The sequence below is a fragment of the Spermophilus citellus genome (assembly GCF_964194105.1).
Source record: "Spermophilus citellus genome assembly, chromosome: 4".
In the NCBI taxonomy this organism is placed as follows: domain Eukaryota; kingdom Metazoa; phylum Chordata; class Mammalia; order Rodentia; family Sciuridae; genus Spermophilus; species Spermophilus citellus.
The window spans coordinates 158762771-158969065 of NC_138185.1; the positions used below are offsets into that span (position 1 = coordinate 158762771).

At 37.1% G+C, this 206295-nt stretch overlaps 2 protein-coding genes across 5 annotated transcripts; one reads left to right on the top strand and one right to left on the bottom strand.

Moving 5' to 3' along the window:
* Positions 1-10606: 10606 nt before the first annotated feature.
* Positions 10607-167766, bottom strand: PPP2R5E (protein phosphatase 2 regulatory subunit B'epsilon). Of its 4 annotated transcripts, none has more exons than XM_081289855.1 (15): positions 167631-167766; positions 167167-167293; positions 165213-165373; positions 87962-88158; positions 69969-70070; positions 63640-63732; positions 35926-36056; positions 35708-35767; positions 34641-34749; positions 33012-33065; positions 32848-32898; positions 31278-31397; positions 28199-28326; positions 25615-25716; positions 10607-15371 (listed from the first exon to the last, which is right to left on the bottom strand). In XM_081289855.1, exons 2-15 carry the CDS (start codon positions 167193-167195, stop codon positions 15272-15274), a joined length of 1437 nt encoding a protein of 478 aa, XP_081145981.1. In that variant the 5' UTR covers positions 167196-167293; positions 167631-167766; the 3' UTR covers positions 10607-15271. The 4 variants fall into 4 exon arrangements, with proteins under 4 accessions (XP_081145981.1, XP_081145980.1, XP_081145982.1 ...); XM_081289854.1 differs by having other exon boundaries at positions 165213-165376; XM_081289856.1 differs by lacking the exon at positions 167167-167293 and having other exon boundaries at positions 165213-165376; positions 167631-167765.
* Positions 43057-43920, top strand: LOC308648553 (uncharacterized protein C14orf119 homolog). The gene has a single exon (XM_081293310.1). It carries the CDS (start codon positions 43187-43189, stop codon positions 43613-43615), a length of 429 nt encoding a protein of 142 aa, XP_081149436.1. The 5' UTR covers positions 43057-43186; the 3' UTR covers positions 43616-43920.
* Positions 167767-206295: the final 38529 nt, after the last annotated feature.

The window sequence follows — 206295 nt, forward strand, 5'->3', positions numbered from 1 at the left end:
TGGGATCTCAAGGCTTCTCTTCAGGATGCAACCCCAGGAGTGGACATAAGCCATGGTACCCACTGACAACACTGCTTTTTAGAAGCTATAGTGTTGCCAGGAGGGTTTGCCAGCCTGAAGCTTCTTTATCATGTGTCAGGATGTTTGTGCCCTGGCTACCACTCCAGGGGACAGGCATCACAGGAACTGCTCATCCTGCTTTAAGGTCAGACTGCTGGAGGTCCCAGGGCCTGCTGGGTAGTCCACATCTCCAGATGGGTTGGAATTATGAAGCACAAGCCCATCTCTAAATGTTCCATCCCTAATCCCCCCTAAGCCACTCTCACCCAATTGTGTCTTCCTTGATGTTAATATTTCCCAATAGCCCCAGAATCTATATCCTATCCAGTGGCTTGGCTTCAAGGGAATTCAATTCATCCTACTTACTCACCAGGGATACTGAAAAAATGCATATAAATGTGCAGGGAAAATAAACCTGTCTGTGGTGATAGAATAACAAGTTTGGGACATCAGCATCATCCTTGCCCCCAAAAGATAACTATCACCAAATAGCTTTTCTTACACCTGACACCCTGTTGGGAGAACAGTAAGTTTTCTCTCAATGCTTTGAGAATCAAGGTGAACCAAATGTTAACTTCCTTTACCCCAGCTTCGTGAGCAGCCTGCACAGGCCTATCAATAGAGAGTGCCCCCAAAAGTGATAATGGCTATGAGATTGGGCAGAGGCTACAAAAGTTTTGAGTAGTATAGTAGAAAATAAACCTAGATTGGCTCAGAAAGAGTGCTAACAGAAAGAGTGCTATGAGGAGGCTGCTTGTGAAGGCTTAGAGGGAAGTGAGAAGGAAATAAAGAACAAGTTCTTGCAAGAGAGAGGGAAATGCTTGCTGTGCAGTGGCAGAAACTTAGCAAAGTTGTATCCTGTGGTTTTACAGAAAGCAAAACATTAAGGAATGACCTTCATCACTTAGTGAAAGCAATTTCCAAGCAAAGTGAAGAAAGTACTCCCTAGTATCTCCTTGTTGCTTGTAGTATATGAGGAGACATAAATTAAGGGAAACCAGGTGAACAACCAAAAAAATAAGACTGAATTACTTTGAAAGTTATTAAACTTTCCAGATGGCAAAAGATGCTAATATTATTAATTTTAGTTTCTTATTACCATTCTCAGGAAAATACAGCATGGAGAAAAATCCAAGAGTGAGACTACAGAGCCTGTCATTAAAATCTCAAGATAGGGGGCTGGGGTTGTGGCTCAGCGGCAAAGCGCTCACCTAGCACATGCGAGGCCTTGAGTTCGATCCTCAGCACCACATAGAAATAAATAAAATAAAGGTATTGTGCCCAACTACAACTAAAAAATAAAAATATTAAAAAAAATTCAAGACAGATTAGAGGATCAGAGTCGTTTTCAGGCACACAAAGAAGCCTTTCAAGACATTAAATGTGTGCCTCACAGATCCTCTTAATCGTGTCAGAGGGACAGTAGGAAACTTCGAACCCTTGTCCCTCAGCCACCTCAGCAAGAGCACAAGGTAGAAAGGGTTATCTCAAAAAGGAGGCATGGCTTTTTTTGAGTGATGGGAGCCCCCATGAAATACACAGAAACCTACAATGTTTTGAAGAAAGTCATGTCAGCAAAAACAATGCCATCTTGGACTGAAAGGGAACAGAGATATTACAAACTAAAAGAGGCAAGTGGAGCCCCCAGCTCCTCCTTCAGGAAGCAAGTTGATAAGTCTACCAAGCTGTATGTGTGTGCTACCTGGTATATAAAAAAAGGGTGAATGGTCCAGAGGGTGGAACCACCATTTCAAGAGGACAAAGCCAAGAGCCAAAGAGAATTATTCCCAGAACTCCTTTGTACCTCCCATCTCCTACGGTTCTTATCCTATGACTAGTACAAAATTGCATGCTGGGGAACAGGGTGATAACTTATTTCTCTAGTTTCGAAAACTCAGAGAGTCAGGGATACTTCACCCAGAGTGAGATTCCTGATTTATACAAATGAGATTCTAGACTTTGAACAGAGGCTGTAATGGAATGAGACACTTGGCCCTGGGAGGAATATGGGAAAAACATGCAGAAGAAATTGAATCATTAAGAGTCAGAGAGCAGAGTATGGGGGACAGATTCCAAGATGGCCCACAATGATCCCCACTTCTTGTATTCAGACTCTTGTGTAATTCCCTCCCTTTGATTTCAGTCTGGACTTATGGCTGAAAGCGATGATCTGTCACTTCTGGGATTACATCACATAACATGGCAATGACCATCTTGCTAGTGAACTCCTAGCTTCCTTCATTTAGCAGGCAGCCATGCTGGGAAGGTCCACCAGCAAGAAACTAAGAAAAGCCTTTGGCCAACAACCAGCCAGAGGCTGAGAATAGCACTCAGCTAATGGCCAGCCAGAAACCGAGGTCCTCTATCTTATAATTGCAAGGAACTAAATTCTGCCAATAATTACGAGAACTTAGAAGCAGAACCTTCCTGTTAGTCCTTGTAGACAAAAACCTTGGTTTCCTTGAGAGCAACCTCATGTTAGGTCCCAAGAAGCAGATCCAGCTAAGCCATTCGTAGACTCCTAATCCACAGAAAGTGTAAGAAAATAAATGTGTTTTAAGTTGCCAAGTTTGTGGTAAATGATTATGCAGCAATAGTTAACTAATCAAGAATTTAATAACCTGGTGGTGGGCTTTCCAGGAGTCTGAAAGTAGCATATCCGACCTCTTCAAGGACCCATGGGGGCTTCCAAAGGAGAAAGATGTGGGCTCACCTTGAAAATACCTCAGCCTAGTATATGTTTATTATGCATACCATTTATTCTTGCATACTAAGTAAGGACATGCTTACTAAGCACCAACCATGTGCAAGGTTACAGCCCTGAGTAAGTCAGTCAGTCTTGGCCTTCTAGAGTTGATGTTCTAGAAAAGGGAGGTAGTCAAGAGGCAAGTGAGCAAATAAGCAAATAAATAAAAGGTAATTCAAGCTGTGATAAGCTATTCAGGCAATGAATAAGATGGTGAGATGGGATTGATCTGGGAGAAGAGATTCTGTTTTAGATAGGTCAGAGTCATGCACTGAAGAAGCCAGCTAAGCAAAAGAAAGAAAAAAGTGAAAAGCTAACCACACAAAATGGCTAGAGCAGAGGAAACAATAAGTACAAGGGCCTAGAGGCATGGTCAAGAAACAGGATTGGGCCAGCAGGACCTGGACAAGTGAATAAGGAAACACCTTGGACAGCACCAGGTAACTTGTCACCAGGTAACTTGGCACCAGGAAGACTGGTAGAGAATATGTGGTAAATGATTATGCAGCAATAGTTAACTAATCAAGAATTTAATAACTTGTGTATCAGGTAGTCATGGAAAGGCCTTAGGAAAGGGAGTCAGATAATCTGGCATTTAGAACAATTCACTGCCTTTTCTTCAGGCTTTCTTTCACTTGTCTGAATCAGTAATGAATGATGGGATGGAAATAAACCGAGTTTCCTGGAAAAACCATAGTAAGGTCTTTATACTTATTCCTTACTTTAATAATTGGGCCTGAAGAACTTCTCTAGCGTTCCCAGGTGTGGCTTGGTGCAACCTCACAATTGGCCAGGATGTCAAGCGCTGTGGGCATAACCACAGGGGGTCACACCCAAGGAAATCCCTAATAGTCCTAGTAGTAGAGAAGATTCCAGGGAGAATCAGCCACAGTTGGCCATCAGGCACACCCTGGAACATGGCAGCCTTCTGTCACTAGATGGTGACAGTGCAGAATATAGTCTCTCCTAACCTGTATTCTAGACACTCTGGTTTCCTGTTTTTATCTTTATAAAGAAATCAGTAAAAATTCAGCAAGCTGTTCATGTATGACACATGCACTTTTTTTTTGGCTAGGATATCTACATTTAAATCAACAGTAAGAATGAAAGAATGCACGCTTTCTTAATGAAAATAAAGCCTCCCAAATTGTATGTGCTTTTAAAATGATTCTCCCCAGCACAGCCCTCCCCTTCCCCACTGACTGTAATTTACCTAAACTGTTCATGGATCTTCAGAGGTTTCTCTTTGATAATTCCTCATCCAATTGCCATTAAGAGGGATGCGTACTGAGACCCCACAAGGATGCCTAGTGACCTTTGGCTTTTAGGTTTACAGTATGCAGAAGCAATGAAGCTCCTCTACCGCCCTTGGTGGCCCCCTCTCAGGCACTTCGCAAGGCCCCTTCCCAGACATAGACATTCCTCCTGGAGCCAGCACTGGGTTTTCTCAAGAAACAGTGCTGGAGTTCTTACAAAAAAAACTGGCCTTCCTTGCGATTCCACAAGCTCAATTTGCTCCATCATCATCCCTTGACACCTCAGAACCCTCTCTGGTTATGTGAAGGCACTATTGTCTGAGACACTCAAGGTGCTAAAGTGCAATGGGGACGGTGATAATATCCCTTTTGTGTCAGTGAACTTGCTTGTCAGCTCCTAACTTATTAACTTCATTTGATGTTCACTTTTCTTCATTCAGGCAAGCTAGGAGGTTATTTGTGCCAGGTTTCTTTTAACCTACAATATAATCAACACAATGGCACAGATCAATTTTTGACCCCCTGCATTCTCAAAAGCTGAAAAAACAACAACAAAACTAGTTATAAATTGAGGTAGGGCCAAACCCATTATTTCTTGATACTTGACCTGGATCTGCCTTGTCCTTATAGATGTAATCATGCTAGCCTCGGAGAAAGCCCTTTACATCAACAGGCATGTCTCAACCTGCTGTTGAGGTCATATAAGGACTGCTACACTGAGCTTTGGAAAAAAGAATGCATATCATTTATTTAACCTATTTTTTAGGTATTGAGATTTTAGTAAAAGATAATATGCCTCCTTAGTGTGATCCTGTCTTCTCTCCCCTTTTGACTACTTTTAACTAATTTTAACTTAAGCTGTCAGCAATTACTCCCACATTTCCAATTTGCTTATATTGCTATTTCTTGGTTTAGCAACTCTATAGACATTATCTATTAATTTAGCTCACTTGTACCTCCTACCTCTCCTTTCTCATCTTAATACAGTTATTGCACCAATTTTAATTAAATCAGTAATCAGTTTGTGGTAATGTGACTGTGTAAATATTCTCCTGTCAGTCCAGTAATATACTGTGATTACATTTTCTCCCTTTAAAGCTGTTCATTCCCAGGAGTCTCTAATTAGCTCTCCTTTTCTCTTACCCTATCTGCCATCTACATGTCATTAATCCTTTCCATATGTTACATCACTTTTTCTACCAAGTCCCTCTCACCATTTTTTCTTGACTTCCAGAGTCTGTTCTTCCCCTGCTCCAGTCTGTGCTAGTGCTCTCCAGGCCTGCTTGACAACAATTCAGTTTACCTTTGTTCCACTGTTTCCTGGATCCTGTTTCTTCTGCTTTCTTGTTTTACTCTTTTTGTTTTGCTGGAATAAATCCTCAAGCAGTTTTGAACCGAAGTAAAATGCATAAGAATGATATGGGCCAAAATATATTGTTACATTGTGTGCATGTACAAATACGTAACAACAAATCCCTTCATTTCCAAAAATATGGAAAAAATGCATGAGAAGTAAATTTTCTGAATACTCTTATGTCTAAAATCTCTTACAATTGATTTGTCATTCTGATTCTTAATTTCTTAAATATGATGATTTTACCTCCCAGTTAAAGTTTTTAGAATGTCTTCTTATTCCTCATGTTTTGAACATTTCACAAGCTCCTACCTTAAGGAGAATCTTTTCATTCATTCTGATGAACACTCAGAGGTGGCTATACCTTGATCTGGGTATCTATCAAAGGTATCTATCAAAGAGCAGGAAAAAAACAAAAACTTGGGTTTCACACAGTGGCCCACATTGTTTATAGTAGCTTTACTCATAATACCAAAAGTTGGAAACAATGCAGATGCCCCTTAATTGGCAAGTAGACAATGACTGTTCATCAATAAAGGAATAAACTGCTGACTTATTAAAGAACTGGTTAATCCTGAGGTTTGGGCAGGGAAAATACAGAATGAGCCTAAAGCATTTTGTGGTGCCAAAAGAAAGAAAGTGCTTAAAAGAGGAGGTGGAGGGAGCACATCAAAACATCAAAGGAGTCAACCTAAAAACTCCCAATGGCCAAGGTTGGAACTTGAAAAAACAAAATGGTGACAGTACTAGATTATAACCCAAAAGACAAAATATTCATAAGTCCATATAGATATAAATAAATGCGAATAAATAAGGAAGAAGCAACTAGTCTTCTTTATAGGAAAACTACAATTAATAAATTTATTAGAAATGAGAGAAATAGAAAAATCACCATTTAGAACACTATACTAAAGGTTAGTGGACAACAGCTTAAACAGATATTTGCATGGTCATAAAGTATTTCACCCTAATTATTTAGTAATCATAAAAGGAAACAGTAATTTTACAGTGAAAAAAGTCCTGTCTTTAGAACTTTAGCAAATGACTAAGGTTAAAATCCCCAGTAATTTACAGGGATATCATGTATTTACTCCCTGATACCATGCACTGAGAAGCACATCACATCTGAAACATCCTTCCAAATAATGCATAACTTCAATCTAATCACGAGAAAACATTAGAAAAGCCCAATTTGAGAAACTTCCTAAGAAACAACTGAAAGTTGAACTAAAGAAAAGTTCAAAAGTGACAGGTGGGAAAGATGAGACTGAGGAACCATGACAGAGTGAAAAGACTGAGGGAGACATAAGAACTAAATATAGTCTCAACTGGAATCTGGAAGAGAAGAGGCACATCAATGGAAAGACTGGTGAAACAAGAATAAGTTCTGTATGTTAGTTAATAGCACTGTATTTAAGATAGCTGTACCAAGGAATAATGTCCTATTGGCTGTAGATGTTAACATAAGGGGAAGTTGGGGGAATGGTACCTATGAACTCACCAGGAGAGCAGTCAGAAGCATAGTCTGGAGGAAAATCTATTCCAGAAGGAAGTCAACTCTTAGAAGAAAGGGTGATACTGGTTTTCTATTTTTATGGGCTCCAGGCTGAGGGTCAACCTTATGTGAAGCAGAATATCAACAGAAAACCAGTCCATCTGATCTGAAGAAGCAAACAATAGAGTTCAGTACAACCACAGCCACTGGAAAGTAAGGGAGGGGGTCCTCCCAAGAAAGACAGAATCCAGAGGAAGAATCCAGGATTTTTGTATAACAGCCCAAATCTAAGGCTAACTCCTGATCTCTGCATGCATGGAACAAACTCTGAAGAAGGATCAAGAACTGAGGTGGGAGCTGCAGTCCGAGAGGAGTTTGCATTTTGAATGCTTGTAAGTTAACTGTTTGCTAAAGCAAAATAATCAATATTCTTCAAAGGAATATACAAAATCCAGAGCTTCCATGGTATAATATTCAAGATCACCAAGATAAAATCCAAAATTGCTCAACACATAAAGAACTAGGAAAATGTGACAAATTCCCAAGAAAAAGACTATTAAAAACAGACATACCCTGAGATGACAATGTCAGAATTTGAAAATAAGAATTTTTATGAGTTACTACTTAGTGATGTTTAGAAAAACATACAGCAAATGAAGAGATACACAGTCTCAACTGAGAAACAGAAACTGAAGATGACCAGATGGGTAATTAAGAATCCACAAAAATACCAGTAGAAAGAACTTTAAAGATAGGTCAATTAAAGTTATTCAACTGGAAGAACAATGGATTGGAAAAAGTTTTTTTTTTTTTATTTTTAAATGAACAGCATACCAAGATGACAATGATAATAATAATAAACATTAAAAAATACCAGAGCAGGAACTGGTTTGTAGCTCAGTGGTATAGTGCTCACCTAGCATGTGTGAGGCACTGGGTTTGATCCTCAGTACTACATATTAATAAATAAAATAAAGGTATTTGGTACACCTACAACTAAAAAAAAATTTTTAAAAATCAGTGCACAGGGGTCTGGGGTTGTGGCTCAGCAGTAGAGCGCTTGCCTAGCACATGTGAGGCCCTGGGTTCGATCCTCAGCACCACATAAAAATAAATAAATAAAATAAATTTATTGACAACTACAACTAAAAAATAAATATTAAAAAAAAATAGTGCCCAGATGTGGAGAAGTTACAGGCCAGAATGTAAAACAGGGCAGTTGCTATAGAAAAAGCATGGCAATTCCTCAAAAGGTTAAACAGCAATTTCACGCCTACAAAAAACACCCAGAATTAAAAAGAAGTATTCATAAACAATGAATGTTCATGGCAGCACTATTCACAGTAGTTGTAAGGTAGAAATGATCTAAATGTCCATCAGCTGGTGGGATGAATAAACAAATATGGGATTATCCACACAATGGAATATGATTCAGCCATACGAAATAATGAAGTATCAATTCATGCTACAACATGAATGAACTTCAAAACATTACACTAAGAAGCTAGACACAAAAAGGTCACATATTGTATGATTCCATTTATATGAATTAAAAGACAGAAAGCAGATTAATGGTTACCCAGGACTGAGGGAAGAACAGGGAATGACTTTATGGTACCGAGTTTCCTTTGGGGGCTGATAGAAGTATTTTGGCACTAGATAGAAATGATGACTGCAACCATATGACATTTTTAAGTGTTATTAAAGTAATAATTAAGTATTATTGAAGTAATAAAGTATTAAATAATTTAGCAAGGTTTGACAATGTCAGTTAATATACAAAATCATCTGTATTGTTACATAACAGCAGCAAACAATTGAAAAATAAAATTAAAAACCAATTTCATTGATATCTTCAAAAAAGATATATAAGACGTCTACACTGAAGGTAGCAATATTGCTGAGAATACTGCTGAGAAAAAAATAAAGATTCAATAAATGAAGATATACCATGCTCATTATGTCATATGTTGTCACAGTACACCCTAGGTAATTTATGAAGAGAAGAAATTTATTTCTCACAGTTCTGGAGGCTGGAAAATCCAATTTCAAGGTGCTTGCATCTGGCCTTCATGCTGCATCATCCCATGACAGAAAACAAGAGGGTGAAAGAGGGAACAAGAGAGAAAGAGAAGGGGACTGAACTTGCCCTTTTATAATGAATTCACTCCTGTGATAACAGCATTAATCCATTTGTGAGTGTGAAGTCCTCATGTCTGAGTGCCTCCCATTGGGCCCCACCCTCCAAATTTGTTTGGGATTGTTTCCAACACATTCTTTTGGGGGGACACATTCAAACAAATGCAGATCTTAAGACTCAGTATTATCAAAATGTCAATTCTTCCCAAAATTGTAGATTTGATGTAATCCCAATTCCAATGGCATTTATTTTCTTTATAGAAGTTGGTACCCTGCTTCTAAATGGTAGAAATACAAAGGACCTAAAACATTGAGAGTAATCTTGAAAGACAAAATAGAAGGGGCATAGATAACATGATTTAAGAGCAAGCTATGGTAATCATGACAGTGTGATTCTGGAATAAGAATCAACAAATCAACCACCGGAGCACAGAAAACCCAGATTTAGATTCATACTTTCGTAGGAGCTTTTATACCATAATCAGGGAAAAAATAAAATTTTAATTCCCCTTAGCTAACCCAAACTTTAGTTTGCTTTTATAAAAAAGTGCCTAAAGTGAAATAATCTATTAGAAACCTCTAATATACATACTTATGTAAAAATCTGGGAATTAGGAATTGAACAGTGAATTTACTTTGCCTCCATTTTGGTAATTATTTACAGGCAGGAGAAGACATTATGCAATGGATCTGTTGAAGTTGTCTCTTAAAACTCTGAATTCTAAAATATTTTGGTACAAGTTTCTTCTTTTGAATTGCCAAGAAGTTGATCTTCAGATCCTACAAAAGGTTATGCTTTGAAATACAAAACTGCTTGAAACTTTTAAGAGCGTTTCCCTCCTCTTCCCAGACTGAATATGGAACATTAACTGTTTTAATACCACATGGTTCCAAACTTGATATGATTTAAATAAGAGAATATATCACACCTAAATCAAATGCTTTACATATAAACTATTCTATGATAAAGATGCCTGCAAAATATTTCACACCCTCTCAAGGATTCACAGTGAGTCTGTGTCCCCACCACTTGACTCAGGCTGTGACTGATGGAATATGATGGAGGTGAAGATTTGTCTGGGACAAGGCCTCAAAGCATGGCAACTTGTAAGTTTAACACCCAGCTGCCATACTGAGGAAGCCCAATAAGGAAGTACTGTAAGGGGGACCTGAGACCACTGGTAAACTCCTAGCCAAGTCAGCACCAACTTACCAGCCATCTGAGTGAGCCATGTTGGTACTGAAAATAAATTCTTCTGCCCCATTTGAGACACCCAGATGATACTGAGGATCAGAGACAAGACCTGCTTGACTAGTCATTGCCAAACTATAGATTAGTGAACAGAATAAGTAATTGTCATTGTTTGAAGCCACTCTTTTGGAGTGTTTAATACACAGCAAAAGACTGGACCATTCCCCATTGTTACATACCCCTTGTCATGAACTGATTTTCTCAAAATGAAAGCCTGAATGCACCAAACCCAGTGACTAAAAGTTCACCAATCCATCTCATCTGTATGACTTCAGAAACAAACAGAAACAGCCAGGCACCTGGAAACTCTTCACTGCTGCTTTATTGTGATGCACCCACAGTACAGAACCTCTCACACAGCTGTGAAAGGGGAAATTACATTGCTTTTTGGGAGCACCTTCGTTTTTGTTTCTATTACCATTATGAAGGAAGTAAATCATTTCCAAAGAACATTTTAAATTCCAAGTGTTTAAAGACAGCTTGCATTTCATCATGTTTGGAAAAAAAAGTAGCATGTTTTAGCCAGAGCTGGAAAATTTTTTTGTAGCCTTGTTTTCACTTTGATGTGGATCAGAAGTCTTAACTGTCTGGTTGAACCAGTCTATAATTTTCATATGTAACTTTTCATATCAAAAATGTTTCATTTTTACATCTACCTACAAACAGATGCTGGTTTTTTTTTTTTTTAAAAAAATACACACTCACAACTAAGTTTTAAACCAATCAAGAACAACAGCATTACTAACAGAGAAAATGAACTTTTGCTGCCCTCTCCTGCTAAAACAATGAAGTACTAAAATACCAAAGATTTATGAAGCTGAAGCAAAATCCTCAAACTAAAAGTAATGGACATATCATTCTCATTATACTTCATTCAAAAATCAGACCACAACCAGAAGATGTATTGTTAATATTTATATTTGAAAGTTCCCCATTGATACATGAGGTTTGGATTACAACTTATTTACAATAAGTGATTTCAAAAAATAAAAATAAAAGTAAAGAAAGGGAAGGGGAGAAGGGCTAAGAGAGATGAAAGAAATAGAAGGAGATACAGGGGAGGGAGGAGAGCAAGGAGGAAGGAGAAAGGTGGAAGGGGGAGAGAAAGAGGGAGAGAAGAAAAGGAAACCTATATTCATAGACATCATAATATGGGATGTTCATTTCCAAGAGAGATACTACTGCTGCTATCGTGCACAAGAAGCAGCACAAATTAACATTCCACTAGATCAAAGTTTACTCAACTTTCTCTCAAGATGCACAATCCTTCTTTTAGATTTTCAAAATTAAATATAGAGGAATATAAAATGCATTGCCAATATACCTTTTACAAAAATCCTTTGTGGCTCATTCCTTAACTCCACTCAGAGAAGCAGCTGAGCCAGAATACAAAAATAAAAATATTCATGTGCAAATAAAACATCACTGATCATGTCTGGTGCCACCTTTTTGCTACAGGTGACTGTCACTTTGTGATAACATTGGTAACAGCATCAAAGAGAGAATCTCTTCATTTCCTGGGCAAGGTCAGTGCATCCAATTAATGGGGGGAAAACAGGAACATTAACAACAAAACAAAACCCTGGAACACTTAAAAATGCCAATAACATCCTAACATCCATACATCCCTTTCCCACCCCACCCCTACCCCCACAAAAAAATAAAAAAGCTTTTAAAGCTCTAAATATACTTTTTTTTTTCTTTCCATAGTGTGATTGAGCCTAAGGCTATACATTTAGGTATAGCAGGTGCAACTACAAGCAATTCCTGGCTCTGCACCCTGGAATGCCCCACGCATAGGAAGAGGTACAAAATCAATGAAATCCTTCCATTTAGGCAAAGAAGCCCAAGATGAAGGAGCTTAACCCTGCTTGTGAGTATCCAGCGGCATCAAGGGTATTATTTATTTTTAAAATTTTTTTCTTTTATTAAAAAACAGATGTTAGGGAGAGCAAAATATAACAAACTTGAAAAGGACAAAAACTAAACACTGAAGGCGAACAACTGGGGACACTTGTACAATAAGAAAAAGGAATGCATGCTTGATTCAAAGGAGATGGGTCACTTCACTCACATAATTGTTCTGGGCCCACAGCCTAAGGCCTCAGCATCATTCTAAACCACAGGGTTGTGTGTATATTTTTTCTTCCAAGGACACTCTTACTCCTACCCCTGAAACCAATATGGTAGGGATAAGGTTGGAGTGATCATCACTCACTAACGACAAATATTTGCTATTTAAAAAATATATTTATATATAGTTCTGAAAACTATGAAGCAAACAAAATATAACACAAAGATGCATTTGTCACAATTAACTCAAGTTGCAGCAACAGCAGAATTGCGGGAAGGGACAGAGAGAGGGCTGCTGCAAATGCAGCAAGTACGTCCTTATATATGTCACATAGTGCAACAGTCAGATTACCTAAATTATTCCGTGTCACCGCACACAACGTGACAAATGTCACATTGTCACTTTCAGTTTAAAAAAAAAAAAAAGACAGTGTTTCTTCTCAGAAGTTGCCCTATTAATTTTCACCAGGTAGCTCTAATTGCTTCTTTATATATGTCTAAAACTTGGCTTTATTCTTCTCATTTTGGAATGATCAACATACAAAACTGACACCAAGGATAGCTGGGTCATATTCACCTCAACTCTGAGGGCAGGGTAAGGTGCAAAAAGGAAAACTAGGCTTTCTCATTTCATTCTGATGGGCAGAGATTCTTCATAAACCTGTGATTTTAATGCCTTCCATCTAAAAGATGAATTAATGGCAAATAAAAGTTTACACGTAAAAAATAACTGTAATGCAGAGTCAAAACTGGGAAGGGCTAAAACCAAAAGGGCTAAGATTTGTTATAAATTTATTTTTATAATTAGTATTTGAACTTGCACCTTTGTTCCAACACTGTTGAAGCAAGTTGTTTCATTTTGGGCAGCCTCTGCCAACATTATACTGAATCCCCATCAATGTTCCTTTTTGTTTGTTTAAAAAAATTTTTAAAAACTATCCATTCCATTAAACCATGTTGTGTTAGTGATGCATATGACTTTTTTTTTTTTTACTGCTGTTTGTTTTTAGGAATAACAATGCCAAATTTTGTTTTTGATTCACTTTTTTTTTTACAATTACCTAGATGATAATATTCATAATCAGCTGACTTTTATGTACACACAATGACCTAATAATCTGGAAACATTTCATAGGGGAGAAAGGTCAGCGGCTATTTTTTTCCCTTTTTCTTAGAAACAATAAAACTGTATATTCTACTTTATATTTCAATGGAAGGAAGAAAATATACAAGCCCATATTTATACTGTATTTCTACTGAGAGCAACAATAGTTCATATGTTCATGTTTGCTACTATCACAACTTAACATATGAACAGAGGATGAGCTCTGTATCATGAACACTGCTGGAAATGATGATTTACGATTATCAACTCACTGCTGCCATGTCCATAAAAAGCAAAAGCATCCTAGAAACGAATCATAAAACATATCTTTTCATACATAATAATGCAACCACATTAGGTAAGTACATGATGTACACAAGTTTTATCAGCAATTTACCTACCCAAGTTGTAAGATTCTTCTTTTAATACAAAGCAGAGAGCCAATAAGATCTATCTATAATACAGCCCTAGATTTTGTTTTTTGTTTTTTTCTCAAACAATTTGGTCACAATGCACCTTTGATATAAAAGCATTTTTAAACTTTATTATTAATACTCAGGACATTAGGAATTTCCAGCTTTTTTTTCAGTAGCATTTGTAGAACCACTTTTGGTAACAAATACAGTAGTTAGGAATATGCATCCAATTCAGAATGCATAATGTTTATCCTGAATCCTTTCCGGCTAAAAACAGGGCTGGCGCTGTGATGAGATACAGAACGAGAATCTACAAAAAACACTGTAATATGTTTGTTTTTTTCCCAGAGGCCACATCCTCTTTTGCTGGAATACTTTATAAATACATATTAAAAAGTAAGGCAACAACTCCAAACAGTCCAAGCTGTTTGCTCAACTCTTTTCCCAATTAGATTCGCAATCCTGGCGATCAATTTCATGGTTTTATTGTTTAGTGTTTGTCTTTATTTCATATGGTCCAAAAAGGATGTCTTTCTGACATTTCTAAAATGTCTCTGGTATATTATGTTCAATGATGTATACAACTAATACTGGTCAGGTACTGAAGCCTGTGATGTCCCAGTGCCTGTTTTCAAAGGATTCAAGACATTGATTTGGATTCACCATAAACTGATGCATGAATCCAAAATTCCCTTCCCTACTATCTTTATCACCTCTTCTCTTTTTACTCCTAATTTTAAAACTAAAGGAGTACCAGGACTACCTGGTTACTGGAAAGATGTTCACCCCAGCAGACAAAACTTTCATCCGGGACCTTTAAAATTCAGGGTCCCATTCCACATGGACATTCAACTCATGAAGATGTGCAAAAGGAAAAATGTCAAATTACAGTCAAGTTATCCAGAGGAAGATGTTATACAAACTTATAAGGAAATGACAGTCTTTTTTTTTTCTTCCTTTACTATAAATACATTTAACAGCTTAGCAGAAAGACAAGCTAAATTTAAGATTGTTCACATTTGAAAATTGTATCATACTCTCTGCTAGTGATAAATAAGAACTCCTGATAATGGAATTTTAACATAGCAATTTCATCAACAGATCTTTGAAGACTGCTTTTTTTTTTTTTTTTTTATAAGAGGGTTAGAACAATGATTATGTTTGCAAAGTTCTGAGAAGTCCATCTACTGTCCAAACTTTGGATTGAAGTCCTTATTTTTTTCCTTTACTTACAGACAGGTATATACAGTGTTGTTGTAATAATGAAACAAATGTGAAATCTACTGTAAAGTTGCACAATACAGAAAACTGTTGCTCCATCTTCTACTACATAAATGTGACTCCACAGGTTAGTAATGTTGCTGTCATATTTTTGTTAAGTTGGAATTATCCCATCACGTCTAAGACCTCTCTTTAACTCCAGATCCTCCAATTTTTTCCATAATTCTTCACGCTCTTTTTCTTTCTTTTTCTCACTGGGAAAGAAACAGAACACAATGTAAACAGCTGAGAAGGTTTAAAGAGATTGTTCAACAATAACTGCCCCTTCACATATTATCCCTAAGATATGTTGTAAATGTCTTTGAAAAGTTTGACGTTAAGCTGGTAGGCTTTACTTTTTGGTTTGTCTTTCTAATAGGGTATTTTTTTATGACATTTAAAAATATATACACACAACAGTAGTACTAATGAAAAGAACTGAAAAAGACTATTTTAGGGCTGGGGTTTTGGCTCAGAGATAGAGAGCTTGCCTAGAATGTGTGAGGCACTGAGTTCCATTCTCAGCATGACATATAAATAAATAAATAAATAAATAAATAAACAAACAAACAAACAAACAAATAAATAAATAGATGGATGGACGGATGTCCATGATCAACTAAAAAAATTTTTAAAAAGAGACTAAGATTTCAAAAAAAATTTCCCATTTTATTTAGCTTAATACAGAAAATTAACTTCAAATCACGGAGAAACAAAAATCAGGATGATTTATGTATTTCAGTTATTCTAAAACCAAGGGCACCGAGTGATTTTAACATGGGGCCTAGGGAATCTAACTTTCTCTTTGTCCACAAATAGATTCTCAAAAAGGATGCTGGTATGGTACATGCCTGTAATCCCAGTGGCTCAGGAGGCTGAAGTGGGAGGATCTAGAGTTCAAAGTTAGACTCAGCAAATGCGAGGTGCTAAAAAACTCAGTGAGACCCTGTCTCTAAATAAAATATAACATAGGATATAGGGGATGTGGCTCAGTGGTCCAGTGCCCCTGAGTTCAATCTCCATTACCCCTCCCCACAGAAATAATACCAGAAATGACACTCATACAAGGTGAAGAAAATATATTCTCTGTTCTTCATATCAATTTTTCCTAGGCCATATATATTCAAATTCTTTGGCAGTGTCTGAAAACTTGTGATTTTAGTTTTAATTATTGATCTGGATGGAACTTTGTTCATATATATATATATATGTTTTTTTTTTTAATTTACTGAGACTTCAAATTTGGTTCAATACCAATTTTACTAGTGATTTCCAGACTTCTAGACTTTCATTTTTTGGGAAACTTTACGAAAAAACAGGCAACACAAAATAGGGTCAATAAATTTTACATTGCCAAAGGCATTTTAAACTAACATATATTTAAAAATAAGGAAAGATGTTTTAAATATCAACCAAGTGGGGAGTACATAATCAAAGAACATGACTATCTTATAAATTTTATATAAATTCATATGTATTAAAAATAATTCAGCCAGGCACATTGGTTGATGCCTATAATCCCAGTGGTTTGGAAGGCTGAAGCAGGAGTATTATAAGTTTAAAGCCAGCCTCAGCAATTTAGCCAGGTAGTAAGCAGCTCAGTGAGACCCTGTCTCTAAAAAACATACAAAAAAGAGCTGGGGATGTGGCTCTGCGGTTAAGCGCCCCTGGGTTCAAACCCTGCTTGGGAAAAAAAAAAAAATCATTACACTAATCCCTAGTTTTCTCATGTTACAGCGAGCCAATAAAAAGCATGTGAATTCCATGAATTCAAATAATTTCTGAAAATGGTAGCTCTGCCATCGCAGGCATGGGAGAATTGATCTCTCTACACAATCTAATTTTGCAAAGATTTAACTTCAGCCACAGCACAATTTTTTACTAAAAGTGAAATTCATATGGGTTAAGTGAAATTTCTACATAATTCCAATGCCTCACACTTTTTATGTTATCACCAAAATTTTGGAAAGGTCATTACTTACTTCTATAGCAACAGATATTTATCTTCACCCTCTACTCCCCTCCAAAAAAATCCTCTAGAGAAACCTAAGTAATTGTATGTTCTCATTCCACTGAATCTTGCAGAAATATTAAATTACACAATAGGATAGATAAAATCTGTTTCATAATTGCCTTGTTTACTATTGATTTCAGCTATCTCAAATGCAATTTGCATAATATGAATTTCAGTGAACACGATCATTTTCAAAGAGTTATCTAGTTCTTAATTTTAACCCTGAAAAATTGCCTTAACAGGGTAATAAGGAGCAAGATGAGATAATCCTCCAATCATCCAGATTCTTCACTATAAGCAAGCTCTCTTGCAAATTATCACTTTCTGTTTCTCAATACAGTTTTTGAATAATATTAATCTAAATAAATGTTCTCAGGGGCCAATTTGAGCACATATAAATTAATCTATAGATCCTACTGAGTTTTAATGCATTTTACCTCTTTTATAAAGAAGGAAAAGGGGATGGTAAGCAAGGGCCTGGGAATGTTATTGAACTGAAAAACAGCTCAACATATGTCAGGTTCATATCACCCTAACTTGCAGTTTAAACTACATATTGACTACACTTTTCTCGTCTTACTGAAATACTTCACTCATGTTTTGATCAGCACTTTTAAGGCATTCAGTCCAATTTGTCTTGTGGGCTTTTTTCCCAGATGAAATTTATGCTGAGTTATAATAGAGTCTTCATACTGACAACTTGAGCTTCAAAAATTGTAAATACAAACATATTTACTGTTACTCTTATTCTTCCCCACTTTCTCCCACCTATCACTATAGGTGGGAATTTCAAAATCTGACCACATTGTCATGTTGGAGATATTGTCAAATTCTCTTCCAACTTCAATTTTACATAGAACCAATGTTGGCATATATATCTAATGATGTTAAATACTTATTCTACCCACCATTTTTAGATTTCTAATAATTAAAAATATGTTCTGAACTGAAACCATTAACTTCTTGGCCATCCACAGTGAAATCTTTCATTCAGTTCTTCTTTGACACTACCAAATAAATCTCTTCATTCTCTTTTCCTATTCCCAAATCTATGGAGGGATAAATGTGTTCATTTGTTTTGTATAATGGCTTATAGCTCATTTGACCAAGATATTGCTCTTCCTTTAACATAATCTTTCTGCTCCATGCTCGTGTACCCATCCATCTTGCAGCCTGAAGGAGGCTCTTGTGGTGGGGGCTCCTGTCTATGTGGTAGAGGGCTGCTGGAACCAGGTTTGGAGTTTCTCAGTGCAACAATTTTATAAATAAAAGCACCATGTGAGTGAAAATCTCTCCCACTTCCATGCTAGAGGATGCCAAGGAAAGAGAACTGCTATAGGCCTTCTCTGTGAGCCCAAGAAGAGTGGATGGTCATCCAGAAGCTTAAGTTCAGCGCGCAGAATGCAGAGGCTTTGCTTGTGGGTCACCAGATAGAGCTGTGTACACAGCACAAGGTCACCCCAGCACCCTCCACCTCACCAAACACCCTACATGGGAAACAGACGGAATCCATTTTGGAAAATGTTACTCGCCATCTATCGCTAGGCGTGGCAACCAGCGCGGTTCTGCAGCTGACCAGAGAGATTTTGGAACTATCAAGAGCAATATAAATATACAGGGGGAAAACATTAACACAACAGTCACACAGAGCTGGAAAGAAACATGAACAGTATTAAAAGAAAAGGAAAGAAAGGACCACAAACGATACAGGACAATTCAACATATAGAAGAGATAACATCTGCAGCAGAAGGAATGTTAAGATAAAGATTTCAGGATTGACCAGGAATTACATAAACAAATCCAAGAAGCAAAAGATCAACTCTACAGGGAGATAGAGGTTATTTAAAAAAAAACAAAAAACAAAAAAACACAACAACAACAAACAAAAATCCTGGAAATGAAGGAAATAATTAACCAAATTAAAAATTCAAATGAGAGTATCACCAGCAGAGTAGAACACTTAGAAGATAGAACATCAGACAACAAAGACAAAGTGTATCATCTCAAAAGGAATGTAGATAGCACAGTGAGACTGATAAGAAACCACCAGCAGAACATCCAAGAAATATGGGATAGCATGAAGAGACCAAATTTAAGAGTTACTGGGATACAGGAAGGTACAGAGGTCCAAACCAAAGGAATGAGAATCTGTTAATGAAATAATATTAGAAAACTTTCGAGACATGAAGAATGAAACATAAATCCAAATCCTAGAAGCCCAGAGGACGCCGAATGTGCAAAAATCACAAGAGACCCACATCAAGACACATTATAATGAAGATGCCCCACATACGGAAAAAGGAGAGAATTTTAAAAGCCACAAGAAAAAGGAAGCAGATTACATTTAGGGGTAAACCAATTAGGTTAATGGCTGATCTTTCAACACAGACTCTGAAAGCTAGAAGATCATGGAACAACATATTTCAAACGCTAAAAGATAATGGGTTCCAACCAAGAATCTTGTATCCAGCAAAATTAAGCTTTAGGTTTGAAGATGAAATAAAAACCTTCCATGATAAACAAAAGTTAAAAGAATTTGCAGCTAGAAACCCGGTGCTTCAAAACATCCTTGGCAAAACATTACATGAAGAGAAAATGAAAAATAACAATGAAAACCAACAGTGGGAAGTAGTACAGTAAAGGAAAAACTAATCAAAGAGTAAAAACAAATCAAGTTAAATAACAAAAATAAACAAATATGGCTGGAAATACAAACCATATCTCAATAGTAACCCTAAATGTTAATGACTTAAACTCACCAATCAAAAGACATAGGCTAGCAGACTGGATTTAAAAAAAAGATCCAACAATATGCTGCCTACAGGAGACTCATCTGATAGGAAAAGCAAGTAGGGGTGTCTATACTCATATCAAATAAAATAGACTTCAAGCCAAAGTTAATCAAAAGGGATAAAGAAGGACACTACATACTGCTCAAAGGAACCATACACCAACAAGACATAACAATCATTAATGTATATGCCCCAAACAATGGTGAAGCTATGTTCATCAAACAAACTCTTCTCAAGTTCAAGAGTCAAAAAGACCACAACACAATAATCATGGGTGATTTTAACACACCTCTCTCACCACTGGACAGATCTTCCAAACAAAAGTTGAATAAAGCAACTATAGAACTCAATAACATAATTAATAACTTAGACTTAATCGAATATATCAACCAATATCAAGCAGATACACTTTTTTCTCAGCAGCACATGGATCATTCTCAAAAACAGACCATATATTAAGTCACAGGGCAACTCTTAGCAAATACAAAGGAGTAGAGATACTACCATGCATTTTATCCAATCATAATGGAATGAAATTGGAAATCAACGATAAAATAAGGAAGAAAAATTCCTACATCACACAGAGAATGAACAATATGCTACTGAATGAACAATGGGTTACAGAAGACATCAAGGAGAAAATTTAAAAATTCTTAGAGGTAAATGAAAACTCAGACACAACATAGCGAAATCTCTGGGACTCTGAAAGCAGTACTAAGAGGGAAAATTCATTGCATGGAGTTCATTCCTTAAAAGAAGAAAAAGCCAACAAATAAATGACCTCACACTACATCTCAAAGCCCTAGAAAAAGAAGAACAAATCAGCAAATGCAGTAGAAGGCAAGAAATAATTAAAATCAGAGCTGAAATCAATGAAATTGAAACAAAAGAAACAATTGAAAAAACTGACAAAGCTAAAAGTTGGTTCTTTGAAAAAATAAATAAGATTGACAGACCCTTAGCCATGCTAACGAAGAGAAGAGAACCAAAATTACTAGCATACGTGACAAAAAAGGCAATATCACAATAGACACTACAGAAATACAGAAGATAATTAGAAATTATTTTGAAACCTTATACTCTAATAAAATAGAAGATAGTGAAGGCATTGATAAATTCCTAAGTCATATGATCTGCCCAGATTGAGTCAGGAAGATATACACAACTTAAACAGACCAATATCAAGTGAGGAAATAGAAGAAGCCATCAAAAGATTACCAACCAAGAAAAGCCCAGGACCAGACGGATATAAAGCCGAGTTTTACAAAACCTTTAAAGAAGAACTAATTCCAATACTCTACAATCTATTTCAGGAAATAAAAAAAGAGGGAGTACTTCCAAATTCATTCTACGGGGCCAATATCACCTTGATTCCAAAACCAGACAAAGACACCTCAAAGAAAGAAAACTTCAGACCAATATCTCTAATGAATATAGATGCAAAAATCCTCAATAAAATTCTGGCAAATCGGATACAAAAACATATCAAAAAGATTGTGCCCTATGATCAAGTGGATTCATCCCAGCCATTAACATTATAAATGCTATCTACGCTAAGCCTCAGGCCAGCATCATTCTAAACGGAGAAAAACTGAAGGCATTCCCTCTAAAATCTGGAACAAGACAGGGATGCCCTCTCTCACCACTTCTATTCAACATAGTTCTTGAAATACTGGCCACAGCAATTAGACAGAAGAAAGAAATTAAAGGAATATCTATAGGAAAAGAAGAACTTTAAACTAGCACTATTTGCTGATGATATGATTCTATACCTAGAAGACCCAAAAAACTCTACTAAGAAACTTTACTCGAACTAGTAAATGAAATCAGCGAAGTGGCAGGATATAAAATCAACACCACAAATCAAAAGCATTTCTGTGTATCAGTAACAAATCCTCTGAAGAGGAAAACTATCCCATTCACAATATCCTCAAAAAGAATAAAATACTTGGGAATCAACTAACAAAAGAGGTGAAAGATCTTTATAATGAAAACTATAGAACCCTAAAGAGAGAAATAGAAGAAGACCTTAGAAGATGGAAAGATCTACCTTGCTCATGGATAGGCAGAATTAATATTATTAAAATGACCATACTACCAAAAGCACTATACAGGTGCTTGCATTGGCAATTCCGATCAAAATCCCAATGGCATTCCTCATAGAAAGAGAAAAAGCAATCATGAAATTCATCTGGAAAAATAAGAGACCCAGAATAGCTAAAGCAATTCTAAGCTAGAAGAGTGAAACAGGTGATATCGTTATACCAGATCTTAAACTATATTACAGAGCAAGAGTAACAAAAACAGCATGGTACTGGCACCAAAACAGGCTGGTGGACCAATCGTACAGGATAGAGGACACAGAGACTAACCCACAAAAACTACAACTACCTTATATTAGACAAAGGTGCCAAAAGCATGCACTGGAGAAAGGATAGCATCTTCAACAAATGGTGTTGGGAAAACTGGAAATCCATATGCAACAAAATGAAATTGAATCCCTCTCTCTCACCACGCACAAAAGTTAAATCAAAATGGATCAAGGATCTAGGAATTAAACCAGAGACTGTGCGTCTAACAGAAGAAAAAGTAGGCCCTAATCTCCATCACGTGGGGCTAGGCCCCAATTTCCTTAATAAGACACTGATAGCACAAGAATTAAAAACAAGAATCAACAAATGCGATGAATTCAAAGTAAAAAATTTTTTATCAGCAACAGAAATAATATGTGAGGTGAATAGGGAGCTTACATCCTGGGAACAAATTTTTACCCCTCACACAACAGATAGCACTCTCATCTCTAGGGTATACAAAAGAACTTCAAAGGTTAGACACCAAAAAATCAAATAACCCAATCAACAAATGGGCCAAGGACCTGAACAGACACTTCTCAGAAGAGGATATACAATCAATCAACAAATATACGAAAAAATGCCCATCATCTCAAGCAATCAGAGAAATGCAAATTAAAACTACTCTAAGATACCACCACACTCCAGAAAGAGTGGCAGCCATTATGAAGACAAACAACAAGTGCTGGCGAGGATGCGGGAAAAAGGTACATTCATATTCTGCTGGTGGGACTGCAAATTGGTGCAGTATGGAAATTCTTTGGAAAACTGGGAATGGAACCACCATTTAACCCAGCTATTCCTCTTCTCAGACTATACCCAAAGGACCTAAAAACAGCATATTACAGGGACACAGCCACATCAATGTTTATAGTAGCACAATTCACAATAGCTAAACTGTGGAGCCAACCTAGATGTCCTTCAGTGGATGAATGGGTTTAAAAAATGTGGCATTTATACACAATAAAATATTACTCAGCAATAAAAAAGAATAAGATCATGGCATTTGCAGGGAAATGGATGGCATTAGAAAAGATTATGCCAAGTGAAGTTAGCCAATCCCAAAAAACCAAATGCCGAATGTCTTCTCTGATATAAGGGAGGTGACTCAAAATGGGGTTGGGAGGGAGAGCAAAGGAGGAAGATTACCTCTAGATAGGGAATAGGGATGGGAAGGAAATGGAGGGAGAGGGGAATAGCATGGATGGTGAAAGGAGACCCTCATTATTATATAAAATACATGTATGAAGATGTGAATTTGATGTCAACATACCTTATATATAATCAGAGATATGATAAATTATGGTATAATGTTGTATTAAGAATTGTAATGCAAAAATAAATAAATTTTTTAAAATGCAAAATAATAATAATAATCTTTCTCAGACAGGTGCAGTGGCACATGCCTATAATCCCAGGAGCTCCGGAGAGAATCGAAAGTTCAAAGCCAGCCTCAGCAAATTATCAAGGCCCTAAGCAACTCAGTAAGACCCTATCTCTAAAGGGGACTGGGGGTGTTGCTCAGTGGTTAAGCACCCCTGCGTTCTTAAGTACCAAAAATATAAGTAAATAATCTTTCTCTCATTAAAAAAGTCTACTCACTATAAAAAAAATTCACTTTGTTATGCCAGATTATCAAAATTTAGTTATTCTTGCTCCCCTTGGTTAATTCTTATCTTTTAAAGAGATTTGACTATTTAGTTTAGATCATAAGTGGTAATGAAAGTTTCATTATTCACTCAATATGAGCCAATTAATTTTAATATTTTAGAAATAAGTTCTTCATACCTGTTTTTTTCATTTGGCATGCTGGAATTGAATAGATTGTGTTGCACATGCTAGACAAGTGTTCTACTACTGAGCTACACCCTCAACCCTTCCAATATTATTGATAGGATTATATAGATTTAATCCTTATTCGAGTAGGATGATAATAATGAGCTTTCTATTGTTCTAAAAGTCAAATGCTATGCACTACACACTCTTTAATGTTGTATCATGGTATTAAAATGTGCCCTTAGCTATCATTTTTAAAAGATTTCAATTTATGTTTGGGGCATGGAGAGTCATTAAAAATTTAATGATTTGCAACAACTGCTAATAGAGCAATATAAAGTTATTTGCGTATATAAATATGAAACAACAAATCTCCTATTGTGTATAATTATAATGCACCAATGAAAAAGGGAAAAAGTTATTTACATTACAAGTGTGGCACAACATATCCTATAAATGATATCTATCCCAATATTGTGGTAAAAAAAATCTCAGACTCTGCTAGTTGCTAATACTTGCCACATTCTAAAATAAACTTGTTTTTCATAAGCCCCATCCCTGGTGATTTAAAAAAAAATATATCAATACAATGGTCCTTTGCCCTCTGCCACCAAATCTTTCCCCTCACTGCTCTTTTTATCAATAAAACACATGTAATACATTCAAAATCAGGCAAAGCAAAAAAGCAAGGAAATGCAGGCTTTTATCCAGGAGGTTCAGTAAGGTCCTGGGTATGAACATTCACACGCACCTCTGAAATCCATGGTTTTGTGATCTAGAAAGCTTACATTTGCTTCTTGGTGGTCAAAGTCAAATCAGAGGCCCAAACTACTAAGAGTTCTCCAGACTCCTTAATTTTCCTATTTATGTCTTTTGGAAAGTTGGACATATTGGACAACAAATAACAAAACAGGAGAATTGTGTAAAGGAAGTCAAGAAAGGCTTTACTAAGCCATAAGCATCTACTATAGAGGTGTCCACTAATTCTTCTCCCTTATGGTCTCAAACATATTAAGATTCATCTAATACAGATTATGAACCTTCACATTCTTCTCACTGCCTTTAAATTGTAATGAATTTGTTGGATTCTAGAATAGAGGTAAGATCTGCACCAAAAAACTAGATGATGGTGCTTCATCCTTCCTGCTGCTGGAGTGAAATACAATATCAGCCCAATTCTAGTCCAAGAAAGTTAGGAATGGGAGTGAATCCAGATGGCAAACTACCTGATGGTCTCCTTATGTGGGCCTGAAATACCAGTTATGTGCCAGGCTCTTAACCCTGAGGCAGAACTGAAATAAAGGAAGGGAGGAAAGCAGGCTTTATCAAAATGAAACTGTCAGAAAGCTTTATTATTCAGTGGCACACTAATAATGACACAGCTAATGAGCATGCAAAAATGAAAATCTAAATAAACAAAAGTGTGCTGGCTATAATTTGGTACAACTAGGCAACTTCAGTAAAGAACAAGGAAAGAACTCAATAGTTTAATGCACTACAGACAAAAAAGCTTTAAAAAGTTACCGCTGACGATCTGACTTGTATGTGGCTGTCAGCTCATCAAACATGGTGCTGTTCATTTCCATAAATGCCTTCAACACATTGTACACTAACGCCACAATAGCCCTGTGAAGCAGAGAAAAGGGAACATATTGGTTAGTATTACATAATGGGATGCTGAATGAAGAAAACGAAAGCACAACTTTTGTCTGAATGAGCTCAACTGCAAACTGTTTTCATCCCTTTATAGTTGGAACAACTAGAAGTGACCTATAGTTCACTTCCACATAAAGGGATTTAAATTCTTTACTGTTCAAGGCAAGATCTTTCTGAGGGGGATGGAAAAAGTAGGGGAGAAAAATCTAATTTTACCCTTCTAATTACTGGTACCCATGGCCACCTGATAACTTTGTTTCACCAAAAGGCAACTTCAGCCGGGAGCAGTGGTGCACACCTGTAATCCCAGCAGTTCGGGAAGCTGAGGCAAGAGGATCACAAGTTCAAAGCCAGCCTCAGCACAAGTTAGGCACTAAGCAACTCAGTGCTGTCTCTGAATAAAATACAAAATAGGGCTGGAAGTCAAGTGCCCCTGAGTTCAATCCCCAGTACCCAAAATAAATAAAATACAGCAACTTCACCCTAAAAATAAACACCTATGGTAGGACTAACCTTAGAGATCTGAAGCTACAAAAAATTTTAAAGTATTAATATACATAAAATCAAAATCAGAAGCTGTTCCCATGAAAACAAATCATATACACAGATATACGCAAACATCTATGTATATACGTAACATACACACACATTCATACTCAATGTTCATTTATTTTCCCAGTTGTGATTTGCATCAATAATCCATCTACTCTGCTCAGCTCCTTTGCTGATCCAATACTGACGCTGACAAGACAGATAACTGGCAAGATGGTGGTGATGGTCATTGTTAGTTATATAACATATAAAACTAAACAAACAGTCACAATTCTGACCCATCCTTTTTTAACAAAATGCCTTTATTTTTATGTGGTGCTGAGAATCGAACCCGGGTCCCGCACGTGCTAAGCGAGCACTCTACCGCTGAGCCACAATCCCAGCCCATGACCAATTCTTATTAATGGAAGAATAAGCTCTTGGACAATGTGAGAACTGTGTCATGATGGGTTTGACAGCCTCATACTAGAATCTAAATAGCTTTACCCTTCACAAAAATATACAATGTTATTTCCATCTTGCAACAAATGTGCTCTCAATACTACTAAGATGACATTGGTAAAATTAATATATTAAAAAACCATAAGTCTGATTTTTTTCAAAACATTTATAAGAAAGTAGTTGCTGAGTAGTGTCTGTCCTGTATCCATTAAAAGGAAAACTTACGGTCATTTCTGTTAAGGTTCCAGATTGACCTTCCTCTCAAGGGGAGTGATGGAGAAGCACCAAATGCTGAGCAGTAACAGACATTCCCAAACACTACTCTCCAGGTCATCAAGATATAATAAGACTCAACAGTTTACCATTCCTTTATTTCTGCAAGTACTATTTTCAAATTTGGCAAGTTTGAAAATGAAGAAATGTGATATTTTACAATAACATGCAAATTTTTTAAAAACGCACAAATACATCTATTAATTCTTTAATTCTATATTAAATTTTCCTTCTGTTCTATATAAAATAAGTAAAGCAATTCAAATAGAGAATGCTTTAATGTTCATAGGGCTGGATTAAATTTCTTGAAGATTCTAAAGTCCCCCCCCATAGAATATGTCTAATAATTGAGTTGTTTAAAAATAGACCTTGCTATAAAATGTAAATCTACTCAGATGACTTCCCTCTTTGAAACCCTTCAGTATCTCCTTATCAACTACTTAGTTAGGATTCATGTAGGCCTAATTCCTCTTTCTTTCTTTCTTTTTTTCTGGGGGTGGGGTGGGGTGGGGTACTGGAGATTGAACCCAGGGGTGCTTAACCACTGAGCCACATCCTAGCCCTCTGTATATTTTTATTTTGACACAGGATCTTGCTAAGTTTCTTAGAACCTTGCTAAGTAGCTGAGGCTGGCCTTGAACTTGTGATCCTCTGTCTCAGCCTCCTGAGTTACTGGGATTACAGGCGTATGACACCACAGCCTCCACCTAACTCCCTTTTCTAACCTCATCTTCCAGCACCCTGGCCCAAAGACACTGAGCCTTAATCCTCCCAACCTCACAGGTCTCAGAACTTGACAGGTGCTTTTACATCTTTGTGTCTTTTTATGTGATGGATGGGCCCCTGCCTGAAAGGGATTTTCCCATCCCAAATTTTTGGAAGATTTATGGACTGCTACCCATCACCCACTCTGAAATCTCTCAGTTTCAGAGTATCCCAAAAATATATACCTTCATAGACAGGTCACAAAGACTTACAAGTAAAAACAGTGCCATTTTGTTAAAATATCTATTTACCTCAGAGTCTCCCAACCAGTCCACAAATTCCTAAAAGTAGGAATTTTATCTTTTCATATATCTGTCTTTAGCAACAAGTACATCATTTGGCACACAGTGAGCATTCAAGACATTTTATTATGCAAAAGAGGAAGAAGGAAGGAGGGGGGAGAAAGAAATCAAAAACCTACGGATTCCAATGTTCTTTTGAAATCCTATAAAGACTGGAAAACATGATGGGAAGGATGACATTAGAGTTTTCTTCTATCAAACTCATGATGTATTCATTATTCCAATAATAGAGTGCCCTTTCTGCCACCTTTGGGAAAAGAAAAAGGTAACGATATAATAAGTTATAATCTTTCCAAATAAAAATATTTTAAAATCATTCAATCAAAAGTAAAAATTAAATGTTAATCACATTTTACATTTTTTGTGGATTTAAAATCTCTAAAAGTTGCGAAGTAATTCATCAATTAAGAGAAGGCAAAAAATACTGTTTTTCCTGTTATTTATATTCTCCTTTAATTTTACCCATCTCATCTGACTCCTCATTTTCCCCTACACAACTCTCACATTCCAAGTATCTTTACACTACCTTTGCATACTGCACTATTTTCCCATCACTTGACCCCATCTTAGAGATCCCCTTTCCTGGCTCACCTCTCTCGTCCCACATACTTCAGAGCAACCACATGGCCTAGCATATGGTTGGTATTCAGCAACAGATGCACAGGAAAATCCACAGGTGCCCATCCCTGTAGAGCAACCATGTTCACTAAGCACCTCCTGTAGCCAGACAATGAGCCTGCACTGCAGGTACAATGTACTATCCTCACCAACATCCAAGAAGTAGGTTTCAAGAGGTTTAGAGAGATCAGGTAATCTATCCAAAATCATACTGCTAGTAAATGCTTAAAGCTGTGGATGCTTAATGCTTAAAGATGGCTGCTTAGTTTTTGGACTCAGAGGCACTGGCTGCACCAACATTAGCTTGCTCTCTTAGATTTCTATTCTTTGCCCACCACATTACCAATTTATTCTTATTTGGTCTGTTGGGCCTGAGTTGCACATCTTAGATTTTATGAATTCATACAGATTAAGAAATTATGTCTTACAAGAGACAAAAATGGTACAAGATGACCCTATCAATAGACTGAAAAATCAGAACCTTTCCATTTGTATTATTTCACTTGGTCCAATAAAATTGCTAGGATTCACTAGGTGCTAAATGTTAAGAATACAGAGAAAGTAATCATTATTGAATGTTTACTATATGTCAGTTACTGCGCTAAGTGTTCCACTCCTTTTAAACTTTACAACCAACAGAGTTGGTACCATTATTTCTATTTTGCAGATGAGGAAACTAAGACTTGGAGAAGATAAGCCATTAGCTCAGGGGCACATGGCTAGCAAGTAACTGGATCCAAAGTCTCTGCTCTTAACTTTCTTACTTTGTTATCCCTAAGGTGTTGATAGCCTGGTAGGGGAAGGAGGCATCTATGATCCTATCCAATATAAACTGTGACAGAGGCTGTATCAGATACCATTTTTAAAACTACCAGAAGAGTGAGAATAAATAGTCTGCAGTGAATGAATTATCTATCTATATATACCAAACAAAGGTCATGTGAGGACAGAGTAAGGAGGCAATGTGCATGCCAGAAAGCAGGACTTCACCAGTAACCAACCATGCTAGCACTCTGATTTCAGCTTTCCAGCCTCCAGAACTATGAGAAAATGAATCTGTGTTTAAGCCACTTAATTTGTGCTATTTTGTAATGGCAGCCTGTGCTACCATAGACATTATCTCTCCTTTCTAAGCTTCTGAGCATCATTTAAACCTCCCCAGTGATACCCATTTAAAAGAAAACCTGGTTCCTTGACCTCTTTTACACCGAACATCCTGATGAAAAGGAAAAAACAAGGTGAATAATCCAGATGTTTGAGCATTACAGGTGCAATATGCAAATCATCTATATACTGTTCTGCAGTTTTCTATTTTTATCCAGATATGTATTATGTCACCTCAATAGTTCATGTAATGGTCTCTACTTGTTTTCTTCCTCTTTCTTTGTAGCACAAACATTAGATTCTTATAAGAATGCTGCTTTGACAAAATGATGCATCTCTATGTCAAAAATTAAAACAACAGGGCTGGAGTTGTGGCTCAGTGGTAGAGCACTTGCCTAGCATGTGTGAGGCACTGGGTTTGATTCCTAGTACCACATAAAAATAAGTAAATAAAATAAAAGCATTGTGTTCATCTACAGCTAAAAAAAAAAAAAAAAAAAAATTAAAACAGCAAGAGCCAACCTCTCTGCCTCTGCTGGATAATGACAACTAAAGGGAAAGTTCCCATCAACTGACTCCATTTGAAATGTGCTTTTGTGCTGCAAACTACAATCTGAACAATCTCTTCAAAGTGACAAGCAGTCAATCCTCTAGGTTTGTGAGATGGATCTTCAGTGAGACAGCCAGAGGATTAAAAAAAAAAAAAAAAAAAAAAAAAACATGTTTTCAACCCTGATTCCCATTTCTTTTCTCCTATGTGGGTTCCATAGCACTGCAGCAAGGGCTCCACCATTGAAAGCAGGTGTCAAGGTCGGCCTCCCCCATGTTCTCCCTGAGTGGCCACAAGGAGGCAGAGCAGGCCATGTGAAGGTCATGGGCTTCAGCAAGAAGCTACAGTTAAGATCAAAATTTAACTCCATGCCCTATTAATTTGGAACTTCGTGCAAAGCATTCTCTGAACCTCATCCAAAAAATGGAAAAGAGCCTCAGAGGATAATAATGTACATAAAGCATCTAGCACAGTATAGAAAGAATGTTAGGGTCATTTTTTTTTCTCCTAAGTATTATTTAGTCTTCTAATAGATTCAAGAACCCAACCAGCCCACTTCGTACTCAGTAACTTCCCTGAGATAAGTTATAGTAATTTCCCTGAGATAAGTTATTTCTATCTGTAAATCTTTTCAAACAAACAAACAAACAAAAAACAGAATGCCTTCCTTGCAGGGTATTTAGGAATTCAAGAAGGCACCATTACAGTAGCCATTAGGCAACAGGTGCTCAAGACAGGGTGGCTGTTAAGAACCGTTATGTGAGAAAATTCAAATAAAAAGCAGCAAATAAAACAACAAACAAAAACTAATAATTTTTTTTAAAAGCAGCTGTCATTCATTACATCTCCTTCAAGACAAGTGAAATCAAACCAAAACAATTCATGTTCTACAGGACACTCTTGCTCATGTCCTCTTTACTACCAACCTGAAAATGGGGACTAGATACACACTTGGCAATTTGTTTAAACAAAGGTTCTTGAATTTTAACAAATTGTGAAGGTTCAATCACATCCAAAATTTCTTCCAGCTCCCCAAGGAACATGACCTATAAGTAGAAGCAAAACATAAATGAGAGGCACTTAATTTAAAAATCAACATGATTGTTGATGATTAATGATAGTTCACCCCACTTTAAGAAAAACATACACATAAAACCAAACAAACATGCATTATCCCATTTTACAAAGAATTCATACCATAGGATATACGTCAAAAGTTCCCTACAACACTGAAAACAGAATCCAACCTAGTTTGAAAAAAGCAGTCTACTCCTACACATGCCAGGGAGCACTCACATACTGCACCTGGCCTCTGGGAAACAGGACTCTCCCAGCAGGCTTTCCTCTCTACTGCTAGCAACCTAGCTATCTCCACCTCTCCTACCCCACCTTTTTTCAAACAATGGGAGGGGGGCCTATGGTATGAACACGTAGAAATACACAGTGGTACAGGCAGTCATCTGCCAAGTGAATGTGGTCTCTGCTACTGCAGTAAGTACTCCTATAGGATACACCAATTAACAGAATAGAAAAAAGTCATATGAACAACACAAATGAGCAAACTCACCCACATGAAGGTATCACATAAACTTGTCAACAAACACTGACCCCATTCTATGTACTTGCACACATACACATAAGCTCTTTAGAGAGCACAGTGAATCTCATGGCTTCAGCACTATGTGCCTAGAGACCAGCAATATTAGGTTATAAGATGGAACAGGAATAATAGTTGACTTGGTCAATTATATTAAATATAATGAAAAAAATGATAGAAATAAAAGTTTACCTAAAATTCTCACAAAATATAAACCTAACAGCTGAACTTGGTTTCTAGACCAGGTTCCACGTAGTTTTAACCTTTCAGCAGAGTGACGAAAGATCTGGGGCAGATTCAGTTAGGCTCACCTCTAAGCTGCATGCTTGAGGATTCACTTCCCAAAACCTCACACTGTGTGTGTTCCTGCTTAGGTCTCAGCAAAGATGCAAATGACTGTAGGTCAGAACCTTCTAGAGCTACTTGTGAATGAAACTAAAGGCTATTATATAATTTAAGATTATACATATTAAGATCCCATCCATACTGTGTTTTAAGAAGCATGTGAGAAGTTTGCTATAGCATCTATAGTGACAGCAAAATCTACATACTACGAAGGGAATGACTAGGAAGGGAACAACAGAATTGACAACTGAACATATAAAATGGGACCTCATCTGGGGTTACCTGAGACCAAGCAACACAGTGGATAAAAGTCTCATGATCAGGAGTTAGGGAGGTGGTTTCTGATCAACTTACCTGTTCTTAGTGTGCTTGAGTGGGCTACTTCCTTCCCCTTTAAGCCTCAATTTCATTATTAATGAAAGGAGATGGACAGTCCTGCCTCATAGAGCTACAAATGAGCTTTGGATGATGTATATTTACATATTTAGCTCAATGCCTGGCACTTGGCAAAGCACTTAGTAAGCTATTGTTACTTCTTGACACTAAGCACTTACCTCTTTTTGACTGCATGTTTTAGGCCAAAATTTCATTAATCCCCTAATAACCTAATAAGAAAGGAGAAAAAAACATGTGGCATTTAATTTTTCCTACTACTTTCAGGAAAAGTTATTTTTCTTAAAGTTAAGTTCTGAATTGAGAGGAAAAAAACATTACTTACTGGTTCTGTGAGTGAAGGATCTTTCTCCAGAAACTGGACTATACAATATGCCAACTGAAGAAACAAAATATGAAAGACAAAATTGTGAACTCTTATACTAATGGCTCAAAATATAAAGTATTAAAACTTCCTAAAATGTCTCCAGACTCTGGTCTTAACTGCACTATGAACTCATTTTAACTATCATAAAAATAAAATATATCAAGCAAAATATAAAGCTCTTTTTCAAAAAATGACAAGGTCTGGCTACGCTGTGTTGCCCAGGTTGGTCTTGAATTTCTGGGTTCAAGTGATCCTCCTTCCTCAGCCTTCTGAGTAGGGACTATAGGAGTGCAACATAATACCCAGCTAAAAGCTACTTTTTCTAGCCAAAGACAAACACTAAAACGGTTCCAAGAGAATTTTTTTTTAAGAGTATTGAGACATGAAGCATCTGCAGCTAATGAAAAGCAGAAGTGAAACATTATATTCAGTATATTCTGAAAATATCATATTTACATACTATTAGGGCTTATCTCATGGGCTTTCTTTCTCTTTTTGCTAACATCAATAGTACTAGGTTTTAGTGTGCTTTTCAGAAGAATCCTACAGAGGGGGTAGGCACTTTCTCAAGACCCAGCTGGTTGCCTGCAATGGCAAGCACAAACTAACAATTTCACAAAGAGATAAAAGACTGTACCTGTCACAGTTAAGAACCTAGAGAAATACAGAGTCCCAATCTGATACTAATATATCTAAGAAAAAATTCTTTTAAATGATCACAAAATGTGATAGCCCATTACAAAAAATAAATGGCAATATGTGTGAAGGGCTTGTTAAAATTCTTAAACAAGAAATCCACCCTCACAAACACCAACATTTTGATAGTATTCTAAATTAGAAATATAATGGATTGATTTTTCCTCAAAACACAGATTTTCACATTTAAAGAGAAACATTATGTATAAAATTGCTACATTTTAATGCAAACTAATAGCATTTCCACTGGAAGGAGAAGGGAATCAGAGGTTTGAAATACTAAAATTAAAAATACCCCTAGATCATCTGCCTTCTAGTGACATGCTTACCATGCAAGGTAGTGTTCACACAGAAACTAGAATGGGGACAAGACGGGATATGCTTTCTAAGGTAATGAAGGTTTAAAAAAAAAAGTAAAAATTTTGGAAACTTGTTTACTTGTGAGAATGTTCATTTCTGTGTGCAAAGTGAAAAAGAAATGGTGAATGAAGTAGAAGAGGGGACAAAAGGGCAACTAATGAACCAATGCAAAGTAAGGTAGAACAAAATATTCAAGAACATTAAAAAAATTATTACACAATGTCCAAAGATCTGAATCTGAAGAGCCCACATACATTCTATTGTAGGCAATATGTTCAATATCTGTGTGAACTTGGAAAAATCATAAAAAAAAAAACAAGACTGAACACCAGCTGCCCCATCTTATAAATATTCCCACAGTTCTTCTGTAAACAGAAAAAATAATTTATACATTCTAATTATCATCAGGGAGTATTTTTAAACTTTAATGAGACTTGGTTTTTTTTAAATAAAGGAAATATCAATATCAAAACCACTGAGTTTGCAAACTTTTTATCTTGCTTCAAAAGTAATTGCACTTTAAAATTCTACCTGGGCGTGGAAGAGTGATAAGCTCCTGACAGTGTGTAAAGGGATCAACACTTTCACCAGAAACTGTTTGTGTTCTGCCTTAAGAGGTAAAGCAAAGCCATTGATAATACTAGGAAAAAGAAAAGAGACACAAATTAGCAATGTTACCACAACACGTAAGACCAAAAGAAACTGTTCTGTGAGCCTGGTTAAGTATTAATCAGTTGTTTGACCAGAACCATAACCAAAACCAACCAGTGGCATTCAAGACTTTTTAGTTACTTCAAAGAGTTCATTTAAGTAGGAAGGAAGTTTAAGAAAAGTGAATTTGCTTATGATCACCCAACAAAGGCTCCAGTGCTCTTAAAACTAGTCCAATGGTTTCCAAAAGATTTTTATAAAAAGCCCTAACTTTTTCCTTCCTCCTCCTTTATCTTCTCCATATGATGCCTGCTTTGCTAACTTCCTCCTTTAATATATCTCTTTCCTTTTCCAGATATTATTCCTTCTCATTCCTGAAATCTCTGGCCAACCTTGGGAGGTCAATGGGAGAAAATTGGGTGAGTTTCACTTTCTTTTTCTCCTCAAATCAAGAGAAAAAACTAAGTTATCCCATTGTCTGGCAACATTAGGCTGTGTCTTTTCAATTTGTTCCACTATGCCAGGCAGCAGCTGTTCCAGAACTACACCTGGGTACATTGTTCCACTGAAAATGGCCAATTTTCCCAATCTATTATAAACTTGCTTTCAACAGATATGGCAAAGGAGGGGTAGCCTAGAAACTATGCTTATAAAATAGAATGTTTTGGTGTGACTGGCCTGACTACAATTATATATTATCTCTATTGTAATAAATGAACTTTTGGCTTTTTCAATCATTCCAGAGGAATGAGCAACGCATAATTATGGAACAAGAGGAAGAGGAAATAGTGTCTTGTAGAGTCAGTTGGGAAACATGCTAGGCACAAATGAGAGAGAACCAGAGTATATACAGTAAGAGACCTAGGCCAGCATTTCTCTGTGCCACCTGAACCCAATCTTCAGAATAATATTCACCTGAGATAAGTAATTACATAGAAAGCGCTTACCTTCCTAATATTTCCAGAAGTTCAGCTACACCATTGAAATGTTCTGTTTCATAAACAAACCTTAAAACAGAAGAGAGAGGAGAGGGCAGGAAAGGAAGGAGGAAGGGAAGGAAGTGAGTTGGAATAGTCAGTACACTATGTTCAAATATTGGAGGCTTATTTAGTATTTCTATAAAAACATCAACTTTGCATATCCCGATCCCCCACACTCCACTTACCTTAGAAAAATATTGTTAATCTGTTTTCGGATAAATGCTCTAAGACCAAGAAACTTGCCATAAATTCTATGTAGAACTGTTTTTAAGTAGTCTCGTTCCCGAGGGTCTTCACTGTCAAATAGCTCCAAAAGCTGTGGGAAATGAAAGACAGTACAGCTGTCAAAAGCTGCTTCGGGAAAGAATTTAGGCATATGATCATTCATTATTTAAAATCCCTCCCTTCATTTCTTCCTTCCTCAACAAAAGTATTTACTATCCATTATGCGCCAAGCACTGTGTTAATCCAGGAATATAGTGATAAATAAGTCAGACAAAGGGCTTCTATTGCAGTGAACAGAAACACAATAATAACATTAATAATAATAGCCAACACACATAGCATTTACTATAATTATCAGGCACTTTTCTAAGCAATCCACACATCTGAATTCTCCCAATGAAGTAGTTTTTATATGTCAGTTTTACAGACAAGAAAACTGAGGTATAGAAAGGTTAAGTAACTTCCCCATGGTATCAGAGATAATAAGTAGTAGAGTTAGGATCAGAACCCAGTCAAGGCCTGAAGTCCATAACCTCAAAACAGTGTTTACGCTACCTACTAATCTTATGTTCCAAATATACAGTTAGGATAAACTTTCAGCTCTACCAGAACATGAGGTAAAATATCGAAAGTCCCCAGTGAGGGCTGGGGATATAGCTCAGTTGGTAGAATGCTTGCTTTGTAGGCACAAGGCCTTGGGTTCTAATATTTCATTGTGTATATATACCACAATTTCTTTATCCATTCATCTGTTGAAGGGCCCAGTTATTCTTTTAGGAAGAATGCCATTTGGTAAACTGTCTAAAATGCTCTTCAGTTTTTCATATTAAATTTGAGACTGAACTAGATAGTTCAATCCCACAAAGAAAGGGGAAAAAAAGGCCCCAGTGATACTTGTAATATTCTTTTCAATTTCAAAACTTAGTGTAAAGCTTCCAGTAACTGACAGAGTGTGATACTGTCAAGACAGACAGGCAGATCACAGAATAGAACTGAGGATCCCAAAATAATCCCTCAAATTTACAGTCAAACATTTTTCAATGAGGATGCCAAGATAACTCAATGCAGAAAGAATAGTCTTTTCAACCAGTGGTGCTGATAACAATTGGATTTCCACACACAAAAGAATAAACCTAGATCCCTACCCCACACCACATAGTCAACTCAAAATGGATAATTAAACCTAAGATGTGAGTTCAATGCAAAAACGGAAAAAGGACAGTTTTTGAATAGACAAATCACAAAGAATGTATACAAATGGCTAAAAGACACATGAAACAGTTATATATTTCACTAATCACTACAGAAATGCAAAAGAAGAAGATACTACTTATTTGACAGCTCTAATTAAAAAGGGGGGGTGATAAAGAGTCTTGGCAAACAAAGAAACAATATGTAAGGGATCCAATTTGTTCATAAGAACGTAAAATGGGGAAGATGGCCGCTGCGTAAGGGGGTTGCTGAAGTGCTGAGCCTGGTGCTCAGAACAGCGGCTTTAATCGAGACTTCGCCCAGCTTGTTAGAGCTCCTTTCACCATTAATCTGTAGTGGACCACCCGGCCAAGCAGCAGAAAAAACAAAGAGATTGAAAAAGAGACACTTGGCTCCCGGACACTTTCCTGCTCAGAGCCGCGGGCGCTTTGCGCCCATCTGCTTCCTCTTTCACTTCGCTCCCGGCAGAATAGCTGAATGGGTAATCAGCAGTAGATTGTAAGTACCTGAGGCAAAGAAAGCTCAGTACACCCAGCCCTTTTTTTTTTTTTTTTTTTTTTTTGAATATTGTCTATACAGGGAGAGTTAGTGGATTGGAACTGTTGGCAGGGCTGTAGTTTCGGGGCCGAAAATCCACTCCGCGGGAGCCGCCATTTGCTTTCTGCATGCTGTCTTGATGGCCCTCTCTACACGGTCCAGCTGCCGCATCTAGAGACTGGAACTGGGCTGCGTGCCGAGCCCTGTCCTCCGAAGGCTGGACCACGGCCTCAAGTGCCTCGGTCGCCTGTTCCCTGCTGCACCTTGGGGCAGAGCCTGCTCTGGGGTCGTTCGGCATCCCCCTGCGAGGGGACCCGTGCTCCGGAGGACGGGGCTAGAGAGGCGCGGCGGCAGCCGCTTGGGCCCTCCGCGGCGGCGCTGCTAAGGTCGCGGACAAGCGCGGCGCCCAAGAGCGCGGACCAGAGGTGGAGGCGAAGGCAGCAGGGTTTCAGTTCTAGAAAACTGGACTGGAAACAGAAGCAGCAGTGTGTATAACCCCAAGATCTTGCTTATGCCAGGAAACTGTAAGGGTAACATGAATATCATTGAGGAGGTCTAACATGGCGGCAGGCGCGGAGAGATCAAGTCTCTGACCTCTTCAACTGCGCGAGCATAGGGAGCTGTAAATTATCTAAAGCCTATTTGCTCAGGATCACTAGGCAATGCTGAGCTGACGTGGAGCTAGGGCGTACACTTTGGGCCCCTCAGAAAACACACACTGAGCACGAATCTGCTGCATTTAAGCCCCGGATCGCCTGCTTCTCGTGACTCAGCACTAACGATCCTGCTGAAATAACTAGTCGGCCCACCTAATCTCACAGAGGTAAAAGCCAACTGAGCACCATAGCCAAACCCAGGGAATCAGGAGTGACGTGGGACTAGCGACGCAGAACCCCTAGCTATCGCTCCCACCAGGGCTGACAACAGAGGTCCCTTGCACCAGCTACCAGGGGAGTTGCTACCTGAGGGCAAACAAATTCGCTGGGGGTCCTCAGCCCCAAGCCCTACAAACTTAGGGTCCGAGGGAGGCAAACAGAAAGGGTGTGCCCAGGCATCCGTGAAAACAGGGCTCCCAGGAGCAGCAGACCCGGCGTGTAGCCAGTAATGTGGTAAGCGTCACAGGTGAGTGGGGCCTGGATTGAGGAACCACAAGAGAAGGACCTAGGCACTCAGGACTGGAGACTCGCACAGTCTGGGAAGAAGAGCTGAGGCACAGTGATTGGTTCCCACCTATCACGAGGAGAAGCCTGGCCCAGTGGGCATAGCTCCACCTACTGGAAGAGAAGTTAATCGAGCTCTATGACTGCATTTATTATTATTATTATTTTTAATGATTATTATTAGTATTTTTTTTATTCTCACTTTTTGTAGTTGATGTTGTTGTTGTTCTTTAACTTTCTTATTAATGGTTTCAATTTTTTTTAATTCTTTTTATTCTATTATTATTATTATTTTTTAAACTTCAATTTCCATTTTTTTATTATCATTATAATTTTTTTTGTTTGTTTTAAATTTTTATTTTTTCATTTTTTCTTTCTTTTCACTTTTTTTTCTTTTGTCTTTTCATTTCTTTTCAATTTTCTTATTCCCCCTCTCTTGAATTCCACCTGGCTACACTCACTCTCTTTAGTCACTTCTTCCCTTCCCTTCTAATACCTCTCCTCCCAAGCATCAAATAAATTTATAAGAGTAAACAGTAACTCAGCAGTCAAACAGAACAAGAAGTATCATGAGCATAAAAAAGCAAGGAAGAAAAGGAGTACAAACAATGAAAGACAGCCTAAATATTCAGGAGGACGTGGAGTCATCAGAAAAATGGCCATATAAAGAACTCAAGGAACACCTTAGACAGATGGAAAGGAACCTTAAAGATCACATTGAAAATGAATTACATAAACAGATAAAAGAAGAAGTTAAGCATCTTTATCAGGAGATAGAGATTATAAAAAAAATCAAACAATAATTCTAGAAATGAAGGAAACGATAAACCAAATTAAAAACTCAATCGAGAGTATCACTAACAGAGTGGAGCAAGTAGAAGCCAGAACGTCAGATAATGAAGACAAAATATATCATCTTGAAAAGAGTCTAGCCAACTCAGATAGACAGGTAAAAAATCACGAGAAAAACATCCAAGAGATTTGGGATAATTTAAAAAAACCAAACTTACGAGTCATCAGGATAGAGGAAGGCACAGAGATTCATGCCAAGGGAATGAGTAACTTGCTGAAGGAAATAATTACAGAAAACTTTCCAGAAATAAAAAAGGAAACAGATATACAAATTGTAGATGCATACAGGACACCGAGCACACAAAATCACAGTAGACCAACACCAAGACACATTGTTATGAAGCTATCCAATACACAGAACAAAGAGAAAATATTAAAAGCTACAAGAGAAAAGAGGCAGATTACATTTAGGGGTAAACCAATAAGGTTGACAACGGATTTTTCATCACAGACGCTGAAAGCGAGAAGATCCTGGAACAACGTATTTCAAACACTGAAAGACAATGGATGCCAACCAAGAATTCTGTATCCAGCAAAATTAAGCTTCAGATACGACAACGAAATAAAAATCTTTCATGATAAAAAAAAGCTACAAGAATTTGTAGCCAGAAAACCAGCATTGCAAAGCGTCTTGAGCAAAACTCTACACGAGGAAGAAATGGAAAACGATAACCAAAACCATCAGCGGGAAGTGCCTCGGTAAAGACAGAGGACGGGGGGAAAGCTAATCATGGAGAAACAAACTAAATTAGGGGAAAAAAAGAGATAAATAATCAAACATGGCAGGAAGTACAAACCATATATCAATAGTAACTCTAAACGTTAATGGCTTAAACTCTCCAATAAAGCGACATAGGCTGGTAACATGGATTAAAAAAACAAATCCAACAATATGCTGCCTCCAGGAGACACATCTGATTGGAAAAGACATACACAGGCTCAAGGTAAAAGGTTGGGAAAAAATATACCACGCACACGGTCCTCGTTAGCAAGCAGGGGTGGCCATTCTCATATCGAATAAAATCGACTTCAAGACTAAGTTAATCAAAAGGGATAAGGAAGGACATTATATACTGTTAAAAAGAACCATTCACCAACAAGACATAACAATTATCAATATTTATGCACCAAATAATGGCACTGCGACGTTCATAAAACAAACTCTCCTCAAGTTCAAGAATCAAATAGACCACAACACAATAATCATGGGTGACTTCAACACACCGCTCTCACCATTGGACAGATCCTCCAAACAAAAGTTGAATAAAGAAACTATTGACCTCAATATCACAATCAATAACCTAGACTTAACTGACATATATAGAATATATCAACCATCTTCAAGTGGATATACTTTTTTCTCAGCAGCACATGGAACCTTCTCAAAAATAGATCATATATTATGCCATAGGGCAACCGTCAGTAAATATAAAGGGGTTGAGATAATACCATGCACTTTATCAGATCATAATGGAATGAAACTGGAAATCAATGATAAAAGAAGGAAGGAAAAATCCTACATCACATGGACAATGAACAATACGTTACTGAATGATCAATGGGTTACAGAAGACATAAAGGAGGAAATCAAAAAATTCTTAGAGATAAATGAAAATATAGACACAACATATCGGAATCTATGGGACACAATGAAAGCAGTTTTAAGAGGGAAATTCATCGCCTGGAGGTCATTCCTCAAAAAAAGGAAAAACCAACAAATAAATGAGCTTACACTTCATCTCAAAGCCCTAGAAAAGGAAGAGCAAAACAATAGCAAATGTAGCAGAAGGCAAGAATTAATTAAAATCAGAGCAGAAATCAATGAAATTGAAACAAAAGAAACTATTGAAAAAATTAACAAAACAAAAAGTTGGTTCTTTGAAAAAATAAATAAGATCGACAGACCCCTAGCCATACTAACGAAGAGAAGAAGAGAGAGAACTCAAATTACTAACATACGGGATGAAAAAGGCAATATCACAACAGACACTTCAGAAATACAGAAAAAAATTAGAAATTATTTTGAAAACCTATATTCCAATAAAATAGAAGATAGTGAAGACATCGATAAATTCCTTAAGTCACATGATTTGCCCAGACTGAGTCAGGAGGAAACTCACAACTTAAACAGACCAATATCAATAGACGAAATAGAAGAAGCAATCAAAAGACTTCCAACCAAGAAAAGCCCAGGACCGGATGGGTATACAGCGGAGTTCTACAAAACCTTTAAAGAAGAATTAATACCAATACTTTTCAAGTTATTTCAGGAAATAGAAAAAGAGAGAGCTCTTCCAAATTCAGTCTATGAGGCCAACATCACCCTGATTCCGAAACCAGACAAAGACACCTCAAAGAAAGAAAACTACAGACCAATATCTCTAATGAACCTAGATGCAAAAATCCTCAATAAAATTCTGGCGAATCGGATACAAAGGCACATCAAAAAAATTGTGCACCATGATCAAGTAGGATTCATCCCTGGGATGCAAGGATGGTTCAATATATGGAAATCAATAAATGTTATTCACCACATCAATAGACTTAAAGATAAGAACCATATGATCATCTTGATAGACGCAGAAAAAGCATTTGACAAAGTACAGCATCCCTTTATGTTCAAAACATTAGAAAAACTAGGGATAACAGGAACTTACCTCGACATTGTAAAAGCTATCTATGCTAAGCCTCAGGCTAGCATCATTCTAAATGGAGAAAAATTGAAGGCATTCCCTCTAAAATCTGGAACAAGACAGGGAAGCCCCCTATCACCACTTCTATTCAATATAGTTCTCGAAACACTGGCCAGAGCAATTAGACAGACGAAAGAAATTAAAGGCATAAAAATAGGAAAAGAAGAACTTAAATTATCACTATTTGCGGATGACATGATTCTATACCTAGAAGACCCAAAAGGGTCTACAAAAAAACTACTAGAACTAATAAATGAATTCAGCAAAGTGACAGGATATAAAATCAACACACATAAATCAAAGGCATTTCTGTATATCAGCGACAAAACTTCTGAAATGGAAATGAGGAAAAACACTCCATTCACAATATCCTCAAAAAAAATAAAATACTTGGGAATCAACCTAACAAAAGAGGTGAAAGACCTATACAGATATCAGCACCAATCGGTTCTTTGCCTCCGCCCTGCAGCTTCTCCTCCCTCACCCTGCTTTGAGGCTCGGTTATATTCGCCTTGCCGAGGCTTTAAATCGAATCTATTCGGAAGCCCTCGACTTTGGCATGGCCGTAATCGGAGATATTCGGCCATCTCCGGTCTTGGAGCTGAAGCACTGGGGCTCTTGGGTGTTTGGGGCTGGTTCGAGACCGGAAGTGCGTGGGCTGCCGGTCTGGCCCTGTTTAGGGCTTTCAGGAAATATGGAAGCAGCGGCGGTAGTTGGAGTCAAAGAACTCGTGTGACAGTCTCCGTGTTCTCTGAGACTCCAGGAGGATGCCACTGGAATCATCTTCCTCTTCAATGCCACTATCCTTCCCTTCTCCATTACCCTCAGTACCAGACAATATTACCAACTCTTCCCCTCCCCCCATGTCTTACATCACTTCCCAGGAGATGAAGTGTATTCTTCACTGGTTTGCCAGTTGGTCAGTTCCCCAGCATGAACGTTTTCTACAGGACCTGGTAGCAAAGGCAGTGCCAGGAAAATTACAGCCACTGCTGGATGGTCTGGAGCAACTTAGTGTATCTGGTGTAAACCGACCACCTTGTATCTTTGAATGTCAGCTACGTCTTTGGGATCAGTGGTTTCAAGGTTGGGCTGAGCAGGAACGCAATGAATTTGTCAGACAACTGGAGGTCAGTGACCCAGACTTCGTGGCAAAGTTTTACCAAGCAGTTGCTGCTACGGCTGGTAAGGATTGATAGACATTCAGATCAAAGAAAATAACCACAGCCGGTGGAGTCAAGACCATCTCTTCACAGTGACTCAATTCAAATGTGTCACTTAAAGATTTGGAGACAGTATCTCAATGAGCTGACTGAACTTACATATGAGTATAGGCATGGTTACTTCAACGTTACCAGCATTTCCTCTGGATTCCTAGTGAAATTGTTATCCATTTAAGCAGATCCAAATCAGTCTCCTAGTTTGCTTCCTTCCAAGAGATGTCAAAACCTCATAAATGTAAATGACTTTTGCAACTGTAACTGAAAGGAACCTTCATGTTACAACTATTGCTGGCTCATGAAGGATATAAAGTAGAATCCTTCCAAAAAAAAAAGACCTATACAATGAAAACTACAGAACCCTAAAGAAAGAAATAGAAGAGGATCGTAGAAGATGGAAAAATATACCTTGTTCATGGATAGGCAGAACTAACATCATCAAAATGGCGATATTACCAAAAGTTCTCTATAGGTTCAATGCAATGCCAATCAAAATCCCAATGGCATTTCTTGTAGAAATAGATAAAGCAATCATGAAATTCATATGGAAAAATAAAAGACCAAGAATAGCAAAAACAATTCTAAGCAGGAAGTGTGAATCAGGTGGTATAGCGATACCAGATTTCAAACTATATTACAGAGCAATAGTAATAAAAACAGCATGGTACTGGTACCAGAACAGGCGGGTGGACCAATGGTACAGAATAGAGGACACAGAGACTAATCCACAAAGCTACAACTATCTTATATTTGATAATGGAGCTAAAAACATGCAATGGAGAAAGGATAGCATCTTCAACAAATGGTGTTGGGAAAACTGGAAATCCATATGCAACAAAATGAAACTGAATCCCCTACTCTCGCCATGCACAAAAGTCAACTCAAAGTGTACAAAGGAGCTAGATATCAAATCAGAGACTCTCCGTCTGATAGAAGAAAAAGTTGGCTCCGATCTACAGATTGTGGAGACGGGCTCAAAATTCCTTAACAGGACACCCATAGCACAAGAGTTAATAACAAGAATCAACAAATGGGACTTTCTTAAACTGAAAAGTTTTTTCTCAGCAAGAGAAACAATAAGAGAGGTAAATAGGGAGCCCACATCATGGGAACAAATTTTTACTCCTCACACTTCAGATAGAGCCCTAATATCCAGAGTATACAAAGAACTCAAAAAATTAGACAATAAGAAAACAAACAACCCAATCAACAAATGGGCCAAGGACATGAACAAACACTTCACAGAGGAGGACATACAATCAATCAACAAGTACATGAAAAAATGCTCACCATCTCTAGCAGTCAAGGAAATGCAAATCAAAACCACCCTAAGATACCACCTCACCCCAGTAAGATTGGCAGCCATGACGAAGTCAAACAACAACGAGTGCTGGCGAGGATGTGGGGAAAAGGGTACACTTGTACACTGCTGGTGGGACTACAAACGGGTGCGGCCAATTTGGAAAGCAGTATGGAGATTCCTGGGAAAGCTGGGAATGGAACCACCATTTGACCCAGCTATTGCCCTTCTGGGACTATTTCCTGAAAACCTTAAAAGAGCACACTACAGGGATACTGCCACATCGATGTTCATAGCAGCACAATTCACAATTGCTAGACTGTGGAATCAACCCAGATGCCCTTCAATAGATGAATGGATAAAAAAAAATGTGGCATTTATACACCATGGAGTATTACGCAGCACTAAAAAAATGACAAAATCACGGAATTTGCAGGGAAATGGATGGCACTAGAGCAGATTATGCTTAGTGAAGCTAGCCAATCCCTAAAAAACAAATACCAAATGTCTTCTTTGATATAATGAGAGCAACTAAGAACAGAACAGGGAGGAAGAGCAGGAAGAAAAGATTAACATTAAACAGAGACATGAGGCGGGAGGGAAAGGGAGAAAAAAAGGGAAATCACATGGAAATGGAGGGAGACCCTCATTGTTATACAAAATTACATATAAGAGGCTGTGAGGGGAATGGGAAAATAAACAAGGAGAAAAATGAATTACAGTAGATGGGGTAGATAGAGAAGATGGGAGGGGAGGGGAGGGGAGGGGGGATAGTATAGGATAGGAAAGGTAGCAGAATACAACAGTTACTAGTATGGCATTATGTAAAAATGTGGATGTGTAACTGATATGATTTTGCAATCTGTGTTTGGGGTAAAAATGGGAGTTCACAACTCACTTGAAGCTCATGTATGAAATATGATATGTCAAGAGCTTTGTAATGTTTTGAGCAACCAATAAAAAAATGAAAAAAAAAGAATGTAAAATGGTAATAGGCATTTTGGAAAACAGTGTGACAGTTCTTCAAAATTTCTAGTTGCTATATGATGAAACAACATCACTCCTAGGTGTACAATCAAAAGAATTGAAATCAGATATATTCATACAAAAACTTTGTTCATAGTGCAATATTTGAAACAGTCAAAAGATGAAACAACCCAAATGTCCATCAACTGATAAAGAGACAGATAATATGGGATAGAATGGAATACTATTCAGTCATAAAAGGAAAAGAAGCAGTGTGTATCATATTATTATTATAACATGGATGAACCTTCCAAACATCATGCTTAGGAAAAGGAGCCAACACAAAAGCCATATCATGTATGATTCCATTTATATGAAATACCCAGAATAGGCAAATCCTAGACAAAGAAGTACAATGGGAAGTGACTACTAATGGGTACAGGTTTGTTTGGGGGACATCTACAATTATATGGTGGTAATAGCTGCACAACTCTGTAAATATACTAAAAACCAATGAACTGTAAACTGTAAAATGGTGACTTTATGCCATGTAAACTATAACTCAATAAGCTGTTTCTTTTTAAAATGACAGTGGGCAAGTCCCTCTGGCTAAAGAACAAAATTAGAAATTGATCTGAGTTTTTAAATACATTCATTACCAGTGCTTTAAAAGAAAAGTAATATCTTTTATAGCAAAACATTTCAAGAACATATAGGCAGCACACAAATGAAAGCAGACTAACATCTGTATCAAAAACTATCAAGACATGCATAAGCACAATTCAAGTGGTTAAAATATGAGGCTGAGATTGACAGCAAAAGCATAACTAAGTGGGTGGTAATAAAATGAATGTGCTTCAGTATGATGCTTTTCTTCAAATGAAAAAACTGTGAAAATGATCCTTCAAATATGTCAGGAAGCACAAACTGAAGGGTAGTCTTCCCCAAAATGGGAAGTAAAATGGGACATCATTTTTGGTTCTACAGTGCCATCCGTTTGTTTAAAATAAAATGAGTATTTCAGGTAAATATGTATTGGCAGCCAATGGCCAAGGAGCCAGGGATACAATAATGGTTTAGATAGATACAATCTGCTTTTGCAGAGCCTAGTCTAATGAGGGACACAGGTGAATAAATGGCACAAATAGTTCGGTAAGCTGTATAATTGCATAAGAAACCTAACTACTCTATTTGGAAGAAGTGCAGTGACAGGGAAGGCTTCTAGAGGAAATGATATCCAGGCTGACCCAAGAGTGGAGTAGGGCAAGAGTGTTTGTATTTATCAATTCTTCATCACTATAATAAAATACTCAACACAGGATACTAAGAGGAAAAGGTTTATTTAGCTCACAGTTTTAGAGGCTAAAAGGCCAAACAGCATAGCACAAGACTCTATGACCAGGGCCACCCCTTGATGGCATCACCTCATGGTATAGATATCAATTATGTGGGAGCAAGTATATGATTAAATCTCTAACAAGAGAAGAGGGAGAGACTGGTGTCCCATAATCCCTTCCAAAAGCACACCTCAAATGACTTACAGACATTCTACTAGGCTACACCCAGGGAACCAAGCCTTGAAGGGCACACAAAACTATAGCAATGTTTATGAAAGATTCAATAGTACACACCCTCACCAGCAACCTATCTGAATAGAAGATGCTGTTAATAACACCTGTCATCTTTCTGACCCCTTAGTAGTGTTCTTTCCACATGCCAGGGATGGTTCTTGTTGCTGGGCACACACAAAGTGTTGAACGAACTTGGAGCTCACTATGAGAGGCAATGAGCAAGTTAAAACATTTCATGTACAAAAGAGAGGCCTAGAATCCCACAGCCTCCCCACCCAACCCTTACTCCAAAAAAAAAAAAAAAAAACACCAGAAGACCCAGATGGACTCAGTATATCTTTATGAACTTGCTCAAATTGATAAAAGGTATCTGACCCACCCCGTTTCATTCCTTATTAATAGAAATGATTAACTTTTCAAGTTCTATTTTTTCATTTGGTTTCTGTTTTTAAGTGTTGCAAAAGGGCTTAATGACTAATTTGCAGCCAACATAAGAGAAGGTTTGAGGGGGTGTAATCTTAGTAAAACTTGAATCAACTATGCTTATGAAGTTAATCTTTAATTTTATAATAAACATATCATTAAATAACAATTATTTAACTAAAGTTTTCATTAAGTTCTTGTAACGGTTAGGACTTTAACCTCATCACTGAATTAGTCCATTATGGATTCAGAGCTGAATGGACAAATGAGAGAGGACGGAAACAGGAGGAGGTGGAACCTAGGTTCAAGGGAGCTAGTTCTAGGGGTGTGTCCTAGTGGTCCCTGGTTGCTGGCTTGTGCTCTCACTCAAGCTCTTAAGCATTCTCATGCTCTCTCACCTTCCCAGCAGACATGAAGGAAGCAGCTCTGCTCTGCTACATGCTCCCCATCATAATGTTGTGCCACAAAATAGGTCCACAGTGACAAAAAGCTAAGACAGTTCTCAAAGTATCACCAGGTCTCAAATTAGTTATTTACAAGGCATAAATATTAATTGTATCCTGTTCTATGAGAAAGGAAGATGAACTACAATATTAAACTACTTTTCTCGTGCTCTATAGAACATAATTTTGATGATTTTATGATGTATAAGACAAAAGAGAAAGTATAATAAGCATAGATACAAAAGTGGATTTCTGTAATAAAACACAAATGTAACAGAAAAACCAATAAGAAATATTAACTTGACATTTATAAATGCCTAGGTGAACTGTGCCGTCCACAATATAACAGGTAATTTGTTGTTAAAAGAAAAACAAGAGTTCCAAGGTGATTAAAGAGCAAAGACAGAGCTGTCAACATACTGACTTCAAAATTAAAAAGAAAAAAAGCACCTTTCCTGAAGCTAACAAGGATGAATTGCATAGTGTTTTAGCCAAAGAATCCTTATTTGAATGTCATAATAAACCTATAGTGAAATGAGGAGGACCATGCCTTCCAGTTAGACATGGGGAACTGAAACTTTCCTCATAAAACCTCCCTGAAATGACACTGAAAGAAAAACAATGGAATAAACCCAAAGAGCAGAGAAGACCAGAGGACAGCAGACATGCTTGCAGATTTTTCACAGACTGGAAGTCGATGACAAGAGGTAACCATCTTAGGATTTCTGTCACACCATTCTGCTAAGTGTTTTTCCATTTTGTAGAAAGGGAGGAAAGCTAACAATGAGCATGCCAATTTACACCAGAGATTCTTAAAGGCTTAAGAATTGAAGGCATGCAGACATATTTGACAATCAGTATATGAGAAATATAAAAACAGGAGGACTGGTTGAAAGTCTGTAGAAGGAGACACGAGCCCCCTGGATCCCTGTCCCATGCAACATTATAAAGACCTCCATTTAAGTCTAGAAAGAATAAATGACCAAGTATCTACTCTTGGAGCTTCACACACTGCTAATGAAGCATTTACTGAAAATAACAAGATTAAATAAAACCCTGCATACTTAAGAGTAAGATCTTTTCCATCCTTCCCTAATTAGGCTCTCAATTTTGGATAAGGCAAGAAATCAAAAGATCTCTTTTGGGGGAAACTAATAGCCTGAAGAGGAAAGACCTTCAGATAAACCAACATCTGAAGGGTTCTCAGTAAAAAAGGTAAGATCCTTGCCAAATTATCCCATTGAAAGTCACCAGCTGCTAAGTGTCACACAAATATATACACCTGTGGGCACATGCATGCTTGTGTGTACACACACACACACACACACACACACACACAGGTTCCAATTAACTTTTTGATGAAATAATATGTAATGATGACTACAAGATCAAGAATCACCAGAATTATAACAAAAAAGACCAGAAAACAAAACAAATTTAGGGAACTCAAGAGGAAACAGGCACCATGCAAGGAGTAGAAAAAAAACTGCAAAAAGGAACCTCTAACAGTCTCAGAGACAAAACAAATACATTGGATCCCTGAAACAAAAAACAGTGCTATTACAGATAAACATTCAGAAAATTGAAAAGAGCTTTTAGAAATTGAAAATATAATGTGAATAAAAATTTCAGAAGGACTAGAACATTAAAATTAGCAAATCTACCCCCTCAGAAGTAAAACCAAAAAAATAGCATACAAAAGGAAAAAAGGATAAAAAAAATCAAAGGGTTGATCCAGAAATTCTGATACATTAGTAAAAAGTTATCCAGAGAATCACAGGGACAGAAAACAGAAAAGAAAATTATCTGAGGAAGACATCAATTCAACGCAATTTTCCAAGGGGAAAAAAAAAGACGTATAGATATAGCTCATGGGATGCTATACACAATGAATAAATTCCCACACTAAGGAATGTCACTTTGAAGTCTGTGGACTTGGGAACAAAGAGAAGATCTCAAAAGGTTACAGAGAAAACTGATCATTGTAAAGGATAAGGCATTCTGCTGGCCCATACCTTCTTGATTCAAAAATGGAAGCTAAAAGTCAATGGAACAATTCTGTAGTAGATGAATAGAATGATATAAATTTATACCTACCCAAAATGTTAATCAAGTATGTGGGCAGAATAAAGTTGTTTTCATACAAGCACTCCGTGAAAATTAACATCTCATTCATGCTTTCTTAGGAATTATCTAGAAAGAGAAAAAGTTAAGAAAGAAAAGGCATGGCCCAGAAGAGTGGCAAAGGAAGTCTCAGGATGACCACAATGGATACAGCCTAGGGGGATGCCACCAGTACAAGTAGAGCAGGATGAACAGAGCTTCCAGGAGGAGGCCTCCAAGGGAGAAGAAGGATGGGGGGAGAGTTGATACATTAGCTGATGTATATGCCACACTGAGAAGAGCTATCTGGCCATCTCAGAGAACTAGGGGATAAATTAGTGACCAACACATAGGAAAGCAAGCAAATATATGGCTGATAGGTGGTAACATGGGCAGTGGGAACTTGAGGTTATGGGATGTTCCATGGACTGGACTCACATGCTGAGCCCACATCCTTTCTTTTGAAAGGCAATTTGCCTAAGGCTGCTCTAGCCCTCTCTGACTTGAGAATACTAGTCTAAGAACTTCTCCCTGATAAGCAGGGTACAGTCTGCCCTTGAAGGGAGACTTTTATGCCCTTTACACAGACCAGAATCCAAATGCAGGGAAACAGGATAACTAGAAGCAAAGCTCCCCAACCATAAAATCTCTAAGACTAAGTTTCAATTAGAATTGGATATTTAACATGTTATTATAATAGTAAAATCTCCCTACACAGGGTAAACCATGCACAGTGGATACTTGAAAGTCTGATGTGATCCTGCTGTCAGAAGTCAAGAGATGTCCTGGGTGAGATTCTTTGGAAACTTCTCTGAAACCCCCAATAAAACAGGAGGGCAGGAAGGGAGTGCTGTCCCTGTTCTCTCTGAGGGGACCCACCTTCTCTCTTTCTCCCTTGAGAATATTCTCTCTTTTTTCTTTTCCTATCCTTTCTAATAAATTCATGCCTGCTACCCTGAGTTATTTATCTGAAATCCTTCTGGTGTGATCACAAAGAACCAGTGACTAAGGACCTTTGCAGCTCTACGGTCTTTTCAGCTCTGAATATGGTCTTGCTCTGCAATAAGGCAACTATTAGTTCCAGGGTTTTGTTTTGTTTTGTTTTGTGGGAAGGGGAGGAGGGCGGAGGGGAGGGGAGGAGAGGGGAGGGGAGAGATGTGCTTTGAGTATGAACAACATGTATACAATCATGCTAAAGTAAACACAATACTTTGATTTAGTTGAAATTTGTGATGTAACTGTAAAAAAAGACTTAAGACTCTTCATTTTTGCCTACAAATGCCCAATAGATGGATAAAAGCAGGGGCTGGGGTTGTGGCTCAGCGTAGAGTGCTTGCCTAGTACGCATAAGGCACTGGGTTTGATCCTCAGCACCACAAAAATAAAATAAAGGTTATGTGTCCACCTACAAACAAATATATTAAAAAAATAAAAAAGCAGGACTAAAGACTTGGCATCTTAGGCAGGGGTTGTGGCTCAGTGGCGGAGCACCTGCCTTGCAAATGTGAGGCTCTGGGTTTGATCCTCAGTACCACATAAAATAAATAAATAAAGCTACTGTATTCCTAAAATATTTTTTAAAAATAGACTTGACGATTTTGCCTCCATTTTTGCATCTGTCTCCTTCAGTCTGCATTTCCTTGGATTCTAGGAATAATATCTGATTCTATAAAGATCTTATTAAGTGGAAGCTACCCTCCAGGCAGCCTCGGAGAAGAGGCCCCCACCTGGCCAATCCTGAGATGATGGACAGATCAAACCTGATCAAGATCACCTGCTTTGGCAGCTGTGAAAAGCCTCTAGGTTGTAAACCGTCTTAACCCTTGCCCACATACCCCTTTCCTAAAGCCTCAGGGTCATTGTCAGTCCCTTAAAGACAAGGGTCCCTTGTCTTCCCAGCATACCTACACTGATTAATACTACCTTTTCTGTTTGGTTTTTGGAACAAGTGGCCAGACCTGATTTATTGGATCCCCAGAGTCAGGTCTCCACCCAGGACTGTGGAAGCACAACTACACTGGATGTGGAGGGGGAAAATACAGAGAAAAATATATAATAATTTCTAATATTATATATTTCTTATATTGCTGTTTCTTGATTTTTCATTTTAGATTTTATCTGTCAACTACAGATAAAATCTAAAATGAAAAATCAAGAAACAGCAATAAGCATAGTATTTAGAAATATGGAGTTAATAAATCAAATAAATCTATAGACTAGAATCCAGAAGATTTAATGTCTGACAGACTTTCCAGGGAATGGGAAGGATGAGGCAGAGGATTGTTACTTTTCTTTATAAACTATACATTTGAATTTCAAAGTAGATATTACTCTTTTAATAAAAAATATTTTAAAAAGTCACTGAGAGCAAAAGATTTCAAGTAAAACATTAGGCTGCCTTCTACTACAATAGAGCAGTAATTGCCCTGCTTCATATAATGTAAGATTTTAAAGAACATCAGAAATCTTTAATAATCATTAAAATTGGTATTCTAAATGTTTTCATCCAAACCGACAAAGAACACTAAAATTAGACCTCCACATTTCTGGCTTTGTCAGCAATATTAACTTATTCTAACACCTAAAAACTAAGAACAGCCCAGAACCAAGAAACAAGAGTCAATGGTAGCCCAACTCCAATGAATCAAGAGTCAAGGAAACCCCTATAAAAAATGAAGGGCAACCAATGAGAAAGTATAGTGAGGACAAGGATCAAAAGGTTCTACCAATTTTGATGTCAAGACCCCTATGGAAATGAAGTATAAAATTTTCAAAGATGAAAGACATACAAATATGAACAACTCTACCAAGTCACTCTGTTCTCCTAATTTCAGGAATTCTTTCAGAACAGTAGGTAAGTCTATCCTCCCTCTCTTTCTTAAGTATTCAAGCTGATTTAAGAATGCCTTGTGATTTAAAATTTTAGGACAATTTGAACAGCATTTGAAAAAGAGCTGTTGTACTAAATGATGCACTAGTGAGATGCAGACAGAGATCAGCTACAAAGTTCATGGGGCCCAGGGTAAAATGAACATACAGTATTAATAATTTCAAAACAACCACAGCAGAGCATTAAACCAAGCACAAGTCCCTTCCACTCAGAGTACTGACACAACTGCATATATTGTGTGACCATGAAGCTATATCTGGATGCAGGAGCCAGAGCAGCAACTCCCTTTTTTAAGGTTTTGAAGTCAAATATTGGACAGGACAGGATCAGACAATTTACTGTTAACCGCTTACTGGCTATCTGATAAAATTTCAGGCATAAATAAATTTCACTAAAGTTTGATTTGCTATATGATCTGAGAGAGTAATGTAAACATTTTGACATATTCGAGGAACTTGTTTGGAAAAATAACTTTTATTGGAGCTAAAACTCAAGGCTTTGTAGAATTTATTTCCGTTCAGAACTTTAATTTTTTTAATATTTATTTCATTTTTTTTATTGTTATGTGGTGCTGAGGATCGAATTCAGGGCCTCGCACATCCTAAGCCAGCGCTCTACCACTGAGCCACAACCCCAGCCCAAGAACTTTAAATTTTTTAACAGCTTGATTTGTGTCATGTCCAATTTGTCTTGAATTTTTACAAAAACAATAACAAAAGGTCATCTTTAAGGACAGGTTGGATTATTTGCATAATGTGCATGATAATTACAGCACCTTTCAGCTAAATATAACTGTAAATGTGAAATACAAATTACTAAACAGCAATCGCCAGCAGTACATATGTTTATGGGGATACTTGAATTGTATGTCTCTTAGCAACCACTGTTTTTCAGATTTGCAGAGTGGTTGAAAGCAATCTTTAGAAATATGCTGCTAAAACTCTGACCATAATAATTCACCCAATGAAATAATTCAAGGTTTGGCAATTTATTTGTTTCTAAAGAAAAAGTAGGGAGAAACTTAAACCCTTCTAACACAGATGAAAATAATCTCTATTGAGAACAGACAAAATTGATCCATAACCTAGAGTAGTCTACAACTTGAACTTCTAGCTCAGAAGGCAGTTCACCAAGTTATGTAAGTCTAAAATCAACATTATCATAGACACAAGGGCACTATTCAAAGAATTGATTATCTGAAAAGTGTCTGACAGCCTTCTTATGTAAAGCCTTAGATGAGTGCATAAAAAATGGTAAAGGTTATGTAAATCTAGATTTAATAAAAATCACAAAGAAATTCCAGTAGGCGACATAAAAAAAAAATGAAACCCTTCAAATAAGGACATTCAAAACCCTTGTATGGAAAAAAAAAAAAAACAGCTGTTTTGTCTGGCTCATACACAATCTAGATTTCCAGCTTCTCCTGAAAAACCTGAAGATCCAGAAACACTTGGCTGGTTAGTGGGAATGGCGGCCAGCAGTAGAGCCCACTCTCTCCAATTACTAGTTTCTAGCATTCCCTTTGATCATACCAAGACTACTTCATTATATATCACTTGTCTGTCCTCTGGCTTTCACATATTATAATTCACATGCTCCTGGCATCAATTAACATTCATTTCCAATATCAATTGGAAGAAACTGGCAACATTGAATAGTAAAAATCCAGGGATATGAGAGACCATACATAACACATGAAAGGTCCTGACAGCCCAAGAAGAACCATATAAATAGAGTGCCAGAGGGTACCAATGATTTTTAGGATAAGAGTCAGATATCAAATAATTCATAACACACATGGTAAGACATGATAGAAAACATTGTTTGGCTTCAGACTGAAGCTATTTAAGAAAATACAGCTAAAGCAGATTCTCAAAACAAGAACAGATCTTAATAAAAATACTAGTAACAGAACAGCACAACATTTACTGACCACTTACCTGTATCAGTAACTATTTTAAGTGTTAATATGATATTCACTCTACATCTCTACAACTTTATGATCTAATAACCATATTAAGAATATTTTGCATCTACTTTCCAGATAAGGAAACTGAGACACAAAGAAGTTATATAACTTGCCCAAGGTCACACAATGAAAAATGTCAGATTCTGAGTTCAAGCCAACCTCTACACTTAACCGCCAATCTATACTGCTTCCTGATGGGAAAGAATAATTCAAAGTATTGAAAAGACTCTTGAGACAATACAGGAAGCTTTCTTGTGAGCTTCAGATTTTAAAAGAACATATTCAAATGCCAAAAGTAAGGAATAAAATGAATATTGAACATAAAAGAATGGTTCACACGGTCCTACCAAAAAAAAAAAAAAAAAGGCTTATAAAAGCTAATGCACAAATTCATGCTCAGGTTTATGAAAACTGAAAAACAATAAAAGAAGAATGTACTTGAAATTGAAATATGTTTACAATTCTTATTGATTATAATATATATGTTCATTATTTTTTAGTTACAAGTATATATGTGTGTATGTATATGAAATAGAAAGTGACAATCACACATAATTATGCCCTTCCAGACAACTAACAATCTTGTTTATCTCCTTCCAAAATCATAATGCATACTGCTATGATCTGCATGAATCCCCCAAAATTCACCTTGTGAAAACTCAATTCCCAATGCAAAATTATTAGGTGAATTCTTTTGGGAAGTGTTTAGGTCATAAGGGTTCCACCCTCCGGAATGGACTGATGCCTCTCTAAAGTGACTGCACAAACAGGTTAACTCTCTAGTCTTTCTGTCTTCTGCCATCTAAGGACACAGTAAGACCCTCACCAGATGCTAACACCCTGACCTTGGACTTCCTAGTTTCTAAAACTATGAGAAATAAATTTCTGTTCTTCATAAATCATCCAACTCAGGTACAGCAGTCCCCCGTTAAGCAGCTTTTCATTTCAGTTACCCATAGACAATCCTGATCTAAAAATATTAAATGGAATTCCAAAAACAATTAGGTTTTTTTTTTTGCCTTTTTTTGGTTTTGTTTTTAATTTGTTTTATTGGTTGTTCACAACATTACAAAGCTCTTGACATATCATATTTCATACATCAGATTGAAGTGGGTTATGAACCCCCAATTTTACCCCAAATGCAGATTGCAGAATCACGTCAGTTACACATCCACAATTTTACATAATGCCCTATTAGTAATTGTTGTATTCTGCTACCTTTCCTATCCCCCACTATCCCCTCTCCCCTCCCCTCCTATCTTCTCTCTCTACCCCATCTACTGTAATTCATTTCTCTCCTTGTTTATTTTCCCATTCCCCTCACAACCTCTTATATGTCATTTTGTATAGCAATGAGGGTCTCCCTTCATTTCCATGCAATTTCCCTTTTCTCTCCCTTTCCCTCCCATCTCATGTCTCTGTTTAATGTAATCTTTTCTTCTTGCTCTTCCTCCCTGCTCTGTTCATAGTTGCTCTCATTATATCAAAGAAGACCTTTGGTATTTGTTTTTTAGGGTTTGGCTAGCTTCACTAAGCATAATCTGCTCTAGTGCCATCCATTTCCCTGCAAATTCTATGATTTTGTCATTTTTTTATTGCTGCATAGTACTCCATTGTGTATAGATGCCACATTTTTTTTTATCCATTCATCTATTGAAGGGCATCTGGGTTGGTTCCACAGTCTAGCTATTGTGAATTGTGCTGCTATGAACATCGATGTGGCAGTATCCCTGTAGCATGCTCTTTTAAGCAATAGTGTCAAAAACAGCATGGTACTGGTACCAAAACAGGCGGGTGGACCAATGGTATAGAATAGAGGACACAGAGACTAATCCACAAAGTTACAACTATCTTATATTTGATTAAGGGGCTAAAAGCATGCAATGGAGGAAGGATAGCATCTTCAACAAATGGTGTTGGGAAAACTGGAAATCCATATGCAACAAAATGAAACTGAATCCCTTTCTCTCGCCATGCACAAAAGTTAACTCAAAATGGATCTAGGAGCTTGATATCAAATCAGAGACTCTGCGTCTGATAGAAGAAAAAGTTGGCTCCGATCTACAGATTGTGGGGTCGGGCTCCAAATTCCTTAATAGGACACCCATAGCACAAGAGTTAATAACAAGAATCAACAAATGGGACTTACTCAAACTAAAAAGTTTTTTCTCAGCAAGAGAAACAATAAGAGAGGTAAATAGGGAGCATATATCCTGGGAACAAATTTTTACTCCTCACACTTCAGATAGAGCCCTAATATCCACAGTATACAAAGAACTCAAAAAATTAGACAATAAGATAACAAATAACCCAATCAACAAATGGGCCAAGGACCTGAACAGACACTTCTCAGAGGAGGATATACAATCAATCAACAAGTACATGAAAAAATGCTCACCATCTCTAGCAGTCAGAGAAATGCAAATCAAAACCACCCTAAGATACCATCTCACTCCAGTAAGATTGGCAGCCACTATGAAGTCAAACAACAACAAGTGCTGGTGAGGATGTGGAGAAAAGGGTACACTTGTACATTGCTGGTGGGACTGCAAATTGGTGCGGCCAATTTGGAAAGCAGTTTGGAGATTCCTGGGAAAGATGGGAATGGAACCACCATTTGACCCTGCTATTGCCCTTCTCGGACTATTCCCAAAAACAATTAGTTTTAAATTGCATGCCATTCCGAACAGCATATGAAAAACCTCAACGTCCCACTTCATCCTGCCTGAATGTGAATCATCTTTTGTCCAACATATCCACACTGTAGAGGATATCCACTCATTCATCACTTAGTAGCCGTCTGGGTTATCAGATTAACTGTCTTTGCAATGCATTGTTTGTGTATAAAGTTCAGTACTATCTGCAGTTTCAGGCATCCATTGGGGACTCTTGGAACACATCTTTCATGGATAGGGGGGAACCAACATGTTCCGTTGTTGTAGTACAAACAGACTAAGACAAAAATTACAAACATTCCTTTTCCCTAAAATAACAGATGAAGGCTCAAAACCATCATGTTCTATAGCATGCATGCTTCACTTAAAAAACAAGCCTGTGAATTCTAGATAGGGAAGAGGGGTGGGAGGGAAAGGGAGGGGGCAGGGGATTAGCAAGATGGCGGAATGTGATGGACATCATTATCCAAAGTACATGTAGGAAGACTTGAATTGGGTGTCAACATACTTTATATACAAACAGAGATACAAAAATTGTGGTATATATGTGTATTAAGAATTGTAATGCAAAAAAAAAGAAGAAGAAGAACAGTGCTACCTTAGATTAGGTAGAGAGAAGTGGAAGGAGAGGATGTGGGGATAAGAAACATAGTAGAGGGGCTGGGGATGTGGCTCAAGCGGTAGTGCGCTCGCCTGGCATGCGTGCGGCCCGGGTTCGATCCTCAGCACCACATACCAACAAAGACGTTGTGTCTGCCAAAAACTAAAAAATAAATATTTAAAAAAAAAAAAAAAAGAAACATAGTAGAATGAAACAGACATTATTACTATATATATATATATATATATATATATATATATATATATATATATGACTGTATGACCAATGATTCTACAATATGTATACTCAGAAAAATGAGAAATTATATCCCATCTATGTATGATATGTCAAAGTATATAAGTGCATTTTACTGTCATGTGTAACTAACTAAAACAAATAAAATATTAAAAAGAAAAAACAAGACTGTGTAACTCTATCACATTCTTTTTATTGATGAATATTTCACTGTGTGAATGTCCAGTTTTTTCAATTAACTCCTGCTGAGGAATTATTGTTTCCAATTTCATAATAATTATTAAAAACAATACATTCAGTATATTTATGTTTATTTTTGTACATACAACTGAATACTTCTCATGGACTTGCTGGGTCAAAATTTAATTGTGACAGAATACTACCAGGTTTCCTCTTCAGAACTTATAGCAATTTGCGGCCTATATAACATCTATTATTTATTAGTACATCTTCTTATGGGTTTTAGAGCATACTCAAAAGAGTCTTCTTCCACCCAAGCTTCTATTATGCTCCATTTTTCTGTTCAAAAACCACAGTTTTAATTAAGTGACTTCATAGTATGTTTTATTTATTTATTTTTTGTAGTGCTGAGAAATGAATTATTTTATTGTCTAATAGGTAAAGTAACCTATCATCAATCAATCATCTTTCTCAAAAATTTATTTCATGAACTCTAAAAATTTCAAATAAAAAAGCTACTGGAATTTTAATTAGGACTGCACTAAATATATAATTAACTTGGAGATTATATGGACAACTTTATGATGGCAAGTTTTCCCATCTAGAAATATGTTACATTTGTGCATTTATTCAAGCATGCTTTGCAAAAGTTTAGTGTAAGTTTTGTATGGATTTTTTTAATTTTGTTTCAAGGTTGGGGATGTAGCTTAGTGGTGAAGCACATGCTTAGCATACCCAAGGACACAGGTTCAATCCTTGGCACCAAAAAAGAAAAAAAGGTTTCAAAAAGTGAAGATTTTTAAATTAATATTGGCAAGAAAAATAAGATATTCTGTCAATGTGGATAGATAATATGACAAGTATGAAAATAACTAATATTTAATGAGTAACTACTATGCCCATACAGGATACCAAAAAGCATTTTTACAAGTCATCTCATTTTATTTTATTTGTGACTTATAACAGAGGTGACTCTTACTGCCATTTTATAAAAGGATACATTTGGTCTCAAGAATAGTCAGCAACAATCTGCCCAAGATTTTTACTCTATTTAAGACTAAAGGTAGGGATCCCATTTTTGTAGCCACACTGCCAAGTGAACTAAGAAGACTTAATAGTTGTCAACTTTGAAGTGCCTCCTATATTATTATTATTTTTTTCCTGCCACCCCCACGTCACAAATGAGGAAACTCAGGTTTGGTAATCAAGTGTACATACTTGAAAGTCTTGCTGCAAGTAGATATTAAAAGGGCGGGGGGGGTTAAACATAGCCTCTTTTAAAAAAAAATTTAGTTGTATATGGACATAATACTTTTATTTATTTTTATGTGGGGCTGAGGATTGAACCCCGTGCCTCACACATACTAGGCAAGCACTCTACCACTGAGCCAAATCCCCAGCTCCTAAATGCAGTTTCTTCTGTCCCCACAGTTCACAGTCTTACCTCCTAAAGTATACTTATAGTACATACGGAATTCAAGATCAAACCCAGAGCTTCCTAATTTTCCACTACATCATGACAAAATAGCTAAATTGTTATTTTAACTTTTGTATTCAATGACAGGTTGGGTAAGAGTCAGGAAAAAAACAAACAATATATCAAGATGCTACATAAAATAAGTTTAAATCTCATGGCTGGATTATATTATATTAGTAAAGAAGTTTTAAATTTAAATCACCAAACTCCTTTAGAGATTGTTGAGGATCTACAGAATATAAGAAATCTGCCCAAGAAAAGAAAAAGGTAAATGTCATCTGGATTTGCCTCCCCCCAAAATAATATAAAATAAAATAAATAAATACTATGAGTGTTTCTATGTCAGGAGTGAACCAGGTACAAAACACACTAGGACCAAGTGGCATGGGAGAAACAAGCAAGGAAAAAGTGAGGGCATAAAAAGAGACCTGAACTGGGAACACGGAAGTGGGCAGGAGTAGCCAATATATAGGCAATAATATAGAGGAAGGAAGGGATGTGGGCAAGATGGGGGTAAAAGAATGAAATGTCAGCAATAACCTCTCAAGCTCCAAGATCCCTGCAGGACCCAAGTCAGGACCAAACCATATAGGAAGGGAGCTCAGAACCATATAGGGAATTGAGGCTTCACTTTTAGAAGGGTTTGGATTCCAGGTTTAGTTGTCAGCAGACTAAAGGGTAAAGAAAGGAAGTGGAAGGAAAATAAAGAAGGCAAAGGTTGGAAAAAATGAGGAAGGCACTGAAACTGTAAAGTATATAAATGGTATTTGTACTTCATTCCTTCTCTCTGGCAAAACTCTGGGATAGACAGACAATTCCATGGTTTGCAAGTACTTAGTGCATGAATAAATAGCAGTAGCTCTAGGAGTTCACATCATAGCAGATGAATGGCCTTCCTTTTTAAGATAAAGTCATAAATGAGGGGGAACACTATAAACAACAATTCCTGGCTTTTACCATAGCATCTAACAAAATGCTCTCCTTATGATCAAAACTAAGTACCACAGGAAAGATGATAACATACTGAAGTAAATTTCTAACTACTTTAAGAATTCAAAGATTACTGATTAGTGAATCTATGTTAAAGTAAGGGCATTTCTAAAGACAAGTCCAAAGCTTCTATAAGCCTTGGGTAGTTTAACAATTTTAATCTATGACTTAGATGAGGCCAAAGGTTAGCATATTTAAAGAAGATGTTGTAAAGATACAAAGAAGACTAAATAAAGTGGGTGACAAAATAAAGATACAGAAAGACCTCCAAAGACTAGAAAGAAATCATATACCATGGAAATATGTCTTGTCCTATACTTAGATTTAAAAAAACAAAAAAGTTGAATAACAAGAAAATAGTTTTACAGCAAAGGTCAATTATAAGTCAGTTAGGACCACAAGTTTAACATAAGTTGGCAAAGTCATGCAAAGCAAAGCAAGAAATGCTAATGGAAAGTCTCATAAACAAAAAGCCAGCCTCGGCAATTTATCAAGGCCCTGTCTCTAAATAAAATATTTTTAAAAGGGATGGGGATGTGGCTCAATGGTTGGTTAAGTGCCACTGGGTTCAATCCCTGGTTTAAAAAAAAAGAAAAAGAAAGAAAAAAAGGGAGGGAGGGAGGAAACTGAGTCCAGACAAGCAGACAAGGGAATGGGAAACCTAGATCTAAGCTGTCCTGGCATGACCAGGTTCCATTCATTGTGTTCAAAGGTACATGTCATGCATGAAGACAAATGGACATCCAGATGTTGTAGACTTCAAAATCTGACAAATGAAAAAAGGTTGAAAGAACTAAGCACTTAGTCACATACTGGCAATCAATGATAGAGAACACATATTGACAATCAATGGGCCAGATCCAAAGCCTTCCATGTTAAGTTGTGAGCCACGACTCATTAATGCTGTGCCAAAATACTCAAATGTCCAATGATCTGCCTAGAATGAGTAAACAGATGCTAATGAGTTATCCTGACCACTCTTCTCCTACAAGACACCAAAGCTCCTTTTTAGTTCTGAGCTGAGATCTGAACTTAGGGTTTAACTCTACGGAGCCACATACCCAGGGCATACAGAGGCCTTCATGGCTCTCGGCTCTCTGGCATTCTGATAGAATGAACCCTGTGACTGACTCTGCTATGTTCTGAGTGTCAAAAGCAGTCAAAATATCAGCTATGGCTCACCTGTCTATCCTTAATTCTAAATTTATTAATTTAATTAGAAAAGAAAATGAAGTCATCATGAGGTATCAGCCTTTATCTTGCCTCATACGGCAATGGAGATCAATATTCTGCCAAACTGGGCTGGAATTGTAGCTCAGTGGTACAGCACTTGCCTCATGGGCGTGAGGCACTGGGTTCAATCCTCAGCACCATATAAAATTTAAAAAAATTTTTTTTAAATTTTATATATATATTTATTCTGCCAAATTGATGTTTTTAATCTGAAGTTAGTTTATTGGCTCCCTAGGAGATATTTACTCTTTCCAGTGTCCATTTCTATTGATGAATATCAACAAGAGGAGCAAGAAGGTTCTAAAAATTCATTGCCACAAAAATACTCCATGTCCCAGATAAGAAGGAAGATAAAGTCTATGATTATAAAACAAAAAATGAGAAGTCAGGGAAACTACATTCGCTGAGAATTCCCAAAAGGATAGGTTAATCCTGGTGGGAAATTTTAAAGTGTCAAGCTAAGCAATTTCCTGGCAGTAAAAACTCTCCAATAACTCTCATTTTGATTATTTATTAAAAGTTACTTATGCTCTGCAGTCTGAGTTTTCCTACTCAGTTTTAACAGAGCTATGCAACAATTATTCAAGAATCCTTACAGAAATCAAAGTTTTTAAAGCTACCTAAAATTCACACACACCAAGATTATATATTTGAAATTCCTTTATAATTAAACTTTAAAAAGAAAACTACAGGCATCAGCATTTCAGGCTGTTTAAATGTAATTTATTTCTACCACAAATAACTGAGGTGCCTATTACTTTAAATAGACAGTAACAGAAATTTATGTGTACATGTGTGTGTATGTGTGTTTATGAGGTGATATAATACTAGTGTGAGTTATTTTTTAACAAACATCCAAGAAAAAATGAGACAAAGTATTAATAACTGAATAACAAATATACACAGTTATAAGAATTTGCTTACCTGTAATACAAATTTCTGATCTATGTATTTTTTGGCAATGCTGGGTTGAAATTCTTGGCTTTCCAAAAATCGTATGAAAAATTCATATACAAGCTGCAACAAACATATTAATTTCAAGTTATAATTCACTAAGAATAATATAATTCAATAGGAATAACATTAAAAACTGTAATGCTAGCCTTTTATGCCAGAACTGATAACTGACAGCACCTTAAACATTACGGGGTTGGGGGGGGGTGGATATTAATGAGCCAAGCTAGGTTTTTTTGTTTGGTTTGGTTTGTGGCTCACAGCTCCTTCTGTTTTTTGTTTTAAACCTTTCAAAGTTAAAAATTAGGAAACAAAGCCAAAAAAAAAAAAGGAAATAAAAATTCTCCATTAATCTTACCATTCAGAGACTGTTATTTTAATTTTAAACCTCCTTCTACAACACATCAATATACTATAAATATATCTTTACATAGTATGGTAAACTACTTTTGCCATTTAAACAATGCACTATGAACAATTTATATCAGTAACATCTAAACCATCATTCTTAGTAGATTTAAGTAGATCATTATAATTTATAATAAATAATTCTATTATTCATAATTAATTTAACCTATCTCCTATGCTTAGACATTTAAGTAGTCTCTGAATTCTCTATCAAATCATGCCACAATGTATATCATAGAACATATATCAGGGTGTGCTTCTTCAATTATTTCACAAGTAAAAATATTTCTAAAAGTGGAAATTCTAGGTCAAAAGATATGCAAACATTCAGAATTTTTGATACTTATGGCTAAATTTCCTTCAAAGAATGTAAGGCAATTTACATTCCTCCAATTAATATGGTGGTGTAACCAATATTCTCATTTAAATAAAGAATAAGAATATTCTCAGCTGCAAAGAAGAAACCTCCAATAACTGTTTTGATAATCAGAGAAGAATTATAGTTTCTTTGAGTAACAAATCTATGTTAAAAGTTCTATTAGATGCTGGTATACTATACAACAATATATCAAAACCAGAGCTTTAAAGAGACAGATACTGAACTAAAAAAGCCTTACTCTATTCCTTACTATGTAATCCGAAACAAGTTACTTTCTCTGAAACTTTTCTTCAGTTTCATAATGAAGGTGATAAGCCCTAAGGTTAAACGTGATATTACACACAAAGCTTTCTGCAGAGTGAAAAACACACACAGATTTACCCTCATATTGCCTAAAGCATTTGCAAATATATCAGTCTTACTCTTTACCATTAGTAATAAGTAACAAGGACCCCTGAAAGCTTTTATTTGAGATATATGTATAAATTGTGTATAATTAGTCTTTATATTTAAATATAATTAGAAAAAGACAATTTTAATATTAATTTTTAAAACAATAAAATGCATTACGTGTTAATATAAGTATGTTTTTATGAACAATACTATTTTCCAAAAAAGTTATTAAGAAGTATTATTTTATATTTTAGCAAATCTCTTTAATGGCTAGCTTAATAAAAGACACATTCTCACCTGCTTCTGTGTTCAATCTGTTGTGATGTATTTTTTTGGTAAAAGAATGTTTTTTAAAAACCCTGTCAATCCTTAAACAGTCTAGAAGCTGAAAAACGGAGAATCTTTGAATCTTTTCATAAAACTGGATATTTCCCCCCATACTACACCAAAACTCAACAAATTTTCATTTCTTAAAAATTAGCTGCAACATGGAATCTGAAATGCTATCAATGAACTTTTCATACTTTGTTACACTAAAATCCAATCCTCTGTCTTGCATTTTGAATGGCCCTTTATCCATGTATGGCTTCCTAACATTCATTTGCCAACTGGAAAGTATCAGTTCACAGAGTTAGGCAGACCTTTCAAAGGCTTTCACATTTCATTAAATTTTATTCTTTAAAAAAAAAGAAAGAAAGAAATCATATTATATCCCCCTTGCTTCAGTCTTTAAACTTTGGGAAGTGGTAATACTCAAAGTGACATATAAGACAGATACAAATTTTCTGAAATTCTATTTCTAAATTTTACTTTGACTGCTCTAATTCTATCAGTGAAAATAAATGTTGCCAACTAGTTTCCTTGTTTTAGAGAATATATCCATCAAATACACCCGTCTTAATAACCATAGTTGTTGTTGTCGTTGTTGTTAGCTGCTCCTTCAAATAAAAATGATGTTTCATGAAAAAAACAGTAGTTCAGCCTGAAGCTCAAAAAATTATCCAAGTGTCTTTCCATAAGATAGCCCACCAACTTCATGTGATTTATGTAGATTTCAATTTCATCATACAAAAAGTTTTTAAGGGGCTGGGGTTGTGGCTCAGCATCTTCTAGTATGTTCAAGGCCCTGGGTTCGATCCTCAGTACCACATAAAAATAAAATAAAGGTATTGTGTCCAACTACAACTAAATAAACAAAGGGTTTATCCTCAAGAGCTAAAATTTAATAAAATTACCAATTTTTACTACTTCTTCAAGGACTTTCTCAAATGAAATTGGCTTTTTTTTAAAAACAAGAAATATGTGGCAGTAAGGAAAACAATAACTACTTGATCAGGCAACCACAATCTTAACCATCATTACTTTTACAACAAATACTACAAACAATGAATAGTCAACTCAGTGAAAAGGTCAAGTATTGACCTTGAAGTCTGCTGGAAATCAAGTCTCAGGCCCCACTAAGAATCCGCAGATTATCATTGATTTAAATGCTTTCTACAGCAGCCTTGTGCCTTCAGACTTGGCTTTACAAACAGAATGTCTCTTCACTCTCACAAAGTAAAAAAAAATTCTCATCTTTCAGGCCTGACCTAGCCAGCAAAGGTTTCCAGAGGGAATGGCAGAGTGTGTTCTCCCCTCATGTCCCTTGAAAGCAGTTTGTAGTTTAAAATAGTTTCATGGAAACACTTCAGACACATTTATTAATAAGCATAAATAAATGTGTTGTGCACTTAAGAAAGAGATTAAACCTTGGAATCAGAAATCTCCCTTGAGGGGCTGGGGTTGTAGCTCAGTGATAGAGCCCTGGGCTCGATCTCCAGCACCACATAAAACTAAATAAATAAAATAAATGTATTGTGTCCATATACAACTAAAAAATTAAAAAACAAAAACAAAAAACTCCCTTGAGTTTCTAAAGGGAAAGACTATGGGAAATAAATTACTTTTCAAGGTCACATAAGAGGAATCTCCAAGCAATCTAAACAAGAATTCAGCATCCATGTTTTTCAAGTCTCAAGTATAAAGCACTACAATTTCTTAATTACAAACAGAAGTCCTGCAAAATTGTACTCTGCTGGAAAAACAGACCTAATTTCAGAAAACACATAAACAATAATCAAGGTAACTGAGTTTAAAAGACACCAATACAGATAGGAGATCAAGTAACATCTTGACATATACGAAGTAAAAAATTGTGAATTTAATATTATGTATATTTTAAAATATCTCCAAAGATCAATGATTTTTTTTTATTATCAGTAATTTTGTATGGACCACAAATTTAAAACAAAGAAGAGGTATGCAGGAATAGACACTGGGCAATGAGCCTGGCCAACCACCCAATAATTAGATCTCAATGTAATTTTGTTGTTAGCTACTACCATTATTAGATATTTTTACTGTGCCTCCTTATAAAAAATATGGTCCAGAAAAGAAAGCATATTACTAATTATGAAGTTAAGAAAAAGTAAAAAAAAATCTAAAATTATGCTATGTTTTGGTCAGAAAAAAAGAGACTACTGGATCAATTAAAAAGTAAACTATTGGGGCTGGGGTTGTAGCTCAGAGGTAGAGCGCTCCTCTGGCATGTGTGAGGCACTGGGTTTGATCCTCAGCACCACATTTAAAAACAAAATTAAAAATAAAGATATCGTGTCCACCTGTAACTAGAAAATAGATATTTTTTTAAAAAGCAAACTATTAAATTTAATCATGGGTGACTGTGACACAAATGACCTATAGTGCATAGAAAAAAAGATTTCTGAAATTTTCAATGAGTGCTCTCTCTCAGTTAAAACCACCTCTCAATGAAACTGGAAACGGGACTAATCAGTGCAGGAAGACTATACAAAGGAAATACCAGCCTCTTGAAACATGCCAGACCCTATACAAAGATATCCACAAAGCAACAGATAAATGAAGTGCGCTTTCTGGCCTGACCTTTACTATGAATGATGGACAATTTGTGAATTTTAAAAGTAAATTTCCTTCAGTTAATCCAGCCTTACTCAGTCATACCTCCCCCTGAGCTAAAGACGGGACCTGATGGATTATAAGCTTGAACAGGGTGTCAAAACAGATGAAACTAGTCTATTTGAAATGGTTTGTTATCACCATCTTTCAATGTTGCTTTGGTTTTAGGGTTTCAGATGAACTAATGATTAATACTCCCACAGTGTAGGCTAAAATTCTGGGTGGCAAATTTAGTTAACTTGAGAAATTAATTTGGTCCTATATAAGAGTCATTCACTAAGGGAAGGATTATCTGAAATACTGAGTTATTCAACTTTATTGTACTTTTGGAGAAACTTATATCTATGTGATGGTGATTTAAAGTGTTCAAAATGCTCTTCTAAATGGCAAGAGTGACCTCTTCTTTGGAATATAGAGAAAACAGCAAGTTGAAGTTTTGAGGATCTCTGTGTATTTTCTACCATAAAATGTGGGCCTTCCTCAAGGAGATTTTCTTTAAAAAAAAAAAAAAACCTAAAACTTTCAAACTAAATTGCAACTCAGTGAACTGGAGCCAAGCAGTAAGAATACAACAGAACAAGAAGTCCACCTATTCAAAAGAGTTTGTTTTGGGTTTTGTCACAATCTGGGATATACCTATGAAATGCACAAATTATTTTACAAATATCTTAGACTACAAATAGTATGTCTGGCATCTTTTAAAAAAATAAAACATTGACGGGCACAGTGGCACATGCCTGTAATTCCAGCAATTCAGGAGGCTGAGGCAGAAGAATCACAAGTTCAAAGGCAGCCTCAGCAACTTAGCCAGGCCCTAAGAAACTTGGGCTGGGGATGTAGCTCAGTGGTTAAGCATCCCTGGGTTCAATCTTCAGTGCCAAATAAATAAAATAAAATAAAATATTTTTTAAAAATTTTAATCGAACGACCACAGTGTCTTAAATAATTTATCTACCAATCTTGGCATTGGTAATAGGAACATATACGTATCACATGCCTAAGTAAAAAACAGCTCGGAAAGCTCTTGTGTAATTAGGAGAAAGAGCATACATACATACCTGTAGCAACCAGGAGCTGCCAAAGCAGGACAGGCCCAAGTTGCAAATTTATGTAAAAAATTCTCAAGTGGGGAAAAATGTAAATTCATAAGCATGTCTAGATCTAAGCTTCATCTCTCTGCTGCACAGTCCTCAGCTCTCCAAAATGTCAACTAGTAACCATCAGCACACTTCTACAAAGCAGCAGAGAATTCTGCCTAGGGGTGGAGATGTACAGGGTTCTACTCCTTCTCTCCATATTGTTCCTCCTTGCCATTTGTCTCCCCAGCCACTGTAGACTTTCTGATAGACAGAAACTTGACTTTGGGGTTTGATACATTCAAATCTCCTTATTCTATTCTCTTGAGAAATTATGGCCTTGAGAGAATGCAGCAGAGAAAGGACAAGCTGGAAAATGACCAGGTATGCAACACAGATGGGGCTGGTGTTAGAAAAATAGGTATAGTGATACCCCTAACCCATCCTGGCGTAAGATTATGATTGGGCAACTTGGCCTTCTCAGTGTACCAGAACAAAACAGGCCATGTTTTCACTCTGCTGTTTCTCCTTCTTACAACCTGGGGAAGAAACAGTGATTGCAGTTGGGATTTGCCCTTCTGGACTAAAGAAACACATTTGTGGTTATCACAAAGACAAGACATACAAACTCCCCAGGGTATTAACTGCTAAAAATGATACATGTACTCTGTGAACTAATCACATACAACTAATATTAATGTAAAAACAGTTCTATTCATGTTTAAAATTCCAGTGTGTAGGATCACAAATAAGCTCTAAAAAAAGAATAAGAAATACTGGCTGGACCTGTAACATGGGGAAGCCCACACGAAAGCACTGCAATAAAATTATTTTATTATGTTTATATCCTAATTATGAAGAGTGGGAAACAAAAAGCATTCTTCAGTTTTCTCATCAATATATTCTAATTTAACTTCTGGTGAACAAAGGCCTTCAAGGAATTCCCATGCGAATCAATGAAAACTTTCAAACTAAATTGCAACTCAGTGAACTGGAGCCAAGCAGTAAGAATACAAGAGAACAAGAAGTTAATGGATCTTTCCTTTGAAACACAGGATAATTCAAAGTACCTGTAAATGTGGCCACGATGCCTCAAGGGTAGGTTCATCTTCTTCTGGATCAAATTCATTGCTGTCACTAGGAGGGAGAGTTCTGAATATATTGCAAGATACCTAAAAGTAAACAAGCATCAGAGTTAGCTGGAAGCACCTCCTGGGCAGATTTACTTGTGGCCAGCCAAAGGAAACCCAGATGACAAGGTGTGGGAGCACCACCAAACTGGAGTAGGGATTTCATTCCACAGGTTTTGAAGCTAAAAATGCCTCAAAGGCAAAGTTCAGTGCAGCACCTTCCTACCCTCTTGAACAATATTAATTGTCCTTAGTTAGCAATCCCCATCCCAGGTCCCTGTGATTCTAGACTTCCCATCAAAGCCTGTTCCTCGTTACTTAGCAATCAAGCATGCTTCTAATTAACCTCATTACAATAAGATATAAATAACTGTTGATGGGCTACAAGTACTTTCCTTCTCTGCCTTATTCACAATTTACAAATTTATAGCTCAGCTAATGATCAAATTTCAGGCATTCACATATACACATGCATGCACTCATGCACACACACATGCACACACAGACACACAAATCATAAAAGGTATTTCAGGACATTTCTAATATCCTTAAAATCATACCTAATTTGTCCTTGATTGGTTTACCAAAATAGTAATGATGCCCAGGATAAAGTAGATCTATGCTATAAACTTCTATAAAACTAGACATTCTTTAGCCATAGGCAATGTCCAAATTAAATGCTAGTTGTTCAAAGAACAGCCGTTTATTGATGACTGTTGAAACAGGGTGATAGAGTAAAAATTTATCATATCTACTACAACTGTATTTCTAAAGTTAAATGCTTATTTAATTTCCATGTTATTTTGTATCTTATGTACTAACCTATCTTCTCCCAATGACCTAAATATCTTCTAATCTGATAAATAAACCATGGGGTTAGGGGAAATATGTATAGAAGGTGAAAGAAAAAGAGACATTGCACTGGAAGTCTTCCATGGACTTTCTAAGCTATGCAAATATGCTGAGCTATAATACAATACTTTGAAAGAGAAAAGAAAAGTTCTGGGGGCTCCATATAAGCAGAATGTGTTTATTCACCCCAATAAGCATTTATTAAGTGTCCATTACGTGCACACACTGTTCTTGGCACAAGAAAAATGATCATGAAAGAAGCAGACAAAAAAAATTCATGCCTGTCTGGGTGTAATGGCCCACATCTGTAATCCCAGTTGCTCAGGAGGCTGAAACAGGAGGATCATGAGTTCAAGGCCAGCCTCAGCAAAAGCGAGGCGCTGAGCAATTCAGTGAGACTCTATTTCTAAATAAAATACCAAATTGGGCTGGGGATGTGGCTCAGTGGTCAAGTGCCCCTGAGTTCAATCCCTGATACACCCACCACCACCAAAAAAAAGTTTAAAAAAAAATTTTTTTAAGTGGGATTGGGGATATGGCTTACTGGTTAAATGTCCCTGGGTTCAATCCCTGGTACTAAAAATAAATAAATAAATCCATGCCCCTTGTGGTAATTATATTCTAGTTAAAGTCACAATGCCTCCATTTCCTAGCTATGGAAACTAAACTCAGATGTGTAAGCTCCAAAAATGAGATTTTATTTTACATGCTATGGGAAAATAGTAGAGATCTTAAAATAGATAAATGACATCATCTGATTTTTGCTTTAAAAAAAAATCACTCCAGTAGCTATTTATAGAATGAGAAGGTGACAAGCTGGCTGTTGCTGTGACAAGAGATAATGTTGGCTTAGAATAGGACAGCAGCAGAGGAAACATGATATAGATTTCTGGAGGTAATAGCTGCTACAGGTTTAGATGCATAAAGTGAAGGAAAGAAAAGAATGAAGGATGAGTCATAGTTTCAAGGCTATTTACCCAAAGTGGAGAGAACTAGGAAAGGCAAAAGGTTTCTTTCTTTGCTTGCTTATTTTGATGGAAAGATCCAGAGGTTTCATCTAGGGATGTATTAAAGCAGCAATATCTAGTAGACAACCATACATATGAATCTGGACTTCTGAACTAGACAGGTCAGGGATGGAGGCACATAAAGATTCACCAGCATATAGACAATATCTAAAGCCACAGGGAACAAATGAGGGAACAGAAAGGAAAGGGCCCTTAAGCACCCTATAATTAGAAATGTGGTAGAAGGAGAGCCAAGAACATCAAATGAAAAGGAGCAGGGGGAGAAGCACCAGAGTTTGGGGGTCTCCAGAGCTGAGAGAAAATGCTTTAAGAAGAAGAAAACAGCAACCAGTGCTTCTGAGGCTAAAACACAGAGCAGTAGCTACTGGATTTGATAGCCCTGTAAAATATGTACTACCAGCATCCCCAATTCAACACCAAGAAAACAATGCACCCCTGTTAAGCTCCCAGGTTACAATCAACAACCTGCAGAATTACTTGGGGACCTAGATTTTCAGGATTCCCAGAGTGAATAAGGAGACACATGTTTTTGCTCTTTAGTTTGAAAGACAGAAAAAAGGGGGATCATATTAAATTACATTCTTGCTATGGCTAATGAAGCAAGTATGCTCAGTTGTATTATTTTTGCCCCTTCTAATAATTATTAGAAATTACGTTTGTGAAGAAACCAGTGACATAGCACATAATCATCCACCTACAACTTCCTTCAACCAGTCAATTTTGAATCCTCATTAAACTATACATGTATTTCAAAAACTGAGTTTTCATCCCAAGTAATTTAGATGTACTGTACTCTTTAACAAGTTTTTTTTTTTAATTTTCTTTTTCCAATGCATGATAGTAAACCATGGAAGGGGGGGGGGGACTTTTCTATAGTGAAAAATCTGGGTAAAAGACCAAGAAAGTACCTTTGGACATACAAACACAGTGACAGTGCTCAACATGGGTGGGAGCAACTACTTGTTTACTTATCCATCTCTTCTTACTCATGAAGAACTGACCAAGAATATGCAACACATTTTACTAACTCAGTGAGGTCCTGTCTCTAAATAAAATATAAAAAAGGGTTGGGGATGTGGCTCAGTGGTTGGGCTCCCTGGATTCAATACCCAGTACCAAAACACACACACACACACACACATCCTCACACATACACCCCTTTATTGTATATTAAAAATGTTTAATTTAAAAAATAATAATAATAATAATAAAGGGAAAACTCATTTTAAAAAATGGAAAGAATTGGCCAAAATGTGAACAGTAATTGAATTTAAATAATGAACCATCGGTGATTTTTCTTTCTTTTCTTTGATGATCCTGGGGAAATAAATATAGGAGGAGAGTTTCTTTACATTTTCTTTACCATTTCATCTTCCTGACAAGGTGATGACAAGAGACCTCAACTATCCATCATCTTGGGTTAAAATGCCAGTCTTGGACTGGGGTTGTGACTCAGTGGTAGAGCGCTCGCCTAGCATGTGCAAGGCCTTGGATTTGATCCTCAGCAGCACATAAAAATAAATGAAATAAAGGCATAGTGTCCAACTACAACTAAAAAATATTTTTTTAAAAAATGCTAGTCTTATCCTCCTTAAAGGAGCAAAAGTTTTCTTATAGGAGCTAACAAATGAAAAGTAAGAATATTATTTGTATTCCATGTCTATTCAAAACCTCTTATAACTTTCTGCTCACTATTGACAAGATTATGTCTAACTTTCTCTATTTGGCTTGCCCAACTCTCTCTAACCTAGACCCATCCCTGCCTCTCCACCTCATTACTCCCAAATTCCAACTAAAAATCCTCTATTCCGGTAGACTTCTATTTCAAGATTAAACATTGCTCAGACATCTTTTCTTCTGATGAAATGATGACCATAATGTTACATTAACTTTCTAGAGTCTGTTATTCCCCATACAAAACTATCACAGGAAAATGACGTTTCACACAGAAACAATAATATTGCACTCTCTCCAAAACTGGAAATGTAGCAGTGGATCCAAAAGTGAAGACTGTTGATATTAAATCTTAGAATCCAAAAATAAGAGATGTAAACACTGCAATAGTCATAGTGCTTACTGTGTAAATACAGCACAGGGGCCTCATGTTAGTCACACACTGGTGCCTCCCATACTCACTAGCATTACAATTCTAGGGTTTTACTGCACTTTACAATCTGTGTACTATGGATCCTAAATCCCAGAAAATTACTAAATCTGGTGAAAAAAGTGATTTATAAAGTGCACAAGGTGATAAAACAATAACAACACAGGGCTTTTATGAGAACACAAATTCTGAATGGCAGTTTTGAACACTTCACAGTTCAAAATTCAGCTAATACTCCACAAAAAACTAAAGGTCTTGAATTTTGACTTTAAAAAAGCATACACAAAACACATGAAGCTCCTAATGTTTAATTCTGGCTACTGGGTATGTGTTCTTATTTGAAATCACTAAAAATAAACAGGAAATATTGTCAAAACTATCACTACTGTCTCTTACTCAGGGGTTGGTATGACTGTCTCTGAAACTTCTCATTAGTAAAACAAAAAGCCCTGAACTGATTGGTGAGTAATTAAAATGCACCTGACCTATATGTGACTACAGAGTCTGACTATATATTAACAGCCTCCTTACTCAAAATTTATTGCTCATAATAAATTGGGGAAGACATACCACTCCAAGGGGGGACAGTTGAGAGAGAGAGCAGGTTAATTCCTCTGAAATTAAAATTCCTCTGAAGGAAACTAAGAGAGGGCTCTCAGGGATAGGGACTGCCCACAGTCCCTGTTAGCTTACATTTTAAATGTGCTTTTAAACATCACTGCTTTTTGAGTATTCTGTGTCTCAAATAACTACTACTCATACCCTTCCCAGTAAGGATACAACAGTTTCCCCACTTTGTTATTAAGAGCAGCACAAAGAGAGGTGGGAGGGAAGGGGAGGGAGAAAGGGAATTGCACAGAAGATGGAAGGAGACCCTCAACGTTATACAGAATACATGTATGACAATGTGGGGGGAGGGGGGAGAAAGTGTGTCACATTAGATTGGGTAGAGAGAAGTGATGGGAGGGGAGGGGAGGGGAGAGGAAGGGGTGGGGAGAGCAGCACAAATACAAAACTCAATTTTCCAGCTCCATGTTGTAGAAATTTAACAAATTTTTCAAGCTTTTCTAAGAGAAAAAGACAAAAGTCCCTCAAAAGGAAGAAGCCTGCATTATCCCAGATGGTGTTTTACCCTATTCTCCTAAAGGATTTAACTTCTGCAGGAAGGGCAATTCCACAGCATTCCAAGGCTGCCCATTAAGTGCCTCAATCTACTTGTTAACCATTTATCCAAAGGGTCCAGAAACAACAGTATAGCTTGTTTATCCATTTTATTTAAAAAACAAAACAAAACAAAACATGGCTGTCCAACTTCTCAGGTAATTATAGCCAGTCTTGTTTTCACTTAGAAACATCCTTTCCTTTCCTGGGAAAGCTGGGAATGGAACCACCATTTGACCCTGCTATTGCCCTTCTCGGACTATTCCCTGAAGACCTTAAAAGAGCATGCTACAGGGATACTGCCACATCGATGTTCATAGCAGCACAATTCACAATAGCTAGACTGTGGAACCAACCCAGATGCCCTTCAATAGATGAATGGATAAAAAAAAAATGTGGCATCTATACACAATGGAGTACTATGCAGCAATAAAAATGACAAAATCATAGAATTTGCAGGGAAATGGATGGCACTAGAGCAGATTATGCTTAGTGAAGCTAGCCAATCCCTAAAAAACAAATACCAAATGTCTTCTTTGATATAATGAGAGCAACTATGAACAGAGCAGGGAGGAAGAGCAGGAAGAAAAGATTAACATTAAACAGAGACATGAGATGGGAGGGAAAGGGAGAAAAAAGGGAAATTGCATGGAAATGAAGGGAGACCCTCATTGCTATACAAAATTGCATATAAGAGGTTGTGAGGGGAATGGGAAAATAAACAAGGAGAGAAATGAATTACAGTAGATGGGGTAGGGAGAGAAGATGGGAGGGGAGGGGAGGGGGGATAGTAGGGGATAGGAAAGGTAGCAGAATACAACAATTACTAATAGGACATTATGTAAAATTGTGGATGCGTAACCGACGTGATTCTGCAATCTGCATTTGGGGTAAAATTGGGGGTTCATAACCCACTTCAATCTAATGTATGAAATATGATATGTCAAGAGCTTTGTAATGTTGTGAACAACCAATAAAAAAAAATACCTAAAAAAAAAAAGAAACATCCTTTTCTGTACCTGTCATCCCTTGCTCTAATAACTATATTCTTCCTTGCCAGAACTCATCCCATTCTTTTCTCTACTGCCTCCCTCTATTTAACAATGTAATTGTGTTTTTATTCTCAAAGTGCCTTATCTTCTTTCCACTTTGCAGAAGCAACTTTCACCTAATAAGTCAGTAGATAATGGATACATATTTCTTTTATTTTTCTTTTTTTTTTCTTCATTTACAGATCAAGTTTGGCTTTAAATATTGTTCAGCTGTCAACTACCTCCTGGAAATGACCCACTCTTTTCTTTTCTTGCTTGGTGGTTTTATTTATTTGTTTATTGGTGCTGGGGATTGAAACCAGGGCCCTGTGCATTTTTTATTTTGAGACAGAATCTCATTAAATTGCAGAGGCTGGCTACAAACTTTTGATCCTCCTGACTCAATTTCCCCAGTAGCTAGAATTACAGGTGTATACCACAGTCTAATCTTAATTCTAATCAAGAATTCCACATTCACAAGGCTGGGAATATAGCTCAGTTTGTAGAGCGTTTGCTTCACATGCATAAAGCCCTGGGTTCAATCCCCAGCACCACCAAAATAAAAAGGTATTGTGTCCATCTACAGTTAAAATAGATATATATATTAACAAAAAGAAAAGAATTCTACATTGAGGACACTAGGTTTCTGCAACTTTCCCCAACTAATAAAACATCACTATGATGCAACTAGTTTACTCCTTAGACAATTAATCAACAAATCCCTTTCCCATTTCTATCTCTCAGCAGAGAGGCAATCAATCTGTACAAATGAACCAAGCACTAGAATTATCTAAGACCCTTTGTACATACCACAGGCAATATTTGTTAACCACTTTATCATTCATTTTCTTGGTAAGATTTTTCCAGAAGCATTGCTTAAGCCCCTAAACCACATGTTCACTTCAAAGTTAAATTAAAAGGTAGGAAAAAAAGAAACACCAAAACATAAATGCAATACTATAACTTACCCTGCAAATTCTTCTGCCAGTTCATGGGGGAGGGCTGGAGACAGAAGGCGAGTATTCTCATTACACTTAGATGATATTATTGGATATATTAGCACTAGACAAGTCACAGCTGTCAAACAATTTTAAGTATATTGAAAACTTTGAACAACCTTTAAAGCGGTTAAGCCAGAAGAACTACAGCTTGTAAATTAAGAAAATAGTTGCTTCCTGAATAAAAATCCTCTCTTTAGCACATTTAAATTAAAACTAAACACTTTTAAACCACTGTCAAATTCCTTAAGAGAGAATTCTTACAGGAGAGAAATGGTAAATTACTAATGTAGTAGAAACATGAAAATTTTTATTTTGGTAAACTAAGGGCAGTCTACATACATAAACACATGGGCCCATGCAGATTTATAGGGAGTTCTCTTCCACACACACACAAAAAAATTAAATTTTAAAATTTGAAAACCTGAAATGATATTTCCCAAAGGGTAAGTTTAAAATAAAAGCCAAGAAGTCATCTCAAAGATGACAAAAAAAAAAAAAAAAAAAAAAAAAAACTTACAGGCCAGTAAAACTTCACTATAAATCTATCTAAATATATATATAAATATATAAATCTATCTAAAGGAAAAGGTAGGTTTATCAGAGGTATCAAAGGTGGTACCACGAATAATGATAACTGTGCTAAGCATTTTTCATATTTTAATTTTCACAACAATCTTCTCAAGATCACACAACTAAGTGACTAGGTTGGGTCCAGGTCTATTTGTATCTCTTATCCAGGCAGGAGAATAAAAAGGAAAAGCAGGTTGTACATATATCAAGTGCTTCTAAGGATTAGAGGTGGAATAATGATGTGCAAGTCATCAATCAAATCACTTAACTCCCCTTGCTCCAAATCCAGGCTGATCAACCAACTTAAGAATTCCTTGTCTGTCCCAACAGCATGCCTGCAGGGTGAGAAGGCATAGTTCAAATATAATCTTTGGGTGTCTATGGGGGACTGGTTCTAGGACCCCTCCATGGACCCAAAATCTGCAGATGCTCAAATCCCTTATATAAAATGGTATAGTGTTTGCATATAACCTACAAACATCCTTCCATATACTTTAAATCATATCTGGATTACTTATAATACCTAATATAATGCAAATGCCATGTGAATACTTGTTACATTATTTAGGTAAAGACAAGGGGGAAAGTCTGTACATGTTCAGTGCAGATGCAGGTTTTTCACAAATATTTTCTATCTGCAGTTGTTGGTGGAAGGGGATGCAGAACCGACAAATTTAGATAGTCAACTATATATGCTAACAGCTGTCTACTGAGAAGTGGCTTTTCTCACTCTAACTTCATACACTGGCCTTTTGAATTTCCTTCTGACTCTTGTAAGTTCAACCAAGTCAACCACAAGTAAGACTGCACATCACCCAGCTAACAGAGCTACATGCAGAGCACATCTAGGCAGAGAAGCCTCTTCTTTGGAACTTCTAATGATGGGACAGGGAGGCAAGTGGCATGAGGAAGCATGTGAATTTAGGGAAAAGAATCATCTCAAGAACTGTAGTTTAGGTGGAATAGAGTGGTGTTTTGAACAGCAAAGCCCTCCTCCTGGGCTCCTCCTTAACCCAAATCAATATGTATTTTCCCATACTAGGAAGAGACTGGTAGGGTAGGTGGAAAAGCTGAGAGGCAGTGTTATCAATTTAAGAATAACAAAGAGGCAATGTAAAGTTATTGTATAGGGTGGTGAGATGGTGAGAGGAAAGGGAGTAAAGGGGAATCTGTTTCTTAAGCCAAAATTAACATTTAACTCCAGAGCCTACTATTTAAACTGGCCTTGTCAGAAGCGGAAAGAGATACAGGGAAAGACTTTTCATCTATTTAGAACAGCTCAAGGGAAAAGGAAAAACAAAACAGTACAAAGGCAAGAGTCCAATCTTTAGGGCTTTAGTCCTGTTTATGTGTGCACGCGCATGCACACACATGCATGAACATATGTGCACACTGGAGGATCAAACTCAAAGCCCAGCAGCACATGTTAGGTAAGTGCTCTACCACTGAGCTACAACCTCAGCTCAGTCCTCATTTTTACTATGAAGAATGATTACAGGGACACATTATGGCTGAGTAGCTAAGGTATGGTATCTAGAGCCACACTTTCTGGATTCAAAGCTCATTTACCCAGGTGAGTGGCATGGCTTTGGACAAGTTTTTTAACTTCTCTACTTCCTTTCCCTATCTATAAAGTGGTATTTATAATACTACTTATCTCAGGGTTGTTGTGAAGATCGAATTAATTCATGCACTATAGTTGCCAGATTATTATGCTGCTAACAAAAAGTACATAAGAGCTGGCAGTCCTCTTTTATTACTACACATCTTTGTAAACAGTTTCTAAGAATTGAATAGAACTAAAACTCTAATCTGTGTAATATAACAGTTTACCAGAACCGACATAAGATAAAACAGAAAATCTGAACAGTCAAATATGTATTTAAGAAATTGAATTCACTACCAAAAACCTTCCCACAGAGAAAACCCCAGGCCCAGATGGTTTCACTGGTGAAGTCATTCGGAAAGTTCATTTTCATCTTTAGTTGTTGACATAAATGGAAGAACCATACTCCTTTCTAATCTTTTTCAAACTAGGCAACATCTAGCATAAATGTTTACTGCATACATGGCAAAATCAAACAATTTTGGAGTCAGATATACCTCTGAAAGTTGAATCAGAAGCAAGTGATTTTTCTCCCACCAAAATACTAACAGAATTTACAAAAGTTTGCAGTCAATATCAGAGGGTTCACTGAACACATGAAACCAATCTATGGGCACCCTAAGATGCTAAGTAAATATTGTTAAATGAGCATTAACTAGAGTAGCACAGAGGGAAAGTTTAAGACAGTAATTTAGGAAAGAACAAAGTATCTACCAGTTTCTCTACCCTCTGACAAATTACAAATGCTAACAATCAGCTTCCAATCCCAAGCAGTGAATTCTTCCTATCTCCTTTTAAAAATGTCTTTGGGTACCTTTCATTATTAAATCCTAACCTTTTTCCTATGCACTAAGGAAATCTAAAATTTCTAATCTAATTCTGAGGTCCTATCTCTTTAGATTTATCCTATCCTCAAAATTTCCCAATAACTTCAGTTACTAAATGCCCTTCTCAGCTATCACTCAATTCTCCTCCATTACTTTTAGCCTGTAATTTCTTCTTTCTTTCCTTTTTTTTTTTTTTTTTTTTTTGATAGTTGTAGATGGATAGCATACTTTCATTTGTTTATGTTACGTGCTGCTAACCCAGTGCCTCATACATGCTAGGTTGGACCTATAGCCCCAACCCTAGCCTGTAATTTCTTTTGAATCCAAAAAATTACCTCTAAGACAAATTCTAGCCAGGATATATATTATTTTTCTAATCAGATGCAGGAAGAGAAAAAATGAAAAGTTCCTATTTTTCCCTGGTAGTTATCATTCCCGAGGCTACATTTAGATAGTTGTGATCTTATGGAAAGAAATCCTCTGTCCTTCAGCCAATAGCATATGTAGTGGAATTAACAAAGCACTCTAAGAATATGTGTAGGCAGACTTTTGAGTTCTTTAATTGTGACTACATAACCTCCCACAACACCATATTATTCTATTAAAAGGCTAATGAGAACTATGATTTCAGTTAAATCAAAGAATTTATAAAAGATAAGGCACTTAGATAACCAAGTTACAGAATATAATTTCAGAGTGGAGAAAAAACAAAACTAATAATGGCCAAGAAACAATATAAAGGACTCAAGGAAACAGCTCAATAGAACAGAAAAAAACAACCCTTCACCATATTTTATTGAAACTACAATAACTTTGGAAAAAATCACATGTTCTACAATTTGAGTTGTATACAGATTTTACTACACTGGGAGTAAGGCAGACTTTGAAATGAAGACAAGCCCATAACATAAAAAACAAGATAGGGGGCTGGGGTTGTGGCTCAGTGGTAGAGCGCTCATCTAGCACGTACAAGGCACTGGGTTCAATCCTCAGCACCACATAAAAATAAATAAAATAAAGATATTGTGTCCACTTAAAACTAAAAAATAAATATTTTTTTAAAAAATATGTAAACAATAATAGCAATGACCATGTGATAAGGCTGAATACTTTCTGTAAAAGGGAAATGATAGGATTTTACTCTAATGAAGATAGTATGACTATTGTGGGAGCAATCTATCTATCATCACCATATAAACTTCCTCATGTCATCCACTCTCAATTTCCTATACCACTGCAATGAAACATAGTGATTCTATGGTAACATCTGGAGTTCAATCATTGGTCTTTCTCTCCCCTGCCCTACTCCATGCTGACAATTATCACTCTCCATTTCCATCTCTCTGCATCTAGGTCTCTCAGGGGAACCTCAATATCAACATATCAAAAATTAACTCCTTGGCTTCTACCTAAAACCTGCTTTCCATAGTGCTAAACCTTTCTTACACAAAAGCAAGCATTTACCACTTAAAGACATTCTTAGCCCAAGTGTTATCCCTCCTCTCCTTTTCTTCCTCACTGATGCTAGTTTGTATTCCACGTCTTCTGTAGTACTCCTCCTCCCCTAAATGATTCCTCTGTTTTCCATTTTCAGCCCCTTCCAATCTATCTGCCCACGGCCATTATAATGCAAATCTGACTATATCAGTCCCCTGGTTCAAGTTTTTCAGTGGTTTTCCACTGTCTCTGAGATTCTTTCAGAATTTTATGTGGAAATCTTCAGCTGACACCATTCACTTCCTCCTGCTCCCCAACACACACACACACACACACACACACACACAATCCCTTTCCCTCTTACTGCTGTAACAACACAGCACTCCTAGTGTTTCCCTATATCCACCAAGTGGTTTGGGAATTCCTTTGTATAATTTTTTTCATTTCAACACTTGGAAAACACACACAATCTTAATATCCTACTAAGGCTTCACTCATTCTATAAAGTCTCCTTGACCACCTTATATAGTAATAATCAACCACCCCACTCTCTCTACTCCTTCCTTGCCTTGCATATACTTCTGAGTGTACATATGAAAAAATCTAATTAGGTAATTATAAGAGTGTTCTCTCCTTGATATTGTGAGCTCTTTGGCAGAGCAAGGCCATCTTTTTTGTTAAGTTGATGGACCTTTATTTTATCCATTTATTTATATGTGGTGCTGAGAATTGAAGCCAGTGCCTCACATGTGCTAGGCAAGCACTCTACCACTGAGCCACAACCCCAGCCCCAAGGCCATCTTTCTTAAATCCTTAAAATGCAAAAGAATGGCTGTAAGCCATTTAATAAATACTACCTGAAAGTAACAAAACAATGTCTTCACCAATAAGAACTCATCTCACATTTGAAGTATCCCCAATAGAAATATTTTTGAAAAAGATGTGCAAATATAAGAACATAAAATATACAGATTTCAGATTTGAGTAAATAAAAATTTATACAAGATTACTTGGAGAACCAAAAATTCTAAGAAATCTTTCAAATGAATACTGACAACAGAACCAAAAAAAGTATAAAGTGATTTAAAACACACACACACACACACACACACACACACACACACACCTCAAGGTTCTTATTTTCCCATTAGATATGACCCCATGAGAAATACATGAAACATACCACTTACCTAAGCATATACTTCAAACAATAATTTGTAAACTTAAAGGCAGAATCCATCATAAATTAAGACTTAGACTATGTTTATCAATAGAGTTGGCAGTTTTCAGAGTTGGAAGGATCTAAGACATCATCATCAATTCCTTCCAATAGAGAAAATGAGACTAAAAGAAGAAATTACTTAGCTAAGGTCTCACTGCTAGATAAATGGAAGGTAAAAAGTGAGGACAGTGGCTTCCACATTCATTTTCTGTGGCTCTTTCCACTATCCCCACACTATTTTTCTGTGGGTAAGTTATGTACTATTTTGTTATGTTTTGTTTACTCACAAAAGAGTTGGGTTTTTTCCTAGCAGTCTATAGGTGTTATCCAGGCTTCATTAAAACATTAGAAATGACTTCCCCAACTCACAGATTGGTTTCACCTGTCACTTCATTTCCCATCAACAGGAATACCAGCTCTCAAAGTACGGGTTCCCATCAAGTTAGATGAGCTTTTGATGTTGATGCTAACACCATACCATGTCATTATAAGTCAGTATCCATTATGGCCTATGAAACTCAGCCACCACTTCATTGATACTGCACTTAAAATACTAACATTTTCTTCACTAATCCTAGTTAAGTAGTTTTATTCTGTAGTACCAAGAATGAGGAAGAGATGGGAACAGTAATTTTTAATAAGCCAGATCATCCTGGAATTAGGGAATCTGAGAACCACTAAGGCAATGGAAAATGACACATGTATCTGAAAGAGCATTTTAAGTCCACAGAAATCATGAGTTCCACCAATGATTGTAAAATCAAATATCTAATAACAAAATTATTAAAACAGAAAAATATTATTGAATTCTTGTCATGTTAGGCACTGTTCTAAAAGCTTTACATACAAAACCCCCCAAAAGGCCAGTAAGACATAGATGAGGAAAGTGAACAGCACCGGAATTTCTATACATATGCAAGGGATTGCAAAATATAAGTAGGGCACACCAATGAAGACTTAGTTTCCAGTCTTCCTATTAAGCTTTAAGTAAACTGTTAAACTGTACGTGTATCTGAGTTAGCAAGACCCTTGATATGCAAACAAAGCACAGGCATGTTATTTAGGTAGAATATTTATGAAGTGGGTGGGAGAGACTGTGACCATCCTTCCCCCAAACCTATGGACTCCTAGCACTACACAAAAACTGAGGGCCCCAAAGATAAAATCCCTCACTCACAGTGATGAAGCAAGTACAAGACAGGCAGAGCTGGCCCTTCAGCCCAGGTCAGTGTGGTTCCTAAGTCCTTTCTCTTTCTACTGTCTCCAAATACCTCCTTTTGTATAAATGCCCCCAGATAGTCTAAGTACCATATAAAAATTATTAACTAATAATTTTGTAGGTCATCTGCTATGAAAAATGAATGTATTTCTGAGAACCTTAAGCTAACATACAGAAAGCTAATTTTCTAATGCCTTAGAACAGCATGCATACTACAATTTCAAGACCTCCTAAGGCAGAATTCGAGTACATTTCAAAACACACACACAAGACAGGAGTCTTTTGGGGTGGGGAGAAGGGAATGAAGGAGATGAGAAAATAGTCTCTCTTAGGATATTAAAGCTGGTTTAAGGCCAAGCTGGTTAATAAAACTGAAATAATTTTTAGGATTATGCAAAATACTGGGTTTAAAAACTGAATATAATCCAGTGATATCCAATATCTTACTCATAATTTGAGAGCCTGAAATGCTTACTTTTTAAGAGGGAATTTATTCAACAAATTTCAATTAGGCCTGGGCTAGTAGGCATTATGGAAGCCACAAAGGTATGCAAGACACAGCTCTTCCCAAGGAGTACTTGCAGTCTAATTAGAAAAACTAGATAAATGTGTGAAAGGATAAAACAAACAAATTCCAGAAGGGTGGGTTGCCAAGAAGCAGAGAACTTCAAGGAAGAAGCAAACACTAGGCTTTTGAAACAGTGGCGGCACTGTAAACAAGCCCTTGAAGGGAAAATGAGAATTGGAGGCAGGGGCTGAAGGATATATGATGGGCCCAAAATAGGCTATTAAAAAACAAATCAACACCAAATGCTGGAGAGGATGTGGAGCAACAGGAACTCTCTCACTCATTGCTAGTTGGGAATGCAAAATGGAACAACCACTCTGAAAGACAGTTTGGCAGTTTCTTAGAAAACCAAACATAATTGCTGCCATAAAATCCAGCAATTGCACTCCTTGTTATTTACTCAAAAAGGAGTTGAAAAATGTATGGCTATACAAAAGCCTGCATGCATGTGGATGTTCATAGAAGTTTTATTCATAACTGCCCAAACGTAGAAGCAACCAAGTTGTCCTTCATAGGTGAATACATAAACTGTTGTACACCCCACAATGAAATAGTATTCAACACTAAAAAGCATGATTATCAAGCAATGAAAAGAAATGAAGGAAACTTAATGCATATTACTAAGTAAAGGAAGCCAATTTAAAAAGAGTATATACTGTATGATTCCAACTATGTAACACTCTGAAAAAGGCAAAACTATGAAGATAGTAAAAAAAGATCAGTGGTTGCCAAGGAGTTGGGGGTGGGGATGGTAATGAAAAGGCAGAACACAGTGGATTTTCAGGGCAGAGAAAACACTCTGTATGATAATATAATGGTAGATACATGTCATTACGTTATTGGTCCAAACACAAAGAATAGATAATACCAAGTATGAACCCTAATTAAACAATGGACTCTGGGTGATTATGGTGTGCCAGTGCAAGTTACATCAATTATAACAAATGTACCACTATGGGGACTGGGATTGTAGCTCAACGGTAGAGTCCTTGCCTAGCACATGCAAGGCACTGGGTTCAATCCTCAGCAACACATTAAACAAATAATAAAATAAAGGTGTTGTGTCCAACTACAACTAAAAAAATATTTTTTAAAAAAAATGTACCACTATGGTGGGGGAAGCTATCCCTGTGCGGGGCAGGGATATATGGGAAATCCCTGGACATTCCTCTATGTAATCATAAAACTGCTCTAAAAAAATAAAATCTTTAAAAATGAATAAACAAATATACAGATATTTTCATACAAGGGCAAACTCATGTGTTTATGAGCTTCTTCATAGGGCACTGGTTAAAGTGGTATATTCATAATATGGTACATTCATAAAATGAAATATAGCGTAGTTGGTTAAAAAAACATGGCAGCATGGGCTGGGAATGTGGCTCAAGCGGTAGCACGCTCACCTGGCATGCGTGCGGCCCAGGTTCGATCCTCAGCACCACATACAAACAAAGATGTTGTGTCCGCCGAGAACTAAAAAATAAATATTAAAAAATTCTCTCTCTCTCTCCCCCACTCTCTCTTTAAAAAAAAAAAAAATGGCAGCTTTAGATGTATGATATATATTATATATTGCTAAGCGAAAAAAGCAAGGTGCAGGAAAGGTGTGTGTTATACCATCACTTGTGTGCTTACAAAATTTGACAATACTTATACAAATATGCTTGTATATGCTTATATATTCATAAATTATCAATGGGAAGATTTAGGAAAAAGTTATAAACAGTATATACATCTGTTGACTAAGGATAATGCTACATAAAACAAAGGGACTGTGCTCTACAGAAGGCAAAAGACTACAGAAAATCCTGAATATTAGGATAAGAGATTTAAAAAGCCTGCATGCATACTCAAGAGCAGGATTCTCAACAATGGAACTACTGACATTTGGGACCAGATAATTCTTAATTGTGTGGGCTGCCCTGTAACACTTCTAGTAGCACTGCTAGCCACTAGATACTGAACACATCCTCCTACTTGCTGTCCCTGGTAAAACATCTCAACGTTGCCAAATGTCCCCTGTGAAGTAAAACTTCTCCAGGTTGAAAAGTACTGCTCAAGAGCTACAATGATAGTAATTTACAAAACATTGCAGCTCTATATCCTTGCAAATTAACAACTCCAACATACATTCATATATAGATCTGAGGGGCATATTTGGCAGTTTTGAAATGACCTTCATATATCAGTTTCTCAAGCTGAGATAATTCAAGCCCTTCCCAGATCTGAATTTTCATTTCTAACTATATCTACTCCATCACAAATGTCTCTTTTTGCTGCTATTGAATCCTAAATAATGAAGCTAGATAGATGTTCAGTAGTATATGAGAACATGCCAGTTCCCCTAATGGGCTTCCCAATGATGCACTGACCTGTTACCTCCACAGGTTAATTTCACAAGTCAATACACCAGCCTTACCCTCCATTCCACCGACCACCAAATAGCACGTTTCTAGATCCAAGATCTTCTGAGATGTCAAGGAAGGCAATTTTCCAAAAGAAATCTAACAATCATATTTTAGCTCAACTTTTGAAAAACTAATATAACTACTGACACAATAGAATATAATTAATTACTCACATTATACTAAGGTTTCTTCCTATAATTCCTAATAAACATACAAAGTGTAACACAATGTCCTAAAATCTTGAAAGGAAAACACCCCTGATTTCAAGGAGACTATAAAAAGAATGATTAGTTCTAAAGCCAAAAGAGGGTTGTACTATAGTCTACAATCACAATTTTTTTTAAATATTTATTTTTCAGTTTTTGGTGGACACAATATCTTTATTTTATTTGTATGTGGTGCTGAGGATCGAACCCAGCGCCTGGCGCATGCTAGGCAAGAGCGTTACCTCTTGAGCCACATCCCCAGCCCTACAATCACAATTTTTATTAAGTGTAAAGCCATTTCAAATATACCACAATGAATGGGGATGAGAAAAAAAGAAAGACATCCAACAGGCTTGAATATTTTTCAAACACAGATCTAAAACTTGGGTTGACTCTCCTGTGTCTTTTCTTTTTGAAAGGCCAGAAATCCAATAATACCCTGGCAATCTTGGCTTCATATTTTGAAGTCACTGATTCCTTCAATGCTGTTGTAGTTGAAAAGTTCTGGATTTCATCCTCATGAAATCATGCTCTTCAGATTCTAGTATTGTGCCGACTACTTTTGCTTAGCTCTCAGAACGTTGGTTCTCATTTGTGGAGGTAACCTCCAGTGACCTCACTCTGTAATAAATACATTTGTGAGTCGCTATGGAAGATGCTTAAAAGTGTCAGCGGCGAAAAAAAGAAACTCACCATTCTAACTACTTCAGGGTAAGTCTGCTCTGTCAAACAGCCTCTGCTTATTGTAATGTAGTCCACCAGTTCATTAAGAGTGGAGCGCTTGTATTCTTTCATTTTAAGATCAGATAGCGTGTCCATGAAGTCAAAAATGACACAGCACTGCTGAAGTTTCTTTAGGAACAGTTCAGGCTGCTCTGAGGTTGGAACGTCTAAGAAAAAAAAAGGAAATGGTGTAAGTCTGTCATCAATTTCTAAGTAACAGGAATTCTCTGCGAAATTCACTTCAAAAGCAAGCTCAAAAGAATAAGAATTCACATGACAATAGTGTTCTTTTTAACAGTTACACATGGGGGGAGGGGATAACATATACACTATTTCAGAGATCTTGACTCTGAAAACTATAATGCACCAACACAATTGACTCTGGTTGCTATTCTGCAACCAAAGATTGACTAAAATCCCAAGAGCCATTAGAAGTTTGAAGCAAATTTTAACAACAACAACAAAAAATAACCCTGATGTCAATATCCGTAAATCCAAAAACACTGAAAAATGACAAATTCTTCCTCATAAGGTAAAGCCAGAAATTTTCACTGTTGGTTTAAATTAGTTTTACTAAAAAAATTCAAAGCAGAAATGTCAGTCTATCCATTTTAATTTCATGCTGACACCCTTGATATTCAAAGCAATTACTGTGTGTGTTCTTATTTTGTTTTGTTTTTGCTTGATTTTTATGAAGTTTCTTTGTCAAAGACACTTGAAAACAACAAAAAAAAAAAAAAACTCTCTAAAAAAGAACACACTAAACGGTATGGTGGCACATACCTGTAATCCCAGTGGCTGAGTCAAAAGGATCACAAGTTCAAAACCAATCTCAGCAACTTAGCAAGGCCCTAAGCAACTTAGTGATATAAATTTTAAAAAATTTAAATCTTAAAAATAAAAAGGGATGGAGATGTGGCACAGTGGTAAAGTGCCCCTGGGTTCAATTCTAGGTACAAAAACAAATAAGTAAAAATAAAAACAAAAAAGAGCACACCAGTAGTAGGAAAATAAGAGCAAATTCCCTTCATCTACACTCTCTTTTGATCCACCTTTTTCCCTTACACTGGGAAAAAACTACTAACGTCCTTATTAATATGTTCTCAGAATAGACATCTGTTCTTTTTTAAAACAAACAGCAGGTCAGACATTTGGCTTGGTTTAAAAAAAAATGTAAGAAATTTTAGGTTAATTAAAATTCTCCAGCTAGAAAGGAATCTGACCTACAATTGGATTTGAAATACACAATTGAGCTACAGACAACCAAATCCACTCCTATCTTTTCTACTATTTTATTTCCCCAAACTGGAGCATCACTGGAGAGGCAATGAAATTATGACCCACATAGGCTCTGCTGCCTTTATCCAAGGCAATTAACTCATTAATCCTCAGAATATCTTTGAGGTAAGCAGGTAGCATGGTTATTCTTCATTTTTCAATAAGAAAAGCAGGCACAGTCATTGAGATGAACACAATGAATGAACTATGGAGCTGGGCACAATGCCCAGGTCTCTAGCCATACACCCAGGTTCCCTTTGTACTACTTCAGAAGGATTTTAACAGTGTTTGGCCAGTCACTAACAACCATCCTCAGTTGTCAATCTTCCAGTAAATGCTATACAGTGGCTTCACAGCGTAGGCCATCTGCTCTCTGAAGGAGAATGCTACATCATCTAGAACCCACCTTACAACCAAGAGCCCCAATAGAGCGGAATGGAAACCAGCCTAGGCCTGTTTTACACATGACTAGCTCCATTAACTCTCATCCCCTACCCATATCCCACAACCCAAGTGACAGAGAACTAACCAAGCCACCCTGGACCTCAAAGACAATTCCCCCCAAACACTGACTGCTAAGGTTAAACCTAGCTGAAAGGAAAACAGATCTTTTCCAAAGGATATTAGGAAACAAGGAGTAATAAATGCATTTGAAGGTATCACCACTACTCTCAGCATAAACAAGTTGTAAATTTAGTAATTGTTAAACAGTGAGTTTCACTCTACCCGCAACCCCCCAAAGGTTCCCAGTGGCTTAATATATTTATAATCAAATACTTTGGATTTAAGGCATAATATATACTTATTCTGTGCTTCTAAAATTAATCATTTTTAAAATCTAGCTTGGGACCATAAGAACCAAACATAGTCAGATCAAGCTTTCTCTTTAAGTGCTACCTGATCAGGTGTTTAAAATAAATAAATAAGCAAAAACTAAATACAGCTGCTTATGAATATAAGTGTATATAGTCTTAACCAGTATCTAATTACATGCACAGGACCACCATGGTCCAGACTCCAGATCCTGAAACTGAATGGAGTTTTGATGCTGTAAAGGGAATAAGAAAAAGCTTATTAAATGGGGTATTAGTTAAAGGTTAAAATCTTCAGGGAAAATTGCAATTTTTGATATCATAACTTTCATAAAACCTAAAAATCAGATCACTCACATGGAGAACTCCTTAAACACAGCACATAAGAATTACAAAACATCTATAAATGATAGATAGCCTTTCTGAGAGTAAATCAACATTTAAGCAGTACCACAATTAATGTTTGTGGTTACTGCAATAACAATCAAGAAATTCATTAATTTAGCAAGTCAAAAAATTCAAGCAGTTAACATTTAGATCCTTTTTAATGTCAGGCAATTGGAGTTTATCCTTTATTTATGCAAACTGGCATGTCATAAACAAATGAGAACCAGGCTAACCACTTGCCAGATGGAATAATGATAATAAGTGTACATTTACTGAACAGAGTTAGTATACTTACTATGTACTATTCTAAACACTTACACATATTACATTTTGATTAATATCTACAACAACCCTACACAGTAGGTACTATTTCAAGTTTAACAGATGAATAAACCAAGATAGAGATTGCTTCAGTAATCTGCCCATAGTCATACAGCTAATAAGCATTGGAGACAGGAGTCAAACACAGGTAATCTGGCTCCAGGCCTGGACTCATCATCACCATGTACCATTCAAACACAATCAAAGGCCAGAGTGATATCATATTCCAGAAAATGAGGGGGATGGGGCGTGTGGGCAATCTCCCCTCCAGACCATTCTCCAGAGGTTAACATGCAGAGCCAAAGTTATGCTTTATCATCCTTTATCACAGACTAAATTCTTCTAAAATGAATTCCATTAAATTGAAGAACTTGAGCAGTCAAAAACAACTGCTGGGGTGGTGCTGGCCAGAGGTGGGGTGGTCCCTTAAACAGGCAATTCCTTTAATAGTAACAATTTAAAAAGGAAAAGAAGGAAACTATTTCATTCAGGGGAAGGATGAACTATCAAAACACTCCAAAAGCCAAGTGAGTGGAGTTTACCCATAGTTCCAGCTAGTAGGAAGGACAAAGTGAGTAAGTAGGTGAAGCAGGTGAATGGCTTAAGTATAGGAGTTCAAGCTAGCCTGGACAACATAGCAAGACTATCTCTTCAAGAACAAAACAAAAAACACAATTGCTCTAAGCAAGTACCAGTAATAGTTGGCCCTTGGATTGTCATCCCTCCTCCCCCTAGCTCTGCTGCTCCCAATCCCCCTCCTCTCATCTACCTAGCCCCTGTGGGCTCTGAAGGTAGAATTAAAAGGTAGAATAGGCCAGGGGTCAGAGAAGGTACACTCTGAGTAGTCCCAAGAGTTTCAATAAAATTAAAGAAGTTTAGTATTATGGAACCGGTCCCAAAAGTAGATATAAATATTCTTTCTAAAGAAACATTTATTAAAAGGATCAGTTACTGAGCCATAAAGAAAATCTCATAAATGACAGAAAGCAGATTCCAATCATAATGCATTAAATAAATAGCACTAGCTACCCACCTCCCAAATCCAAGTCACCTGAAAATCTATAAACACTTCTGAAGTAACTTAAAAGAAAATTAAAGGTAATGGAAGGAGACCCTCATTGTTATACAAAATTACATATAAGAGGAAGTGAGGGGAAAGGGGAAAAAAACAAGGGGGAGAAATGAATTACAGTAGATGGGGTAGAGAGAGAAGATGGGAGGGGGGATAGTAGAGGATAGGAAAGGCAACAGAATACATCAGACACTAGTATGCAATATGTAAAACAGTGGATGTGTAACCGATGTGATTCTACAATCTGTATACGGGGTAAAAATGGGAGTTCATAACCCACTTGAATCAAATTATGAAATATGATATGTCAAGAATTATGTAATGTTTTGAACAACCAATAATAAAAAATAAAAAATAAGAATAAAAAAACTATGTAATGTTTTGAACAACCAATAATAAATTTTTTTTTAAAAAGAGGAAAAAAAACTTATACATGAAGAAAAAAAAGAAAGAAAATTAAAGGTCATCATAGACTCCCCAAGCAAACCAGGCAGTGGATACTTCTTTCTTTCAATGGAACTGGCCAACAAAAGCCAGCCTGCCCCTGGGGAGAAGAATTCCTCAGAATCATATCATAAACAACGAAGAATCGATAAGTGGTTATGTAATACCACAAAGGTCATTAGCACAACGACTATCCATCCAATGTTAGTATGTGTTTAAAGGGGAGAATAATTGATCCAGTCATCACAGATGGTAAGAACATATCAGGTCAGACTTCACTAATCTGGAAGAACAAGTAGACAGATTTCCAGAATATGCTTCCCATCCAAGAAAAGAATGTAGGGACAAACTAAATTGTATTTCTCACTGTATTGTGTTTTGTTGTTGTGGTGGTTTTGTTGTTTTGGTTTGGTTTGGTATTTTGGTGGTGGTGTTACGGGGATTGAACTCAGAGGCACTCAGCCACTGAGACACATCCCCAGCCCTGTTTTGTATTTTATTTAGACACAAGGTCTCATTGAGTTGCTAGGACCTCACTCAGTTGCTGAGGCTGGCTTTGAACTCACGATCCTCCTGTCTCAGCCTCCTGAGCCACTGAGATTACAGGCGTGTACCACCATGCCCAGCCATTGTCTTACTCTCCTTTTTAGCATTAATCATGTTTTCCATATACATTTTAGATCATCACCTCCCAGCATCCTAACAATTGTCAACAATAAGAGAAAATGACTACTACCCCTTCAAGTGTTCGTACACAAATAACTTCAAAATTAACAAGTGTGATAAGCAATGAAAAAATGAACACAGAATTCAAGAGCAAAGAAGAGTACAAATTCAGATTCAGTGGCAAAGATTCTCCTTGTATATAAAGAACAGACTGCAAGATACATATGTTTTTAACCACAGCCCCTCTCCCTGGCCCACAGATCATAACAAGTATGAGAAAGAGAACTCCCTTTTCCCTCATTATGACTTAAAAGGTTGGTTGTTATTTACCATTTGCAAAAGTTTATTATTCCCTAGTCATTAACTCCCATTATTCTATCCTATCTAATGTTTAGGACACAAGATCATGGATCCAAGGTCAGCTCACTTTCTCTTGAGGCTTGGCTCAATCAGAACTTTGAAAAGCATTGGCAATTTGAGAAACAAATAAGCAGCAAAAGAAAAAATAAATAAAATACAAGTTTGGTGTCTTTTAGTTTTAGTGCTATTAGACTTCAATCAACTTAAGTTACTGAAAAATCAGAATTTAAGTTCACACTTGCAAATATGCCAATAAATAAAGAAGGTACACATCACTGTATTTATTAGCCATAGTATGATAACAACAAAGCCAATTTTTTATTTTTTTATTATTTATTTATTATTATGTGGTACTGAGGATCAAAACCAGGGCCCCACATGTGCTAGGCAAGAGCTCTACTACTGAGCCACAACCCCAGCTCCGCCAATTTTTTTTAATTAATTTTTTAAAAATATGTGGGCTAAGCCGGGCACAGTGGCACACACCTGTAATCCCAGCAGCTTGGGAGGCTGAGACAGGAGCATCACGAGTTCAATGCCAGCCTCAGCAATGGCAAGGCACTAAGCAACTCAGTAAAACCCTGTCTCTAAATACAATACAAACTAGGGCTGGGGATATGGTTCAGTGGTAGAGTACCCCTAAGTTCAACCCCTGGCGCCAAAAAAATAAAACAAAGATTTGGGCTAGTAACTTACTGATCATAGCTATTAAAAATATGTGGGGAAATATAGTAAAAGTAAATATTTCCATCAGCTGTGGAATAAACATTTCCATAGATGTTTGCATTGGAAGCTAAACCATAACATTATTCAAAACCCCCTAATGAACAATATCTGTTATTCAATGAAATATATTTTTAAATTATATATTAATATATTTATAAATTATACTTGTAACATTTCTATCCAAAAGAGCTAAAATACAATCCTTCTAAATTAAGAACACTTTTCACTTCAAAGCATTCTAAGATATTAATCACTCAACCCCTTTACTTACATTTCTTCAACTTAAAAAAAAAAATTGGGATCAACACAGAATATGTGTGGAAACTATGATCTCTTAGCCCTGCCACCCTAACCTTTAGAACTTTGCCTCGAGGTGTCCATGTATGCTATAAGTCCCTCACACTACCCTTAATAAACTTTAACGAAATCCATGAAAATTTTACTTACATAAAACACACGAGTCTATATTTACAGAAAATTAAGAATAATACCTCAGGTCTAAGAAGATGCTTAGTATTAAAATACTAGAACCGTGGAAGACTAAAGCAAGAATACACCATTACATGTGGTAAAATAATTATGTCTCTGTGGTCCATCCAATTTATGTTATCTCTAAACACAGACACAGGCAAAAGCCATTCCTTTGTGTAGGAAATCTTAAAAGAACCTTATTTTACTGCTTTTGACACCTGATAAGTCACAGATCTAACCAACAATATTTCATCAAAACAAGGAGATAACTGTAAATCTTCATAATGAATCAAATAATAAAATTAGGTATCATGTCCTAGGAACTGGATCCAAACATGACATTCGAACACTTTGCTGTTTCTCATGTGTTATGTACTAATGCCAAGGTAGTTAATGAAATTTGTCAACACAAGAAATAAAATATTTAAAAACTGACCAACTCCTAATTACAGGTGAAAATTACTTTCCTGCTACCAAACTCACCACAGGACACGAGCCACCAAAGCCTCTGACTCACCTGGTCAAAGTCTCTATTATTAATTCATTTCCTAAGGTCTTATTCCAGGGTTGGAAACATCAGCAGCATAGAGACAAGGCCTTTTGAACATGAGAAATTCCTGGAGCTTGCTGGGCTATGCCAAAGAAGGCTGCAAGACTTATACAGTATTCTACAGTATCTATATCAGTGGTTTCCTCCTTTGAGGACTTTATATACTAGTAAGTTAACCAAAAAAAGTAAGTTGCCATTTTTTATTTCTCCTCCAGGTTAGGCATTAAAAAAAAAAAGGTCATGATTTATTTTCACTATAGTTTTATAAAAAGAAAAACACTCCCTGCCCCATGATGGTACTAGGGATTGAACCCACATGCTCTACCACTCAGCAACAATTCCAGTCATCCCCAACCCCAGCTGCTGGCTGTTTTTCTTTTTTTACCTCCCACTCAAAACAGGGTCTCAGTAACCAAGGCTGGCCTAGAACTTGCCATCCTCCTGCCTTAGCCGACTGAGTAACTGAGATTCCAGGCATGCACCACCAGACCCTCAGAAAAGACCTTTAAAATAACAACAAAAATTCCTTAGGAGAGGGAGACAGAGGGAGGGAGAGAGAGGGAGAGGGGGAAGGAGGGAGAAGGAGGGAGAAGGAGGGAGAAGGAGGGAGAAGGAGGGAGAGGGAGGGAGAGGGAGGGAGGAAAGGAGGAAGAGGGAAGAAAGGAGAGAGAAGGAGGGAGGGAGGAAGGGAGGGGGAGAGAACACAAGTGCACGCACACTTATGTATTATCTACCTGTATTTTCTACCTGGACCATTCCCTCTCCTTACTTTTCACTTTGCCCATTAATGGCAAATCCTGTGTCACATTAACTCCTGTTTCCCGCTTTTGCTAGAAGCATAAACAGTAAGCTAGTTTCAATTATATTTAAAGCTGAGAAGATAACCATATGTTCCACAGTATAGGAATGGAAGCCATGTAGCCCTTAAAAACTCTATCACAAAATTACCACAAAACTTGTACATATCTCCACTTGAACATTTGCCACATTATACTGTGATTTTTGTTGTTGTTGTTGTTGTTTATTTATATTCAGTGCTGAGAATTGAACCCAATGCCTTACACACAACAGGCAGGGTCTCTGTACCACTGAGCACAAAGACAGACCTTGATTTTTTTTTTTCCTTTTTTTAAACCAGCACCTCACATGTCTTATTTGCCTTTTAATTCTCAGTCCCTGGTAGGAGTTTCTAGAATACACTAAATATACAATAAATACTAGTTGAGTAAGTAAATACACATTGAATCTTATTTCCCCATGTATTCAATTTTAAATTAGAACTTATTCCTCTAGAAATAAAATTATACTAAAGAAAAAAGTATAATGTACTACTTCCTAATACACTAATTCAAAAAGTCTTTAAGTGCAAATTTAAAAACTAGGTTTGTTTTGTGTTGTTTTGTTGGCAGTACTAGGGATTCAAAAGGATGATTTTTAATGACACAACATTTATGATGCAAAAGATGGGGTAGAAAAAGGGAGGGGCAGTGGCGCATACCTGCAATCCCAGTGACTCAGGAGGCTGAGGCAGGAGGATTGTGAGTTCAAAGTCAACCCCAGCAACTTAAGTGAGGCCCTAAGCAACTCTGAAAGATCCCATCTCAAAATAAAATAAAAATAAAAGGGCTGAGGAAGTGTTAAGTGTCCCTGTATTCAATCCCCAATACCAAAGAAAAAGATGAGACAGGCCAGCTTAGTTGGGAAAAAACATAACTAAAAAAAATAAAAATATACAATTCTTTGAACTATCTCCCCCTACTAATATCCAGTAAAATAATACCTTGTTTTCTAACACTGTATTTAAAAATTCTAGCTGACTTTTAAGAATAAACAGAATGGTTTATATTTAGGGATATAAGAAAAAAAATTCAAAATGAAGATAAATACACAACATTAATAACTGGTGAAGAAGCATGAATTAAAAGTGCCCTCCAGGGGCTGGGGATGTGGCTCAAGTGGTAGCGCGCTCGCCTCGCATGCGTGCGGCCCAGGTTCGATCCTCAGCACCACATACAAACATAGATGTTGTGTCTGTCGAAAACTAAAAAATAAATTTAAAAAAAAAGTGCCCTCCATTGAAAAAACAACCTGAATTTTGTTGCACTTATTAATAAGTGAAAAATGGAAAGGCCTAATGCAAAGGCTTTGCACTCATTCACCAAATTCACTCATTCACCAAATGTTCACAACACACCCACTAAGGGCCAGATACTACTGGGATATGGCAGTGGGGAGAAAACATCCTGAGCTTTTAAGTTAACAGGAGGAGACAAATAATATCAACTAAAAAATAAATAAATATGTGACATATGCTATGGGGAAAAATAGTGTGTGAGGCAAAGCAGACTTCGAATACTGGTGTGCGGAGTGGGGGTTGAACTCAGGGGCACTCCACCACTGAGCCACATCTCCAGCCCTATTTTGTATTTTATTTAGAGAGAGGGTCTCACTGAGTTGTTTAGCATCCTGCCATCATCTTTGAACTCTTGATCCTCCTGTCTCAGCCTCCCAAATCGCTAGGATTTCAGGAGTGTGCCACCGCACCTGGCTTATAGGGTACAATTTTAAACAGACTGTTCACCTGGAAGATAACACTTAAGCAAATATTTGAAGGAGATAAAAAAGCGCGATTTCAGCAAAAAAGACGTGTGGAGAAAGCATCCCTGAGCAGAGGAAGAGCAAGTGGTAGCCTGGAAGGAAGAAGCATGCTGATGAATGTGAGAATGAGCAAAGAAGTACATGTGGCTGGAGCTACCAAGGAAAATGAGGGAGATGAGGGAAGAAGAGCAAGAGACTAATGGCAGCAGATTACCTTGGGCCTCCTGAAATGCTATACGGACTCTGTCCTAAACTCTGGAATAGAAATCTGTTCTGGAATAGAATCACTCCTTCACAGTTAACTAAATAGTGAATAGATTATTTAGTAGAGCCACTTGTGTCTCTCAGTATTGTTTCCTTATCTATAAAATTGAAAAAAATATGTTTTACACCGTTAAGTGAGATTAAATAAAAGCCATTTATAAGGAACTATTTTTCACAAAAAATATTTCTTGACAAACATTTATCAAGCATCCTCAATACAGAATGGAATCAATTTCCTCTTTTATAACTGATGTTAAGACTACCTTCTGGAGAGAATTACTCATATTTATTTTTAGCATACCTTTAAAATTATTTTAAAAGCATTTAGAAAATTTTGAAATCTTTCTAGAAATACATTTTTGTTAAAATTTTATTCTCGTTAAAAAAGACTATCTATTTACAACCTGCAAATAATCATAATTTGTCTTCTCATAAGTTTTTGGCTTAAAAGATAAGAAGCAAATCATAAAATCATAAACTGATAAAAAGGAACAGTGCAAACTCTCTGGATGTGCCCAAGAGCATCAGTGAAGTCCAATTTTCACTGAGCTTCAGAAGTATGAGCAACAAGAAACTCTTCAAAAAAGACTATTTTTACTTATATGACTGTTATAAAGAAATAAATTATGGGCTGGGGCTGTAGCTCAGTGGCAATGCTACTGCCTAGCATGCATGAGGCACTGGGTTTGATCCTCAGCACCAGATAAAAATAAACAAATAAAATAAAGGCATTCTATCCATCTACAACTACAAAAAAAAATTTAAAGAAATGAATTAGTGGAATTAAAGATTTTCAACAAGCACTCAACATTCAGCTGAATATCATACGTGCACACACAAAATCACAATAAAAGAACACAAGTTAATTGAGGACCCTCTCCTAAGAGATTACGTCTACAAGGGATAAAAATGGCCTATGTACTTTCCTTTGTTTTGAGATTAACACCAATGCAAATCATTCAAAATGAGATGAACTTGCAGCTATTTTAACAGGATGATTTGAAGTTAAAAACAAATTAGATAGGCATCACATTAACATCAATTAAGCCTGTTAATTAAGTCTGTTAATTAAGTCTCAAAGGCACCATTAAGTTTTTTATTAAATGTTTAAAATACAAAAAAAAAAAAAAAAAAAAGAAAAGAAAGATCAGTCAATCCAATGATGTAATGCCAGCTTAGAGACCCTAAGCTCCTGGGAGTGACATAGGACTGTAGTATAGTGAAATGGCCTCTAATCCCAAAAGTAAAAAAGAGTGTACATTTATAATTAAAGTCATAATCTGGGCAATAAAATCCATGATAGCATGTAGTACAGTACCCTAGTTATGGAAATATCCTATGCTTCATACAAAAAAAAATATTAATACAGGGCTGGGGTTGTGGCTCAGTTGTAGAACACCCGCCTCGAATGTGTGAGGCACTGGGTTGGATTCTCAGCACCACTTATAAATAAAAAATAGATGGAGTCAGGCTATGGCTCAGTAGTAGAGCACTTGCTTTGCATACATGAGCACCACATAAAAATAAATAAAAAATAAAATAAAGATACTTTTTAAATAAATAATTAATACAGGTCCATCGATGACTTAAATAAATAAATAAATAATTTTTTAAATATTAATACAAATTATATACAAATAAAAGCCCATAAATATGAGTTGAGAATTCAAGTCTGAGATATATTAAGAAAAATGAAGTTTATTTCTTAGTATGTTTAGAACCAGTAGTGTTCAAGCATAAAACTATAAAGAGAAACTTCTATGTGTGTACTTAAATATATAGAGAGGTGTATATAAATGTGAGTGTATGGTTCCAAAATCAAAACTTGGAAAACAGTAATACAAAGATTTTCAAAAGGAAGTGAATGTGCCTGGAAAGCTTAATATTTCAAAACACTGAATAGTAAGATTTGACACTAGCTTCAACTGAAATATTTACAAAGTAAATTCCTTCTATGCTGCTGGCTCCTTAGCCACAAAACACTATGTCTGAAGGTAGGAGGAGGTACTAAAATCTAAAGATGTGTATGCTAATAATGCATTTCTAAGAATAGTCTTTTCCCATATCTTCATGTAATTCAGCACTCTATGTCCAATGTGGGACTCTAGGACTTAGCCAAACATGTCAACTGAGTAGTACGAACATTTTCTCTTCAGTTATAATGAAAATGACTTTCCCTTTTAGAAAACATATTGCTGTTCATTACCATATTTTTCACTTAAGGAGCGAGACCAAATATGAGAAATTTGAGTTTGTCTTATTAAATGTAATAAAATTAAAACCAATATGGGCAACAAAGTCCACTCTCACAAAAGTCTGTCAACTGTCATTCTGGAAAAACATCAAAGAAAGTTTTCAGATGTCATACAAATTAGATTGCTTTCAGCATAATTGGGAACTTGGAGGAAAATAGAAACCTATTTTGCATTCTTCCAGATTGCAAAGGTAGTACTCTGGGCCATGCACAATCCTAATAAGGCACCACTATGTACCTGCTGAGCAATTCTGAGTAACGTAGTACAATGCTGACACGATGGACACAGAGTTAGAATATCTGGATTCCAAGAATGGCCTTGCTTCTCTGTGTCTTTCCTCATGTGTAAATCAGGGCATAAGAAATAGTACCTGCTTCACAATGTTGACTTAAGAATTAAATGAGCAAATGAAAATAAAAACACATGGAAGTATGTCTGAAACACATTTGGTGCTCAATAAAATTTAGCTGATAAATTAATGTTTTTAAAAAGCATTGGTAAGGGTGAGGGCTGTAGCTCAGTGGCAGAGCACTTATCTAGTATGTGTGAGGCACTGGATTCAATCCTTAGCACCACATAAAAATACATGAAATAAAGGCATAAGACTACAAAAAAAAATGTTTAAAAAGCATTGCCGAGCTTAAGTATGCTCTACAAAAATGAGTTTAAGAATATTATTTCTATTAGGGATAGCTCAAGATTTCATGAGATAATACATAAAATATTTCACACACTGTCTAGAATGTGGAAAATGTTCAATAAATGTCAGCCTTTAAAAGAACAATGAACAGCTAAGCAAAGTAAGCCAATCCCAAAAAAACCAAAGGCCAAATGTTTTCTCTGAGAAATGAATGCTGATCCATAATATGCAGGAGGGAGGCAAGGGATGAATGAAGGAACTTTGGATTGGGCAAAAGGGAGGGAGTAGCATGGGCATGGGGGTAGCAAAAATGGTGGAATGAGACAGACAAGACATCATTATCCTAGATACATGTATGATTGAACAAATGATGTGACTCTGCTTCATGTACAGCAAAAGAAGTGAAAAACTGTGCTCCATTTGTATACAATGAATCAAAATGCATTCTGCTGTCATATATAACTGATTAGGGAAAAAAAACAGTGAACAAGTAAACATATAAACATATAGGGTTTTCCCTCTTTCCTGTGTGTCCAATTGGATAAACCATATTTGAAGAAAAAAAAATGTTGAGCTTGACCTACTAATAACCAGTAAGATTACTTCAGAATTGTAATATGATTAAAGGAAAGGTGAAGGTGCTGACTCAATGTGAAAAGATTCAGCTGTCAGGAAATAAATCAGCATCGTGTCAAAATCCTGGAAGGCAAAGACAATGAGCATTTGGATGAATAATGGCAGATAAACTGAGCATTTGGGACAGAGAAGCAAAGATTTATAAAGAATTCAACATTAGGAGCATTGCCAATCCCAGGACATACTAGTTCTCATACATCCCCAAAGTTTCCTTCCCATACAAATAGATTTATACAAGGGAAAGAAACAAACAAGCAATGTTCAACATCTTCACCCTTGAGTGTAAATTTTAAATTAGTATCAGTACTCATGGATGTTAATACTTATAATTATTTCCTAAAAGTAGTAATAATAATTTACACTTAAAAAGTTTTTACAACATATTCAAAACAAACATTATTGACCTCCCACTAAAACAACATAAAATACTGAATCACTTCAAAGTGTTTTGTAAATCTCTTTTCTCTTTCATATACCCTGTTATTTAAAGAGCAAAGATCTTAGCTAAAATTCTATACTTTTAATAGCCTTCTTATGGCTTCAGGCTAAACCTGGAAGGAATATGATAGATAGTTTCAATCTTCCCAGAATAAGTATCAGATTAGAATCTACCATGTTTAACTAAATCATTCATTCATTCATTCATTCATTCATTCATTCCACAAATACTTGCAGAACACATTTTTACATGCCAGGCACAGTCTAGGCCTCAAATATACATTACTGAGCAAAACCAAACAAGAGTCTAGCCTTCAAGAAGCTTACAGATCCAAAGGAGAATCTATTTAAGCAGTCATTAAATAAAAAAGTAAAATATAAAAGTAAAATGGCTTGCACTCTAAGAAAAGATACAAGGTATTATAAAACTATATGCTGTGTAGAGAATGAAAAAGAAATAATAGTTGCTCTCAAAAAATTATAGCCTGGTGGGAAGCAAAATTGGCATACAAAAAATAAAAAGCAAAAATATGCCTTCATTTACATATAAATTTCATGGACCAAGTTCAGAAACAAGAAGGAAAACAGCACCTACCATGGATATACAATATTATAGGGTAGGATACTCCTAAGTGTCTTTTTATTGAAGCTTTGCAAAAATCCTGCAAGGTAGGTTTAATATTCCCATTTTAAATAAAGAAAACAGAGGTTTCAAGATATTCAGTTTTTATTATTATGAATCAATGCTAGGGTGTATAAGCAGCTGCACGACACAGAACCAGAAGGTATAATGAACTTGATCAAAATGGAACCCTTCCTCATCATTTATTTAAGACATAGCAGGAATTTAAACTGCAGGGCAATGAATTTGTCCTCCTCATCCTCCGTCTTCCTTTATATATAGCTCACCTCAATCCTCCAAGCCACACACAAATACTTTCATCACAATCACATCCTGTGCTCACAACCTGCCCACACTTTAAAAAAAAAAAAAAAAAAAAACTGCCTTGCCTAATGTGGTAGTTGTTACAATATCTGCTAAAGGGCTAAGTGCATCTATACTATTGCAAGAACTGCAGAGTAACAATAACAAAATGGCATCATTCAATGGGATAGTTTTAAAAATGAAAATTTCAAGCATCAAACAGGCAGATTATTTGAAACCTCTCCAGTCACACCTATTCTGCGTCTCAAGAGCATAAGGCAAAGTCTTTATCATCAATTTTTTCTTAATTACCTTGGTGAAAAAGAAAATATCTCATTTTGAAGTTTGAGCAATTGACATTGCTTGCTTAAACATTGAATTACCATAATAACAAAAAGTTGACCCAGCAATAGCTTTGAGCTACTTTTTACACTCCCTAAAGTCAAAACACTCATACTATGAAGCACTGCATATTGATGACAGACATGATGTCTCCTTGCAAAGGGCCAAATGCAGCAAACTCAGGAGAGTTTTACTTTGAAAGACATCTATATTCCAGAAATTCTCATATTACATAAATCCGAAAAAACATGCACCAGGCTCTCTATAGGAATGGAGAATATACATTCTGTAGGAATGGAAATGTATACATTTCAAACTTCAGATGAAATCCGATGCTTTGTGTACAGATGGTTCCCACATCCAGATGAGCCAGAAGATCCTCATTCACATAATCCTCAATGGAGTATTTCTCAGAATCTATCCTCAATTAAAAATATGATGGCCTCTGATAGACAATCTGCCATTTTAGGATCTTTAATACTATAAACAATGTCAAAAGATATTTGTTAATGAATGTATATTCCAAAATACACACAAGTCACTGAGGGTAGGTCAGTTATGAAAAAAAGAACAGTCTCAAGAGCCATTTCTTATTTCAGAATAGTTCTTTCTAAAAATGAGTCATCTTTTCCCAGTCATATCACATATAATACAATAATAGTAATAACTTAGTAAGCATTTACTCTGTAGCAGTCCCTATTCTAAACAGTACACAAATTAACTCCTATCATCCTTTCCACATTGCTGTGTGATAGATATTATTATCTATAGGATAATTTTATATTTAGGAAATTGAGTTACAGAAATGTTTAATAACTTACCCACCATCACACAGCTGGAAATGGGGCCTGTTTAGCTTCAGAACAAAGCAATCTGGGACCTGTACACAGTACACCACTTCTGCGAAAGAGTAACCTGAATGGATTTATCAATAACCACTTATATTTTTTTCATCTAATACTATAATGTGCACTGAAGGAACCACTTAAAAAGGTTAATCTTTTTAATAGACTCTTTAATACAGACCAAGGCAGACATACATTCATTCATCTATGTCCTTTTTGTACCAAGCAAAATGCAACTACCAAGGTGACCAGAGTCTCCAACTGGCTTATTATTTCTCTTAATGTTTAAAGAATCCCTTTATATGGATGCTAAAACTCTCAAAAAATAATCTCAAGTTTTTCTCTGGCCTTCCAACATTCTCCTGTGCACCTAAACTGACTTGTTTCAAAGATTTCAACATTCTTTGTTTGGATTTAATTTATTCTTCAGGGAAATGTAACTATACAGAGGTTTCATTGTTTCATTTTGTTCCAGAACACCTGACAGACCTTCTCAGTTTTGATATGTGGAGTCTAATTGAGTGTTCAAACTTGAATTATCATTATCACAGCTTACAAGAAGACATCCAGGTAGGCTGAGCTGCTCACAGCTCAAGACATGAAGTAAAGCATGAGTAGGGCAAGGAATAAACAAAGGGAAGGCACAAGTACATTTAAGGCAGAAATAGCACATAAGTGAAATAAGCACATAGTAGAGGAAATAAGAGAAGATGCACATGTGTAAGGCAGAGTTGACTGGAAGTAGTAGGAAACCAGAGTGAAGAATCAGAAGCACCTTGGTAAAAAGAGAAAATATTTGGCCATGATGGATTTGGAAAAATGTTGTGTAATGTGAATATCATTTAGCTAAAAATAGAGAAATTTGGGCACAAGCAAACATAATGAAGAAGTGTTTTACCGGGCTGGGGATGTGGCTCAAGCGATAGCACGCTCGCCTGGCATGCGTGCGGCCCGAATTCGATCCTCAGCACCACATACAAACAAAGATGTTGTGTCCACCGAAAACTAAAAAATAAATATTAAAAATAATTCTCTCTTTAAAAAAAAAAAAAAAGAAGTGTTTTACAGGTGTCTGAAGAGAGACAATCAAACTAACTAAAACACTGTCACCAAAACCAAGCCTAAAGAGGGCCTATATTGAACTGATGGCCAAGAAAGAATACAAGGAGTCTAAGATACATTTAGAAGGCAGAAAACGTGGGGGGGGGGGGGGGCACACGACACGACACATTAGCCATAATGGAAAAGATAGTCAAAAATTACTAATGTTTCCAGGTTGAGAGAATGATGATAGTGCTAAAAATTATATCACCAGAAAAGTTAGTTTATCACAGAAGTTCAGAAGTTTTAGTCTTTAGACAACTGAGTGTGAGATAACTCCAAGGCATCAGACAGAAGAAAAAATTTTTAAGGTAAGATTGGAAATAGGGGACTAACATAGGGAATAGGAATCCCAGAGGTGAAAGCTCAAATCACGGAAATGGATAAACTCAGAGAGCAAATGGCAAACTAAGAACAAAAGGTTAAAAATGAAACCATAGGGTAATTCAGAAAAAAAAAAAAAGATAAAGAAAACTCAGTGAGGCTGAAAGCTCTGTATGCAATGGGACAGAGAACCAAGAAGATACAGTGTTACTAAAAATAAGAAGTAAAGCTTCTTAGCCAGTTCCAGTGCTAACAGTGTAACTTGGAGACACAAGAGTAAAAGCTTTTCTTTCCCTAATGCTAATGAGACAATCCAAAGCCCTCAAAGAGGTCTGAGAAATGTAAGAAAATCAAAGCTTGAGGGAACTAGAAAAAAGCTAGCTGTGATTTTTGTTATGAATTTTATTAAATTAAGGGGAGAAAAAAAAAGGATAGGGTGGGTGACAAGCTCATTCAAGTTTTTAGAAAATTTGAATTTGAATCCACATATTAGATTTTAATATTAAATTTTAATTATATTGTCATAAAAATTGTGTGAAAAGCCAAGGTGAAAGCTTGGGGGTATAACTCAGTGGTAGAGCACTTGCTTAGTATGTGCAAGGCCCTAGATTCAAAAAGAAAGAGAAAAGAATGAAAGACAAGAAGAAAAGGAAAAAATTAAAAAATAAAAAGCCAAGGTGAAAAGAGAATAAGAAAAGCAAGGGAAGGAGTTTGGATTTAATTCCAAGTGCAGTGAGAAACCATTACAGTATTAAAGCCTGAGGGAGAAATACAATATATAATCTGGATTGTTATAAAGATTACTCTGGTCACTAGGGGTGGAAAGAATAAAAGGAGGGAAGATAAAAAGTAGGAAAACCAGTTAGGAGACTACTGCTACATAGAAGGCCAATGGCAAAAGTCACAATAATGACTGAAAACAAAGTAGACAAAGTAGAGATACATAATGGAAATAAAATTGACTGTACTTGCTGATAGATGCTATTCTGAGGAAAGGGTATAGAAGTAAAAGTAAGAGTTTATTGTCTGGTTTGTACCTCTGGGTGAATAGAGGGGCCATCAAGTAAAAGGGAAGAAATTACTTGGTGGAGGAAATCAGGTGCTTCACTGAGAACAAGTTAAGAGACGGTTAAGACATGGAAATGCTCAGTCAGCAACTGTTAATAAAAAAAAACAGCACTTAAAGGGTCAAAGTGGAACCAATAGTGTATGGAATGGACTTGAAGCCAAAGGGATAGATGTGACTGCCTATGGTAAGTGCAGAGAGTAAGCCACAAGCCCTGAAGTAATCTAAAACAAGCTGAGCAGATGAAGAGCCAAGGAAGAGAATGAAAAAAAAAAAAAAAAGGAAAAGGTAGGAAGAAAACCTAAGTAATGTCACCCAAGTGAAAAAAAGAATATGTTTCCCCTGAGGAGAATATGGACAAGATCACCTGCTGTTGACAGACAGGTACCAATTCGGAGATAGCCCTAATGAGAATAATTTCAGTGAAGCAATGATAAAGGATGATCAACTTCCCCATCGTTACTTTTTTTGTTTGCTTGCTTCATTTTCTCATAACTTTCATCTTCTGTTCTTGACTTCAGCTGATCTTTGTCAAACCCAAACTTCCCTAAAAACAGGTTCTAACTGGAACACCATGATAATCTCCTCTGTTGGGTAGAGCCTTTGGGGCAGATTACTGCTTTGAGTAGAGGTCTTGGGTCAGGTGGTGATTCAACAAGTTATCTAAAACTAGAGCACTTGATACCACATGACATTCATTAGAAGAGAGTCTGTGAGCATATAGAGTATTCTATCTCTAACACACTTCACTAATATACAGAACAAAGACCAATGTACACATTTACTGATGAAAGTCTAAGGAAGTTTATAAGCTACAAGCAGTTTACTCTATCTTAACTTAGAATGGGTACGTAGGTGTTCAATGTCACTGGTTCTTTATATCATAATTTAGTTTACAAAAATTATAATTTTAAATTTGAATGACACATTAAAGAATGATGATTTTAGGAGGCAAAACTATAATAACATAAAAATGTTTCTAAATATGAAGTCACAATATTTAATACACTTAATGATTTAAAGAAAGTTACATAAACTGGTTTTTAAAACTTCTGTGATAAAATGTTATCAGTTTTTTTTTTCTTTTTTAATAGCATACATTCATTACTAAAGAAGGAAAAAAGTTTCCTTCTAAAACATTCAGGCCCTATAATTTTATCCCACAGGAAAGCCAAGCTAAAATGAGGGGGACGGAGGGACCAGCCAAAATGAAATTCAAAATGGAAATGCTGACAAATACTTACTACAGTGTCATGAACAGCACTGCTATCACATGCACATGTCCATATATCCAGAGTTAAATACATACATTCTTCATTGCAATTAGTGGTCAAAAAAAATAGAGGATTATGAAACTTAAGGCTTATACTGGCCATTGATGAACCTAAACAAAAAGCAAAAAAATTAAAGCCATAGGACTAGGGTTGTGGCTCAGTGGTAGAGCACCTGCTTAGCATGTGTGAGGAACTGGGTTCGATTCTTAGCACTACATATAAATAAGTGAATAAAATAAAGCTCCATCAACATATAAAAAAAATTAAAGCCATAAACACAAACTGGTGTCAAAACACTCCCCAAACAAGGCTCTTGCATTTGAAAGTAGAAAGAACATTAATTTACATTTGTAGAGTACCAAAAGTTTTCAAGCATCCTCAAAATGTATTATTTCAATCACTGATCCAAACAACCTTGTGAACAAGGCTCACTAGCTTTGATACTCATTTTGCAATCAAGGAAATATCCAGTACACCAAAGATACATGATTTGTTCAAAATTATACACATTATAGGTAACCAGAACCACATTCAAGCCTATATCTTGTAGGTTAAAAGTGCTTACAAGTGTTCCTTCCACTTAAATTTTTATTAATATGTCCCTCAATAAAGAGGTTTCAAATCCCTGATAGAATTGGTTCATGTATCACATACCATACTGACTTTTAAGCCACACTCAAGCTATCTACTCAAGTAATATATTAATCATTAGATGACTATCAGTTCAGAAGCACTGAATGCTCTACTACACTGGTGTGTTATTATAAAGCCAATTGATAATTCATTGATTATGTGGCTACACTTTATCTTAATGAACACACAGAACTCATAGACTGCTGGCACAGAAATCATTATAGACACTGTGCTACCATTATTTCTTAGAATTTCAAGTGCTTTCAACCCCATTAAAGGAAATCCATAAAGTACTTTTCATGATACTCATAAATAAGATCACATATTTAACACAAACATAACAAAACATAAAGCTGCTTTACTCTGACAAGTGTCCACTAATAACTGAAAACAAGAACAGGATGAATCGTTTGGACCATAAAATATTAGTCTTTTGTTATATGACTTTAAAACACACATGCACACACACATACAGCCCCCCCATACACTTTTTTGGTACTGGGGATTCAACTCAGGGAGCCACATTCCCAGCCCTATTTTGTATTTTATTTAGAGACGGTCTCAATGAGTTGCTTAGTGACTTTCTTTTGCTGAGGCTGGCTTTGAATTCATGATCCTCCTGCCTCCCAAGCCATTGAGATTTCGGGCACATGCCACCACACCTGGGCTATATCTCCTTTTTTTTTTTTTAATATTTTTTACTTGTTGATGTACCTTTATTCTTTATTTATTTATATGTGGTGCTGAGGATCAAACCCAGTGCCTCACAAGTGCTCTGCCACTGAGCCACAACCCCAGCCCCCTATATTTCCATTTTAAAGTGGTTATTTACAAGGACTAAATCTTCTCTCCACTCCTATTTAAATAATGGGATATTCTTAGGAATATCCTTTATGAAGACCACAATATCTATTAAATATGATAATCACAGCCATGAAGCATCAGCTTCTGCACCATTTCATTTAAAAAAATCTCATTGAAAAATTAAGAAAACGTACAAAAATACTATTTCACATTTGCCTCAGCCAAACTCAATATACTACTTAAAAGCAAAAGTAAAATATAGTAATATTAAATAATACAAACAACTACAACTCACTGAGTACTCAATACATGTCAAGAACTGCCAACCTGCTTTAATGATAAAAAAAAAATAGTAGCAGCTGACATACACTGAATCTTTATAGTGAGACAGGCAATGTTCTATATGCCTTGCAGAAATTATATCATGGCATCACACTTCACAAATAGAAAAACTGAGACGTGTAGAGACCAAGTATTTTGCCCAAGGTCACAATGACAGTGAAAAAACCTGCACCAGAGACTGTGCTTTCTAAAGTGCTTAGAACCATGTCTGGCACGTGAGACTCACTCAATAAATGCTAATAATTTTTTACAAGTGTTATTGAATCTCCCACAATCATACAAAATGAAAACACGGAAAAAATAAGGAAATCAGGAGAAGAAAACATATCTACAAACAACATTTCCAGAATAAAAAAGAAAGTCAATTTAAATGATGTCTGCCCAAATCTTTGTATTAAAATGTCTTTTTCTATCAACTTACTTGATTATTTTTGAAGAAGGAAAGAAGGACAGGAGGAAGTGAGGGGAGAAAGGAAGAGAAACAGAAAGAAAAAAGAGAGAAAGGAGGGAAACAAAGCATAGTAAAACAGTGGCAGAGAAAGGAGATAGAAGGGGAGGGAAGAGGGAAGAAGGAAAAAGTGAAAAAAAAAAGAGAAGTTAGACGTATTGCCTATAAAAGTCAACTGTCAAATAAATTCAAAGACTAATTTTAAGGCAGGCCCTTTCAAAAAAAGTAGAAACATAAGGTAGCCATAAGCTACATAGGGTCTTTCATCTAATACAATACAATACTGAAAAAGGTCTGCTTCATTTTACTAAGTGTGTGTTTGTGAGTGTGTGTGTGTGTGTGTGTGTGTGTGTGTGTGTGTGTGTGTAGTCCTAGGGATTGAACCAAAGGCCTTGCACATGCTAGGTAAGTACTCTACACAGAGCCACATACCCAGCCCATCATTTAATTTTTCTTTTGGTCATATGTGCACTTTTGTATTAATATATATGTATGCACGTACTAAAGTCAGGATGTAAAATAAATTCTTTACTGCAAATATCAAAAAATTAGAAAAATACCATCCTAGATTTTTCAAGAAAGTTCTATTTTTATGCAATCTTCTATTTTCCAATAAAGGTAAAATGAAGTATATTAATTAAATGAGATCTCCATTGTATACGTACATATATCAAAATTCATGAAGAAAAAAATCCACCAGAAAGTAAGTTCAATCTATTGGTTAGGAAGAATACAATCACAGTACCCACTTAAAGTCTAGGGCTTTTGAAAAAATACATACAGAATTGCACTAAGCAAGTCACCCTACAAAACTCAGGTCAAACTAAAATCCTATGGCTTACATGTTGAGCAGCTTTCTGTTATTGTGACAAAATACCTAAGATGATCGATTTAAAGGAGGTTTCAGTCATGGCTGCTTGGGTCCTGTCACTCTGGGCCTCTGGTGGCACAGTATATCATCGCAGCAGCTCATGGAAGAGCTCTGTTCAACTCAGGGCTACCAGGAATAAAAGAGAAAGAGAAGAAGGGCCAGGATACCAATATCTCCTTCAAAGGCACAACCCCAATGACCTAACTTATTTCCACTAGGTACTACTTCCTAAAAGTTCTACCACCTCTTAATAGCATCACAGGCTGGCAACCAAGTCTTATTAAACACACAGGCCTTTGGGAGCCACTCCAGATTCAAACTATAGCAGTTAAGTAGTGTCATTCGAAACATAAAAATTACTTAACAGCCTCAATAGCCTTTCAACAGCCTTTGCCACAGATTTTTCACCATAGGTCATTTTAAGGAAATCCATTTCCAAAGTTTTAAATTTCTTATGTACTCCTTCTTAAAACCTATCAGCCTGAAATCCTGTCTGAGATTAAACTGAGGGCCTCCTTTTCCAGCAACCCTTTCAAAACCTAACATAAAAATTACTTATGGTCATTTCTGAGCATCATTAATTCTTTTGTAAATTACCACAAAATAATCATACAACATTTCTGCAATTCTTCAGGTGAAGCTGGAAGTATCAAAGCTAAGTGTACATTAGGTATTCAAGACCACCAAGGGTAAAGTTCTTTTATGAGATCTCTGACAAAAAAATTCAGAGGCTAGTCACAAAAACAAGAATATTGTTTTAAGTTATGGACATATGATATTTACACAAGCAAAAAATAATTCAAAGCAAAAAAATATATATTCCTGGCGATATAGCACAGTTGGTAGAGTGCTTGCCTCATATACACCTGGGTTTAATCCCCAGCACCACAAAAAAAAAAAAAAAAAATACATTAAATGTTTAATATCCAGATAATTTTTTTAAAAATTAAAGAAATTAAACTAACATGTAACTAAAATACCAGGAAATTCTAGGGCAGCAATTTTCAATCTTTTGGTCTCAGGGTACTTCATTATTCAAAATTATCAAGGACTCTAAAGAGCTTTAAATGTGGATTAAATCTATCCATATTTATCAAATTAGAAAGTAAAACAGGGAAATTTTTAAATATTAATTCATTTAAATACAATAGGGCACTGTGACTAATGTTATCAGTGGTATCAAAGAAAATGGTCCTCAAACTGGAACGTTCATATAGTAACACTTTCCAAAGCGAATTGTTGCTTTGGTTACTTTTTATTATGTAAATATTTAAATATACTCATAAGTAGAAAGTATAATCCCTGACATACCCACCACTCAGCTTCAACAGCCTTTAAACAGGCTTTGTCAATCCTTCACCATAGATCATTAAAAGAAAATCCATTTCTAAAGTTTAATTCTCTTTTTTATTCCTTCTTAAAACCCATCTACCTGAAATCTTGTTGGAGACTGAGCTGAGACTCCTTTTCCAGCTCCCCTTTTAAAATCTTCCATTTACCACTTTATGAAAGGGACACCAGTCACTGATCCCCAACCTTAGCACAGCTTACTTCATTTGTTCTCATCAAAGAGCCAATTGAGAAACTGATGTCCTATTAAGAAAATGAATAACTAATAATTGAAAGCAAATTCTTTTGTAACCCTGGCAGTTTCACTGCTTTCAACAATATTGAAAGAATGTCTAGTTGTTTTCATCAAAAAGAATCTTTGGTGATAGACTGATTTTTGACATATAACTCAAACAATTTGAAGGACTGAATGACACTACAATTATAGAATTCTGACTATGCCCATCTTTTATTTATATAAATAGGACTTGTGAGTGATTTTTAATGACAGAAGAAAAAAAGAAAGATATGGAATAGAATTGATGCTGAATCCTCAGTCTGGAAATAATCAATATTCATCCAAATACTAAAGGTTTATTTAAAAAAAAAAAAGAAGAAGAAGAAGACGCAAAGCCTTACTCGCCTCCTTAATAGGTGTATTTAAATAAATACTCAATTTTTATTTCTAACATTTATCAAAATGTGTAATTGCTTTATTTGGTTTGAATTATATGGTAATGCCAACAAGTTCTGTTTCTTCTGAAATGAATTAACATTTAGAGCCTTATGATCACAAGGCATTTTCTTTTTTTTTTCTTTTTTTCTTTCTTTCTTTTTTTTTTTTTTTTTTGTTAGAGAGAGAGAGAGATTGAGAGAGAGAGAAAGAGAAGGGGTTTTTTTATTTTTTAGTTTTCGGTGGACACAACATCTTTATTTTATTTTTATGTGGTGCTAAGGATCGAACCCAGCACCCCGCGCATGCCAGGCAAGCACACTACCCCTTGAGCCACATCCCCAGCCCTTCTTTTTTTTAAAAAAAAACCTTAAATTGATTTTTTTTGAAAAGGTTTATCATAAGACTTTCAAGTATAAAATATGTTTTTTATTCTGATACAATTTTGCAGAGTCAAACAGAAATATAACTTCCAACAAGAAAGGGCTAGAGCTGGGGCTGGGGCTCAGCAGTAGCGCACTTTTATGGCATGTGGGAGGCACTGGGTTCAATTCTCAGCAACACATATAAATAAATAAAATAAAGCTCTATTAACAACTGAAAAAAATTTTTAGAAAAAGGGCTAAAGAGATTTTTCATTGTTTAGGAGACGATGGTGGTAACAAATTCCTCTGGCTGCATATTTAAGAATGAAACAGTCTAGATTCTTAAATATTGCTCTTTATAATATACTGGAAATGACATGCTATGCAACTATCTAAATGTGAAAAAAATCAAAATCAATTCAAAAATGCAAAATTCTTCCAAGCTTACACAAGCAAAAACACTTGAAATATACTGTCATGGGGCACATGTGATTTCGAACTCCATGTGGATGGTATTCTGAAAGCATGAGCTTTAGGGAAATATTGTCTTAAGTTATTTAGTTGTTGAGTTTTAGCTTATAGAAGAAAGAGGGCTATATGAGTGGATATGAAACGCATCTCAGAGTAAGACATGAAACTAATAGACAGAACCTCAGACTTATACAAAAGAAGGAATTTGTTTTGATGCATAAAATCATTAAAAGTAGCAGGGCACAGTGGCACACACCTGTAATCCAAGCGGAGTACACCTGTAATCCCAGCAGCTAAGAGGCTGAAACAGGGGAATTGCTGAGTTCAAAGCCAGCCTCAGCAACAGTGAGGCACTAAGCAACTCAGTGAGACAGGGCTGGGGATATGGCTCAGTGGTTGAGTACCCAAGTTCAATCCCCGCTAACAAAAAAAAAAAAAAAATCTTTAAAAGTATTTAATTAGATGTACTTCTAAGTACCAAACAGGAGCACAGGCAGACATCTCCTAGGAAGTCTAATAGAATAAACTGTTCACCATCAGTTCAATTTACCAATGCCTACTGGAAGTGGGAACCTGGACATACAAATACACATTTCTTCCAAAAATATTTATATTTTTTAAGTATGAGACACAGTAACAGGCACTGATACTATAACAACAGACAAAAGAGATGAAGAGCTCTACCCCAGTGAATTTATATTAAACAGGGTACAGAAATAAATATTACCAAGAAGACCTTTACAGAGTATGTTGAAAGAAGACAAGAGCAATAGAGAAAGAAAAAAAAAGTAGAATAAGGAAGGGAAACAAGGAAAGGCAAGGTCACAATTTGAAATAAAATAACTTCATAGACTTATGGGAAAAAGACATTCTCCTAATTATGGCACCAAAGCAATAAGTACCATAGAATACTAAAGCCAAGGAAGAGAAGAAGACACAATTCCACTTATGATAAATGATATCTGAGCCAAGAGTTGAGAGAGCCAAAGAAACTGGCCAGAAGCATAAGAGAAAGACAGGCTCTCCAGGCCAAGGAATCATCCTTGTGAAGGTAGAGAGGAATAAGAGGCAAATTCATTCAACCCAGACAGCTCCTGGCAGTTAGTCTACCAAATTTGCAAATGGATATAGGGAGCCTCAGAGAGGGAGGCAGGGGCAGTCAAAGGGTTTCTATTTTCTATAGTGGAAGTCCACAGAACATTCTATCAACTCATGAGGCAGCTCTGTGAAAGGTAGCTCAAATGGGGCCAACCTGGAGTCAGAGGGACCTACTGGGGGCTTCTGCAATAGGAAAAATGAAAGCATAGCAGTGATGGGAGGACAAGGCAGGAGAGGCCCAAAAAGCTGCTGAAGGTTTGGCAGAAAGACTCAGGACCAGAGAGATGGAGTTCAGTCCACAAAAGAAGGCATGGTGCCTTTCCCTAAAATGGTGAATCACAAAAGAAGAGATGCTGGAGAAATGTGCACATGCTAAATTTGAAGTGCCAACCAATATCTAGAAATGCAAATCTGGACTAGAGAAAATTCAAGCCTAAAGACAGAGACATAATAGTCTAAAAGGGGAAACTGGATGCATCCAAATGGATGGTAACCCTCCCCTGACACACACAGGATCAAGTATAAAGAGTACCAAGAGTTTCTAACCATTCTCTTTTTCAGAAAGAACTTGCCTGCATTAACACTACTATTAATATTTTTTCATCTGTCTTAAGCATGCACTGATTCCATTACCCACAAATACTCAAGAGTTTAGCAGCTCCTTAAGAATGAGACAACGGCAAGTATGAGGCTATTACAAATCATTTTCAGGGCCACAGAAATAATACTATAATTCAAACCAAAAAGAAATATTCAGAACTTACAAGGTCAAACACAAATTCTAAAGCCAAGCTATTCTAAAGTATATTTTGAAGTCCTTCACAGTTTTCTCAGGCAATTGAAAATACAGGGAGGTTTAAAAACATTTAACCAGCACCACAAAATTTAATTTTTATGGCTTAATATTTCAATGATCTATAATAAACACATGCACACCAATGACATTTTTTTAATTTATAGCAATAATAAACAGAAAAAAACAATTGCCCTTAGCAAACTTGGCAAGCTTGCTCACCTCACCTCAGAAATTACACTTCTGACAATATTCCGATACTAAGGAACGATGTCATAGCACTACTTACTTTAAAAAAAGAAAGAAAACTTTCCCCTGAAGCAATTACTATATCCAAACTTAACAGTCATTTCTTTAAATAGCTTTTTCTTTTTCAGCTTCCTTGTTTTTACAAAAGTAAATGTTCTATCCAATGAAGCATCAATTTCTTTTGTACAATTTTGGCCTGATATCAGATTCACAAGCAAGTTGGTAGGGCTGCTATTCAAATCAAAGTATACTAGCAACAAGGTCGACTATGAAATGTGAATAACCTCTTCCCTGTTTTCTTTTTTTGTTTTTCCAAGTATAAAAAAAAATCTACAGATATTTTAATGTATAAGAATTTTTTATTGTGTATGTAACCACACAAACATGACCAACATGTGTGAGAGAAACCCCCTAAAGGCATTTCCTCTAAAAGTTGTACCCTAATTACCTATAATTCTAGCTCCTCTCTCTCTCATACCTCCTCTTTACTTTTCTCTTCTTCCTTCTCCTCTGTCCCTTACTTTCTTTCTCTCTCACATTCTATAAACAAATATATACTAGGTATATATACCTGCATTCTTATTGTGTGATATGTACTAAATTACATGCATACTAAATATAAAACCCACCACAAGTGTTTATTAACAGCATTGTTAGGGTCACACCACAATATAAAGCTGCAACACATGAGATGAAGAGTACTCCACCATCCTCCCCTTCCATTTCCTTTCCTATCCCATTCCTGCTTTCCTGGTTCCTTCTTCCCTGCTATACCATATAAACTCTATACCCCAGTCAAACTGGGGTTACCATGGCTCAGTTAAAAGCTCATACAATAAGCTGGATGCAGTGGCATGTAGCTATAGTACCAGCACTCCAGAAGCTAAGGCAAAAGGATCACTGGAGCCCTGAGTTCTAGGCCAGCCTGGGCAATACAGCAAGAACCTTTCTCAAACACCCAAGCCTTCATCCCCCTGGTCTGGTCATATCAGATGCTTCTTCCCCATCTCCACCCATTCACAGATGCCTCCTCAAATGCTGCTTCTTCCATAGAGACTTTCCTAGCTGTTACCTCAGCCTAATATGATTTCTCCCTTCCTTTCTGCTCCCTTCCTTACACCTCTCTTACAGCGCTTAATTTGACCTCAAGCTGCAATAAGATATACCCTTTTGGAATTAAATTAATTATATCTATGTCCCTATAGTACCTATGATACCAGCACATAACACAAACAGATATAAACTGTCTCAAACCCACATTTCTATAATAAGTAATTTATTTTAAACACAGTTGCACATAAAGCTACACCTGTACCCACTGTACCCAGCCCCTGCAACAAGCACAGCTACTAACTCCCTTCATTTCATTTTTATATTTTTTTAACTCCCTTCATTATTTATTTAAAAAAAAAAAAACAAAACACCTTGCCCAATAAGCAACTAAAAAGATCTAAAGAATCTAACTTTTAACCTCTGGTTTTGCAAATGAATCAACAGAAACTCATTTACATTAACAAACTTACCCCAAAATCACCTAGATGGTTAATGACAGGACCATAATTATAATTTAGGTCTTTAAACCTCTTCACTTTTGTGTACTATTGGTGGTTTGGGGATCTAGATATTTTTCTTTCCTTTAGACTTCTTTCCTTGGGAGTTTATTTCTGATTTAAAAAGTAATACAAGCTCACCACAGAACATTTCGAAGATGAAAAATGAGCATAAAACATTGATTCAGAGCGATGCTGGCCAAATTATGTGTTATATTATTTATATGTATAAATATATATAACAACAAATCCTATCATTATGTACAACTACAATGCATCAACTGAAAAAAAAAAGTATAAGAAAAAAAGCACATTGATTCATCATTCAAGTGTCACTACCTCTCACATACCTCAATCAATACAATCCATTTTTGTCCCAAAACTCCAAGTTTCATTTACTGAAGTTTAAATCCAACTTAGTCCTACCTTCAACTTATAAAGTCATTAATGGAAGTGGAGTCCATTTTTTTCTTCATAAATTTATGTAGCATCACTCAATGTTGTTCACCAAAGAGCAAACTTCTGTATTTCACTAAAGAACAAACTTCTTGATAACACTGAGGTTTTAAATGTTTATATCAGCATATGCTACAATTTAATTCAATAAAAATAAAAAGACATTTTCCTTTTCTTTGGATGATGTTTTATATATCTACTATACCTGTTTTCAAAGAACACATCACTGAAAACTTGGAGCATGCACAGTTATAAATATAATAAAGCCATACCAGTTTATGCCATCAACTACAACACTAAAACATGATGTTTGGGGTGTTTCAGATAATAATTGAGGTTATAACATACAAATGTATGTATTTTTCTTATATGTGTGTTAGTATATGAACACCTTTGCCTGAAAATCCTGTAACTATTAAGTATAAAATTCTTTTGGAGCAGAAATAAACTAAGATTATGCTATCCAATATGGCAATTGCTGGCCCACATGCAACTACTAAACACTCGAATTTAACTAGCTATAATTATGATATGCTATAACTCAAAAATACACATAACATTTCAAAGACATAGTATTAAAACAAGAATGTAAAATCACTCACTTTTATATTAGTTAGATGTTGAAAAGGTAATACAATCAGCCCTTCATACACATAGGTTTATTAATATCCATGGATTCAAGAACCCTGAACCACAAACATTTGGGGGAAAAAAACTGTATCTATGGTGAACACATCCAGACTTTTTCCCTCATTGTTAATGCCTAAATGATATAGTATAATAACTATTCACATAGCATTTATACTGCACTGGACAGTATAAGTAATTTAGAGATGATTTCAAGTATGCTAGTGATTAGTAGGTCATATGTAAATATTATGCCATTTTACATAAGGGACTTAAGCATCTGTGGATTTTGGTATCTGCAGCAGTACTGGAACCAACCCCCCTCATATACCAACAGATAACCAACCATATTTTAGATATAATGAATTAAATAAAATATATTATGAAAATTAATTTCATCTGTTTCCTTTTTTATTTTTTTAAACCAGGCTCCTAGAAATATGAATTATATATGTGGTTCACATTTCAGGTTTGTATCACATTTTTTACTGGGGAACATGAAACAAGATAAGAAACAAAGGGAACAAAGAAAGACAACAAAACACAAAAGGGCAAATTTATATTCCCTTGGGCCTAGGTAGCCCAGAAAATTTCTCCTCTATGATCATAAAAGAAACTCAATGACTCTTTGTTCTTCAATAACATAACAGTTTAATATCTCTGAACAAGAATTACAGGTGTATCTTAAATAAATATGGCTAAATTTTTACACACTCATATATACTTCATATATTAACCTAAACCTAAATTGTCTTGGGAAATGAAGAGCTATCTATTTTATTTATGAGCATCCTTCTCATTCAAAAGAAAAAGAAGTTCATGAGACTCTCTACCACAAATGGCTGTTCTTTCCAGTTAAGAACTCAAAAATTCCTGTTTCTATCTTATATGATGGTTGATAACAGAAGAAATGTTGCCAAATATAAAGATGTCCTTTGAAAGACTTCTACTAAACAAGCAACATTCCATGTTGTTATAGCTCTGAGGCCATAATAGGGTCATAATAGGTTTAAATTAACCCCATGGAAAGAATTCAGCATTTTAAAAGGATCTGATGACTCAAAACATTCTTTTGGACCCTCCCAGCCTCTTCACTGAAAATGCATTAGGACAGTCATACCAGTTAGGTTTCTCTTATGCTAGCCTAGGTCAAGTACAAACATGAAATGTGGAATAAGAATAGTTACTTTAGGCTCACCTTGCTCACTAAGTGTTTTGTTTTCATTTTGGGATATTTTGTTTTGATTTTGGTTTGGGGGTTAAGCTAAGTGATTTTTTTTTTTACTTCTGCATCTGAATGGAAACATACTTACTATCAAAGTAATGACAGCCAATCTTCTCACCCAGAAATTATCAAAACTCTGAAGCTAAGTCTTTAAACAACCCAGAAAAGAAACCAGGCTTCATTCACTTTGTCAAGCTTTACCTAACTACCTGCCAGTCTCAATTGCTGGTCTCAGTCTCTGAGCAAAATATTTTTTAAAACTAGAAACTGCAACACAGTCTTCAAAAGTAACCAAGTTACAGCCAGTTTTCTCACCAGCACACACACAAAAAAGTAACCAAATTAGCCAGCCACTCTAAAAAGTCAGTCTGGCATGTAGTCAAAAAAATGAGTAAGAAACAGTTTAAGGAAAAAGATAACTCCTTGGTATAGGACACAGTGTGTTAAACTCTCTGTCCCTATAACAAATACCTGAGATAATTAGAAAAGGTTTGTTTGGGTGCACACTTTTGGAGGTTTTAATCTATAATCAATTAGTCTCACTGCTTTGTACCTGTACTGAGGCAGCACATCCTAGCAGAAGCACTAGTGGAACAAAAGCACTCACCTCATGGTTGGGAAGTGAAAAAGACAGGAAGAGGCTAAGGTCTCATTCTCCCCTTCCAGGGCATGCTCCCAATGACCTCCAACAATAGCCCCACTCTAGGGAACAAACTTTCACACATGGACCTCTGGGAGACACTTAAGATCCAAACTATAACACAGGATTTCTCAACCTCAGCAATAATGATGGTCAACTACACAGAAGAGATAATGTTCCTGTCCCTAATTGTCAAGTTATTTGGTTTTTTTTTTTAAAAAAAAGGACTTTTTATAGTTTTACAATAAAAATTAGATACCACTTTCTGACTCATCCAACTAACAAAAATTAACAGGACTGAGAATATTCAGTGACAGCCTGACTATAGGGAAAAGTACAATCTTATTTGTATAAAAATAACAGACAAATCAAAGAGTCTGAAAGAATATACACTAATTTGGTTTGTTTGGTTTTTTAACAAGGATGTAAGCATTTTCTCTTTTCCCCACATTTTTTTTTTCTTTTTCTTTTTTTTTTTTTTAAAGAATTTAACCTTGGGCTGGGGATGTGGCTCAAGCGGTAGCGCACTCGCCTGGCATGCGTGCGGCCCGGGTTCGATCCTCAGCACCACATATAAACAAAGATGTGGTGTCCGCCGAAAACTAAAAATAAATATTAAAAAGTTTAAAAAAAAAAAAAAGAATTTAACCTTTATTTTATTCGTTTTGTTTTGTTTATGTGGTGCTGAGGATCAAACCCACTAGGTGAATGCTCTACCACTAAGCTACAACCCTAGCCCCTTCCCCACATTTTTTATTGTTTTATTATAGCTGTTCATACTGATGGGATTTACTATTATATATTTGTACATGCACACAATATACAATTTAACAACATAACTTGACTAGTATCACTTCCCAGCACTTCCCCCCACATGCTATCTCCAACTCCTTAGTACCTTTCCTCTACTGATCTCCCTTTGATTTTCCTTAGATCTACCCCTCCCCATCTTTCTTTTCCTTTTTCCTCTTTAGTTTCCACACAAAAGAAAACAATGACCTTTAACCTTTTAAGTTTGACTTATTTAACATAATGGTCCATTTTCTTGCAAAGGACATAACTTCATTTTTCTTTATGACTGAAAAAAATACATATACACACATATACATACATACATATATGTATGTATATGTGTGTGTATACACACACACACACACACACACACACACACACACACACCCCACATTTTCTTCATCCATTTATCCACTGATGGATATCTGGGCTGGTTCCACAGTTTGGCTACTGTGAATTGTGCTGCTATAAGAATGGGTATGTATGTATCACTACATGTTCCTGGTTTTCCACATCCTCTCCAGCATCTATTATTATCTGTATTCTTTTTTTTTTTTTTTTTTTGGCAGGGGGTGGGGGTAGTGTTACCGGGGATTGAACTCAGGGGCACTCAACTACTGAGCCGCATCCCCAGCCCTATTTTGTATTTTATTTAGTGACAGGGTCTCACTGAGTTGCTTAGCACCTCACCTTTGCTGAGGCTGGCTTTGAACTCGCAATCGTCCTCTCAGCCTCCCAAACTGCTGGGATTACAGACATACACCCAAGCCCAGCTATTATTTGTATTCTGATGGCTACCATTCTGACTGGTGTGAGATAAAACTTGTTGTTCTCAATGGCATTTCCCTAATTGCTAATGATGCTGAACATTTAAAAAATGTGGTTTTTAAAGTCTATTAAAATATTTTTTAAGACCCAGTCTACAGACCTTAATTTTCAAATATAAGTCTCAGACTTGCTTTGATGAATGTTACCACTTTCATAAATCAAGTTTTGTGGATTATTCTAATACATTGGAGTGTATCAGTGTTCATAATTTATCCATCAACATTATACTGACATTGCTGAACCCTTAAGAGTAAGCCACTTAAGGGGTAATTAAATTTGCCAAATCAACCTCAAAGAGTTAAGAAACCTCACCAGCTGCCCTCTTGAACCATAGCAAACAACAGCTAAGAACATATATACAGAGTAGTTTAATTTAGTAAGACCTTACATGTACATTTAAATGATTCTAATTTTCCTTTTCAATTTATTGACCTAAAAGATCAAAACTAATTGATGTGACTTTTCTTCTCCTACTTAAATCTTGAATAAATAATCACAGAAGCAAAATGTTTGAAAGATTGACAGACGTGACAATTAATAAAAAATTAAAATCTTAACTCTAGATTTGGAATAAAATAGATTTTATCTAGATGCACAGTAGAAAAGGCAATTTTCAAGAAATTTTTCTGGTTCTAAAATACACAGGCAAACACACTTCAAAACACAATGTCAGGCAACTCACCATTATAGCGATGGCCTTTAAACCACTCCAGAACCCCTCCCCTATCCACAGCTCTAGTCAGTTTAACTGCTTTTAAATAAAACATTCTAAATTGGTAAAAATAAACTCTTTTCTCCTACTTAAGTTTTCCCATTTTCCATGATATTTTGACCTTTATTCAAGTAATTATTACAAATGTACATTACCCATCTCATATCATTTCTAAGCACCTTATATAGAAATGCATAAATGTGGGTGTGACAGTATTTCCTGTCCTTTGAAAAAAGCAAGGAAGCAAAACAACTTTGAAGAAAATCATCAGCCAATTAGAACCCTGGCTCTGAAGACTGACTCCATGGGATTTCACAAATGTTGGCTCCCCATCAAAAGACTGCAATATTTTCTTCCCTGACTGTGAGTACCATCTCTGGATTTAACCACACCTCTTCCCCTCCAAATAGAACTACCAGAATACAGGGAAAATAACTGAAAATAATATAAGAACCTACTCAAAGTGTATCCAGAAACTGGTAAATCATCAATCAATTCAAGCTGTCATAGAACATGTTCCTTTAATGGCCAGAAACACACTTAGGGTAGTGGTATCATTTAGCATCTCACTCCTCTACTGTTCAAATTCCAACAAATTTCATTTTTTTATTCACAAAATGATAATATAATGGCTGTTACTTTTGATAGTAACTGAATTTAATTTCTACAGTTTATATCTTATTTTGAGCAAAATGCCAATCGAGTAAAAAAAACTAACCATCTTATCAGAAATGGAGTTACTATCTTTTCTTTATAACTTAAGCTGTCTAGATAGAATCAACCAACTTTTGTGGGCTTTTCTGAATGTTTACTGTTTTTTGTCTTGGGACTTAGAGGTCTTTATCTGTTAAAAAGATAATGTATGTTTTATTATGTAACAAAGGTTGCTTAAATTCTCTTAATTTCTTTGTACTTACAACAGAAACTCCTTAACAGGTACTTACATCTAAATGAATGTATAATATCAGGTGGTCCTTCTGACCACTTTACTAACTTCTTCACATAGTTTAAGAAAACAAAATATAAACTTCATGTATGTGACTCATTGGAAAGATTTAAGGTTTTCTTGGATCTTCATATAATGGCAACTGCATCACTAATATAATTAAAGAAAATATGACATATTTTTATAAACCAAATAAGTACTTTTAAATAAATCTTTTTTAATTCCCATGTAAAAAATATTTACACCCAAGGCCTACTATTTATTTAGTCTGCACTTGAGGATTCACATATTCATATGTGAAGGTCCCTTACAATACCTTCACATACCCTTCAGTTTTTGTGGCCTACAAGTGGAAACCAGCGTCAGAAAGTATGAAATACAAAACCTCCCAATTACAAGCAGAATAATTCTTTAAAGTAAATATCTGGAATTTTAAGTGAAAAGTTATTGTGTGTCAGGTGTCAATGATTTCCCCCCATAAAACTACTAATTCCAAATTTAAAATGAAAATTTCACAAAAATCATTTATATACAGGCATATACTTCACTGGTAATTTTTAAGAAATGCAACTACTTGTAAAAAGGTTTCATAACACAATGGAGCCAGGCACAGTTGCACATACCTGTAATTGCAGCGGCTCAGGAGGCTGAGGCAAGAGAATAGCAAGTTCAAAGCTACCCTCAGCATTGGTGAGGCACTTAGCAACTCAGTGAGACCCTGTCTCTAAATAAAAAAATAAAACACAGTGGAATATACAAGGGGCCAACTTCCACTTCCACCACCAAAAAAGGAAGGTTATTTAGTCCTGCACTACCCAGCCAGAGCATCAGTTAACTAAAAACAAAGCTGCCTGAAAAGGAGGGAATATACATGGTGGCGTAAATTTAAGAACACAAATCATACAACAGCTATCTCACTGGGCTAGAAAGGCTCTTGTAGTAACCACAAGATCAAAGAAAAGTACAGTAAAAATACACATTCTTCCATACCTTTCTTTTACTAATGCACAGAGAACCGATCAACAGTTGGTAGTATCTTGTTTCTAACTATAAGAAATTAATTAATTTTCCCTCTGGATAAGCCCCAAGAGACCATCTATTTCAATCCAATTGTCTCATTTCACAGATGAGGAAAAAAGTCACCCAGAAAACATAAGTGGCTAGCCCTAGGTCATTCAGCAGACTGGTACCAAGTCCTAATCCCAGATCTACTGGTTCCCACCCAGTGACTTCAGTTTTTTTGGCTGATATTTTACAATCCCTCTCACAGATTTTAATCTCAATTCGATTCATATTTATATTGAAAATTATTTTGACAACAAATTACTATTTTCAAGAGGTATTTCTCAAGCTTCATTGAACTAGCTGGCAGATCACTTAAATTATCTGTAGTTTTCTTGTGTATGGAGGTGGTGGTGGTGGGTATCTTTTGGGCACTGTCAGATTTATAAGAATGTGTTTTCTCTTTGATCCAGGGGAAGTCTGAAAAATAAATGTGTTTTTTAAAAAATTAATTTCAAAAGCAACTTCTCAGCAAAAAACTCACTTTAATGAAGAATAAAACATGGGTTTTCAAAAAACAATGCCCTAGATTTACTTTGACTTTAACTAAATCAGATGGGTGCATCATCTCTCATTCAAATAAATTCACCAAGGTGCCAAATGAAGATGCATAATTACACTGCCAAATGCTGCAATTCTTTTCACCAACTAAGTCTTTGTGACAGAATATAGTTTACAATGACTAAATTCTAAACTCAAGATTTAGGACACAATATGAAAACTAATTTGAATAATTTTTATATATGTACTTGAAAGTTTAACTGTTAACAACAGAAACAAACACCAATATGGAAGACTACAAAATGAATCAATTAGAAGCATGACAGATCCTAGCACAACAGCAGCTAAAACAGATATTTATTTGGGCCAGAAAAAGCCTTAAGTGCTTTAAGCATGTTAACTCATTTGTACTCATAACCCTCTATGCACATACTATTATTATCTCCTAATTTACAAATTAGGAAACCAAGAAGGAGACAAATTAAATGATAAATGCACAGGGAGACTCTTGCATGAGGGACAGCCAGGTTTTGAATCAAGGGACTATAGCCCTATCATCTACACAGAGAATGTGCACAAGATATAAAGATGGGAGAAAAGTACATGAAATGCCCAGAAGAAGTAAATATAGAAATAAAGAAAGTAGATCGGTGGTTGCCTGGGGCTGGGGAGAAAGTAGATAGAGGAGTGGGAAATGACAGCTAATGACCTGGGGTTTCTTTCAGAAGTGATAAAAATGTTCTACACTTAGATTGTGGCTCTAGTTATACAACTCTGTGAATATACTAAAAACTAATGAATTATATATTTTAAATGAGTGAACTGTGTGATGTGTGAATTGTATCTTAATAAAGCTATTCTTAAAGACAATGGTAACATCTATTCAAAACTAGACAATCAGAAGAAAAGATGGAGAAGATGGTTCTGTAAGTTGCTAGTATTAAAAGAAGCAGTTTAAATTCTCTACTTGTGCAACTTTGTGGGAGAGGAATACAGGGGAATGATCCCAGGGTCACTTAATCACTGAGCCACATCCTCAGACCTTTTTATATTTTACTTAGAGACAGGGTATCACTAAGTTGCCTAGGGCTTCTCTGAATTGCTGAGGCCGACTTTGAACTTATGATCCTACTGCCTCAACAGACCTCCAAAATATTTCGTCCATTTAGAAAAAAATTCAGAATTACATAAAAATAGAGCCACTATCACTAAAATAAATAAATAAAGCTTAAAAGAATACACACCAAAATGTTTGAAGTGGCTATCATCTCTGGAGATGAGATTGTTACAATCTTCTTTTAATGTTCACCTGTATTTTTTACAGTAACACACACACACACACACACACGTATTGTATATATGTATATATGACTTCTGTATCTTTTAAAAACTTTTTTTTTTAAAGAGAGAGTGAGAGAGAGAGAGAGAGAGAGAGAGAGAGAGAGAGAGAGAGAGAGAGAGAGAGAGAATTTTTTTAATATTTATTTTCTAGTTCTCGGTGGACACAACATCTTTGTTGGTATGTGGTATTGAGGATCCAACCCGGGCCGCACGCATGCCAGGCGAGCGCACTACCGCTTGAGCCACATCCCCAGCCCTAAAAACTTTTTTTTTAAAGAGAGAGTGAGAGACAGAGAGAGAGAGAGAGAGAGAGAGAGAGAGAGAGAGAGAGAGAATTTTTTTAATCTTTATTTTTTTTTAGTTTCCGGCGGGCACAACATCTTTGTTTGTATGTGGTGCTGAGAATCGAACCCGGGCCGCACGCATGCCAGGCGAGCGCGCTACCACTTGAGCCACATCCCCAGCCCTAAAAACTCTTTTTTATAGTAAAACACACACATACCTACATTCAGCTATTTACATATTAACAGTTTAGACTTTTTTTTCCTTTGTGTGCTGCTGAGGATGGAATCCACTAGGGTTCTATACCTAGCCTCTGACTTTTGTTGTTGTTGTTGTTGTTGTTGAGGGGGCAAAATTCAGAAAAACCTAGTTCAAGGGTTCTAACTGGAATCTTTACATCAAATCTTTAGCAATGGGGCTGGAGTTGTGGCTCAGTGGGAGAGCACTTGCCTGGCATGTGTGAGGCCTTGGGTTCAATCCTCAGCACCACATATAAATAAATTAATTAAACAAAAGATCCATTTACAACTAAAAATATTTTTTAAAATCTTTAGCAACTAATACATTCCATAAAATAATATGCAATCAATAGAACTTCAGTGATTCTACTTGTTACACACCTATCAAAATGTAACAGATACAAAACACTAGTAGAAAAAATAACTCTATAAAAAATTTTTTTCAACAAATGTAAGGCTCTGTGGCCAATCTGAAATCATTTTTTAGCACAATCTATTCTTCTAATTAAAAGATAAATCATATCATCATATTTTTCTACTATATGAAATAATAAACATTAGAAGAAAAAAAACTGAATATAAAAGTTACTGGGTGCTATGAAGAACAAAAAAAAAATTTAAGATTATTCCTACTTTCAAGGCATTTAAAACTTCATAGATTCAGGCACAGTGCACACACCTGTAATCCCAGCGGCTTAGGAGGCTGAGGCAGGATGATCACAAGTTCAAAGCCAGCCTCAGCAATTCAGTGAGACCCTGTCTCTAAAATACAAAGTAGGCCTGTGGATGTGGTCCAGTGTCCCCTGAGTTCAGTCCCTGGTACCAAAAAAAAAAAAAAAAAAAACCTCATAGAATGCAATGGATGATTTTTTACATTAAAGAGAGAGGAAGCCAGGGTGGTGGTACACACCTGCAGTCCCAGCTACTCTGGAGGCTGAGGCAAGATGATTGCCTTAACTCATGAGTTCAAGACCAGCAGGGGCAAATATGGAGAGACTCCATCTCAAACACAACAACAAAAGTTGCACATAATATTATACCATGTAGGAGCTGGGGTTGTGGCTCAGTGGTAGAGTGCTTGCCTGGCATGTGTGAGGCACTGGGTTCCATCCTCAGCACTATATAAAAATAAATAAGTAAAATAAAGGTATTGTGTCCATCTACAACTGTGTGTGTGTATATATATACACACACACACATATATACATATATGTGTATATATAGAGAGAGACTTAAAATATATAGTATACCATGTACAACCTGACACTGTATATATAACTAGTATAGCAAGACAGTAAATGGAAATGGTCTGATGAGCAATACAGACCATAAATCAGAAATTATACACTAAATACCTAAAAGAATCACATAGGGAAAATTGGCAAAATTTTATAAAACTACCTATGCACAGAGGTTGGAGGAAAGCACCATCAAGGAGAACTAGATTAGACAAATAAGATTTTTTAGGAAGCCCACCTCCTAGGCCAAATTCTATGGAGATAGAGGATAGATTTCCATTGTAGGGAAAATGAATATAGCAAAGGCACTGAGGCCATCAAAGAATATGGGGTATGAGGCACCAGCTGGCCCATGTAGGATTAGAAAAGAACATTGTGATGTTTCCAAATAAACAGCCAATCTGTGACTCATGGCATCCAAACCATCTGGCCTGCACCTCCCCAGGTAAGATGTACTGAGTAAGCAAGACTAGGAAATATAGATGAAAAGCAACAACTGGAGCCATTTCCTCAGGTGATTCTTCTGCACAGTGGGATTTGAAAACAACTGTTCCTTCGGCTGGGGATAATGCTCAGCTGGTAGAGCGTTTGTCTCACATGCACAAGGCCCTAGGTTCAATCCCCAGCACAAAAAAAAAATTAAAAACATATGTTCCAGAGCAAGGAGATAACACAATAAGAAAGTAATAAAAGCAGCTGGGCATGGCAGTGCACACCTGTAATCCCAGCAGCTGGTCAAGCTGAGGCAGGAGGATCACGAGTTCAAAGCCAGCATCAGCAACTTGCCAAGGCCCTAAGCAATTCAGCAAGACCCTGTCTCTAAATAAAATATTTTAAAAAGGGCTAGGTTTGTGGTCAGTGTTTAAGGCCCCTGGGTTCAATCCTAGTACCAAAAGAAAAAAAAAGTAATAAAGGCAAAAACAGTACACTTATCACACACTTATACTGCAAGGAAAGACACTGTCTTAAAAGAGATTGTTTTAATACTTCCTACTGTTATCCTTCACCTAAAGCATTTTAAAGTATTACATATTTTCATGAATTTCATAGCTGAAAACCATAAACAATTTGTCTCCTCTTAGATATAATGAAACTATGAGAATTGTATGAGGGCTTTCAAAGCCCTTATTTAGGAGGTTCAGATGGATGAATAAGAGGGAAAACATTTGGAAAAATTCCCAATCAGCTCAAGCACCCTGTTAAGGCCCAAATGGGCTTTACTAAGAAAGGCCTGGTTTTAAGAGCAAAGCAAAGCAAAACAGAAAAACCTCTTTGAAGTTCTGATTAAGCAGGCAGTTCTGAAGTCACATGTCAGTGTCCTCTGAGTCCAAAATCTAAATACATAAGTTCATTATTCAGAAATGAAATCTGTTTAAAAGTGCCAGAAAGTATGAGAAGTTCTGAATGATTCTATGAGCTACTTCCAAACTTCTTTTCCAAAACAATCTGTCACAAGGACAGATTATTCCTACCATACTACCTATAGGGGCTTAAATGCAAGAACAGTCACTTGCATTTAAGCCCCTGTATCTACTGTACAAATTATAAAGTTCTGATTTCTCTAAACACCATTTGTTTCCTTGGAAGAGTTTTTCTTGGCAATCAAAACAACTCCATCTAAGAAGTCAATCAAGTGATTCTTGAGGACTATTTACTCAGCATGTTAGATGTTTAGAGGAATGAAATAGAAAAAAATAAAAATCTTATAGTCTAACTGGGGAAGGAAAACCAACACCCATGAAAAGCAACAACCTGCAGAGTGCAAGTTCCTTGCCCATCTTAACCATACTCTATCCCCAAGCATAGCATAAAATATGTGTTCAATAAACACTGTTAAACAAATTGAGTCATTTTTGTCACTGCAGCATCTAGCAGTGCTGAATAAACACATGATACCATGCTATGTTTTGTATGATTTAGGTTAAGAAGTCAGAAATCATTGAGGATCAATATAATCAAAAAATGTATCATGGGGGGCTGGGGTTGTGGCTCAGCGATAGAGCACTCACCTAGCACGTGCAAGGTCCTGGATTCAATCCTCAGCACCACATAAAAATAAATAAATAAAATAAGGGTATTGTGTCCAACTATAACTAAACAATAAACATTTTAAAACTGCATCATGGGGAAGACAATCTCTTTAGTTGTGAAATCTTAGAACTGAAAAGAAAAAAAAAAATTTTTTTTTTTTTTTTTGGTCCCAGGGATTGAACTCAGGGGTACTTAACTACTGAGCTACACTCCATAGTCCCTTTAATTTTCTATTTGAGTCAGGGTCTCATTAAGCTGCTTAAGGCCGCCTCAATAAGGTATCAAGGCTTGAGATCCTCCTTCCTCAGCCTTCTGAGTTGCTGGGATTGTAACAGCGCACCAGCACAAACTGCTCTGAAAGAAATCTTAAAGTATTACTAAAATCATCTAATCTTGTAACTCCCAAAGAAGTTTCCAAAGTTACTAAAATCAGCTTTATGGCTCTAAAGATAAAAAGGTAATTAAACTTGGTGGTGATTTCTTTAAAATAGAGGAAATCCACATGAACTGATGTTATCATAATATACTGACAATAACCACCTGCTCACACACTAAATGCTTCACCATTCACTCACCCCCACCCCCAAACACTCAAAAAACCAGGCAAGGAGGCTGTGGTTTTGGTGCCAGCTATCTCCAAACAGTCTCTGATAAAATCTGGAATGCAAACTGGAGAATATTCTTTACTGAGCATTGAAGTCTTCATAGCCTTCTGAATATACTCTACAATTACAATCTAAGCTGGCTCATGAAAACTAACAACCAGTAATCTAAAGTAAATGTGTTCCCTTTAACTTGACAAGAGTTCCACAGAGCAATTTAAGCATTCTATCAGATGATATTTACTGACCACCTTATACTGTACCATTACACCTGCCAAAAACTGAGGTGGGGACACAGTGGACAAGTTATCAAGTGAAAGAGGAAATACTATAAATAAATTACTAATCAATATGAAGGTTATTATAATGTGAAATATATACCTTAGGAATCCAAGCAAGGAAATAACAACTTTGCATAAAAAGCCAGGCAAGGCTTTCAAGAAAAGGTATTGTTTATTTCATTCATTCATTCAGCAAAAGGGCTACCAGACGCTTGCTGCATAGTACAATATAAACATTTCTTTAGATTCTAAAAGAGTATTTACTACATAAAGAGAGGTAGGGGATGTGGAAGGCATTCTCAGTGAAGAAAAAAAAAATTCACAGAGTCATGAAGTAGGACAATAATATGACTGACTTAGATTTAGGTGAGACCTTCAACTTGAGATGGAGTGCAGAGAAGATATGCTGAAAAAATAGAGTGGATCAGTCTGTAAAAGTTTTAAATACCAAATAAAAGCATTAGATTTTATCTTTCATGGACAGGAAACAGAAGAACATTTGTGTAGAGGAAATAATATAATCAACTTGGGTTTTTGAGGAAAATATCTGGGGCGGGGGAGGTATTGAACCCAAGGGCACTTAACACTAAGCCACAGTCCTCTTTATTTAAGACAGGATCTCACCAAGTTGATGAGGCTGACCTCAAACTTGTGATCCTCCTTTCTCAATCCCCCAACCCAGGTCACTGGAATTTTAGATATACATCATGCCCAGAAGAAAAGATCTCTTTTGTGGAGCACAGATTGGTGTGGCAGAGCAAATCATGACAGCATGTTCATCGCAAAACTAAAACCCAGGTATTCTGAATCTTAACACAACAACTCAAAATCAGTAGGGGTTAAAAAGCAATGAATAGGGCTGGCGTTGTGGCTCAGTGGTAGCACACTCGCCTAACAAGTACGGGGCCCTGGGTTCCATCCTCAGCACTACATACAAACAAATAAAGGTATTATGTCCAACTACAACTAAAAAATAAATATTAAAAAAAAAAAAGCAATGAGCAAACTGGGTACAGTGACACACACCTGTAATCCCAGCGGTTTGGGAGGCTGAGACAGAAGGATCGCAAGTTCAAAGGCAGCCTCAGCAAAAGCAAGGCGCTAAACAACTCAGTGAGACCATATCTCTAAATAAAACACAAAATTAGACCTGAGGATGTGGCTCAGTGGCTGAGTGCCCCTGAGTTCAATCCCCAGTACCCAAAAGGAAAAAAAAAAAAGCAATGACCAAAAACAGTCAACTAAAGAAAAAACAGATAATCGGTATATAGAGAAAGGACAAAGCACTGAGTGGCATAAAATATCCATATGTCATCTTTTTGATTAGAGACTTGCTCCAGAATACAAAAAGAATTCTTAACCCGGGGTAACTTAAAAGAAAAAAAAAAGGCAAAGGATTTGAATAAACATTTTTCCAAGAAGATATATAAATTGGCCAAGAAGCTCAGGAAAAGATGTTAGGGAAATGCTAATCACACCAGTATGATGGCTATACTTGAGGCAGGGGTTGTTGCTCAGTGGTAGAGCATTTGCCTCCTATGCCTGAGGCACTAGGTTCGATCCTCAGCACCACATAAAAATAAAAAATAAAGATATTATGTCCATCTACAACTAAAAATATATACATATTTTTAAAAAATGATGGCTATAATCAAAAAAGAGCATGGCTTAGCAAGGCTGTAGAGAAACAATCCCTCGGAGAGTACTAGTGGTAATGCCAAATGGTGCAGCAACTTTGGAAAACAGTTTAGCAGTTCCTCAAAATGTTAAACAAAGAGTTATCTTATGACTTAGCAATCCTGCTCTTTTGTTTACCCAAAAACAAACTTGAAACTATGTCCACAAAACTGGTACATGAACATTCATACTAGCATTATTCATAAAAAACAAAAAGTGGAAATAACCCAAATGTTCATCAACTGATAAATGGATAAACAAAATGGGTATGATGGAATATTACTTGACAATAAAAAGGAAAAACTAAAACATGAAGAAATTTTAAAACCAGATGCTAAATGAGAGACCTTAGTCACAAAGGGTCACATATTACATTATTCTGCTTATATAAAATGTCCAGAATAGCCAATTCTATACAGACCGAAAGTAGATCAGGAGTAGTAGCCTTGGGATGAGGTTGTCAGGGATAGATGTAGGAGAATGAGGCATGATAAACAATGGATAAGGAATCTCTTAAGAAGATAAAATGCTCCAAAATTGAACCATGGTGATAGCTGCACAACCCTATGAATATACTAAACATTGTAAGTTGGAGAACTGTATGGTATATAAATTATATCTCATTAAAAATGTTAAAATATAAAAGCTATCACAAAGAGATTGGGTATTTTAGGCCAGGGAAAAGAAAATGGAAGGGCGGAGAGAGGTCAACAGAGTAAGTCGCAGGAACTGCCTCAGAAATGCAGCTTAGAAACACCACACTGTCTGAGAGAACAAGAATATTAAACACACACCCATTACTTCCTGTTCTAGGTGCTAATGCATGCTAGGGAGGAAAAATCTCAGTAGCTCAGGTAAGCACTGAGCAATAAAGAACTATGAATGGGCTTTCAAAACCTCCTCAGATATCTTAGGAAGTTATTTAGGGCGTAAGAAGCCAACTTTGAGTAGGAAGCCCCTGCTAAAAACCCATCTTTCCTGCCATCCAATTGCTAGTTGCCTTCAGAGACCCCTTTAAGAAGTCACAGGATAAGCTTGGAACTCCTCCCTGAAACAATTAGCTTTACTAAAAACAGCAACTTTTAGAATGAAAAAAAAAATCCAAATTGAGCACTAATCTGAAAATCCAAAAAATTTTCAGTGCAATATGACCTCACAAATAGAATATTCCAAACATGGCCTATGTCAGTCAAAAAGCAAGCACACTAAAAATAGTGCATAAAATTATCTTTTATATGTATAAGGAATATATGAAACATAAATGAATTTCATGTTCAGACTTGGGTTCCATCCTCCAAGATATCTCATTATGCATATGCAAATATTCAAAAATCTGAAATCCAAAACACTTCTAGTCCCAAGCATTTCAGATAAAGGATACTCAATTCATAACCAATTATGAAATACAAAACTCCCCAAATTTTTAAACTAAAAACTAGACTTCACAAAGAAATTACAGGGTCATTCTCTTATGCCTCGGGGCACTTGACTGGTTAACTTTGAGAAACTAGGCCTCTATCATAAACCAACAGGAACACTCAATTCTTTCTCAGCCTTAGTTTATTTATATCATTCCTGTTTGTGGAAACCTAGCTTCAGGGCTTCTATTTGCCCTTGGAATCCAAAGTGATTGCCTGAACCAAGCCTGCAAACCCGCTGTTAAACGCCCATCCAGCTCCACTCTCAAACACACATGTTCTTACACACACAAGGTTTCTCTCCCTGCCCATCTAGCTCTTGACCTTGATTACCAGGTGTGGGGTTTTCCCTCCTTGCATACTTTGCATACTTATTTGGAGCCACTGTACACATGTAAAATGTCCTGCCCATTTCTCTACAAAGCAGGTCACTGACTATTCCCAACAGCTTCAGTCTTTGTGAATCCTGAGCAACCTCTTCCCTCTGGCTATTACCCTTCATTCTTTCCCTCTCACAAACTGCATTCCATATTCTTGTAGGGGCCAAAATGTCATAGAAGACTACGCTCTAGGTACCTGTTTAAGCCCTTGTAGTATCATCATTTTCCTGAATTCTTGAGAAAAATATGTCCCCTAAATATGAGGTAATACTTACTGCCTTAGCATCTACTATGTGCTCTACTTTGTGGTATGATAGTAATTAGCCTCTTACACACAGCATTTAATCTTTAGAACTCCTAAAATGCAACTCAACTGTGCTACCCCACCACCTTTTTTTTTTTTTAACCACCAAGGAAACTGAGACATATAGAGGTAAAAGTTAAATAACTTTTCTAAGATCACTCCAACAAGTAAATAGTACAAGTGGATTTAAAACTTTAGCTGGTCTGACCCCAGAATGTATATTCTTAGCCCTTTCCTTTCCTGTCATAATAGACCAGAATCCAGAACAGTTCCATAATCCCTGCAGTCATTTTCAGCACTCTCATTTCACTGAATTATTTGCTTTGATTCTCAGCTTTCTAACTCAACCAGCTTGCTGGAGATGCAGTGGCTCTCGCCTGTAACCCCAACAACTCCAGAAGCTAAGGCAAGAGGATCACAAGTTCTAGGCCTGCCTCAGGGACTTAGTGATACCCTGTCTCAAAATTTAAAACCCAGCTTTAGGATAACAAAACATAGTACACACCCATCCACTTCTGAATCATGAGACAGCTCCAAACAGAATTACCCAAAATAGCCAGAGAAAGGAAGCAATAAGTTTCATGTCTCAGTTTATCCTCTTCGAAATTTACATTTTAGACTTCAAAAACGATTCTAATCCAGTACAAGTTAGTACACAGGAGCACATTTTCAGATACTTACAAATTGGGAGGATTTAATACGAAAATCAGTAACTAATTCAAATCAAAGGTTTGAAAAAATTAGATTTCTCAGATTCTTCAAATTCTGAGGCAAATAAATAATGCTGCCGGGCACAGTGGTACACACCAGTTATCCCAGTGGCTCGAAAAGCTGAGGCAGGAGGATGGAGAGTTCAAAGCCAGCCTCAGCAACTTAGCAAGGCGTTAAGCCATTCAGTGAGACCCTGTCTCTAAATACAAAATAGGGCTAGGGATATGACTCAGCAGTTAAGTGCCCCTGAGTTCAATTCCCGGTACAAAAAAAAAAAAAAGAGAAAAATTGCTGATGAACTTAGATCATCCCACTGTGAATTATAAATACTTCCATTATTAGACCAGTAGAGTAGAAGAAAAGGACTAGGGGAGAGAAGGGAAAGAGGAAGCATTGGGGACTGAAATGGAGCAAATTATATTCTACACACCTATGATTATGTCAAAATGCACCCCACTTTTATGTATAACTATAATACACTAATGAAAGCATTAAAAATAAATAAAATAAAAATACTTCCATCATTTTGCTTCCATGGCTCATGTTCCAGGTATATCTTAGTCTATCATATGCACTATAATTTTTTAAAAATCATAATTGACTTTATTTTAAAATATTCTGTGATTCAGATTATTTTATGAAGCCAAAGTGTCTTTCCTCCTATTCATCCTTATCCATCTCATTATTCCAAATAAGTGGACTAGCTATGTTACAAACACATGCCTGCATATGGTAAACTGTGGATGAACAGAATCCAGATTCAAAGCCTGATAATCAGTTATGGGAAAGTCAAGTGAGGGACAAATTACACTTAGAGGACAACAATTTCATGCCTGGGTTGGGTAAAGCTCAGAGGAAATTTAGCACAGTGGGACATAAGCAATTTGATACATAGGCCTGAGTAAAAATCACTTTGGGGTTTGCAAGAATTTCAAGATTACCAGGAGATATTAACAACTACCTTAGCCTCTACGATCCAGCTTAGAGTATCTGCTCCATGTTCCACCCTCCTCATAACACATACCTACCTATATATATTTATGTATTTACATAAACAAGAAGTATACAATGATTATATTCCTAAAGACTAAAATATCATCAAACTAAAAATCTGTTAAAAATTTTTAAGAGGGATAGGATGAATCCTTCATTAAAATCATTAGGCTAGTCTAGCTGAGCATCAGAACAGGGGAGATCAGCTGCCTCTAGCCCAGCAAGATTGAGACTCAGCCATCATCTCAGCTATCAGGAGGAGCCACCACCTAAATCTTTTTTTTTTGGGGGGACTGGGGATTAAACCCAGGAGCACCTTACATCTGAGCTAGCTACATACCCGGCCCTTTTCATTTTTTATTTGAGCCAGGGTCTGGCTAAACTCTTTAGGACCTCACAAATTGCTGAGACTGACCTCCAATTTACAATCCTCCTGTTCCAGCCTTCTGAGTTGCTGGGATTACATTGATGCCCAACTTGAGTTCTAATTTTAAAAGTTTACCATGGCTGCTCTGTGGAGCATAAGGACAAAGATGGAAGCAGAAACCCTGTTAGGGGGTAAAAGATGACAGTGGTTTAGGAGGTGACAGAGGATGCAGTAAGAAGTGAGTGAATTCTAGATTTTTTTTTGTTGTTATTTTTTACTTTTTTTTTTTTTTTTTTTTTTGGTGGTGCTGGGTATGAAACCCAGGGCCTTTGCATGCAAGGCAAGCACTTTACCAACTGAGCTATACCCCAACCCCCTGAATTCTAGATAAGTTCAAAATAGAGAATATCCACTGAACCGATATGATGCCATCAAGAACATTTATAGCAGACTGCACAAAGGGCCACAGATTCTTTCCATCCTTATACTCATGCCACTTGTAGTACAGTTTTAGAGCTCCTCCTATGACGAGTGGGGAGTCTTTTTCTATCCTTGGAATTTCCAGAGGCCTTGTAACTTGCTTGGGCCAGTGAAATAACAGCAAACATAATGCAAATAAAAATGTGAAAAGTGCTTAACACATGTGCACTTTACCTCTCCTGTTGCTCTAAAGAAGTGCACAATCACCATGTGGAGAAGCCCACGCTAACCTGCTAGGTAAACAAGACTCACAGAGCTCAGGGACTCCTGCAGCCCCAGCCAACCAACAGTCAGCCTCAGATACATGAGTGACGCCATCAACTGCCAGCTGACTACAAGTACATAAGCGAGACTGCAGGAGATAAGATCCATCCCACAGCTAATCCCAGGCCCAATTGCCAAACCACAGAATGGTGAGCTAAATAAATGGTTGTTGTTTTAAGCCACCAGGTTTTGCAGGGGGTTGTTAAGCAGCAAAATCTGATTCAGTAACTAAATATCCTAAAAATCAAATGCAAACCACTAAGCTCTCTTGATTTCTCTAATAGTATTACACAAAAAACAAAATTTCAATCTTAAAGTAAATTTACACAGAATGGGCATGGTGTTGATGAGCTGATGAGTAGAAAAGGAAAGAACATAATTTACAAATTACTGTGTAGCTCGTTAAAGTATAGTATGACAACCAGGAAGCCGAGTACTTTGTGCAATGAAAACACTAAACTAAGAATTTCAGAAATCTATGAGAATAAAAAATTTCATACCAACAGATTGACTTTTTAAAGTCCTACACACTATTTCTTAAAACTACCAAGTACTTGACCCTCCTGCCAAAGATCGAAAATAATACTTTTCCAACATTACCTGTATAGATGAACAACTTAGTTCTCGTTACAGAAAAGAAACCAATTATGTCAAAGAGGTCTCAAGTTGTACTTCTCTTTCTTAGCTGATACAGGTGGATAGGCAAAAGGATGATGGGTGGGTAGATGGAGGATGGATGGAAGGACAGATAAACATATATATCTCAAATAATAGAGCATAAGCATTTACAATGCATTGAAAGATTCCTCTACAGGAGGAGTCTTTCCTCACATTGCAACTTACTATATAAAGGCTTAATCTAATGATCACCAGTGTTCATATATTTTTGCTACCACTAATTTGCTCACTTCCTATTAGTTGGAAAGCAGCCAGATCTAAAACACATGACTACCCTTCTGCTTTTTTAGCCTTTTTAATGTCAAGGTAGAAAGTAAAATCTCCCATTCCTATACCTCAAAATTGATCACTATTAACTGGGCATGATGGGGCACACCTTTAATACCAGCGGCTCAGGAGGCTGAGGGCAGGAGGATCACAACTTCAAAGCTAGCCTCAGCAACAGTGAGGTGATAAGCAACTCAATGAGACCCTGTCTCTAAATAAAATACAAAATACAATGTGACTCAGTGGTCGAGTGCCTCTGAGTTCAATCCCTGATACAAAAAAAAAAAGGATGATCACAGTTTCCTTGAATCTCCTTCTATTTTTAAATCTAATCATCAGATGCTAAAATTTTTAGAACTAAAATATTATATATTTATAATTCTGGGGCTGGGAATGTGGCTCCGCAGTAATGTACTTTTGCTACTAGGATCAGGCCCTGGGTTCCATTTCCAGTACTTCAAAAAAATAAATAATAAATTATTTTTCTTTCCTGCCCCTGTGGTCAAGCAGAATGGTCCCACATGAGTAATCCGCCATCAGAGCTTTCCAAACTCTGATGTTCAGTTTAAGCATTAAAATGGCTTGATTTCTCAAATAGCTCATCTATGATCACCAAAGAGAAGCAGTAAGACCCCACTCTCCCTAAAAAGAAAAAACAAAGAAGAAACAAAAAAGGAAATTTAACTATTAAATAGCTTGGGGGAAAATTACCTTTTTTGGATCTGAAACCAAAATTGTTTGGATGGCTAAATGAAAATACTCACCAGAGTTTATGGACCCAGTTTATATTTGACATGTGGAAATTAATCTCTTGGAAGAAAGAAAATTCCTGGAGACAGATCTTGATTACCCATTTCTGAATATATACTCACCAAAGAAAGGCCTCTCAGGGTCATGCACTAGCCTATTTAGAATATATACTGTACCACTTTCAAGTACAAACCACAAAGACAAACTGAGTCTTATCAAATTATGCATTTCTCAGGAAATGAAGAGCCTGGAAAATGAGGTTTCTAGTAATAAAGAAAATCTCCCCAAATACTTTAAAATCTTTCTAAAATATGAAACACCAAGTATGCTTCTCATGTTAAGAATTCAGAGGACCACAATATATCCTTCCTGCCACCTCTTAATTATACACCATAGTGAAGGGATGGAAGCACAGATTGCCTAAAATTCACTTCTTCCTGGGGCTGGGGATGGGGCTCAAGCGGTAACGCATTCGCCTGGCATGCATGGGGCGCTGGGTTCGATCCTTAGCACCACATAAAAATAAAATAAAGATGTTGTGTCCACCGAAAACTAAAAAATAAATATTACAAAAATTCTCTCTCTCTCTCTCTCTCTCTCTCTCAAAAAACAAAATTCAATTCTTCCTGTGTATTTAAAAAAAAAAAAAGTAACAATTGAGGTGGTTGAGAGGCTAGAGATAGAAGAAGGAAAGAATTCCTAACCCAACAAACACAAACTTTTCCATTTTACATTTTTTTCTTTTTTTTTTAACTATTTTTGCTTTTCTAAAAAAACTTCTTTTTAGTTACATTTGTTTAAAGAATTAAAAGAAGCTTTTTAAATTTCCTGAACACTTATTAAACAAAAATATAGACAGGCTGTCCATCTAAAAGGAAAGAGAAACTACACAGAAGACCAGAATAGGAAATTTATAGAGCTTATCTTTCATTAATCATGATGAGCCAGAACTGGTGTCTGAACTGACATATATCCATATAAGGCAAGAGTGGCCAGGGTGAGAGAAAGTACTAGAATACCATCCTCTGTCCTGTAGCTCACTCCTCCACTCACATATGCTCCATGTACTCACCCAGGAGACTGTATGAAGACAACACTCTTTAGGTCCTGGATTCTAGATTAGCGTTCCCTCTGGTGATTTCAAGAAAGGAGTTGCTAAGTGCCACGTTAGTGCCAGCAACAATTCTTAAGGAATGGCAAATACCTACCCAGTCTAAGCACAAGATGTGACAGGATACTGAGTTGGTTTTATTATCAAGGCTGCACTGAAATTCATTTAATGCCTGTATACTGTTTTCTGCTTTTCAAAACTAATCAAATAAATACTACCCAATAAAGACCCCATTAAATCTTGATATATGAAACACTGTCACATTCATTTATTCAATCAACATTTTATTCCATATCTCCTACACACTAGACACTGCCAGCATCAGACACAGCTGAAGAGACTGATAATAAAACTAGAAAAGGAAACTTCCTCTCAAAGCCTTTCAAGTGTTTGGCAACCTGTGACAATCTCAGCCCTTTCAAAGACTATTCTGTCCAAAGCACCGTGACCTTCCTGTTAGTGGAGGTGGTCACAATCACAAACCTTTGTCTTTAAAGCTATACTCAGTTGATTACACAAATGTTTTATACAAAACACTATTTATAAATTTTTAAAAAAACTCTAGAAGAATATTTAAGGGCTGGGGATATAGCTCAGTTGGTAGAGTGCTTGCCTCCCATGCACAAGGCCCTGGGTTCATCCCCAGCACCATTAAAAAAAAAGAAAAAAGAACATTTAAGATATAAACTAGAAAATAAAAAAGAATGAAAATACTGTACTAAAAATTAGTATAGCTTTATATACAATATAAAAAGGATGGTTTCATTCAACAAGTACTCATTGAGCAGTGAGGATGTAAGGAGATACTATCCTAGACATTGGGAATGGTCATGGACCCTGACCTCATAGGTGGAATAATGACAACTGTCAATGAGCAAGTACATACTACATGTCAGGTACTGCTCTGGGAATTTCACACACATTACCTCTCAAATGAATCCTGAAAGGAAGATATTATCACCACTTCACAGATGAGCAAACTGAGGCACTGAGAAGGTCATTTGTATAGCCAAGATCACCCAGCTTACAAGGAAAACTGGATGCAATTCCAAGATGTCTTCTAACTCATAAACCTCTTACCAGGCTGGAGTTGTACCTCAGTGATAGAGTGATTGCCTAGCATCTCCGACACTAGGTTCGATCCTCAGCACTACATAAAAATAAAAGAATAGCCACGTATGGTGGTACACACCTGTAATCCCAGCAGTTCAGGAGGCTGAGACAGGAAGAGCCTGAGTTCAAAGCCAGCCTCAGCAAAAGTGAGGTGCTGAGCAACTCAGTGAGACCCTGTCTCTAAATAAAATACAAAATAGAGCTGGGGATGTGGCTCAGTGGTTGAGTGCCCCTGTTCAATCCCCAGTACCAAAAACAAACAAATAAATAAATGAATAAATAAAGGTATTATGTCCATCTACAACTAAGAAAATATATTTTTTAAAAAATTAAAAATAAATAAACCTCTTCCCATAACTTTAAGCATCTTTATGTCTTAATCATCAACCTCTCTAGCATCCCAGATGCTTCTTCTATTTCTAACCTGGCTATAGTTCTGTATAGCCTAAATAAGCCTACAAAACAACTAAGAGAGGGAAAAATATGAAGAGGAAAAAAAGATAAGTCAAAATGTATTTTTCCAGTATAATCTGTCTTGTCCCTCTCCCTCTATGTCTGTCTCTCTCTCCCGCTCCCTGCACCCCCATGCCCTTCCTGGTTCCATATCCTGAGCTGCTTTTCTCCAGGGAATAGGCTATCTATGGACTGACACCTATAAAATCATTACAAATGCTGTTGCCAACTGTACTAGCCAATGACTACATCTCCAACCTTTCCTTGTGTGTGTGGAGGAAATGCATTTACTCAGTTCAACTTTGATGGCTGCATCACTTCTGCACTATGTATTCTAGAAGGTTTAAAGACTTATCTTTAGTACCTGTATTCTTATTCTCTACATTTACTTTCAGTTGTTTTGTTTTCACAATTTTCTGTTAATGATTATTTAGTTTTCTAGTTTGTGGAGAAAATTATTGGAAAATTTTTCTTCACTTATTGTCATTTCTGAGAGTATAAAATCAATTTTATAATTTTGAGAAAAAAATGTTAATGAACAGAGAGGGAAAAAAAACTACAGACACTGCTCCTCAAACATCAATAAAGCTGGATTCAAACAGTACTTACCTAAAATCACTAAAGCTTTCACTTTCTAGTCTCTGGGCCTTTATTCTTTTTTTTTTTTTTTTTTTTTTTAATGGAGACTGAACCAAGGCACTTAACCTCTGAGCCACATCCTCAGTCCTTAAGATAGGGTCTTGATAAGTGGCTTAGAGACTTCCTAAATTGCTGAGGCTGGCTTTCAATTTGCAATCCTCCTGCCTCAGCCTCCTGAGCTGCTAGGGTTACAGTCCTGTGCCACTGCACCCTCAAATTCTTTAGTAGAACATAACTTCAGCATCTACCAGCTCAAGAAGGGAACATGGAAGAGAGAATTCTGGTTGACATCTCAGTCCAATCACACTTACTGAACTGTCAATGACTTCTTAAAGCCTTCATTTCTCTTATTATATGCCTACTTCAAAAACCTGTATATTTTGCTTTTATGAACATGTTCATTTGGCCACTTATTTTATTTGAATTCATTATGAAAGAAAAAAATCTACAAGGTGAATACATTTTCTAGCCTTGATAGAAGCTGTAGACATGTCAATGACAATAGTCATTATCTTGAGATAAGTATAAAAAAAAATAGTGTTTGGGGGGCTGGGATTGTAGCTCAGTGGTAGTGCGCTTGCCTAGCACGTGTATAGGCCCTGGGTTCGATTCTCAGCACCACATACAAATAAATAAAATAAAGGTACATCTACAACTAAAAAAAAAAATTGTTTAAAAATTAGTGTTTGGGGGGCTGGGGATGTGGCTCAAGCGGTAGCGCGCTCGCCTGGCATGCGTGCGGCCCGGGTTCGATCCTCAGCACCACATACCAACAAAGATGTTGTGTCCGCCGAGAACTAAAAAATAAATATTAAAAATTCTCTCTCTCTCTCTCTCTCTCTCTCTCTCTCTCTCTCTCCTCTCTCCTCTCTCCTCTCTCCTCTCTCCTCTCTCCTCTCTCACTCTCTCTTAAAAAAAATATTAAAAAAAATAATAAAAATAAAAATTAGTGTTTGGGACATTATAATAACCATAACAGTCCATGAAGGAGAAAAATAATTTAAGTGTAGAAAGACTAAATACAGGTTTCACTGCTAATCAAAATTACATGTGCACAATCCATAATTTCAGTGCATAAAAATAACTAAGTAAAAATTCACAGATGATGAAAAAAATTAACACATGAAACTCATATTCTAAACCACCTGCTTCAAAGATACTGTTTTGCAAAACTCCTTCTAACTTCTTCAGATTTTTTTTTAAGATTTTTTTTCAATGTTCCCACTTGATAAAAGTGCAATGTTAACAGCTACTTCCTAAGTATATGCTTCACAATTATCACATACATCCAACTCCCCAATCTCTAACCCCTCCAACTCACCACATACACCAGTTGGGAAGACAGGTGAACACAATGTTTTAACATCTGTCAAGACGCAATCAAGCTCACACTTGGCTAGACTAGTCCTTGTGTTTAGTAATATACTAATTTTGGCAGTTTCCAAATGTTACTTCACTCAAAAATTCTTTTTAAATGCTTTTTAAAGTTTATCAAGCAAATGTAATAGTGATATATTATTTTATTTTATATAATCAACAGATGAACTAAAATTTTTTCAAAAAATAAATACCCACTTTCTTAAACAAAATATACAAAAAGAAATCATCTTTTACAAGATCAACTTGAGAATGAAATAATAAGACTCAGATAATAGTATTTATAAGTAGATAATAACAGCAACAATGAAAAAGACAACATTTATACAGATATAGATATATGTATATATCTCACTTACCATGAACTGGGACATGTTCTAACTATTAGCTACACTAACTCATTCACTCCTCATAACTACCAGGTTCTTTTTTTCTTTTTTTTTTTAATTTTAATGTGTCTTAGATGCTGATAGACCTTTATTTTATTTATTTATACGCAGTGCTGAGAATCGAACCCAGTGCCTCACACATGCTAGCCAAGTGTGCTATCTCTGAGCCACAGCCACAGCCCCATAACCATCAGGTTCTTAACTACTCATGTTCTCTAAATCAATCAAGTAAAACTTCATGATTAGCCCACCAAGAAAAAGGCAAATACGTGGTCAATTATCCTCACATTTATGGACAGAAAGGGTATAAAATCATTAACTATAATACCCTGATGTGAAGAAATAATTCTTTTTAATTATTTTTTTAGTTATAGATGGACACTATATCTTTATTTATTTTTATGTGGTACTAAAGATCGAACCCAGAGCCTCCTATGTGCTAGGCAAGCACTCTACCACTGAGCTACAACCCCAGCCCAAAAAATTCTTTTAATAGAGAATACACAATTGTAAACAGCCTTCTCAAATATATATATGAGATACTCTTCTAACCAAGAAATATAAGTGAAATATACTGCATTATCACAAATGAGTAAGAATATACCACTAAGTAAAATTGCAAAGAAACATTTCACCAAGATTATTTCTAATTTCACCAAGATTATTCTAATATCAAGTATACATCTGTACTCACCAGAATGCACATTGTCCAATTAACTATGACTAAAATAATTTTGAAATTCACTGACCATTTAAGTATAAAAGTGGTCATGGAAGAACTGACTATAAAAACTCTAGACTCTATGGTCTTTTTATTTACTTTGTTAAGACTACCACAGGTCAGAGACTGAAATAATCAAAGCTGATGCTTTTTTCTATATGTAGACCATCACAAATCCATTTCCACTTAAATAAAGCATTGGTACTAAAACACACTCCATTCCATTTTTACCATTTACAAAAAATGGAGTAGAGATAACTCTCAATAATTTACATTACAACATTTCAAGAAAATTTTAAATTGGTGAGTGACAAAGAGGTGGGCACTCCACCGCTGAGCCACATCCCCAGCCCTATTTTGTATTTTATTTAGAGACAGGGTCTCACTGAATTGCTTAGCACCTCACCGTTGCCTGTGTAAATGTTTTTACTACTGCTTATACTCATTTATTGAACTCCAATTGGTGCTGACACTTTTAGTTCTAATATTCTAAACATAATTAAATCTCCTGTACCCACTATTCAAATAGTAATTCATAACACAGAAAATTAAAAACATCCAAAAACTTAAAATTATGCACTTTAATAACCCAGTGTCATCTATACAGCACAGAGATAAACCTACAGATGAATTTCACTTACATTTTAAAAAGACAAGATATTTTTTCCATTTTCAAATTAAAATTGTCATTTTTCCCTAAAACAAACAATGATTAAGTGATTTGTTTTCAAAAAAGCCACAGGACCATAATATATGACAAGCATAATGCCATTGTGACAAAAGAACTTTTTAAAATCACAACTCCAACAATAAAACTATCTCAAAGCAACCTTCCACAATAATGCTATTAATCATCACATTGAACATGGAAAAAAAAGCATAACAAAGAATATATAAACATGAGAGGAAATGTTATTTCTCATAACTGACAAGGGGTCTATGTGTAATATATATATTTTGTGGTTGTATTACTTATGGATCTACAAATGCCCTTAAGAGGAAGAATAAACTCTCTACCTCAGCCTGGATTATGTGGCCCCTGACAACTTTAATAACCCACCCAGTCTCTGACCTCCAGCTCTCATGACCTTGAGAAGAAATTCATCAACCTACATGCTCCATCTTTTAGATTTCAGCATAAATATCACTTCCTCCAAGAAGCCTTCCCTGGGGCTACCCAAGTTTCCCAATAGAACTTAGCATTATTGGAATTGTCTTTTTAGTCAATTCATGTCTTCTCTTTCTAGAATAAAAGACACCAATCCAATTTTGCTTATCACTAAGCTCCCAAAACAGTGTCTAGTATACCAACAGCTCAAAAGAAATTTGTTGAGTGAATGGATCACAAAATATTATGCATATTATTTAAATAAGAATTTAAGTTCACTGGAGGAGACTCAATTAACCAGCTCATATGTAGATTCCTTTCATAGTTGTTTACTTCATACATGCTTTGAAAACCATTTATACACAATCTTTTACAATCAAGCCTCCCGATAATTCAAGAGAATAAGTGAAATCTACCATTCCCAAGCTCTAGTATCTCAAAAGTATATGACATATAGAACATCCCATTAAACCAGAAAAGCCAAAATTCCACAATTATTTGAAATACGTTTTACAATGTTATGATGTAAATGTAAATACAAAGAAATACAGCTGTCCCACATTTTGAGGGAGGGAATGCTGGGGGTTGAACTCAGGGGCACTCAGCCACTGAGCCACATCCCCAGCCTTATTTTGTATTTTATTTAGAGACAAGGTCTGAGTTGCTCAGCACCTCGCTTTTACTTAGGCTGGCTTTGAATTCACGATTCTCCTGCCTTAGCCTCCCAAACCACTGGGATTACAGGTGTGTGCCACTGTGCCCAGCTCTGTCCCATATGTTTTAAAAACAGAACTATGAGAAATAAAGTGCAAAGTTTTATCAACAGCCAAAGGCTACATCAGGTTCCTCACAGTTGAAAAGTTCCAGACAGATTTCTCAAGAATCAGCCACATCCCAGACTAAAGCGACTGAGTTTTAGAACTTCATTTTAATTGGTTATGATTAAAATATCTTTAAGCTTTCTTAGAGTAAAATGAAAATCAATATTAAATGTCAGGTTATCATTAAAGGCCATAGTAGCACTTGGGTATAGTTTTTAACTTGTACACAAAGACTTATAGACAGGTGCAAAAACTAAATCTTTTTATAACCCATGAATTCAATATGAATCTTGACACATATAAGGAAGAATATTATGAAACCCAGGACAGTTCAAAGTGATGGGAATATTGATAATCATAAGGATTATGCCAGGACTGAATTGTTGATGATAATCTAAAAAAAAAGATGTATCTTGACTCAACCTTTAGAGGAACTACATGGGCAGTGGAAGAAGTAAAAACATGAAATTCCTCAAATAAAAATGTGTTGATTTTTTTTTTAGCTTACTATAGTGATGCAGACACATCAATGTTCATAACAGCTCAATTTACAATAGCTAAGCTATAGAACCAACCTAGATGTCCTTCAGATGAATGTATAAAGAAAATGTGGTACATACCACAATGAAATATTAGTCAGCTATAAAAATAAATGAAATTATAGCATTTACTGGTAAATGGATGGAACTAGAAGCTATCATGCTAAGTGAAATAATCCAGTCCCAAAAAACCAAAGGCTGGATGTTCTCTCTGATACACAGAGGCTGACTCACAATAGGCGGAAGGGGAGGCGGGTGGAGGTTCACCAGATTGGACAGGGGAGAATGGGAGGAAGGAGGGAAGGATGGGAATGAGAAAGACAGTAGCATTAATCAGACATAACTTCCCTATGTTCATATACGAATATACAACCAGTGCTAACACTCCACATCATGTACAACACAAGAATGGGAAGTTATACTCCATGTATGTATGTCAAAATACATTCTACTGCCTGACATATACAATTAAAAAGAATAAAAAAATTTTTTTGAGACTAGCCTGGACAACAGAGGAAGACCCTGTCTCAAAAATAAATAAATAAGCAAACAAACAATATAATTTTGAATTGTATTGATTTTTATCAAAACATCACATTAATAGATAGCTTTTTTATGTTTTTATGTACCAGCTAAAAAAATAAATATAAGCTGGACATAGTGACATGTGCCTATAGTCCTATCTACTCAGGAGAATCACTTGAGCTCAGGAGTTTGAGACTAGCCTGGGCAACAGAAGGAGACCCTGTCTCAAAAATAAGTAAATAAATAAATAAGCAAACAAACAATAAATATAATTTTTTAAATATATTGACTTTAGGGGCTGAAGATTTAGCTTAGTGCGAAAACACTTGCCTAACATGCTCAATGGCTTGAGTTCAATTCCCAGAACAAAAAATAAAGGAAGGGAAGGAAGGGGAAAAAATAAACAAACAAACAGCATACCAGTTAGTTCTATCAGCTGTAGACACAGCTGAAAAGGTAAATGTAGACAGATAGCTAAATGGAAGACAGCACAGAAGGGGAAATACTAAAACTTCCTTTTTACTTAAAAGGTCCTGTGTCAATCTGTTTCCAAGTTTTTTTGACTATTGCTCAAAATTAGGGATAAACACCACACCTTCTGATCCATGTCTATCTTTCTGAAAAACTAACTTAATGAGGCAAAGGCTGAAAGTAGCCTTTGACCTTCAAAAAACTTCCCTTTTCCTATAAATGTCCTTGGTTTCAAAATATTCATTCAAAAAGAAAAGTGTTGTGTGCCTATAATGTGGAAGGCAGGCAACAGCTGTGATTTCTACAATGCTAAGACAAGATAGCTCCTTAGGAGCCTGAACTCACTGCATTTCCTCATAAGGTATGGCAGAGGAGAAGCCCCTACCACTGCCAGACACTGCCCTCTGCCCTTGGTAAAAGGCCAATTCCAAAGCCTATATTTCCTTATTAGAAGATGGTACTTCACCTGAAATGATGCCAAGTCCCAATCTTTTTCCATGTTCTTTTTACTGTTTTTAACATATTACTTTGAACAGTGTCTTAGGCACAAGCAACCCTGAATTAATTAAATTAAAATTTAACATCGCTGCACACACTGCATATTCTGAACAAGATCTGGATCCACACAGCTGACTTCAAAAAGATCAATGGCAAACAGAAAGAAAGAGAACACATATTTATTAAGCAACTGACCATGCATCACCCAGTCTGCCCACCTTACCTCCCTTACTCCCCACAACAACCTGGGGAAATAGGATTTCAATTTTACAAAAATGGAAATTAAAGCTCAAAGAGGTTAAATAAGTTTTCTCAATGCACAAAGCCAGAATTAGTGCCCAGTCTCGAGCGCAGCCCTTTTCCCACAATAAGTGGGTTCCCCAAAGACAGAAAGATGAATGAATGATAAAGGACACCACTGCCGCAGTGTACCAAACCCTTGTGCACAACCCTGTTGCTGTCATGCCTTTATGGGGCCAGTCTTGAGTCAAATAGGAGTCAGAGAACCATCTTCTCCCTCTCTACCCCATCCTACTCCCTACCCAGCCTGCTCAAGGAACCCAGAGTCCTGGTCTGCTACTGTATCATGACTCTTCCCCATCACCCCCAGAGCTTTGTTGCTGGTTAGCTGTTCCCATGGCTCTTCTCCGATTTCCTTCCTGCTTCAGTCTCCTCACAGTTTTCATGGTTCTTACTACAGTTGATACAACACAATTCATTTAGTACATCATCCCAGCACAGAATGAGTGAGAGCTAGGTTAGCTCCAGTTCTCATCTGGGTACCTTTATGCTAATGGCCACAACAGAAAAGGCACTGGCTTTGGAGCCAGACAAGCCTGGAGTCCCAATCCCAGCAAACTCTCTGCAGGAGTGGGCAAGTTCCTTGGTTCCCAGTTAACAGCAAACACGCCTTGCTACTGGTGTTGCTGGAAGGCTTAAATGAGACACCATGTGGTACACTGCCTGGCACATAGCAGAGCCAACAGATATTAGTTCTCTCCTTCACAGGCTGCCAAGATATTTCTTTACCAGCAAAGACAACCTGAATTTCCCCTCTCAACTTCTAGGTCCACAGCTGTTCTGGATAAAAATGCTCTTTTACAGGCACACTCAATTTTACCACTGGTACTCCTATTTACCCAACTTAAATTTTCAAATGATACCAATCAAAAAATCTGCAAATAATTACACTGCAGTCACACAGCAATTTCTATCTTTAAACACCTTTTAAAATTCTGTTTGGTACCAAAACAAATGAAAAATTGGAAACAACTTACAGAACAAGAAACTCCTAGTCATGAGATCTTCTTATACAGATCTGGATTATAATAACAAATTCTCTCTAAGAATTTAAGAAAATCTAAGAAAACTGATGCCCTCCCATCCAGAGCAATAATTGCTAGCCTTTGGTGAACTCCTTGAGAATCTAAAGAAAGCTTTACATCTTTGCCCAGAAAAATGTCAGTCTGCACAGAGATCCAAAATACTGGCTGAAATTTCAAGAAGATCAAGGGCCCTCTAAAACTTATCAATTAATCACAAGGTATGAACCCTCAACTAAGAACCATGTCTGATACTCCTTACACTGGTAAAATTCTCAGTTCAGACTTTGTTTCTTAAGATATAATATCAAACCTCAAGAAGGCAAAAGGCAAAAGACAAGTTTTCTCATTTGACTATTCCTGACTCTCTGTGGTTCAAAACAAAATGCAACAAAACTAACATGTTAGGTTTAAAACCTCAAGAGAAGGTTTTCTCTCAATTTTTGGCAGTACTGGGAATTGAACTCTGGGCCTCACATATGCTCAACAAATGCTCTACCACTGAGCAATATCCTCAGGTTTTTTCTGAAAATTTTAAGACAATTCTCACCACGTTATCCAGGCTTCCTCAAACTTGCCATCCTCCTGCCTCAGCCTCCCAAATGACCAGGATTACAGGCTTGCACCACCACACCCAGCAGAAGGTTCTCTCTTTGAAGCAAAATCTCAAAGCTGTGTCCTGGCCAGTGGAGGATAAGCAAAGGAAAAGGAGGTGCAAAACTTAAGTATTAGAACATCTACTTTACTCTTCATTATCATCTTTTTGAAATCTGTTTGTATATGTTTTAATGTATATTATATAGTTGTATATTAGCACAAATGTAAGGGAAATACTTAGGTAGAAGTAAGAATCACAGTAAAGTCTGGAAAGCCTTCCCTGGCAGACAATTACCAATATTAGTTTACCTAACAATAATTTCACCTCATCATTCTCTACAAATGGAATTTCCCTTAAAAATAATTGTAGGGCTGGGGATGTGGCTCAAGCAGTAGCGCAATCGCCTGGCATGCATGTGACCCGGGTTTGATCCTCAGCACCACATACAAAGATGTTGTGTCTGCCGAAAACTAAAAAATAAATATTAAAAAAAAAAATTTTCTCTCTCTTTAAAAAAAAAATAATAATTGTAATAGCCACTGTAGGTTCTTATTTCTGAAACAAGAAGTCAGTCTGAAACTGACATTAACAGAATAGTAATACTAAGATTATTCCATAAGAACTAGTTCTCCTTTTTACTTTAAAAGTCTAATTCTCGGGCTGGAGATGTGGCTCAGCGGTAGCGCACTCGCCTGGCATGTGTGCGGCCCAGGTTCGATCCTCAGCACCACATACAAAGATGTGTCCGCCGATAAGTAAAAAAAAATAAAAAATAAAAAAATAAAAAAAATTAAAAAAAAAATAATAAAAAAATAAAAATAAAAATAAAAGTCTAATTCTCGGGGCTGGGGCTATAGGTCAATGGTAGAGGGCTTGCCTAGCATGTGTGAGGCACTGGATTGGATCCTCAGCACTACATAAAAATAAACAAATAAAATAAAGGCATTCTGTCCATCTACAACTACAAAAATTTTTTTTAAAGTCTAATTCTCACAGCTCTATATGCTCATATTTTTCTTCCTTGAATATGAATAATCTATGTATTAAAAAAATAAAAAACTGAAAAAGGATTTGCTATTGTGAAATTTTTCCAATAATTACAGTAGTTAATAGTCTCCAGTTTCTATAATGTAACCAGACAGAACTAAATATTTTACCTGTGAAATTTTTCCAATAATTACAGTAGTTAATATTCTCCAGTTTCTATAATGTACCCAGACAGAACTAAATATTTTACCTGTGAAATTTTTCCAATAATTACAGTAGTTAGTATTCTCCAGTTTCTATAATGTACCCAGACAGAACTAAATATTTTACCTGTTTCATGTCATTTAATCTGACTCTATGAGACAGGTCCTATTACTCTCCCAATATTACAGACAAGAAAATCAAGGCATAAAAGCTGTGAATAGTAGACCCAGAAATTAGATCCTGGTAGGAAGAAGGTGTGACCCCAGGCCTTACATTCTTACCTGAAAAAGGCCATCTGCCTTACTTGAGTAATATATGCAAATTACACTGTTCAATTAAGATGTTCATTATAGCCTGTAATCCCAGTGACTCAGGAAGCTGAGGCAGGAGGACTTCCAAGTTCAAGGTCAGCCTCAGCAACTCAGCAAGACCTAAGCAATTTAGAATGACCCTATTTCAAAATAAAAAATAAAAGGGGCTGGGGGTATAACTCAGTGTTTGTGCTTCTGGGTTCAATCCTCCACACCAAAAAAAAAAAAAAAAAAAAAAAAGTTCATTAAATGCTCAATTCTACTGTAACATGAAAATAAAATTCCATCTTTATTTTCAAACAATCTTCAAATAAAAAAGGTAGAAAAAGAGGCTGGGGTTATGGCTCAGTGGTGGAGCGTTCGCCTAGCTCGTGCAAGGCACTGGGTTCAATCCTCTCAGCACCACATATAAATAAACAAAATAAAGGTGTTATGTCCAACTGCAACTAAAAATTAAAAAAAAAAATTTAAGTGGCTGTTTAAAAGAAAAACAAAAGTAGAAAAAAATTAATAGTAAGAAGATGCCATCTTTGTGAACAAAAAAATCACCAGAGCCTTTTTGAAATTATCTAGAAATTTTACTGATCTTTTTTAAGCACTATAAAATCTAATTACTAATATAAGCCAACATTATTAGTTTTACAAATGAGAGAAAATTATCCATAAAACTCTGCTCTGAAAGTCCATTATAATATTCAGATATGCTAATCTCTCTTTAAACTATATGAAGTTTGGTCATCTGACTAGCGGATAATTGATCTCCAAACACTAAAAGAGAAAAGGGATTCATTGTACTTAACATCTTTACTCTGCAACACAAAATGATAAACCCCAAAGTAATGGACATAAGATCCATTCCATCCTTTCTCCACAACATTCCACTTCATGTTTTAACCTGAAACATGAAAGAATTACCAGGACACAAAACCACTCTCAGACCCTAAGTGCATATATAATTACATGACCGGTTTAACTCTACATCATGTACAATGAGAAGTTATACTAATGTGTGAGGTGTCAAAATGCATTCTAGTGTCATGTATAACTAACTAGAATAAAAAAAAATTTAAAACAAAACACCCTTGGGATTTTAAGTGAACACTCAGCATTTGATTCTTTAAAAATAAAAAGGGTTTATTAAATAGATCCACATAATTTGGTGTAAATTATAAGTTAAAACAAAATTTGCATTAAAATGTTATTTTACTAAAATAAGCTGACCTGGATTTGGGAGAAAATGTTTTAATCTTAGGAAGGAAAAAATAAGTGTCTATATTACTATTACTAAACTGGTCAACTAGATGTCAATTAATAAGAAATATTTATTGAATGCAAAGTATGTACAATACTCTAATAGAGGCCACAAAGAAAAATAAGGTTTCTACACCAAAGATTATATTTTTTTAATGGGGGAAGAAAGATAATATACAAGTGAACAAACAGATTAAATAATTTCAGATAAGAAACAATAGGATGATAAAAACTCTAAGAAGACTATTCTTAAAGATCATCAAGGAAGAAACCCAAAGAGGTCTCATTTGAGCTAAAACCTGAGGAATACTATGCAGTCAGAAAAGAAAGTCCTAAGTAAAAAAGGACAACCTCACCTTCATGAGAACATTCATTTGGAAGTTCAATATTTATATGCCATGTTTTGGTTACACACTGGACAGACCCATATCATGATTTCTTTTTACAGCTTATAACACTTTATGGTGAGTGTCCACACATACACACAACTAACAAACACAATACTCAGAAAATAACAATAATTCTCAATCTTTTAATCTAAATCAAAAGCTTTTAACTATGGGAAAAGAAAAAGAATGGAAGGGCTGAATCTTTGAGAATTTAATGAATGCGATGAATTCTCTCCTCCAAATAAAAATGCACACAGAAGGAAACTTTGGAGATTCTTGGAAACTTGAATCCCATCCATAATGCACTGTCCCAACCCAAAACCATGAACCTTAGGTTAAGAACTAAATGTAGGTCCAGCGTCCCTAATCCAAAAATTTGAAATCCAAAATGCTACAAAATTTGAAACTTTTGTAACACCAACATGATGGCACAGTGGAAATTCCATACCTTACCTCATACCATTCCATACATGTGACAGGCTACAGTCAAAACACTTTTACACTAAAAATATTGTATAAAAGTACCTTCAGGCTATGTGCATGAGGTATACATAAAACATAAATGAAATTCATGTTTAGACTTGGGTCCCATTCCCAAGAGGTCTCATTATGTACAGCTGACCCTTAATTTAAGTTCTGCAGGTCCACTTACATAAGGAATTTTTTTTTTTTTGGAGATTTGCAACAACTTTTCTTAAAAAAGATGAAACTCATAGTCTAGAAATGTCAAAAAATGAGGGAAAATGTATGTCATGAATGCATAAAATATATAATACTCAATTTTATAATTTACTACCATAAAGCATACACAAAATTATAAAAAGTTAACATATCAGAGTTATGCACACAAATACAAATGTACAAGGCACCATTCACAGTCAAGAGAAAGGAAAATAAACATAAAAATGAGGTATTAAAACAAAACTACATAAAATTCACCATAGTACACCTGTAACAATTTCAGAGCCATCACCTATTTCTTGCGGTAAACTCAAAAGTAGAGATTACTGGTTTAAAGCTGTGTGATACCTCCATGCAAACACTGCCTTCCTCCAGTAAACTTCAAGGTGCCGTCAAAAGTGATATCTTAGGTCAGGAACATAGCTCAGCAATAGAGCACCAACCTAGCATGCAAGAGGCCCTGGGTTCAATCCCCAGCAGAACAAAAAGAGGGGGGAAAAAAACAAGTGTTATCCCATGTATCATGTGTATTTTTCACCATATATAATCCACAAAACATTAAATATGTACAGCATGCCATTAGTATCAAGGTTTTTGGATAATCAAAATTATACTGATGCTGAGTACAGTGGCACACATCTATAATCCCAGTGACTCAGGAGGCTGAGGCAAGAGGATCATAAGTTCAAGGTCAGCTTAATGATATCCTGTCTCAAAATAAAAATTAAAAAGGGCTGGAGCTGGGCTGGGGCTGGAGCTCAGTGGCAGAGCACTTGCCTAGCATGTGTGAGGCACTGGGTTCAACCCTCAGCACCACATAAAATAAATAGATTAATTAAATAAAGGCACCCCTTTGATGTGCATAATATTAACAACTGTCCCTCAACAACTATATATTTTTTTTAATTTTTAAGTGGGGGGGGGGGGGTTGTGTGTGCTGGAGCTGAGTGGTAGAACACCCCTGGGTTAAATCCCCAATGCTACAAAAAAAAAAAAAAAAAAAAAAAAATTCACCAAGTTCATTTGGTAGCAAGCTCACCCCAGAGAGTCCTATGCCTAGTTGCCATTATGCCCAGAGAAGGAGGAGAGCACCCCTGCTGGCCACAGGCACCATCAACATAAGTGTGAGCAGTATAAGGCCAAGCCCCAGCAACAACCCACCCTGTCTCACATTGAGCCCAGCACCACGGACAGCAGTACAGGAAGCACAGCTGGGTAGTAACTGCTGACAGAAACAAGAAAGTCATCACAAGGAAGGTTTTTGGATTTTTTCTTAATTTTCATTTATTCATTTTAGTTATATATGATAATAAAATATATCTTGATATATTTATACAAACATGGAATATATCTTATTCTAATTAGGATCCCTGTCTTGTGGATGTATATGATGATGAGATACACTGTGGTATATTCAATGTATGTACATGGGAAAGTTATGTCAGATTCATTCTACTGTCTTTTACAAGGAAGGCACAGTAAAACAACTCAACATTTTACTGATATACTTTTACTGATATGCTTTCATGAGATGAAGACACCAAGGCAGATGTACCTGTATACCAAACTACCAGAAAGAATAACTCCAGGAAGTAACTGCACAGTGTAACAGACTATGAAGCTTCATGTTGCTGAAGGAGAAAAGGATGCAGAGGTAACAAATGTTACAGGCCCAGGTGGAGTTCTAGTTCAAGGCAATAAATATGCAGAAGACCATAACTATGACAGATGCTATGCCCATCACAGGGGTTCTCTAGACAATTATCAGAACAGTAAGAATGAAAAAAGAACACAGAAATGCTCCAAAGGCCAGCCCAACAATGCTTGTTTACCACAGGTGAAGGTTCCCACCTTATTAAAGTGAAGTCCCTGTGGGCCTCTATCAAAGTACTCCAACCCTCCTGTGTGGAGAAGAGTGATGGAGATAGCCAATAGCCAGGTACTGGAGAACAAGGTTTGGGGGCTATAGACCACAATTCTACAGGGCCCTTCTCACTAAAAACTGCATGAAGAGAAAAAAATGAAGAGAATAAGGGAAATCAGCCACACCTGTAATCCCAGCAGCTCTGGAGGCTGAGACAGGAGGATCGCAAGTTCAAAGCCAGCCTCAGCAACAGTGAGGTGCTAAGCAACTCAGTGAGACCCTATCTCTAATAAAATACAAAATAAGGCTGGGGATGTGGCTCAGTGGTTGAGTGCCCCTCAGTTCAATCCCTGGTACCCCCCACCAAAAAAAAAAAAAAAAGGCGGAATCATACAAATGAGACCTCAGGCCAGCAGCTAACTTAAACATAAACCTCACTTCAACGACTCACACAGATGCTCAGAAAACCCTACACCACAGATGACAGAGAGGAAGGCAGCATATGCACCATCTGAGTATGTGTGCACTCCCCTAGCTGAGTAAACTGGGGCTGAGTAAATGTGACCTTACCATAGCTACCATCATCAAATCACCCAAGATGACGAAATGAACAAGAAATTCCAGCAAATGAAAAAAAGATGAGAACTTAAATCAGGTACAGTGGTGCACATCTGCAATCAGAGACAGGAGCTAAGGCAAGTGAGACAGAGACAGGTAGATCACAAGTTCAAGGATAGCCTCAGCAACTTAGCAAGACCTAGTCTCAAAATAAAAAATGAAAAAGGAAGAGCACACCTGGGTTCAATCCTCAGTGCTAAGACAAAAAATAAAGATGGGAGCTCAAGACCTGAAGTGCTTGCTTTTTGCAAGTTAATTAGATAAGATCACTATTAACTATGTAGCATAAGGTTTTTATTATTTTTATCCAAAGACAGCTCTTTTAAGTAATAATAGATTGGTTGATTTTGAACCTAGTTTTTCTCAAAACACTCTTAAGGATTTTTAAATTGTTTCATATCTAGTCAAGTTGAGATTTTTTTAAAGTTCATTTTTAATATGTAGTAAAACTCTCCAACTTGACTTTTTCTAAAAGTCAAATTGCCAAGTACCTAATGAGGGCTTTAATATTTCTTAAATTCTATATTCAGATTCTCAACTGCATAGGGGAGGAGGTAGGGAGTACCTCTAAATCCCACATTGTTCAATGGACAAATGTATATGTAAATATTTCAAAGTCCAAAAAATATTCTAAATTAGAAACACATCTAGTCCCAAAGTATTTCGATTAAGGGGTACTCAACCTGTAATTATCAAATACAGATAGAATGGAATATGAATATATATTCCCTACATAACTATATGGGAATTTTCTCTGTACTACAGAAACAAACTACTAAGATATTAAAGAAAAAATACTCCCACCTAAAAAGTGAACAAAATACATCTTTGCTACAACAAAGTGTAATCGTTTTTTTTTTTTTAAGTGTAATCTTTCACACATGAAAATAATGTATTGTTTGGCATTGGATTTATTCAGGATCTTTTAATTCTTTCTTCCAAAGAAACATATTACCAGTCTCTCAAAAGGGTACAAAACTGAACTTTAACATGTTAACTTACAGATGTTCTTCCAGTTCAAAAGCAAAGCTTGTGATTATTTTTTCTCACACACACACACACACCAATTTAGATGCCAAAAGAACATACATCATGCAGGGAGCAGTGGTGCACACCTATAATCCCAGTGGCTCAGGAGGCTGAGGCAGGAGGGATAGCATGTTCAAAGCCAGCCTCAGCAACTTCCTGAGGCCCTAAGCAACTCAGCAAGACCCTGTCTCTAATAAAATACAAAAAGGGGTTGGAGATGTGGCTCAGTGGTTAAGTGCCCCTGGGTTCAATTCCCAGTACCAAAAAAAAAAGAACACATGGGCTGGGATTGAAGCTCAGTGATAGAGTGCTTGCCTAGCTTGTGTGAGGCACTGGGTTCCATCCCTGGCACCACATAAAAATAAAACAAAATGAAATAAAAGTACTGTGTCTATCTACAACTAAAAAAAAAAAAAAAAAAAAAAAAAATTTAAAGAAGACACATCATTAATCCCAGGTACAAGAGATCAATGATTTTCAAACTATTTTGAGTCAGATACGCTCTGGAGAATCTGAAAAATGGTACTGAATGCCCCATTTAAAAAAACAAACATCAACCACACGACCAGCACGCTAGCTTCATACTAGAGGTTCGTAGCATAGAAGTTAACTAGTGAGATCAAAATAAACACACAAAACTCAATTTACCTTTTTCTTTGACCAGGTCTGAGATGGCCCTCCCTCTGGCTCCTGCCTCAGCCACCCCTGTGGGGCAACAAGGCTTACTCAGGATTAGCAGGAGAGAGAGAGAGAGCACGCCAGGGAGTGGCCTTTTATTGGGGAACAAGAAATTCAGGGGAAATTTCCATCCAATGAAGGTGGAGGGGGACAGCATTCCAAGGTCAGGGTCAGTGATTGGTCTCAGGATCAATGGTCAGTCACACCCCCCACACGGATGGGCTCTCACACCTAGAAAGGGTGGGGATTAGTTCCGACACAGTTTAGCCAGGACTCCTCACACCCAATCAGGGAGGTGCAATCACATGCGAGAATGGCTTCCCACACAAACATATATAAAATGTTCATTTAAGAATCTTGGGCTGGGGTTGTGGATCAGCAGTAGAGCGCTCGCTCACCTAGCATGTATGAGGCCCTAGGTTCAATCCTCAGCACCACATAAAAATAAAATGGAGGTATTGTGTCCAACTACAACTAAGAAATAAATATAAAAAAAATCTCTATAACTATTATAAAAGAATATTACAACTAGTTGCTTCTGGGTAAGGAAAGATAGAACAAGATCAAGAGGAAGATTTTTCACTACACATCCTTTTGTACCTTTTGAAATTTAAAGCATGTACTTAACCTATGTAAAAAAAAACAGTTAAAAATAGAGTTACATTAAATAACATGGCAATATATCAGTGTTATGTGAAAATCATCTGATAAAGTTGTTTAGAAAATCTAGCTTACTATTCAAAACATTTACACATTTTTTTTCTTAAAGAGAGAGTGAGAGAGGGAGAGAGAGAGAGAATTTTTTTAATATTTATTTTTTAGTTATCGGCCGACACAACATCTTTGTTTTGTATGTGGTGCTGGGGATCGAACCCGGGCTGCACGCATGCCAGGCGAGCGCGCTACCGCTTGAGCCACATCCCCAGCCCCTACACATTTTTTTTAATGTTTTGGTTTAAAAGGGTTCATGACTGCAAAACCATGCTCCCAGTTTATAATTTTCAGAGAAATTTCCAATTTTGATTTTTTGTTAGGAAAATGTCAGAATAATTCCGTATTATTCATATTCTAACTCCAAACTCCCAGATAAAACAACAACAGCTAGTAGCTACTGAATGTGGCACTGCCACATCTATTGATTTTTATCAACCTCTTCACTTTATAGACAACCAAGACTTTCAGGAGTTAATTCACTTGCCCAAGACAAACACAGCTGTGGGTGAGCTAAGACTCTTTCAGGCCAACAAAGCCCATGAAATTTCGCCTGCACCAGGACGCATCACAAAGCATAAAGATGGTAAACACTAAAACACTTTAAGAGACTGTTATTATAAATGCACCTTAGTACATTAGCACTTTACAAAAATATAGAATTATACTGCACATTCCTGTTTTACACTACACAAAGCAGATAAAAAAGACAAGACTTCAATCATTAGAAAAGCATAAAAACCACCTTTAAATTGTAATTCTTACAAACTATCCCCCTCAAAAGTAAGAATATAAGCTGAATCTTAAGCCTAAATATTTTTCTTAGGGGTTTGGGGGCTGGGGTAACTCAGTGGTAGAGTGCTTGCTTAGTATATGCTAAGTCCTGGGTTTTATCCCCAGCAAGAAGAAAAAGGGGGGAAAACAAAAGTATTTTCATTAGAAGAGTATCACTACCCAGGGGCAAAAGTACCCTCTGCTGAATGGAGAGCCTGGAGTCATCAAAGATGTTGCAACGTTTAATACCAAATGTCCAAACTACCTACAAAATGTCTCAGAAACAAAATGGTGAGGCTAGAAATAATGACACCACTATAATTTCATCTTGAAGGAAGTAGTGTTTTCAAAATATTCTGCTCAAATATAAACTTATAGAACCATTTCAAATCAAAGAAAGGAAGGAGAATGTGATGAGAAGGAAAACATACATCCCCTAACCAAGTACTACTATTATTACTCATTAAGAGTGTGTGTGTGTGTGTGTGTGAGTGAGGGAGAGAGGGGAGAGGGGGGAGGGAGGGAGGGAGAGAGGGGAGAGGGGGGAGGGGGGAGGGGGGGAGGGAGGGAGGGAGAGAAGGGAGAGGGGGGAGGGGGGGAGGGAGGGGGAGGGGGGGAGGGAGGGGGGAGGGGGAAGGGGAGGGAGGGGGGAGGGGGAGGGAGAGAGAGAGAGGGAGGGAGGGGGAGAGAGAGAGAGAGAGAGAGAGAGAGACTGCCTAAGTGTTAAGTTTGATTGTCATTATTCTGTAGACTTACCTAGATAACTATCAAAGACTGCTTCATGTCCTGCTGTGTAGATATAAAGAAAAGCATCTAAGTCTTTCTTATCCAAAACCTAAGGTTTAAACCTCTGCTGGGTTTTCCTTATCAGGAAATACAGGTAAGAATCCTTCAGATTCAAAAATGTTAGGACTCTCTAAAAACACAGTCAGAAGTAAATCAAAATGGAAAAATTCAAATGTCTATATTTGCAAAGTTCACCATGTAATTTCATTACACATAGCTAAGCCAAGTCATTCCCTACATATTTATACAGAACTACATGCTGCTGCTACTGTCTACAGAAAATAACAATAATGCAAAACTCAAAACCCCTCCTATTAGAAAAGGGCAAAATAGAAAACTTTTCCTTCACTTTATGTTACGGTACTGCCAGGAAACATACTTAAGATACTAAGAATTAATGTTGTATTATAAGTCTGTCAGTCAAACAATGTGATGCATATAATAAACATACAAACAATAATACAGACAAATCAAGTGATTATTAATGAATATTTAATATTTCTGAATTTCAAAAATTACATATTAAAGACAATTATTATGCTTATACAATTTTTATATTCAAACACTCCTGAAATTAAAGAGCTTAACATGTGTCCTTTACTTTATTCTTTAAAGCAATTCATAAAATACAATTGCAATTTTATTGTACCCCAAATAAAGTTAACTCAAACCTTCTAATTTAGTGGAAGAAATATTACAGAAAATGAAATCAATTATCTATTGCTTAGCATGCATATGCAATTTATTCTGGTCTTTGCTAAGATATTGCCAAAAAAATAAATCTTGGAAAACAAACTTTCTATACTATATAAAATTAATTCCAAAAAGAACACAAAACACAAATAAGTGAATCTACTATAAGGAAAACAAAGGTCGTTTAACAACTTCTACATACACTATAAAAATTAAGAGCAAATAAAAATTTCCAAAGTCTACACCTAATTATACTTCTTTACTATTTTATAGATGGATATGGAAATCTAATTTGTGGAATATTTTCCAGAATATTTACCCAGAACATACTTTCTACACAATAATCATTTTTAATAAGTCTAGAACTATGTTTGTGGGTGTCTAGTCCTGTTGTTTTCTAATTCTCCAATGCTGGCAAAATATATAAATTCACAAAAAATATTATTCTTGGAAAGAAGAGTTCTCAGAAAACTTTTGATACTACCAGACTTTGCTTTTAAAACTGAGAAAAAGATACATATACAGACAATAAGCATGTGAAAAAATATGTTCAATATTATTAATCATTAGGTAAACACAAATCAAAAGCACAATGGAATGCCACTTTGCATCCCATTTTTAGGAAAAAATAAAAAACAGAAAATAACAAGTGTTAGTGAGAGGATGTGGAGAAATTAAAACCCTTGTGGCATTGCTGATGAGAATGAAAAATGGTGCAGCTGTTCTGGAAAACCGCATGGCAATTCCTCAAAAAATTAAACATGATCCAGCAGTTCTATTTCTAAGTATGTTCCCAAAACAAATAAAAGCAGGAACTTGAACAGATATTTCTACACCCATGTTCACAGTAGCATTATTCATAACAGCCAAAAAGGTGAAACCAACCTAAATGTCCACCAATGAAGAAATGGGTAAACAAATAGGGGATATATACATATACTGAAATATTAGTCAGCCTTAAAAAAATAAAATAAAATTCTAGCCCAGCCTCATGGTGTAACACCTATAATCCCAGGGACTCAGGAAGCTGAGGCAGGAAAATCACAAGTTCAAGAACTTCCTCAGCAACTTAGCGAGGCCCTAAACAACCTAGTGAGATCCTGTCTCAAAATAAAAAATAAAAAGGACTGGGAATGTATCTCAGAGGTAAAGTGCCCCCAGGTTCAATCCCTAGTACCAAAAATAGTAATGATAATAATAATAAAATTCTGACATATGCTGCAGCATGAGTAAACTTTGAGAACATTATGCTAAGTGAATTACACCAGTCACCAAAGGACAAATATTGCATGACTCCACTCAGAGGAGGTACCTAGAGTAGTGAAGTGGTTGCCAAGAGTTAGGAGTTAGGGGAAAACAATTTAGTGTTTACTGGGTAAAAGAGTTTCAGTTGGGGAAGATGAAATGGTTCTGAAAATGGATGGTGGTAATGGTTACACAACAAGATTAGTATAGTCAATGCCACTGAACTGCAAACTTAAAAATGGTTAAAATAGTACATTTTAAGATTATATTTTACATAATTAAAAAAAAAAAAGGGATAACAGAGTATTAATACATGTCCAAGTTTTTCTCATGCATGTCTCTTTCACTTCCCATAAAACCAACACCTTGGCTATAAGTGGTCAGTTACATTCTAAATTACAAGTTTACCATGAGCCCTGAGAAATTAATATAATAATTAAGTTTTAAAATTACTTCTCCTCCTAAGTTTAATCTAGGCTTCCGAAAAATAAACCTTCACCAGATCTAGATGACCACAGCTATTACATGTCTACTTCAGATTCAATGTTACTATAGAATGCAATGTGTCTCCCAACTGTGAATTTCAAACATGGGTGGTTTTTTTAATATTTATTTTTTAGTTGTAGTTGGACACAATATCTTTATTTTATTTATTTTTATGTGGTGCTAAGAATTGAACCCAGGGCTTGCACATGTTAGGTGAGTGCTCTGCCACTGAGCCACAACCCCAGCCCCAACACGGTGGTTTTATCCCAGAATTTTTCCATAATTTTCCTTCTGAAACCTCATACAAACTATTGTCATTCTGGTCACCAAAATCTTTATAGGCAAAAGCCTTCTAAATGATAGATAAATAGTCTTTACAATATTAGTATTTATTTAGTTTCCACTGACTACAAATATAAAAACAGAAGTTTGAAATATCCTAAACAGTAAGGATTCTTTCCAGTCACATTCCAGTTTTTCTTATAATACCATCTGAAAACAAATGTGCATTAATTAACTAGTAATTGTCTGATTTCCTCTGAACTACCAAGTCCATTGTGTTTTTCATGTTCCCTTCCTCCCTACTCAAGTATTCAGCAGACAAAATTCCATCTTCAAAGGTAGATTCTAAGAGTTTCCACATTATAACAGCCATTGTTCTAATCATTTCAAGTAACGTCTATTCATAAACATGAGGCAAATAGATGAAAATTTAAAGCGACAAACAGTATCCATATACTAAAACAAAAGTTCAAAGGTCTAATTTAGAAAAATAACAGTTCTTAATGGACTCCAAAAAAAACTATTAGGCAAGTATGATCATCATATACTTTGTCTATTTTTACTCTCGGAAAACAAAAATGTATTACTCAATTATAAATTTGGCTTTTAAAAATAGATTTTTTTCAAAACCATTTCATATAAATTATCATCTCCTTTACTTCCTAAGACAGAACAGTTTTTAGTTGTCATTGTATATAGCGTATCCACCTAAATGTTAGCAAAAGAAAAAAAAAAAAAAACCACAGACCCAGACTCTGCCATTTAGTTTTTTAACTTAGTGTGAGAGTCTCCGCATAAGTTTCTTTTCATTTGTCCACAGCGATTTAGATTGAATTGAGCTCTTTAAAAAGGAAAATAGGTATACTTTATACCTATTTTATACTTAAACCACAGGTAACTTTGATATATCTGAAGCCACCTATCCTTTCAACTTGCAACACAGAATTTTAACAGATATGAAACTGTACAAAAAAAGGAAATTATATAGATACAAAAGATTCACTGAAAAAGAATCACCTGGTCACAAGCCTTACCTTTTAGCAGCGGCAGAGGTGTTAATTCAATAGGCTTGCCTTGAGACCTAAACTGTGAGGAACTTTGTGACCTCTTCTGTCTGGCTTTTCTGACGGACTTCCGAGAAAATCCGTCTACTTTATCCACTGATGGAGGAGTAGTTGGTGCTGAGGACATATCCCTACTGAAGAGAAAGAGGTATCATAAACATATTCCCAAGGTGGAAGCATACATGTGAGTTACACAAATTCTAAAATTCTCACATATAATAATCATGAAAATAAGAATGTGTGCTAAAGTAAGTAAATAAGCCAGACATGGTGAGGCAAGCCTATAATCCCAGCAACTAGTAAAACTAAGGCAGGAAGATCACAAGTTCAAGGTAAGCCTCAGCAACTCAGCAGGGCCCCAAGCAACTTAGCAAAATCCTGTCTCAAAATAAAAAATAAAAAGGGTTGGTATAGCTCAGTGGTAAAGTATCTCTGGGTTTAAACCCTAGTACCATTTAAAAAAAAAAAAAGTAAATTAATTAATTAAAGAAAGTCTTAGGAAGATGAGAAAACATAAGAATTTGATGAAAAAAGATTACTATCATGTAAACAATATCATAACCCAAATGCTTTTACTACTTCACTCAAAGAAAGCTCTTCATCTGATTCTTGAAGTAATTTTGGAGTTATTCTGCAGCTGAAAAATCCCCACAGATATATTTTCCTAACATTTTTAATATTATGAATAGACTCTGGGGCTGAAACCCTTACTGTACTTCAAGAATTTACACCAATGTATCACAGCAACGTGCATTTACAATTACTGAAACTAAGCATGACTTTTAATACAATGTGCAGTGTTTGCTATGATAAACCACTACACTGCAAATGAGGACAGACTATATTTCTTTAAACACACAAAAGGCATAATTAAAATCATTTTAAAGAAGTCTTTTTTTGAATGAATCCATCTTAAGTTATTAAAGCATAAGGATCAAAACCACTAGAAACCACACACCAAGGTGAACTGAAAACATAACTTCACAATCTTCTTAGAAAACCAAGTTGAGTTCCCTTGAGGTTTAGACTTTGAAGTTCAAATATCAATTTCATTCCATCAAACTGATGGAACTGAGTAGTTCTTTTACTTTTTTAACCCTCTCAAATAATTAAAATAAAGGCTATTGAAGGCTATTTCCTAAAAGTAACAAGCATTACACTCAATTTCATTCACAAAGTTAAACAGATGCCATCATCTCCATGGCACTGAGGCTCCATGCAAGATTAATGGCAGACTTGGACAGAAATAAAGCATACAGGGGAAATACTGATATGTAATTACTCATCTGTCATTCCAATGCATAAGACTTTTTTTTAACTTCTACATATGAGTATGGGAGTTTCTTCCTGAATGTGCAAGACTAAAAAGTTACCTGGATTACCTGCATTCTGGCAAAGTAAAAATAAAAGCATGGGGGGGGGGGGGAACACCTATGAGGTCAAGGTATTGAAATTTGAAGACTTCCTTGATAGTCTTTAGTTCGGAAATGTTTTTAAATGTACCTAACTTATCCTTAAACATAATGTGACATTCAAAATGGAACTGTAAACTATGAATAGTATAGAAAATGTATGCTCACTTTAAAATAAAATGACTGCATCAGCAAAAAGCGACACATCACATTTGTATGTTGTAAATTTAAGGGCGGATTTTCCAATTTTGCAAGTGAATTATTTAGATTTCATTCTAACCATAACACAAGACTTCTGTTAAATGCTGTTCCTCCATCACTCTATCTCTTCTTTAGTCTTCTCCCATCTCTAAGGACGATCTGAAGGTAGCTTTTTTTTTTTTTTTTTTAATCATTTGCCAGTTAGGCCTGCAACCCAGTACAAACGTCAGGATATCAACCCTAAAAAGCCAAGCAGAATTGAATGTAAGGGAACAGCGGGTCCGTGCAAAGCCCAGGGAAACAGGTTTCACCTAAGCCAGGGCGCCTGAAGCTTTATCATCCTCTCAGCAGCGGGCGCGGGGCAGTTCCAAGGCTCAGGATAATCCCGCGAGGGGGTGCGGGGGTTAGCTGTAGGGATGCTCACTTACACCCCAAGCCCTGGAAAAGACACGCTGCTACAGAATCCCCCTCACTACACCAAACCCCCCTTTTTCACCAACCCCGCCAGTGGATAAAGGGGAACAAGAAAACGCCTCCAATCTCAAAAGGTGGAGAAAAAGGGGTGAGGGAGGAAGAGTGAAAGAGGTAGCCTCAGAAACATCTACAGGTAAATCAGACAAGTGGGACCGGCGCTCCCTCTCCCGCACCCCACCCCACCGCACCCCTCGCCTGCCTGGGCCAGGCCTTCTCAAGTCCAGTGCCCTGCAGGTTCCCCAAGAAAACCGAGAGGAGGAACGGAAGCGGGCAAGCCGCGGTGTTGGAGGGACGAAGTTACCTTGAAGCTTCTGGGGAAGAATCCAAAGATGATTTGTGGTTTCGAGGGGCGGGAGAAGGGCGAAGGGGCCGCGGAGGGGGCGAGCGGTGGAACCGGGAGATGCAGGGGGAGGGAGGTCCGGGCAGCTGCGGGGAGCCCGGGGCGACGGCTGTCCGGTGCGGCGTCCCTCCGGTTCCGCGGTGGCGGCGCTTCTAGGCCTCGGGGCCGGACCCGAACCTCAGCGCTCCGGCGGCAGCGGCGGCGGCGGCGGCCTCACGATCCTCCCCCGCGGGCCCGTCCCATCAAATCCGCACCGACCCCGTTGCGGCTCCGCCGGTGGCTCCTCGCTCACATTCCCGGCGGGCGGCGCCTCAGCTCGTAGCCCCGGACCCAGCGGCGGCGGCGGCGACGTGGGGAGGGGGGGAAGGGAAGGAGGAAGACTGGATCTGCAGCGGCAGCAGGCAGAGGAGTCGGGAGGAGGAGGAGGAGGAGCCGCTGAAGCAGGAGCAGCCGCTGCCAGAGCCGCCGTTCGCTACCCGCGGTGGGTCCCAGTCAATGCCCCTTTCTCTCTCTCCTATTGTCAATATCACCGGGCGGCTGGGTCCATGGCACACGCTCAACCGAACCTCCTAGCCAGCAGCACCCGCCTCCGACGCCCGCCCACTGGAGACTTCAAACGGGAAGCGAGACCTCATTGGCCGTCGTCTGCCTTCACTCCCCAGGCAGCATGTTCGGCTGAGACCTGATCAGGGACTGGCGGCGGGGGGAGGCGGAGAAACAGGAGGGTGGGAAGAGAAGAGGCCGGGGATTGGGCCGAGGCGTGAGGGACCCGGATGCAGCCGCGAGCTCGGGCCGTGCGGCCGCAGCTTCCGCTAAGCGGCTGGGTGGGCTGAAGGGAAGAAAGTAGGGGGCCGTCACTTTGGCTGGGAGAAGCTCCGTAATTCCGGGAGGTGTGCGACTGGCACATCAGCAAGAGAGGCTCCGTGCAATGGGAGCCTTTGGACTGCTATCCTCTTCAACCGGAGGATTCCGAGGGCCGGGGTGGGCGAGACCCTGGGCCCAGAGTCCGCCCTGTTCGGTGGCTAGCGTGTCCCCTCCGGGCTCGACTAGTCCCATTCAAGACTCAACCACACGCCGCGTAGAAAGCAGTGACGTGCCCCGCCCGCGCTAGCGTGCCACTGCTAGTATAAATGGGTCCCTTGAAGCCCGCTGGGAAAAACCCCAGCCGCCTCTCTCCACAGAACCTTGTAGAAAGAGGCCTGAGCCTGACACGGGAATTTAAACCCCCAGGGCCCGACCGAGGGTTGGGTAACGCTTTAATTTCTCTCACCTCATCTTTCCCTAAATGTCTGTTTTGAATATGGGCTCCCTGAAGCTCCTTGCAAGTCTCCGTGGTGGCCAGGGTTCAGTTAAGGCAGAAGGGAACACCGTCACCAGGCTCACCTCATTGGCCAGCTGGCTGCTTCAGCGTCGGGAAGACCCAACTGCAAACTGTAGGAGCTTTTAATTGGCAAGTGGAGTTCCTAACAGTTTAACCAAGAAGACTTCACCTCTATCCAGAACACGTGATAAAATATTTACAAATGTGCTTGCATCTCTGGTGAACCCTAGGCCAAAATGGTGCATTTCCAGACAATATTCTGGGATTGTCCATCTGTTTGAAGGCATGCTACATACATTTTTTGAGGCAAAAAAAGAAAGAAATCCTAAATGCGAACTACAAACATCAAGCCGCCAATTGTTTAAAACTCGGACAGTGGGGGAAGGGCAGATAAAAAAATAAACATCCACAATTCCTCAACTCAAAGATAACCACTGTAAGCATTTTGGTGTACTCCCTTCTGGAATTTTCTTCCTTTTATGTTACCGTGTTGTTCTGTAGCATAATTTTCCCCTTCAGTATTATATCATGTTTTCTATACACTTAGGGAATGGAATTATATTATAAAGTTCTTTGAACCATATATACAAATGACAGCCCCCTCCAAAAAAAAAAAAAAAAACACATTTGTGTTTCTCTTGTCGATCTAACACTCAATTGTTGCAAATTTATATGCCTGCTCCAAAAAATGACGGGTGAAAAAATGATTTTTGTGTCATGAAAGATAAATATATTCCTGCTTTAAACTGAAATGGGAAATGCCAAAAGGTGAGTCTTACATGGAAACCGGCTCCCCCTACTGTCTCCAGATGATTGGCCACTGTATAAACTTATGCCCATTTTTGCTCCAATAGTTATGGTTACCAGTAGGCCAGATGAAGTATAGAATACCACCAGCCTGTTTGCACCTTCAAGAAACTTATATTTCCATACCTCAGTCTTCATGAAAGTTCAGTAACTCAGCCAAGCAGAACCTATTTCCTCAATCTCTGATTGAGGGTAAGTGTAGAATTAAAACCAAGAAAGATTTTGAAGCCAATTCAATTTCCCTTGGCAACAGTTGAACCGTTAAAAAGTAGTGCATGTTTGAAATGCTCACAGCTGTTGCTTAGAACATTTCACATTTTGTAGAGTGAGGGTTTTGCTTGCAAATTATGGATCTCTATAAAGACAATTCATTTCAAAGTCATTTCATTTCTATAAAATGGCTGAGCAACTGAAATGAGCAGGGTTTTGGGGTTTGGGTTTTGTTTGTTTTTTAATAGAAACATCCTTACCTATGTTTTAATTTGTTTTCTGAACCAATAATTTCTTAAGGGAGTCCATGCATCCTAGGGGTGTGTATACTCCAAGGATAGTGCCAAGCAATCCATTTGGGACGGGAGAACAAAAAAAAAAAAAAAAAAAAGAGGGAATCTACTTATGCTTAATTTTGCTCTTTAAAAAAATAGCATTAAGCTCACCTAATATATACAGAACAAACAGCTCTTTTCTTGGTCCATGAAATGGTCCCTTGGCAAGAGCAGCATAAGAGATGGAAAAAGAGAGAGGTACTCATTCCCAGAGGCTGACAGTGGTGATCCAATCTAGTCAACCCCCATCAACCTGTTGTGACTTACTGCAGTTTTCTGGGTTAAATTAAGTGTATTTAATGATTAGATTATCTAGGTTTAATCTAATTAAACCCTCAAAACAGACAAATGACATTACAAGTGTCTTCTGCAAGGAAACCACAATGTATAACAAGTAAATTATAGAACTGAGGCTTTTAGTATCATTTGGCAGGCTGCTCAGTACCAGGAATTCAACTCGGGTACTCAACCACTGAGCTACATCCCAGCACTATTTTGTATTTTTATTTAGAGACAGGGTCTCACTGAATTGCTTATCACTCGCTGAGTCCTCCTGACTCAGCTTCCTAGGCTGCTGAGATTTCAAGTGTGCACCATCACCCTGGCTTAGCATCAAATTTTTGACAGCCACATTTCAAAGTTAAAATGACAATCTAATAAATCCAACCAAATTTTGGCTAAATAATAACAAAATCATCAAAAAGACTATTTGAAATGTGAATTTACATCTACTATCATTAACAACGGCATCCTAAATATAACTATGACTATTATAAGCTATATGATGGTACCATATGTGTACTTTATGACCAAATATACATATACTTAGAAGAATATACCCACAAAAAATATACTGACAGGAAAGCATGATTAAAAAGTTTTGAAAAAAAAAGTTTGGTGACCCGTATTCTAGATTATATGAAAAGAAATATTTTATAACCATTTGGGAGAACATTATTGACAAAACACAGTTTGTTGTTATAAAATGAAAATATTCACTTCCCAGATATGAAAGCTGAGCTTATTAATCTACTGGCCAGCTGGCCATGTGATTAGAAGACATAGACAATCAAACGATGGCTGACTGGTGAACTAAGGAAGGGCTAAGGTAATAAACAGAAGTAGCATCAAACCAATTATCAATGAGATACCATCTTCAGAGTTAGAGAAGCCCAAATTGGCTGTGTGGAAGGTAGGAGTACATGAGGCTGGTTGTTGTAAAAATAGTGAAAAAGCTGAGACAATAGCTGCTTTCTTTGGGGGGAAAAAAAAGAAAAAGAAATATATACACAACTAGTGTAAAAAAGGAATATTGGTATCTTGTTTCTTTGAGCCACATCTACCCACTAGGAAATACCTTCAGCAGCGAATTTCTTGGGTCACAATTTAAATATTACAGTTACATTTTTGGATGTACTTCAAGGTTGTAGCTTTTTCATAGCTTTCTATGATTAATGTTCATAATTATTGCTTGAGATTTAAAATGCTTAGGTACTCCAGTTCTCTACTTAGCAATTTGAGCTGCAATTCAGAAATGACTATCAGAGGACCTTTGAATTGTTTTCAGGAGAGGACCCATGTCACCCACTAGGGTCAAGGCAGGGAGAGCAGTCTTCTATCACTAAGAGTGAAGGAAAGTTGGGGGAATGGGAACAAGAAGAGAAAAACAACTTCAACAGTACTTTATTTCATGCAGGATAAAATGATGTGCCAGAAACAATACTTTTGCTTGTAAAATAGTCAATTTACACAATTAAATGGCCTAATTATAAGCATTATGAGAAGAACACAGACTCTCAGATCAGAGGTTATCCAGCTCTGACAGGAGCTAGAGCAAATTATTCACTCCTCCCAATCTTGGTTTCCTCGCCTATAAATAAGTAAATTAGGACTGGGGTTGTAGCTCAGTGGTAGAGTGCTCACCTCTTATGTGGAGGGCACTGGGTTCGATCCTCAGCACCACATAAAAATAAAATAAAAGTATTGTGTCCATCTACAATTAAAAAAATATTTTAAAAAATAAGCAAATTAACAGTTCCTAACTGATAGGATGGTTATCAGATTTAAATAATGTTATACATTTACTTCAATGCCTAGTATATGTCAACTGCTCAATAATTAGTTGTTGCCACAATCATCCATTTGCTTATTTTTAATACTCTTTATCCATCTTGAAAATTTTCCTTAAGCTTTCTTCCCCCTCCCCTCAAAATTTTATTCTGGCATATCTCCTATAGCATGAAGAAAATAAGGAGCAAGGAAACCAGAGACATGCCTTTCGATCCACTTCCTCACTAAATGATAGAATATATGTAGGAGCATTCATTAGCAATAGCAGGGGGTTCATTTTACAATACTCATATATACTTCTGAAAGTAAAAAAGAAATAGTTGACTTAACATCATTTCAGAGCTATATCTTCATTTCTAATTTATATTCCTTAAGAGACTCAAACTAGTTTTTTTTTTCTAAACTCACCTATTTTTCTTCCCCACCATAACTTCTATAACTGCCCTAGGACTGAAGCTCTAGTTTCTATCCTAACCCTGCCTTCAATGATGGTCTAGCCATCATTAGTGTGATGATCATATGCTTCCCACACACCCCTTTTCCCTTTGGGGACCACACTCTCTCATTCTTCATGTGATCCTGGAGTAACTCTTGGTCACAAGGCTTCCCTCTTCCTTCCCCCCAGAGAAATGAGTACATGAGTCAAAGGAATCAACTGGACCTTCCTGAAGATTTACTGTTTACATGCTGAAAAAACAGACTGAGATCAGAGATTATCCAGCTCTGACAGGAGCTAGGGCAAAGTATTCACTCCTCCCAAGCTTGGTTTCCTCACCTGTAAATAAGCAAACTAACATTTCCTAATTCACAGGATAGTCATCAGATTTAAGTAAAGTTATATATTTACTCTAGTGCCTAGCAAATGTTAACTCCTCAAAATTACTAGTTATTACTTGCTATTACAATCTTTCATTTTATTATTTTTAATGATCTTTATCCATCTAGAAATTTTTCTTTATGCTTTCTTACCCCTATAGAAATGATGTAAATTGGAGCTAGGTGGGGTGGTGCATGCCTATAATCCCAACAATTTGGGAGGCTGAGGCAGGAAGATCCCAAATTCAAAATCAGCCCCAGCAACTTAGTAAGGCCTTAAGCAACTTAATGATATGGCTCAGTGGTTCAATTGCTGAGAAGGAAGGAAGGAAAGGAAGGAAGGAAGGAGAAAAGAAAGAAATATAGAAAGGAAGGAAGGAAAGAAAGAGAAAGAGAAATCATGTAAGTTGGAACTACTTGTGACTATAAAGTGGTAAAGCTACATCCTGTAGGAAGCCAACCCTTGGAAGAAACTTGAGCAAACACCAAGTTCTAGCAATTATTGGAACTGCTGGATTCAGCTATTCATGAAACTCATTTCCCATATATAAGCCTCCTCACCAAATTTTTCCCCTTTTTTGTTTAATCCACTGTGGAGTAGGAGTTCTATAACTTACACCCAAAGAATTCTGAATAATAATGCCCAGGCAAGTCACTTAACTGCTCCATGCTTCAATTTACTTTAAGTCTGGAACTTGGGGTTTTCTACAAGTTGAACTAAATGAAGTATTTAGATTAAATCTAATGTTGCTGAGCATAAGAGCCCACACCTATAATTACAGTGACTTGGAGGCTGAGGCAGCAGGATTGCAAGTTCAAGGTCAGCCTTAGCAATTTAGGGAGGCCCTAAGCAATTCAGCAGGACCCTGTCTCAAAAATAAAAAATAAAAATAAAAAGGGCTGTAGATATGGCTCAGTGGTAAAGCGCCCCTGGGTTAAATTCTTGGTACCAGAAATTTAAAATAAATAAATCTAATCCTATGCATGAAAGGGAAACATTTAAAGTGACCCTGCCAGGAATTGTTTCCTGATGTAACTCATCAAGTTTAATTTATTCATGTGACTTTTTTTTAAAAGTTCAGATTTAAAGTAGATATTCTTAAGAATTACACTTGAAGAGTTGTGTTGTATAAGTCCGTCTAGAACACAGATATATAAGAAAGGAACAGTGTAGAGACCTACCAAATGTGAAAATCACTATTCTTTAGCAAACTGCCTTTGAATAAGTTATTTTTACTTTGTCTTTTGAAACACTAAGGTCATATTTTCTATAATTCAATCTAATTGAAAGTTACAGCTAGTGTTCTTTTTCTTAATATTTATTTTTTAGTTGTAGTTAGCCACAATATCTTTATTTTATTTATTTTTTTATGTGGTGCTGAGGATCGAACCCAGGGCCTTGCACCAGCTAGGCGAGTGCTCTACTGCTGAGCCACAACCCCAGCCCCCTTATCTATCTTGTATAGAGAAAGAACGTTGCTTTTAAGGTGATAAAATTGGGTAAAAATCTATGAACATGTAAATCATAACTAAAGTGTTCTAAAACAGCAAGACAACAAAAAGAGGGTACAAACTTAAACCCGAGCACACTGTTACTAAAACAAAATAAACATTTAAGATCAATGTATATGATCTTACATGGTACTGGTAATTAAAACTGCAAACATCTGCATAGCAATGCAGTGCACTTTCATATGTACTATTTAATTTGAGCCTTAACTCTGCTGGCACATATTATTTTCATCTTTGAGAATCAGGGAGGTTGCCCAATATCAGATAACTAGTAACTAGTAGAATCACAATTCAAACACTTCCAAGAGCCAGACCTCTTCATACAATATCAAGTAACCCCTGTCTCTTTGCTAATGATGGGTCCAAGTAATTGAATATTATTTTTTTGACACAATACCTATATTTCACTTATTTATTTTTATGTGGTGCTAAGGATCGAACCCAGGGTCTCGAACATGCGAGGCAAGTGTTCAGATTTAAATTAGAGCCACAACCCCAGCCCCAATTGAATATTATTATTTCCATCTTACAGAAGGAAAGACTACTAAAATACACAGGTTAAATATCTTCTATGAGGTCATAACTTAAAGAAAGTAGAAACAATGAATGCCATCTTCCCATCACCACCATGAGCTCCCATTTGTTGGAAACTATGAGCCAGGAACTTTGGCGAGTACTTTATATGTTTGATATTGTTTAAACTTCAAAATAACACATTGACAGAAACATTATCTCACTTTACAGATCTTGAAACAAAGATACAGGAAGCCTATGATTCTTTTTCAAGGTCATACATCTAGTAGAAAATCTTGAGTTGGAGTTAAAACTAGAAGTCAGGCAGTGAAATTCCTTTCCTCCCCTGCACCCCATCCACCCCTAGAAAGTCTCAAAACAATATAATATGGTTTATATATAGTGCTGGGGCTGGAGATGTGGTTCAATGATTAAGTGCCCCTGAGTTCAATCCCTGGTACCAAAAAAAAAAAAAAAAACTTATATATGGTGCTGTGTAGAATATATAGAAAACATGAAGCCTTTCCAGCACATTTCCTTGATACTTAAGTCTCTCCCAAAACACAAAGAATCTCCACTCTGTCTTTGATGAGAAACACTTTTTACTGGTAGAGTTAGGTTGCAGAATGGATCCAAACCAACCTCCCTCTTAATGAACAGAAGATTTTCTAGAGAATTTGGGTTTAAAGATAGAGGCAGTAGTCATCTCCAGTACTCGAAAATGTTCTGTTTGATGGTATTTCTAAGTCAAGAAAGCTTATATTCTCAGAATGGGGAGGTTGGTGACCCAGTTAACAAACCAGTTGGCAACTAGAACAAAGTATTTATGGAAAAGTATCTTTGAAAAACAAGCATTGGATGAGCCTCATTGAAAACATAAAATCTCAGCTGTCCTGACCCCTAAGGAAAAGAAAAAAAGTTATCATTAGCTAAAAACCCACTGGCTTCACAGGCAAACTGTAGTAAATGTTCAAGAGAAATCATTATCCTCAAGATGCTCAGGACATTTCAACAGATATTTTCAACACTTAACATAGGAGAATTTTCCTAACCATATTTTCATTCTTTGTTTTTTTCACCATGAACATTTTCATTCTTTTATTTAACCATTCTCTCATATATTCATTCTAAACATTTAGGAACCCACTCTGGGGAAATTCAAATATGACTATGACACAGTAAGTGCTCTCAGTCTGGAGTATTACAAGATGTTATGATCAAGGGCTAATTATTATGGGATCCTGGTGCAATACCTTGTGATCAGGAGGGGAAAATGGAAAAATAAAAAGGGAGGAAAAGAATGTGACACTGGTAACACTCAGAACTCTTGTTCACTTCTGGCTTGGGACATGCTTCCTTTGTTTTTTGTTTGTTTAAGGTGTTCTTTCCTGTGGACCAGTAACTATCCAAAGTGGTTCATATAGAATATTTATTTTCATCTTACTAAGTGTGTTTGTTAGTCAGCTTTTCAGCTATGACTGAAAAAACTGACAAGAACAATTTAGAGAAGGAAAATTTATTTTGGCTCACAGTTCCAGAGGTTGAGTCTATCATTTGTGGAGTCCATTGCTCTGGGTCCAAGGCAATCCAGAACATCATGGCCAAAGGGCCCAGTGGAGGAATGCTTCTCCATTCGTGACAGCCAAGGGAGCAAAGAAAGGGAAGGGGGAAGGAGAAATGGAAGATGAATCCTTCCAGAGCACACCCCTATTAACCTAGCTCCTCTAGCCATGCTGCCCACCTGCCTACCACCTAGGCAGTCCATTCAAACTTTTTAAGATGGACTGATTAGGTTACTCTCACAGTGTGGTCATTTCACCTCTGAATATTCCTGCATGAACACAAGAGATTTTAGGGGACACACCAGATCCAAATCATAAAAATCAATATTAACGTCCTCCTCTTTTTCCTTCAGAATTGGAAACTACAAACAAAGAAAAAATTGGAAATTAGAACCCTCACTTTACTGGCTTTCTACGCTTTGTGATATCAAGGTACTAAACAGATTTGGGGGTTCTTGCTCTTCAGTTGAAGCAGCAAGAACCTTACTGAGGACATACCGGGGTTGATGGAAGCCAAGAGAGAAACATATAATTCAAATTCTGGGCAGGGATGCACCTATCCACAGCAAGCAGACACTAGTGGCAGGATGGAGGCCTCAGGCCCTTTTTGGTCTCTATCCCTTGCCATAATTGTACTTTCTTCCTTCTTCTCTTGCTTTCTTTGGGGGTGAGACTAGGTAGTACAAAATGGCAGGTCAAGCTCTCACATTTGTATTGCCTCCACTTAAGAGGACAGCCAGAACTTAGACTAGAATCCTTTAGTTGTTTTGTGTTTTTTTTTAATATATATTTTTCAGTTGTAGGTGGACACAATATCTTTATTTCATTTTTATGTGATGCTGAGGATTGAACCCAGTGCCTCCCATGTGCTTGATGAGCACTATACCACTGAGCCACAACCTCAGCCCCTAGAATCCTTTAGTTTTAACTTAAATTTCCTGGAAAAGATACCCTCACCTGGTCCAATCAACTATGGCCAGGGTATTATAGTCATATTGCACAAAATAAAAATTGGTCAAGGAATCCTTTGAGATATTTTTTTCTATTGCTAAGCATAAATTCTGACATTTCCATGTGTGTTGGGGAGAAAAAAAAGAGAAGAAACCAGAGCCCTGAAATGCACCCAATTGTCTACTTAGAACATCTTTGATTATTTCTTCAAATTAAATTTAGAATAGTAGGGTTCTGTTTTTCATTTGTTTGTTTTGGATACTGGGGATTCAACCCAGGGGCACTTTACCACTAAGCTACATCCCCAATCCTAAAATAGTAGACTTATTTTATTTATTTATTTATAATTTTATTTTATTATTTTTGGTCCTGGGGATTTAACCCAGGGGTACTTAACCACTGACCCACATCTCCAGCCCATTTTTTATTTTGAGACATGGTCTCACTAAGTCACTTAAGGCCTTACTAAATTGCTGAGGCTGACTTTAAACTTGTGATCCTCCTCCCTCAGCCTCCCCACATCCAGCTATGATGGTAGATTTAATAGTCTAAGAATCTGAATGTTTTGAGTTCTTGATAAAGTTCTGCCACATTATCAACCCTATAACTCACTTTCTCACCTTGTCTACATTTATAGACCAAATATTTGAAACTAATTATAACTCTCATCCCTTTAATTACACAGGTAAAATAGTTAAAATATTTTCCATGGATTTAGTAGTGATTTGTATTTCTTTTTCTGCAAATTGAGTAATGGTGTTTTTGCTTTTTTTTTTTTTTCTATTACAGTTTTAGTGTCTTTGTGATTTATTTATGTGAAGTAAATTGATTTTACATAGAAGAGTATAATTTATTGCCTTTGGGATTTTTTTTCTTTGCTAAGCATAAATTCTTAGAAAATCTTTCCCTTAAAAATTTCTCCCCCTGGAAATCTTTCATACGAAAATATTCCTAAGGTTCACAGGGATATTCATTGTAGAATTTTAATAACAAAAAAATAGAAACAACCTAAATATGTATTAGCTGAAGGATAGTAAAAAGTTGTGGTGCATCCAGACCATGGGATGCTATGTAAGCATTAAATATAAAGGAAATGTCTATCATATGGGAAAATGTTTATGATTTAAGTGAAAAAAGAGCAAATCATAAAATTATAGGTAAAGTAGTATCTTATTTATATTAGGAAAACCTGAGCTATGAAATACATACATAGATCTATACAAAATAAACCTGGGCATTTAGGGTAGACATAACCCCTGTAAATACCTAGAAAAAGTCTGGGATAGGCTGGGGATGTGGCTCAAGCGGTAGCTCACTCGCCTAGCATGCGCAGGGCACTGGGTTCGATCCTCAACACCACATAAAAATAAAATAAAGATATTGTGTCCACCGAAAACTAAAAAAATTAAAAAAAAAAAAGGTCTGGGATACAACAGTAAAGACTTTGGGGTATGGGTTGAATCCTTTCTGCCATAATCCTTTAGTTTTAATTCAAAGTTTCTGGGAAAGAGACCCTGGCCCAGCTGGTCCAATCCACTACGCCTGAGCAGTGAAGTCATATTGCACAAAATGAATGTTAGATGGGGGACTTTCTGCTGTTTCCATGTGTTTATATTTTAGGATTCTATTAGTTGGTATTAAACTGTATGTTCTCTTCTATAACCTAATTTTTCACTCAACATCATATTTTTCGTTTGTTTTCTAAGGTACTAGGGATTAAACTTTGGGTGTTTGTACCACTAAGGTACATCCCCAGACCTTTTTATTTTTATTCTTGCTAAACTGCTCAGGCTGGCCTCACACTTAAGATCTCCCTGCCTCACTCTCCAGAGTCTCTGGGATTACAGGTATAAGCCACTTTACCAGGCTCATCATGTTCTGAACTTGACCATATTGACATGAACACTAGATCACTCACTCTCACTGCCATGTAGCATTCTATTTATAAATGCTCTGTAGTTTATTTATCCTCTTGTTTGTGTGGCTTGGGTTATTCCCAGCATTTTACTACTTTGAACAGTGGTGCTGTGGACATTCCTGGGCACATCTCCTTGTATACTGTAGTTTTTCTAGTGTGTGTATCTAGAAGTGATACCTAGTAAATTGCTTTCCTTAACAATTGTACCAATTTATAATCTACTAGCAGTATCTAAGACATTCTAAGGCTTAAAAAAAAAAAAACTTATTCACCCAGAGTAGACATTTATCTATGTTATCTTCTAATTTTTGTTTTTATTTTTCTTTTCACTAAATTCTAATCAACATTAAATTAATTTGGGGCTGTGGTCTGTGATAAGAACCTGAACTGATAACTAATAAATAACCAATTCTCCTGCTATCATTTATTGACAAACACCTTCTTCTTCATTATACACTCCCCTGCCCCCACAACTAGGGGTGGAACCTCAGGCCTCACACAGGCTAGGTAAGCATTCTACTACAGAGCTACATTCTCAACCCTTTTTTTTTTTTCATTTTTTAATATTTGTTTTTTAGTTTTCAGCGGACACAACATCTTTGTTTGTATGTGGTGCTGAGGATCGAACCCAGGCCGAACGCATGCCAGGCGATCGTGCTACCGCTTGAGCCACATCCCCAGCCCCAACCCTTTTTATTTCTTATTTATTTATTTATTTATTTATTTGTTTGTTTGTTTGTTTGTTTTTATGGTGCTGGGGATTGAACCCAGGGCCTTGTGTCTGTGAGGCAAGCACTCTACCAACTAAACTGTATCCTTAGCCTTTTTTATTTTAAGACAGTTTCACTAAGATTCCCAGTTTGACTCCAACTTGTGATCCTCCTGCCTCAGCCTCTTGAGTAGCTGGGATTACAGGAATACACCACTGCACACAATTTTTTGGGTTTTTTTGTTTTTGTTTTTGTATTGGGAATTAAACTCAGGGACATATGACCACTGAGCCACATCCCCAGCCCTATTTTTATTTTATTTAGACAGTGTCTCACTGAGTTGTTTAGTGCCTCACTATTGCTGAGGCTGGCTTTGAACTCTTAATCCTCCTGCCTCAGCCTCCCAAGCCACTGGGATTACAGGTATGCGCCACCATACCCGGCTTGCACTCAGCTTTTCTCTTTTTCTTATTCTCACTTGATGATTCATCTAGTTGAATTTCAGTATCATTTTGTAGAGCTGTCCTAAAAAACCCATTGGAATTTCACTATAATTACTTTGGGCCCATGTATAATTTGAGAATGATCCTCTCATGTTCTCAAACTTAAATGACTAAACTCCTCACTGCACAAAATCCAGTGCCCTCAGCCTGCAACTCAAGTCTCACCCACAATCATGTCTCAGGCTCAAATTTTATATCAGAACCATGTCCTCATCCTCCTGTCCCCCGGCATTCCTTATTGATTTTCACTCCAACTTTTTTGCCCATAAGATTCCCTCCCATCAAGAATTTGAACCCTTCCTTCCACTTCTCCTTGTTTTGTTTATTCAAACCTTTCCTTCTTCCAAAGGCTGGCCTGGGCTGCATCTGTATCCTTGTCAGGAGTCATCTCACTATCTCACACTGCCATCCACTTGCCTCACATGTCTGTCTTCGAACTCTCTGATTCTCTGAGTTTAAGTAAAATAAGGAAAAGGAAACACGTAGAACTTGCCTGGAGAGAAGTCAATAAGAGCAGTTGCTGGTGAAAAGAGCAGCAGCCAAGTTAGGCATTCCACTTTCTATATATCTGGAGCCCGGAAGTAGAAGAAGTACCAGGATAAATTGGAAAAGAGAAACTGGAGCTAGTTCCTCAATAGCTCACCATGCCCAGCTATGGCCCTGAGGTCTGCCAACTTGCACACACACCAGCTCATTTAACCTTTGCAAAACTCAATGCAGTAGGCAGCATGATCTCCATTCTACCAATCAGGATAAAGAGGCTTGCAGGTTAAATGCCAGGTTATGCAGCTAGGAATGGATAGTGCCAGGTCTGCAATTCTACCTTCTAATTGACATCAGTTTACCATTCTTTCTGCCATATCCACAGCTGCTTCCCCATTAATCATGCTAATTTTTAAACATTTTGGATTTTTATTTTTAGTCCTGGTAACATAACCCACATAAAATTTACCCTCTTGCTGCGTGTGGTGGCACACACCTGTAATCCCAGCAGCTCAGGTGGCCAAAACAGGAGGATCAGGAGTTCAAAGCCAGCCTCAAAAAAGTGAGGCCCTGAACAAATCAATGAGACCCTGTCTCTAAATAAAATACAAAATAGGGCTGGGGATATGGCTCAGTGGTTGAGTGCCCCTGAGTTTAATCCCCAGTACCAAAAAGAAAAAAGGAAAAAAAGAAAGAAAATGGTTAATTGTTTTTTGGGGTTTTTTTTGAGGGGGTACTGGAGATTGAACTCAGGGGCACTCAACCACTAAGCCACATCCCCAGCCCTTTTTTGTATTTTTGTATTTTTTTTTTTTTTTTTTTTTTTTTTTTTTTTTTTTAGAGACAGAGTATCAGTGAGTTATTTAGGGCCTTGCTAAATTGCTGAGACTGGCTTTGAACTCTAGATTCTCCTGCCTTAGCCTCTTGAGCCACTGGGATAATAGGCATGTGCCAATGCACCTGACTCCTCTTAACCATTTTCAATTGAACAGTTCAGTAGTATATTCACATTGTATAACATATCTCTGGGTCTTTTTCATGTTGCAAAACTGAAACTCTACAACCATTAAACAGCTTCACATTTCTTGCTCCCACCAGCCCCTCCCTGAGAATAACCATTTTACTTTCCATTTCTATGATACTGACCACTCCAGATGTTTCATATAAGTGGAATCATAGAATATCTGCCCTTTTGAAATTGATTTGTTTCACTCAGCATAATGTTTCAAGGTCGATCCACATTGTAGCATGTGACAGGATTTCCTTAAATTTTAAGGCTGAATAATGTTCCCTTGCATGTGTATACCACATTCACTTTTTCCATTCATCTCTCTAGAGACACCTTGGCCACTTCTGCCCGCTGACAGTCATGATTATTCTGCAGTGAACATGGGTGTGCAAATATCTCTTTGAGTTCCTGCTTTCAAATCTTTTGGGTATATATTCAGAAGTGGGATTGTTGGATCATATGGTAATTCTATTTTTAATTTTTTGAGGAATTATGTTCACTTTTGAACAAATAGCCCATTCTCATGGACTCTACTGCAACATGGTAACAGGCGGCATATTGCCTTCCCTCTAATTAAATTGAAAATAGCAATCATGCTCATATATAACCATTAAAATATGTTTAAACTTCTTACTTAGGATGCATCAATTACACTGTTGGCAACTGTAGACACTTCCATTTCCTCCCAGTCTCAGTTAACAAGCTGTTCTTCACTTTTAACAACCCCCGCCCCCAATATCCAGGGTCACTAGAGCAGAAGATGCAGGATAGAAGAGCCTGTTTTGTTCAATACCATGCCCCAGAGAACTGGCATATAACACACACTCAAAAAAAAATTGGATAGAAGAGCAAGTAAGTACATGAATGAAAAGCCATCTTCCTGAGCATAGTTTAAGAAATTGAACTTAACCCTGGAGGGAGGTGTGTGTGGAGCAGAGAATAGTACCTCTTGTTCCCAGCAAGCAGGAAGTAGAACACAGATGGCAAAGAGACAGTCAATGACATGATTTTTGCCAGAATGATGATACCATCCCTAAGACAAATTCAGACTAAAGCTCTGATCATAAGATCATACCAACCATGAGCAATAGGGAGTTTGGGAATCTGAATTCTAATGATAAGGTCCTGCTGGGTTGGTAGAACTGTGCTCTAGGAAGGAAAAGGCAGGAGAGTACTAACAGTACAGAGCCACCTTTCCCATCTCTCCTGCCCATAGGCAGAGAGCACTTGAAGCAAAAACATTGTCACACCTGGTAGCAGATTCCTCGTTGGCCAATTGGTGATCACAAGGTTGACTGACATCCTCTGATGGGACCCCAAGCATGAGGGCAGAGAGAGAATTAATTCAACACACTGAAAGTAGTTATTGTCTCATGGAGGGAGCAAGCTCTCCTACTCTCCTTCCATCTTTTGAGTGGATGCATAATTTTGGGGAAAGAATTATAGGAAATAGGATTATACTGAATTAATAAACATTAAATAGACTGAATAAAAAGTGCACAGATTTATCAACAGTATAGATCCTAGAGCAAATTATTCAGGAGAAATTATGCTTGCACATATTTTAGGAGTTAATGAATTGTAAACTCTCTTCCATTCAGATGAAGGGACTGAATTCAAGAGAAAATTATTTTGTCCTCTAAAAGGAATGGAAGACAAGCTTAGGTTGCTTAGTAACTAGTGGAATCTTTTCTTATTCTTATTCAGGAATTTAAATTCACATCAGCATATCAATACAGTAAATAGTGAGGACCTTTAATATATTGCTTTTAGAGGAGTCAGCATGGCTAAGTGGAAAATCAACTAAACTTGGGGTCAAAACACTTGACTTCAGGAATTGGTACTGCTTTGACCACTTTAGACTTTTAGAAAATTGTCCAGTTGTCATCACCTATTATCCACATCACCAGTAGAAAGATACAAATCTGACCATGTTTCTCTCCTACATTTGCCTACAGGGCAAATTCCAAATATCTCTGTTTAGGACATTCCTTCATTATCGGACTGCAACTTATGGAACCAGCCTTAACTTCCATAATTTGCTGCTCACTTTTATCAAGCAACACTGTATAAACATACTTAACTCACACCTCCTGTGCTCTAACACCTCTTCATTGATTTGGCAAACAAACTTGTACTCAGCCCTGACTTTTCTTTTAGACCTCTCTATGTCCACTGACCTTCTCTACACTGTCTACACCTACACAGTGATGACTGTATTATAATTAGTTATTTGCATGATCATAGTAATAAGATTTGCCTTCCCAATAAATTCCTTTTCTCACTAGCTTTTCTTTTTCCTTTCTGTCTTCTTTTTTTTGGGGGGTGCTGTTGGGGGTACCGGGAATTGAACTCAGAGACACTCCACCACTGAACCAGATCTCCAGCCCTATATTTTCTATTTTATTTAGAGGCAGGGTCTTACTGAGTTGTTTAGCACCTTGCTAAATTGCTGAGGCTGGCTTTAAACTTGTGATCCGCTGCCTCAGCCTCCCAAGCATGTACCACCACACCTGGTTACCAGCTTTTCATTTTTAACTCTAAAAGTGGTATCTTTTGTTGTTGTTGTTCTGGGGACTGAACCCAGGGCCTCTAGCATGCTAAACAAGCACTTTACCAATGAACTATATCCGTAACCCTTAAAAGTGATACATTTGTAATCATATAAGTTCAAAGTACAGGAGGCAAAATATCTCCTGAAAAATCTCCCAAAGACCATTCTTGTAAACATAAGAGCAGGAACCATGAGTTTCCTTCTTCAGATTCTCAGAACATAGTTCCTAATAGATAAGAGTCCTTCATAAATAGTATCAAAGGAATGAATCTATAAAATGAAGATGATATAATTGTCAGTACTAGTCAAAAGTGTTGCAGTGATGGGATCATGCAAGATAACGATTACAAAAGTTCTTTAGACTGGAAAGCATTATGCAAGTACCAAATAACATAATCAATGGCTAATACCTCTGGATCTGACTTTATCTGGCTTCCACTACCTGGCAAACTTGGTTTCAATGATGATGACAGTAGTGGTGGTGGCCAACACTTACTGAGTACTTTTTGAGTCCCCAGCACTATGAAAAGTGTTTAACCCACATTGACTGGTTTAATTCTTATTACAACTGATAGGGATTAAGAGATATTAATTTTCCCATTAAAAAAATTTTTTTTAAATGTTGATGGACCTTTATTTTATTTATTTATACATGGTGGTGAGAATTGAACCGAGTGCCTCACACATGCTAGGCAAGCGCTCTACCACTGAGCCACAACCCAGCCTCCATTTTTTTTTTTCAAATGAAGAAACTAAAGCCTAGAGAAGTTATCTAATTTGTCCCTCCTGCCCCCACCCCAAATCACAGAAATAAAGAGGATTTAAATCTAGGAAACCTGGCATCCATGTCCACACTCTGTTTGTTTGGGTACTGGGGATTTAACTCAGGGGCACTCAACCACTGAGCCACATCTCCAGCCCAATTTTTTTATTTTATTAGAGACAGAGTCTCAGTGAGTTGATTAGTGCTTCACTATTGCTGAGGCTGGATTTGAACTTTCGATCCTCCTGTCTCAGCCTCCCCAGCCGCTGGGGTTACAGGCATGCACCACCACGCCCGGTCTCAAATTCACACTCCTAACCACTTCATATGACTACCTCAAATATTCTGAAGAGGAGCCCTGACCCTAACGGGAAACAACTACTTCCCATCCCTACATAGCTCCTTGTTCCAGTTTTGAGTCAGAAGCAACATCCCTATAAGTCCTTGTCTCCTCAATATGTAAAGTGGGGATATTAATGGTTCCTAACTCACAAAGTTGTTTGCAAGGATTATCTTTGACACCACCTCAGGTCACAATGACAGGAAGGGGATCAAACCTAGAGCCGGAGTCAGCAACTGATTGCTTTGTAACAGGTACAGCAGTAAAGAGAAGTGAAATAACCATCCTGTTACAGAGAACAATGAATCCTAATTGGGGAGGAGCTAAGTATCTATTAATGCATACATTTAAATGTCCAAATGACACTGAAGTCTAGCAATCTAATTTATCAGTCATGGCCTAACAAATAAGTTCTCATGAAGAAAATAAGCATTCAAAAGATGAGACATTCATTTCTGGAACAAACAGAAATGGAAATAAAAATCCATGACATGTCACACGTATAACAGAGGTGTGAGTAAAGAACAATGCAAGCAGAGAGAGAACAGCACCAGACGGTGCTTAGATCCAGAGTGGCCCTTAAGTCTTGTTTAAAAAAAAAAATCAATCCACCATTAAAAGGAGTTGCCAGATAAAGAGTTGCAGCTCCATCCAGCCAACTGACGGTAAGATCTCTGTGGGAATCACAGCCACTGAGGGTCTCCAGGGTGAGAAAATTTGGTTAAACTTCCTACTGGGATTTGTTGAGGGCCACAGCAGAGTGGGGATGACACATGGCATTTTGCCAGAAGAGAGGGGCTGGGGACGGCTGTGACCCTCAACAGGGATTTAATTCAATTTCTGAAACAAGGTACATTATTTGTAAAGGTCCTAAGGAGCCAGGACGTTTTTGTTGTTGTTTCTTTTTTTCTTTTTTTTCCTTCTTTTCAATCTAAGTTATTTATTTAAGCTATTTCCCCCCACAAAGGGATGGAAGATCCGTATAAAGGGCATCATTTGTTACAAGCAAGGTGAGCTTAAGTTCTGGTACTTCCTTGATCTTCATACAGAATAATGGTCTAAACCAGTGCGGTGGTCCCAGTGCCTGGGTAATGGACCAGATTCTCCATTCACCTTCACAACCAGTTGGAAGTGAAGTCACTTAAGGGTTATGGAATAGAGAATGGTTACCATCTCCCCAGGGGGAAGGCCTTGATTCTGATGTGGAGACCAGGAAAGGCCATGAACTCAGGTGTCTCGTGCTTTCTGTGGTGCGACTCAAGGAAAGCATTCAGCATTCTCTCTCTCTCTCTCTCTCTCTCTCTCTCTCTCTCTCACACACACACACACACACACACACACACACACTAACCCCACACACACACCCGAGGGCGATAAAGTAAGACAGGGCCTTCCACATGCAAGCCAAGCCCTCCGGACCCTGGGCGCCACCTGACACAGGCTACCACACCTGAGGCCGGGCCCGACCTCGCAGCCTAGAAAGTCAGGATGCAGAATCTGCCGCCACCACCTTTTTGACCTGGACCCAGGATCCTTTATTCTGTCCTGGAGCAGAGATCTGAAGGCACAGAGGCAACTTCACACATATAGTCTAGTTCAATTAATGAGGACGCTACAAGAATCAAAAAGAATGGACTCCAGCTAGACCAATGCACCACTGCCCCTAGGCTGGGACTAAACCCAGAAGCAGGAAGCGGAGGAACCTGCTGGTAACTAAAAAACGGGCAGGTAAAAAGTAAGCAGGCCGGGTGCTGTGGTGCTCCTCTATAATCCCAGCAGCCCAGAAGGCTGAGGCGGGAGCCTTGGGAGTTCAAAGCCAGCCTCAGCAACTTAGCGAGGCCTTAAGCAACTCAGTGATACTCTGTCTCTAAATATGATACAAAATAGTACTGGGGATGTGGCTCAGTGGTAGAGTGCCCCTGAGTTCAATGCACGGTACCTGCCCCCTGAAAATAAAAAGTAACCAGGAAGTTTTTATAAGGCATTCTTGCAGATGCTCTGAATATTAGAGAAAAGAATGAGCTTTGAGAAGGAATGTACACAACTTCAAGATGAGTCAATGGTAGGCCTTGAATTGGCACTAAGGGACATTTTCCCAGAAATAGCAATATTAACAATTTCAGCTATTACCTAGTGGTATTGAATTTAGGGAACAGGCTTGAGGAAACACTGTCCTCAGAATTTAAATAGTGCAGAAACAAGACATAAAAGATGACACGAGCCATCTGCAGAGGTACCTCACCCTAGGAAATGTTTTATGAATGTGTTTGTTCAGAAACTTGGGAAGACCTGAGTCCAATGCTTATGACTAAAATTAACCACGTATTTTATGTCTCTGTGCCTTTGCACATGTCATCCCTTCTGCCCATTTGATCTTCTGTTACCCTTTTCTTTCCTTTTCTCAGTCTATTGGATAAACTATGTTTCTTTCAAACAGCAGGCCAGGCATCATCTTTTCATACCCTGTGGCTAAGAAAAGAATGAATCATTCCCTTGTCTCTTCTCCTTTTGCACCGTGTGCTGTTATTATTATTTGAAGATCTGTCTCCCCTAGCACACTGCAGGCTCTATAAGGACAGAGACTAAACCTTTTTCCTTAGCATCACCTACCACAGTGCCTGACTCAATATGTACTTATATTTTTTTCTATTTTTCTGCGCAATAACAAAATACCCAAGGGTGGGAAATTTATTTTTTAAAAAAGATTTATTTAGCTTATAGTTTTGGAGGCTGAAAATCCAAGATCGGGCAGCACCATCAGTTTGGCCTCTAGTAACTACCCATGGAGGACAGCATCACAATGTCAGCAGCTTATGTGGAGGAGATCCCATGATGAGACAGAAAGCCTCAGAGATTCAGGAACAAGGCTCACTCCTTTTATAACAATCTCCTACTGAAGGAAACTAAACAGGGTCTCCAAGAGAAATATATTACTCCTTCCTAAGGGCATTACTTAACCTCCCACTAGGCCCACTTCTTGAAGTTTCCAACTCTGTATTAGTCAGCTTTCCATTCTGTAACAAATACCTGATATAATAATCAGTTTATAAAAAGGAAAGGTTTATTTTAGCTCATAGTTTTAAAGACTTCAGTCCCTGGTGAGTTGGCCCTGCTGCTTTTGAGTCTGTGGTGAGGTGGTACATCATGGCAGGAAGTGTGTGGTGGAACAGCGGCTCACCTCATGAAGCCAGGAAGCAAAGAGAGAGACAGTATCCCAGAGTCCTCTTGAGGTCATACCCCCCGCACTCACCCCCCCAAAAAAAACTTGGCTAGGCCTCATCTCTTATTAAATTTTCCACCACTTTCCAGTAACACCAAACTGCTAAGCCTTTACACATGTGGGCCTTAGGGGGACATCTCAGATCTAAACTGTAGAAACTACCTCTCAACATTACCTTATTGGGGGCCAAGTTTCCAGCACATCAGTCTTTGGGAGATACACTTCAACCATATTCATACCATAGCCATATTCATCTCAACTGACCGCAGACCAGGAGAGGAGGAAAAGGAGAAGCCTACCCAAAGAGGTACATCAGAATCTGAGTGGGTAGCAATGGTTTGTAGGATAGGCATATTGAACTACAGCAGGTTTGAAGGCACTATCAGAATCTACATAAGCTGTGATACTTTGAATTAAAGGAGGAGTCCAGGTTGTAGGTTGCTTGTTTTTCCTTTGTGGTGCTGGGATCGAACCCAGGAACTTGTGCATGTGAGGCAAGAACTCTACCAACTGAGCTATATCCCCAGCCCCATGGTTGCTTGTTTAGCTTTAGTGAAGAAAGTGGTTTAATAGGAGGACAAATGTATAAACAAAAAAGTATTATTTGCTATAAAAGTATGCCCAAGATTAAAAATCAAAATAAAGCAAAGGGGGAATTAAATCCCTTGTTGGATATCAGAAAACGTTTCGTAGTAGAGGAAATCTATTGATCTAGGCGTTGAAGGATAAATGGGAATTTGTCAAGTGTGATGATTAATTTTAGGTGTCAACTTGACTGGATTAAGGGATATACAGATAACCTGGTAAAGCATTACTTCTTGATAATGTCTGTGAGGGTGTTTCCAGAAGAGATTGATACTTGAATCACTGAACTGAACAAGGAAAATCTGTGCTCATCCAAAACGGACAGGAACCATTCATCAGCAGATGATCTGGATAGCACAAAATGGCAGAGGAAAGGTGAACTCTAACATATCCATCCACTCCTCCTCCCCTTCTTTCCCCTCCCCCTCTCCCATCTCAAAACTCAGTTTATAGAATTGATCAAGTGGGTGCGGTAGCACACCCTGTAATCTCAATCCCAGTGGCTTGGGTAGCTGAGGCAGGAGGGTCACAAGTTCAAAGCCAGCCTCAACAAAAGCAAGGCACTAAGCATCTCAGGTAGATGCTGTCTCTAAATAAAATATAAAATAGGACTGGGGATGTGGCTTAGTGGTCAAGTGCCCCTTGGTTCAATCCCAGATACCAAAAAAAAAAAAAAAAAAAAAAAAAAAAAAAAAAAAAGAATCAATCAAATTACTGAGTCAGTTATAGTTTTATAACTGAATAGCATACACAGTCTTACCTTTATGATCTGATCTCTTGATTATCTTCCTAGCAGGTGTTCTTCCTGCCTTACACTTTATGAATAAACCAAAAGAAACTACTTAAAACTTCCTGAGTGTACCATGAAAATAATACCATCATTCTCCACCCCCCACCTTCTCTCCCTTTTCCCTCTCCCCCACTTCTTCTTCCCCTTCTTCTTCTCTCAGAGCTGAGACATCTCTCTTTTCTTGCCCTTGGATATCAGAACTCTATCAAACTCTATCAAACTCTGTCAGAACTCTGACACATGCACCAGTGTTCCCTCACTTTCTCAGGGTTTTGACATGGAACTGAGTCACACCATCAGCATCCTTGGTTCTCAAGCATTCAGACTTGAAGTAAATTATATTACTGACTTTCCAGTTTCTCTTGCAGGTAGCATGTTGTGGGATTTCTTGCCTGCCGTAAGATTGTGAGTCAATTTCTCTAATATATCCCCTCTCCATCCATTCATCCATCCATCCATCCATCCATCCATCCATCCATCCATCCATTCTATTGGTTCCATTTCTCTCTTTATATTTCAGACATCAGAAAAGAGGGCAAAGGACACTCAACAAATGTTATTTTATGTAAATTCTTAGAAGCTTCCACCTACATCCTATTACCCCAACATAGTCTTATAACCACAATCAACTGCAAAATACCCTGGGAAATATAGTATTTATTCTGGGCATAACATCACCTAAAAATTTGGGGTTCTATAATTATAGAAGGAGAGAATAACTGATGGAGACAGTTATTTATTTATGTCACATATGCCACATACACTTAAGCCTATTTTTTAGAAGACAAAACCAACGCATTATTTTCATGGTGCACTCAGGAAGTTTTAAGTAGTTTCTTTTGGTTTATTCATAAAGTGTAAGGCAGGAAGAACACCTGCTAGGAAGATAATCAAGAGATCAGATCATAAAGGTAAGACTGTGTGTGCTATTCAGTGTACTCAGTGATTCAGTAATTTGACAATTCTATAAACTGAGTTTTGAGATTGTTCAGAAATGGAAAGACGACCCTGGACAGCAGTGACTATTTTACTAACCACCTATGAGAAACAGACTCCCTCTCCATTCCTCCCATGTCTTCTCTTTAAATGCAAAGAAACTGCAGCAAAAATGGGAAGGGAGACAATGTCTTGCCAGCATGATTTTAGAAAGAGAATCAGCAAAGGACAATAGATCAGTATTCAGTGAAATAAAATCTGTCCTAAGCTCCTGCTGTCTATATATAGCCAATTCAGGTAGCCACAATAGTCTATCAAAATAGTAGTGCTACTGGCCTAGATGTAGAATTAGAAACAAGGTCTTTCTTTTTTTTTTCTTTTTTCTTTTTTTGCCTACCACTAAGTTACATCCCCATACATTCCCAGCCCTTTATTTTATTTTATTTTTTAAAATTTATGACAGGGTCTTACTAATTACCCAGGTATGTCTTGAACCTGCAATCCTTCTGCCTCAGCATCCCAAGTAGAAACAAAATTAATTAATTAATTTATTTATTTATTTATATTTTTTGTAGTTATAGATGGATGCAATACCTTTATTTTATTTATTTATCTTTTTGTGGTGCTAAGGATTGACTCCAGGGCCTTACATGTGCTAGGCAAGCACTCTACCGCTGAGCTACAACCCCAGTTCCCAGAAGATATTTCTTGAAACACTGAAGGAAAGCAGAGCTAGCTTAAATAGGAGCAGGTGAAATTTGCAGCCCCCTCTTCTCCTCAGGTATCTACTTTAAACTCTTGGCCATGCCAATCCATCAGGTCTTTTCTTTAATATTTATTTTTTAGCTTTTTTAGGTGGACATAACATCTTTATTTTATTTGTTTGTGGTGCTGAGGATAGAACCCAGTGCCTCACGCATGCCGGGCGAGCGTGCTACTACTTGAGCCATATCCCCAGCCCTCCATCAGGTCTTAATGTGTTGCAGCAAGATATCATCAATTATATTGGGAGCTAAGGTATGACTATAACAAGATCACAGAACTTTTCTGGCTTGCTTATCTATGAAATGAGAGGACAGGATACATTGGGTTCTCAGAGTCCTTCCTGCTCAAACATTCTAGAAAGGAGAAGTCAGAGATAACTAATGATATCAATGGTAACATAGCAGTCTCTTCCCAAATATACTCCCAAGCTTTGCAACTTATTCTTTTTGAAATTGGCATGTAATTGTACATATGTATGGGGTAGAGTGTGATATTTCCATATATGTATACATTGTGTAATGATCAAATCAGAGTGATTAGCATATTCATCACCTTAAACATTTATCATTTCTTTGTAGTGAAAACATTCAAAATCTCTTCTAGCTATATAACTTATAGTAAGTTAGTTGGCAAGTGATTGGGCAGATGGCAATGAGATCTTACAGGCTTTGAGATAGCAGATAAATTTTATTTTAAGAAATTGGTTGTAAAGTGTATCTATTCTTGGTAATCCTATGTAAATGGTTTTGGGATACATAGAATGAAAAAGGCATTTTAAAACAATATCTAAGGACCATTATCAGATGATCCTTATAAAAATAACCAGTTTAACACCAAAAACATCAGCAATAAAAGAAAAAATAGGACCAGGGATATACCTCAGTGGTAGAGTTTGCCTAGCATGTATAAGGCAAAATGGATAAGTTGAACGTCATCAAGGTTAAAAAATTTGGTGCTTCAAAGGACACAATCAAGAAAGTGAAAAAACAAGGCACAAAATGGGAATAAAAATATTTGTAAGTCATTTTATCTGATAAAGGTTTTAAGAGATTTATATCTAGAATATACAAACAATCTTATCACTCAATAATAAAAAAGGCAAATAGAATGTTCTACCATATGCAATCACTGGAAGGGGGGAAATGGGCCTTTTTTTTTCTCTCCTTGATGGTATTTATTTATTTATTTATTGTGATTCTGAGAATCAAACCCAGTGCTTCACACATGCTAGGCAAGAGTTCTACCACTGAGCCACAAACCCAGACTGAAAATGGGCATTTATGTCCATGTTTTAAGGAAAAAAGAAGAGTAAGCTCTTGCTAATGAGCACAATGTCTAAGTGGCCTCTTAGCTGCCTTATTTGCCCTCTCCCATTATCTTTGCCTAATCTAGATTCACATCTAATTTCAAATTGTCACATTTTAGAAAGTTAACGTATCCCTCTAACTCCCAGTTTTCTCATTTGTATATAATATAAAACCTATTTCTTGGGGTGATTGGAAGATCTCTGTAAGAACCTGGCCTGATACACAGGGTAGGCACTTAGTTGCCACCTGCCTTGTTTGACATTCCTTCCTATCTTTGATAAAGAAGGGGCTTAATTTCTTAAAAATAAATTATGGTTTAGGGCTGAGGCTATGGCTCAGTGGTAGCGCATTTGCCTGACATGTGTGAGGCACTGGGTTCAATTCTTAGCACCAAGCATAAATAAATAAAGGTCTATCAACAACTAAAAAAAAATTAAATTTATTTTTAAAAATTATGGTTTAGGCAAGTAGGAAAAAAGAAAATGGCCTTCCTAGAAAAATTAAAAGGAGAAACTAAAAAATATCTCAGATGATTTTTGTTGTTCATTTGGCAAATTTTATGTCATCTTCTGCCAATATCATCAGCAATGTTGTATTGAATCAATTTGTTCTTCAATTACTGACCCTTTGGTAAGTCTATTGTTCAGCTCCACAAATCAGCCCTCAATTTTCTGGCTTTGATTTTCCTCATACATTACATCTTCTATACTTCAGCGCTGCCTGGTTTTATGCATTTCATTGCCCATTTTCTTCTTAATCATGTAAAGTGTCAGAATTCAAAGTCATAACTTTGTTGCTAACAGATTAGTAAAAATTATATATAATATAAATAGTATATATTTATAACTTATTATTATATTATAAGATCAAGGTGGTTTTTAGAGCATCTCAGATGATTAGGAATGTTTTAAAACCTTAAGCAGTTACTCTTCATTGAGTGCAGTTGGGTTGACTTGAAGGAAAGACTAGTTTAATCAAGCCCTGCTAGTAAAGGAATGTGACTTATATTGTCTTACTCCCATGCTCATTTTTCTTCATTTTTAAAAAAATTTTGGTACTAGGGATTAAACCCAAAGGTGCTTTATTACTAAGCCACATCCCTAGCCCTTTTTATTTTGAGACAGGGCTTACTAAACTGCTTAGGGGCTTGCTGTTGCTGAGGCTGACCTCCAATTTGTGATCCTCCCGCCTTAGCCTCCTAAGCCACTGGGATTACAGGCATGCACTAACACACCGGGCTTATTTTTCTCTGAGGCAAAACACTATTAAAAAATGAATCCTGTTTGTTTTTATATTGCATTATTAACATCTAGCCAAGTTTTTTCCCTTAAGGGATAAAATGTTTGAGAGTTCTGTTTGTTCAGTTTAGTTTTTTTTAACTTCTCAAATCTGACTTTGTTTCCCCTGTGGTCCTTCTCTCCAATATTACTGTCTAATTACAGGGATGCTTTCTTTTAGAGCATGATAAATGCAAAATTACAAACTCTTCTTGCTACTCAGTCTGCTAATTTCAAATCTGAAAGAAATATATGTTTTATAAGATTCAGTTAACCTTCACTAACTGCCGCAGTCTGGCTGGGCACAGAATCACGAGCCACTCAAGCAGGAACAAAACTTTATTTTTGAAAATGCCGCCAATACCCCGTACATGTCTGGGAAGAAGCCGGTCCACCCACGCGGTGGTTCTACCAGAACCCGGAACACAAGTTCCTCCCCCGGAATTCCCCCCTATTGTACTTCCCCAACCAATGGGAACTCTCCAGGAGTCCCGTAGCAGACGGAGGTGAACAGCAGGAGTCCAATATCCATATGAATGCAAATCTTAACATAATCATATCATCTCAATGGCTAGCTGGCGTCACCTTACAACCAAAAGTGCCATGCATCACATTACTTGGCTGTGGCTCTTAGCAACTAACGTATCAAGCATCAGCTAGGGACATAGCAGTCAGCAATGGATAAGATCCTTGTTGTTATGTATATTCTATATCCCCCTCTATTAATTCTCAAGAACACTAAAGTGAAGGTTGTGTTCATTGTGTAGAAGGGAATAATCAGAGTGGTGAAAGAGAGAATGACCTCAAATAGGGGTTTCTTGAATCATATTGCAATATCAAAAATGTGACTTATATGCTAATATTTTTGCCTCTCGTTGAAAAATGAGGGTATGTGGGAGCTACAATATATGTTATTTTTCATAAATGTCTTCATGTCTTTTTCATTCTACTTCAGGTTTGCATATTTGCTGTTTCCCCTACCAGGAATGCACTTCTTTTAATACTCTAGAATGAACAACTCCCTCTTCTTCTTCAGGTGTGGGTTCAAATGTTATCTCCTTTTCAGGAAGTTGGCAAGAAGTTAGTAATCCTTATGTGTACAATGCTATTTCTTTACTGTTTTACCTATTGTTTGTGCCCCCACCCCTATCTGCCAGTACTGGGGCTTGGAACCCAGGGCCCTTGCACATGTGAGGCAAGTGCTCTACCACTGAGTACATCCCCAGCCCTCTGTATTTTATTTTGAGACAAGCTCTTGCAAAGTTGTCCAGGCTGTCCTAGAACTTGTGATCCTCCTGCTTCAGCCTCCTGAACAGTTGGGATTACAGGTGTGTACCATTGCACTGGCTTCTCCTTTCCTCCTTTTAAAAAAAGTAAATGAGGCCAGGCACGGTGGCACATGCCTGCAATCACAGTGGCTCGGGAGGCTGAGGCAGAAGGATCTTGAGTCCAAAGCCAACCTCAGCAAAAGCAAGGCACTAAGCAATTCAATGAGACCCTGTCTCAAAATATAATACAAAATAGGGCTGGGGATGTGGCTCAGTGGTCTTGTGTCCCTGAATTCAATCCTCAGTTTCCCACCCTCAAAAAAAGTAATGAAATGTTATTTATATTCTATATCCCCCTCTATTAAATTGGTATATATTCTTTTAGTGATTAACCTATAAATTACAACATGCATATTAATTTATTACCATCTACAACAAATCTTTAGTTTTGCTACTTGTTTTTTTGGGGGGGGACTGGGGATTGAACTCAGGGGTACTCTCGACCACTGAATCAAATCCCCAACCTTTTTTTTTTTTTTTAATTTTGAGACAGGGTCTCACTAAGTTCCTTAGGGCCCTGCTAAATTGCTGGGGCTGGCTTTGAACTAATGATCGTTCTGCCTCAGCCTCCTGAGTCACTGGGATTACAGGCATGTGCCACCACTCGCTGCTACTTTTATTTCTTCTTAACAGTCCTAGAACATCAGACACCTAAGTTCCATGTATTTCCTTCTTGCCTTTTTCATTGTTTTCATACATCTTAGTTCTACATGTATTTTTAATTCCACAAGACCTTTCTAGTATATCTGTGTTAGTCAACTTTGTGTCACTGTGACCAAAATACCTGAACAACTTAGATGAGGAAAGTTTCTTTTGGCTCATGGTTTTAGAGGGCTTAATCTGGACAGCTGACTCCATTGCTCTGGGCCCAAAACCAAGCAGCACATCATGGCCAAAGGGCTTGGTAGGGAAAAGCTGCTTACCCCATGGCAGCCAAGAAACAGAAAAGGAGGAGAAGGGGCTGCTGGGAGGATGCACACTTCCAAGGCATGCCCCCATGCCCCACCTCCTTCAGCCATGCCCCACCTGCCTATAGTTATCACCCAGTCAGTCCATTCAAACCAGATGAACTGGTTAGGTTATAGCTCACAATCCAGTCACTTCACCTCCAGAACATTCCTACAGTAACACAGTGTTATGCTCGAATTCGGGACCCCCAAAAGACCACCAGAGACCAAGATCGATGTAAGCAGCAAAGAGGTGTTTATTGTGGTCCCCCGCTCACACACAGCAACTGGTGACGCTGAGAGGCCCTGAGCCCAGGGTTTGCAGCAGTTTTATATATTTCTTTGGAGAAGGCAGGGACTTCACATATATCATAGCATCTCTTAGCAAATCATCACACATTATCAACCCCCATAAACTACTGGGAGGGTCATCTGGCATCCCAGGTATTTTCCCAGTCTCATGCTGATTGATGGCTGCCAGGGGGTTACTATGGGTCCCCAGCTAGCCTGAGTCAGGGACACCTGGTGAAGCAGATCTATCCAGCTAGGCAAGCGCTCCACCACTGAGCCAACAATCCCAGCCCAAAGAGCTAAGGGATTTTAAAAACATAGTTTGGCTGGAAAAGTGCAAGTAAAGCTGGAGCCCAGGAAATGTGCTTGTCGATAAGATGACAGCACCTAAAGAAATGCTAAGTACTTTATACAGTGACAAGAGGAAAGATACCTTGAAGATATCTCAGGAATTTGCAAGACCTATTCTCTTGCAGGCTCCAGGGTATAGAAGGGGAAATTCTTGCACAGAGAGGGTCTAAGAATTTGTTTCACCCTTCTCATCCACAGGTGCTAGTTTTGCGGGAATTCTGAATGCTAAAGTTAAAGGGTCATGGAGGCTTACAACAAGATTTCAAAGGAAGGCCTGGGTGACCAGGCAAAGTGTTGCAGGGTCTGAGTCCTTGCAGACTGCCCCTGAGAGGGCAATTCATGAAGATAAAGCCCAAAGCAGGAATCGAGACCCCGAGAAGCTAAAAGATGCCAGTTATGTGAACTGTCTGCCAAGGAAAGCATCTGACTGCTGGGGATTTGGGGGAGCCTGGCTAAAGATAGCCTGTGAGCACAGCAAACAGCTGGATGAAAGGGGTGGAACTGCCCAATGTCCTTTGGAGAGAACATATCAATACCTTGTGCCCTACATAATGGAGGCAGAACTACAGGAAATGTGTGTGCCACTGAATTTAGGTCTCGCTTTGGTTTCATCCTTTTTTTTTCAATATCCCAACTCCTTTCTTTTAGAATAAGAATGTTTACTCTGTGTCACTGTGTATTGGAAATATGTAATTTGCTTTTGATGTTCATAAGGGCTCACAACCAAGGGATTGCCTTGAGTCTCTGAGAAGACTTTGGACTTGGATTTTTGGGCATTGTTGGAACTCTTGGAGATGGAGTAAGTATTTTGCAATGTGAAATGGATGTGAGCTTAGGAGCCTGACGTAGGATATTATGGTTTGTATCTGAGGTGTCCCCCATAAAGATCCTGTTGAAAAACCAGCCTCCACCTCAGAGCAAAGCCTGTCCAAGGAAGGGGCATGACCTTTGTCCTTGGAAAGACCCACAAAGCACTCCTAGGCACAGACCCACCCTGCTGAGTTGTTTATCTACAAATAACAGGAGAGATCTGCTGCACCAGGTGTCCCTGACTCAGTCAGGCTAGGTGGGGACCCATAGCAATCCCCTAGCAACCCCCTAGCAACCACCAATCAGTAGGAGACAGGGAAAATACCTGGGATGCCAGATGACCCCTCAGTAGTTTATGGTGGTTGATAACATGTTGGGAAACCATGTAGTTTAGCATGAACACCCCTCTTGGCTTAAACCAATCAATTCAAACGAATCCCCCTCTTGTAGTAACTAATCACCCTTACCCAACTTGTTCCTGCCAGTGAATGTGCTAGTCATGTTTTAGAGTTGTTTTATGATTTTCCCGTGGTGTGTGATGATTTGCTAAGAGAAGCTATGATGTATGTGAAGTCCCTGCCTTCCCAAAAGAGTGCATAAAACTGCTGCAAACCCTGGGCTGAGGGCCTCTCAGCGTCACCAGTTGCTGTGTGTGCGTGGGGATTGAGCTAGTTTGCAATAATCTTGGTCTCTGGTGGTCTTTTGGGGGTCCCGAATTCAAGCACAACAGTGGCTTTGAAACTTACATGTTTTTTTCTTTCTCCCAATATTTTCCCTTCCTAAACTTCTCCTCTCTGATCTTTTCCCTAACCTTCTCCTGCCTGATATCCCTGATTTTTTTTTGGGGGGGGGGTTAACTGGGGACTGAACTCAGGGGCATTGGCATTGGGGAGAAGAACCAAGGGGCATTGAGGAGGACCACTGAGCCACATCCCCAGCCCTATTTTGTATTTTATTTAGATATAGGGTCTCACTTCACTTTTGCTGAGGCTGGCTTTGAACTCATGATCTTCCTGCCTCAGCCTCCCAAGCCGCTGGGATTACAGGCCTGCGCCACTGCACCTGGCTCCTCTCTGATCTTCTTTTCCTTGACCTTCTCCTTTCTGATCTCTCCTCCCTAATCTCATTTTCTCAGAAACATCTCTATAGAAGCTCCTTTTCCTGCTAATGGGCAGAATCACAGCCTTTGGGACAGGAGTCCCCTCTGTTTCTCCTTTGCCAGCAAAGCAATAAACCTTCTTTTTCCTTTTTCTCAAAACCCTGTCCTTGTTATTGGATTGGCAATGGGGACAAGGATGGAGCTAAGTAACTGGGATTACAAGCATGTCCTACACTGGACCTACAACCAATTTTAATTCATACTTTCCCACATGGTATTGAAAGCTTGGTTCTTGTCCCCAATGCCAATTTAATAAGGAGAATACAAATTTGAGGGAAAAAAAAGGGAAAAGAAAGTTTGTTTTGCTGGCAAAGGAGGAGCACAGGGTACTTCTGACCTGGAGGCTGTGATTCTGCCCTTAAGAGAGAAGAGAGGGCTTTTACAGAAGCTCTTCAAAGGCTGTATTCCAGGTGTGCCCAGACTGGGGTGGATAGGGTGTGGTGTCTCAAGTACACCCTGGTATGTTGAAATTCACTTGTAATTTGGGAGATAGTCACTGCCTAGATCTTCCAGTGACATCGCCTTTCTGTGGTGGGTGTGTGCTAAAAGACAGATAATTCTCCCCAAGAGGGAAAAAGGTAATCTTGTTTTCTGCCTACAGGTTAGGGAGGGGAAGAGGAGAAGAAAAACATGCTTTTTCTTTTTTTTAATATTTATTTTTAAATTATAGGTGGATATAATACCCTTATTTTTATGGGGCACTGAGGATAGAACCCAGTGCCTCACACATGCTAGGCAAGCACTCTAACTCTGAGCCACAACCCCAGCCCAAATATGTACCTTTTAAAATAAGCAGTGAGGGCTATATTCAAAAGGTGAAGTGGACCATTATCACACACACAGTTACTATCTGGAGACTCTTTATTTTTTTATTTCTAGATTTTGGTCTTAAATCATTTTCCTTTATCTGAATAACCCTCGTAGTGTTTTTGTTGTTGTTGTTTTTGTTTTGGTACTAGGGATTGAACTCAGGATGCTTAACCCCTGAGCCATACCCCCAACACTTTGTGTATTTTATATAAAAAACCAGGGTCTCCCTGAGTTGCTTAGGGCCTCGCTAAATTGCTGAGGCTGGCTTTGAACTCAGATCCTCCTGCCTCAGCCTCCTGAATTGCTGGGATTATGGATGTAGGCCACTGTGCCATGCTCTCAGTATTTCTTTTAATGCAGGCCAGCTGATGAGTAATTCTATTTGTTTGTCTAAAAAACACTTTATTTTTTTTTTTTTGGTGGTGCTGGGCATTGAACCCAAGGCCTTGTGCATGCAAGTCAAGCATTCTACCAACTGATCTGTATCCCCAGCCTTAATTTCCTTTTTAACAATTTTTTTTTCTGCTTAAAATTCTGTATTGGCTGGGTTATTTTTTGTTTTTTCATTTTTTAAAAGTTTTTTTCTTAAGATGGACACAATATATTTCATTTACTTATTTTTATGTGGTGCTGAGGATCGAACCCAATGTCTCACATGTGAAAGGCAAGCTCTCTAACTCTGAGCTATAACCCCAGCCCCTTGTTTTATCATTTTAAGTATTTTCTTTTCTGCTTCCTGGATACCAGTTTTTCTCTTAAGTTGGTTGTTAGCCTGATGTTATTGCTGAGAAGGGAGCTTGCCTTTTTCTTCCTCTAGATTTCAGAAATTTGATAATGAAACCATGCATGTTTGTTGTTGTTTGTTTGTTTGTTTTTGTATTTATCCAGTTTGGAGATACTAAATTTAATGAATTGTGGATCGATGACATTTTTGAAAACTTTGTGGCTATTATCCTTGTAGATACTTGATTTGCCCCACATTTTCTCTCCCTGTTCCTTCTACAGCTCTAATTATACAAATGACAGAACTTATGGTCTCACATGTCTCCTAACCTTTTTTAAGGTTTTTTTTCTCTTTACTGCATTTTGTATATTTTTTATTAACTTGTCTTCCAGTTCACTAATACAGTCTTTTGCTACATCTGATATAAAATTCATTCACTGAGTTCTTAATTCAGTGATAAAATGTCCATATGGATGTGTGTGTGTGTGTGTGTGTGTGTATAGTTTGATGCTAAGGGCTGGGATGTAGCTCAGGGGCAAACTGCTTGTCTCGCATGCATGAAGCCCTGGGTTTGATCCCCAGTTCTAAAAAAGAAAAGACAAAAAAAAAAAAAAAACCAAAAAACTAATTGTTTGATGTTAAAATAATCATCCTTCTAATCTATTGTCTATTTAATACATATTATCTAGTAATTAAGGCTTTGTCTGCCAATGATAATATCTAGATCAGCTTTTTTTGTCTTTTCCCATAGATTTTCAGTTCGTTTTATCTTTTCATGTGCCTATGTATTTATTACAGAATATCAGATGTTGGGTGTAGTCTGATGATATTGTCTTCCACCAGAGAGGATCCATCCCTCCATGAATCATTTTAATACAGAGAGTTAGAGGTTAAAATAACCACTGTAATTCCTAGGATATTAAATGTCAGACATTTGCACTGGTGATATTAAAGTTCATAAGAGCTTCACTTCAATTTGTAGGAAATATCACAAACTTCTTTGAAATAGGTATAAAACAGCATAAAAAATGATTCACTGGAAGCTCAACTAGAAGGTGTTTTAAAGTTCACATATGTCCATTCATCTGCCTATACCTATCTTTATATAATAATCGTCTCATTCTTTTCTGTCTTTCAAAATTAATATGAATACCTCTTATTAGCAGATTTGCCAGATGGATGGGAAAGACTGTTCTGAGGAATGTTCCTAACTTTTCTACAATGAAAAGAGAAAAAAAGCCTCTTAAAATGGAGGTGTTTGTGATACCAAGCTGAAAACAAATAATTCATCACAAGAGAAACACCTGATTCAATGTCAGATTTAGTGATATCAATTTTTCCTCCTCATCATTTTATTACAGAAAGTATCTCAAATAACTTCAGCATTAAAAACACAAAAATGCTGGGTGTGGTGGCATGCACCTATAATCCCAGTGGTTTAGGAGGCTAAGGCAGGAGTTCAAAGCCAGCCTCTGCAAAAGTAAGGCTCTAGGGCTGGGTTTGTGGCACAGTGATAGAGCATTTGCTTAGCATGTGTGAGGAACTCAGCACTGCATATAAATAAAATAAAGGTCAATTAACTAGTGAGTATTTAAAAAAAAAAGCAAGGTTTTAAACAACTCAGTGAGATTCTGTCTTTAATAGGGCTAGGGATGTGGCTCAGTGGTCGAGTGCCCCTGAGTTCAATCCCCTGTACCCCCCCTCCAAAAAAAAAAACAAAAATAAAAAAATGACCATTAGAAAATCAGTTAGTTTAATTCAAGTAGAATACCAAGTTTCAAACCAAAAATGTAGTATAATGGATTTTTTTTTTTTTTTTTTTTTTTGGTAACAGGGATTATAAACCCAGGGGTGCTTAACCACTGAGTCACAACCCCAACCCTTTTTAAAAAATATTTTATTTAGACACAGGTTCTTGCTAAATTGCTTTGTGCCTCCCTAATTTGCTGAGGCTGGCTTTGAACTTGCAATACTTCTGCCTCAGCCTCCGGAGCCACTGGCATTACAGCATGAATGAATTCTTTCTTTCTTTTTTTTTTTGGGCAGTGATGGGTGTTGAACTCAGGGCCTCACACATGCTAGGCAAGTGCTTTTACCACTAAGCCACATCCCCAGCCCAATAATGAATTATTTCTAATGAAACTTTCTGTTCACACACTTGTGTCCTTGGTTGAATACTCTATAATCCAGCTGGTAAGAGGTAGCTGAAAGCAAACATATATATATTATGTATTTCTAATTTCACTTATTTTTTTGTTTTTATAGGAACAAATGGGTCAGTAATATAATGGTAAAATTACAGTGAACAAAGTAAAACTCACGTAGTTGCTTTCAACAACTTACATAGAAATTCACCTAATAGAATTGGATGGATATGTTATTACATACAACAACGGCTGAACCTCCAGTTTGTTTAATTTTTTTTTAGTTGTAGTTGGGCTCAATTTTGTTTATTTATTTTATATGGTGCTGAGGATCGAACCCAGGGCCTCGCACATGCTAAGTGAGCGCTCTACGACTAAGCCACAACCCCAGTCCAAACTTTCAGTTTTTTAAAGGAAGATAGGATTTTCCAATGATCCTATCTTTAAAGAAGAGAACAAATTAATATGATTGACTCATAGAAGTAATATTAGGATCTGGATGTGATGATACATGCCTTTAATTACAGATACTTGAGAGGCTTGGCAGGAAGATCATGAGTTTCAGACCCGCCTGGGCAATTGTGGTTTTCTTCATGTGACTAAAATACCTGACAAGAATAACTTCAAGGAGGAAAAGTTTATTTTGGGGTTATAGGTTCAGAGGATCAGTCTATGCTTGGGTGACTTGATAGCTCTTGGCTGAAGGTAAGGCAGAACGCTGAGGCAAGAGAACATGGTAGAAGGGTGTTACTCTATTCATGGCGACCAGAAAGAAGAGAGAGTGAAATCTCTTTATCAACCACACTTTCTTTGGCCCCAGTTTTTCATGCACTTTTCTGGGAAAATTGTAAGTTTTTAAAATTCTTCAGCTCTGCTTTATGCTCCTGATTCTAACAGTAAATATGGCTGTCATCAGAATCCATGCTACTATCTGAATGCTTTGCTGTCTTGAAATTTTCTCCATCAGATTAACTAGTCCATCACGTTTATATTCAGCCTCACGCAAAGTCTCAGAACATGGATGAAATGTAGATAAGTTCTTTGCCAGAATGTAATATGAATGGCCTCTAGTCCTATTTCCAATAGAGTCCCTGTTCTGATACTACATGGACAGTCTTTACTGTCTGCTATGCTCTTAACATTCTGGTCATCACCAGTACCACCCATTAAGCTTTGGTTACAATATTTTAAGTTTTTTTCCACCATGCATCTCCAAACTTTTTCAAATTCCTTTGAAAAATCAGTTCCAAAGACTTGTGAACCAATGGTCAGGTTAGTCACAACAATGACCCCACTCCGGGTACCAATTTCTTTACTCTTTTTTATTAGATTTTTAAAAATTGTAGATGGATACATTATCTTTATTTATTTTTAAAAATGTGATGCTGAAGATCAAACACAGTGCCTCATGTGTGTAAGGCAAGCACTCTACTGAGCTACAACCACAGCGCCAAAGCAAATCTTTTAATCAATTATCATCAGAGACTTCTGTAACTCTGAACACTAAAAGGAGAGCTCAACTATAACAAGTTGACTGGCAGGCTTAAGAAGAAAGGATGGGGAGGCAAGAACAGTGAACAATGGTAAACGACAAAGGAGAGAAGTGAATTGCTACTACAATTGTACATATTATGGCACTTTTCCATCTGGATTTCACACAACATTTTGCTCATGCTTACAGCTCTTTTGATGCTGTATTTATTTATTTTTTGATGCTGTATTTAAATATGCTTAATGTAAACATGTCTATCTCATAATCTGTGACCTCTTACAAGACAAAACTGCATCTCACTCCATGGTATCCCTTCTGTAGGATCCATAGTAAACACTGGAACAGAGTTGAATTAATGTATGTCATTACCTAGGTTACCCACTTCCCTTCTAACAATCCAAAAGGAGTCCAAACACAACTTGTATCTGAAGCACATTGACTAAAGTAAAATGGTGCAATTTAACTATTACTTCTTAAAGGATATGTAATATCTTTTAATATAGCATTTCCACATTAAGTATAATGATTACTGTAGGGTTTTTTTTTTGGGGGGGGGAGGGTACCAGGGATTGAATTCAAGGGTACTTGGCCACTAAGCCACATCCCCAGCCCTATTTCATATTTTATTTAGAGACAAGGTCTCACTGAGTTGCTTAGCACCTCAATGTTGCTGAGGCTGGCTTTGAATTTGTGATCCTCCTAAGCAGCTAGGCTTCAGGTGTGTGCCTCCATGCCCAACTGGCCCTAAGGAACTTTGTGAGACCCCATCTCAATATAAAAATATATAAAGGGCTGAGGACGTGGCTCAGTGGTAAAGCACCTCTGGGTTCAATCCTTAGTACAAAAAAAAAAAAAAAAGCATTCTGTTGCTAGCTTGGTATATTAGTATTTTTTTCTTAAACAGATATAAAACCTTCCTGTGTATTTTTCTGTATCAATTAAGATAATCTTTTTTTCCCCTTCAGTATCATATAATTTTTTTCCTTTAAAATCACAGATTTTCTTTCTTCTTCTTCTTCTTTTTTTTTTTTTTTTTTTTTTGTGGGGGTACCAGGGATTGAACTCAGGGGCATTAACCACTGAGCAACATCCCCAGCCTATTTTGTATTTTATTTAGAGACAGGGTCTCACTGAGTTGCTTAGCACCTCACTAAATTGCTGAGGCTGGTTTTGAACTCATGATCCTCCTGCCTCAGCCTCCAGAGCCACTGGGATTACAGGCGTCAGCCTCCTCCTTTTTATTTTTTTTAAAGAGAGAGTGAGAGAGGAGAGAGAGAGAGAGAGAGAATTTTTTTAATATTTATTTTTTAGTT

Bases quoted from the DNA above. Each gene is read 5' to 3' on its own strand.
- LOC308648553 (XM_081293310.1), top strand. From the start codon at position 43,187: ATGCCACTGGAATCATCTTCCTCTTCAATGCCACTATCCTTCCCTTCT.
- PPP2R5E (XM_081289854.1), bottom strand. From the start codon at position 167,195: ATGATAAAGCTTCAGGCGCCCTGGCTTAG. The intron at 34,750-35,707 runs GTAAGCGCTTTC...TCTTTTTCCTAG, and splicing joins CTTCTGGAAATATTAGGAAG to TATTATCAATGGCTTTGCTT. The intron at 32,899-33,011 runs GTAAGTAATGTT...CTTTCTTATTAG, and splicing joins ATCCTTCACTCACAGAACCA to GTTATTAGGGGATTAATGAA.